The sequence below is a fragment of the Topomyia yanbarensis genome, chromosome 2 (assembly GCF_030247195.1).
Source record: "Topomyia yanbarensis strain Yona2022 chromosome 2, ASM3024719v1, whole genome shotgun sequence".
Lineage (NCBI taxonomy): Eukaryota > Metazoa > Arthropoda > Insecta > Diptera > Culicidae > Topomyia > Topomyia yanbarensis.
The window spans coordinates 4,214,603-4,434,157 of record NC_080671.1 but is presented as its reverse complement, the minus strand read 5'-3'; the positions used below and the strand labels follow the sequence as shown (position 1 = coordinate 4,434,157).

Sequence of the window (219,555 nt, the reverse complement as noted above, 5' to 3'; positions counted from 1 at the left end):
TCTTATTACAAATTCCCAATAGTTTCGTAGTCACTGCTATAGCCCCAATACCTATTACTGGGACGCACCGAGCGTCAATGTCTCGTCACCGCCCTATTTCTTCTATTAGTCATATCTTTCCAGTTATCTTTTTTATCTTACAGGAAAATACTTATAAAATTAACTTGTCCCACTAAAATTATTCGTTTTTTCACCTTGTTGTGCGTACCAAAAATAAACATAAGAGAGCCTTTGGATCTTGAACATAATCTTGCTAAAAAACGAAGATAAATGATGTTGCTTTAAGCATTAGAAACGATACACATATTCTCTCACTGAAGCGGATCATACTATATATTAGTATTGATTCTTAACATTTCGCTTCAGTAACATTGATAAAGAAAAAAATTAAAAAAAAATTAACATGTATGCTAAATCGAAGTAAAAATTAAGTTAAATCGAAGTACGTTAAATCGAGGGTATGTTAAATTGTGAGTATGTTAAATCGAGATATACCTGTACCTGGTACCGAGCAAAGTCTAATCCGATTAAAATAATAGCACATTTTGAAGCATGAAAACGCTCATTCATAGTGTTTTCTCGGCCATGGCGAATAATAGTAAAATTGTAGAAGAATGCCAAGTACCAAATAAGTACACGGAAAAAAATCCGTTCATAAATTCATGAACAAAAGGTCACGATTTCATGAACTGGACCATTTACGAAAACCGTGACAAAGTTCCTGAAATTATAAATAATAAACCTCGTATTCATGAAACTATTTGTGTTTTCTAAAAACCAGTTCGCCCCGAATATATACATGGCAAAGAATGTTTGGTTGGGTTACTGTTGTTGTTTAGTTTTTGTTGTGATTCTTGTTCATGATTTGGGAATACACAGTCGACAGTCAAACGTTGTTCATTGTTGTTGTGAATTCTCATGACGTTAGCGGGATTAAAGTTCATGATTTCAAGATCTTAGTCGCGATGTTCGTAATTTTCATTCACGTTATCGTGATATTTTAGTCATAAGTAGAGTGATTCATGTTCATGAGTTCATGATCTTTGTTACGATTATGAATATTTTTGTCACGAGTTGTGTAATTTGTGCTCACGATTTCAGGATCTTACTCGCGATTTTTGTTACTTCTGTTCATGTTATCGTGATATTTTAGTCATGAATAGAGCAATTCGTGTTCTTGATTTCAGGATCTTGGTCACGATTTTAGATATTTTTGTCACTAGTTGTGTGATTTGTGTTCATGATTTCAGGATCTTAGTCACGATTTTCGTAATTTCTGTTCATGTTATCATGATATTTTATTTTAGAGCTTACTTTCAAAGAGTAATGTAACTAATGTTCATGATATCAGCAGTTTTATCATGGTATTCGTCAATTCTCATCGCCTTATCGTGATCTATTATTTTTTGGTTAGTAATGGTTTTTTACTCGGAATAACGTGACAATATGAACTGGATCATTAAAATAAGACTCATTCACGATATTTGGTTTTGTGAACTATATCACGCACACTATTTGAGGTTCTCAGTGCAGTTGTCATTTTCTGTCCGGACATCGCGATGAACCTTATCAAATGAATAACGATAGTTCGAGGTTCTAATATTTTTTTATATCTACTGCTCCTACCTATTACTGGTCGCTAGCAACTGGGTATTTCATTGAAAAGTGTGTGAAACAAAAATGATTGTACGAATAATACTCCAACTTTTGTGATAGGTCTCACGTAAAAATTTCATTACTATGTTGCATGAAATTGTAAATAATTAGAGATATCTTCTAAATATCGCAAGCACACAAATAGATACTAGATAGTTCGTAAAGCATTTACTAGGAATCATGAACCAGTTCACGAATACATGAACAATATTTCATGATTTCATGAACTATTTCACGAGCACGGATATTGGATCGTAACTAACATATTAGAAATCATGAACCAGTTCACGAATACATGAATAATATTTCATGATTTTGTGAACTACTTCACGAGTACGGATATTGTATCGTGACTAGTATGTTAGGAATCATGAACCAGTTCACGAATACACGAATGATATTTTATGATTTCGTGAACTATTTCACGAAAACGAATGGTAAGTTGTGACTATTATACTAGGTATCATGAACCGGTTCACGAATACATGAATAATATTTCTTGATGTGAAATATTCTACGAGCACGTATATTGAATCGTAACATATATATTAGGAATCATGAACCAGTTCACGAATGCATGAATAATATTTGATGATTTTGTGAACCATTTCACGAGCACGGATATTGTATTGGGACTAATATATTAGGGATCATGAATTAGTTCACGAGAATTGAATGGGTTCACGAATAAAATTCCGAATTTCGAGAAAAAGTTCACGAAAATTTACCCTGAATATTTCGATGTTGTGAACTATTGTTCCTATAACTATGAAAAAAATCATGAGTCAACCTTTGGTTTTATGAATAATGTTCATAAAGTTGTGAACTAATTCTTGGCGGAAACTGTGACTGAAGTTCACAAAATAAAATCAAATATTTCCACAAATTAAAGCGTTATGCGGGCGATACTGAAGGGAAATTGAACATAATTATAAAAGCCATGATTTTTGGTCATTGTCCTGTTTTCGTAACGTAAAAACGTGATTGTTCCAGAATTCATGGCACTTTATTCATGATTTTGGGAACAATTTTTTTTTCCGTGTAGACAAATATTTGTTGTTAATAAAGATAGGACCAAACCCGTGGATGTTTGCTGGTAGCCTTTTAATTAATTAATAATAGTTTAGACACACCGTGGCACAGTGGATCCACTCCATACAAACCTATTTTAATCCACCTAGCGGTGCAATTGTGCCTTTCTCAATCATGAATCACGAGAATGTGTGCGTTGTTTATATTCATTAAAAGCTTTTAAATGCATATATTACATTTTATTATTATACATCACATGACAACTATATACAGGAAAATAAATCATTATTCGGATTCTAAAATTTTGAAAAAGAAAAAACAGCCACGGTAATATTGAACTGAAAAAAGGTGCGAAATCGGCAAAGTCCCAAAAAGTCGATTTTCATAAAAAAAAATTTCGAGATAACATAAAATCTCGACGTTTCATGCATTTTAAAGATGTTTGACATCAAAAATACGAATTCGATTTCTGAAATTTCATGGGGTCCCCCTTTGAAAAAAATTTGAGTTCCGGCTTATATGGGAATTTCATATGTGACCGGACGATTTAGTCTATATTTCCGGACCCATATAAGCGATCCATACGAAATTTTATAGACATCTGTGGGGATATTATAGCTATCATTTGGGACTAAGTTTGTGAAAATCGGCCCAACCATTTCCGAGAAACTGATGTGAGGTCGTAAATTTTGAAAGATGGCCGCTTTTCCCGGGCACTTCCGGAACCGTCTATGGTGGTCAATGTAGTCAACGAAAGTTTGGTTGGCCGTCGGTGACCTAAAATAGCAAATTAAAGTTGTTTAAGAGACATTTTAGCGAAATTTTTACCTTTTTTGCTTTCATCGGAGTATCGGTTTGAATCGCAATTTGCTATGTGATCGCACGCCACAGCCTGTAACTCCGGAACCGGAAATCGGATCGGGATGAAATTAAATAGCCATTTACGGGGACGCAATACCTTTCATTTGAGACCATGTTTAGTCGAATCGGTCTAGCCATCTCCGAGAAACCGATATGACTGTTATTCTGAATTTAGATACTTCCGCCGTGGCTTCCGGAACCGATGATGGTGGCCAATGTGGCCAAATAGACTTTGAATGGATGTTAGTGACCTAATACTACGAATCGAAGCAGTTGTGGTCACATTTTGGAAAAATTTTCACCATTGTACATTCATTGCAGAATTTATTAAAATCGACATTTTCTACGTGATCGTACTCATCAACCTGTAATTCCGGAACCGGAAGTCCATTTGAAATTCAATAGCAGGCAACGTTGCACCTTTCATTTGGGACTAGGTTTGTGAAAATCGGTTCAGCCATCTCTGAGAAAAGTGAGTGAGATTGTGTTCGCATACACACACAGACGCACATACACACACATATACAGACATTTGCCGAACTCGACGAGCTGAATCGAATGGTATATGTCATTCGGCCCTTCGGGCCTCCGTTAAAGAGTCGTCCTCTCCCTGTATTTCCCTTACTCATTTCATAGAACGAGTAGACCGATCGATCCATTTTTATCACTGTATTTATTTTATTTATTTTATTTATTTTATTTATTTTATTTATTTTATTTATTTTATTTATTTTATTTATTTTATTTATTTTATTTATTTTATTTATTTTATTTATTTTATTTATTTTATTTATTTTATTTATTTTATTTATTTAATGTTATATATTTTGTTTATTTTATTAATTCATTTAATTCAATCCATTAATTTTAATAAGATAAATTTATTATTTTTATTATTTCTTTCAGTTCATACACTTTATTCGGTTTTATTGATTCTGTTCAGTTATTGCTTTTATTCATTTCATACAATTTGTTAGTTTAAATAAATTCAATTTATTCTATTAATTTATAACTTATTTATTATTATTTTTATTGATAATTCTACTCTTTTTAATAAATTGATAACCTTTTATCATTTTTTCCTTTAGTTATCTTTAAATTTTATTTATTTGTTTTATTTATTTTCTATGGTTAATTCAGTTTATTCGAGATATTATTCATGCTGGACTCGAAGCTGTGTTCATCCTAGCTTAGGTTGGGTGCCTACCTACTTCGCATGAGTTCTGCAAACTAATGAATGATGCAACAGCAATGCCATAGCCAAGAGGAGGATTTGGGGGTTAAAACCCCCTCCAAACAAAAATAAATTGAATTTAAGGTAAAAACCTGTTTGAATCCACCTAGTGATGCAATTGTGCTTTCTCATTTATTAAAGCTATGATTTAAAAGCTGGTTACGTTCAGTATAACATTGTGGAAATATCTATTACACTCTTATTACACTTGGTAAGTATATATGAGTGCACGATTGCCACGAACCTGATGAGCAACATGTCGACGCTGACACATTTGAAACACACAAAAATATAACATTCAATTAACATAACTACAGTTCGGGTTGAACACTGGTGGTGAACGGGTCGCTCTCATCACGGGTATTAACAATTCCGCGTTCACGAGTGATTTTTCTCTTTAATTAAGTGGATTGTATTTTTCTCGAGTTAAATTAACCGCAAACTGATTGTACGAAACAAAAGCGCTCATCGAAAACAGTGGTTAACAATAGGCAAAAACGTGGGAGAACGAACAAGTAGCCATCTTAGTCAAAAGCAACGTGGTCTACAAACAAAGGCAGCCAAAGCTGGGACTGCGCCACCCGAACGATAATCGGAGGCAGAAAGAGGAACGGAGATACAAAAGGGCAACGCACTAATCATGCAACCGGAACCTTTTCCCCATGACTGGGGCGGAGGACCATCACTTAGTCACACTTTACCGCAGTATTTAAATTCCGGGGATGTCATTGATCGACAAACTCTGCTCATGCGTGCTGTTAGCGGGACGAACGGGGTTGAACAGAGACTACCGTCGAACCCCTTTGTGATATTTAAATCGGTACAAGCGGTCCTACAATCTGATCCAAATAAGGTACTAACGGCAGTAAAAGAAGCTCGAGGAACAAGGTATGTGCTACGCACAACATCTAGAAAAGCATATCAAGCGTTGATTGGCATGAAAGCTTTAGCCAATGGACAACCCATCGAAGTCATTCCACACCCTACACTTAACCTAGTTCAGGGGGTGGTATACGATCCTGACACGGTGAATATGAATACTGACGAACTACTCGAAGAACTGAAGGGGCAGAACGTAACAGCGATCAGACGTATTACGAAACTATTGGACGGAAAGGTAACGAATACTCCACTTTCAGTATTGTCGTTTGCGGGTTCTTTTCTCCCCGAATTTATTTACATGGGCCTAGTTCGGACTAAGATCCGCCCGTACTACCCTGCGCCCATGTTGTGCTATAACTGTGGCAGATTTGGTCATGGTAGCCGCTCGTGTCCCAATCAACAAGTCTGCCTCAACTGTGGAGATGAACATCAGACGAGTAAAGAGCAACCATGCAAAAATGTGAGCAAATGCATTAACTGCGAGGGAGAGCATTCCACGCGAGATCGTAAATGCCCATCCTACCTTGAAGAAGAAAGTGTGATAAAAATTAAAGTATCGAATAATATCTCATTTCCCGAAGCAAGAGCGCTGATATCTAAAAAACCACAAACCGTTAGCTATGCCGAAACAGTGAGAGATCGGCTAAATCCGAACACTGATGACAAAGACAGAACAATAAAAATACTTCGTGAAGAGCTCGCAAGAGCTAAGCAGGCCAGCAAAAAGCAATCAAATGACCATAGCAAAGACACTGAAATTCGCTTGTTAAAAGCGCAATACGAAGACACAAAACAACAACTCGCTGAAGCCCTGGGGGAAATAGCGGCCCTCAGAGGAGCTTTTAGAGAAATGAGCAAAAGAGCAAACCTCGAAACACAAACTCAACTAAGCAACAGCTCACAATCAGCCCCACCCAAGAAGAAAACTGGTACCGGAGAAATCCAGTCCCCAACAAACCAGATGGACATGTCAGAAGAGAATCCCGCCAAAATGAACCACGAGAACACGAAGCAAACTAGGAAAAGAATAAAGAATCGAAACAAAAATAGAGAAGATAAATCTAGAAGCCCCCCGAAGAAAGATGTGACGAATGAAAATCTACCCGTACCCGGTAGCCCACTTCAAGACATGTTCGATCTCAGATCTAGTTCCTCCGAATCATATGGCATTTCCAGCAAGGAAGCAGGGGCAATCGTGAATCACCAATCGAGTTCTCAGATTAAACAAACCAAGAAATAACCCAAACACCAAGAAGCAGAACAACTTAAAATACAGCATGAATAATAGTAGCAGAATCACCACGATACAACAGAATATCTTACCAATTTACCAACTACAACCAATTGACAACACCACAACACGCCCACCCGCGCTGACCCCGACCGGAGAAGTTCCGGGCCCCCTCGATGAGCCTCCGGCGGCTGTTGGCCCGGGACCATCGCTTAATGTCCAGGCAAGTACTTACAACAATACAACGACCAGCAACAGTACTGTCCTCCCATGTTACTCCACAGAAATACAACTTACCAACAAAATGTATACGGTGCATCTTTCGGCGGACCACTTGAACACCTCAGTTGCCCCGCTGGTAGCCGGGGCTTCGTGTAGGCGGCCGGTCTGCTCGAGAACCCACTCACAAACACCACCTGATGCTTTGGCGAGAGTCCTACTGGGTCTCCCTGAAACTGCTATAGCAGAGACCAATCACCACCCCGCTTGTCTCACTGGCGAACCAGAGCCTCCCCGCAGCCCTCTTGTTCGAGGACGCGAAGGACGAACGTCTGGACGCACCGCATACTGTACACAACAAAATTTCGACCGGAGCTTCAGCCCTGTAGCCGGATGCTCATGGCACCCGAGCAAAATTAGAAAGAAAGGCGTCATACAAATGAAAGATGAAATGATAACCAGAAGCGGTACCACAGGGAAGACTACTTGCACTTCTACATACAATAAAGAGTACAACAATGATTTAGAGGGAAGTCTACAGAGAGAAACAAGCCTTTCCCCCGTACCAGCCCCGACCAGGGAAGTGCCGGTATATGCCGATGAGCCCCCGGCGGTTGCAGGTGCGGGGGGCCCGGCTACCTCCCCGGTAAGTTCGTCTAATGAAATCTCTCACTCTGAACACAGTCCTGCCCTAGTACCTTCCACAGCCCAACACACCGAGACTGACCGCTTGACCACAGAAATTGTTAGCAGAATGGAAAACACCAGCCCCACGCCATACACGTGGGTGGACAAATGTGATCATACAGAAATCCAACATCACAAAACTGTTGCTGCATCAGTCATGAGTGTCATAACCCCGTCATACAATGCCGAGCCCTCGATGCCCAGTGCGACGACAAACTCGGATCTTTCCCGGGTAAGTCAATTTTACCCCACAACCTCTCGTCATCAACAAACTGGCGCAGTGTCTCCTTTAGTACAATTTACCAATGCATACATGAGCGATCCCTCGCCTGCCTCCTCGCCAGTTTCAGTAGGGACAGAGGTCCATGGAGAAAAGATCCTAAATCGAGGAACGCACAGCCCTAACCACGCACGGGTGGAACACCCGGAAGAAGAGTCCCCCAGTGTTAGAGAGCAAGGATACAGCCACAGCCCAGTTCAAATTAGAATCAGAAGTACAACAGAACCACCAACGACAAGCAGGGGAAACTGCACACTAATGATTCAGTGGAACATCAATGGTCTCAGAATTAATTATGGTGATCTACAACTCATCAGTGCCCAAGAGAAACCAATATGTCTGGCAATACAAGAGTCTCACATCAGGGATGGTACAGTCCTGAATTCCTGGTTCGGTCACCAATACATTTGGGAATCACGTAGAGGCAGCAACACCTATCAGACAATTGACCTAGGCACGAGAGCCGATCTACCATCGGAACCAGTAAACCTGACAACGGATCTGCTCGCAGTGGCACGACGAATAGGCTTCCCTGTGGAATGTACGGTAGTCTCGATATATTTACCGCAGGATATCCGAGATGAGAAAAATAAACTGCGATCGCTCATAAAACAACTACCTCCCCCCTTTATAATAACGGGGGATTTCAACGCTCATCACACGGCATGGGGCTCAAAGAGATGCTGCAGACGAGGTAACGCAATAATGGAGGTAGTTGAAGACTTTGGGGCAATCATACTAAACGATGGAAGCTCCACTTTCTTTAGAGGCAAAGCCGCCTCCGCACTGGACCTTACAATAGTATCAGCCTCGATAGTGGGAGCATGTGGGTGGACGATATCCACGGACAAAGGAAGTAGTGACCACTTCCCAACGATAATTACCTACGATAGCACGCCACCGACCACTCGTCGAAGAAAGCGCTGGATATACGAACGGGCTGATTGGACAGCATATGAACAAAACATGTCGACCGGTCTAAACCGTCATCGCGACTATTCACCGGAAGCGATAGCAGAATTAATCGTCCAAGCCGCGAGAAACAGCATACCACAGACCAGCGGAACACCACCACGACGAGCGGTACACTGGTGGAACCCAGAAGTTGCTTTGATACTGAAGAAAAGAAGAAAGGCACTCCGTCTACTAAAAAAAACTCCTGTAGATCACATACTGTGGGAAGAACGGTCACAACAATATAGAAAATTCAGGAATGAGGGAAGAAAAGCGGTCGAAGAAGCGAAGGCTGCAAGCTGGGCCAAGTTCCTTGATGGCATCAGCCCAGACTCCTCCACTCAGGAGTTATGGAGACGGGTAAATGCCCTAAGTGGCAAGCGACGGCAAACTGGATTTTCTTTCAATATTGATGGTACAACAATAACGGATCCCACTGCAATTGCGAATGAAATTGGCAAATACTTCCAGAGTTTATCTTCGGATGAACTCCAACCTGCGTCTTTTGTGAGACGGAAAGAAAAAATGAATACCAAAATATTCTTCACCACAGATGCTAGCGAGGATTATAACCGCCCTCTCTCCGGAATGGAAATGGCGGTGGCTTTAAACAATTCACGAGGAAAATCGGCCGGACATGACGATGTCGGGTACCCGATGCTTCGCCATCTCCCGGGAAGTGGTAAAGCAAAGCTTTTGGACAGTTTTAACAGAATCTGGGAAGGCGGCTCCTTCCCAGATAGCTGGCGACGAGCGTTGGTTGTCCCCATTCCCAAAAAAAATGGCCAATCGAGAGAACCAAGTGACTTCAGACCAATAAATCTTTTGTCTTGTGTTGCAAAAACAATGGAAAGGATGGTTAATAGGCGACTAGCCACCTTACTCGAGGAGAGGAATCTTTTAGACCGCAGACAGTTCGCGTTTAGAAAAGGACTTGGAACGGGGATTCATTTGGGGTCCTTGGGTGAGACTCTTAACCAAGCACTCGATGATGATCTCCATGCGGATATAGCCATACTAGATATCTCGAAAGCCTATAATAGCGTCTGGCGAACAGGAGTACTGCAACAACTACACCAATGGGGAATTAAGGGAAATCTTTGTCACTTCATCCAGGAATTTTTGAAGGAGCGCAGCTTTCAGGTCTGTATCGGAGGCAAGCAGTCGGCCATATTTCGGGAAGAGAATGGAATTCCCCAGGGGTCGGTGCTAGCTGTAACGCTATTTTTGATAAGCATGAATTCACTCTTCTCGGCACTGCCTGGAGGAGTGTATATTTTTGTATACGCAGACGATATCATCATAGTGGTAATAGGACAAACTATAGCAAGAACCAGAATAAAACTTCAAGCTGCTGTCAACGCCACCAATAAATGGGCGGAATCGGTAGGATTTAAGATTTCAGCCACCAAATGTAGCATAACACATTGTTGCAACACCACGCACAACGCGCAGACTCGTCCGGTGAAAATGTCCGGTATCACCATCCCCTACAGAAAGGAACCTAGAATACTCGGAATCGTAATGGACAGAAAGATGTCCTTTTTGCCCCACTTCCAACATATTAAAAATGAATGCAAAAGTCGAAAACGGTTGGTGAGGGTAATCAGTAGCAGACACCCAAAGACTAACAGAAGAACGGTACTAAACGTTAGTAATGCTCTAATCAATAGCAAAATTTTTTATGGACTGGAACTTACATGTAGAAGGTGGGAGAACTTAGTGAGCATTCTGGCACCCCTTTACCACGGAACGGTTAGGATTGCGGGCAATCTCCTACCAAGCACACCAGCACAGGCGGCCTGCATCGAGGCCGGGATCTTGCCATGTAAATGGGCGGTGGCGATAGCCATTATGAAAAGAGCACTTAGTTTCTTAGAAAAGACCATCGGAGGAGATTGTTTACTATTGCAGACAGCTAGAAACGTCCACAACATGTTTACTGGAATAGCTCTGCCAGAAATTGCAGTTCTACCTCGAGTACAGCATCGTGCCTGGTACAGGCATGGGCCTAACTTGGATACATCTCTGGCACGTATCGTAAGAGCAGGATCATCCCCCCTCGTAGCACAGGTAGAATTTAACAAACTAATGAGCCAAAAATATACTAATCACCGCAAAATCTTCACGGACGGTTCTAAACTGGACAATAGAGTGGGTATTGGAGTGAGTGGGATTGGAGCTGGAATTTCCCTCCGCCTCCCTTCCACGTGCTCAGTTTTTTCAGCGGAAGCGGCCGCAATTATCGTCGCAATTAATAAAAAAGCTTGATGATATCCCTACAGTAATTCTGACTGATTCACTTTCCGTTATCACGGCTTTAGAATCCGAGGAAACACATCACCCTTTCGTACAGAAAATCGAAGAAATCTGTGACCCCCTAATAACGATATGTTGGGTACCGGGCCATTGTGGGATCCGTGGAAATCATCAGGCGGATTACCTTGCATTGTGCGGACGGAGATCAAGGAAAATGGCTACTAAAACAGTGCCAACGGCGGACATCAATCAGGCATTCAGAAAAAAATAGAGGATCACTTCGTGCTGCACTGGAGAGGGACGAGAGGGCATACACAAAAGATAAAAGGAGACATAGATAAATGGAAAGATAGGGAAAAGAAAATTGAACAAAAAGTACTGTCCAGACTTCGCGTAGGACATACCCGTGTAACACATGCCCACACAATCTCTCGGGTGGATCCTCCAAAGTGCTTAACCTGCAATACGAGAATGACGGTTGAGATTATACTGATTAACTGTAGGGAATTAGATGAATTAAGAAGGAAATATGACAAATATGTAAACAATAGAAAACAAGCCACCAGAGTTAAAAATAACCGAAGCTCTGTTTTGACGGCTGAAAATGAACCTGACGCGACTCGAGGTGAATAGAAAAAAGATTCATTCAAATGTTCCTTCTTATTCATTCAGTTGAATATCGTACAATATATTCATTTCACTAATTATCTAGGAAAATGTTTTCAAATGCCGGAAAAGCATATACAACAACAATCATCATCGCTTAGATTGTGCCAGGGCCTACTTTGATGCGTTTGATTCGTTGCTGCACGGTCGCTTCGTGTAATAATCGGAGACGAATGAAAATCTGCATAGATGAATGGGCGGTTTGTTCGTTTGACGTTTTCAGCTGCGTCACTGAATATTGAAAACGAATGCGGCTGAATATGATCAATTTTCATTCAATGAATTTGAATATTTTTAACTCTGCAAGCCACACTTTCTCTAATTTGATGCAAATTAAAGTGCTCCTCGTTTGTATTTAGACAAATTTCGTTAATTTTGTTACAAACAAAGTTTTTTATGTTGACTAAGCCAATATGACGTCATGTCATCCTCTTGGTTTTGAATGATTGCTACTAGTTGATAATAGGGTCGTCTACCCGTCTTTTGGAGGCTAACTTTTGATAAGCCTGTCTGGTTCGATCCTGAATAATTTCTTTAGGTGAATTTTCTTCAGAGACTCGGCCTAAGAAGAGTCGCATCCGGGCAAACAAATCTTGTAGCGTGCTATAAAAACTTCAATTGTCACTTGGGAGTTGACCACCAGGATCCGGAATTGAATCCGGAAGATGGACGTCGGTGCCGTCCAGCGCTCTTGTGATAGCTTCGCGACTAAGTTGCGTCTTACGGCTGACCAGGGCCCTACTTCAATATTCATTGACATTTTCTTAAAGAAAGACATTATGTTTCAAATAAAAAATACTGAATTCGTTGATTTTTTTTGTTTTTTAAATACATTACTGAAAAACTCTCATTTTTTGTTGAACACCCGTTATACCTTCCATTTGAGCTACCGAAAGTAAAAATCGCAAGGACAGAACATGCTTCGTAAAACCCGCATCAAAAACATTAGAATATAAAAACTGGATATAAACTTCAAGTATAAAAATCAGACTGGGGATTTCCTTTGTAAGAGTCGGATAAAAAACCTTATAAAAAGCGGAAAAAATATATCCGATTTTTCCAAAGTAGTTTTTTAGCCGACTTTTAATGCCCTTGAAAACCAATCCTTGACGAGTTTCACGAGTGAACATTTTTTAAGCGATTCTTATGCTGCTGGATCTCTGTCCGATTTTTACGCTTGAAGTGTATTTCGATTTTTATATTCTAATATATTCTTCGTTATACGAAGCATATTCCATCTTTGCAACATTTATTTTCGATCGATCATTTGAAACTAGGTTACTGAAAATTGATTCAGTCATTGCCGAAGTGACTTTAGTTCTGGAATATATCCGGTACCCGGGTCTTCTGGAATTAGCATAAGCATAAGCATAAGAGATCGCCCGTAGTTGCTACTCCGTTATTGACCAGAACCAAATTAGGTTGCAAAATGTTTATTGGAACAACATGCTTGGGAATAACATGATGAGCCACATTGTACAATCTATTCTGATCCCTGCATGCTGATCAATACGGACGCCGGCCACGTCCGAATGCAGATCTTCTGGGAAAGGAAGGAATGTTAGTCCGATACATGTTGCTACTAGAGACCGAGGAATCCTCTGCATCTCCACATGTATCACGGGAAGGGGAGAGTTGTTAGTAAGTGTGCCAATAGCATTATCATGTAATAATTGCTCTGGGCAGCCGGCTGCCGAGAATTCGGGAAATTTATCATTTGTTGTATTAATACGATTAGCAAAATAAGCAACTTGAACTCCGGATAGCGGCTATAAGGAGCACTGCTTTTATTTTTTAATAATATTCAATCACGCGACAAATTTTTCGTGGTTTCTATCGTGTCAGTGCTGATTTTACCCGGCGATCGCTTGAATAAAATGAGGAATCTTATACAGAATGTTCATCAGACTCTTCCATAGGTATCGCGGAGTTGGTGGTTTGGAAGGGAATAGGGTCTAGGATTCGCTCCAAGCAAGCGATGCGACCTGTAAAGCATAGTTTATTAGGTAGTAGTTCAGTTGGTTTTAAAGAAGTTCGCTCGAAAAACAAGATCTTGTTTAGTTTTTGGTTCTTTTAAAATCGGGGTAGCCGGCTACCGAGAGTATCCTATGTTTTCTAAACAAAAGCAATTTCACATCCACACAGCCGATCGTGGGAATATTGCCTAGAAAAGCCAATCTTATCTGCATAATGGGCCGGATCACTATTTATTGCGACAGTATTCTGACAAATTTCACTATTCCTTCTCGACGATATATTTATTGGGTTGAACACTACCGAGTGATAACACGTTATACAAAGAGTTATGATAGCTCTAGATGTTATAAATCAACGAAAGTATTTCCTATTTCTAATATCGGATTGTTTGTGAAATACACGTATACGTACGATTATATCGAACATTGATGAAAAATACAGAGGATCGTTAACCTGATGCACGGGCTTGTTACCAATAACCGAACATGAAATTAGATTCATTAAAACAGACGCGGCGAATTTTCAGTACGTATTGACCCGCGATCATCGATACTAGTCAAATTAAAGTCTTATTGGAGCTGCTTTCCGAACAACTTTTACGGTATCTTTTTCTCGGCTAGATCTGTTCGCACACTCTCATTCGGCTACTATCGGTAGAAGGCTGATAGCTCCCAGTCGTCGCCGGTCTAAGGACCAAATGTCATCAATAGACAGACTCGCGTGGAGGCATGAGATAGAATTGAAAGCTAACCAACGAAAATGACAGCAAAACGCTTATTCTTCGTGCTGACATAACTGAAGGTAATTGCCAACCGGTCCCCGATCCCTCTCGCGAATTGTAAATTCTCAAACCTTATACATGATTGAAGTCATCATTCCACTCAAATAAGGCCATGTGTTTTCCCTAAGCACATTGAATGCTATGTGGATCAGTTCCCCCGTTGGTAAAGCAAAGCCTAAACAAACATAGAAATTAGTTTGCTCAGCCCAAAGAAAAGTTGGCCGACCGGCAGAGACGTGTTCCCTTACAGCGCGTGTTCCCCATCAACGAACACCCAAAATTTACATGCGACAAAATATCTGCAATCCTGAATATAAAAGAATCAAAACCTCTACTCATTTGCAATAAAATAAGAAAGTAAAAAAAACAGTTGAATATCCAAGACGGCTCATTTTCAAAGATAGCACCGCCGATGAAACACCCAATAAAAAAAAATAGGTGACAAGGGACGCGGACGAAATTAGCTGAGCACCGACCGGCTGGTTTGCCACCTATTGTTCCGACGAAGAATTTTGGGGCGACACCTGGTAGTCGCTAGTCGCTGGTGAAACGCCAATTGTTTGAATATGTCATTTCTTCTTATTGCCATATTTTTTCACTTTTCGGATCGAATTTTTTTCTCTGAAAAACCATTTTGCACTATTTTTACAATGTACACTGTGTTTCTAGATGTTTTCTGTGCACTTTTATTGTCCTTGCATCGGGAATCGACGGCCCGTAATGCGAGGAACAGATATTTTTTTCATTTGCCGGAATTCGATTTTCACAAACTGTCACCACTCGCGTCTGTCGAAAATATGCCGAAAATGCTTTTATAAGCCACTTCACTTTATATAATCATTGAATTGCACTGTTATTCACACTTTTGATAACCGGGAGGCAGTAAACTGTGCCGAAAAAGATAAAAATTAACCGACTCGAAGGGAGCTCGCGACGAAGATACACACTCGAATCCTCTAACAATTTTTCCCGGTACCCGGGTCTTCTAAAATTACCGATAATTTATTCCAATAATCTTTGATTTACCCTCAGTGATCTAGGCCAGCGAATCGAAGTTATTTGATGTTCTTTTTATAAATTTTTAACCTATGAGATATTACGATTGTACCGGTTTATATGAGAAATCCAATGTGATTGCGGTCACCAACCTGTAACTCCGGAACCAAAAGTCAAAACTGAATGAAATTCAATAGCAGTCAATGGAAGTATTATATCTTTCATTTCAAATCCACTTAAAAATCGGTTAAGAGTTCGCTGGAAAATAGGTGTGATATGAGCTTAGGAACTACCCGGGGGTATCAAGAACCGTCATAGATGGCCAACGTGGTCAAAGCTACTTTGATTGGTAATTGTTGATCCAGATCCGCAAATCCAAGTAATATTGAACCTATTTGAATATGTATTTACATCATTCGGGCGTCATGGTTTTACCAGTTTATAAAGGAATTTGCTGTGTGGCCGTACTCTTCAACCCGTAACTCCTGAACTGGAATGAATGAATGATTTTCTCCAGTCACTTGCAACCAGAGTTAAAAATATTCGAATTAATTGCATGAAAATTTATCATATTCAGCCGCATTCATTTTCAATATTCAGTGACGCAGCTGAAAACGTCAAACGAACAAACCGCTCATTCATCCATGCAGATTTTCATTATTACACGAAGCGGCCGTGCAGCAAAGAATCAAGCGCATCAAAGTAGGCCCTGGCACAATGTAAGCGATGATGATTGTTGTTTCATTTGCTTTACCGGCATTTGAAAACATTTTCCTATATGATTAGTGAAATGAATATATTGTACGATATTCAACTGAATGAATAACATGGATATTTGAACGAATATTTTTTCTATTCACCGCGAGTCGCATCAGGTTCATTTTCAGCTGTTAAAAAAGAGCTTCGATTATTTTTAACTCTGCTTCCAACACCGTCTATGATGGTCAACGTGGCCAACAAGATTTCGACGAGCCGTCAGTGATCTAGAACTGCAAATGCAAGATGTTTGGCTCTTATTTTAGCTAAAAAAATTTTTTTGCGGTGTTGGTTTGAATAAGAGTTTTCTCTGTTACCACATTCCACAACCCGTAACTCCGCAATCGGAAGTAGGATCGAAATAAAATTCAATAATTTTTTTTTAAGAACGCCGTTCATTTGAGACTAAGTTTGGTCAAATCGATCGAGTCATCACTGTAAAATAGATTTTACTATTATTCTGAATATTTATTATTCTGACAGGGCTTCCGGAACCATCGGTGATGGCCAATGTGGCAACTGTTAGTGACCTAGAACTACAAATCCAAGTTGTTGTCACATTTTGGAATAAAAAACACAGTCGCTTGTTCAAGATGTAATGAAATTTTTGAGACTTCTTCCGTCTGCTTATTACGCCCAATGCACAAATTTGAATGTTTAAATACCCATAGGAAACTACGACAAATTTGCTTGGTCGATAAAGAATTCCAAAATTTGAAAACGTTGTTGTTGCATAACAAAATTGCAATAAAAACTCAAACAATCCGATCAAATGTCAACTCAGTTGTCAAATATATCCAAAAACACTCTTTATTAGAGTATGTTCCATGAAACGCACGAATTTGAATTTTGTGTGTAATATTTTTGTTTTTTTTAGGGGGAAATTGTTTGGAAAATATCTTGTTTCTGAATAAAACTACGGGCCAAGCGAGTGTGTTCTGTGTGTGTTTTATGCCAAAATTGGACAACGTTATAATCAATCAATTTACTTTTTGGCAATATTTCGCTTGTATTTTTTCTCCTAAGAGTATAGAATTTATCTACCTGTACCTACGCTGCAAGGTTTATTGCGAAAAACAACTCCAACACCAAATCTCAACCCGCTTAGGTATTGTGATCACCACAAGATCTCAAAAAACGCGTTCAAACACGTATGCTAACAAGCAACGGTAAAAATATCATACGCGTGCAGTTTTTCTTTTCATAAGTTTCGCTTGCTTACAAATTCCGCAACTCATGATCTATTCAAAATTGGCAGCTTATGGTGCAAATCGAAATTGAATCGGAGAGGTAGAGCATAAGACAACAGGAAGAAATCTATTAGACTCTAAATTCTTTTGTTTTGTAGCATCCATCAATGCCAGTCAGTATACGATCAGGTTTGACGTCACATGTGCTGTGCTCCCCTAAAAGTACAGGTTTATTAAATAACATCTTCCGTTCTTCACTCGGTAGATGATACTGATCATAAAAGGATACATAGCAGGTAGACCATATCTTGTCCAAAAATCATTCAAGATGTACAGTGTACAAGAAAAAGTACTGCAATCAAATGTTATTATTAGTCGGGAAAAACCTATCCAACTGTGAACTTATCAGTAGTCCAATGATTCTACGTGATTTCCCATTCAAACAGGTGATTGGTATTGATAAACTACATTTGACAACTTTTTTTTCGTTCACATACAATCAAAAGTCAAATTGATTCGGAACAGCCGGTCGGTTTTCCCAACCGCACAGCTTCAACGTTTACCTCGAGTAAGCGGAGGTGCTGAGAGGAGCGCCAATTCGCAATATCCACACATTGCTAGTCTCTCAGCGCCACCACCCGGTCAGTGGGCTGTACACATCAACGGACGATCGCAGCAGTTCGTTCTACCCGGTCAGTATACAACACCTAGGCAACTCTGAATGATGACGCGTTTTTGCGCTCCCCGCTCGGTCTAGCCCACCAGGAAAGCAGGCAAAACAGCCGCGCGAACAACAATATGGCAACTTGTCAGTGCGCGTCATACTCTTCTTCTAACCATCGATCGAAGCAAGCGTGGAAGCGAAACACCGAAACCGATTACCAACACGTGCTACTCAAGAGCATACAAGTGAACAACGCAGCAGCGAGCAGACTAGAGCTAGAGGGTATGGAAGTGGGAATTGGTACCGCGGTATCCGCGACGCCCGCAAGTGGCTTAGTGTTTGTAGCATAAACAATCACTTGTGTACACTTGTGCAGTGCTACGCAGATGTCTAGATTCGATTGCAAATACATATGGCCTGCTTTGCACGATAGGAAAATTGCTGATTTGTAGCAGTTGCCTGCACAGTGTGTCTATGAATAACATTGATGGTCAAAATGTGGTCCACTCCGCCTGCTACTTGATTCGATCGTAATGTGAAGCTGCCAATTCAATCAGTCTAAATATACATATTTGCATTACATAAAGACAAAAAAGTTTAAATTAAGATTATGTTGAGGTTTTTTGAATCATGCTTGCACTCTGTGAAATGTTTTGGTTCCACGGTTATTGACAGACTTTCGAAAAATTGTCACCTTCGCAGTGATTGCAGTTAGTCATGTAGTACTATACCCGACGCTCAAAATGAACGACCACATTATGGCAGGCTGCCGCGTACTAGCCAATGCAACCTTCACACAGCGTCACAACGGCGTTGCTACGAATTTACACCAGAAATTGGTGCTGCAACAGGGACTTTTGGTCGAGATTGTGTCTGACTACCGTTACCCACCTGTGCCTGTGTCGTTCCGAGGCAGCTGCTGGATGCATCGAAAGAGCTGCCGTGTACGCAGCTCCTCTGGGATCGATTCCCAACTCCGCATATAGAGTTAAAGATTTTTCAAAGAGAAATTTTTGTAAAAAAAAGAGAAAGGCCCTAAAGTTAAAACCTCTATAATCGAAATAAAAAAATTGTTATAATTTGTTTCCAGCAAGTAAGAACTCTTTTTGCTTTTATGGTTCCTTGATGAAACCTGCGCTGATGAAACGGAGCTACGTTTCATGGTCCACGCAGAGCCTCCGCTACTCCCGTTCGGCTGACCCGGAGGGTTCACTTTATACGGCTTAAATTCAGGATTTAATTGAAAGTGTAGCGAAAATCCAATAAACTCTCCTCCCGTGCTGGATCGTTGGAGAGCATGTCTTGGATGTAAAGTGGCAGTTGGCACATGGTCCACGGACAACCATGTTTTGCAATGCGGGGAATCGGTACGAGTTATAGCGTAGACATGGGTAAATCTTATTTGGCTCGGATACGGATACGCGAAAGAATCTTTTGTTCGAGTCGACTGTCCCGGTCGGTTGATGTCTAGAATGTATGAAAATAACAAAGGCATACCCCCTTGGGATTTTCTCGTCAAGCTAGGGCAAAAGCTTCGACGGAGAAGACGAGGCCCTGGGGCGTAAGCGAAAGGCGAGACTTGCTTCGATACCGCTCACTTCCACCCCAACTCCTTGATCCGATTTGGATTCGTCGGTGAACAACTTCTCGTGGTTGTAAAACTTCTGATGATAGCTGGCGATAGCGAAATGACGTTTTGCCCCCTTCTCCAACTGATTGTACTAGCCTTGTGTCGACATTTGATGCTCTGGTATTTTCTCTCTACAGACAGGCCAACCGTGGTAGGAATGATTGAGAGTATTCTTCGTGGATTTTGTAAGCTATGTCAAGAATCGTGCAGTCATCGCCGGTCTTAACAGTAGGTAGCCAACACTGTTGATACCATTCGCTGATAGGGACTCGAAATGGCGTTCCAGCTTATTAGCGATTTCGACTGGATTGATGGTTGTAGTATCGTGAATTTCCAAGGAGAAGCCACTTTATCTTCTGGACTGTCAATACAACTCACCGCTAGAGTTTACTCGTCGACGAATTCAGCCCAATTGACTTCCTTGATTTATTTTCGAGTTAGATTCCTAAACAGGCAGTACTCGCACATTTCCCAGACCATAGAATGTGATTGTTGACTGTGCTACGAAGTGCACAACGGAAAACTTGCTGATCACCTCCAAAATTTGCCGATCACCTCCACGACTGGCGAGTTCCACCAGTGGATCGCCTTTTTGGGGGAAGCGTCTCTGGTTCGTGGAATACTCAACTCTGCTGTCTGTAAGATAAGGTAGGTAAATTCATCCGGGTCATATGCCCATTCTCATTCAAATCTGCTAACAAAGTTTTCTTCGAAATCGTTCCAATTGGTATTGTCGTAGAGCCAGCGACTATGTCTCTAGGTTGATCGTGGGGCATGTTTGAAAAGTATCTCAATCGGGTTGTAATCGCTGTAAAACATGTCGCTGCAGGTGGACCAGAGGCGAAAGCAGCAGAACAGGTCAGTTTGATTGACGATGTAGTTTGTATTGTTGCTCTCCATGACCTCAAGAATACTAGTTCCACGTCGACTGCACTGGGGTGGTAGTGTTCGGTGGTCGGAGGAACCAGACAGCCTCTGGAGTTTCCATTGAGATGCCGGTTGGTCGGTAGGCGTGTTGGTGAGTCTTTCGAAGGACTGGTGTAAGGTTTGAGGTATAGGTGGAAGATAGTCCGGCTTGTGTGATCTGGTGTAATCGTAGCGGCCGGTCTACCGGGGTATCCGAAGCAGCCGATTTCTCCGCGTGTGATGTCAATAGACGCTGTGTACGGTGGGATGGGGGGGGGGGGGGGGGTTGGCTGATAGGGTGCGGTTCGTGGAGTGCTTCAGGCTTTCCGCTTTGCCGGGTTCATCTTATGGGAAGTTAGCTTGGCTTCTTGATTTATCCTGGTCTGGATATTCTCGAAGCTTTTGGGAACGAATACGACTCTGTCTATCTAGATCCGGCTCTGTTGTTGTTGGAGCGACAAGGTTCACTTTGTCGTCTCCGTTGTCAGTGGCCCGTGGTAAGATGTGGTCATTTTTTCGACCGTCGCTGAAGTGGGCTTGGGAGCCGGTTAAGGGAGACCTTGAGATGTATCGTCGTCTGAATTCAACGAAGGCTTACCATAGAGCAGCCATCTCGTTCAGTTAGTCTTTGTTGAGGATCTTCTTTTCAAGAATCTGCTCATTCAGCTCTGCGAGAATACGATCTTTACTATGTATAGCAAGTGGTTGGTTGGCGATTTTGTCACGTAGCAAATGGATGGACCGGTCTGTTTTATCGGCACCGAGAGGTAATCTTGAACCTTGATTTTATTGCGGAGGCATACGTTGTGCTTCCTGCCATTGATTGACCAGGGTACTGGCCTCAGGGAAGGTGAGTTTGTTATCGGTCTCGATCTACCGAACTTGCTTTCCTTTTAGGAATGTAGGACAGTTTTTGTCTCTAGGTGAATGGGTTCCGTGGTGGTTGATGCATTTGCTGATCTCTGAGCTTGGATGGTCTCTGCTTGTCTCGTATTCGTTGCTGCAATTGAGACAAATTTATTTTAGGACACTAGCTTTGCTTCCATGCCCGAATTAGCAGCAGTGGAAACACTGCATCGGTGAAGAGTAATATTTTCGTCCATTTACCCGGACTAGACCCAAGAAGATGTACCCTGAGAACTTGAGGACGAGTAAAAGGTTGTGTTGGTTGACGTACCGTTGATGATCTTCGTTATTATTCGAACTTTTATTATATTACTTGTAGAGCTTACAAGATCTTCGCAATGGCTAGTTTTTGAGAAACCGGTATAACATTAATTGAGAAACTTGTGCAGTTACTATGGGTTTCCAAAACCGTCGGATCTAGCCAATGCGGTTAAATAGAATTTGATATAAGTAATCTAGACCTGCAAATCTAAGCAATTTCATACACATTTCAGGGCGCAGATGGCGTGGATTTCGCGGATTTGCCGCGTTTTTTGTTTTCATCACGCATCACGCGGATTCGGACCGAATTCAATTTTCGATTGTGTTTTATTTGATCAGAATCTCTGTTAACATATTAATTCATCATTTTGTTCAAGATATATACTATTAACTTTCACTTCAATCGCTAGGAAAACTAATCACTCAAAGAAACGATTTATGGTTATGAAAATTAATCTGAGACTTCATTATGCGGTAATTACGAACTATATAAATAAGGTTCCAGTTATGATTTTAGGAATTAAACTTCATTTAAAAATGTAGAAACATTTTAAGGGCAATAGATTGGAGCATCCAATGTTCTACGCTTTCTTTTCATTTGAACTCAACTATAAAGCTCTGCGTACTTAGAATCGTTTCGCTATTTTTTGACCGGTGAAGTGATCCTAGTGGTCGGTTATAGACAGTTATTTTCTTAACCTTTCATTCAATAGAATAATTTTCTAAGGATGCAACAAAGGCATTTAAATTGTATTTTGCGAAAACCAGTGAAACAAAACATTCGTCGTTATTTCGAAGAAATAGGGGAACATGGGGAGACTTGGTCAGGTTTTCAGTTAAACCTATGTAAAACTCTAAAAAAGTTTCCAATCCTTCAAAATTCGTTGAAATGTAATGTGCAAAGGTATTGTACGTGTTCATGATTTTTTGCAGAATTTTTAATTAAATTATTCAATAGTTATGAAAGTTTTTTGTGATCGTTTTTTTCTGGTTATGTCTCCCCACCGCGCACAGTGGTCGGAAACGCCAATTTTTGTATGGAAAAAGTAAAAAAAAACATGATAAAGTAAACTTACCCTATTCATAGGGTTCTATAGTGCCACGCACCAAACCTTCTTAACTTTATTTTGCATAGTTCAGACAGTTAAAAAAGTACCTGTTCGTGCATTTTGGTTTGCACCTTTCTTTCTTATACTTAGTTGAAGTTGGTTAAAAAAAATATAAAAATCCTCAATAACTTTGAAACTAATGAGCATTTTTACATACAGTCTTAGACAAAATTATGTAGCTTTGAAATTTACATATTTGTCTTGAACATAGTTTGCACGAAAAGTCACAATGAAAAAAGTTATATTAAAACAACTAGATTTAAGGGGGTTGCCATAGAAAACGCCTTATAAATCGATAACCTTGCATCCTACAAGCTCAAGTTCTTCAACAAAATTTTTCACTATACGTATTTCTAAAACTTTGTCGAAGACAACAACTTTCTACCTCGTCAGTATAAAAAGTTAATTTTTTAAGTTTGATCATAGTAAGCCATGCCTAATTTCAATTGTTATTAGATTGTGGGGAACATTCACACGAACAATTCCTCTAAAGACACCCTGTGAATACATTCGATGGTTTGGCCTCTAGTGAATTAAGTTCACGTTTTTGGCGTTTCTGACCACTGTGCCGCGGGGAGACTTGACCAAGGCGTGGGGGCACTTGACCAAGATAATTTTGAAGTAGCAGAACAAAAAATAAAGGCATAAAACATGCTGTAATTATTTTTTTCCATATTATCGAGGTCCTTAGTACCAGGAAAAATTTAAAAGAATAGTATTTCATGAATTTTGATTTTCAAAAATGCATTTTTTTGGGATTAACTGTACTGATTACATTGCATGTTCACACGTCAGGAAATCAGCCATACAACTGTTCACTTTGTTGACTAGTACTATACAGATATAGACTGGTGTTTATTGTAGTAGTTTGTGACGTGTTTGATGTTCACAGTACTAGAGTACTAGAGAGTAAAAAATATCAGAAATTTTATATCTTTCTTCAGCTTATTGCCACAAGTCTCTCCATAAAATCTTGGTCAAGTCTCCCTAATATTAGTTCTTACGCTCAATGTTGTGCTACTTCATGATTATTCCAATATTTCGATTAATCTAGAATCATTCTACTACTTCATAAGGATTAACATGATATATGAGTTCAATAATAAAAATAATTACTCTAGTAGATATGTCCATACAAAGTTTGATTAAAAATTACATTATTTAACGCAAATTTATGAATTACGGAATATTTTCTATCAGGAAAGGATTTTTCACTCTAAACTTTTAAAATTACCTGAAGAGATCGAAACAAGTATAAAAATATTTTAAAAATAATTTTAAGAGCCAAATAGAACATTTTATTGGCAATTGTTAAATCTCGCGCTTGGTTAAGTCTCCCCATGTCGCTCTTCATTCGACGCACGTACCTTCTGCAGTCGCAGTTTTGGTCTGCTGATTCCACCAAAGTTCACAAGAACCATGCTTTTATTAAAAATGTATTTATTTAATCATTATTAGTATCTTTTGGGGTATGTGATCCAAGTTTTTCATATCATTTTATCGTGACAACAACATGCCTTTCAATATAGAGGCCCTTTTAAAAATAAAGGAAAAATCAGGAGGGAAAATTTTTGAACGTTAGTAACTTCCATTGTACTAAACGGAATATTTTATATGTGCATTAATCAGCTGGAAAAACAGTCACCAATTTTGCATTAAATTTCGAAGAATTATGACTTCTATGAATATGCAAAAACTTTCGAAAGTCGCACGGAAAACCCGAAATAGTCTATTTAAGGCAGAGTCGGCGATATAGTGCACCTAAGTGACTTCATCGAATGTTGGGAAGTTACATATGTCCCGCATGCATTTTTGTGCTAAGTGCTTCATCGTTCGCTAGTCGAATGAGGAGCATGTAGATGTACTGTCTGATGGTGTGGTCAGAAGAATGCAACTTTAATTTTTGTAACCCCTATGTTGTTGTGTATATTATTATTTGTTAATCAGCCGTATTCTTCATTATGATGGATCGTTTTTTAAAACGAGTGTGATTTGCATTCTCAATAACGACAAATCAAAATCAAACGAGTGTCAGATTCGATCCAAATTACATTCGTGAATACAACCATAATTTTGCCAAAAATATTTTGGGTTATACTATTTTAAAATAACTCTGAAAGCTAGGAATATTTACAAGTAAAAAGATTCATTTTGTTTAGCCAGTTAATAACAGATTCAGGTGGTCAATACATGAGAAGTTTTCTAGAATTTGCAAATCAAACCAATAACAACCAGATGTTCGGTTCCGACAGCATGAAGTAACAAGTTACTTTACGCTCGTCCGGACATGCCGTAGACTCAGGTGATTCGCATTTCTAATACCAAAAGATCTTGACTCCTACGGTAGCAGACAAAAAGTGGAGTCGCCGGTGAGCTCTAAGCTTGCATATATGATCCTTCCACGCTTATCTAAACTTTCTCCCTTCAACTCCTTGCTCTCCCTTGAGTACTATGGCTCTTAATATTGAAAATATACTTCACCTTCCAGTCCCTTGCTAATTAATTGCCGAAACAACTGTTGACAAATTGACTCAATAGATCGTTAACAAAAATGGTTTACAAAAAGTGGTAAAAACAGATGTTCAGCTCGAACCAAAAAAAAGCTAGCAAATTATTTAAGCAGCGAATCAGATGACTCTGATTAATTATTTTGCTACTTTATTTGGATTCCATTATCTTTTAGTACCATTCAATAGAAATATATTGATTATGTTTATCATTGAAAAACGCGTTTAATCCACCTAACAGTGTGATGAGACATTTCTTATAACTCTTTCCACTCTCTTCGGGCATTATATCGATCAAATTGTCCCACACAAATCAAAAGTAAGCCGCAAAATTAACATAGGCGGACAATCGACTTATTACTAATACTTTGTGAGTAAAATATTTAATTTCTTCATTGAATGCATTATTAATGGAATATATTTTATATTGTGCAAGCCCAAAAAAAAAAAAATAAAAATGTTGTGTATATTTGAAGTATATATCCCTAATAGCGCCTATTAAAATTTTCATGGCGATCTGAGAACTAGAATGGAAATTGAAACCCTTGATAACACGCTACCTCAATGCGATTATTTCGATTCCGACTTTTTCCAAAAGTGACCTCGCAGTGACCGACATATTTCGGATACCGTTGGACTCACAATAGCTAGTCATTGAAGAAAGGATTTTGATTTGCATCATTACTGCTAATCCCAATTCCAAAAAACCAACCTGCAGCTCTCAATAGATGCTTTTTTAGGGAAAATCGTTACCATTACTGAGTGTACTGAAAACTTTAACAGCTTTTTTCTCGAAACCACATTTTTTGCGGTAGCCGGTAATATAACTCGAGCAAACGATTTTCTATCGTTCTGAAATTTTCACAGTATATTCAAAATTGCTTTCTCTCGTTTTTATAGTCACTACGTCCAGCAAAATATCTTGGTTTTATCTGTGCCTTATTATAATAACGTAAATTCGTTTGGATTTTCACCGCATAGGTGGCACTGCAATGTTAACTTTTTCATTTCGCATCCTAGAGGTTTGGCGTCTTCGGCAAAGTTTTAAAACGTTCAAAACTACGACAAGTTGTCGAAGATAGTTAAGCTCTATGTCTTCAAGTAACAAAGTTATGGTGGTAATTATAAAATCACAAAATCTCTAGGATGTGAAATAAAAAGTTAACATTGCAGCACCACCTAAGCGGTAAAAATCCAAACTAATTTACATTATCATAATAAAGCGTAGATAAAACCAAGATTCTTTGCTTAGCTACTAAAAAAATCCACTCATACATCGCTAGAGGATTTGTTTTGCTAATTTTCGTTCCTGCCTCACTGTGCAGTGACGTGCGCAGGATTTTTGATGTCGATTTATATGCCATTTTCAGCGTTTTTCTATTAAAATGTGCCATTTCGTGGAAAATCTAAATATCTTAAAAAGCCTACGCACGTCGCTTTCTATCGTTCTCATCGAAAAAACTTTTGTTTTTGGCTCTAGGCGAAATATTACGGGCGATGGATTTCCAGCCATGGACCCTTTCCAAAAGAACTCGCCTTCGGGAAAATACTGTCCAAGCGCCATCTTGTGTTGAAATACTTGTTCACCAGAACTTGTAATACGAATCCCACTTCACGGGATCTCGATTAATTTTAACATGGTGTCAAGTAAAATTTCTAAAACTTTCCTATTTTTTCGTGCTCTACAGTGGCATAGCTCCTTAATAAAATTTTGCAATTTTGGTTAGAGAAAGTGACGTAATTTCTAATCTTTGTTGATCCATATACAAACACTGAAGATGGTGGCCTTCAAGCAATGGCGAATCCAGGAGGAGGGTCCTGGGGGCCGAACTTTTCCCGAAAATTTTCAATTTAATGAGAATTTAGTTTGAATTTAATAGTTTCAAACTAAAAATCTTGTTAAATCAAGTTTGACACCAATGCTGATTTTCATTAAATGAGGTTTTTACTGATTACGTATTGTACAATGTTCATTTTAACACCGAAATTTCGAAACCCTTCCGTTTTTTTTTCTTGGCTCACCCCGCTCAAAGTCGAAAAAATCGTGTTTTTTTGCGTATATCACAATAGTTAAATTGAAGAATATATCACAACAGTCTTTCAAATAGCCTTTTCAAGATTCTAACAAACAATATTACCAGAAAACTTTTTTTTTATTTTATTAACACATTACACCGGCGAGTGCATTCGTGTCGAACCAGAAAACTGGTTTTAAGCATTATACGTGCCCTAGAACGTAAAAATCAAAAACTCATACCAAAAGTACATATTTTTTTAGAAAACTAGGGAAAAAAATCAAATTTTTGTTGTTTCAATCATTTCAAGCAGAATTACAAACTGCATTCTTTCCACCAATTCGGTATACAGTATTGAAATAGTCCTTAACTCCGCCATTTTATGAAGTTTTTCAAGCATTTTTTCTTTTAGCTTTTCAAATGTGTTTACAAATATGCATACATTTTCAAATAGCTAAAACTTTTTCTTCCCTTTCCAAAAATCACGAAAGAAAGTTTTGTTGTCACCTAAAGCACCCCCTTATTATACCTATTAATTTAGGACACTTTTTTCACGTAAACTACCCAAACCAATGAGAGAAGGTTCTCCATATTTTCGAAGAAATCGTTCAATTATTCTTTCAACAAACTACTAAAAATTTAGTGTAGTTCGATGCAATAGAAAAAAATATATCCTCAAAAGAATCCTCAAGTGGAGCGTGTTTGAAGAAGTTTCTTGTGAACGAGTTTATAATGACTGTTTCCAGTTACTTGGAGTAATTTATTTAGCTTCTCGTTTTTCGAGATATGATCCAGATCGATCTGAAGTTAGAAGTTATAAAATTAGCTGTCGGAAGGTTCTGGCCAGTGAAAGTTTGCACACTGATAAGCGATCAACGTACATACAGACTACTTGAAATTGTTCGGAGCTTATTTCTAGCGGTGGTAGGTGGAAAAATGAAATGCAAAATATGTCCTGATATCATTCTTTTCCGTTTTATTGAAATAAAATTTGGTTGGTATATTAAAACGGATCATTACTAATATTAAACAATAAATAATATATAACTTTAAAAGTATACAAGATAGACATTTTTTTTTTTTTTTTATTCATTTCGTTTATTTGATAGGCACAAATGCGTTAGCTTGGCGGTGCCAAATGCTTTTGTTTTTACATTTGGATATCTTAAAACTAGGAGGTTACAATGTTGAAATATTTTTTTTTTACAAAGGAAAAGAAAGTTTACAGCTATCTTAAGACTAGAAATAAGATTCAATATACAAAAGAGGGCCAAAAGATTTTTTTATGAAAAAATTTAAAACAAGGGATTCACTTTGATATACAAGAGGGGGAGTAATAGTATTTTACGAAATATTTTACGGTTATCTTAAAGCTAACAATATAGTTTAGTACACAAAAGGGGGGAACAAATATTTATGAGAAATTTCACAGAAATCTTAAAACTAGGGATTCAATTCTATTTACAAGATGGAGGACAAGAGTTTCAATAAAGAGTAAAAATTATAGCTATCTTAAAACTAGGAATACAGAATACTAATTTGAATTTTTTAACTAAAACTTATGCTTGGTCAAGATATTCAAAGGGTGGCTTATTTCCGCATCAGTGTAGCAGCAGTTGTATCAAGGACAGGGGAGAGACAGGGAAAGAAGAGCAAAACTTGCAACTTTCGCTCGAACGGCGGGGGGGGGGGGAGGGGGATCAGCGAATCAAATTTGCGCCTCAGTATAGTAAGTCGTCGAGTACCGGATTGGCGGATGGTATTCTTCGGACCCGCGGGGAATCCTTCAAAAGTCATCGGACCTCGAGTCGCTCTCGCTTCAGTTTCCTTCTATGCAGGCGTAGTGGTAAGGGCGATGGCGGTTACATAGTGGCACTCTGGAGCTGATCGGTTCCACAAGGCAGGAGGAAACTCTAAAAACGAGAAATAAAAGAGAGGGGCTAAATTGGGATATTTATCGTTTTTATGAAGGTATAAATAAGGGACATATAGGGGAAATCACGAGTTGCCAGCATATCTCGGACTGGTACATTGGGTGGTCTACCTCGGGCCCGAAGGGATTCCTTTAACTGAGACCTGGCGTCACAATACCCGGCGCACACCCAGACAACGTGTTCGATGTCGTGATAGCCCTCGTCACAAGCGCACAGACTACTCTCCGCAAGCCCAATACGCCGCAAATGCGCATCCATGGTGTAGTGATTGGACATAAGTCGGGACATTACACGAATAAAATCCCGACCCACATCCATCCCCCCGAACCAAGGCTTCGTTGATACCTTTGGGATAATCGAATGTAGCCATCGTCCAAGTTCCCCATTGCTCCACGAGGTTTGCCAACTGTTGAGCGTCCTCTGACGACAAATACTAAAAAATTCGTTGAAGCAGACTGGTCTTTCGTATATGTCACCATTTAATGCGCCCGCCTTTGCTAATGAGTCGGCCTTTTCATTGCCCGGGATAGAACAATGAGAGGGGACCCAAACAAAGGTAATCTGATAAGATTTTTCAGATAACGTACACAAGGACTCCTGTATCTTCCCCAGAAAATACGGTAATTGCTTTTTAGGCTTCACCGCACGAAGAGCCTCGATAGAGCTGAGGCTGTCCGAAACGATGAAGTAGTGATCTGTGGGCAGAGTGTCGATGATCCCAAGGGTGTACTGAATTGCAGCTAACTCTGCGACGTAAACTGAAGCGGGATCATTGAGCTTGAATGAAGCGGTGATAGTATTGTTGAAGATACCGAAGCCAGTGGACCCATCGAGATTTGATCCGTCAGTGTAAAACATTTTGTCGCAGTCGACTTCTCGGAATTTATTATAAAATATATTGGGGATCACCTGCGGGCGTATATGGTCCGGAATTCCACGAATCTCTTCCTTCATGGATGTGTCGAAGAATACAGTAGAATCAGAAGTATCTAGGAAACGGACACGGTTGGGATTGTACGAAGAAGGATTGATGCTCTGTGCCATGTAGTCGAAGTACAAGGACATAAAACGGGTTTGAGAATTAAGCTCGACGAGTCTCTCGAAGTTTTCAATTACCAACGGGTTCAGAATGTCACATCGGATGAGCAATCGATATGAGAGTTCCCAAAATCGATTTTTTAGCGGAAGAACGCCCGCCAGCACTTCGAGACTCATCGTATGGGTCGAGTGCATGCAACCCAAGGCAATGCGCAAGCAACGATACTGGATTCTCTCCAGTTTGATGAAGTGTATGTTCGCAGCGGAGCGGAAACAGAAACACCCGTACTCCATCACCGACAATATCGTTGTTTGGTACAACCTGATCAGGTCTCCTGGGTGAGCACCCCACCATGTTCCAGTTATTGTTCGGAGAAAATTGATCCTTTGTTGGCATTTCTGTTTCAGATACCTAATGTGACATCCCCAGGTACCTTTAGAGTCGAACCAGACCCCGAGATATTTAAATGTGAAAACCTGGTTGATCGTTGCACCCATTAATAGGAGCTGGAGTTGCGCCGGCTCACGCTTCCTAGAAAAAACAACCAACTCAGTTTTCTCCGTGGAGAACTCAATACCCAGCTGAAGAGCCCAAGCAGACAAATTGTCCAAGGTATATTGTAATGGTCCTTGCAAGTCGGCAGCTTTGGGCCCTGTAACAGAGACCACCCCGTCGTCTGCAAGTTGCCTTAGGGTGCATGAATTGGCAAGACAATCGTCAATGTCATTCACGTAAAAATTGTAGAGCAGGGGACTTAGACATGAGCCCTGGGGAAGACCCATGTAGCTAAATCGCGATGTTGTTAAATCGCCATGCGAAAAGTGCATGTGCTTTTCAGACAACAGGTTTAGCAAAAAGTTATTAAAAATTGGTGAAAGACCATGCTGGTGCAGCTTCTCTGACAGAATGTTGATAGAAACTGAGTCAAAAGCCCCCTTAATATCCAAGAAGACTGATGCCATCTGCTCTCTGTTAGCATATGCCATTTGGATTTCTGTAGAAAGCAACGCAAGGCAATCGTTCGTCCCTTTGCCTTTGCGGAAGCCAAATTGTGTATCTGACAGTAAGCCATTTGCTTCAACCCAATTGTCGAGGCGAAACATGATCATTTTCTCGAACAACTTCCGAATACAGGACAGCATTGCAATCGGCCGATACGAGTTGTGGTCGGAGGCTGGTTTTCCTGGTTTTTGGATGGCGATGACCTTCACTTGCCTCCATTCATAAGGGACAATGTTACCCTCAAGAAACTTGTTAAATAAATTCAACAGGCGCCTTTTTGCAGTGTCAGGCAGATTCTTCAGCAAGTTGAATTTGATTCTGTCTAACCCTGGGGCGTTATTGTTGCACGATAAGAGAGCAAGTGAGAACTCCACCATCGAAAACGGTGTTTCGTTCGCGGTATCGTGAGAAGACGCGGCGCGGTACGTTTTCTGTACCGGGACAGAGTCCGGACAGATCTTCTTGGCGAAAGCGAATATCCAACGGTTTGAATATTCCACGTTCTCGTTGGTACTATTACGGTTACGCATACGTCGAGCCGTACCCCAAAGAGTGCTCATCGCTGTTTCTCTCGTTAACCCGTCGACGAACCGGCGCCAATAACTGCGTTTTTTGGCTTTCATTAGACTCTTCATTCGCCTTTCTAACGACGCGTACTGTTGATAGCTAGCGAGTAACCCGTCTTCCCGGAAGGCCTTATATGCAGTGGACTTTTCCGCGTACAGCTCTGAGCACTCTTTATCCCACCACAGGGTGAGAGACCGTCCATGGGTATTCGCGCTGGGTACTGGTTTAGTCTGAGCTTGATTCGCACTGTCGAGAATCAAGCCAGCCAAAAACCTGTACTCTTCCTCCGGAGGAAGTTCTTGAGTGGATTCGATTTTAACGGATATCGCGGTCGCGTAACTCTTCCAATCAATGTTCCGTGTGAGGTCATACGAGACATTGATTGTTTTCGATGGTCTTGAACCGTTAGCAATTGAAATCACGATAGGCAAATGATCGCTACCGTGGGGATCAGGGATCACCTTCCACATGCAATCTAACTGTAGCGATGTCGAGCAAAGCGATAAATCCAACGCGCTTGCGCGTGCTGGTGGTGTAGGAATCCGCGTCATTTCTCCCGTGTTTAAGATGGTCATGTTGAAATTATCGCAAAGATCTTGGATTAATGTTGATCTATTATCATCATGAAGACAGCCCCATACCGTACCGTGCGAGTTAAAGTCTCCCAGAACTAGCCGCGGTGCCGGTAAGGATTCCGTGATATTACAAAGCGTTCGGTGCCCTACCGAGGCTCTAGGAGGAATGTAGATGGAAGCAATGCAAAGGTCTTTACCTTTGATTAAAACTTGACAAGCGACAATTTCAATGCCTGGTGTCGAAGGGAGGTTAATTCGGTTGAAAGAATAGCACTTTTTGATCCCCAAAAGTACTCCTCCATAGGGGTTTTCTCGATCCAGACGAATTATATTAAAGTCGTGGAAGTTGAGATTTATATCGGAAGTTAACCAAGTTTCACATAATGCGAAAGCATCACATTTTAAACTATTTAGTAAAAATTTAAAGGAATCGATTTTCGGGAGGATACTTCTGCTGTTCCACTGTAGAACAGTGATCGAATCGGTGACCTCGTTCGATGACTTAGCCATCGAAGGATACGATCGCTGCAAGGAGGGGCCATTTAGTAGTCAATTGCTTCAAAAATGTTTGCACTATAGGGAGAAAACGTATCAGAAGGCTTTTAAGAGGATCAGTAACATTGAAAGCTGTGAAAATTAAGTCCACTATGTCAGAAAATTTCATTAGTCCGCTACTGGACTGAGTATCTGTTTGAAAAAAGGGGACACTTGGGGTTTTTGGTGTCCCTGGAAGTGGTGGGTACTCCTTGTTAGAATTAATATTTCCAAGTCCTGGAGCAAATTGCTTCGGCTTTTGTGCATCACTTCCGTTGGATTTATTGGTTGTAGATGGCGCACTCTGAGTGGACGACACCTTGGCACCCTTACGGGGCAATGTAGGGGAGGCTGGATTTCTCCTCTTCCTGGATTCCTCTGGGTTAACCAAAGATGTTCCCTCTCGTGGGTCGTCAGATTCTTGCTCAACGCCAGCCAAAAGAGCAAAGGAATTTTCGGAAGGGACAGATGGCGAAGCATTCTTTAGCATTTCTGCATAAGAACGCCTTGAGCGTTCCTTAAGGGAGCGCTTAATTTTATCCCCGCGCTGCTTGTACGCAGGGCATGATTTAAGAGCATGTGAAGGGCCCCCGCAGCAAATACACTTTTCAGTTTCTTTGTCGCAAGAGTCATCCTCATGCTCTCCTTCGCATTTGCCGCATCGTTTCTTATTTCCACAATATGTGGCTGTGTGGCCCAACTGCTTGCAATTGCTGCAGCTTATGACCCGCGGTACAAACAGGCGAATTGGTAGGCGAACCCTGTCAAGGAGGATGTAGTTGGGAAGAGAGGACCCGGCGAATGTCACCCGAAGCGAGCCTGATAGAGAGTAGGTAGTCTTACCTCCCTCGGTGTTTGCGGTATACAATTGTTTGCATTCTAAGATCTTAATCTGTTCAAGAGAGGGGTCCTTAAAGCAGCCAACCCCGTGCTCCAACAGTTCTTCGCATTTCAGGCCCGGTTCGGACACTACCCCATCGATTTCACAGGCCACACAAGGCACGTACGCTTTAAATTCCCGTGTAAAGCGCTCACAGCAAGCAATCGCGTTTGCCTGGCCGAGATCATTCACTAGAACACGTATCTTGTTTGCCCGAACACGTGTTATCTGAGCTACTGCCGGGTAATTAGCAGTCAGATCTCGAGAAAGTTTTAATATATTAACCGGTTTCTCTCCGGTCCGAAAATATACCACCCATGGCCCAGAGGAACCTTCTGGGTACTGCTTTATACGGGGAGCAATGCGAGTATTAGGGGGATCAGGGACTTCCATGATTACATCAGATGGTATTTCGCCCTCGGCCATTTAAGCACGAGGGCAGAGCGTTATATAAACGGGAATGTGTCTTATTATTTGATTACAAGGTAGAGTAAAAGTAGGGAAAAGGAAAGAAAGCAAACGAGGGAAAAAAATAAAGCAAAACTTATCTGCAAACAACGTCGATTGTTCCGCACCAGCGAAAACAATGTGCTGGATTTACTTTCGGCACCAGCAGAACGACAGCTAACGAACGAACAAAGGATGACCTTGACTCACTAAAATTTACACACCGAACACCACTGTGAAATATAACGATCCGTTCCGTTCAAAGGTTGGGAGACGTATGAAGATAGACATTTGATATCTTCAGCAAAATTATTCGCAAAAAACAGCTAAAAATTTTCCGAAGACGTCATCTCAAAACAATCATTTTTAAGAAAATGAATAAAAATATCTCACTTATAGGGGGATTAATTTGTGAAAACACAATATCAAAAGAAAGAGCATATTATATCCAATAATTTCTCTGAAGGTGTTAGTGACAAAAACTTATTAGTTGATTGCTTGTTTTCGGTTTTATTTCTGGATACTGAGAAACGGTAATAATGCGTCATACATATTTAATGATAAATATCTCTTTTGATAATAGTCCAATTTCAACAAGCTATACCTTGTTCGAAAGGTATTCGTGTAATCTATCTAAAGATATTAAAAATGTTTGTCCATGTTTTCAATTTCGGCAGTAATTTCAAAAAAACTGCAAAAGGTGCCATTTTTAGACATTCAAACATCCATATCCTGGAAACTAAACATCAGAATCAAAAACAAATTAATAGCGTTCTTTCTGGCTATGAGACCTTTTATTTGCAATTGGTTTGGATAAGATCGGTTCAGCCATTGCTGAGAAACACGAATGAGATTTTGTACGTTACAAACACACACACACAGACACGCACACACAGACATTGTCCCAAATCGTCGAGCTGAGTCGATTGGTATATAAGAATCGGCCCTCCAGGCCTCGAAAAAACGCTTGAAAGTTTGAGCGAATTCTATACATTTCTTTTATAAGAAATGTAAAACCATTAAATTTAGATGATATCTGTACTAAATCAACCAAAAACAAACATTTTTCAAAATAGCAAAAATTAACTTTTCCGTAAAACGATTGTGTCTCAAAATTTTCCAAGGTATGAATAAAGTGCTATGCATAAATAGTTGTGCAGAAACCTAAACTTTGAGCATTTTACAGCCAAAACCATTTACTAGGTCAGATTTGCGCCGCCTTACCCTACTATAAATTAAATTACAAAAACCATATATGTATTATAAGTTTGTTGATCACAGAATATGCAGTTCCATTATATTGAACCAAATCGACATCCGACTTAACTCGATTAATTCTATATCACCAAATTTTTCCCACACGGATAACTCCCCGAATTTGATCCAACTGTGCCATACTGGACTGCTGTGTACTGGCAGAACAGAAAACCAACGGCGAGAACGTAGCGGCGGGCGCACAGCAGCAGGCACAACACCATGCGTTCGAATGTATTGTCCGTTCGTTCTCATTGATAAACACCCAAACCAGCAAACACACCGTCAGTCGATTCGCGCCGCAATCGAAAAAGATGTGTCATGCCTTCGCCTGCTTGGATCGAACCCTGTCGGACTGTCGGACCAGCGCGCAGTCAGTATTAGTAAGCCAGCTTAGCTAAACGTACGCGGGTACGCGGGGTTCAACATTCATCCCAGTGTGGTGCGATACGGAACTGTTTGCATTTGCAATTTCTTTGAGTTTTCCTTTCGATTTTCCTGCCTCACCACCACCACCCATCGCCGTTCTATTCGTTTGTGTTTGTTTGTTCAACGTGTGACGGGAAGCAGTGTGCGAGTTTTCCTCGAGGAGCTTTTCCAGTCGATGCTTTCCCGGTCGGAAAATTGTCGCTCGCCGGTCAGACGCTTTTCGGTACTTGAAGTGAATGCACCTGTTCCGGAAATAAGTTTTTTTTTTTAGATAAGCACGGCGATAGTATTAAGCAACTTTCATCGGTGAATTTAGCTTTGTTATATAATTGATACAACAAGTTCCTAGAAAACTGAGTGAATAAAACATCAACGCCAATTGGTAATCAACGTTCTCACTATTTGTATTGTATAGTAAATAAACCCAATGATGTGAGCATGTCAAGAAACAATGGTCAGCAGGCACTAGTGTCAAGGGTTTTTCTTAGGTGATCAGAAACAATCCATCAGATTAGGATTTTCATCCTTAAACTTCTCACGTTTTTAGACCCAAACTAACCTTATTTGCTCAACATTCAGTACAACTCATCGCGTGGGAACCTGGAATTTCCACAATCACACATCCACGCTTTTCGAACCAGACAGTTTTCAAGTGCAGTTCCATAACGTTCCAACAGGTGATAACAGGTGTTTTTTTTCACTCCTGCTGAAAGTAAATATCGACTGTATGTACATGATTGATATTTATCAGTTTGATCGGTTTTTGCTATCTCTAACGCTATCACAGCTCGTTCGGTTGTAGTAGGCCTTGCCTTGCCTGCAATAACACACATAAAGACGAAACCGGTATCGGTGATTTGATAGAAGTTACAAAATTGTGATTATTACCTACAAAGTGTTTCAAGTCTGTTTTGATTCTTGTTCCCTTATGTGGCTTACCCAGGAAGGTTGACGTCAGCTCATCAACCAGTTCCAAAGAAGTAAACCAGTTGTCGGGCTCGTGGATTGTGCGGTAAGTGACTTACACTGTTGTACATTTTCCTAACGTTTGTTTTTGTTTGACATTCTTGGTTAAGCCAACGGCGTGACCGTCGTCACTTCACTTTATGCATGCGACAAGTGTCACTCGGTGCATGTTGATTTGATTGATTCATAACCACTTGCTAGTTGCCATTTTTACGCTGCAATCACAAACACAACAACTAGTACTTTGTATCGATCAATAGTCCTATAACTAGTTTGCATATTAATCTTAGCAAAAACATCAATCATTTTGTCATCATAGTAGACGCAGGCACCACACGCATGGTATGAATCATCAAAAGCATGAATCCAAATTAGAAGCAGCGGGGCGCCTACTGCGCCTGTTCCCATCTTTGGCTCCACTGACACTATTGAAACCATCAGCAGCAGCAGCAGCAGGTCGGTGAATCGGGTGGAACACAACTGTGCGCGTATCTGGTTCGATGGCCTGTTGATTTGCAATAGTTTTTTTTCTTTATTTTGACGGTTTCATTTGACATTGAATAATCCGATCTGGTTGCTGAATTGGGGTTAGGGTTCGTCGCGGTTGCGGTAATTACCGCAACCGCGCGGTGTTTACCGCACCCGCACCGCAAAAACTGCGGTGCGGTGGGACACTTTTTCCCGCGGATGCGGTGCGGGAAAGAGCTTTTACCGCGCGGTATTACCGCAACCGCACTTCAAAAAATAATTGATAAAGTCTGCAGTCTGCATTAAAAAGTGAATTAAAACTATGACTTTTACCATTTGAGAAGGACGCAACTAGGTTTATTTTCCGAACGAATGCTTAGCAATGTCATTATTAGGAACATCTCTCTGTCAGAACGTTTGAGTTTTATTTATTGCCCTACAATAGCGAAACATGATAAACATTTAATTGCTCTAATTTCCATAGATGATTTGAAAAGAAATCCGAATATAATCTGTATTCGACCTATCGCTACTTGATTTTTTACATTTTGGTCATTCAAATATGATAAAACATACTGTAACTAAGAAATAAAATCTATAAGCTGTGTCCAATATAATTTGGCACCATTATTTTTACGATATATTTTGAAAACTATTTATTTTATACTTCAAAGAAAAAATTTACAAACGAACTTTTTCAAATACAGAAAAAGGCAAAATCCAATCACTGAAAAAAAATTTAATTTTACTGTCAAATACAACTACAAAATGCATCATTTCTCCTGATTCCTCTTAGCAATCATGGAATTATGAATCGCTTTCGATGACATTTTCTCAACTGTGAATTTTGATTAATTTGGAGAACTTAGAGATGAACTAATGATACTACGACTTAAACACAATCCAAAGAATGTAATTATCATCATCAAACCAAACGAAGTTGGAGAATTTTTTTTGGCATGCCTCCATTGTTCGTCCAACTGGGAATATTTTCTACCAAATTAACAAGTAATATTTTTCAGTTAGGAGTATTTTGTAACTTTTTAAAAGTAAAGCTTTCGAAGTTAGTGCAGAGCATTGCGATTTTTTTTGTGTTTCTCAATGTCTCCCTCAAGGTCTTCCTTCATATTGTGACAAGTGTCAAAGTTAGCCCAGATTCCAAATTTTGCATAGTTTGGACAGTTTTTGCCTTACTTGAATATTTAGTTTTTGAATGGCAGGTAACACCGCAAATCATGTTTTTCCAGAGACGTTTTACAAAAAGTTTCGTCACCAAGTCGTTTGTCGATATTTTTGCATGGAAAAATTACAGCATGTTACTGAAATGATACACTGTAATGTACAAAAGTTTTGATCAGTTCGCTTCACGCAAAGTTTAAAAAAAATCGAGAAAAAGTGTTTTTTTTTTCACGCCAAAACCCTTACCCTTCTTAATAAAACTTGCAAAGTTGAATATTTTCATAAATGTTACATTCTGAGGAGTCCGTCAAAGATAATTTTCGTATAAATAAGAATAACATTTTACTATAAATGGCTATACAAAATAAATGAATAATTTTTCAGCACCATTTTTAAAATACATGATTTTTACCGCATTTACCGCATTACCGCGCGGTGCGGTGCGGTAAATGCAATACGGTTGCGGGAAGCGGTGCGGTTTTATTATTTTTTTGCGGTTGCGGTGCGGACTATCCATTTACCGCCCACATCCGCACCGCGACGAACCCTAATTGGGGTTCATCAACTTGGATGAACGGGGTATGTTTAGGAAGCTCAACTAATGAAGAGTCTAGAGAAGGCTATATAATAATAAAGAGTCGAACATTCGAGTCAATATATATCGATCTATTTATACCATTGGGAAATGCTAGTCGTCAGATGATCGATTTTTAAAATGTTTAGAATTTAGATGCAACAAATATCGAGTTTTATTTCTGTCCTACGTGGTTTATATAATGATATAAAAGGTTCGATTTCTCGATTATATTCTATGGAGTTTAGAATTTGTATTTAGATTTGATAATCAGAATAATAAACTGTTCGAAACAGAATATATATTCTCTTTACCTTATTTTCGATTTCAATATTTGTGTTGAATCAACGAATGAAAGTATGTTTTGCTTTTGTGAAAAAATAACGCGAAATTTGAATTATAAAGGAAAATTTCATTCTAATTTTGGCGTAACGTATCCCCCGATGATGGCACTGAAATGATTGTTCAAAAACAGTTTTTTACGGTCAAGATCACATAATTTCGAAACCGTATACTTTAGTGGTTTAGTATCTTCTAAGAAATTTTATAACACAATACGACGCATCTTTTAAAAAATAATGTTGGTGATTAATCCCCCTCGAAAAGATAATGGAAAATCAACTTTTCATAAAACAGTATTTGGAGACTATGTGTTTTTTCCCTCCTTTTAACGATATTCAATAATTAACTGGAGATTGCGAAGTTGTGCGAATTTTAGAGCCATAAGCAGGGATACCAAGTATATTTTTCAAATGTCTTCACATTTCATAAAAAAATGTCTTCATTTGACTTCAACGGCCAGGATTCTGAATCGGTTATTGGTTTTGAGCCAGAATTCTTCCAAAAATCAGTTAGACATCCGAAAAAAATATCTTCAAAATAAAAAACTCATCTTCACAACATTTTAAATGTCTTCCAAATGAAGACAAATCTTCAAATCAGACATCTCTGGCCATAAGTGAGAGCAGTGATTTGAAATATACAGATCAGAAAACTAGAAGTGGCAGGGTCATTTGGAACAAGCGTAAAACCTTGTGGACCAATCTTTTATCTTCTGCTGGTAGGAATCGAGCTTAGGCACCGTTACTACGAATCGCTTGGGTCTACCAACATATCTCACGGAAAAGGGAGGCTACCTTCTGTTTAGACAGACTTCGCAGCTGACTCTTAGTGTACAATACAAGCGTATTTTCCGCGCAATATTGCAACTATACTATACTTCGTCAAAACTCCAACTACACAATGCACAAGATAGACTAGATTCCATTAAATTCCTTAGATGGTTTCCAAGTTAGAATAACTTTATTTAATTATATTTCCTTTGTGAGCATTACAATTATTGTAGAAACGAAGAGGCCACTGAATACCAGTGCAGACTCGAGGACAAAAATTCGATGGTTAAAATTGTTGAAAGTGATAAAATTGGCCGATAGTAACCGTTAAAAGCAACAGCCGTCCTAGAATTACGTGATCTCGCAACATGCCCAGCAGCAACCACAGCTTTTAAATATGATGTCCATACCGGATGATGTCACTCCGTTGTCGGACCTGGATCCATCCCCGACGACTTTGCCTGTGCTCATAGGCAGCTGACATAGTGGGGGCACGCCTTTCTGGCAAAATATTTCTTATGTATGATTTAGAAAATAAGTAAACTAAAAAGCGTCGAATTTTGGAAATTAATTCTCAACACGGTTGATATATAAGACGTGGTGAATTGTGAAGTTAATTACACCGTTCTTGTATCAAGCCGCTATTTTTTACTCGGCACGGCTTATTGCGATGATTTAGTGGAGCCGTGGGTCTTTTATATATTTACAACATGTAACGAGAAATAAAGCCAAATCTTCTTGAGTGTTCGTCGGATTTCGTACACGCAATTTTCTTGAGCGCTTCTTTCGCGGCGGGAAAACACTTTTTTGGTCGCCTACTGCATCTTGGGGAACATTCACTTTTATATATTTGTCTTATCATTCACATAAATTTCATCATCGTTCATAGAGATGAGCAATGGGTTCGCAAACGGTTCAGGAGAACTAGTTCTTCAAAGAGAATGAATGAAAGGGAGTTCCTTTTCAAAGTAATTCTCAATTCTTTTGGAAAGGAATGAACTGAACATCATCTTAAGCTGGTCGCCAAATTGAAGGGACCAATTTTTAGGCAAAAGACTGATAATGAACAAACCCACCGTCCCACAAACCGTAGCAATATTCCTCTTACTCTCTATTTCTGTCATTAAATCATAAACAACTGGCCACCCTTTGTTTTTTGAAACTCAACGAGAATTTTCGTTTCAAAATTAGACTGCGTCTTCCGGCTTTTCCAGATCAGACTGAACGGAAGATTGGTTCATGGCGACACGTTTTTTTACAGAACTATTCTGCCTATAGACAATTTGTGACCAAATGCTACGAGGGGAGGGAGGGGTCAAATATCGCCGAAAAAAGCTACGTCATTTGTGTTAGAATTTTGCAACCCGGGGACAACTTGACAGCTCCCATATATTGAACTCATAAGAAAATTTTGTGGTGATTTGGTGATGTCATGGCGGCTCGAATAAAGCAAAATTTGAAAAAGGCGCATCCCATTTACTATTTTCCATATGTGTAAAAATATTTATTCCACCATGCCTAAACAGAAACATAGATTCCGTTTTGAATTTAAAAATCCAAAATAAAATGAATCAATTTTTGGAAATACAAGAAGATGGAATTGGAATTTCCGAAAATCTTCCGGATCGAATCAACATCTCTCCAGATATGAAATCCTCCGGTAGATGCCGTTCCGTTAGGTTTCTATCAGACAGGAGCCGAGTAAAATGCCAGAATAATTCTGAAGAGATCCGTACCAAAACCATCGCAATTTCTTCTGGACAGAATTATTGCAAAAGTCGAACAAAACTCTGGCAGGAGTCGAACAAAATTGTACATTCCTGGCAGCATTCTTGCTGAACCTGAGCACTACTGATTTGCTGCCAGAATTCTAATAAAAGCACACAAATTCTATTCAAAAGCAATTGTGCAAAATGTGTAGAAAATCGTACATATATTGTTTATTTTCCGATCATAATACTAGAATTCTTGACATTTTTAATGAACTTGAAACAAGATGATGTTCACGAATTGTTAAGCTTGGTGATTTACTTTCATTGGCCAAAATGTTTCATTTATATTTCTCGAGGAAAAAGGACCAATGACTTACCGATTACAAACTTTACACAACAAGAAAAACAAACCATTTTTAGGAAGGAAAAGAGCCGGTTGCTAAATACAGCAACTTCCAGCTAAATTTATAATAAGATTTATGTAAAACTTTGCTGACGGTTTCCAGTTAGTAATAAATTTATTCTCTATTAATAGTTTTCTTTATCCACATTTTGGACTACGCTTTTTCTAAATGTCGTTCTAGCCACATTGACGGCGTTCATAACACACGTAACGAAAGACGCTTTTCTCTTGAAACTTTTTCTTTTTGTTGTTCGTGGTACTCGTACAGACAAGGCATACTAGCGCCACAATCAAATCGGTGGTACATATATGAAACACTATCTGTCAAGTTGTCACTGGGTTGGAATTTTGTGACTCACAAAATTCTAACCTCCCCCTCGTAAATAACGTAGTATTTACCTAACCGCTCCCCCTAGTCCCATGCAAAGCGGCCAGGGATGAAAATAAGTTACATGTGTTTTTCAATTATTTTAAATACATGTCCTTTCAAAATGTTTGACGATTTTTATCAACATTTTCATTATAAGAGCAAATCGCGGGCAAAATAAGCCCATTTCATGACAAATATAGTGTTGATAGTTTTGTTTTGAATTTTATATGTCAAGGGGAGCATGAAGTTCTCTCAGTTCACAATCCTGCAGCTGCCAATGATTCTAAGTAGCATACGTTCATCTAAATTACTAAATTTTGTTTGGTCGAATCCGAAGTGAAAATTTAATTCAGCTTCCAAACTAAGTCTACTAGTTAGTAACATTAACTAACTAATGTAGCAAGTTAAATCCGCATACAAAATCTTTTCGTATTTTTGCGAACTTGTAATTCCGCGAATCGTAATATACCTCATGAAAAACCGCATCAAAAGTAACTTGTTTGAATTTAAATTCATTTCTCTTGGGAATGGAGTATCTTTAAATTGTTGTCTGTAAACAATGGGTTTTAAACTTAATGCTAGGTCGCACAACTTTTGACCCTACCCTCCCCCTCGTCACAATTCGTCACAAATTTAGTATACCCTCCCTACCCCCCCCAAAATGCTACGTCATTTATGAATGGCCCCTAATCGGTAATGCTGTGCTCACGATTAGATGTTCTTCCTTGCAGTTTGCACTTACGATACATTCTGCTTATTATCATCCATACAAGGTTGCTCATGGTGTACCATCTGATTACAGTACTTGCACGTAGGACTCTACCAATCATGGAACATAGTATTGCTTGCAGTTGATTCATGGGGGTATACGTTGATAGCTTATGTGTCCTTGCCTCTATATTTTCATTTTCCATATACACGGGAATCTTAATTCCAACGCTGTCACTTCCAACCTTGTTTGTTCTACAAAAAAATGTTTCTGCTGATATGTGCTGCTACTAAAGAGGTGACTTCCGTAATCCTAAGCTCCATTTTCACCTCTATAAAATATTCTACCTCATGATGGAATAGAAATACCTACTTTCTTCGATATGTGCTGGCAGTGGTGGGTAGTGGAAACAGCATATTATGGATGGCTGCGTGCTATGTGGGTGTTGGGCTATTTACCGTCAGATCTTACATTTATTTTCTTAACGCTCACTATACATATATCAAATCGCGAAACTCTAGAAATTCGACAGTCTTTGACAAAACTAAACCACCTGTTAGAGTTATTTGCGAGTTTGTTAAACGTTTTCCTAATTTTACTTAATTTTTATAAAGAAGCATTAGCATTTGGTCAATATTTTGGGCGAGATAAAGCAATCCTTAAAATTGTATTTTTGGGAAAATTTAAGAGGAGATTGGAGCAGATTGATACACGGAGTATGTTAATACAGTCAACATATCTTTTATTGAAAATCTGGGGAGGGGGCGGGGGGGTCGATTCCGATCCAGGTGTATCAGAACATCCTAATGGCGTAGGGTGTATGCAACGGAGCCCTCTCGAAAATGCTCCATATGTCCCTTTAGGCGGACCCTTATCGCAAACATGTATAGGCCTGGGGCAAATTAGTACACTCAAGTTTGGGGCAAGTTGATATGGTGTATCACATGATTCCTATGTTGTTTATTGCTAAAATCCTCTTTTGTGTCAAAGGAGTCGAAGAAATTTTCCTTGATTTTAATGCTGTTGACAGGTATTCGATTGAACGGCAACTAAATTTATTACAGTTTTTGTGAAAAGTGATTAGCTATCCATCTATTATATGGTTGCCATTTTTTGTCCCTTGTCAATAGAAAACCATCATCGCATCAATATCGCATTATTTTTCAGGGCACACAAACATTACGTTGTTACTTTTAATGACATTGTTTACTGGTAAAGATACAGAATTGATTATTAACAAGCACATATTTAAGACAAGCTAATAAAAGGGATTTTTGCATCATGTGTGAATATTTGTTTATATTATGATTCACTGTAAAAGGTACAGAATTAACAACTACATACAAATTAATAAAAGGAATTTTCTAATTGATTTTTTTTCCATTATGTATTCGTCCTTATAAGAACGGCTTGCTGATAATTATGTTTCGTCATATTGAGCGCGAATCCTTTGATACGATTCGAAGCTTGCCGACGATTCGCTTCTGTTGCATACACACACACGAATATTCCTTTTTCGCCGCTCATGTCAAATGAGCACTTTGTGAAACAAGGTGATCTCTTTTAAGAACTTTTTGGTGTAGATCGAAGACCATCCTTTTGTACGACAAATAAAAATATATTCATCATTCTTTTTGGTGTGGCTTTCGCTTAGTGTGTAACATGCGATTAGCTCAATCGGGTTTTATTTCACCCAGGGTCGGCTTTCACACTGCTCAAGGGAAGACTCACAACCTTGACTTACCTGATAGCACTTCTGACGAAAGAAACAGATCGACATTTAAGACAGATATAAGGCTCAGTGAAAAAGTTATACAAAACAAGAGAAATACATTTTAACCTATATATTTAATAGTCTTACATGACGAACACCGGTGCTGATTAACGGTTGCTCTATCCACGGTGCTCGCAGACGCCGGGGGAACTCATTGGTATCGGTGCTGGACCCGAACCTCATAAACGTCCGTTCCCGCACTCAGCAAAAGCGTGTGGCACGGCGATATCGTATGTCTTACCGGCCACCAGCACCGCCTTTGACGACTAGGTGTTCTCTTCGTTGCTGACACGGACCGGCCAGATAAACTTCGGTTGTCAGCAGAAGTATTAATCGTTGGATCCTTATCAGCGATCGGAGGTGCAGATGTGACGTAACACACGTGGTGGTGCAGGGTAACCTCCTTCGAACCCCGCTGTCTACTAAGTTGGCTCTGGCTTCGAAGGAACGGAGACTTACTTCCGAGACACAATAAATTTTCACCACAGTCGTTATGGTCCTCTTGTCGAAATTTTCCACCGGTATCTCACGATTTTCGGGGTTAACTTCTTTTACTCGCGATACCGACTGTCTACGTCCATCTCTTTACGCAGGCTTCCAACGACTCCCAGTTTTAATCACCTTTCCTCTCCTTCCCTCTCTCTCTCTCTCTCTCTCTCTCTCTCTCTCTCTCTCTCTCTCTCTCTCTCTCTCTCTCTCTCTCTCTCTTTTCGTCCTTTGCCAAATTCGGAAACAGCGGTTCTGCGGTGCGAATAATTTTGCCCGTTCATCTAGGTTTACACAATCATTGTCGGTGGGATGATAGTAGAATTGATTGTTATCAGGGGTGGACAACTTTAGAAAAAAATCTTAAATTCTATATTTTTAATTAATAGTTTTTTTTTGTTAGAAAGATAACAAAATTATAAATTTATTAATTATACTATCAAAAATATGAATGCTATCAATGTGGATCTGAGACATTGTTCAGGTGTCAACGGTAACAAGTGGCAGGGTTGCCACATTCACTGATTTCCTTGAAGATTTTGTTTGTATTATGATTCATTGACAATGCTACAGAATTAACAAGCGCAAACTTAATACAAGTTGATAAAAGGAATTTTCTAATTGAATTCTTTTTCCATTATGTATTCGTCCTAATAAGGACGGTTTGTTGATAACAATGTTTTGTGATACGGGACGAGAATCATTTGAAGCGATTGGAACCTTGCCGGCGATTCACTTCTGCTACACACACGTACACACTTTCGTGGCTCGTATCAAATGAATGATATAACAGATATCCTACCACCAGCAGTAGCGATAACCTACCTCGTTCTATTAGCAACATTCCTTTTATATCAAGCGATGAAATGTGAAAGACGTTTATGAGTGTCGAGATGAGGTCTGGGTTAGGGAAAGTGTTGCGCAAATTTGTGAAAATTGAATATGTTTTCCCTATTTTTTGCAGATTTGAGGATTTTTTAATAGTGTGCTAATAAAATGCACAGTTAAATTTGATAACATTTTTTTACTGGCAATTCTGAATCGATTGTTATTCGAATCACGAAAATTCATCAACAATAATCAAAACGTAAGTGAAAACTTTGTCTGTTTTCTTACATTTTCTCAATGGATTTACAATAATAAGGATTTTTCAATAGTGTACAGTTGAATTACCAATTTAAAGTTGCAATCCTTTTTAAGTTGGACTTCTCTGAATCGATTGGTATATAAATGACGCAAATCTATCAACAATTAACAGCGCTAAAATCGTTAAAAATTATGCCACATTTTCGTGACGCGGAACGGATTTTAAATTTTAGTTTTACACCTAGTGCCTGCCCCATATAGTGAAGTAAAGCATTTTCAATACTAAAAACCCGTTCATAAATTCATAACAAAATCACGGTTTCGTGAACTGATCATTTACGATAATCCTGACAAAGTTCCTGAAAGTATGAATAATAAACCTCGTATTCATGAAGCTATTAGTGATTTCGAAAAACTAGTTCGCGCCAAAAATATACATGGTGTTACATTCGTATGTTTGGTTGGGTTACTCTGGTTGTTCCCTGGTCATATTTCGTTTTTGTTTTGATTCTTTTCATAAGTTGGTGATACATTGGTTAGGTCCGGGCGAAAGGGGGGAGGGTTAAAGGGTTCAACCCCCCCCCCCCCCCCGGGAGTGTTTTGAATTACTTTTGAAAATTTATCAACTTCCTGTTCAGGAAACAAATATACTGCAAACCATTTTGACACATAAAATGTCATTTGAGTTCGGTCACTCTAGAGACAAGTCAATGAAGAAACCAAGGACGCAACTTTGCGAAGGTGGCTGAAAAGGGATGTATGTCAAGTTGGACGACTTCTCTGAAGGATCGGTTCACGTTTCGACAAGCTTCGATATTAGCAACAGTAGTGAGCAGACAGCAGATGTCGATCAGCGGGCTAGCAACGGCAGCTAAGGAAAAACACGAAGTTGGAGAAAATCGGGATATCGTTGTCTAGAGAAATTTTACCGCCGATGATTATTCCGTTGGAGTGACAGCGAAATGGATCGCGAAAATGGGCATCGGTATATTGTGAAATACCGCCGCCGAGAAGTTCTGAACAACAGCTAGCAGATAAATAGGAACGGCTATCATCAAGAAGAATAAGAAGCCCGGCGAAGGTAGTTGTAAACAGATGTAAATCCTTATGGTCGACACCTCCGGATCGGTTCATGTCTCAACAGGTGACGATATTTGCAGCAGACCTGAGCAGGTCAGATATATCGCGAAGGTTAAACAGCAAATAAGGAAAAGTAGTCATGGATATAAATATGACGATTAACACAAAACAAAATAAGCAAGAACACAATCCCTACTAAAGCAGTACTTAACGGTTGCCCCGGATGGATGAGGATTGCGAAATAGAAGAGGTTTAGTCGGTTGGCTTAACAACTACTACAAACCAATCCGAATCCACCACGAACCAGGCTGCGCACAGTGGTCGGAAGTGTCAAAAACCTGTTTTAATCCACCTAGAGGTGCAATTGTGCCTTTCTCATTTCTCCAAACTATGATTTAATAGCTGGTTCGTACAATATAACATTATGGAAATGTCTTTCATTCTTATTACACTTGGTAAGTATATATAAGAGAACGTTTTTGCATTCATCGCGGTATCGGTTTTAATCGGAGTTTTCTATGTGATCGCACTCCACAACCCGTAACTCCGGAGCCGGAAGTCGGATGGAGATGGAATTTAATATCAGTTTCCGGGGACGCAACACCTTTCATTTGAGACTAAGTTGATCAAATCGGTCTAGCCATTTTCGAGAAACCAATATAACCGTTATTCTGAATTTGAATGCTTCCGGATCCGTCGATGGTGGCCAGTGTGGCCAAAGAGACTTTGAATGACTGTTGGGGACCTAGATTTACAAATTCAACAGTTGTGTTTACATTTTGGAAAAAATTCAGCTTTTCACATTCATCGCAGAATTCGTTAGAATCGGGATTTGCTGCGTGATCGTACGTATCAACCTGTAATTCAGGAACCAGAACTCGGATCCACACAAAATTCAACAGCAGCTGATGGACCTTTCATTTAAAATTAAGTTTGTCAAAATCGGTTCAGAAAATTCCGAGAAACCGATGTGGACAAATCAACAAATTTTGTTTTGTAACCATACTCTTCAACTCGTAATCCGGAACAAGATGTCGGTTGAAAATGAAATTCAATAGCAACCTATGGGAATATGATAACTTTCATTTGAATCTTAGTTTGTAAAATCGGTTCAGCCATCTCCGAGAAACTGATGTGTACATTTTGTTAACAAATCCGCACATACACACACATACATACATACATACATACATACATACATACATACATACATACATACATACACACATACATACTTACATACACACATACATTCACACCGATATTTTGCGATCTCGGCGAACTGAGTCGAATGTTATATGAGACACGGCCCTCCGGGCCTCGGTTAGAAAGTCGGTTTTTGGAGCATTTGCATAACCTTTCTATATAAGAAAGGCAAAAGAATAATATTTAATTAGCTTAATAAGCATGAGTTCAATGTTATCTTCATGTGATTATAATTTGGAAAGGTTGGTGGAATGGGTTTGAAGAAAGTGGAGGGAATGGGGGTTTAGTAGAGTGGGAGTGGAGGATGCGTTAGAAATCCTTCATCTTATTTCGGTATACGGGGTGGATGAAGGAAATGCGGGCGTGAGGGTGGTCCAAGAGGAGGGGAGTGATGAAGGAGGAAGGTGTAAGGGCAAGGCGGGGGGGAGGGGCGGCGACGCGATACTCAACTGCATATTTTGCATTCCATTTGAGACTTGGTTTGAGAAAATCGGTTCAGTCATCACCGAATTGTGGAATATGCCCAGAATTCCGGACTTCCGGAATCGTCTATAGTAGACAATATATTCAAAGAATGTTTGATTGGCAATCAGTGATCTAGATCTGCGATTAGAAGTAATTTGGTGACCATTTTAGCCTCTGAGGTATTACGATTGTACCGATTTATATGGGAAATTCCAGTGTATCCTTACTAACACCACTGTAACTCCGGAAGCAAGAGTCAGAACCGAATGAAATTCAGCAGCAGTCAATGGTATTACTGTATCTTTTATTTGAAATCAAGCTTGTAAAAATCGGTAGAGAATTCGTTGGGGAATGGGTGTGATATTAGATTAGGAACTTGGCGGGTTCCCTGGGGGCGTCATGAACCGTCGTAGGTGGCCGATGTGGTCAAAGCTGCTTTGATTTATCATTAGTGATCCAGACACGCAAACTAGAGTAATGTTACATCAATTTTAATATGTTTTAATTCATTTGAACATCATGGTGGTACCAGTTTATATGGGAATTTGCTGTGTGACCGCACTCTTCAACCCGTAACTCCGGAACCGGTAGTCGGATCAACTAAAAATCAATAGCAGCGGGAGCGTTATACCTTTCAGATGAAACTAAGTTTGCGAAAATCGGTTCAGCCATCTCTGAGAAAATTGTGTGAGTTTAAATGACACACACATACACACACTTACACACACATACATACACACACAGACATTTGCCGATCTCGACAAACTGAATCGAATGGTGTATGACACTCGGCCCTCGGTTAAAAAGTCGATTTTTACAGTGATTGCATAGCCTTTCTTTAATATGGGAAAGGCAAAACGTGAACTTAATTCACTAGAGGCCAAACCATCGAATATATTCATAGGGTGTCTTTGGTGGAATTGTTCATATAAATATTCCCCATAATCTGATGAAAATTAAAATTAGGCATGGCTTACTACGATTGAACTAGAAAAATTAACTTTTTATACTGACAAGGTAGAAAGTTAGTGTCTTCGACAAAGTTTTAGAAATGCTTATAATGAAGAATTTTGTTGAATAACTTGAACTTGTAGAACTTAAGGTTATCGATTTATAAATCATTATCTAATGCAACCCCCTTAAATTTAGTTTTTTAATATAACTGTTTTCACTGTGACTTTTCGTGCAAACGATGTTCCAGGTAAATGTTGAGGAATTAAAACCACATAATATTGTTGAAGACTGCATGTAAAAATTAAATTATTATTGAAGATTGCATGTAAAAATTTTGTTGAAGACTGCATGTAATTTTTTTTTCCTAAAATCGACGGCGCGGAGCACACCTCTTGTAAAAATAATCATTCGTTTTACAGTTATTTTTTTACACCAACTTCAACTACGTATTTGAGAGAAAGGTGCTAACCAAAATGAACGAGCAGGCACTATTTTCAAAGTACAGACTACCCATAATAAAGGTAAGAAGGTTTGATGCTTGGCACTCTAGAGTCCTATGAATAGGATAAGCTCACTTTGTAATGTTTATTTACTTTTTCCATATAAAATGAACAAAAATTTTTTTTTCGGATTTTTTCGTTAAATTTTTCGAAATTAACGGTAAAAAGTGTTAAAATCTTCAATAACTTTGAAACGAATGAGTATTTTTACTTACAGTCTTCAACAATGTTTGGAACATGGTTTGCACGAAAAGTCACAGTGGAAAAAGTTGTATTAAAACATTAAATTTAAGGGTGCTGCCATAGAAAACGCTTTATAAATTGATAACCTTAAGTACTACAAGTTCAAGTAGTTCAAAAAAATTCTTCATTACGAGCATTTCAAAAACTTTGTCTAAGACACCAACTTTCTACCTCGTCAGTATAAAAAGTTTTTTTTAGTTTGATCGTAGTAATTCATGCCTAATTTTAATTTTTATCAGGTTGTGGGGAATATTTATGCGAACAATTCTTCCACAGGTACCCTGTGAATATATTCGATGGTTTGGCTTCTAGTGAATTAAGTTCACGTTTTTAGGGCTTCCAACCACTATGAAGCGGTGTCTTTTGATGACTCCTTCTCGATAACAAACATTTACCCAATGAGTCGTTTGGTTCACAAGGCTAGATTTAGGCCTCTGAAAAAGTCTTCAAAGTTTGAGGGTTTCTGTACGTTTCATTTAAAATAAACGTTGACAAATCAACCCCCCTCCCCTTGAGAATTTTCTGCGCTCGGGCTGGTTTATATAAACTTTATCAACTAAAAGAACCGGCAGTTCAACGATGTTCATGAATTCAGAAACTTTGCCACGATTTTCGTAATTTCTTACCATGCTACCGTATTCATGAGTTTGGCGTCGGATTTTTCTAGCAGAGTAGTGTGATTTATGTTCATGATTTCAGGATCTTAGTCGTAATTTTTGATATTTTAGTCATGTAATTTCTGTTCACGAACATGATTTGTGGTTCCATAATGAATTTAGTGCCTTGCGCAGTTTTTGTTTTTTGTTCGAACATCAAATTTAACCTTTTTCGAATGAATAACGATGTTCTAATAGTGCTACTCGCACTTATTACTAGTTGCAAGGAGCTATATGATATTTCATGAAAAAATCCAAATTTTGTGAAAATTTCAAGACAGAGTTGCATGAAATTGAAATTGATTAGGAATATCTTCTAAATATCACAAGCACTCAAGATAGATCGTAAATCATGTACTAGTAATCATGAACTAGTTCGTGAATACATGAACAATATTATATGATTTTGTGAACTATTTCAGGCTCACGCATGGTTAGTCGCGAATATTATACTAGGAATCATGAATTAGTTGATGTTTTCACGAATAACATTCCATGATTTTGTGACCAATTTCATGAACACGAATAGTGAGATATAACTAATGTTCTAGGAAACACGATTATTGAAAGGATTCATGAATAATATTACGAGTTTCGTGAAATAGTTCACGGGAAAGTACGTTTTGAATTTGTGAACTAATTCATAACCACGAAAACTAAATCATGTTCAAGATGTAAATCATGAATTAGTTCACGTCGTGTGGAAAGATTCCTAAATCTATGAAAAAAATCACCAGTCAACGTTTAGCTTTTCGAATATTGTTCATAAAGTTGCAAACTACACACCAAAAAATCTGAATTTTATCGTTGACGTAATTGCAAACATGACACAATTCAACAAACCGTAATTTACGATATGACAGAACATTACCGTGTTCCGTTTAATTTTACATGAAACGTATACTTTACATGCGCAATGACATAAAATTACACTTCCTACCATTCAGAACAAACGCTGTATGTGGAGTAAAATTACATGATTTACGAAATTAAACGTCATGTAAAATTAAAATCAAACGTAAAACTAAGTCATTTTTGATGCTCGTATATGTCAGGGTCAGGAGACGTAAATTTACACTATTTTTTCTAGGTGTGTAGTTCACGTACCGAAAATCTATTTAGCACTGACATAGTGCAAACGACGATAGAAATTTACGAAATGATAAGAAATATCTCCACTAATTGAAGCGTTATGCAGGCGTTACTGAAGCGAAATTAAACATAATTACAAAACACATAATTTTTGTTCATGGTCCTGTTTTCGTAACGTAAAAATGTGACTGTTCCAGAATTCATCCCGATCTTGGGAACAATATTTTTCCGTATACAAAGTTACAATGTATATCTTTTTAGAAATATCTAAGAGTTCCTAACAAGGAGCGGTCATGGAATTAACCACGGACGATGTTCGAGTGAATTTGTTGTACACCAATACATTTTTCCGTTTTGTGAGTTGATCTTTGGCATTTTTAATTGTGTAATTAATTACATTTTTATCTTTCTCAATCCGCGTTCTTCTTTTATTCTTCTGTTTCTTCTCTCTTGTGTTCGCGTGCCTTTTTCATAATCACGCTGCATTTTTAAATTTCGCCGTTGAGCGGCTTGCATATTTTTTTAAATTTTTTCGGTCCGTGGAGATGAGAATGCCGTATTTCTTGTATGCTGCATACCTTGTTATTCCGTTGTGTATCCGATTTATACTCATTTGTAATGGATCTCTCGAATGCCGCGCAATTTTTATCTTGGTGCACTTTCCCATTTTGATGTAAAAGTAAAATATAGATCCATCCGCGGAATGATGCAAAGTGGTTTACTTACCTCGACGATTTACAGAAAAGTTCATTCAAAACTATTTCGACTGACTGAATGTAGTCATATTTTCGTTTTTACTTTTTAACGACATTCAATTAGATAGAGATTACTGGATGGGGAAAGTTATAAAAATTTAGAGCCATAGTACTCAAGTGAGAGCAAGGATGTGAAATATACAGATCGAAAAACTAGAGGTCATTAGATACAAGTATAAAACTATACGGGCTAAACTTTTGTCTTCTGTTGGCAGGAGTCCAGCTTAGGTCTGTTCCCACGGTAAAGAGGTACAAATCTGTCTATCAGGAGACATGTTGGTAGACTTGCGTGATTCGTAGTTATGCTGCCTAAGCTCGACTCCTGCCAACAGAAGACAAAAGGTTAGCCCGTATGGTTTTATACTTGTATCTAATGACTTCTAGTTTTCCGATCTGTATATTTCAGAGCCTTGCTCTCACTTGAGTACTCTAGCTCCAAGTTTTCATAATTTTCCCTACTTAGTAATCTCTAACTGATTGAATGTTGATACAAAGTAAAAAAGTTGATTCAAAACATTTTTCGAAACAAAAAAATGGGTAAACAGAACTTGGCAAATGGGATACGCTGTCATCTGCTCTGTAGAGGCCAGTTTAGGTTAAATGTTGACATGTTTTATGTAGAGTAGAGAGATATTCACAGGGTCAATGACATTCAAAAGGAATGGAAAATTATTGAGCAGTGCGGCTGTTTGAATAAATAATGCAACGAATAACTGTGAATTGAACATAGTAGGGCATGAATTGAGATTTGTTCCTTCTTCAAGTTCAAACAAACGTATTGAAATTGAGCAGCTCTGATATCAATACGAGCAAGTTAAGGCCAAATGAAGTACATACTAATTTGGCGCAGCAGTTCTTCACCTTACCAAAAACTAAATCAAAGTGCACGGAAAATGCAAAAAAATTATGATGCTATCTAAGCAGTATTCATCTTATCTATGTGCTTAATAAATAGAAATTTTACACAATTAAATGATCAATTATATTAATCTTTTCGTTAAAACAATTAGTTTTAAGCGCTTTGCTTTGAATTATCGAAAAATAAATTAAGTTAATAAATAAATGAACAATTCCTTCTTGATTTGCATGGTTCAAAGAGATGCGAATCACCAAGATAACAAAGCTAGCTTAAATGCCCAGTTTATCTTTTGGAGTCTCCACCCATAAATTATAACTGGTTTTTACTAAATACGAGATAACGCACGAAACGTCAAATGAAATCTTTGATATAATTATTTTCATCCGCACCTGCCCACTGGAAACACCTTAATCCACAATCATCGCCCACCATTCATTGGTTCATCCCAAGTTTCCCATGTTCCCTGATAAACCGAAAACGTGGGTCATCCGACGGCGTGCCGGTACGCGACCATATACATACCTGTCTCATTAATGACTTGCAAAAACACCTGTCTGCATTCTCCGAATGACGCAACTATCCCCCCATTATCGCACTTTCCCACTTTTTATCAGACTCAATTGCTGCGCCTGATCTGTCTACTCAAACGGTTCTAAAATTATAATCAAAACAAATCCTGGAACCTGTTTCGGGTCAAACCACCTGCGCTGGAAAACCCCAAGCGCCTTAACCATAACTGACACTCACACACATGGTTCCACACCCAAACAAGCCCCCATCGAGTCTGATCACCACCCCAGCAGCATGCGGCGGCGACCTAAGATAATCAATATTAGTCGCTCTCACTCTTCCCGATTAAGACAGGACAGTTACACTTGCTCTACTATGGTCGCATCCAGTTCGAGAGCGAAACCGGGAAAGCTGTTGGGCAAAACCCAAAGCGTAGGGATTTCCCCATTCACGAAAATCGTGAGCGTCACTGTGCACTCCCTGTAGCCTGCCGTCCGTTCGTTCACTAACGTCACCGCTTCGATTGCACACCCACACACCCAACCGATCATAGTAACCGGTGTCCGAGTAGCGCGCATGAGCACTACACCCACCAGAACACACATCGCATTCAACAAACACGGAAAGTTTCTCGCTCGGCACTTTCGATGTTTTAACTGGATGGTAACTACAGTTTTAGTTGTTTCGCGTTTGTTTGTATGTTGAAAAATCAAATCATCGCTTCGCGACTTGTTGACGCTTTTCACACAACTACATTGCATGAAATTGTATGTAGTACCCGCGTATGTTACGTGACTGCATAGTGATCACCCGCCTTCCCATTCCCTGTCACCCACAATGTGGTAGAGCCGCACACATACCTACCATCATCGGCGTCGTGCGAATCAAGTCTCTCACAGACAATCAGCGCCGTACAAACAGACGGACGGACATGGCGATTTGTTGTTATGTGTTGATTTACCTTCGCGCGCGCGTTTTCGCTACTACTTTATTCGTTTACATACATACTTTCGTAATCCGGACCTGCCTGGCTGTGCTTGCTTGCTGGCTTGCTCCCTACGACCAACCGCAAGTTAGTATCGCCCGGAGTGTCGTTTTAAAGTGTCGTGAATTTAGCACACGGGATTATAATCTTCGAGGCTAGGAAAGGCAATACAAAATCTTGTGACCGTGGATCGCACGATTCAGTCAGTGTTTTTGATTTGTCCCAAACGCCGGGTTCAGAAGCGAGACTTATTCAAGCAAAACAAATTGTGGTGCCAAGTATTCTCGAGAATCGGTTCAATCCAGTGCAAGATTGGATCAATATTAAGGTGCAGAATTAGTGTTAATTTGTTGCGGAGTTTCGTATTGGTTTGCTGTTAGGAAGCTGAAGTAGTAGCAAGGCTAAGCAGTTGTTTTTTTTCGGCGTTTCGCTTTTATTTTGTTTTCAAAATCACTCGCGCAAAACGTGAACGATCAATTCCACGTAATGCTGGATCGAACGATCGTGTGGGGCAGTTTGCAATTAAACTATGTGTGTATAAATATAAAACAGACAACTCGTTTCGACCGACTACCGTATCAAAACTGGGTTGCCAAACTGGATGCGCCACTCTTTTTTTATAACCTGCATACGTAGATTCATTATACTATTGTTGCAACGATTCAGTTGGTAAAATCTTGTTTTACTTTCATTCAGTACACGCTTGAGAATCATTGCCACGCTGCTGATAAATTTGCCTTCATTTGTATGCTCACGTCTTATCATCAGTTTGTTTACATCGTTCGCTCTTTTCTAATCTCTTTTTGCAAAATTATTCTCAGAATTCCTTTTATAGAATACTTGAGGTTTGGCGAAATCTAATATTATATCCAAGTATACATTTAAGGTGTATGTAATATCCGTTTTCATTGTAAATTTCTACTAATTTAACTAAATTTAAGGATTTAACTTCTCAGAAGTAACGCTATGTGATTTTTAATTTTATGCTAAATATCGCCGTTTCAATTTTTCGGTAGTAAATTTAAACGTCGTCAAGATTTCGTTCATGCTTCCAGGTCAATAGTGAGCTGTAAAGCTTCCGATCAATGCAATCACACCGGCATTCGATGAAGTTTTACAATTGACTGTCATTTCCTTCAATGCATTCATCACCTATCAGTGCGGCTAATCTACCTCTTTTGACCCCAGAAACGTACGACGTCACGTATTCCCAGCAAACTGGAATACACGCAGCGTAAAAGCTTGTTTTGATATTACCCCGTCCCTGTCCCTTTCCCACCCCGCTAACACGAGACTGGAGATGTCAAGGTTTTTTTTTCTCACTTTGCTTTTGTTGTTATGTTCATCTCGTATTGGTTTTTAGCTTTCAATTCCGCTAGAAAATCTCGTTCGTTCGTTCGCCGGTCTGTTGTTCGTGTATCGGTCACATCTCGCGACTCGCACAACTACCGAGCAAGCGATATTATTAATATCATTCATGCATGTAAAACCAGTTTGGTAACTATGGGAACAACAGAAATCAAGTCACATCTAGCCCCTGCAAGATGAGAATCTCAAGTTTTATTCCATTGCTACACCGCCCAGTTCAGTTGTAGTAGGCTTTGCTTCGGCTTCTTTTCAGTTCCGCGCAACTTTGCTTACCGTTTTCGATTAGAATATGCAATAATTAGTGGAATAATCGTATCCATACTCGAATAATAATTGTTGCCCGTGCATCATTTCTTGCAGAATCTTCGCAAAGACTGCTGAAAGCAGTATAAAAATGAAGAGCAACCATTTGGTGGTCGTTAACAGCAATTATTCAAACAGGCAAACAAATGATTAGCCAAAAACAGCAGTGTTGGAAGGCTTTAATGCAAATTGTTAGTGAAGCTAATTGAAGCACCCGCGAAAGAGAGGAAAAACCAGAGCAATTACTCGACTCATTTTATACCAAGCGATCGTTTTGGTGGTACGTTTAAGTGTTTTTTTTTGTTTTTTGGGTGTTGATTGTTCAGAAGTAACAGTATAGAAGAGAAACTACGGCGACTAAGCCTAAGAAGCAAGGTGAAACACGATCAATCGATCTACCTACGTCAAAGAACCAGAGTAGCAGGAAAAGCAGCTGGCGCAGCGCAGTGAGTGCAGCACCATGGGACCTACCAGCAACGCCGTGGAAGGTATGTGAGAGCTTGAGCGTTGCTCTATACAGCTATGCACCAAACAAATGCAGTGCCAAGCAGGCCGATTTTGATTTTGCACCAGGCACGCTTTGACAGACCTACCCTATTCGCTAGTATATGTCAGTCAGTTATCAGTTTACCGCACGAGAAGTTCTCGCCATTTGCAGCTAGCTACAATATAAACTTAACATGTTCCAGTATTTACGAGGGAACTACTTCTGGCAACGTGTTGGTTCATCCTAGGTGGCTATGATTTGTGGTGGTTGAACTTCGTAAACAAACGGCTGACCTTGATCTGTTCATCGGTTTTTGCTTTGCTTTAAAGTTCGTTGTTGTTTTTTGGGAGTTTTATGGATCTGTTTGCAAACAACTATAATCCGAATTGTTCCGTTTTTGTTAAATTCTGGCGCCTGAGAGTTTATGTAATCAAACAGCTTGATCGATGCAATACAACCAATTCTGAACTTTTTTCACCGCACTTGAAAATGAAGGGAATAAGTTCGTAAATCCGTTCGAAAAAGATTGAAAAAGAATAATTTAAGGTTGTCTCAAATTTATTATAATAATCAGCAATGTTGACGAGTTTGTTTTAGCACCATCGCACAAACCCTTGGTTTGGTCGACTACTGTTGTAAATTGCTGGAATTAACCGTGTTTGTATACATATTGTAATAATTATATTTGGGACTAGTACTTGCGAGGTGAGCTCTAATAAATGGAAGATCATCCGTAGAACGAAAGATATTACAATAAGTGCGATTGTATTCCTATGGAGCAGTGCTGCCAGTGACAGTTTAAGTTAAAGGTAAAAAATGAATTATTGAAAACTGATACATCCTATCAATTTCGACTGTTTTCGACTATATTTTCCAAGCAATTGGACTATTGTAAAAATTCTAAGAGTAAAAGTTAAGCAGCTTCTAGCACTTCAAGGAAAGCACATACCTTGATAAAAAAATATTTCCTCTTTCTTGACCCCAACAGTTCAATGCGCTAGAAAAATGTTGGGCATAAAAGGGTTAATTCACTTCTCGATAGGTCCAGAGTATAGTACAAAAATAATATTATTGGTTCACTACCAGTCGAGTACGAACCGGACACAGTGTAAGCGGCCGTACCCGTCCAAAACAGTAACAGCTGTCGTGATTCCCGAAGAAGTGCCACAGTCGATCCTTATAGATTTGTCCGTTGACGGTCCCAGATATGATGAATAGCTGAATCATCTTGCATTATCCGCGGATCGCTAGCCAAACAACATTTTTTTGTCGTCAGTTTCTTCTTCCACGCCTGTATAGCTTCTTTGTGTGAATTTTGCCAAAGTGTTGGGGGTGTTTGCTATGGTTAGGCGTCATAAGAACTTTGTGTAGATCAAAACGTTTTATTGTTTTTCCTCCAAATAAATTGAAGCTTTAGTCGAAATGTTGAACACCATCCTGGTCTTGCAGTTCCGTATTTCCTGCAACTACCATTACTTCGCTTGGATGTATGAGGTTTTTGATTGCAAGGAACACGATTCAATGTGTGATTCCGAGATGCTACTAATCATTTTTTATCCACGTGGTAAATATTTACAAATAATTCAATACGTCAAATTTATTCTTCGCACACAGTATGGCCAGGACTGAATTGAAACAATTCAATTGTCGATCTAACATTTCGATTCAAGTTTCAATATTTTGAGCAAAAATATTGATACGTTTTGAATTATACGGGTTTGAAATTCGAAAAGGACCGAGCCGTTACGACCAACAAATCATTGTCTGGCAAGCGTTTTGCGGGTATGACTAAATGGTTCAACTCTTCAGCACTTTAGGGACCATCAACAGACAAATTTCTAAAACAACCTCCACCAAATTCTGCTTTCCGAGGTTTCACGATCAGGCCTGTCACTGTTATGGCCGAATTTAACATCTTCCACTATGCCTTTGGGGCGACAAACCAAAGGCATAGTGGAAACCAATAATATTGTAAAATCCCAAAAGTCTTCGTAAACCAATTTAAGCTGCTTAATTTTTTCCTTCCAATGTTTACTACAATTCTCCTAGAATATTTACAACAGTGTACCATGATCATGGGCAGGCATGGGAAAAATCATTTCACGAAACGATCAATTTGAAATCATTCACCAACGTGCTCTTACTGTGAAACCCGATCTCGGCAACCCTTCTTGTGCAGAGTTACGCGTTCATACGAAAGCGAGAAGCAAAATACAAAACTGAAAAAAAGTGACAGCGCCCGGCTATGATTCATTCTCCACCGCATACGTAGTGTTTTGAATGAAAGCAGAAAGGATCGCAAATGAATGCAATCTTTCATTCGCAAAGATTCATTTCAAAACATTCAGAGGATCGTTCTAATAAAAAAACTTGTCGTTCTTGTTTATAGACCTATGAAATTTTCACTTGGTGATCTCTTATTGTTGAGTAAGTAGTTTGCAATGTGCTGGAAAAAAAAATAACTTCTTAAAACGATTCCGTGCATATCACAATATCAATTTCAAGTGGATTGTAGTGCAATCTACTTCTCAACATTGATTATAGTGTACATTTGCACTATAAAGTTGACCTAACCCAACCAGAGAATACAATGTCACATTCATTTGTGAACTAAAAGTTGATTCACTTGTGAATGTTTACAGTACAATCTTCCGATTCAATCCGCGAATGAAGAACACGATCTTCTTCATTCAACATAGTACGTATCATTCTTTTACCTGGCTCACATCTTCGGAAGTTCATCTCTACCTACGTTCAGTTGTGTTCTTTTGAAGAGTTTTAGTCGGATTGTGAATGAACGACTGGCTGCTGTTAAAGCAATGAACGGATTCGCCAAGAATCATGCGAATGAATGATAATTCCCATCCCTGATCATGGGGGCATTATGAACTTTTGGTTTGCTCGAGAAGACTGACCTGACAACACTGCTCCAGCGAAATGAATGAAAGGGAATATACGCATTTACTAATATTATTTATTTTTGTGATCAAATCTTGCCTAACACAAACGTTTTACCTGTTTAAAAAAATTGTTGTTTATAAACAAAATGGGTATGAAGGGATTAATATCACGTGAATAGGTTGGAATAACTTAAAAATGTAGCGAAAAGGCCTGATATCATTTTTATTTCTCAAGGCGGATTGACAAAACTCGTTTTGTCGGTGGCGTATTTATATTTTAGCTTCCTCAAGATATACTACATCAGATAAATGTTCGAAAAAAATTTCAGCGTTCAAGATCACCTAATTTAATAATACTTGTCTTTGAAGGTTTGACAACTTCTAGAAGTTTTCCAATATAAAACAGCGCATACTCTGATATAATAATTTTAGTGATTAATTCTCATAAAGGTAATTATGGAAAATTAACTCTTCAAAAATTGTAAGAGGCTTGGTGCCTTCAGTTGTTGATAATGACATTTTAATCAATTTTGTTCAAAATATGAAGGCCTAATTAATACGGAATATCGAGATACAAATAATGATGCTATATTTCTCCTTAGTGGCGAAAAATTTAGGTAAAAACTATTTTTCTGTACTACGGAGAAAATTGTTTAAAACAATTATTGCCAGTTGAGAACAAAAAACCTATGACTAAATTAGTTATGGAATTTGCGTTTCGACTTCATCTCATCAGAATCTGACACTAACTTAGTGACAGGACTAAGCTAGCGCCGAATTGATGCTAGCTCCAAAAAACGGAAACACTCTTTGTGTGTCTGGGCAAACCCCATGTCCGTTTAATATTTGGGAATGTTTTTAAAGCTAGTATTTTTAAATATATCCTTTTGTAAGCTTCGGAGACTCGGAGACCTTGAAGGCAATGTGAATTTATTGTTTATTAACCGCAGAAGAGATTTATCAAATACAGTAATATTAGAATAACTTGCTGTAAAGGTTTTCCACTACTATATTTCGATACTCTGAATAGTCGGCAAAGCGGTTTGAAATAGCATTTTCGAAAACTTTGCTGGAGACAATTAGTCTCGACCCAAATTTGCTTGAAGAGTAAATTCTCTATAATTACTTCTAACTGCCAAAATTATTTTATGAGAAGATGAACAGTTTTACGTTTTGAAATTCTCAATGTTACTTAACATCAAAATTTGGCAGTTTCGAATGAATGTGATCGTGACCGTTAAAAATTTATCGAGCAACGATTTTACTTATCTTTTTTATTCAAGCTCACAACTTGACAACGATTCCTAGTACCTAGTACACGAAATTTTAGTACGCCATTCAACTCAGAACTCAAATATACACCGTTAATAGCCACTAACTTGACATATATTGAAATATTTATTAATTCCAATCCTGCTTAGAGGCTATTCATATAGTTTATAATACATAAAAAATCAAATGCTCATAAAAACCGATGCTGACCTGCTAGAGACAAACTGTAGACGTCATTTATCATCAACTTCCAAATAGTTTCCGAAATGTTATTTTTGTTAATTATGTTGAATTTTTGTATAAACTCTACGCAATCTAAAAAAATACATTTTCAGTAAATGTTGAAATGTATGTAAATTTTCGGTGAGTAAGTTTTTTTTAGACAATCAACCTATTCAAACTTAGTTTCCCATTCGAAAAATTGTCTCTAATCCATATTTTGGACCATCTTTCCAAAAATGAGCACATAATAATTCAGACAGTTATTTCATTTTAAAATGAAGTAATTTGACAACTATGGGATTTCGGCTTAGAGATAAGTTACAAGATCCCCTTCCCACAATTTTCCAAAAGTCCTCATGACGCTTTAAACACGGTTCTCAATGTAGTGATAGGAGAATATTTTTCCAAAAATATTTTGTGGAATATTTAATTAAATTCGTCAGTATCAATTAATGTTTTTAATCCAATTATTATTGGTTTGTTAATCCCTTTAGTACGTGTCTTAGGACGAAATTGTTCGATGAGGGTCTTCTTCAACAAAATCTATACCCATTTCAGTTAGCCGTATGAGAGTTAATTTAGCGTAGTGCACCAACGCTAAATTCGGTCAAAACAATGAAGGGGTAGTATGCTTTTCATATAAAGGCAGCAACCTCTTCTGCAGACAGTTAGATCGATAAATTTCCGCATTTATAGTACCGTTAGTGCAACAATGAATATCTTCAAACTGCAAGAATACATTGCTTGCCATACCAATACTTTTCATCAAAAATAAGTATAACATTGCGGACTGGAAGAGTTTTTGACTGCATTCATCCAGTCGATCAAAATTATGTGAGTACTATTTCCTGGCCCTTTCTGCAACACTTTGCAGTTGTTCTGCACTTTGTTTGGTGGTTTTCTACTTTTTTGTAGGTCTTCATGTTGTTCATTTTCTTGATACGTCGGATTATTGTGACACTCGTTTCCTTAATTAGACATACAACTTTCTGGTCCAGTTTCCGGTTAGAAGATCCTCGTTTTCTGTCACTGGCAACTAAAAAATAAGGTTCCACAAACTTATTTCCGATGGGTGTAACATTCGCGGTATAAATTTAAAAAGCACTTCGCCATTTTTGCGCACTTCATTTTTAATGTGCGACATGTTGAGCAACAACAAAAAGCTCTACTCTAGTCTCTACTCTTAGATAAAAAAAAAACAAGCAATCCGTTCAGTTCCATTCGGCTTCTCATCTGACATGGTTGCTTTAATTGATTTTGAAGTGCTTTATCGCTTCTTAGTATTAGCTTCAACTCAAATCAGCCAGCTATGCCAAGATTTTAAAACTTGATTCTTTCAGTTTTTTAAACAATCCTGTCAACCAGACATAAATCTTCCAGCTTTATAAACTCTTGCCCAAATTAATCTGGCTTTTACGCCAAAAATGTTCTTTTATTTGCCTTTCTATAGTGACAATAGTGACAACTAGCCTAGTAGCTGCGCAGCAGAAGTTTGCACCTCCGACACTTTTATCCAAGGATTCGATTACCCGGGGTTTCCGAAAAAAATCTATTATCTTTCTAGTATATTGAGAATTTGATCATTGATATTAATTCCAGGATGCAAGTATTTTTCCCATTTAAATTTTTGGCTCTATATCATTGGTTCTGTGCCAGTCTAGGACGATCCGGACACAGTGTTAGAGGCAAAATACGTCCAAAACAGTGTCGGGCTGTCGTGATGCCTGACGAAGTGCCGAAGTGAATTGTGGAGGCATTCATCCTTATAGATTTGTCCGTTGATGGTCCCAGATAGCATGAATAGCTGAATCATCTTGCATTATTCACGAATCGCTAGCCAAACAAGAATTTTTGTCGACAGTTTCTACTTCCACTCCTACATAACTTCTTTATATAAATTTTGCCAAGTTTTGTGGTTTTTGCTTTGGTTCGGAGTCCTTAAAAATATGTATAGCTCGAAACGTTTTATTGTTTTTCCTTGAAATAAGTTGATATATTTAAATCAAAATGTTTGATTAACTCTTGAGTTCGATCAACCGAATTTCTTGCAACTTCCATCACTTTGCTTGGTTATATGATGTTCTTTGTTCAATGTGCGATTCCGAGTTGCTACCCATTTCTACCCACACGGTAAATAGTTACAAACAATTTAGTGTGTCTAATTTATTATTCGCGCACAGCATGGCCAGGACTGAATTGAGCCAACCAATCTAACATTTCGATTTAAGTTGTAATTCATTTTGAGCAAAAAATGATAAGTGTCAAACTAGACGCATTCAAAGTACGGAAAGGACCGAACCGCAACGACCAACAAATCTTTGTCTGGCAAGCGTTTTGCGGATATGGCAAAATGATTCAGCAATCTTCGTCACATTTGGGACCGTCAACAGACAAGATCAGACCTGCCACTGTTATGCCAGATTAGGCATTTTCCACTATGCCTTTGGTACGGAACCAATAATGTTGTAAAATCCCAAAAGTCTTTGTAAACCTACTCGAATACCCTGATACTGCAAAAATTTGTATGAGTATTCTTTAATTATGGAGAATTATTGTGATCCTCAAAAAAGTTTAGAATGTAGTTTATATGTGTTAAATTCAAAGCCTCTCTTGACCGATAGTGAACGCAAAGCTAAACTGCCTTACTAAAGATGGCTTGAATTTTTCACCTTAGAAAATCCCAATAACCTCGACTGGAATTAAACACAAACCTACTATTATGAATAGTAGTCAGGCTTGTTAGTTCACAACCGGTGTAGTCTATAAACTGTGGTTAGGGTAATTGTTAATATTTTTTTAAATGTACTATTAGCAACACTGTTTTGACGGTCGGTGGAGGCTGTGTTAGCTACTAGGCTACCTGCCACGATGTAGTCGATGGTGCGGCGAATAACACATCCGGCTTATATCCTCCACTTCTTTGTTTCGAATATACCTTCTACAATACTTCGTCTACATAATCCTGCTCTAGATGGCTATCATATCTGATTACTCTGACCTTATTCCCCACAGCATTCACCCGATACCAGAACTAATCTCGGAGCTCAAGCTTGATTTCGGTGTTGTGAATACCGGTGAGCAGTCAGAATCAGAGATACCTGTTCAACTGGCCACGCCAACCTCGAGTGTCGACTAATCGTCGTTATAGCTGGTGAAGATCATTTCCCTAGACCAAAATTAACTCTAATGTCATCACCGTTCCCACATACCTCATCTAATTGCCATACCCGTTTCAATAGGGTTTTCTACTGAAGGGGTTTCATCCAAAGCGGGTTTGCAATATCCAGATCTTTGATTTTCCCGGATCTGCACAAATTCCAGGTATATTGGCTGACATTGCCGTTCATGACCTGATGTGTCTAAATCAACGTGTATGATGGGGATTTTCATTTCCCTTATTCTTTGGAACCCCCGTCTTTTTCAACCTTCACCCTTCTACTCCCCACGTAGGTTCAACCTCTTTCATCGACCCTTGACTTCACCACTGTTAGTTCCGGCCATTCGTTCCTGAGATGAAGCGCTTGGGGGCCGCTCATATACCACGTGGACAAAAAGCCATCGTTTTTTACCTTCTCCTACTCTCCGTGGATAAGCGTGGACAACGTATACACCCCTATCCTTTTAGGATGTCCACGTAGACTTTCCAATTCCAGAAGTTCGCCCAATTCCCTTGTATTTTGCGAGATTTCTCTATTGTTCACATTTCTTACTAATGGTTCGGACATGGTCCCGGAAGTTCCTTGAAATTGGCAGATCTTCACTAGTGTGCTCTCATAACCTTAATCCCAATAACTGAAAGTTTTTTAAAAGGCTAGTTGTAGATTTCAACAAAAATATGGCTTATCCACTTACAACAAAATAAAAAAAAGTTTGACATGCGTCTTGGTTTCAGTAGTAGAAACTACCAATACTAGGGTCCACAAAAGATCCATTAGACATTCTAAGCAAATCTGGGATATACAAAATATCATGTTCTTACTACGATCAAATTTATATTAGACAAACCAAAAAACATTAAAAATTCGGCTTAAGGAGCTCATCGCAGAAATGACCACTTCTAGGAAATCTGATAAAGATCTACCATTTCACTTCAATTCTAAGGTAGCGGAACGCGCCTTTTGCAAAAAAAAACGCGACCCAACTACTGCAGATATAAAAATTCAACGACAAATTATTAATCCCTGGAATTGAATGCAGGTGGGAGCTTGGATATTTTCAAACAATCCCCTTCGTCTTTGCTCAATCGAGATCAAGGTACCGGATATTCATGACTTTGCAAAACATGGCCCGCACACCAAAAACGACCAGCTTCACGCATCTAGGTAACTACCGATCCCCTACTATCTGTTTTCTGTATAAAAAGTTATAGCTATAGGAATTTTTTTTATACTGATATGAACACTGAAGAAGACTATACGTCGTAGTCGAAATACTGGTATCTGGTGTTCGATGGTGAAAACCAGCTGTTTTTCGTCATTATTATAGTGGATATAAACGGAATACATCTGTCTTAAGAGGATTAATTGTGACATTTCACTAAATCACTCAAAAGGTTATGTAGATCAACGACTGGTTGTTATGTTGGAGATTTTAAAGTCGGCTGTCTCAGTCTTTTGAAAAATCAAAACAAGGGTTTCTTATTACCCGACGTTTCGGCCTTTTGGCGTTTTTGTTTTTGCACTCAGCACAGATTTATGCATCCAGAAACATACATCAGGCACCGGACGGTCGGACAGCGACTTTTTGACGAAAAACAATAACTTTATTTCCCTTGAGAAGGGCCATCACCAAAAGGTCGAAACGTCGGGTAATAAGAAACCCTTGTTTTGATTTTTCAAAAGACTGAGACAGCCGACTTCAAAATCTCACTCAAAAGGTTTTGATTTAAAAAAAATGTACTTTAGAGCAAAAACGATGAACGGAATCGCGGTCGACTTTGATAACTATTGATACATAACGGTCTTTATTACAGCCAATAAGGTACCCTGTGTTCTATTTAACAAATGGCGTTGGCAATTACTAAAGCGTACATCGAGAAGGATGTCAGACGATGGACCAGACCTTTTGAAAAATTTAGGAATACGACATCCTTGCCTGTCATCTGTTTTTTTGGAATTAAGAGTAGCGTACGATTCAGTGAAAGTTGCAGATGATGTTGTAACATGATTTTCTACCGAAGTTGTACAATGCTGGATGAGTCAAAATCAAGTGTCAGTAGAGTGCATTGTTGCATTTGGCATTTTTGCATTTTGAAAGGAAGCTACGAGAATATCAAGGCTAATTACATGGTTCCGATTGCGGAAATTGATGCGGTGCTAGTCTATTATTTGGTGAATATATATTGGAATCTTTTGACGAGTGATAATGATGCAAGTCGGACAGTAAAAAGGCGTGCTGTGGATACGACATAAAACATTCTGTGGTTTTCGCAATTTGTTAACGTCTTCAGTTGCAAATAATACTTTCTCAGTCTTTGTATGCTTCCCATGCTACAGTCTTATATCTGCCAGTAAAAAAAGCAAACAATTGTTCCTACCGCTTTGTTGCTTATTCACTGTACAGACAGTGTAGTATCGTAGCTCCGGGCTAGATGTGAAAATAAGCGAAAATCAGAAGAAGAAATTCACCTTGCGGGAGAATTCAATTGTGATTGGTTTTATACAATCTGACGTTAGACCTGCGATCCGCGAAGTGGAATAATTATTACAAGTGAACATGGCATTTAAACTTACGAAGTCTTACATTTAGTTACATTCAACTTCACCACGGCCACAGTGCAGATCTGATAACGTTCAATGAGTTAGCTGAGATGAGAATCTTTAGTTACAATCTACATGTCGCGAAAAGGAGAGGTGATATCCGTTATAAATGGTGCTTTGGAGAAACGTCTTCACTGATATTTCCTACAGAGTTCTTATGATGAGAATGCGACTGGAAGAGATTATTCCTTCCTACCTGAAGCTACCTTTTACCCCGAAGCTAGAAATTAAAACTGGTAGCGTATTGATTTGGAAGGATGATTCACTCGATAATGAAAAATTAATCATTTCATAAGCACATACCGATTGACACAGACATCACAATTTTCATATGCTCAGTGTAGACCAGGGCCCAAAATTCTTACCCAATGAATGAAATTATTTAATTTCACTGTCTCCTTCGCCACTAAAAGCATGCAAAACAGACCAATAAAATAAACCCCTTTCTTGCTATGATTCTACAGAAACGAGTAGTCGAATCGGCGTCGTATGCCTGCCCGATTCTTTAAACTCGTTCTCATCGGCACTCAATCATTTTCGTTTTTTATTTGAAAATGAAACTAAAGTATGTTAACCCCTTCATGCCCATGTTGTTTATAAACAACAACGTTTGTGAACAGCTATAACCTCTGATTTAGGCAAGAATTGCTCACACAATGTAAGTTAGGATTGCAACCTTTCATATGAGTATTAACAGTTATAGGTATTAGCCGAAGAATTGAAATTATTGTCATTAGTCTGATTGGATTCTAGTAGAGAAGTGCTGCCACGAATAGATTTATTCAAATGGGCTAAAGTGCTAAATGCAATCAATTTGGACTGTCTTTGACTACATTTTTCACGCAATTGGAATATTGTAAATATTCGAAATGTGTGCCTCAAAATAAAAGGAAATTTTCATAATACTTCAAATTTATGCCTAATACACAGCGATTTTTATAGGTCCAGGGGTATGCGTTTTAACTTCACCTCGAATGATTTATGAACCCTGGTTTATATAGTAATTTATACGTGGTTTCGCCCAATAAAATATATCTCTGAAACCAGAACCGATCCGAATAAAATACAATAGCAGCCATGACTTTCATTTGTGGCCAAATTTGAGATAATCGATTCAGTCATCTCCGAGGAACTCATATTAACTTTTTGCAGGGTTTTCCTTGCCAAGTCCTATGGATTTTCCGAGAATTATACTAACGACTGACAGGCCAAATATACTGCTTTCAGTGGTTGTGGGAAGCACCCAGAAGTGTTGTTTTTTTTTATTTCCACACAAGTTTATAAAAATTAATTCAACTATCTCTGAGAAAACGATAGGATATTTATTCATACCTCTTCCGGTGTGATTTTTGGCACTATAGGAACTGGCCAACGTTTTAAAAAAACTATGACCTAGTTATGTACATCCGCGCTTTTTGAATCCATTATATCATTTTTAATATTTTTGCTTTATTATAACGTTCATCTATATCATTGTACCGGTTTATATGGGAAAATCATATGCGCATGCACTCTGTTATCTATTACTCCGGAACCAAAAATCCGATTCAAATGAAATTCATAAGTTTTATATGAGAATAATGCGCATAAACCTGTACAAGAGCAGGTAGAGTCGTCTATGAGAGACAGTTGTATCATTAATCTCAACAAAACTTTTTGGTTGATCATATATATATATATATATATATATATATATATATATATATATATATATATATATATATATATATATATATATATATATATATATATATATATATATATATATATATATATATATATATATATATATATATATATATATATATATATATATATATATATATATATATATATATATATATATATATATATATATATATATATAAGTTGGACCATGTGTTCGACAACAATCAATTCACGGAATTTAATGCGAATACTCAGAATTTTACCAACCCAAACTATATAACGTCAAATTTGTAAAGGTTAAGAGTCTTTCTGAGCGTTCCATTGGTGATGTCGAAGTAGCTCGACCGGCCATTTGAAGCGAAAAAGAAATTGTATACATACGTATACATTCAATTCTAATAATCAATCTAGGATGTCGTACCCGAAACGCTAATAATGCGACTATCAAGAGCACGCCAAACAATCTTAATTGACATCCTTCGACTCCAAGTTGGTCGTACCATGTCTCACCGCGGATGGCGTCGTGAAAACCTTGGAATAGGAGTTGACAACAGCTCATAGCTAAAAATGTGTCTGTTATTTGTTTGATGTGAACATACCTTCAAAAGTTTGAATGGATTCTCGATATTTTAAATTTTCGGGTTGGGGTTTTCCAACTTCAAAGTGCTCGAGTTCTGGTATTCTAAATTTTATGTTTTCGAGTTCGAGACGCATCCGGGTTTTTCAGTTTTAAAATTCTCGAGTTGGATTCGGGTTCAGGTTTGAAAAAAAAAATGAAACCCATCCCAAAGCCCGTAAACGTCTCTTCTCTTAGCTAAAATATTAAAAACAAAACAGCAAACCCCCTTCTTCTTTTAACTCCACAAAACGAGTAGCAGAGGTAGCGTCTTGCGTTTTCCTATGCCAATTCGAATCTTTAGTCTCGTTCTTATTGGCACTCGGTCACTTTCGATTCTTATTTTTGAATCAATGGAGTTTCCGGACCCATCAGAAGATATACTATACCTGAAATGCATAAAGCATAAACATTTCACTAGATTATGATGATGGATACATGCCGAAATTGAAACTGATTTTAAATCTTTTCTGGACTGTAACTACCTTTCCTTGACTGCAAAAATCTTGGAAATTTACCGACATTTTTTATTATGTATCAATATCCTGGATTTGCAAATTCAAGCAATTTGATATGAATTTTAATAGGGTTTGTATAATCTTGAAACCTAAGATAATCTGACTTATATAGTTGAACGAAGAATCAGAGCCAAATAAAATATATTAGCAGCATTTGCAGATATTTTTCATTTGAGACTAATCCAAGTCACATCGGAGAAACTCATACTATTAGCTAGATTTTTCCACTTCCTCCTTAATTTCCGGAACTGACATTCAAGATCAATGGACCAATATTGTTTTGCTATGAGTGATTCAGGTAAGCACCCAGAGGTATTGTTCTCTTAAACTACCTCCGAGAAAACGTGTTGATATTTATTTATTGCTCTCCCGGTGAGATTTCTGCGAGCATTTTGAATCCAATTTTGTTCTACTTCATTATTCTTCTCTTGCATTATTATTAGGGGCCCATTTAAGTTGTACATCATGCTATATGATTGTACTGATTTATATAGGAAATTATATATTAATGCACTCTGCAATCTATTACTCCGGAACCAAAAATCCGATTCCGGAACAAAAAATCCGATTCAAATGAAATTGATAGCGGTCTTATTGGAATAACGCGTATAAATCCGTACAAATAGGTACAGTAGTGTCAGTTAGCTCTCAGCAGTTGCAGAGAGAAGTCGCAAATCAAATTTCTCCTACGATTGTATCGAAGCTGTGATTATAATAGCAAAAGCAGTTGCTCCGGTCTAACCGGTTTCGCGTCCGACGTGTACTCGTCTCGTCGATATTATCCGAGATGAATCCACCAAAATGCCGCGAAAACACTTTCCGCATCGAGTATGCTGGCATGCCTCGTAGACAGAATCTCGAAGAAGTACACCAATTCGTTGGCCAAAAATTAGGTCTCACTCATGAACAGCTAGTGCGTATTCATGTCAATCATACTCAAAACTGTGCCTTTGTTCAATGTAGTGATCTTGCCACCGCAAAAGACGTGGTAGAGCAACACGATAATAAGCATGAAATAGTACACGACAAAAACAAAGCCAAACTTCGCCTGCGGCTGGAAGATGGCAGTGTGGAAGTTAAACTTCATGACCTGACACAGGAGGTAACAGATGAACAAATTAAACGTTACCTATCTCAATGCGGGAAAGTTCTTGCAATAAGGGAGTTGCTCTGGGACGACAAATTCCTATTTGCAGGTCTTCCAACGGGATCGACAGATAATTCCTACGCTGCGGCTGTTAAAGGCTTTTCGCAGCAACCGTTCCCTGTTTCACCCCGCGACGAAGGAATGGTTGTACTCAACAAGGTAAACGAACAAGCACGCTCTGACCGTCGTCAAATATCGAAGCCTGTTTCGAATACATCTTTAGACTCTCAAAAGATCGAATCACACTCTACAACCGACCTCACGGTTGAAACTCCAGTGTCGGAGTTCAAACAACCAACGACAATTCTCCCTGAGCGCGCGATCATCTACAGTAAACGCTCCAAAGATGACGAATATGGCAGTGATGCATCCAATGCTTCATCAATCAACTCAGAGCGTAGGATTCGAACTCGCTCAAATCGATCATACTAGAAGAAGGACTGCGATCGCGCTGAAACTTCATATGCGATTCTCTCAAATCGAAAAAAGTATCGACTCACGCCTTATTGCTCTTCGAATAAATGAGTGTATCACCCTATGCAATGTATATGCCCCTTCTGGCAATCAGATGCGTTTACAAGGTGAACGCTTCTTCAACGAGACCATCGCACACTACCTCCGACAAACAAACACACATACGATACTAGCGGGGGACTTCAACGCGGTTATCCATCCCCGAGATTCATCTGGAGAGAGCAAATACAGCAACGCTCTAAAAAACACGGTCCAACAATTACAGCTGCACGACGTATGGGAGAAGACGAACGGCACCAGACCTGAACACACCTATGTAACTCATAACTCGATCTCCAGAATCGATCGATTATATGTGAGCTCCAACCTCAATACTCAACTAAGAGCGGCAAATACACATGTGTGCTCCTTCACAAACCATAAAGCACTGACGGTCCGTATGTGTTTACCAACACTGGGAAGGGAATACGTCAGAGGCTTTTGGTCGTTGCGTCCACACATTCTCATCCAAGAGAATATGGAAGAGTTCCAAACCAAATGGAACTATTGGACTCGTCAAAGAAGAAACTACCCATCATGGATTCTCTGGTGGGTGGATTTCGCTAAACCAAAAATTAAGTCCTTCTTTCGTTGGAACACTAGAGAAGCATATGATGAATTTCGCAGAGAACACCAGGAACTGTACACTCAGCTCCAAACTGCCTATGATACCTATTTCCAGGACCAGTCTGTGCTAACCACAATAAATAAAATAAAAGCGAAAATGCTTCTGCTGCAGAGAAAGCAAACTGATATGTTTATGCGAATCAATGAAACCCGAGTAGAAGGAGAGCCATTGTCAACATTTCAGAGCGGAGAGAGAAGGAGATGGAAAACGTTCATCGAGAAATTGGAGCGGGAATCGAATACCGCAATTGAAGAGCACAACGAAATTATAGAACACGTGACAAACTACTACAGGAACCTTTAAACTGAAGGAGAGACACGAGAAATCCCCGCATTTGTATGTGAGGGAGTGGTACCGCAGGACTCTGAGATCAACAACCGTATAATGGATCAAATTACCACCGATGAAATCTACAAATCAATACAGATGAGCGCTTCGAAAAAATCACCTGGTCCGGATGGAATACCAAAAGAATTCTACGTATCTGCTTTCGACATCATCCACAGGGAACTGAATCTTTTCCTCAACGAAGTTCTTTCGGGTGACTTTCCAAGTGCATTTGCCGATGGTGTAATTGTTCTTATCAAGAAGAAAAATGCTGCCAACACCATCAAAGGATACCGTCCTATATCGTTACTCAACTACGATTACAAATTGTTCTCACGGCTACTCACCAGAAGACTCGATCGTGTACTTCATGAACACCAAGTGCTCACGACATCGCAAAAATGCTCAAATGGAGAAAGGAACATATTTCAGGCCACTCTAGCCATGAAAAGTAAGATAGCAGAACTACAAACACGGAAACGAAAAGGAAACATGGTCAGCTTCGACCTTGACCATGCTTTCGATCGTGTAGATAGACGATTCCTCTATAAAACGATGAGAGCTGTGGGCCTAAACGAGAGTTTTATTCAGCTGCTCTCTCAGATTGGTACTCGATCTGCATCCCGAGTACTAATAAACGGTCATTTCTCTCCTCCCTTCCCAATTCAAAGGTCTGTTAGACAAGGAGATCCTATGACAATGTGTCTATTTGTGATATACATGCTTCCTCTTCTAATACAACTCGAACGTGTGTGTGGACCCGAAGATCTTTTGGTGGCATACGCAGATGATATAACACTAATCTTAACAAGTATTGAAAGTATTCAAAGAGCGCGAAAGATATTTTTGCAGTTCCAACTGGCAGCAGGAGCGATACTGAACATGCAGAAAACAATGTCGATCGATATTGGATTAATCAGTGGAAGTAATCGGCTAACTGTTCCGTGGTTACAAACTGGCGATAAAATTAAAGTTCTCGGAGTAATATTCGCCAACTCAGTACGATTCATGACTAAATTAAACTGGGATAACTTAGTGTCCAAATTTGCACAGCTATTATGGCTCCACAGAATGCGAACATTGACCCTGCATCAAAAAATAACACTTTTGAATGTTTTCATCGCATCGCGCATATGGTACGTATCATCTGTGCTATGTCCGTTCAAAGTTCACGTAGCAAAATTGACATCGTTAATGGGCTCGTTCATTTGGACAAATCATTCTTTTCGCATCCTGATCCATCAATTGACACTTCCGATTGCAAAAGGTGGGCTCAATCTACAGCTTCCTGCCTTCAAATGTAACGCGCTCTTAATCAACAGACATATTCGAGAACTCGAATCGATTCCATTCTACCGTGCATACATTTTAAACCAATCGTCAAGACCACCGACAAACTGCCCCTGTTTGAAAACAGTCTGCCAAATATATCACACGCTACCTACACCAATCCAAGCTAATCCCACAAAAGGGACGATTCATAGGCACTTAATGAATGCGATTGAATCTGTAAAAGTTAAGCAAGATAACCCGGAGATTGAATGGAAACGCGTGTGGAGGAATATTTCAAAGGAAAAAACTGAACTTTTTGGAACGACACTGGTACTAGCTTCTAACCAACAAAAAATACTGCACCAAAATCTCCTGTTCAGGACAAATCGAGCTAATATACCGACATGTACGCATTGTGGATTCGCCAATGAAGATTTGTCACATAAATACTCATCCTGCTCCCGAGTCATTGACGCCTGGAGATCTCTGCGGCAACGGATAACAGTGATCGTCTCAAATATAGATTTTACCCTTAAAAGAAATCGAGTTAAAATCATGAAGATGTTTATACATTATGTAATTTTTATGAACAATGCTGAAAATGCAATAGATATAAATAGTCTAAACTTTGAACCAGATATCTTACAATAATTATCAAAATGTATTTTAAGAAATTCGCTGACCAATAACACATATAAAAAACCGATTTAATCCACCTATCAGTGAGATGAGACATTTCTTACACATATCACTGTTGTATTATTCATTAGCTTGCCGATCACACGCTAAATTTACAAGCAACTAGATGTGAGATGTGCACGAATAACGCTTCGAATAAACTGAATAAATTAAAGAAAAATAATAAAACAAAACAAAATTTAAAATAAAAAAGTTCTTCATGAAATGGATAGAATGATTAACATTAATAAAATAAATAAATCAAATTAGCTCAAATTAAAATTAGACGATATTAAAACGTAATGAAATTAAGAGAGCAAATTAAATTGTTTCAGGATAACAAGCTATCATAAAATAACATAAAGGACTGGCTAAACCGAATTGATAAAATTAAGAAACTGAATAAAATATGTGAACTGGGAAAAACCATTTAATAAAATGATTGAAATAAATAATATGAATAAAACCATAAAAAATTGGAAAAATAAAATAAATAGGGTAAGGTGGGGCAAATCCGACCTAGTAAATGGTTTTGGCTGTAAAATGCTCATTTTACATCTGATCAAGTCGTTTTATATACCAAATTACAGGTTAGACTTCTGGACAACTTTCAATGTATAGTATTTTATTCCTATCTTGGGAAAACTTTGAGATGCCAGTTTTTTACGGAAACGTTCATTTTTGCTGTTTTCAAAAATGGTGGGGTAAACCCGACCGCCTATGTTTTTGTTTGATTTAGTTTAGATACTACCCAAATTATATGGATTTATCATTGAAAATAAATCAATGAATGTTATGTTATTGAATTGTAGCATGAAGAAAATGGAATTCAATATCAATCTTGGAATGTCCAAATCACGAGCAGTAGTACGTAAAGTTATTCCCATTTTTCTCGAAGCAATTACTAGACGAATACTATATTCATCACGTTTTTGTATCTTTCGTTTGTAATTATGAACCATTGTGAAAAAATAATAAAAAATAACAATAAAAATATATTCCAAATTTATAAATAATCATTTTCTTAGCAAAAAACGGGTCGGATTTACCCTACTATTTAGAGATCGGATTTGCCCCACCGCGTCATTTTTCATTACGATGCAATTAAAAAAATGATGAAAAAGTTGGACTAAATTCATCTATGCACTTTGTAGCCCTTTAATCAAAGAATTTAAATCCACTTACACTTTTTATGCTTTCACTTTAACAATAAGAAATATCATGTAGTCAATGATACACAAAAATCAAATCAAAGGTTGTAAAAACAACAATAAGGTTTGAGCATCTCAATGTAGACTAGTAAAATGCTGTCATACCAACATTATAAGTATTTTCGATGCTCTACACGACAACATTGATATTAGTTCGCTTAGTGCTTCCGATTTTCGATAACAGAGTGGGTCGGGTTTACCCAACGGTCGGATTTGCCCCACCTTACCCTAATATGAATAATATGGATTAAATTAACTCTTTCATACCTAATTATTTTGTCGCATATATAGGGTTCCAAAGCCGTTTTTCTTAAAAGTGTTAGAGTAAAGAAACACGAAAAACCTGTTTTGATCAAGATAGATGCTTCTCTAGCAGTGTTAGAAGCTGCTGAATTTTTACATACTAATCCTTAATTCACATCTCCTGCAAAGTTTTGAATAGTTTGGGCAGAAAAGGTAGCCGAAAGCATTTCAAATTAATAAGATTTATCAGTTTTCAAAAATATTTGAAGAAAACGAAGATATATCAAAATGTAATTTTTCACCGATAACTGAAAATGTCTCTGGCAGCACTGCTCTAGTGAAATCCAGTCAAAACAATTGCAATAACTTGAATTCTACGGATCTTTCTTGCAACTATTAGCGCTCAAATAAACGGTTATTGTCACAATTATTAGTTTTACTTTTTTGTGAAGAAACCTTGTCCAAGCTCAAAGTTATACTGCTCATGAACGCATATTTGTCCCGTTTTCTATCTTTATGGGACTGATTTGCGAGCATGGGCAGTAAAGCTATTTGAAAATGTTGTTCATAAATAACAAGATAAACAGAGAGTTAATAAAATCAATAAAATGAATGGAAGGAATAATATAAACAAAATAAAGAATTTTTATCACAATAAAATGTTTTCTGTATTGTTATCATTTTTTCATTTTGTTTGTTTTTAATCAGTTAAATTATTAAAATGAAAAAATCAGCGATATTATAAAGTAATAGAATTAATAGAAGAAATTATATTGTATCTAATTAATGTTCTAGATGAAATGAATAAAGTGAATGACTGAACAAAGTTAGTCAAATTATTAAAATGAATAAAAGTGTGAACCGGAAAAATATCAGAAAAAAATATTAGAAAAAAGTGAATAAAATAAATTAAATGAATAATTCGAATAAGATACATAAGATAATAAACTGATCGGAATGCATACAAAGAATTAAATGAATACAATAAATAAAATTAGGTCACATAAACAAAATAAATAAAAACAATGCTAAGTGAAAAAAATCTTTAAAATGAAAGGATCATAAATTTATTATTAGTCAAATATTTAAAATGCAAAAAATAAACCAATCGAATATAATACATTAAAGGAATGAGCTGGAAAAAAATGAGAATATATAATAATATTTTAAGAAAGTTGTTGAATAAAACGAATTTCACGAATTCCAAAACCATTGTTTCAGAATATTCTGAAATGTTTGTGAAAATCCCATTGCAAAGAGCACGTTTCCGTTCTTCTTTTCCTGACGGAATTTTTAGGATTATCTGGTGTTTCTACTTTATTGATGGTCCTTAATTAGTCATCAGAAAATCTAGAAATCAGGAATTTGTTTTTGAATTAAAAGATATCTTTTTGGTTACAAACATCTGAAAAATGATTTTGCATAGAATGGAATTTTCAGGTCCAGTTTTTTAACGCGTAATTAGAAATAGTAAACTGAGAAAAGGCCACCTGTAAATAGTATTCATTCGCATTGAAATATCTAGAAAAGAGTGTCAAGTGTCCAGGCTATATTGGCAATTATATTATTGTCGATGGCATAAAACTCATACATGCAGTCGATTACAATGCAGTCTTTTTCCACCCATCCTTATTACTTGCGAATTGTTTCGTTTGGAACTCTCGTTCTGGAGATATGGGTTAATGAGTCCTATACAAAGCAATACCATTGCAAAGAAATGGTTCAAACTGCCAGAATAAGTACTTAAATTCATCGAAAAGCCAGTTAGTATTGAAAGTGTCCCTGGACTGCTTTGAGACACGAACATTCTTGAAATTACATGTCGTATTTTTTCGCAAATAAATATGCTTTTAGTCACATTGATCATGAAAAATGTATATTGGGGTTTTCAGTACAACTCAGTGTCAGTTGTGAGGAATGGTAAATGATGGTTAGAGCTGTGACATTATTTTTGTTTATAGTGCGAAATTTTGATTCCTTAAATCTTTATTTTCAATAATGCAACTGATAAATTTTCACTACAATTTTGTTATTCAAAAATACAGTTGCTCTTGGTGTTGCTACGAGTATAATATGAATATGAATTATATTAGAAATCTATTTTCACACTACTAGGAGGATTAATTGATGTATTCATATACCATCCAACGTTTATCTCACGAGTGAACGCATTGCTCAATCCAACGAATAAATTCATCAACTCTGGACAATGAGGGTGGATGTAGCGTAGTTGGTAAATCGATTGCCTTGTACGCAGCGCACCTGGGTTCGAGTCCCGACCCCGCACATAGGGTTAGAATTTTTTCATAAGAGATTTTTCTAACCCGAAGAGACGAATGACCTTAAGGTTAAAACCTCTGTAATCGAAATAAAAAAACTCTGGACAAATTTGCAAATTGAAGTGAATTTACACATTATTTTGTCTTTGAAATGGACTTGCTTATTAATTTTCTAGAAATAGGTAATTGATTATTAAGTAAATTCACAAAATGTTTTCGGAATCAAAATCCTTGATCCATGCAGATGTGTTTGCATACCCGGATATTCAAAATCGGTTTAGTTTTGACCCTAAAAAACCAGCAAAGCAATACTCTGTATGGAACGGTCTCGTTTTTAGTTAGTGGTAATTGGTAAGCGAAGAATGAAAATACAAAATGTTTAATATCTCCGCTGCTCGTGAACGGATTTTGACAATCTATAGCTTGTTAGAAAGGTATTTTCATAAGCTTTCTGTTCATTTCACGCGAAATAGTTGCATTGTTCGAACGTTATTTGCTTCAAACCAGCCCTGTTTTGACAAAATTGCCCATATCTCAGAAAGTAAACAACCTATCGAAAAACAAAAATAATAGTGTCAAATGGGAGCGTTAGGCCTTTCATTTGAAACTAGTTTCATCAAGATCGGTTCAGCCATTGTTGAGATAATTACATGACATTTTGTACATACATACACACACACACACATACAGACATTGTCTCAATTTGTCGATCTGAGTCGATTGGTATATGAAACTCGGCCCTCCGGGCCTCGGAAAAAGTTTTCAAAGTTTGAGCGAATCCTATACATTTCTTTTGTAAGAAATGTAAAAAGAAACTGATGTAACATTAATTCAGGCGGAATACCCGAAATAGTGATGGTAGCTCATCACAAAACTTTTTGGTTGATTAGAATCACCCACATTGATCTCAAAAAAATATCTGCTCACTTGTTTAAAAATAGAATAATTTCAAATAACAGCACAAAAAAATCGCTGAGCAACGAAAATCAGCGTAAACAAATCTTCCAAAATACTTATAAAAAGAAAGTTTAGTGAACTTCTAGAGACAAAAATTCTACGCCAAGTCAGATTGATTCACAGGTAATTTAAAATCACTATACCTGCTAACTCGATCGGCCTTGGTGCCGACTAATCATATATTATAAATCAAATGCCTCACATATTGCCGCCTCCCAACCACAAATGTAGGAACCCCCCGATTTCAGCTTAAGTCATGCAATGATATGAATATTAATATAGAGTAATCGCACCAGTTATGAATGTTGCGATATTCCGTCGCCGGTGATTTTATACTTGATTATCTGGCATTATAAAGCTTTCCCGCGGGGAAATTATTTCGTTTGTTGAAATTAATATATTAGCTCACATATAAAAATTTTAGTTATGGAAAACCGTTAAAATTTTAGTTGCGTGAAATTTGCTTCAATTTTTGAACCGCCCATTTTTCACGTTTCTCAGTGATGACATATACATTGGTTATTTAGCACCAAACCAACTAAAAAGTATTTTAATTGATGGCGCCTCTTTAGCAGTGAATCGTACATGGACGGAGCTTACACCACCGAATAGTTCTGTCGATTAGCTGTAAGTTACACTAAGTCGTTCATTTTGTTAGTCAATACCACCTATTCATTGGCAGAAACAACAAATTGCGGTCGTTTGATCGGATCATAAACCAGCTCACTTACCCTATCTACGAGAACACATTGTAAGCCGGTAATCGATTGCAGTCAGCATGTCAAATGTACTGCGCAGCGTGAATGTCAATCATCTACTACCTACCTCGTTCGATTGGGAAGAATAAAGGTGAATTCCCGCAAAACAAAATCGGTTCATGAATTAAATCTGGTCCTGGGATTTACCCAGATTTAGCGGGAATTTTCTTCATCTTTTTCGGAGTGCATTTTGGGATTTCTTTTACCTTATGCTTTTATATTCTTCTGCAATATCGATTCAAATGGTAATTTTTCGTGACAAGTGAACCTCGACTGGCTTCAACTCGAAACTATATATCGATTCGAATGCTTCACAAATTAGATTCAATAAAAACCCGCGTTTAGGTTACCACTCCTCAAAAACACACCACCCTTGGTATTCTAAATCCGACCGACTAATGGCAGCCACGAGTGACCTTGAGACAAAAATACAACACGCTATCAATGCATAATGTGCATCGCCTACGTAGGAATGCCCATCCCTACCCACAACACTGACCACCCCCCCCCCCCGCCTTCCAGGCGGATGTGAAAGACACTACACACTATGCCAGTTGTTCATGCAGTGTACATATAGTAACTCCGGCCATTGTTTTCTCCGGCTCGCGGCCAGTCCGACCGGTGAGCACGCGATTAATTTCTAGCTGATTGCAGCTCGGTGGCAGGGCACTCGCGCGATCAGGCACCCACCCGGTTGATGGATAGTGATCAGCATTTCCCGACTACGAAAATCGGTCGAGGGTGGTTTATATTAAAATAGGAAAATGCATGGATTTCGGGAAAAAATCGACTCGTTTTTTGATCACAGTTTGCCATGATTTAAAAAAACGGTCTACTTCGATCGACAAAAAACAGAAAAAACTCCTCGGATATCCACCCTAGCGCATGTCGAATCACATCTATATCTGCTACTGTTTTTCGTAGTGTGTTCCACAAATTATACCTATGATACTGAATATTCGAACACAAGCACGGTGGTGCATTCGGTGGTGCGGGTGAGGGGGAGGTAAACTGGAAGCATCAATTCCGAGTGTTGATGCAGTGATTAGCGAATTTTCCGCAACGAGCAGTGCACCTCCCCAGAATATCTACGAGGTAATAATTTTTCTACAATAACCGGGCGTCGTCGGTCGGTCAATCAGCCAGTCGGTAGGGCTTCCAGTATCGCTTCCAGTCAGTACTGGATTAGAATCTATCGCGAGAACATCGAATCGGTTCAGTTGCTCGGTCGGAAATGAGAACTCTGTCGGTAGTTCCAGTGTTGGTTGTACTAGTAGTTGCTATAATTTTCGGCAAGGTCAATGCGGATAATGTACTGGCTGATGATGAGGAGATCGTTAACGCGACGCGCACGATAATCGACAGTATTTCTACCGCGAACGTTGCCATGGAGCCGCTGAAAAATGAGCCACCTTCGACGGATTACATGAAGCTCGGAACGCAAGGATTGCTAGAGTACGTATCGAATTTAACTGCCAAATTTACACCGGTTTTCAAAGACTTTGAGCAGAATGACCTTGAGGTGGTCCAGCAGAGTCTAATCGAAGCTATTCGCTATCTAAACGGATACGATGTTGTGAATAGTATTTCTCTGCTGCAGAATGTGGATTACAATCTGTTCAATCACAACCAGTTCCGGTCGATCAACAATGATCTGAGAATAGCTTCGATAGCCCTATCCGAGGCACTTTTCAATCAACGTGACACGATTCCTTCCCTCGATGATCTACTGGCAACTACCGATAAGTTAGTGGAAAATGTTGTCCGGCTTTCCGACACCATCCAGAAAGGTGAAGCATGGACGTTGGAAACAACATCTCGGGCAATGGCCGCCCAGCGTGGCTTCAACGAATCAATCGATAACTATCTCAACGCATCGGCAACCCGAATTGAGGACACAACCGAAGCCCTATCTAATCTACGAACTTACGAAGAGGAACTCTACCAGAAAATGAAAGACAAGATCCCACTGTTCCCGAAATCAACCGTCAACTACTTCATCGCACTGAAAAAATCCCTGGAAAATTTAATCCAGAAAGTGCTAATTAATTTTGAAAACATGCGTCTGTACAAGCACCGCGACATCGAACAGTGGAAGATCCGTTCGTCCATTTCCGCTCCGATCGCCTACATGACACAGATAGCGGTGCAAGTCTCGGCCGATCCGATGCTCGCCAACGACTGCACTGAAGCGTACATCGAGAAACTCCTGGCCTTTCCCAACTTTACGATGACTCACGTGAACGGTTGTCTGCGGGAACAGATGAGCAACGAGGAGAACACATTCGATACCATCTCGAACGTCATCGACAATTACGTGGTGAGTGCGATCAATGCGTCGTACACGGCGTTCGACATCTGCTTCCAGTATGCGCCGAAGAAGCTCAGCTACTGTTTGGATTTGGTAGGTATTTTTGATGAACGTTGAAGTAAAATCGATAACCGTTTGGAACTTACAGAACGGGTACGAAAATACGTGGGCCAACGCTAGAATACTGACGGCTTCACGACAAATCGAATCGTTCATCGACAGCGAAATTCAGAACAACTTTAACACGTGCATCGCCCAAATCGGATATTTCCTAAACTATCATAACCTGCAGGAGATGTGCTTCTATAACAAGAAACGGAATCGGCCACGTGGACGTTGGTGATTGTTGACTCATTTTATTTATTTGTTATTTCGTTCAATAAAATGTTAAACAATTTTAAGCTAGTTTTCACAAAAAAAGGTTTTCCGTTGATTCTTCCCCGATAAACATCAACATAAAATTTCCAGGTTACTTTGATGGGTAGAATTTTTGTTTTCTTCACTCAGTTTGTTGATATCACGGACAATTGGCTCGCAATCCGGAATTGCGAATGTAGCTCACCAGTCTCGAGTTGCAGTTGGTCAGCTCGGACTGCACCTGCTCAAACAGGTAGAAGGTGACCGTATCCAGCAGGAAAAACTTTCCACTAAAATCGATGGTATCCACGAACTGAAACAAATAGATTTAAAATTGACATCTAATTTATCATTCAAAACAGTACAACTTACATCATCCAAACACTCGGTCATTTTGTCGAACGGATGATTGAGACAAATGTTCGCATTGGAGTACACAGCCGTCACGTAGGTCCGCAGGAAATTGTTTGCAATCGACAGCACCTGATTCGCTCCCTGCCGTTCCAGGTTAAGCTGACTGGTTAGGCATTGGCTCAGCAGCGTTTGAACCGAGGTGGGTAAATTGAAAAATTGATTTCGAAAATTCGAAGCACACCCATTCGGATTGACGGCATTCGCCAGGATGCGCGTCAACAGTTCCGCTTCATTCTCCAGATAACCTAACGGTTCGTTTGAATCCCGGAAAACAGCTGCCGCGAAGGAGTAGTGTGCCTCCACGACAACCCGCCGAAAGTGTAGATTACCGATAAGATTTTCAATTGAACTATTCAACTGATCGAGCTTCATTGCGACGCGATCACTCAGCAGCAATGGCCAACGGAAGACGAACGAATCGTTCAACGTTTTCAGATGATTGAAGAGACTATCGGTTGACAGCAGAATCGAATTGAAGGAACTGTTCGAACTGGAAATGTAACTATTCACGGCCGCGTTGAGGGAATTACGACTTGTCAAAAGCCGGGAATTCGCGGTTAATCGAACACTGTTGGCATTGTTGATGGCTGCGACGAAGCGAGTGATTAAAGTCATGAACTCGTTAGAAGCAATTGCCGCTCCCTGTGCAGCATCCACCAGGCTCTGTAGCAATCCGTCAACTGAAAGAGCTGCAATGAATTGCTGCGTGTTCAACGGTTGACCGGCAACTGAATCAATCACCCGAGAAACATTCTGCAATATCTGATCCAGTTTTTCGATATTAACTTTCATCTGTTGATTCCGATCAGCAAAATAACTCGAAGTGCTGTTGTCCCCTTCGTAATCAAAGTAGGCTGCCAGTGAGTCAACGTACGCGGATGAATTCTGCAGCAAAGGTTTCAGTGCATTCAGTTGCGTGTTGATCTTCGAAAACACTACAGCCGGAGCCGTACTACGATCGGTGGCTGCTCTCGACAACTCGGAGTAAACGTTACCGACCAGCTGAGTGACGTTTCCAACGTATTCCGCAAGCACGCGTGCACCACGGTTCAAACTCACACTAGCCGTCGGTGGGTTCCTTACGTATGGGGACACTGCATTCCGGGCAGCGTTCAGATTCGTTACGACGGCGTTTGCCGATCGTGACAATTCCGAACTCTGCGGTAGAACGTAATTGTTGCCGAAAAATGGATCACTGCGGACGTTACACAGCAACGGAACTAGCACTAGCAAAACTTTGGAGTCGAACATTGTGGCGTGACAGTGACACTGCACTTGGCGAGACTGATTGGAATTGGATGCTGGGAGCCGTCGGTGAAGGTTTTTATTCGATCCTTATCGAGTATGCAGAAAGTGCGGTCTTATCTTTACGATATAGTTGATAGCTGGAAAACAACTGGGACGTAGTACTGAGAAAGGCTTACATTTGTTTGTACGTTAAATAAAGTTAAATCAGAATGGGGAAGTACCGACGTAGCGTGTAGTCGGAATAGGAGTCTGCCTCAATTTCACCGGAAAACTTGGATTAAAGTAAATCTGAACAAACTGGAGAACAGTTTGTTAGCAACAAGTTTGTTTACTGAACCATTAAATCTACAGCCACAAGTCACACTTGCATTTAAATTAAAATTTACATGGGCCATTTTCACTTTACAGCTATATGGTTATTGCATGAGCCACTTAAACGAAAGCCGGAATGGATTTTTTTTTCGAAGCAATGTGAAATTATTTGAATGCCAGGCTCGGTTAAAAATTCCAGTGTAAAACTCCAACAGTCTAACAAGTATTTAAGTAGAAAAGGACCAGCTGAATGACGTATCCAGCGTACTGACGTTTACTGAGAAATTGTCAGTCCATTTTAATCGCGGAATGCAATTTCATACGAATTCGTCTTTAGTCTGCTTTACAAGAATAATTTGCTTTTATTCCAAAGAATTATATTGCAGATTTTCATGGCCACATATTGAGTTTTACGACAGAATTGATGGACACCAGTATAGCACGATGACCATTTTTGGGTCCGAGTCGTTCCAGGGGTGCTTTATGTCTCAATTTTGGCTTTCTTAGTATGGTGAATCTATTTCAAATGAATTGGTTTCTAAATATCTGACGCTTCGACCGTTTTTGGATGCCTTCCTCAACAACATCTACCTTGAGAAAGGTATCCTAAAACTGCCGAAACGTCGGATATTTTAAAACCAATTCGCTTGAAAAATATTAACCAAACTGAGAAATTCAAAATCGAGACGTTGAGGTCTATGTTACTGCAAACGATACTACTGAACATAGCAAGTATCTCACTTTTATGTTTATCAAGTTCAAAATCATCTTGTGTGAAAGATCCCTTGAAATCAGTTTTTTTTGTGATTTTTATGATGATTTTATGACATTTCTTTACGTTTGTTATGCCTTTAGCAGATTTTCTGCAGGGTCTTCTACGCTTGAAATAAAAGATATTTGCAAGATACCTATGGTATATTAGTAATGTAATTTGCGTTTCGACTTCGTCTCATTAGCAACCGACACTAACTTAATGATTTTCTCCTTAATGGAGAAAAAATAATTTTTACCAAAATTGTTCTCCACTATTGTGTTTTTTCCTGTATTTGTGTGAGCGAATGAAAAGATTTTTGAATTTAATTCTTGGTAGATGATTTAATAGCGCTGTTCAGAGCTAATCAGTTTTCAAAAAAAAATTCACCTGGTGAGAGATAATTGTTCCAATTGATCCCCAAGCCTAGTATGGAGCTGCACAAACTAATTAACAAAGTCAGTCCACGAAGCCGTCCAAATTCTAATAATCACCTTCTCTCGCGAAGTTAAAATGTAGTCTAGTACAAACCAACTAAAATCTCATTTTTTTCTGTTCAAGATTTGCGGCTCGGTGCATGCTATTAGCAGCAACCAATCACAAAAGAGTTTCGGTTGAGTGTTTTAAATTCCGTTTTTTGTTGTGTATGCTACTTTCCAACCATCGGAAATATAAATAATTAACTTTGCTAGTAGCACGTAACGACACAAACTGATTCATCCACTAGCCGTGTACAGCTCACAAATATATTTGTAAATTTTATGTGGTACTGTACAGCCCTTTAAGAAGATGATCCGTTCGCTTCATTACAGCTTAATACGAATGAGAAAAGAAACAAATCTGTAACGGAACCATATTTAATACTTTTCATCATTTAGTGTTCGTTTGATGCACCATATCGGCAACTCTGGCTGAGATGAGTTGAAAGTTTTCACCTATACCGAACTATTTTCGATTTTTTTTTATCAAAAAACATTGAATAGGGCGATAGCTACTCCCACACCCCCTTCATTGATTCTCTGTCAAGGGGTGAGTCGCTTAGCACAAATCGAATTGTGCTCACAAACAAACAGCGTGGTAGCTTGTGCGGCAATGTGCCACTGTGTGCCACGATGTGCCATGGTGTTCAGTAAAACAAAAGCAATGGTTGATATGATTATTCAACTACACTTTGTTGACAGTTTTTGAGTTTCCAAAAGTGTGCCTCATTGTGCCACACATTGTGGTAACGAATGAAATGATCGTGCATTACTGTGAATCGTAATCTTATATTGTGTTATCGTAGGTGATACAGTGTGTATGGCACATTGTTCTAAGCGACTCACCCCTTGTTCTCTGTGTAATTTCGCTGGATCTGGTCAATTATGGGGTGGTAATTACGAAATTGCGCGTTTCGAGAGTTCTATGCTTTGAAATGTCAATAACGGCGCCGTCTACGCTTTTACTTTATACCTCTGTATCTCCACGTTTACCACAGGAAGAAGTTTTGGTTACTAGGATGGAGTGGTATGATCTATGCAAGTTCCAGAAGTGTTATCTGTTAATTACTCTGGGTAGCCAGCTGCTGAGAATTTATGATAGATTTTCGTTTGTTGAATTAATTTGGGAAATCTCGGCTTGCAAAAATAAACAACTTGCGTCGACAGTCGGGAGTGTTACTCATGTAAAATTGATTCAAACGGCATGTGAACAATTTTATTATTTCTTGTTTCTTTATTCCAGTGAAACACGACATTACAAGAACAATATAATGCAATGCAAAGCGATTACCTTTATTGTCACAAGATGCTAATGGGAATAGATATGCTAATATTTATGTAATTGAAGATTTCATAATACAAATGTTATTTATCGCGTACAACTTTTTGTATTATTATGAGAAATGAAAGGAAAATTATGTATTGGTTTTTTCTACGCGATTGGTATGAAATAAGCACTACCAAAATACGTGCAACGTCTTTCTTTGTATGTTGAATATGTAACCGACGACATGCGCGCGAACTTTTTATGCTAATTATAGAGGAAGGTGGAAAACAATAAGTATGAAATGAAACTAATTTAATTTAAAATAACAATATGCCCAGAATATGCGCCAAATGTAAGACACAAAGAAAGGATTTCTGGTTTAGTTCACTTTACGTCAATAATGAAGCTGCCATATTATTATACTCACGAAAAAACATGGTTAACATGCCAATAAATAATAAAGTAGGAAAGGAAGCCATTTCTTAGGAAACTACCTAAGAAATGGCTCTTCGTTGACACCAAAGCCTTATTACACGAATGGACAAAGACCCGTTCTTAGCGGAGACACTCCAATAGATGATTTCCGACTACGTTGCGAAAGGGTATGCAAGGAAACTTAGCGACGACGAACTCAGAAAAACGTTTCTGCTCGTCTGGTATCTTCCTGTGTTCCCGGTAACAAACCCGAATAAGCCCGGAAAAGTGCGATTGGTTTGGGACGCAGCGGCCAAAAGTTTCAGGATCTCATTGAACTCCGCTCTGCTAAAAGGACCAGATTACCTTTGCTCGTTATTTGCTATTCTGCTTCAATTTCGAGAAGGGCGAATAGGCCTAGCTGGGGACGTACGCGAGATGTTCCACCAGATACGTATCCGTGACGAAGACCAACAGTGTCAACGCTTTTTCTGGACCGACAAGGACGGCAATTTGGCGACCTACGTCATGAGCGTGATGACGTTCGGTGCCTGCTGTTCGCCTAGCAGCGCGCAGTATGCGATGACTTTAAACGCTGAACGATTTTCTCACGAGTTTCCTACAGCGGCGAAGGTTATAATAAAGCGACACTACGTTGATGACATGCTGGTTAGCACTAATTCGGAACAAGATGCCATTCGCATTGCAGAGGACGTGCACTATGTACACTCGACTGCCCAGAAAAATAATGAATTTTTGAAAACATAATCGGCCCACCCCTGATTTGATTCCTAGTCTCACCAGGAGTTCTTGCACCAAATTTGAAGCAAATCGGACAAGTCAATTTACATGGAGAAACCCCACTAACTCGCATTTTTGCCGCTAGGTGGAACTCCATGCATCGTATTATCACTTTAAGTAAAAATAAGAAAGATAATTTAATTGTCTACAACTCTGTCGAAGACTGCTAGTCAATCCGGCTTTGGTAAAAGAAGTTATTCAAATTTTAACGAAGTGATGTCGGAGTCAGTTTTCCATGGGGCCTAGCAGTGCATGGTTGTGTATCAGTACTCGATTTCCAGGAACTATACATTTTTGTGAAATAATCGTTAGGTTTGTCTCAATGGTATGTTCAGAAGAGCTATACCACATAATACGAGTTATGTTTTGGTTGGAAAATTTTAGTTCCAAATGTGACCGCATAGAGGGCGCCAACACTAACTTTTCATAGAAGAGAGATAGAATATTGGAATGTTCGGGAGAATTATTGCAAAATTCCTGTTCTACAACTTTGTGGAAGACACCTAATTTCTATCTCTCTCCGTTGAAAAGTTAGTGTTGGCGCCCTCTACGCGGTACAATGTGGAACTAAAATTTTCTAACCACAACATGACTCCTATTATTTATTACAATTCTTCTGAACATACTATTGAGCTAAATCTAACGGTTATTTCACAAAAATGTGTAGTTCGTGGGAATCGAGTACTGATACACAACCATGCACTGCTAGGCCCCATGAAAAACTGACTCAGACATCAATTCGCTAAAAGTTTAATAACTTCTTTTAACAAAGCTGGATTCACTAGCAGTCTTCGACAAAGTTGTAGACAATTAAATTATCTTTCTTATTTTCACTTACAGTGATAATACGATGCGAACAGTGCCACCTAGCAGCGAACATGTGAGCAAGTGACTTTTCTCCATGTAAATTGTCGAAAAATCTCATACAAACTTCAGGCATGTTGGTCCGGTAGCTAGACTTGTCCGATTTGCCTCAAATTTGGAGCAAATACTCCTGGTAGGACTAGAAATTGACTAAGGGGTGGGCCAATAGGGGTCATTTTTTTCCTGTCACTCTATTGTACACTCTCGAGGTGGTTTTGAAATCCGCAACTGGATCAGTAATTCCAAACGGGTCTTGGGGTGTTTAAAACAAGATAAGACCGACGAGAAAAATCTGGATCTCTCGCCCGAATTGTCCACCGAGAAAGTGCTTGGGATGTGGTGGTGTACGGAAAAGAATGTTTTCACTTACTAGGTTGGATGGAACCGTTATGACAGCGCCTTATTGTCAGGTCAACGATGCCCCACGAAACGTGAGGTTCTCCGTGTACTTATGACGATCTTCGATCCCCTTGGTTTGATCGCTCACTACCTTATGTATCTTAAAGTTCTGCTGCAGGATATCTGGCGTCCCGGTACCCAATGGGACGAAGAAATCAATGACGATTTGTACAACAAATGGAAAATTTGCTTAGCAGTTCTTCCGCAAGTCGAGCACGTTCAGGTTTCACGTTGCTATCAACTGCGTACACCTCCAGTTGATAGCGTGGAGTCTTCATGTTTCAGAATTGATCACTCAACTTTAAGCTGTGCCAACCAACCTCGGAACATCAATCCATCAATCCAAAACGACAATGGACAAACACGGTCTTCGTAGGATGCCGTCGAAGTACAGCTGCTTACTTTCGTAGATGCTAGTGAGAATGGGATGGCGGCCGCAGTGTACCTCCGTTTCATGCATGCTGGAGAAGTTGAATGCCGCCTCGGAGCAGCCAAAACCAAAGTCGCACCATTGAAGTACCACTCTATCCGTAGGCTGGAGCTTCAGGCGGCTGTAATTGGTGCTAGGCTTGCTCAAGCAATCGAAGAGACACTTTCTATACCAATCAACAGGCGTATTTACTGGTCAGACTCCAGAGATGTGCTGTGCTGGATACGCTCAGATCATCGCAGATACTCGCAATTCGTCGCCTGCCGTGTAATTGAGATTCTTGCCGAGGAGTATATCCTGCGTCTTACTCAGCGTGAAGCGTTTCCCGTAGAAGTGAATTTACTTACTGAGTACCCTCAAAAAGCACTTCCCAAAGTGAGCCAGCTGTACCGACTGACGCCATGGTTGGATGACCGCGGCATAATGCGGATGCGAAGTAGGATTGCTGCTTGCGATTTCGCTACGGAGGATGCTAAAAGTCCAATACTTCTTTCTCGTAATCACCACATAACCACTCTTATTTTGCAACACTATCACAACAAATACCACCACCAAAATCATGAAACCGTGATCAACGCGATACGGCAAAAATTCTACATTTCCCGAATCCGTGTCTGCTATCGAACAATACGCAGTAACTGTCAACGCTGTAAGAACGAAGCCTCATTGCCACGGAACCCGATCATGGCAGATCTTCCTGCGGCCAGACTAGCTGCATTTTCCCGACCCTTCACACACGTGGGCATAGATTATTTTGGCCCAGTAGAAGTCGCCCTTGGAAGACAGTTCGCGCAATCCACCTCGAAGTAGTCCACTCACTTACCACTGATTCGTGCATCATTGCCCTTCGAAATTGCTTTGCGCGGAGTGGTTGTCCCAGGAAAATTTATAGTGATCGGGGTACAAACTTTGTTGGAGCCAGTAAGGAGCTAAAAAAGCTAGTTGAGGAGATAGATCAGGAAATGATCACAAAGGAGTTTATAAGCCCAGATACTGAGTGGGTATTTAATCCGCCGTTGGCGCCACATATGGGCGGAAGCTGGGAGCGTCTCATACGCTCTGTAAAAAACAATTTACTGGTCATATGTCCATCACGAAAGCCGACTGATGAAGTGCTCCGGAACTTGCTTACAGAAATCGAAAACACTGTAAACTCGCGTCCTTTGACACATGTTCCGATTGATGATGATTCCGCACCCGCTCTTACCCCGAATCACTTCCTGCTGGAAACCTCGAACGGTATGAAGCCACTTTGTCTGTTGGACGATAGTGGTGCTGCGCTCCGACAAAATTGGCGTACATCTCAGATTCTCGCGAACCGATTTTGGAAGAGGTCCCGAGCAAAGCCCAACATCAAAATAACAGCAAATCGATTTCAAATTTTGTTGTCAGCATCAAATTGAAATCTTATTTTGATTTCTGTGTATGATTGTCAAAATATGATATCAAATTTTGTTATTCTTTTGCGGTAGGTTTCTTAGAGGATTTTATTTTAACAAAAATAGTTTATTGCATAAAAACTGAAAAAAAAGTTATTAGTTTGTTTATTCACATGGTATATATGATTATTATTAGTTTTACATTTTTAATCTACTTGGCTGTTAAATTTACATATCGAAATAAAATTCATTACGTTTCCATTAGTTTTTATGGACACGTTAACACACTGTCGAAAACTAGCATTAGTTCTTTTAAGCACCAAAATATCGCTTACTACATATGAAAACATGTTTTTGAATAGTTTTGTTGTGTTGAGTTTTGTTGCAACAATAAACGATGCGTTGCTTTTAGAAATTAGAATCTGTTCAATACGGAAGAATTTATCGTTTATATAAACAAACGAGTCGTCATAGCCAAGATCTTTACAAGATTGGTATGTGCGAAACTGAGTATTCCCAATAAATATTCGGTCATGGTAACTGAATTCCTTCTCATGTACATCAGCGTCGATACAAGTATATTCTGGTACACTATAAACTAGCCGCTGATCGTACTGTAAGTCGGTATTTTTGGTCGTGCTCCATATTTTAGAATGCCATAACTTGATTTCAGAATTTGATGATAATTTGTATTGACATATTCTATTTAAAAAATATTTCGAGCTAATTTGAATGACAGGGTGATTATTACCAGTTCTGTACTGTAAAATTACTCCGTTCGCATTTTCGTATGGGAATAAGGATGAATTCCACAACGCGCCAAAGTTTCTAGCACTCTCCGATAAATGTGTCAACAAATGTATATTAAATACCATATTTTCTTCTCCATAAAGTTTGCAGAATTTTTTGGCAAAACAATTGAGAGATACTTCACAAGCAGTGATTTGCTTTGGAGTGAGATGCACATCTAGAAGTTCAAAAATAGATGAGGAAAGTAGCATGAAATGATCAAGAAACGGTTTTGGGAGAATTCCACTAAAACAAGGATAAAAATAGTGAAAAAGAACATTCTCCCAGTCAGCGGCTTTGTTCTTTTTCATGTCTTCCAATTTTCCAGGATACCGTGAGAATGCACTTGGTGGACGAATACTGAGCATTCGTTGCTCGACTTCTTCTAGTTGTAATCCTATATAGAACGGCTTGTGGTGATTGGATGTCGCGGTAAATAACTCCCACATCAGTTTAACTACTCCTAAGAGGACGTTGTGCATGTAATCGGGGGGGAAACCTGTAATAATATTCCAAATAACTTTGCAATAAATGAATACACAAAAAATACCGAATACTATGTCGAAATCAGGTACTGCTAGGAATACTGACAATTTCCTAATTCCAAACTTGGGAATTTTGGTTTCGTGAACCTCCAGCATTATGCATCGAGTTGTATTATGCTCTCTTTGTTCTACTCGTCGTACAGGATAGCGAATCTGATTTCCATTCACTACCTTTCCGCTGTGAAGGCATACAGAACATCCGTATTTTCCGTTAAACTGTGTAGTTCCTTGCACTTTGCATCTGGCCACTGTATCTAAACAGCTTTGTAGGACAACTACATTGTATTTTTCCTCGCCTATTTCTAGTCCATTTCTAAGATTTTTCATTTCTAAGCAGAAGTATTTGAAGAACATGCACATATTCGGATCTCCTTTGCTTAACCAAATGGCACCGAGAATTATATTATGTTTGCTAAAGCGTAAACGAGGTGGTAGGTTGTTCACCACAATAAAAATAGGATAACAAGGTTTATTTAACGTCCAACGATATGCTGCTGCTCCATCTGTGTTCACGGATAAAGTAATATATTTTCCGCCGCGATTTTCTTTAATTTTGGTGAACATTTTACCCCGATTGATATCGGAAATATTGTCTGCTTCGATTAATTGTTCATATTCATGTATTTCGGTTCTGTATTTTAGAACAGTTTCCTTCAACTGCTTCTCGATGGGGAGTACCATGAAAAAATCGAACTTGGTTGATTTACAACCTGGAACTGGACAAACAGCTTGCTTGTTTGGAGTATTAGAGCCATATTCGCACTGGCATTCAACACAAAAGTACACACGATGTGAATCATGTGAGCTGGGAAATGCAGCAGCAAACGCCTCAAAACTTTCAGGACAGTTCTTTACGCCGGTAATCAGATTGATTATTCTTAGCAACTGTACAACAGCCTCCTGAGTCAACTTAAATTTTACATAAAAGTTAAGTATCATGTACAAAACATCGTAAATTTGAATTGAAGCATTGAATTCAAATGGTTTATCGAACGGTCCAAATGAATCCTGAAATATAAAGAATGGTTAAAAAAAATTGAGAAGCTTTTTCAACTAGAATGCATTACACGCGTATTTGAATATTACGGCAATTTGAAATTAATATCAATGTAGTTTTCGATTGAGAACCTAGAAACCAACCCAGACTAGTTGCTTCAAACAAACGTTTTTAATGCAACTGAGTAGGGTTCTCGAAAAACAGCGGTGGTGTGAGCGAACCCGAAATATATTTCAGGTTAAAACCCAACCCGTTTTTCGGTTCAGTGGCGCATAATCTAGGTTCGAAACTGGCTTAAAACAAACGGTTTAACAGCAGTTAGATCCGGTTATTTTCTACCTTAAGCGAAAACGACATAAGAAATTGTTGATATTTTGTATCAGTTGACAATACTGTGTAGCAAAGTTAAGATCCAATATAGGAAGATAGAATATGTACAATTATTTTGAAAACCTACCTCACGAACATTGTATTCTGAAGAACCAAATTCTTCGTTTGAGGAACAATCACTATTGTCCACTAATGAATTTTCACTCAAAATGCCAGATGAATTCACTTGTGATGATTGATCCACGAGATCCACCGCTCAAGTAATTGGAATTGTGCAGTTTTGGCTCTCATCAGAATGGGATTGGTTTATAAAAATCAGTTTGTCGTCATGATTTACATCTATGTCGTCAAATCCATCATAGTCCGATTCACTGGATGAATTGACTGTCTTCTTCAAAACTGCATCAATACGAACATCTGTGCTTGAAGTATGTCCACAAAATTGAGCACAGTTACGTCCTTGAGTGGCAGACTAAAAGAAAAATCATGTGTACTGCATAGTTGAAAGGTAACTGATCTCACATACCTTGCGCACATATTTCCGCCCGTAATTTTCATTCATCATATAATGATGCCGCTTATTTCGACGATTCATTATGGTATATGGTCAATCTTGTTCAAACTAGATAAAAGACCTAGGGAACGGGCACATAACAATACACTCGCGCCGTGTAGTGTCGTATTAGGCAAAAACTAAAACAGTCTTAAGTTGCCTTAGTTTTTTATATAATCTTCGTTTTTACTAATATCCTGATGCTAGGTGCAAATCGACAGAATATAGTATACGATTAAATATTTTGTTTTGAATTATGGAAAGGGACGACAGGTGATCAATGCTATGTAGACTGTATTACCAAACAGTAACTCCCTTGTAATTGGATGTAAACAAATTCGGAATCCAACGTACGCACGTGAGCCATTAATTTTGGAAAACATGATTTTCGGAAAATGGGCTTTAAGGTTTGTAGATGCAAAAAATCAACTCAAAGGAAACTTACAAGCACGAGTTGTTACTCAGTTATATTCTCAAACTTTTCAAGAATATTCTGATAATAATTCTAACGATTGAAGAAAAAAAATCGATATGTAGAAGCTGATTGATGAGGTGATCTCTTTAAGCGGACATTTGAAAACCAATTCGGGTCATCCCACGCGAAGTGATCAAGGCACGTGTAATCGACCTTCATGGATTTGAACCAAATTTGGAGGAGCTGTTCATCTAGGGCCAGTATAAAAAAACCCAATTTTTTGTGTCAATTGAATCACCTCTCGGGCCATGGGAGCCATCTTATGCCATTGCGTTTTTCAGACATTTTTACATAAAAATACATTTACATAACCTCAATATAATTTCAGCCTATACTCTGTTTTGAAGCAAAAAAATCACAATATAAAACGCAACGCACAACAATAAAAAAAACCAACTTGAGTATTCTGAGTTCACCCAATTTATCGTGAAGTAGACGATAAATGATGAATAACTACGTTTTTGGTTTGCTTCTAGCAGATCAGGGTCGATTTTAATGACCGTTTGAAGATTTTCTCAATTTTTGAAAACAGTTTATGTAAGGATGCGCTCAAAATATATTGAAAACACAATGGCATTAGAATTTTCAAAATTAACATATATGCATTGAGAGAAAAATCAACTTTTAATATTTACCTGAAAACATCATATAGTTGGCAGCACTGCCGCTAAAAATTTATATTTTTTCTAGACTCCTTGAACAATTTGCTTCAAAAGCCATCTTACGGTTTAATTCTAGAGTAAATAGAACCTGAAAAGTGATCAAATGAAAATCTAGGGTTCTGGCAATTTGTTAAAACAGGGGGTGCTCCCATGGTCCGAGGGGTGGTTCAATTGACGCAAAAATTTGGGTTTTTATATATTAGCCGTAGATGAAAAATTTCTCCAAATTTAGTTCAAATCCGTGAAGGTCGATTTCAAGTTTGCTTCTTTTTTGATCACTTCGCGCGGAATAACCGATTCTTTAACTTGAATAAATTTCAAATGCAGTTACGAAAAAAATATTGAACTTTCATTTTGTATGGCTGGTGGATGCAAAGTTTGAGCAATATAAACTTATCGACTAGTTTTCTCCTAATATCGTGACATTCATTCATACTTCATAATTTATAAATATTGATTTTGAATGACACCAGCAAAGTAGCCAACTGCAAAGTTCATTTTGTAGTGTCAAACTGGTGACCAGGTGGAGAAATTAGATTTTTCATCAACCGGCATAACCCCACAAAATGAACCGGATGAACTTCGTTTAACAATTCTCGGTGGTTTGTTTACATGGAAATTACATGAGTTCGAATGTAACAGATGAGCATCCGTTGCACTCGCACTCACGTAACTGACAAAGTAAACAAACCACCGAGAATTGTCAAATATGCACATCATTCATTATGAGTTCATTCGTGTCGTCATCTTGTAGAACTCAGAGAGTTCAACGGGGTGCAGTAGCGTTGCCAGAAAAGTTTTATTTCCCAGATTAAATTTTAGAAAGCTCGGTAACCGCCCGATACCATTCAGGAACCTCTGTTTAAGGAGTACCAGTATGATGCGGCTTAACCGATGAGGTGTAGCCACATTTGGTGGTGGAATCAAAATAAAATTGGCAACGCTAGCAAAATAGAAACACAAATGAACACTCCGAATGAACCTATTTTCAATTGACATTTTGACGAGTTCTGATTCGAGCCAATAATAAGGGCTCTTTGAAATGCCACTGTCAAATTCAGTTCTACAAGATGACGGATGTTCATTTGTTGTATTAAAACTCACATACCGTAAAACGGGGGAACATTGATCAATTTTTAAAACAAGTGCATACTGGTACCAATAGATGGAAAACGTCCAAATTGTTTGGTAATTTATTTCGTTTTACTATAAAAATAAAATAAATTTGTTATAAATTTTCATTCGTTGTTTTCGGGGTAACTTTGATCAGCAAAATATGTCTATCGAAATAAGAAATAACGCTCCAAATGTTGTGTAAATTCCATATCTGCATGGCCCGAAATTGGGTCGTCTCGTAAGAAAACAGAATTCCCTGGAAGGATACGACCGACTTTTATCGAACTTTTTCGGAAAAATAGTCCAGCAAGAAAAATCTTGGATATTTTTAATAAATTATTGGACAAAAATATTTTCGGTTTCTAAAAAAGTGATCAGTTCAGTTAAAGTTGTTTGATTTCATTAATATACAAGGAAATGTACAGATTGGAACGATGCATGAAAGTTGCATTTTCAATTTGAATTTGTTTTCATAAAAAGTACATTAAATGACAAAATAATCGTTGCCGGTAGATGCTGAGCATGTTTAGAATATGGTTTGTATTTTGTTGCGATGATTTTGTTAGAGGGAATCATCTTATCGTACATTACTGGAAAAAGTCTCATTTGATCAAACTTAACCCGGTGGTCAAAGATACCCCGTTTTACGGTAACTCACATGTAAACAAGCCATTGAGATTTGTTATAAGATGTTCATCCGGTTCATTTTGTTTATGTTTGTTGGTGTAAAGTCTATTAACTTGCACCACTTGTTGTCACTCTTCTTACATAAACTCTAATAAATATGTTTATTTTGAAGGGGAAACGAAAGTAGAATGATTCGTTTCACAAATAATGCAAAAGCGCATGCTGGATATAGTTTTTTTTAACATTTAGTTAAAATTTTACAGTTTAAAAGTTATTTTTTCCTCGAATGGTTATATTCAACCGAGAGAATTAAATATTAAATATCATTTGGATAGAGATTAAGAATTGACTGCAGCGGAACCCATGAATTTGTAGAGGTGTGATCATTTGTCGATATTTTAATATTTTTTTGTTTGTTACATCAAGTATGACAGTTGTAGTCTCGAAACGTCATGAAATAACCTAAACTAAGCTTGACACAACTTTTTTCATTTTTTCTCCAAAAGATTAACTAACGAGCTGTCAAAGTTAACTTTCGCGCTGTCAAATTTAACCATTCTCCAGAGTAGGGTTATTTAACAAATAACTTTTAAAGCGCCAGATTTAAAACCAAAAGTTAAAAATGGTTCACAGCCTAAATATATTAGCTCGGAATCAAAACGTCCTTATTGGTAGGGATTTACTGTAATGAAAATTTTAGACGACCTCCATTCATACAAACAACTATGGACATTTCTCATATCAATGAACGTTGCCAGATATACCCATTTATCGGAATTGATACCGGTTTTCGTGCTAAATACTGATATACCAATGAAGCTTATAAATATACCGATTGTTTGTTTTTTATGCCGATAAATACCAATTTTTATATAATTGTACTTCCTTTAATTGAAAATAGATAATTATTATCACTTAAACATGCATCTGTTTGAAAAGTGTCCTCATCTTTCTCAATTAAATCATCCGAAAATTGATTCAGGAAACTGTCGGATTTCTATAGGACTTCCGACTCAAGAACAGCAATCGTTTCCGAAATCGCTTAAGTTCGGCGAATTTCTATTTCATACCGATGATAACCGATTTTTTATTTATATTAATACTTTCCCATATTATATAAAACCTTCTGACAACACTGGAACATTTCAATCGTCATTGTCTCGCGTGTAGCTCGTGAATGAGAAATTTTTTTTGCAGTGCGTTAAAATGGTCCGCAAACGCGTTAATGCATCAAAAAAACGCGTGCTTCAAGTATCCAACGAGAGGAACTCGGAGTTTATACTGAATGATCTATCAGAATTACAGGTGAGTCAATACAAGAATCAATCTGATTTCTCAAAATCATAACCTCTCCCTATATCTTTTTCCTTAGAAATCGACTAGATCCGGCGAGTTGAGTTGCGAGCCTGACACCAAAAAACTGGCACTTGTGGAAATAATCGATAACAATGCTCAGTCCGAGAGTGCAACTTCCGAAAATCATGGATTTACAAAACCGAGGTCCATTCGTAAATTGGCACCGATTGTTAAAGTTCCACAGCAACCAATAACAGGAAAAATTGAGCCGGAAGAGGCACCACAAGCTGGGCCAAGCCGATCTCGAGATTCAAAGGTCGGACGCGTTATTGCTGACGATTTTGAAGATAATTCTGGCGATTCAGATATCGAAAACGATCTGTATGGTTTTGATGATGACGAGTTGGAGGCAACTGAGTTCGGTTTGACTTCTTGCCAGGAAAAGATCGTTGATTCAGGTAAATAGTTTATCAAGATTACACCACTAATGAGAAACATTATTATGTATAGCTTGAAAATTCAAACAAGCAAAGTTTCACTAGGGTTTTAATTGCGAAATGCTTCATTGGAAAAATAATACTTATCTCTTTCATGCTATTATTCAGAATGCTTGGCGGAGGAAATGGCAAAATTAAAGGCTGAAAATGCTGAATTACGAAAGCATAACATGTTTTTGAAAAAACGAAAGAGCAATCTCGAACGGTCCCACGCCGCAATGCAGCAGGCCTTGCTGTCGAAACTTTTGCCTGTAACTCATAAACCTTTTGAAAATGTAGAAGTATTCCCAGGTTGTCCAAGCGCCGACAAAATATCGAAGATGTCTGTAGTTGCAAAGGACAGTGACTATATCTTTGTCAAGCTTCTCACGTATGCAATCTGGCCTGAGGGATTCGCAGGGAGATCAGTGACAGGACGCACATCGAACAATCCAAAAGGACGTCATAAAAAAAACCTTCAATCTATTGCTGATGGCCAATCGAAGGCTGAAAACAGCACAATCCCTGTGCGTACAGCACTGGAAAAAAACAAAGTAAAATTTGTCAATGGTAATGTATTAATATATACATATTTCAAAACTCTACAACTTTAATTGTTTATTTTTAGATTGTTTAATTGAAAGACGTCTCTTGTTGCATGACAATGTATTGAAGGCACGTGAAGTAGCTTCAAAATGCAATCGATTAATGCAGACTGTCATCAGTAACTTCAACCGATATAACTCGTCGTAGATTAATTTGGACTATCGAGATAGTTGATCCATTGCTGTATTTGAATTTGAATTTAACGTTGGATTTTCTGATTTCCTTATAAAACTTAATGTATACGTATGTATTAACAGTCTAGCTTTTCTTACTTATTCGAAAGCCAATTACAACATAACGCCCAGCCAAGCCATCTGTAATTCCGAACGAAATTCGGATGGTTTGTCAGAGCATTATGGGAATGAATATATACTGATGAAATTTTGTTTTCAATATATCAATCTGAAAGCAAATCTACATCAGAATATGCTAGTGAAATTTTGTTTTCACAGGTGTATTTTAAAGCAAATCAATAACTGATTATGTTGTTGCAGTTTTGTTTTCATTACGTTGGCAAAACATCAAATTGAATACTTGGCCTGTTATCAACATATAAAATTCTACATCAAATTAAGTTTTCTATTAGCTCTCACTGATAGCAGAAATAGTTTTCTGTTTGATGTCAAAGGACATTTTTTCTGCTCTCGATTTTGATCTTTTAACCGTTAAAACGACCAAAACGATAGCAACCTGAGTAAGCATTATCTGCAAACATCACAACATCAAGTTTAGTTTTCAATTTGATATCAGACTTTGCTCGGGGTGGTTATCCGACTACCTGCCAGAAATTACGAGGAGGACAAAATGGTTCGTCCATACGGAACCGTTTGCTGTTGGTGACGTTGTGGTTCTCGCTGACAATAAGCTACCCCGGAATTGCTGGCCCATGGGAAATATTTCCCAGACCCATGCTGACAAGGACGGCCAGATACGATCGGCTACAGTGCGGACAGCTGTAGGCGTGTACGAGCGACCCACTTCGAAGTTGGCAGTATTGGACGTTCGGCGCGAGAAGTAGTTAGCCAACCTGGAGGCTGGCGTACCCGGGGGGAGTGTTACCCGACTCTACTCGGCTAGTGCGCACCTTGCTATTCCAACACATTGGCCCTCGCACACTAAGTCAGTCAACGACGGAGCACACCTGGAGGTGACAGGTAACACCTTGGGACGAGTGTCAAACTGTCATCGCATTGAGTAAGAAAAAAATATTCCCTTGATCCCAGTGTTTGAAGCTAATTTCTATAAAATAATTATAATTAGATAATTGAATTTAAAAGTAACCTAAGCTAGTGTTTAAAAGTACCTAAATATCTACCTTATTTCTACACACAAAATCGGTTAACATTAATAGCCAGCTCATTAGCAGAATTATCCATTCGCTCGTTGCTACGATTCGCTTATCGACCAAAAACCCGTCAGAATTCCCTGATCGCATACGTATAGACGAAAGGCAGACGAGGACTAAACGAAAATTATAATTTGTTGACTTTGGTCAACCGTTTGACAGAAGGTAGTCTCCCGTTACAAAACCCGAGCGTTTTATTGGGGATTACGATTCCGGAAACTACCTTCTATGTATGTACAATACAATGAAAACAAATATCATAATTGATCGATGATGTACTGGATCAAAGGTAAACCAATGAATATGACAATAAAACATTTGCTCTTCGAGCTGATATGACGATCGCAACCTCTCAATCTTCATACATGCAACACAAACAAGATCATGCGTATTCCCCACGCACATTGAATACCCAGTGGATTGGTTCCCCGTTTGTTCAAATAAACACTAAACAAACAAAGAAATTAGTTTGCTCAGTCCAGTCTTGTGCTGACCACCCGTTCTACAATGACAATCATTATTGATGAATGTTTTCACTGTTTTGTGCTAACCGGAAACTATCATCTTGGTTTTCAAAATGGCGTCAATCAACACTTTCCGTCTTCTGCTGACCATCTCCTTTCAAATGATACCCATATTGATGATAGTTGTTGCAGTTTTGTGGTAACCGGAAGCCGCCATCTTGGTTTTCAAAATGACGTCAATAAACGATTTCCGTATTCTATTAACCACCCTCATTACAATGACATCATTATTAATGATGGTTTTCACTTTTCCCCGGAAATTGTTATCTTGGGTTTCAAAATAGCGTCATTAACCAATTTCTGTCTTCTACTGACCACCCCATTTCAAATGACACTGACACCGTCCGTCCGAGCCATGGCAACAAACCGAAGCAACAAATCCGTCCTTCTCAAGACGAACAAATATATGAAAAAGAATTGAATTCGAAAAATTCATCTAATTACTTAATTTACCTGACGATCATTGTCCGCATAGTTGTGAAATTATTTTTCTCAGTTTGTTTAATTTTTCAGCCAATCTTTTCGTATTCAAGTCGATGATCTTGGTCAAAGATTCTCCCATCAATGATAGTAAAAATAAACAATAATTTGAGCGAATATCTAGAACAATCTGAAATATTTCGAAGTAGAATACCTACTACTAACGTTTCAACATAGTGACCCGTTTCAAAATTTATAGCTGGAATTTCACCAGCTTTCTTAACGTTCCGTTGTATTTATGAAAAAATAGATTTTGGCGCTATCTGTTTGGAAGACAATGTTGTTAAACTAATTCTATAGAATTTACAGTAACTGACAATAACGGAAATAATGGATTTTGTTAAAGCAGTTATTATCTGCACCATGATCGCTTCGTACAATTCATTCGAAGCTACTTTTACGAAGAAAGCAAACTATTTTCTTTCGATGGTCGATACATTTTGCGTTGAACGTAAGCTGAGTCGAGCATAAAACACACTGTGGGTAAGTAGTAGTGCGCGAGGGATGCTAGGGTTTATTTTGGGTGGAAAGATGCATATATATGGAAAAGACAGATTTTTAAACACCCGACCGAAGCTCGTTCGTGATTGGTTCCCGCTAATTTCATGCACCGAGCCGCAAATCTTGAACAGAATGAATTGTGCTTCCAATCGGTTTCAGCAAATCTACCAATCTTGTCAGATGTCCGGAGTCTATACGTCAACACCGGGAGAAAAAAAACAAATGAAATTTAAAAAAAACCTGTTTTAATCCACCTAGCGGTGCAACTGTGCCATTCTCATTTCTCTAAACTATGGCACGGAGGCTTTTTATGTTCAACATAATTGTGGAAATGTCCATTACATTCTTAGTACACTTTGCACTTATACACAATGGCTTGCCAGCCACGAACTTGATGAGCTACGTGTCGACGGTGAAACACTTGAAACAAAAAAAATTATCGTACTTCATTAGCCTAATCAGCATTAGATCAATGTTATCTGCTTGCTAACTCATTTTGTCATGCGGGGGTGGGTATGTGAGGAGGGCGAAAGTCCCATGAACGAACGACTCCCCAGCTTAAATTGGTATGCTTTGTGATATAGTGGTGGTTTAAAGATGATGGGGTTGAAAGGGAGGGGTATAAGGGCTGGATGGCGTGGTGGTTTGAGGGGTGATTTAAGGAGATTTTTAAGGGAGGGGAGTGAACAGTAGAGGGGGGGGGGGTGTAACCCCTCTCCTTAAACCATCAACTACGACCCTGTTAAAATCCAGAAACCTTACGAGACAAAAAAAAATTGCCGGGATTAGGTTGACGTTTTTCAGAGTGATTGCATAACCTCTCTATATGAGAAAGGCAAAATTTTGCCAAAATCCAAAAAAGTGAATCGTCGTCAAATTTTTCATGAACCTTGAAGACATTTAACATCAAAAATAAAAATTCTATTTTTAATTTTTCCTATAGTTTATATGAGAAATTTCTGTGTGGCCGCACTCTTAAACCCGTAATTCCGGAACCAGAGTTCCGATAGATCCAAAATTCAATAGCAGCCGATGGGAAGGTTGCACCTTTCATTTGAGACTAAGTTTGGGCAAATCGGTCCAGCCGTCTCTGAGAAAAATGAGTTTAAATACACACACATACAGACTTTTTCCGATCTCGACGAACTGAGTCGAATGGGATTAGGTTGACGTTTTTCAGAGTGATTGCATAACCTTTCTATATGAGAAAGGCAATAATCAAGCAACAAAATTTAAAAAGATGAAAAATTTATAAAGTAAGTAGAACGATCAATTAAAATCAAATTAATAAAATAAATTAATTAAATTAATTCAGCCCTTAAATGAAAAAAATAGAAAAATAAAAAAATTGAAAAATTAGTAAAACAGTATGAATTGAGTTAAATTAACAAACTGGATTAAAATAATAACAGAAATGACTGCACATAATTAAGAATATTAATAAAATTGAAAAACAATTTAAAATGTATGAACTGAGATAAATAATAAAATGAGTGAAATTACTAAAATGAATAAAGCGAATAAATTAATAAAATGAATACAATGAGTAAAATAAAATGAATAAAATAAACAAAATGAAAATACTGCATTAAATAAATTATGTAAATTAAATGACTAAATTAATTAAACAAATTTAATAAGTTAAATGAGTCAAATTAACTAATTGAATTAATGAATTATGCGCACTAAGTTGAGTATTAGTTAATTAATTAATTATGTGCATTAAATTAATAAAATGAATTTAATCAATCGAATTCATTAAAATAATTATATGAATGAAATTAATACAAATAATAATATTAATGTAATGAATAAATTTAATGAAAGAAATAATATTTATGAAATTTTTATTAATAAAATTAAAAAAATGAGTAATATGAATGAATTGAATAAAAGTAATAAAATGAATAATGATAATAAAATTAATTAAATTAAGGGGATGTAAGGGTTTCAGCGTGAAAAAAAAAACTTTATTTGCGATTTTTTTTTTAAACTTTACGTGAAGCAAATTGATCAAAACTCTTGTACATTATAGTGTGTCATGTGAAAAACTTGCTGTAAATTTTCTATGCAAAAATATCGAAAAACGACTCAGTGTCGAAGCTGTTTGTAGAACGTCTCTGGAGAAAAAAAATGATTTGCGGTATTACCTGCCATTCAAAAAATACTTAATCCTCCGGAAGTCTCGCAAATGCACAGTGGCACGACTTAGAACAAAAGGTGGACTAAAGTCCAAACTTTGCCGTATCGGTTCAAATAGGACGATTTTATGTAATTTTGGTACGCTGAATTCGTTTTTGATATTAAAACATTTCAAAAATAAGCGTTTACTAATCATTAGGGTGTCTCAAAAAAAAATTTCGAAGTCGTTCTTAAAATTTGTGTATATTAATTTTCGTGTTCTAAATCATTTTTGATATTAACACATGCAAAAAAAATTCATTATACGTTAAGGTGGCTCAAAAAATTATTTTGCTGTGAATGTTCAAAAGTTTGTTTAAAGAAGTTTTTGTGCGCTGAATTTCTATTCCAAATATAGAAATAGAAATTAGCTTCACTACTTATTAGAGTGGCTCAAAAGTAAATATTTTGTCTTTTATAATGATTTTTTTCAATAGTTATTTTGGAATTTATTTTCCATATTGAAACGAATTAATGGACATCTCATTATGGGGCTTCAGAAATGACTATTTTGTTTTCACGGATCAAATAAGATGTGTTCGACTAATTTTGGAACATTTAATTCATTAAAGGGTTACTTGATATGAAAGCTACATTTTCTATCATTTTCAAAACAAACATTTTGAGCGTCTTAGTGAAATGTTTTATTGCATTCACTAATCAACAAGATGGTCAACGATTTTTTTTTCGTAGGTGTGTTTTAAGTTACTTAGATTGCTTAGATTGCTACTTATAAGCTATATCAGTGCTATACAAATTCGAATCAAAATACACTCACCAAACGACTAGAGCTCAACTGTATTCACTCTATTTGACAGTTATTGCGCAAGTCAGTAAGAAATAGTTCCAGAAACATTTTATAACCTATTTCAGATGGTTGAAAATTTTTACTGCTTTTCAAACATTCTTAATGCCTCTACCATTTAAAAAACATACTTCCCACTCGGCTCCTTACTCTTGATCACTAGTAAAACCCTTGTTCAACATACTCTCAATACTATTTGACAGTTGTGCATGTATTCGCGTCATTATTCTAGCTATAAAGTGATTATTCAAATTCAATATCAGTAATAACCATGCGTCTCCATTCACAGTTTTTTAAAATTTTGACTGCTTATCGCAACTATTCGCAAAACTAGCATATACTCATTTTAAAGAGAAAATTAAAAGCTTTCGAATGAGTATAGTGTGATCGCGGGCATTCACGGGCGTTGTTGTTATCGCATTAGAAGTTCGAATTCAATAAAAATTTATGACAAACAGTTATCTAAACACTAACTAACCCAACTAGTGACTTATTTTTGGCGATTTTGTTATGTCGTTTTATCACACGGATAATTTTGGTGAAGTAATGCAATGCATAAAATCAACCATTTCTTTGAAAAATGAAAATAACCGGATGTAGTTCCTATGGTCAAATTATGCAAAAAACACCTGAAATATGCCCTTAAAAAGCTGCCAAAAATTCATTTTACGTTCAAATCACTTAAAATCTCGCAAAATTGTCTCCGATGGCTCTGCTGATAAGAGAAAAATACTAGCGAGAATATCGCATAACATTCATATATGGACTTAAGCCCGGGCTCGTCCCACTGTGAAATGGTCCACTGAACGAGCACTAGATTTTCGGAGCAGCGTGAACTCAGTGCATTAGCGCGACTTCCGGAAGGTTAACCGATTTCTACAGTTTTAGAGAATCGCGTTTGTGTGCTATGATAGATATGTAAGAGTTGAGTGGTATGATGTAGATAATTCACTTTGTTTACTTTTGTCGCCTACGACCTTTTGAAAACCCAACCGAGAATTCAATGAATAATTTTAAATAACGATTTGTTTTGAATCTTAAAGGAGGAAGAAAAGAGGACAACCGTACCGACCGTTTCTGTTTGAAGAAGGTATAATAATTCGTTGGGAACTTTGCTAAGAATGTTCATGTCAATCCTTTGGTCCTTTGAGATGGGAAAGAGGCAACGATTTTCCTTTCGGAGTTCCTATCTGTCGGCGGTAGATTATAACTTAACGTTTATTATGGTCGGTATGGTGGTCGCGAAGACGGAACAGTATTACTTGCAGGTAAAGGAGTTGTACCACTTTCGGGTGAGCTCCATTGAACAGTTATCCAGCATCGAAGGTGAGCCGGGATCTGTATTCTAGTGTTGCTGGAGCTAAGCGTTTGTTGGATAAACTGAAGGATTTCAAGCATGCGGCAAGTTACATAAAATCTCAACTCAAGCCAAACAACAGTTTCTTTTTGTAGAAAAATATCCGCAATATTTCCTGCTAGTTGTAATTCCACTTATCAAGGACAATTTTTTATTATTTAAAACAAAAATTTGTTTGTCTAGTCTAGTCTAGTCTACACATACACAGCCAATACATGTAGGGATCCTGGAAAACTGCAGACATTCGCCTACAATTTTTCTTGTCAATATTAATGTTTGTGGTTCATATACTATGTGACATAAACATTAAAGCGGCCAGGCCAACTGTGCAGCGTACAAAATGAAGATGATTAAAAAAAAATACGGCAATCAAATTATTCATTTAATGAAGAATTTGATCAACGAATCATTTTGAACCTCGAAAAAGGAAGAAACGTGGACAACCGTACCCAACCGTTTCAATTTGATAGGGGTTTGATAAATCGTTGGGAGTGACTTGGCTAAGAGGGTTAATGTCACTCCTTTGGTCCTAGGTTCCTGGGATGGAGCAGAGGTTATTAGACCTGCCCTGCTTATAGAGCCAAGGTTATAGCGCCTTTACTCGCTCTCTGGAATAATGATAAAGAAAATTGTCGAAATCGGTTGATTAGAAATATAAAAACGAAAGAGAAAAAAAACCTCAAGCAGCTCCAAGAAGGATTCTAACAGTTCGGGATGAGTAGATAACACTCTATACGGTTTCACTAATTTCAATGCTCATATAAAAAGTCTGGTGCGTATGGTAACTACGTTCCAAATCGTCTCCCAAACACTATTCTACTAAAAATAATACATTAATTACAAACTATAACCGATGCAAAACATTCATACGGCAATCATAATAACGAAAATGATTGGAATAATCTAATCAGATTATCAGTACAACAAGTAGAGCTTATAGCAATTACTTTAGGTAAAATTTGAAACGATCTCACCGATATCCAGTACGCAGAATACGTCTGTTTAACTGTTTTTGATATAACTTCCGGGGATGTCTGCTGCTGAATTTTCACGATTTCAGCCCGTTTGGAGGCAATACTTGCTATGTACTAGATGATTTCATGAAGGCTTGGCAAATTGTGCACTGCTTTTACCTTTCAATAATAATGCTCAGCCTCATATTTTAAGCCCTCTAAGGTGATCATGGTATGCGCACCCACGACAGGCTAGTTCTTTGTTGTGCCTCGATGCCTGGTAGATGTTCTCTGATTTTAGTTAATGAATTCCAGTTCCTTCTTGATATGATCCACGTTTTTCATCTTGAGGTACATTTTCACCAGGTATCTGCTACGCCGCCATGATTTCTATACCAACATCTAAAACGTCGCGTTAGGGTCGATGCACAATAAACAGAATCAATTTCATTCGACACAATCTTGTGATACTCGAGTTCGTTTTATTTGTTGGTGAATCATGGTGAAAAGTTTTTGTTATTCACCGACTTGTCCAAAATAACACTTTTCATCAATATGCAATATTTAAACTAACAAACATCTAAGGATTGAGGCATGCCGTGCAGTGTCTGAATAGTGAAGGTCGAGCTTCAAGCAAAACGAGCAGAACAATTTGAACTGTCAGTGGGGCCCATAACTTGTGTGCCCGCTGAGATGTTGACTTATGTCAGTTCAATACAAATGGGATAGGGGTGCCATATACGTGGTTTTCACTGCTTCCAACTTTTTGGCAAACGCAATCAGCCTCCTGGGTCTTAGTATGCTTGGTAATATGAGAATGTTGATATTGAGTCACTTGGAAACGGGGATTTTTCACCGACTTACGAGCCTTGTATGTTAATTTCACTGCTGGGTTCTTATAACGGTTTTTGAAGTACGAAATGGTAAAGGATCGATACGACAGTTTTCCTCAAACCGGGATTCGACGGCCCATTCGGCGGGGAGGGGCTTTTCAGTCAAACCCTTTTAATTTTTGTCGTTCCGGTTATGTTCTTTTCACTTTTAAGTTTTTCTTCACTGTTGAAACTAATACCAAGCTGAATTCACTTACACTGGAGAGGAACTGGATTTGACAAGTTTGGAGAATATTTTGAGATATTTTACACGGCTGGATTGGACATTTTTCGAAAATAAATGATTTTGACTTGCGCAGCAAAATCACCAGTCAACTGGTCGTCAAAAATGTTCGCGGCCTACCTTCATTTAAAACAAAAATTTGTTTGTTGATAGAGTAGGATTCCGTTTTTGGCAACAATTTTATTTTTTTCAGTTGCCAAAACCGGAACCGTGACAAAAATGGAACATTATTTTTATAGTTTGGATTTTCAATTTACGACTTCAAAAATGTTTCAAGGATAATCATACGTGAAATGAAATGAGATGAAAGAAAAAATAAGCAAATTCAATGATTTTATCAAATTCAGACTCGTACAGTGGGGCAAGCTTTCGACGCTCACAACCTCTACCGCCCTGGGTATATATCCTGGAGGATTAGTGTTTTTAGCAAAGTATCTTAGATGGAAATGATAATTATTTTGACAACTTTGGTTTTGATCTAGATAAATAGAAACTGATCTAGATCAGTTCTATCTTTTGATAGAGGTGTTCTATCAAAAAACTTTCTTCGGCAAAGTTGTTTGTTTTGATATTTCTGACACATGTACTGAAGACATTTATACTTTATAACCTATGTAGATAGGGCTACACGAGATTTAAAAAAATACTCGAGAAAATGAATTTTAACATTTGTTTATGAAAAATATATCTAGAAATAAATGTTTTATTCCTAAATCTTCGAAAATATACAATAATAAAAATGCTTTAAAGAGTGATAAATGTTATCATGACATTTTAAGGTTGTTGTCATCAAAAATATTAAAAAAAATATGTTCCACAAAATTTGTAATAATCCACGAAACGGCAGATAGCGGCAGCTGGAATTTCGCTTGTGACTAGTAAAGACCTTCAACCACAGATAACAGACGTTTAGGCTCGATTTCAATCGTGTGTAAATACCCGCTACTGAAATTCCGAATAAATCAGACGTCTGAAACACGTTTGGCAAACGTTTGTAGATGGCGCAGTGATCGATACAATGCAGTTCGAGTGCAGCTATCAAACACGTGTAGCAAACAGTTGCGCAGATGGCAATAGTGAAAGACGGATTTCCAACGTTTATCAATTTGAAAGTTTACACAGGTTTTTGAAGAAATTTTGTTCTAGCCTAAACGTCTGTTATCTGTGCTTTAACTTTATAACCACGAAGAGAAAAAAGGGGGGCAAAGTGGGCATTTTGCAGACAAATGAAATGAGGAAAAAATATAATTCAAGTTAAACAGTTCCTACTTCGCTAGAGAATTTTTGAGTAAACTAAAATATATGCAAATATTTCCTTGTTTCCGAACTCAAATATAGTATTTCGAACTGAGAATAAATTTATCAAGTAATTTATAAAGTATTCTTATTTAAATCACTGCTGTGTCTAGTCCTTTCTGCAGTTTTCCTAATTGTAGTTCAGTCATCAGGCTGTGCTTATTCTTTGCAAGAAACGTTTATCAGTCAGTTGTCAAAATAATACTCATTTTCATCCAAGATACTTTTCCGTAGACACAAATCCTTCAGGATACATACCCAGGGCGCTAGAGGATTTGAGCGCCGAAAGTGGCATTCTGTCCATTGTGCCGTCCCGTAGATTTCTCACAATCTTCGCGCACTTCACGAGTGCAATTCCCCTCATTACGAATATGTAAAATAGCATTTAATTCGAATAGCTTTTCTTCGGCCCACTGAACGTCAAAACTTGAACAATTCACTGAATGGTAGTGTTGATTTCGCTCCTGGGGCTGTTATGTCTTCTTTCTGAAAATTATTGAGCAATTTTGTTTAAAAAACACAGCTCTTTTAAAAAATAACAAATTTATCGCTTCTCCATAACTAACCCATCGTCGATCTTTCAAATGGAATTGATAGAAATGAAAATCGAACTGCAATGCTTGAAGATATTTAGGTTTGAAGAAACCCATTTTTGTTGTAAAAATCACTTGCAACTTGTCCATATTATAGGGGAAAGTCGTCGGTTGTCGGCACCCCTATGTAGCTTTTGACAGAAACCAGATATGGACATTCTGATAAATATTATTTGTGTTATATATTAGCGCGATCTTTTTGTGCCGATTGCTGAAGCAGACTCGAATGTTCTGTTCTACAACCAATATATTTTTTGAACAAGTGAAACTCTACTCAAAAGTTTTTTTTAATGATTTGCTTAGTGTTACAGAAAGAAGTAAATCGATCGAAAAAGTATGCGCATTGAATATTTACGATGTGAATTTATTCTATTTTGTGATTCAACGTTTAATGGCGCCGAAATGTTCGCCACAAATTTTCTTTTGATCTGTTTTTAAAAAGGTTACTAAAATCGGTTGTCGGCACCCAAACATGGTCGGTTGTCGGCACCCAATTTATTGTGGCAAATGCTCTCAATAACCTAATCAATATGGATATTTTGGAACGGGCTTTACGATTAGATACCAGAGATCGATCTTTGGCACCATTCTGAAAACCAGGGAGGCGACTTCCGGTTTAGTGTTTTCACCGCTAGGTAGCACCGTATATACCAGATTGTCACGACCAGATAATTTGGTGGGGGGGGGGGGCTCGGGGTTACCCTGTAGTCCCCCTTCCGTTTTAACTGACTTCTATCTGATCTGTCTGAAGCTTTGGTAAAAAACTGGAGTGCCTGCAACTAACTCAATGGCAGTGAATGCGATCCGTCAGTGCCTTAGCAGTGCGTAATATTCGCACTAGTTTTTCACATACACATATTGTGGTTCTGATGAAGAATGAAGTTCATAATGCATTTGATGGGTATTGAACTGAATAAATTTCCTTCTCCCTTTGAATCGTGATGATCATCATTCATATTTTTCCATTTTTAGTAAAAATTTTTAGGGTACCACATTTTTCAAAATGGTAAACAGTTATCATTTTACTAAATTATTAATAATTTTTTTTTTAAGTTGACAGATGAAATTAAATTCTTCGATAAGTTATTAGCTAAGGCCTCTAGCTTTCTATTGGTATGCTTATTTCCATATATTGTTAAAATGGAGTAATGTTGTGAGCCAAAAACAAAAGTGTGCCGACAACCGAACACATTCCCCTACATAAATAATTCATCTCTACACTTATTGTAATGATTAAATAAAACACGTATAGTGTAAAATATAGGTAACCCTCAAATACATAACACTGTTTTAAAACAACATTGCGAAAAACATCTCAAAATTATCACAATAATGTATTGAAGCTATGAGACAATTTTCACAAGATTAAAAAAAATTGATTTGCGCCTTTGAGGGTTAATATGACTCCCATGTTTGGAAATGAAGTCAAATGTGATATAAATTGATACAAAAATATATCTTTTGCACATTTCTAAAAGACTTGTTACGATCAACAAAAATGTTGCCAAAAACGGAACCCATTTGTTACCAAAATCGGAGTGTGCCAAAAAGGGAGCATGCCAAAAACGGAATCTTACTGTATTAACAAAAAAAGTTAAATTGATAATTTAAAGTGAATTTACGTAGTTTGAATCAACGCCACTATCTTCATGATTTCAACAATCCTTGTCACTAGTAGTAATGAACTATTAGTTTTATTTTAAAAAAAGTCCATTGGAAACAAAAATCTTGATTGGCTGTTTTAACGGTGAACTGTGTCCAGGCTAAATCTGACAACATCTTCTGTTTAGATCCAAAAATCAAAATGTCAACACATTTTTAAAAAACTAATTATGTACAACAAGAATGTTGCCTAAATCGGAGTGTGCCAAAAACGGAATCTTACTGTACTAGGATCCCAGTGCACCATGGAAATTACGTCAAGCGGCTCTGGTGAGAATAATATAATACAGCAATTCAATGAGTTAAAATAATATAATAAACACCCACAGTAATGCCGCGAGGTACACCTCATGATTAACAAGTGTTTTGACTTCTGCATACCAAACAAAATCTAACGGCATGCATAGTAATACAAAGAATGTCAACTTTTCAAGCAATTATCCCTACACCCGGCATCCACAGAGGGCACGTGTAAGTACAGAAGCGCATGCAACAGAATCAAACCGATAGATCAGCTGCGTTCGGCTTGCAGCGGCAACTATTTTAATTACCATCCAGGAATGTTCCGTGGAAGCTGCCGGCTTGTAATGCCTCTCAGGTTGTCACCGATGCAAGCTAGGTTTAGGCAAATATTTATCCAAATGCACTTCTTTCCAAGCTGTCCTCCAGGATTGACACTTTGCTGGTGGTGTGATTTGGTTGGAAATATACGTTCGGAACATTTTGTACCAATTAAGATCTAGTACATACAGAGCTCCAGTAAGTAGCAGCTATCAACGTGAGTGATTTATTACACTCGAAGCGAGGTGCTCCGTCCAGCATCATTTATTTAACCCTGTTTCCCTTGAAGATTCGTACGATCAAACGACAGTGAATCTCAAAGGGGAAATAAATTGGAATGGCTTTTAGGCGTGTGACACGTTCGTTGTATAAAAAAAACTCGAATAAACAAGCCTTTCTTTTCGAAATGAACTCACTGCGGTTACAACAACGACAGTTCAATGCTACACTGTTACGCAGGCAGTAGCGAATTGCCATTGCTCAGTCTTTGAGTGCATTCCACCCATCCAAGTAGTCGTCGGTTAATGGGTACAAAGAAGCAATCACTCAGTGCACGTCAGTGGTTGCTGTGACCACAAAGAAAGCTAGCTGAAGGTTGCAGCTTAGCGGGGGTTCTAAACGCAAAATTTAATTTCAGAATTGTTGTTTAAAATTTTATTATCTAAGAACACCCGACTTTTCAGCTGTGTGAGAAGTGAGCGTTGCGTTCAACCCTTCGAATTTATTATCGTATAGGAAAACAAAATACGCGTGGGAGCGAAGGATGATGTGACAGTCCCGTAATTCAGCGGTGGATGTACATTATTCAAATGTTAATGGATTGCGTATTTACTTCCTTACTGGTTAGCGACAAGTGACATGGTCGTTCAACTTGTGCAACACATGGACACAAATACGGGTCGTAAAACCTAAACTATTTTATTGCCTCATGTTCATGGTGGGATTCGTATGCCTTCTCGGTTACTAAAAACGATAGAAACCCCTTCAATTAGCGTAACCTTCGAATTTAGTTAATGCAAAAAACACTCCAAATTATCTAGGATCATATGACTCATCCCGTGAGTGTCATCAATTCGGCGCACACGTGTAATTCACGCTTCGTTGACATGCAGCAGGCGTTCCAGAACATTGACAGCAAAAACCACCAATCAAAGCAAGCTAAGACAAGCAAACACCGCTTGCTTGCTGCTACAAAAACGAGCAACGAAAAATTGAAGCAATATTTATGCGTCCATCTTTCAAGTCTACCTCTCCCCTATGGACCCAACTGAAACAGCGATAAAATATGACGTTGTTATTATTATTATTGCATTTTAATATCTACAAAAAACCTTTGTTTACTCACAACACGCTCCATCCCATCGACCAGTCCGATGCATATGCAGATGTTCTGCTGTAGCACGTTGCAGTAGAGCACCGTGCAAGCGGGATCATCACGCAGAATGCATCAACCACGCAGTGATGCAGGCAGTGACAAGAGTAGGGGTGTTGGCTGGCACCCAGCTGAGCCAGTCGCGGATGATGGAGGGGAAAAGTGTCAGTGTCAGATGCGAAAATTCGCTTTCGCGATCATGATCAAGTTCGCCGTGCCGCTCATCGCGCGTAGAACCACGCGTCAAGATCATCGTTGCATCGCGTAGCAGGCTGCGCTCTAGTCATTATACCGTATAGGGTCAACGTACCAACCAGTGGCCGGGTAGGTATCTGATTGCAGTTGACGGTTGCCGAAGCTGATCCGTTGGCCTCACTTCTCTTTTTAGCTAGAGTCAACTAGGCAGCCGGTTCTGACGGCCAATAAAAGAAAAGCGAGTTCGGCTTTCTTCCTTGTTTGTTGGAAAAAGTGCAACCGACTGTCAACAAGAGAAGATCGGTAGCTACGGTTTCGCACAGTGACAGTGATCGGTGTTTATTTTAGAAACTGGTGCTTCCCCGCTGGGGTACACTTTTTGTGTTTTCTGTTCCCTCCAAAGGCAATAATTAATGCAAGTACTTGTTCCTACTGCGGCTATTTGCCGCAGTTATTTTGAGGTATTTGCAATAAGAGCAATCATCGAAAGTTGCCTGTTCGAGGGAGGATGAAATAATACTAATCGGTTTTACGGTAAATCAACACAGTTGATCGTTTCCTAGTTTGTCGAGGTCAGCCAGCTGCTTGCCGCCAGCTAGAGAGATGATTTACTTTCATCAACGATGCGGGCCGAGCGGCTTCTACGTCTTTCTTTTTGATGCGACACATGCTAACTGGATTAGTTTTTGTAATCATGGTATGTATTTCTAGTGATTTTTGGGTCAAACGTAAAATTTCATTTCGGATCGATTTGTGACATCTTTGATTCTGTAAAAAAACATCTTAGTTTGCGTATTGTGCACGGAATTCGATTCGGAACGAACTATAGTATGACACAATTTTTTTTAAATATTTTGTCTGTTTCGACGTAGATAAAATGGAAAATTTGAACTTCACAGAGGACTCTCCACGATCATCCCTTAGAAACGGGCTTCTCCTAATATCAAACTTCGCGGAATAGCCTTTCACGTTCGCTGAAGACACTATGTCAATTAGATAATTTTGTCATAAATTAGGGTAACCGAAATTATTAATTTTTGGAAGGAGTCGGACAAAACGGGACACCAGCTTATACTGGAGTTTCCTGAACAACTTAGATTATCAATAGAAATAAATCTAAAACAAATTTTCAAATTTCTTGAATTGAACTACTTGTGGATTAGTTTGTGCAGATCAAAATTGCGAGAAAGACAGTTTTGAAAAACAAAATAGTGGCTACTTTCATTTGGCCGCCAGTCGCTCGACTTAGTTTGTTTCAAGAACAAAGGAATCGTTTCTCTAATTCTTGCAATCATGTATGAAGTTAGTGAAAAAGGGGTGCTCAGGCCTCGCTGCAGTTAAAATGGAGTTTAGATTTGCATAAGAACAAATTAAAACATATGGTTAAAAGATACAACATACCGAGGTGTCGTCGGATTATTTTCTCTATCAATTTTCAGTTGCAGAAAAGCATTGCAATCGGTCGATACGAATTGTGGTCGGAGGTTGATTTTTCCAGTTTATTGATAGGAATCACTCTCACTTGGCTCCAGTCATGTGAAACATCTGATACTCAAGTAACCTAGTGAACGAATTCAACCAACGTCTTCAACAAGTTCAATTGGTTATGGCTGGCAAGGAGCATTATTTTTATATTTACATGTGATTTCCCGGTAGGGGTGAGTGTAGCGTAGTTGGTAAATCCATTGCCTTGTACGCAGCGCACCTGAGTTCGAGTTCCGACCCGCACATAAGGTTAGAAATTTTTCAAAAGAGATTTTTTTAACCTTAAGAGGCGAATGACCTTTAGGTTAAAACCTCTATAATCGAAATAAAAAAAATAATGTCCCGGTACCATAATCTGTATAGGAACAGAGACCGAACCAGCATTCCTTGCAAAGTCACAAATCTTTCGCGTCGAATATTTCTCGCTCTCATTAGATACATTTCCAATGCGCAATTTTTTAGCAGTGTTCCATAGAGTGCTTATTAGACTCCCAATAAAACTCAATCGGCCCACTCCTGAGTAGATTTCTAGTCCCACCAGAATTCTTTGCTCCAAATTTGAATCAAATCGAACAAATCTGGCTACTGCACCAACGTGTTCAAATTTTGTATGGAAATTTTCGACGACTTACATGGAGAAACTTCACTAAGTTGAATTTTCACCGCTAGGTGGCAATGCATGCACCGGTGCAAGTAAAAATAATAAAGATAATTTTATCGCCTACAACTTTATCGAACACTGCAAATTAATCTAACTTCCTAAAGATAAGTTATAAAAGTTTAAATGAAGTGATGTCTGAGTCATTTTTGCATGTGGCCTAATAGCACATGGTGGTGAATCAGGAGTCGAATATCACGAACTTTATGTTTTTTTTGCGAAATAGTGTTTATCTTCCATATTTCACCACATAGAGGGCGACAACATTGAATGTTAAAGTAAGAGAGATAGAATATGAATATGTTTACAAGAACTACTGGAAAAGGCTTGTTCTACAGTTTTGTAGAAGGCACCATATTTCTCTTTCCATTGAAAAGTTAGGTTTCAAAAGGTCCTAGTTGGACTAGGAATCGACTCAGGAGTGGCCCAATTGCGTAATTTTTTTCTTATCCCTAGTGCCCCTCGATGTCTCTATCGACAAATCATTAACGAACCGGCGCCAGAAACTGCCTTTTTCCACGCGAAGCAAGATTTAAAACCTGCTCTTCAAAACTCTGTACTGTTCAAAAATTTTAGGTGTTTTGCCATCATGCTTCCGAAATTGTTTATATCAGTGTCAATTCCTAAAAAAAACTTAGATAATCAAGGAATTTCAAGAAATTTAAGTTGGCCCGGAAAACCTGGAGTTTTTAGCAAATTTGCGTTCTAATGAGGAAAAGTTATTAAACCAACATTCTAATCCCCCCTCCCTAAACCAAATTTTAATTTCTTGTTCATCCATGAGATAAATACTCCTTAGCGCATTATATTGCACACACGTAGAAATAGCTGCATTTGCAATGTCGCTGCGATCGTGTCCTGCACTTAATAGAAAAATTGGATTTAAATGTTTCGTGCTTCAGTCGTCAGTATCTGACTCCAACTTGCTGCCAGTTAGACAATATATTCAAACTAATACCAAATTGGCGCCAGTTAGACACTAACTTCAAACAGTTCATACTACATGTGTGAACGCCTAAAGCAACTAGCTGGTACTAAGTGATGTCTCGGTCAGCCAAGCACAGAAGCTCTGGATCGCTGATCAATATAGGGGAACAAACTGTATTTTGGCATGAGAGCCAAACGCCTGCGAGTATGCACCGAAAAATATTGTATTCTCAAGACATCACTCGGTACCAGCCAGTTCTGTATGTTGTATGAACTGTTTGGATTTAGTGTCTAACTGGCGCGAATTTGGTATTAGTTTGGATATATCCTCTAACCGACGCCGACGAGCAGACAGAAGTTATTATCAGTGCCCGAATAAAAGGAGCAGCGAATTTGCGCGCTGTGGAATAAATTCGATGGATGGTAGATTATGGAACCCAATGAAAAGTAGGCCGCGCTGATTAGAAGAAAAAGATAACAAAAAAAACTTCCACAGTTATAATATAATATGCTGTAACATTTCAGTTACTAAAGTATTCGGAACAATACAAAAGATGGTTCTTTTCCGAATCAGCCAAATATCCAAATGAATCTAATCTATATTCTTGGTAAGAGCTCGACTGATACGTAATATATTGTTATAGAGTTTATCGAGGCTCAGCAGGCATTTTCATACCATGTTTTAACTTATCCGACGTTTCGGCTCTTTTTGGTACCATCTTCAGGGAAGACTATGGGTAATAATGTAACATGCACAGCTTTTATTTTTGTTTGACAGAAACCTTTCAAACAAAAACTTTGCGATAGCTGCCACATACGTTACGTACAATATTTTTATAAAATGTGTTGCGCAACAGAGGAGGGAAATGGGTTAAACTTAAACATCGAACACAACAAGCTTGATATAATAATATAATTCATTTACAATTTTTGAACTTTTTTCAGAGAATAATTTTTCTTTCTAAAGCTACAGTACACTGTTTGTCATAACGTAAAATATTTGATGAAGCAAAATTTGATCAAATAAACGTGTTTGGCAAACAAATTTGACCAAGCCAGTACACGAGATCAACTGTTTAACAAACTTTTTTCATCAAATATTTGCATTGATGCGTTACCGGACGTTACGTCTAATATTGTTTGACAAACATAATAAAACAAGTTTGATGGATCAGTACACTGTTTGTCAAATGTAGTTAAACCGGCATGTACGTCAAACAAATCGCCATGCGAAAAAATATTTGTGCTGTTGAACTTCGTGAATTTTCAAGAGCACAAACACATGAAATATTTGTGTTAGCACAGGGATGCCAAATGATTTTTCAGAAAATTTGTTTTATTTTTATAAAAAAAACTGGAATTGTCAAAGCAACTATATCGCACTCCTTTGTTCGTGATTCTATGGTGATTCGTCTTTGGCAGTAGCTAGTTGAGAAGCGAGGTAAGCGTGCAACTGGCTGCGGGGGTGAAAAATGACAGCAAACAACTTTGTGTGCAAACTGAAATCCAAGCAATCATACATCGATACGAATGTTTCATCACTAGTAACTAGTAAACAATGTTGTTAGCTGTCGTTTTTAAAACTAGTATGGTTGATCGGTGTTTTAGATAATCGTATTACCTAAGATTAAAAGCTCCTTGATACAGAGTGTAATTTAACACCTCGGAAATCATTAACTTCATCATCGATTTCTTGTAGCGGATTTCAGTGACCAGCTGTCGGAGAATTCGGTTAGAGTCAATTTAGAAATCATGCAGGAAGATTTGATGTGACAGTGATCATGAAAATACGGAGCCGGCTTTCAGTTTTTCCCTACAGTTCATTGGTATTAAATGAAGAGTATATTAAGGAAGTAATAAAATCGGCAAATGGTGACTTGATAGAGCGCAAGCAAAAAACTTGTCGCCGGAGAAGTTCACACAATTGAAAAAAAAACGTTTTACAGTCGGGTCTCCTACAACGCGGATTTCTACCACGCGGTACCCGCGTAATATTAATCACAAAGCTTATGGGATTTTGACTAATTGGGGCTGTGGTTGAATATTTCGTCTGCGTTAACATTTAGCGCCATACATTCTTTGGCAAAGTTGTTGTGCTTATTTAGACCTATAATTTAGAGTGACTGGATATCCAATTAGTTGAGAACTGTGCCGCCAGGGGTACTTTAAAAGAGAGTAAATAAATCGAACCTCTCGTCGTGAATGTAACTAACGTTGAATAGGTTTAACATGGAATATTTCGAAACACTGATTATTTTTTTTTAATTTTTTTTATCTTAAATACGTTTATTTAGGCCCAAATGCTTTAGCTTAACGAGGCCGATAATTCATTTTTTTAATTACATGTCACATGTTAGTGGGGGAAAGGAAAGCCGTATTTAGGGGCGGCTTGCTCCCCTCTTATGTAAGTAAAGGAAAAAGGTAGGAAGTGGGATGCATATTGTGTAATTGACATAGTCGTTTGCTGATTGATCATTGTGGCGGATATGCACACTTTGTTGTAGTGTTGTAGTTTCCAGTCTGTAATCTCAGGGGCGAGGGGAGGGTCGATATTTCGGATAATTATAGGCACTCTGATGCTGTCATGATGTTCTCTATATCATCTGCATGTGAGGTATGTCATGATGTTCTGGGTAGACGGTTGACAAGAAGGGTATGCACCGAAGACTCGTGAAGCAATGCCATGTTGTAGATACAGGGATAGGTTGGTGATATTCTACTGTGAATGAGAGAGGGGAAAATGTATTAAACTTGGACATCAATAGTTTTCAAAAAGATATAGATAAGAAAAATATAGGGGTGGTCACGGCTTGCTAGGACGTCCCGGACTGGCACATAGGGTGATCTACCTCGGGCCCGAAGGGAATCTATTAGTTGGGACCTGGCAACACAGTACTCTGCGCACAGCCAAACAATGCTCGATGTCGTGATAGCCGTTCTCACAAACACAATGATTACTTTCAGCAAGCCCTATACGACGGAGATGCGCGTCAAACGAGTAATGGTTGGACATGATCCTTGACATCGTACGAATAAAGTCCCGGTTCACATCCAACCCCTTAAACCAAGCATTCGTTGATACCTTCGGGATAATGGAATGTAGCCACCGTCCCAGATGCCCATTGCTCCATGAGGTTTGCCAACTATCGAGCGTCTTCTGACGAGAGATACTGAAAAATTCATTAAAGCAAATTGGTCTTTCGTAAGTGTCGCCTTCTAATGCGCCCACCTTGGCTAAAGAGTCCGCCTTCTCATTGCCCGCAATAGAACAATGTGACGGGACCCAAACCAAGGTAATCTGGTAAGATTTTTCAGATAAAGCACTCAGATATTCCCGTATTTTCCCCAGGAAATACGGTGAGTGCTTTCCAGGCTTCGCCGCACGGATGGCCTCAATGGAGCTGAGACTATCCGAAACGATGAAGTAATGGTCTGAGGGCAGGGTGTCAATGATCCCGAGAGTATACTGAATGGCAGCTAATTCTGCGACGTAAATTGAAGCAGGATCATTGAGTTTGAATGAGGCAGCAAGATTTTCGTTGAAGATACCGAAGCCTGTGGACCCGTCGAGAATTGATCCGTCAGTGTAGAACATTTTAGCGCAGTCGACTTGATGGTATTTGTTATAGAAAATATTTGGGACCACTTGTGGGCGAATATGATCCGGAATTCCACAAATATCTTCCTTCATGGATATATCGAAAAATACAGTTGGATCAGAAGTATCTAAGAGATGAGCACGGTTGACGTTATACGTAGATGAATTGATGTTCTGTGCCATGTAATCGAAGTACAAGGACATGAATCGGGTCTGAGAATTAAGCTCGACAAGCCTTTCGCAATTTGCAATCACCAATGGGTTCAGAATATCGCATCGAATGAGCAATCGATATGAGAGGTCCCAGAATCGATTTTTCAGCGGAAGAACGCCCGCCAGCACTTCGAGACTCATCGTATGGGTCGAGTGCATGCAACCCAAGGCAATACGCAAGCAACGATACTGGATTCGCTCCAGTTTGATGAAGTGTATGTTCGCAGCGGAGCGAAAGCAGAAACATCCGTACTCCAACACTGATAATATCGTTGTTTGGTACAACCTGATTAGGTTTCCTGGATGGGCACCCCACCATGTTCCAGTTATTGTACGGAAAAAGTTGATCCTTTGTTGGCACTTCTGTTTCAGATACCTAATGTGACATCCCCAGGTACCTTTAGAGTCGAACCATACCCCGAGATATTTGAATGTTGAAGCCTGAGCAATAGTTTGATCCATTAATTGAAGCTGTAGTTGCGCTGGTTCACGCTTTCTAGAAAATACGACTAGCTCAGTTTTCTCCGTGGAGAACTCGATACCCAGTTGGAGAGCCCATGCAGACAAATTGTCCAAGGTATCTTGCAGTGGTCCTTGCAAGTCGACGGCTTTAGGACCTGTAATAGTGACCACACCGTCATCTGCAAGCTGCCTTAGCTTGCAGGAATTGACAAGACATTCGTCAATGTCATTCACGTAAAAATTGTAGAGGAGAGGGCTTAGACATGAGCCCTGGGGAAGGGCCATGTAGCTAAATCGTGATGTCGATAAATCGCCATGCGAGAAATGCATTTGTTTTTCAGACAACAGGTTTAGCAAAAAGTTATTTAAAATTGGCGAAAGACCATGCTGGTGCAACTTCTCATAAAGAATGTTGATCGAAACTGAATCGAAAGCCCCCTTAATATCCAAGAATACTGATGCCATCTGCTCTTTGTTAGCATATGCCATTTGAATTTCTGTTGAGAGCAACGCAAGGCAATCGTTCGTCCCTTTGCCTTTGCGGAAGCCAAATTGTGTATCTGACAGTAAGCCATTTGTTTCGACCCAATTATCGAGGCGAAACAAGATCATTTTTTCGAATAACTTCCGGATACAGGACAGCATTGCAATCGGACGATACGAATTGTGGTCGGAGGCTGATTTTCCTGGTTTTTGGATGGCGATGACCCTCACCTGTCTCCAGTCATGTGGGACAATGTTACCCTCAAGAAACCTATTAAATAAATTCAACAAGCGTCTTTTGGCAGAGTCTGGCAGATTCTTCAACAAGTTGAATTTGATTCTATCTGGCCCCGGGGCTTTATTGTTACATGATAAGAGAGCAAGTGAGAACTCTACCATCGTAAACGGTGTTTCGTTCGCGGTATTGTAAGGCGACGCGGCGCGGTAGATTTTCTGTGCCGGGGCGGAATCCGGACAAACCTTCTTGGCGAAATCGAATATCCAACGGTTTGAATATTCCACGCTCTCGTTAGTACTGTTTCGGTTTCGCATACGTCGGGCCGTGCCCCAAAGAGTGCTCATCGATGTTTCTCTTGTTAACCCGTCGACAAACCGGCGCCAGTAACTGCGTTTCTTAGCTTTCATTAAATTTTTCATTCGCTTTTCTAATATCGCGTATACTCGATAACTAGCAACTAACCCGTCGTTCCGGAAGGTTTTCTCCGCGTACACGTCTGAGCACTCTTTGTCCCACCACGGGTTGGGAGAACGTTTTTGGGTGTTCACGGGTGGGTACTCGTTTCGTCTGAGTTTGAATCGCGCTATCGAGAATCGAGTTGGACAAAAACTTATATTCTTCCTCCGGGGGAAGTACCTGTGTTGAATCGATAGTTTTGGATATCTCAGCAGCGTAGCTCTTCCAATCAATGTTTCGTGTGAGGTCATAGGGAACATTGATTGGTGTCGATGGTCTTGAACCAGTGGTGATTGCAATTACAATTGGTAAGTGGTCACTACCGTGGGGATCAGATATTACCTTCCACTTGCAATCTAACCGTAGTGATGTCGAGCATAAAGATATGTCCAGTGCACTTGCTTGCGCAGGTGGTCTAGGGATCCGTGTCATTTCCCCTGTGTTCAGAATTGTCATATTGAAGTTGTCACAAAGGTCTTGAATTGTCGAAGATCGATTATCGTCGTATAGACAGCCCCACCCCGTACCGTGAGAGTTAAAGTCTCCAAGAAGCAGGCGGGGCGAGGGAAGGTGTTCAATCACGTTGGAGAATCTTCGATATCCCATCATGGCCCTAGGAGGAATGTAAATAGAAGCAATGCAAAGATCTTTGCCTTTGATTGTTGTTTGACAAGCGACAACTTCAATGCCTGGCGTCGAAGGGAGGTTGATTCGATTGAAGGAGTAGCACTTTTTGATCCCTAAAAGTACCCCCCCCCATATGAGTCTTCTCGATCCAAGCGGATAATGTTAAAATCGTGGAAGTTGAGGTTTATATTAGAAGTTAGCCATGTTTCACATAGGGAAAATGCATCACAATGATTGTAATTTAGCAAGTGTTTTAATGAATCAATTTTGGGGATAATACTTCTGCAGTTCCACTGTAAAACAGTGATCAGATCCCTGATTCCGTCTAATAAGTTAGCCATCGAAGGATACGATCGCTGTAAGGAGGGGCCATTGTTCAGTCAACTGTTTTAAAAATGTTCTTACTGTTGGTAGAATAGCAACTAGCAAGCTTTTCATAGGATCGGTAATGTTGAAAGCTGTGAATATCCAGTCCACAATGTCAGAAAATTTAAGGAATCCCGTTTTAGGTTGAGTTTCTGACTGTAAAATTGGAGCACTTGGGATTTTTGGTGCCCCGGGGAGTGCTGGGAACTCCTGGTTGTATCTCAATTTCCCAAAACCAGGAGGTATTATCTTCGGATTTGTACCAGCACTTCCAGTTGATGAATTATTTTTATGTTGTACCCTTGTTTGGGATAACGTAGGACCCTTACGAGGAAGTTCAGGTGAGTTTTGATTAGGTCTTTTCCTAGAGTTTCCAAGCGGAGCCAAAGAATGCCCCTCGCAAGGGTCGTTAGAGGCGTTATCGTCAGTTGGCAAGAGAGCGAATGGGTTTTCGGAGATAAATGGAACAGATCTTTTAAGCATTTCTGCGTAAGAGCGTCTGGAACGATCTTTGGCGCCGGACATTGATATTTGCGACGAAACAATTGGTTAGCCCAAAAATACCAAAAAACAGGCATACATCCTAAAAACGAAAAGATAGCGAGTTGGTCTATTCCGCAAAAAGGCGTGTTTTGCAAGCATCTACAACTTTCTAGAAAATCGAAAAACTGTAAAAAATCAAATAAAAAAGTTACAATAAAAAAACACATTTTAAGGGGGTATTCCGACCTGTACTTAAATTTCACCCAATAACTTTTTTCGCTTAACAGATATCCATTTTGCTACTTCAACAAAGTTTCACAAAATCATTTCGTCTACAAACTTTCCATACATGACTATCAATTTTGGCAACAATTTGCAAAGTTTTTTTTTTTTCATCTGCGTATATACCCCCTTAGATCAAAATTTTCCAACATTATATTAAACTACTTAAAAAATAAAGAAACCTTTCCGAAGACATCAAAGTGCCATAGCCAATAGTTTCGTCGCGAATATCAATGTCCGGCTTTTTTTTATTCCGTCCCACTGTGCGCCGCCTAGTGACTGAATTCTGGAATTATCTATTCGCCTTCGGGCAACACTCGGCCCGCTGATGAATATTGCCGAAGACACCACACTTTTAAATTATCATGATCTCGAGATATAGAATTTGAAAAATAGTACATGCTCATTTTAATATGATTTGCCCATAATCGCGTAGCCCTTGACCTCCTCTAGAGCATTGCCGAAAACACCATCTTTCTAAGTTATTAGACTTTTGAGATGTATCATATTCTGTAATGTACTTTTAGGTGGTACGCTCATTAGAGCCTCATAGTGAGAGTATCCCAAACTAATCTATCACCATCTGGTAGTCTTTGATTTCTCGAGCAACTTCACTGAAGACGGTACCCCTCTAAGAGACCGTCCATAAATGACGTAGTATTTTTTGAGTGATTTTTAACACCCCCTCCCTCATCGTAGCATTTCGTAACAAACCTCTAAATACCACCCCTGGTAATTTCGGTAACCCTTCCCCCCTTGTTCTCGCAAAAAAATTAAAAAAAAACCTGTTTTAATCCACCTAGCGGTGCAATTGTGCCTTTCTCATTTCTCTAAACTATGGCACGGAGGCTTTTTATGTTCAACATACTTGTGGAAATGTCCATTACATTTTTACTACACTTTGCACTTATACACAATGGCATGCCAGCCACGAACTTGATGAGCTACGTGTCGACGGTGAAACACTTGAAACAAAAAAATATCATACTCCATTAGCCTAATCAGCATTAGATCAATGTTATCTGCTTGCTAACTCATTTTGTCATGCGGGGGTGGGTATGCGAGGACGACGAAAGTCCCATGAACGAACGACTCCCCAGCTTAAATTGGTATGCTTTGTGATATAGTGGTGGTTTAAAGATGATGGGGTTGAAAGGGAGGGGTATGAGGGCTGGATGGGGTGGTGGTCTGAGGGCTGATTTAAGGAGATTTTTAAAGGAGGGGAGTGAACAGTAACCTTATGCGAGTCGAAAAAAAAATTTGGCCGGGATTAGGTTGACGTTTTTCAGAGTGATTGCATAACCTTTCTATATGAGAAAGGCAAAAATGTGCCAAAATCCAAAAAAGTGAATCGTCGTCAAATTTTTTTTCGAGTTTGCATCAAATCTCGACGTTTCATGCACGTTGAACACATTTAGCATCAAAAATAAAAATTCTATTTTTAATTTTTCCTATAGTTTATATGAGAAATTTCTGTGTGGCCGCACTCTGAAACTCGTAATTCCGGAACCAGAATTCCGATCGATCCAAAATTCAATAGCAGCTGATGGGAAGGTTGCACCTTTCATTTGAGACTAAGTTTGGGCAAATCGGTCCAGCCATCTCTGAGAAAAATGAGTGACATTATTTGACACATACGCACATACATACATACATACATACATACATACATACATACATACATACATACATACATACATACATACATACATACATACATACATACATACATACATACATACACACATACATACACACAGATATTTTGCGATCTCGATCTCGATTCTGCGAACTGAGTCGAATGTTATATGAGACTCGGCCCTCCGGGCCTCGGTTAGAAAATCGGTTTTTGGAGCAATTGCGTAACCTTTCTATATGAGAAAGGCAAACGAATAGTATTTAATTAGCTTAATCAGCATGAGTTCAATGTTATCTTCATGTGATTATATTTTGAAATGTTGGTGGAATGGGTTTAAAAGTGGAGGGAATGGGGGGTTAGTAGAGTGGGAGTGGAGGATGCGTCAGAAATCCTTCATCTCATTTTGGTATACGGGGTGGATGAAGGAAATGCGGGCGTGAGGGTGGTCCAAGGGGACGGTAGTGATGAAGGAGGGAGATGTAAGGGAAAGGCGGGGGGGAGGGCGGAGGGGCTCTGATGCAATACTCAGCTGCATATTTTGCCTTCCATTTGAGACTTGGTTTGAGAAAATCGGTTCAGTCATCACCGAAGAACCGATGTGACTTTATTTGTGGAATATGCCCGGAATTCCGGAATCGTCGATAGTGGACAATATATTCAAAGAATGTTTGATTAGCAATCAGTGATCTAGATCTGCGATTAGAAGTAATTTGGTGACCATTTCAATAGTTTTTAGCCTCTGAGGTATTACGATTGTACCGATTTATATGGGAAATTCCAGTGTATCCTTACTAACACCCCTGTAACTCCGGAAGCAAGAGTCAGAACAGAATGAAATTCAGCAGCAATCAATGGTATTACTGTGTCTTTCATTTGAAATCAAGTTTGTAAAAATCGGTAGAGAATTCGTTGAGGAATGGGTGTGATATAAGCTTAGGAACTTGGCGGGTTCCCCGGGGGCGTCATGAACTGTCATAGGTGGCCAATGTAGTCAAAGCTGCTTTGATTGATCATTAGTGATCCAGACCCGCAAAATAGAGTAATGGCACATCAATTTTAATATGTTTTACATCATTTGAACATCATGGTGGTACCAGTTTATATGGGAATTTGCTGTGTGACCGAACTCTTCAACCCGTAACTCCGGAACCGGAAGTCGGATCAACTAAAAATTCAATAGCAGCTTATGGGAGCGTTATACCCTTCATATGAAACTAAGTTTGCGAAAATCGGTTCAGCCATCTCTGAGAAAATTGTGTGAGTTTAAATGACACACACACACATACATACACACACACACACATACATACACACACACACAGACATTTGCCGATCTCGACGAACTGAATCGAATGGTGTATGACACTCGGCCCTCCGGGCCTCCGTTAAAAAGTCGATTTTTACAGTGATTGCATAGCCTTTCTTTATATGAGAAAGGCAAAAATGTTATATGAAACGGGTAAGATTGTCGTGACATCAGGTCAACCCCAAAGGCCTTAGTACAAAGGTACGCAAAAAGTGTGCAGAGTTTGAAGCCAGAAAAAGTCTACCTATCGAGGAAAATTAGAATCCAGCTTTGCTGCACAGGTATCAGAGACGGATTCCAATTGTGCTCGATAGGTACTTTTTTGACGTCACTCTTTGCGCAACTGTTCTCTATCAACTGTGGTCAACCCCTACTCCCCTTTAAAAAAGCTACGTAGCATGACATGACCTCTTACCCCCCCCCCCCTGTCGTCATACATCATCACAAAATACAAAACTCCTCTATATAATGCTACGTCATTTATGAATGGTCCCTTAACACTATCGTTATTGAAGCACAATATGCAGATTGTAATTAAATCGTTTGTTCAATCAATATTCTCTGTTACACCAAGTTTACAGTTTAGTAAACGGGTCACGGGATTTCGTACGGAATTTGACCAAGAGAAAACCTAAAGCCACAGAGAACAGACATCCATGATCGAACAAAAATATTTAAAAAACGTGTGTAAACATTTGAATTAATATACGATAAACACTAGCGCCGCCACACCAACCTGTCCCAACTATCCGTCAAGTCCACTCGGGAACCGGTTCGAAATCCTGAATGGATACAGTATGAAATCTTACTCAAAGAAAACAACCGATTCCGACTCTATCGGTTGATGCATTCAAGCTGGAATTCATGCTGGAAGTCCGAACCGGTTCCGGACTACTTTGACTGGGTAGAAGAATAACCGCTGTCAATTCTGTCGAACTCAGCCACAAAAAAACATGACGACAGTAGCGCACCTGGGGTGGCATTGCGCATCTCGAACCGAAAAGTTTATTGTATGCAAGCTTGTATGAAAAAGTCGATTCGAAATGGTGCCATAATGTCGCCCCTGGTTTGGATATCCCAACTACCTTCGAAACCGTTAGAGATTTACACAAGTTGAATGCTGAAGATGGACGTCTGTTCTCTGTGCTAAAGCTCTGCCACTCTAAACAAATACCAACTATATCAAAATAGCGCCGAATTTTAAACCTTAACGTTTTTTTTTCGTTTTGACAACAAATTCTGAATCAGTTTCGCGTATTTTGCTATCCTGAATGAGCAAAGCGTGTTTGTCAAACTTCTCCATCAACGAATTTAACAAACTTCTCCATCAACAAGTTTGACAAACTGCAGCGTTACGTGGATTTATTATTAATCAAAGGCAAAAAAAAGGCAAAAATGTGCCAAAATCCAAAAAAGTGAATCGTCGTCAAATTTTTTTTCGAGTTTGCATCAAATCTCGACGTTTCATGCACGTTGAACACATTTAGCATCAAAAATAAAAATTCTATTTTTAATTTTTCCTATAGTTTATATGAGAAATTTCTGTGTGGCCGCACTCTGAAACTCGTAATTCCGGAACCAGAATTCCGATCGATCCAAAATTCAATAGCAGCTGATGGGAAGGTTGCACCTTTCATTTGAGACTAAGTTTGGGCAAATCGGTCCAGCCATCTCTGAGAAAAATGAGTGACATTATTTGACACATACGAATGAATCAGTTTCGCGTATTTTGCTATCCTGAATGAGCAAAGCGTGTTTGTCAAACTTCTCCATCAACGAATTTAACAAACTTCTCCATCAACAAGTTTGACAAACTGCAGCGTTACGTGGATTTATTATTAATCATAGCAACCCTGTTTGAATAAACATAACATTAGACTCAGCTCGTCGAGATCGGAAAATGTCTGTGTGAGTATGTATGTGTGTGTATGTGGAAAAAAATGCCACCTCTGTTTCTCAGAGATGGCTGGACCGATTTGCACTTAGTCTCAAATGTAAGGTACAACGTTCCCATCGGCTGCTATTGAATTTTTTATTGATTGGACTTCTGGTTCCGGAGTTACGGGTTGAAGAGTGCGGCCACACAGCTAATTCCTATATAAACTGAACTAAAAAATGCTCAAAAGGGGAGTAAAGGAAAATTTCCAAATCGAATTTCTAGTTTTGATTCCAAATGTCTTTAAAATGCATGAAACGTCGAGATTTGATGTAATCTCGAAAAAAAATTTTTTGGCGAAAATTGACTTTTTTGCACTTTGGCACCTTTTTGCCTTTTTCATATAGAAAGATTATGCAATCACTCTAAAAATCGTCAACCTAATCCAGGCGTTTTTTTTTTACTTTTTTAGGCGTAGGTGGGAGTATGCAATGAGGGGTTGCTACTTTAAAATTGAAAACTAATTTAAAATTTCTTAACAAGTTGAAAATTTTCGGCAGTGTCCGGACCCTCCGGATCCTCCGCTGGTTTCAAGCGATGTTTCAGTGTCGACACATAGCATCTCAAGATCGTGGCTGTCGATCCATTGTATGTATGTGAAAATCGTACTGAATATGTAATATTCATTTCCACTGTTGTATTGAACATAACCAGCCATGGAATCGTAGTTTGGACAAATGAGAAAGGCACAATTGCACCACTAGGTGGATAAAAAAAGGGTTTTTTTTAATAAGTAATGCGGTGAAATTGAATAAAAACTGGCTAAAAATTTTCCGGCAGATGTTCAATTTTCCATCGGATAGGATCTGCAAGGGGCGTCGCTCTCAGGGCAGTCGGACCCACCAAATTCACAAACGAGATTTGTATGTTGCTGAGCATGCTGAGAGTGCCAAAAACTGTTCCTTTCATATTGTGTGACTCGTCGGAAGGACAAAAGAAACTGTGTTGATCTGTCGAGATGAGTGAGTCGCAGAAGCAAGAAGTGGTGCTCAAGCCAAATACGAAGGCTATTGGTTTCCGGCCTTTTCGCATAAGACGCATAAGGTGATATGAAACATTTTCTGAAGGTGAAAATGGAGATTGTGCGCACGGAAGCCTTTATCGAGATATATCATGGCATTCAGTGCTGATACCGTTCAACAAATTAGCCCCTGTCTACGGGCCTGAAATGAACATGTGTAAACTATAGCAAGTATTACAGGAATTATAAGAAGGAGTGCACTTCGTTTATGGTTCCACATTATGGAGTATGTACGATAAAATTTCTGCTACACTGGACAACGTTTCAATAATGGGCTTCTTCTGGATGTTAGCTCTTAATTCCCAAACGGCATCTTCCAACTATGAAAGTCCGATAATCCATCATCTGGAAAAACTAGTGCGAAGTTGGTAAGTCCATTAGACTATACGCAGCTCGTCGTCTTTGTTCTTCATATATTTTAGCTCAAATTTAGAAAAGAGTCTCAGGGTGGCATGGAGTAGAAATGGTTCCGTGATACTGGGAAGCATTTTTGAGCCTGGCCATACTGGACAGCTGCTTATACCGGTTCAATTAAAGGGGCCCCACAGCTCAATAGTGCCCAGGGGCCCCGCGTAGTCTTAAGACGCCCCTGCCTTTTTGCAGCTCTGGTAAAGGTACAGAGTTGGTCATGACCAAGCGCAAAGATAAAACAAGTTAATAGAAGGAGTTTTATAATTCAATTCTTATTCCATTCTGCTTTTGTCCTAATAAGAACTTTTTGTTGGTAACTATGTCTTGTGATTCGGCTCGAGAATTCTATGAAACGGTTCGAGCCTTGCCGGATCTTCCATACGCACAGTATAAACAAGAAACTCGTCACCTCGCATCTATTGCGCCATCATCGCTTGGACTTACGGACAGCCCCCAATAATCTTCGAGGGTATGTTGTTAGATCCCGCTCTAAAACACATCATCACTTCCGATCAGCATGGTTTTGTAAGAACAGATCAAAACGGTCAATATCGTTTTCTTGACAGCTTTCGACCGTGGTAAGGCAGACTGGCTGACTAATTGGATCCAACGTACCTTGCGAACCGTAGGGCCTCTGTGCGACATGGAACTACACTCTCGGATTCTTTCCACATTACATCGGGTGTTCCTCAAGGGAGTCATCTCGAACCTCTTCTATTTGAGCTATTTGTGAACAACCTCGGCAGTGAATTGTTGTTCTCTGAAGTCATGTATGCAGACGATCAGAAAATTTACATGAATTGAAACTATGAGGGCTGTTTTCAGCCTCTGAATAATTCGACCAATTTGAAAATTGTAAATATATAACAAATATGAATTGCCAAAGCCGTATGCATCCTTTATGTGAAAGTAGAATACTAGAAGTGCTAGGATCCCTCTTTGAGCAGCAGAAGATCAAATAAAAAATTTTCGCCGAAATAAGATATGAATTACACTTATAGCGTTTTTGTTTTTTCTTGGTGCTACACCGGTGTAGTGCAAAAAAAGAGATAGACTGATTACATTATGTCATTAGATAAGCCAGGTTACATTCATATTTGACATTTCACTGCAATCGTCTTTTTGTCCGTTGTCACTCATACTAGATTCCACGAAATTTTCGATTCTCCAGTGTGGAAATATGCGAATTCCTTTAATTATTTTGAGGCAAAATCATATGGTTTTGTATTTGGTAACTTCAGAAATATTTTTGGAATCGTCAGTGCGGACATTCAAATGTAGACGGTTCCAAAATGAAATGTAATAGCATTCATAAAATACAACTTTTTACTGGAAGTAGACACACAGTTTGAGTCTTCAGTAAAGTTGTATAAAATATTGTTTATAGCAATTCAGATATCAAATCTTTAACTGCATCGGTTACTTTCTTATGAGTCGTATGTCTTTACGAAAATGTTCTCTCCAATGTTTTACATGTTATAAAAACCCATAACATTGTTGAACATTTTAAGAAACCACGATGTTTTTTTTGAAAATGTTGCGGCTGTTTCTTCGATTAAAAATATCATAGTTCCTGAACAAATGTCTCAACAAGTTGCAAAAATATGTAGATATGTATGCACTTTTAAAAAAACGCCTTAACAACTCCAACAACTTTTCTTAAGTCGCCGAATCACAAAACCTTACGGTTTAGTCGCAGATAATAAAAGACAAAAATTTATACATTCAAACCACGGTACGATGCCGTGAGCAGTGAACTTTTTTCAAAAGCCAGTATAAATATTAATATCACATGGCGACCGTGGCATGCTTTAAAACTGAAATTCTCCAGTACAAACAGACCGGTTTCTTTTATTAACCAATTATTTGATTGGTAAAAGTTGTTGTTAGGAAAACATTTTATTGAAAGCTTCTCCATGATCCAAATACACTGAAAAAGTTTCTTTTACGTCTTTAAAACGATAAACATTAGATATTTGACATTTTATAATTGGGTAACGCGAATAACTTTTAAAAAGGGTATAATCCCGCGACTTAACTGTTTTTGTTGGAACAAAATTCCAAATATCTCGAAAACTATCGCATTTTAGAAGATTTTTGATAAACACATTTTGATTTAAAATGAGAGTTAGAATTATATTCTGTAATAAAATTAAAGTTTTGTATGTCAATTAGCATGAAATTTGTAAACATGTATAAAGTAGGGTGTCCCAAAATGACATCATGTTGAAAAAGTCATCGGGCTCACTTCTTAAATGAAAGATTAGGGTATTGGGACCACTTTCTTCTTCGGAGTGAGTTTGCTAAAATGCTTCCTACTGGTGGCGACTTTTGATTTTTTGAAAAATGGGCCGATTTCGGATGAAATTTCAAATTTATGCCTGTTGAAGTGGTCCTGAACTGTATTAAATTTTTTTCATAATTTTTTATTTTTCTAGAGGTCCAAACGGAGAAGTTTGGTTAGTTATTTTGTACAAATTTTGAATTAAAAGAGCAGCAGAGCCATTAAAACTTAGTAAAAAATGAAATTTTTGGTGTTTTTCAGTATTTTTTCTTCAAAACTGGGTATCTACAAAATTTTAAAAGTACAGAGAATACTTTATATAGTTGAGCCAAATTCAGGGGCGTAATTTTGCTGAAGAAAGTGTATAGCTACGGCTAATGGGGTATGAGTTATTTAAATTTTTGTTAGATAACCTTTGACATTTTTAGCAATTTATCAAAAATAATGCTGTTCCAAAAAGTAAATTAGTTCAAATGTGCTTTGACCACACATTGTTTTTCGAAAAATAGAAGGAAAATTATGAAAAATGACGTTTTCTGTACGTCTTTAGTATGTCAGGACGAGGTTTAATAAGCATCTGATGATTTTTTTTGTAACTTAAATTATAAAAATAATAACTTTGCTAATGACGCCAAGTCTCTAATTATTTTTTGAAGAGTTAATTCTCCATAATTACTTCTAGGAGGCATCTTCAACAAAACGATTGTGTCAGAGGATGCGCTGTATTCTGTTGTAAAACTCCTTCGAGGATATTTGCCCCAAATTTGACTATTTCTGAATTATGTGATCTAAAGTTTTTCACCACTCACCTCACTCTTCTGCATTTTTCTTCACTTCAAAGTTCCTAACATGAAAATAAGACTTTATATACAAAATGTAAGTACGTTAATCAATTCAGCCTTCAAATATACGCCATAACTTGCCATTAACTCGACATATTTGTTTAATTTTAGTGATTTTCAAACCCGTTAGGGGGCTATTAGTATAGAATTAAAAGAATTTAAAAAAAAAAATGTCAAATGCTCATAAAAACCGATTCTGATGTACTAGAGACAAGCGAAAAACGCCATTTTTCATCATTTTCCTTCTATTTTCCGAAAAATAATATGCGGACTAAGCCCACTTAAGTAGTTTTATTTTGTAGAACAGTGTTATTTTTTATGAATATCATAAAATGTCAAAAGGTAATTTAACAAAAACTTTAATAACTTATACCCCATTGGCCGTAGCTATACACTTTCTTCAGCAAAATTACGCCCCTGAATTCGGCTCAACTATATAAAGTGTTTTCTTTACTTTTAAAATTTTGTGGATACCCAGTTTTGAAGAAAAACTACTGAAAAACAACAAAAATTTCACTTTTTACTAAGTTTTAATGGCGCAGCCGCTCTTATAATTCAAAATTTGTGCAAACTAACTAACCAAACTTCTCCATTAGGACATTCAGAAAATAAAAAAATGCTGAAAAAAATCTAAGGTCGTTCAGGAGCACTTCAAGAGGCACGCATTTGAAATTTTACCCAAAATCGGCCCATTTTTTCAAAAAATCAAAATTCGCCACCAGTAGGGAGCATTTTAGCAAATTTACTCCGAAGAAGAAAGTGCTCCTAATACCCTAACCTTTCATTTAAGAAGTGAGCCCGATGACTTTTTTAACATGATGTCATTTTGAGACACCCTAATGTAACATGTATTAACATAAATAAACTTAAACATCGAACACAAAGGGCTACTTACAATTAAATCGTTCGTTTACAATATTTAAACGTTTTTGACACTAGCTTGTTATAATAATTCGGCAAATAATGTTTCATCCTAAAATAGTTATAGTTGAGTAAGTATAATATTTTCGTATAAAAATCACAAGCTAGATTGTGCTGTTTGTCTCTTTTGTGCTATTTTCTTTGACTATCGTCTTTGGATAATAAATTTTGAAGAATGGCTGCATAAGCGGTATTGATTCCATTGAGATCTACTCTCCTATTTACGGTATTGGTTGTGCTTTCGTGAAAAATTAACTAAAGTATCAAAATATAGGCACCAGTACCAAAAAAACCCGACGACGGCGTAGGGTTCAAATCTGGGTAGAAATTGATTTTTTTCGCAATAAATTTAAAAATCAGGACTTGAAAATTACATCAACATGCAGATACACGACTGATAATCAATGTATGCTAAAATTGTTCAGCAGCTTTCAATGCCTACTAGATTTTTCATAGTTCATACTATGGGGGTCAATTTTGAGCAATTTTTGCGTTACGCTACTTCTGAATAATCCCTTGGGAAGTTTGGACAGAGGAACTGGGGGTTTGCGCTTTCGTAGTTTGGGAAAGTAATTTGAAAAGTAGATCCATCTCCATGACTGGTGATCGATTCCATTTTCACAACAGCAAAAGATAAACTTGCTGACAAAAACTAATTACTAAGAAAACATCTTCAAATATAAAGACTTCCAAACTGCTAACACCGGTAGAATGTGCCATCCGCACTTCAAGTTGTAAAAATCAATCGAAGTAACCCTGCTTTTCAATGCAACATTTCTTGCGTGCTGAGTTTTCTTTTGCTTTGAGCAGCGATAGAAATTATTATGGTAATTTCATAGAGTACACAAAATTGTCCGGGAACGCTAAGCCTAACGGTTTCCCTGACGATTAGTTGATAAAACAATGCATGTGAAAAGTGCAATTTTTGCATTACAACATGTGGAAGAAAACCGAGAGTGAAAAAAGCCAGGGTAAACAGGTCTAATACGCCCCCTTAAGCAAAAATAGCTATATTTCAACATTCGATACTATGATCTCCGCATCAACTGCTCTAATTTATTGTTACATTAGTTAGAAATTAGTACCCGTTTCATTTTTTCTTAAAATCATCCTGATACAAGTATTATTAAACATTTTTCAAAGATGCATAAATTCTAGTTTTTTTTTCTTTCACCAAGGACAAAATACCTCCGGTTGCAGTGTAATATGCCCCACAGCAATCGGTGAGTATGCATCACAACAATGTGTGGGGCGTTTTAGCCGGTCATGAGCTGTTGTGAATGCATACTACACGCACACATAGTTTTAAGCGAAGCTAAAAACTAAGATAGTAACTATAATATTCTAGCAAGCTACTCGAAATAGTTCTATCGAATCCGACTGTTTCTAATTGGTTGTAGTGCTATTGGAACTTACATCAAAATAGCTCTTTTGGAACTTTTGTGTGTATTGTTGTTTTGCAACATATTAAAAATACCAAACTAACTTAGTACGTTGAATTCATGAAACGATACTGTTATCAGTCATTTTTACTTTTTAGATAATTCAGGAATCCTGGGAATTGAAGAGGGGCATTTTGCCTCGGTGGGGCGTATTATACCCTACTATGATCTTATCCGTCGTCGATCATCCTTTTCGAAATCCCAAAAAAATACTGTTTACCATGCAATGTTTACTTTTTATTATCATTTTGTTTGGTGTTATAGATAAAAAAAACCGATTTAATCCACCTAGCAGTGAGATGAGACATTTCTTACACATTTCACTATTGGATTAGTTTGCAGAGCTCACGAGCAGTAGGCACCCAATTAGAGGTGGGATGAAAACAGTTTCTTGTCTTGCACAAATAAAATCTCGAATAAACTGAATAAATTATAGAAATCAACAAAACGTCCGAAATAAAAAAGTAAAGCAAAAAATGAAACAATAGGTTTTTAAATTCATAAAATGAGTAGAAAAATTAATGGAAATCATTATAATTTTGATCCAAATACACGAATCAAATTAGATTAGGTTATTACATAAAAATTAAGATTATATTTAAAAATAGTTATAAGATTAATAGAATAAATTGACTTATACTAACAAATTGAATGAAATAATGACTGAACATGAAATGCATAAAATTAAAGATATGAATAAAATGAATCAGATAAATCAAATGAGTCAATGATTCAAATGATTCAAATGATTCAAATGATTCAAATGAATCAAATGAATCAAATGAATCAAATGAATCAAATGAATCAAATGATACAAATGAATCAAATGAATCAAATGAATCAAATGAATCAAATGAATCAAATGAAAAAAATAAAGAAAAAATAAAAGGTTATAAATTAATATAAAGAAATAAATTGAATCAAATAAATTACTTGGATGAAATGATTAAAACTGAAAAAGTAGTCAGATTATTAAAATGAAGAAACTGAACAAAATGAATAAACTGTAAAAAATGAATAAAATCCATACAATGAAAACAATGAATGATATGAGTAAAATGCACAAAAAGAATAAACTGATCAGAGTGAATCCAAAGAATGAAACGAATAAAATAAGTAAAATGAACGCAGATGAACAAAACGAATAAAAAGATGCGGAATGAAATAATTAATTAAAATGAAATGGTCATATTTTTGAATAAAGAAAATTAATAAACCGGATTGTACGAATTTGAAAACCATTGCATCAGAAAGCTTTGAAATGTTTTTGAAAATCCCATCTTCTGAGAAAAGGCTAATAAATATGCAATGGACTTTCTGGGCTTCCATCTTTTTTTGGTTTTATTCTTTTTGTTTTCATGCTTCTTTACTTGACGAATTCAAAGTTTACTTTTTTGCCACATATTTCCGAAAAAAGATTTATGTGCAGAACAGAATTTACTGGTCCAGTATTTTAACGCGCAATTGAATATAGTAAAGTGAGACAAGGTCACATGTGCTTTCAAGCCCCTTGAACAGAGAACGACAGAGGGAGAAGGCGATTCGTGAATGAGACAGGTAGATATTTCAAAGTTTTTATTTGCATTGAAGTAAATAGTGTGAAATGTCTATGCTATGTCGATTGCATAAAAGCCGTGTTTGTATTGTTTCGTTCGGAATTCTCGTGCAGGAAATATGGATAAATAAGTCCTATACAGACCAATATTGTGAAAAAGAAATGGTTCAAACTACTCAGTATATCCAAATATGGACGACGATAAGTTAGAAGTTGCATCCCCCATCGAGAGTGGGTACTTTGGGGACTTCTTTTCCTGGATCTAATTTGTGGATATTTTTGGTTTTTGATCCGTTATTTTTCATGAAAGTTCGTACCAATACAACGAATGTGCAGCTGATACAACTCATGGTTCATTCGCCTGCGCAACGTTCCGTCTTCCATCTGCATGCCACCATAGATGGTACGCAACACTTTTCGTTCGAAAACTCCAAGGGCGTGTTGGTCCTCCACGAGCATAGTCCAGGTCTCGTGGCCGTAGAGGACCACCGATCTAATCAGCGTCTTGAAGATAATCAACTTCGTGCGGTGGCGAATTTTGTTCGACCGGAGTCCAAAGTAGGCACGATTTCCCGATATGATCCGTCTCTGAATTTCTCTGCTGTTATCATTATCGTCGGTTACCAGTGAGCCCAAATACATGAATTCGTCGACCATCTCGATTTCGTCACCGTCAATCCGAACTCGGGTGGGAGGTTCACATTGTCGTCTTTAGAACCTCTTCCTCTCATGTATTTTGTCTTCGAAATTCTGACTTCAGCTTTCAGTCTTTGAGCATATAGGGTAGACGAGCCCTTATTCATCTCATTACTCAGGTTGTCACACTATTTCGCTGATAACTCGGCTTACAGTGATTGGATTACGCTTATATATGTATTAACATCTTTGCTTTGTTCTTATGAAACAGTTCCATAAAAGATCTAGCTTGGAAAATGTAAAATATTCGCGTTTGAGCTAAGTGAAAAGTTGAGTACGACGCACCCTTATTCATCCTACCATATGAGCTAATGCGTTGAATAGAGATAGCTGACACTGCTCTAACTAATGTTTTCAAATGGGTGAGATGAATAGAGGTGCTAAGATGAATTAGGGCACAGTAACCCTATTTCATTCAAAATTCAATAGAGATACGAATAGTTTAAATATCGCAAGTGGAATGTCTCTTTTGAAAATTTCCATCGTCAAACTTTCATATTACCCAGTTAAGCCAAATATTTTTTTGATATAGCCATGAATTTCCTTAATTATAGTGTAGATACAGGCTTTGAATACAATTGAATTAAAGTTGAGTTGATGTAGCAGCAGACAAAAAATAGTTTTGTTTTCTCAAACCTTCGCAATTACAATTAATAAATATTTCAGATTGGCAGAAGATCTTATCACACAACTTAGAAATGCATACAGAAATAGCTAGATAGATGCGATAGAAGAGAGACAGAGAGAGAGAAAGAGAGAGAGACGGAGGGGGGGGGGGGGCGTGTGAGAAATGGCAAATGATGGTTAATGCAGTGACATTATTTTTATAGGTATATTATTATGATATGTTGATTCTTACACTCTTATCATGAATAATGTAAGTAGTAATTTTTGCGCCATAACCAGTATAACCTAAATCTTGCAAAAGAGCTAAATTTTCGCCAGATTTTTGGGCTTCAAACATACAGTTGCTTTCGGTGACGCCACAAGTATAATTATATTAGAAATCTTTTATCTCACTACTAGGTGAATTACTTTTTGATCTGTGTATTGATATACCATCCGACATTTACCTCATGATTAAACGCAATGCCTAATCCAAGGAATAAATACTAGAACTCACTGTTTCTTTATCAACACATTATTTTGTCTTTGAAGTGAACTTATATATTGATTTTTGAGAAATAGTTCATTTATTATAAAAGTAATTCACAAAATGTTCTCAACATCGAATTCCTTGAATCACGTAGATATATTTTCATACCCCGATATTCAAAATCGGTTTGGTTTTGCCCCTAAAACACCAGTAAAGCAATACTCTGTATGAAACAATCTCATTTTTAATTAGTGGAAATTGGTAAGCGAGGACTAAAATACAAAATGTCTGATATCTCCGCCGCTCGTGCTCGGATTTAGACAATCTATAGCTTGTTAGAAAGGTATTTTTACAAGCTTCCTATTTATGTTTGTTGGACAAAATTGTATTGTTCGAAAGTTATTTGCCAAAAACCTGCTGTATTTTGACAAAATCGCCCATATCTCAGAAAGTAAACAACATATCGAAAATCAAAAATAATAGTGTCAAATGGCAACGTTAGGCCTTTCATTTGAAACTAATTTCATTAAGATCGGTTCAGCCATTGCTGAGATAATTACATGACATTTTGTACATACATACATACACACATACACACACACACACACATACAGACATTGTCTCAATTTGTCGAGCTGAGTCGATTGGTATATGAGACTCGGCCCTCCGGGCCTCGGAAAAAGTTGTCAAAGTTTGAGCGAATCCTATACATTTCTTTTGTAAGAAATGTAAAAATGTATCAAATTCTAGAAGGAAGAAACGCGTAGCTCGGAAACGTAATGCGTTAGTGAGTGCGCTAAAGTGCGGCCAAGGTTTTGCGTGAAATTGTACCAGAAATTGTCCTTCCTTACGCAGTGCAACAAAAAGCTGGTACCTATTACACACCAAAAAAATAATGAAATTTAAACGACATGTAAATCAATACGAATGTAAACATACAACGATCGAATCCAAAATTTGATTGAAAATTACGTTAAAATCAATTGGAGCATACAACAATATTCGAGTAAAAATACATTGAAGTGCATTGGTTTTCCGTTTAAAGAAACTGTAATTTTCAATCCACGTGTAAAATTATAATAAAATTCGTTGAAGAAAGCACGACAAGTCGCGTGTATTTGTGGTGGAACTTAATTTTACATTTATATTCATGCTCCAAATATGTGCATGAAAATAAACTTAAAATTACAAAATATTTTTATCTGTGTAGTGGTCGTTGTTTTTGTTTTGTTTTGCCCAAGAGCCTTCGGTGTATGTAGAAGTGGTAAAAGGGTACCCGATTATTCATCGATTGGCCGGTCAATAGCAATATGTGGTAACAACATTGTGTTTGATATGGGATTTTCAATTGATGTGCAGCGGTGTAGTGGAGTACACTGGTTTTGCACTTTCTAGCAGAAGTGTCAATGGAACATACCCAGTTTTCAGCATTTCTGCTAGAAAGTACAAAAATGGTGCAGTTCCAGTGCACTCCACTACACCGGTGTCAATCAATCGAAAATCCCAATAGTGAACGACTTTCCTGCTTTGGCGAGTGTGAAGTGCTCGAATTTGAACACGGCTGGTGTTAGTGCGATAAAGGAAAATGTGTACCGTAAACCGGGGTGACATTGATCACTTTTCGAAGTAATCATTGCATATTTTTAGACGTAACACATTTTTTTCAAGTTTAATATTTTTAAACCATGTACTGATGTAAGGAGAACAAGATTGGATGGTTTTACCTAAAATTGTCCGTTTACAGCTATTTTTCCAAAAATGATTTCAAGTTGATGTCCGTTTTCGTATTCCGGGGTGACTTTGATAACCTGCATGTTCACCCACATTAAATTATTGATATCAATGTTTTTCATTCAAATGTTTGTTTTTTCTAATTCTGGAAAGATGCTCATTGTTAAATAGATGTTAATTGGTATTATACAAAGTATTCAATGTACTGTAAAATTCGAGTAACCAAAATTCGTATAATTTGTGTCCAACTAGAATAAAAGATTCTGAAAATCTTTAAAACTGCAAAAATTGTTTTATTTCAGTGCTTTATCAATGTACAAAATGTTTCATCCATTTTAACACGTTGGAATATTGAACAATAAAAAAAAGTTAAAATGATTGCCAACTAGTTTCACAAAAAAATTGTATTTAAAATAAATAAACTCTTAAAAGTAAGTTTGGTACATCCCACTCTAAAGGAAAATAAAATCTCGCTTGTAATTTATTACTCTTGCTCAAATCTGAGATTTATTTGTTTCATAAAAAATAGACACTTTATGAAGCTTCGTAAAAATAAGGTAAAATCAAATTTCGGTTTTTTGTAGTTTTTGTACCCAAAAAACGAACAAAATACTCAAAAAGTATAACAAACCAGTATTTCATAAGTTTAGAGTAAAAATCATTTCAAACTAAAATGATTCGGTAGACTATTCTGATTTAATAAGCGATCTACGAAAAAAGTTTCGAGTGATCAAAGTCACCCCGGTTTATGGTACCGATGTTATCAGCCCCCGATTCAGCTTTTTCACCACATTTTGTTAGCCTCATATGAATAATGATAGTTGGCAGTTTGATGGGCTCTTGCAGACGAAGCAAGTTGAATTGGAGTAAATCCTTTCTTGCATATATTTTTCTTATTGTAGAGATCCGAAATATGCAAAAATAAAAAAATCATTTTTTTCGAAATTTTGCACTGCCAGAGCCTCTTAAGGGAAATTGTAACTATATAATCAGAAAAGATTATGAAGCTTTATCTAGGGACTAAAGAAGAATATTTTAAGAGCTTCGGTTTATTAAAAAGAAAGGAAAATATATGTCCCTATGTTGTCACTGTTCCCGTTTTATCAACCTAAAATTCACCAAGGGGCTGATAAAAACATGTTTTCGCTGTATTTGTACTCTGCGTGCAGGCGTAAGCAGATTTGCCTTAACGATCTCAAAAAACCTGTTGCCAGTGGACAAATAAGCCTGCTTCGATTGGTAGGTACGGATCAACTCGAAAAGTGTCTAATATCGAGCACCTTCTAAACGATTTGTCCCAGTACTGTTGACAATAATGATATACCGGGCACTGCTACAGTCGCCAAATCTCACACAACAGTGCGCTTTAAACTTTCTAGCGTAATATTTTAAACGAAAGGTGACAGAAATTCTCACTCATGAACCATCAATCGGTTACGAAGCTGAAACAAACTGTTTTATTTAAACCAAAAAAGAATCAAACTTCTGACGTTATTATGTAGGAAATCCAAGATCAGTTGGATCCCATTAAGTTTGCTGTATGTACTTTGTATGGCTTTGTTCGCAAAAGGGAAACTAGCAGAATCACACGACATCGAAGTGCAAACTGCTCTGAGGTCGAAGATTTAAAGAATTGAGGAACTCGTAGACAAAAAACACAATAGTCTTCCTGTTTCTGCCAAAAAGGAAAACAACCCGATGACTGCAATTTTGGAAACTGATCCTAGCACATTCGAGACTTTACTTCAATTGCAGCGCATTAACGTTGGCTAGGAGACGTGCAGAGTAATCGATCTCTTACGCTGCTTCAACTGCTCCAAGTATGGCTATAGAGCCTTCTCGTGTAAGAAGCAGAAATGCTGCGCAAAATGCGCAGAAGAATATGAAATACAGGAATACCAATCAGATCAAGCAAAATGCGTGAACTGTAACAATGTGATTTTGCTACAAAAACTTAGCAACGATGAGCTATTGGAGATCAACCACCCATCTTGGGGTTCCTTCTATTCCAAAAGCGATTAAAAAGAGCCCGACTACGAATGGATTACTCCACAGAAAAATCAACATCAACCCATAACGCTACACGGTAACGAGGAATCGAAAGAAGAGCTGATGACAGCGACCTTTTTCAGCCAGATAAGGCCAAGGAGGGTATAATATGTCCTCCCGGGGCTATTCAAGATACTGAGCACCCTAAAAGAAATTTCACATGACAATTACCTTTTGGACACAACATACTTGATTTCATGAAACTCGTTTATATGCCAATACAGGCCAATTCGAAGAACATGGGGGTCCCGTTTATGTTCATCCAGGTAATTATGATGAGTTTTCCAAAGTCGGTCACACAGTTTCTGCCTCCGCTGAAATTCCCCCAATCATTTTTCTTCTGCCACGTTGCCAGGAGATTACCATCCAGGATAACTGTAAATTTGCCATCAGAGCGTGAGAGGAAACAAAAATTAACGACCTGTTCGTCGCTGCTGAAGATGGTACTATACAGAGCCGAAACGTCATATAAATAAAAATGTAGTTTGAAAATACAGAATGACTGCTAAGCCAAAATAAACCCAATAACGAAATTATCTATTGTTTCCCAACGTTTCTTTAAGTAGCATGTTTCGTACGATTCAATGTAGGCTTCACAGTGCAAGCATTACAGATAGAATATTTGAATTAACAGTCAGAAGTGTATTCTACATCATGCCGGTTGTATTCCTGATCCTATTTTTTATTTTATTTATGCGCTGTAAACTTGTAAAAACACACGGCGCTATCAAGCAAACGTATTCAGCGATGCCAAATAAATTAAATAACAGCTCGATTAGTGCACCACGCCAGACCGCTTATATGTCTACCTGCCATTCACATTGTTCGAATTGTATCTGTAGTTGTGAGAAATCGTAGATATAATGGAGATTAATTATATATATTCTTCACTGGCCTGAGATGAAGCTTATCCGATGTCCAACTTTTATTTTCGTGAAAATTTATAAAAGTGTTGAAATATACACTCCATTACGAAGAAAACCGACAATGCAGTAGGGTAGACTTGTTTTGTAATGTTTTTGATGAGAGACAGCGGCACAAAAGGAATACGGTGATACACCTGATAGCTCATTCTCCGGAGGATTTATTTATCCGGAGAAATAGTGCAGTGAGTTTTTATTGTCAACGTGGTTAATTCTCCGGACTCATTTACTTTTTTTTTGTAAAATATGTTTATTTGTCAAGATTATCACTTATAATTTTATTCTTATAATACTAGGTAGTGCTTCAGTGCATCTATACTTATTGCATTGTTATTTTCCAGAATAAAAGTAATATAATTAAACAATAAGTTCAAAACTCTATATTGCTGTCTCTACGTATGCTGGTTAGTGTTGGTCTCAGGAGGTCGTTGAAGGTGAATCTTCGCCAACCGCCTAATACAGATGATATTTTCTGCTGCAGCACAGCCCATGCTGTTTGGACTCTTGAGCACTCGCAGAACTTGTGTTGCATGGTCTCAACAGTTGCGTTACAATAAAGGCAGTTCTCGCCGTCTGATCGCCGGATGGTGAATAGAAGTTGTCTATGCTCCGTTTTTTCATTCACCCAGATATACAGCGTGCTTCGTTGCATTGATGTGAGATTCTTGTTCGCTATGTTTCTCCATATAGTTTTCCATTCTACCATTGGATTAATTCGCTCCACTCGGGGAATTCCAGTCTGCTTTACATAAAACTGATGAATTTCATTTGCAGTTGGGTTTTGTTGCATAGGTGCTGGGAGGCGAAAATTTTTTTGACAAATGCACTTGAGGCATTAAAGATCTGCTGGCGGATTTTGTCGAACATCTCCCTCTTGTAAGATGAACGAGCTGTAGTAGGGTGTCGAATTTATTTCCCTCATATGTCTCAATATCAAAAGTGCCTTGCTCTTAAACACTAGAAGCTGCAATCTCAGACCCCCATCTTCGCGTGTTCGGCATAGTTGCTGGATTGGTATTCTAGCAGAGTATCTATTCCAGAGAAAGTTTCCCATTGACGAGGTGATCTTTGCAATGTGAACACTGTATGGAAGAAGATTGGACGATAGATACCATATTTTCGAGGATACGAAAGTGTTCAGAAGAATTATTTTTTGTTGAAGGTTGAGCCATCTCATTGAGTGCATCCAAATATGCTGAACGAATTTGGTTACAGCAGTGTCCCAATTTAACTTGACCATTTGACGAATTGAGTTGGTAAAAACCACTCCAAGAATCTTCACTTTGTCCTCCGTTTGCAACCATGAAGCATTCAGAGGATTGCCATTTATGAAACCTACATCAATGGATGTAGTTTTCGAGAGATTAAGTTTAGCTCCAGAGACTTGTTGAAATCGAGCGAAAAGCTCTCTCGCCATCTCAATTTTTCGTTCTGATGTCACAATTATACTCACATCATCTGCGTATGCCACTACGAGATCGGATCCACATATTCGCTCGAGTCTGCTAATCATTGGTTGAAGAAAGATCACAAATAGCAACATTGAGAGAGGCTCCCCTTGCCTCACCCCTCTCCTTATTGGAAAGGCTGGTGATAGATGGCCGTTCACAATCAAGCGAGACGTGGACTGGTTAGCAAAGCGAGAGAGAAGATTCACGAGTTCAGTGTTTAGTCCAATCTCTCGCATCGTTTTGTAGAGAAATTCTCTATTTACTCGATCAAATGCGTGTTCCAGATCAAATGAGATCAGTTTTCCTCTCTGTTTGTGAGCAGTCAGTTGTGGAATGCGGTCCTTTATCGCCAGTGTTGCTTGGAAGATATTTCTCCCATGGTTCGAGCATTTTTGTGAGTTACTGAGAATTCTGTGCTCGCGTAGAATTGCTTCCAAACGAGCTTTTAGAATTCGAGAGATTAGTTTGTAGTCGAAGTTCAATAGAGATATTGGTCTATACGATCGTGCAGTATTGCATGTGCCCTTCTTCTTTACTAGCACAATCACGCCATCCATGAACTCATTTGGGAAGTTGCCTGCCGGTGCTTCGTTGAGTATCAAGTTAAGCTCACGGTGTATTGTGTTAAAAGTATAGAGATAAAGTTCTCTTGGAATACCATCAGCTCCCGGGGATTTCCTGGACGCGCTGGTCTTAATTGCCGTCCATATCTCGGACGTGGTTATATCGTTCATGCATGATTCATTTAGCACGTCATTTTCAGGAATTACCCTCTCACTGTCAAATCTGTCTTCTGCATTTTCATCAGCAGCCACACTTTCATACAGCGTTCGATAGTACGTAAACATATGTTCTTCGATGGCTTCGGCTTCAATAACACGATCATGCTCATCCTGTATATGTGTGATTGTTGTTTTTTTCCGCCGTCTCTCGCCGAGTTGAAACACAGATAGAGGCTCTCCTCAAACGTAGGTTTCATTGATTTGGATGAACATCTGAGAGAATTTCCTTTGTAGGGTCAACATCTGTCCCTTGATCAGATTTATTGTTGCCAGGATTTGGGGATTTTGAAAATACTCGTCATAAGCTACTCTCAATTGGGTATAAAGGCGTTGGTACTCGCGATGAAAGTCATCGAAAGCAGCCTTGGATTTCCATCGAAAAAAGGATTTGATTTTTGGTTTCGCAAAGTGTATCCACCAAAGTATCCATGAGGAAAAATTCCGACGTTGTCGGGTCCAGTGTTGCCATCTGAGCTGAAATTCTTCCAGGTTCTCTGTTGTGAGTAAATGGGGACGAAGTGACCAAAACCCACGACCGTGATCCCTTCCAAGGCGGGGAAGGCAGAGTCTTACGGTGAGTGCCTTATGGTTCGTAAATGAACAAACGTGTGTGTTGGTTTCGCGTAGCTGATTACTGAGGCCGCTGCTAGTATATACTCGATCCAGTCGTGAAGTCGAATTTTGTGTTATGTATGTGTGCCCGGGTTCCCTTGGGTGTAATTTCTGCCATACATCCTGAAGTTGCAGTTGTTGCACGGTAGTTCGCAAAGATGGGCTCTTGTTAGACCCTGTAGCATCACAGTCGCGTAGCACACGGTTAAAGTCCCCAGCTAAAATGATGTGTTCAGTCGGTAGTCGCAGATAGTACGCTAACGTAGTGTTGAAAAAACGTTCTCTTTCGGCTCTCAGTGCTGTTCCAGATGGTGCATAGATGTTACATAGTGTGGTGTTTTGTATTCGGAGAGCGATCAATCTACCATCTAGGCTTTTTTCAACATGTGAGTACCGTATATATTCTTTAAGCGCAATCGCCGTACCTCTTCGTGCAATGTCGATGTTAAAGATAATATTGAAACCAGGAAGAGATGTTCATTTTCCACTTCTTGGAGAAATACAATATCAAGATCAGCCATGCGTATGAAGGAACGAAGTGCGTTAATTTTTGTTGTGTTAGTAATATTGTTAATATTTATAGTTGCAAGGTTGTAGCTGTTATATTCCATCAAATATTTAGTTGCTCATTCTCCCTTCTTCGGTATCATGCCGTTGCTTTTTGTCCGGTGGTCGTTCGCGTAGTCGTTTTCTGATCGAGGACGTGGAAGATTCATCTGTCTCATTACCTTCTTTCCTCCCGCTTGCTGTAGATTTTCTAGTCCACTGTGCCTTCAGAACAGCTTGCTGTTGAAGTAGTATCAGATTATTTTCAACCAGTGGAAGAGTATTTTGTTCCATATTACGAGGAGCTGGTGGTGGTAACATTTTGGGAGTTTGTTGTTGTGTATTTCCTTTCGGTTTCAATATCGTGAAGTTTAAAGCTGGTTGTTTCTTCGACTGCTTAAGTTGAAACTTCGGCTTCGTGTTGGCTGGTTTCGGTCCCAGTTGCTTCGAGGTGATGGTGGATTGCTTTGCAACATTTGCATAGGTCTTCTGATTGGCGTCGAGCTTCTGAATCAAAAGATTTTTATTTTGTACACATGGAATACCTATGTGCACAAACTCTTCACAATGTCTGCATGTTTGACGTTGTCCATAATAGGACAGAGCCGTCGTTTCTCCGTCAACGGTGACGTAAGAGGGTATATTTTTCTTCACTACCATCTTTACGATCCGAACATCGTTGTCCCACATTTGTTCGTGGATTGAGTATACATCTCCGAAGTCACTCAGAAATTCAGCGATAGTTTCGTCTGCTATATCCTCAGATAGGTCAAATAGTTTTACTTCTACTGCGCCATCCTCCATTGTGATACGCAATGTGAAGACTTTACCATCGATTTCTACTTCGTGTTTTTTGTCATGTTCATCTACCACTCTCTGGGCAATATCATGCTCGGCGGTCTTTACGAACGCACAGCCAAGAAATCTACTGCATTGTATGCGTCTTACATCGTCTCGCTTGAGGTTCAGGGTAGTACTAACGAAGTGATGAATTTCTTCAAACGATGGTTTTTTTGGTACGTTTGCATAGTCAATGCGAAACGTATTTTCGCGGCGATTCATGTCGTAACCACGCTTTGGCCCGACGGTACTAATAAAAAACAGCTATTGACTGTGTAAAATAGTCTGTGAACTACTCCCGGAGCGTAAATAATTGAACTACTCAGCTCGGAAGTTGAGCGCTAACTGATTTACTCATATGAGTGATAAAAGCTAAATCTACTAAGCGTGTTTATTCATCAGAAATGTTTTATTGGAAAAAAATAATAGCGGTCGAATTTTTTCCCTGATTTGAATGAGAATTGTTGGTTTGTTTCTAAATTCCCCTTGTAAACAGTTTAGTTTCCCCCAAATTAAAGCATCAGACCGGATCAATACAAACGCAGCTCAAATAGCTTTCAATTTTTGCTGTCGAACCATTTTGTTTGTTTGAAACCAGTTTTGAACCAGAGTTCGGGTTGGATTCTAACTCAAAGGATATAACGGGTTCACTTACACAGCCGCATAAATCAAACACAATTCCACCAAAAAAGTTTGTTCGAACTTGCAGTCGTTTCAGATTTTGTGAGCAAAAATTCGATTGCAAAGTAAAATTTGGATGGAGCTGAAGTTGATCCATCTAATAGTACTTTCTTATTGCTTTATTTTTTATAATTACTGCTCAAAATTGGCTGTCTTCCTTAGGTACTTCACCAAATGGGAAGTTGAAAAATTATTCTCAAGATTATAAACTTACGCTACAATACATTTTCAAGAGAGTAGTTAATTTTTCGATGCAAATTTCCACAGCCAGCAAAACATATTAACAGCCTTCTTTTCCTACGGCAAACTTTCACCCGTCTGCCACGAAAGTAAGTTAATCACGCTAGAATCGGATATTACATCCTGTTCCGAACATTTCCACACCACAACCCTTCGTGGTTTTGGCCAGCCGGCGGCGGCAGCGGATGTAAAAAAAATATCGATTGCACAATCCCATTTAAATAACGCCGACTCACGGCATCGTTCTTTCGAAACGATTGGAGCAAACCACCGCCGTTTTCCACTCTAGCGAAAGAACAAGTTAGCTCAGGTGGAATTTCCCACCCACATTCCAAAGCGCACCATTCCAGTCGGGAAAAACTGCCACCCCACTGAACTATGCATACTCGATTAAGCGATGCCGAGGGCTGCTTAGGATCATTAGTGGCTGGTGGTCGTGACAGTGAAAAGCAGTACATGAATTGCCCCGCCTACTGATAATATCTTTTGAATATACACAAATGAAATGCCATTCACACAACCATAAAATATGCGCTAGAAAGAAAATAAGAAAACACTCGGAATTCTTGGAATTCCTAGCATTCACGAACGATGCGTGCGGTGATCTATATATTTAACCATCTTTTCGCTTGCCACTCAATTGCTAAACATTTTCCCACGCTAGCTCTTTCTGTGTGTTTTTCTGTTTTCTTCACAGCTGGCATTCCATAGAAAATAATTTCAAAAATGCAATTGTTCACTAAATTATTGCAACTCTCTCCATATTTCAGATGATACCAGTCTCCCGGACCTGCCGAAAGATATTCTAGAAGCGAATGACCTGTTGGACCTTATTAGTAAGTAGATAAATTTCGCCACCCTAATGACAAAAACAAAACAAACTGCAGGCACGTGAGAGAATTCCCCATTTTATAACCGCGCAATGTTCCGAACCGACAGGACAGGTTGACAAATGCATTTCGACCAGACCAGACGGTTCCTCGAACTAAAAACAGCTAAATAGCCGCATGCAAAGAAAGGCAAGCGGAATTTTCAAGTTCAAGTGCATGGCCAACTGGGAAATTCGGTCATCTGTCTGTACTTTTGAAAGGTTCGGCATCGACCCGTGCCTAAATTGTAAATTTCGGTAGGCCACTAGACCATCCATTTGTGACCGATCAGACGGCTAGACGTTACGGACCATTGAATTCGGCGCGGAATTCGAATCGGTAACAAAATTGTATGCTGCTTCGAAAATAACAAACTTAGGAGAAAGATTAGCGAATAAAGGCGTTCAAATGATTCATCGAAATGATACGATTGAAGAGATTAGCTACTTTGTGCATGTTGAATGCGAATATTTGGTTTTAGTTTTTTTGTGTTTACTAGATCTTTTTACTTTTTTATCAACTTAATTTAAATTCGTTAAACTGAGAGTATCAGACTCACACATCAGTTATACCAGCACCAATCAGTTTCTTCAGTGGCCTTTTCAGTGACAATAGAGTAACTATTTTTTGTCTTTCTTGACTATTGAATGTATACCATTCCAACATCATCGAATGTATGCAGCAGAAACTTATCCGCTTCACCGATCATAAAACTGAAACAATAGCACCGAGTCTGTTCAAGTAGGTTCGTATATAGTCAACAGGACTTCGAAAATATATTGCTTCCTGGGACGTCCTTCACCCTTGAGCAATGCGAGGTCGCGACGATACCAACTGACCTTGTGAGTGAAGAGTATGTATTTAATCACATTCCTTGGACAATTCCGTCGGTATTTCTTTCTTGCAACACGGATGTAACTTGCACATCTTCTAGGAATCAACGCTGATCAGCATGCCGTCGAAATAGTACGATTTCTTAATGGTTTCGGAGTAGGCCAGTTGGAAAGGCCAGTTGGTCTTCTTCGCACGAATCAGTACCTTTTGTAGACGTTTGTCTCCAGCTATTTCATTTGAATTTAGACAAAATCTTAGTAGAATGACCAGAAGGTATTGTAACTAATCCGGTCACTTCAATAATGCGCATGTACGAACGTGGAAAGTGCAATCGAGTATATTTGGCGTCTCCGGAACGTATTCCTCCACAAACAGCCCGCCAAGTCATCATCACAATCGATGACCTAGCTACAGTTGTGAAGTTGTCTTCCTTGTTGTTTGTTTCTGCATGGTACATGAAAATGGAGCTTAGGCTTACGGAAATATATCAGGAATTTTGTACTGGCATCATTCTAAAGTGAGACCGGTACAGGCAGTTTTAATTAGGGAAACAGGATATACTTCACGTACGGTAGGATCAGGATACCCGTGAGCGATAGCAGTAGCAATGACGACATGAACTTAAGCGACAGATCTAGTTACTTCTGTTCCACGACTCAATTAAACTGTTGTATAAAGACGGAAAATATGGTTGAGGACTGGCTGTATCCAACGAAATCGCAGGAGATACAAACTACCTTGCTAGAAAGTAAATGGTAGTTCATCTGCGAACGTTGCCAAGCTAACCGTCGGCAACTGTCTCAATTTCCCTGACAAGGGCAGTTCACAGTGAAAAATTGTATTGAAACCGCGACTTTACTACCTATTGAGTGAAGTCGCGTTTTTGCCTTTCTCATATATAAAAAGGTTGTGCAAGTGTCTTATGAAAATATTTTGAACATTTTATTCAAATGTATTTAGCAACCAAATAAGTAAAAGAAAATCAATATTGTTCTACACAGTATGATAGTATAATTCATGTCATTAGTAGCTATACGGTTCTCGAATCAAATCAGTACGTTGAACAAATTGAAGAACAACTGTGTTTGTTTAGCATTATTCTGTATTCAGGAAGATGGTGTCATTACTTCTGTGCGTGTTGTAAGGCTGCCTATTTTACCGAATACCATCGTAAGTGGTTGAATAGTGTTACACAAATGGTTCACAGGAGTTTTACAACTTCCAAATTTAAATTTCTTTGTGTGCATATTTCAAAATCATGAATAAATATAATTTCATGAACATTGCATCAGTCTTAAAAAATTAGTTTAGTGGAGTAAGAAGAACGTCATCTGACAATTAAGTGACCTTATTTTCGGAGTAACATCGATTTTTATTTTTATTTTATTTTATTTATCATCTGACCTGGTTGGTCATAATGAATGTGGGGATGGGGAAAAGCCAATTTGAGTGAAACATTAACTCTTCTCAAATTGGTATAAAAACCCCATATCTTTTCAATTGAATACACAATACAGAACTTAACAATAACAATAATAACTTAACAATAAAAATAAAAGAAAAAAATTAACAAGACAGGCTAATACAAAAAGTAAAGAAAAAGTAAAAAAAATAAAAGAAACGCAGCAAATAAAACTACAGATTAAAAAGTCGTCGGTAAATAACTGTCAAGTCAGAGACTCCTTAGCAGCCGGTTCTTGAAAGTGGTGGATGACACGTTGAAATCGAAATCCGCAAACACATCGTTGAATATGGCAGACATGAAACGAATCGGATCATGACCACCATATAGGGAGTTCCTATGTTCCAACAGCAAAAAGCTTCGTTGACGGAGCACACGTTCTGGTGCATAGATGTGGAGTTGACCTAATAATTCCGGCGTATCTAACTCACCTAGAAGAATCTTAGCGACGAAAACAGCTTGGGCTACTCTCCTTCTCGTTTCAAGCGTGTGTAGACCTAATAATCTACAGCAGTCTTCGTACGGCGGAAGATTATTAGGGTCCTGCCACGGAAGGCGTCTTAATGCATAACGAAGGAATTTTCTTTGAATGGCTTCAATTATTGCTATCCATGTTGCTTGATATGGACACCATATTATGGAGTTAGATTCCAATATCGACCGTACCAATGCGCAGTGCAGTGAGCGAAGACAAAGAGGGTCGTTAAATTCATTCGAAATTTTAAACATGAATCCCATCTGGCGGTTTGCCTTGTTAATGATATAGTCGAAGTGAGGTCGGAAAGTGAGTGCAGAATCCAAAGTGACTCCAAGGTCACACACTTGTCGTACACGCTCAAGATGTTAATCTCCAATACAGTAGTCGTACGAAATTGGCTCGTGCTTACGATGATACGATATTACACTGCACTTGTGAATACTAATTGTAAGCGAGTTTAAGGAGCACCAGTCATTGAAAGTGTCCAAGAGCTGCTGTAAAGCTAAGCAATCCCTGATGCACTTGACGATCTTGTATAATTTAACGTCATCAGCGTAGAATATACGACAACCCGGAGGTAATACCGTGGCTAGATCATTGATAAAGAGTGTGAATAAGAGGGGGCCAAGTTACTTCCTTGGGGAACACCCGAGGTGTTCGTAAAAGGGGCAGAGAACACACATCCAATTTTTACTATAAGTGTTCGATCTCTCAGATATGATTGGAGCTAACGGATCAGGACAAGAGACGCTCCTAATAACTTCAGCCGTTCCAAAAGTATTGCGTGATCAACTCTGTCAAATGCTGATTTCAAGTCGGTGTATACAGTGTCAACCTGAGCACCAGCGTCCATATTACGTAAGCAGAATGACACGAATTGAGCGAGATTCGTGGAAGTTGATCTTTTTGGGATGTATCCGTGTTGATCAGGGGAAATGTAACTTTGGCAGGATGCAGAGAGCACATCGTTCATTATGATCTCAAAAACTTTGGAGCAGGCACACAACGATGTAATTCCTCTGTAATTTTCAACATTTCGCCGATCTCTTTTTTTGAATACAGGAAACATAATTGATCTTTTCCAGCTGGAAGGATAACGACACTGCCTGAAGGAACTGTTGAATAGAGTTGTCAGCGGTAAAATTAGTACATTCGCGCATTTCTTGAGAACACATGAAGGTATGCCGTCAAGACCAGGAGTGAATGAATATTTTAGCTTGTTGATTGCTGCAATAACCTGCCGATCTGTAACAGTGAAACTTCTTAAAGGACAAATATTGAATGGAGTGTCTCTACAAGCGTGCGCAATTTGATCTGCAGATGAAATTGGTGCATTGAATGCGCTTTTACAGTGTGTAGCGAATAGGTCACACTTCTCCGAAGCCAGATTGACAGTCTGCTCCTTCAAAACATATCAGTAGGTAGACCGTTCTCCTTCCGCTTGGAGTTCACAAATTTCCAAAACTGTCGGGGATTACTGCGCAGGTTTGCTTGTGTTCGAATGGAGTAGCGTTTGTACAAGAGAAGGTTATAAGATCGATAATTATTACTCGCTTGCGCAAAATGATATTTGGCGAAACAACAGCGTGTACGGCAATACAATCGAAGTGCCTTAGATCTGAGCCGTTTAAGATATCGTAGATGTGCATTACCCCACGGTGGCTTACGAGCTGGCTTACGCAAAAGAACATAATCAGCCATGAGAGCATTAATCACGGCAGTGAAATATTCAACGGCGGAGTCAATATCTTCCATATCCTCAAGTGAATGCCAATCTGTATGAAGGAGTGCTGATGCAAGTCCCAAGAAATCAGCTCGGTGAAAGTCAAAACCAAGATCATTCGGGATATCCCCAAAAATAACAGGTTTCGGCAGACTGATAATAACTTCTACTGGTGGATGATTTGCATCAATCACAGAGATGGATTCGGCAGGTTCGCGGATCTGACAGTCGGCAAGTGCAGTCTCATTCAATAAGACAAAGTCCAGGATACGACCATAACGGTTTTCCACGCTATTAATTTGTGTGAGACAGTTGAAGCTGAATCCATGTAATAGCGCAGCGCAAGCGGTAGAAATGTACGTTGACTAGTGGTGCGACATTGTCATGTGTGTCCCAAATGAGGCCAGACTGATTGTAGTCTCCAAACAATAATGCGCAGTCATTACTTCCAAGGCAAGAAAAAACAGCCTCAATGGATCGCACATGGTTGTTTGCACTGACTACATCACTCTTACGATCTGGTGGTAAATAAATTACACCTAGTCTAACGAACAGCTGTTCAAGCGAAACATCAACAGGTGTTGGATCAACGAAACTATTCAATGCAGTAGATACGGCTATGAGTACGCCCCCTCCGCGTGATTTACGGCTGTTCACAAAACTGCGATCGTTTCTATAGACAGCATATGAATCACCAAAAATCTGACGAGAATGAATTTTATCATCAATCCAAGTCTCGGTGAGAACAATTACATCGTAATGGGAGGAAGAGATTGCTATGAAAACTTCGTCGCTTTTTGTGCGTAGACCTCGGACGTTCTGGTAATAAATCGTCAGTTTACCGTTCAAGTCTGCGTCGAGAGTCAATTCCTCAAATTCCCCCACATCACTCCAAAGATGATCACCTAACGGTGTAAGGCTGCAGGCTTGAAGACCAAGCAGATCTGATGAAGCGACAAAGCTTTGATGATCGGATGACGGCATTCTTACCCTTAGTGACATTCGCCATTTACGGTTTTAGTTCGAAGAAAAAAGCAAACGAAAACCTTTCAAAGAATCAGGAAATTGAGATACAGTGGGTCGATAAGTTACGTGTTCAAGTTCACCAGCGCCTCCAAGTGAAAGAATCCCATACTGAAAGCACTGACTCGCTAAAAAATCAGGAATTTGAGATACATTAGGTCCAACAACTGAGATGCTCACTAGCGCCGCCTAACGGTAGTTTTCTGAAGCAGCCGTTTTACCACCTCATAGGTTTTGATTTGGTTAGCACCTTCGTCGAAGATACTGATTTTCTAAAAAATATGAGCTGAAAAATAATGTACTAACTGGCGCCACCTAGCGGCAGAATTTTATTTCAAACTATTTTATCCTCCATAGTCTAACTTTTGATCTTCTGAACAAGTCTACCAAAAAAAGTAACCTTCTACATGATCTAGATCACGAGATATGTTGAACAGAATATTGTTTGGTCGAACTTCCCATATCGTGCGTTTCTTGTGGTCTGGTTTTAACAAGCAATTTCATATTGTATTGTTGTACTTGAGATATATCGGTGTAGAAAAATGATTGTATCTTGTCCAAAACATCTTATCTGAGGAATACATATAGGTTTGGTATTGATAAATGTCTTTACAACAAAATGATAACGAAAAAAGTGTTTTACAAAGTACAGCAGCGCGAGTGGTCGAGGGTTACAAAAGAGCGTAGTATGCAATAGGGTCCGAAGGGACCGCCCGCCACGAAAGTAAATTTAAAAAAAAATGGTTGAAGCCGAAAAAAAAGGAAACTAACCAAAGCTTGGAATCCCCTGTTTTTAAAGACTTTTATTTATTAATGATCGATAATTATCAATGGTATTAGGAAATATTTTTCAAAGCGTTTTGCTTTTATATCAGGCCTCGTCCTTGCATGCTTTCATTTGAAATCATTAGAAATTAAAATGAAGTTTTTCGGAAAAGTCCTTGGGACTACATCTTATTTTTAGTGGCCAAGTTGAACAGGACAGTATTATTGTTTTTCTTTCAAATAAACGAAAAAAATCCTTTTTTAGTAATTTTCCGTCGAAACAAAATTCTCGATTCTCAACGTATAGTATTTTGAATAAAATGGTTATAAAAGATAATATTCAAGAATAGTAGGTGTGTTGATAGGTATTATCAAAAATAATAAAATTTTGGTAGATGCTGATATGTAATATTGATGAAAAATAACTTTTATATGTGAGTTACTTTATATAATACAAGATTTACTTAGCTACTACACCTTTATTGGAAAACATTATAATCGGATAAATTCCATCTTGAATTGTACAAAGTAACACGACCCATATAAAAATGCTGTATAGTTGTTCACGAAATTGTAACAGTTTAGTTTGTAAAGTATATTTTAGTGAAACATACCTCGTTCATGTCTTTGAAAAAAAACGAGACAAAAAAAATGATATTTAGTTTTTTTTTTTTTCAAATTATCCTTTTTCTTCGTATTATTAAATTTTATTTATTTTATGTAACCTTTCAAATACGTATACCTTTTGTGCAATCTATTACCAAAATGTGAAATAACATATTTTTCATCAAAATGCAGAAACAAATCATATATCGCTATTTCAAAGAAATTCTCGCTCTTTTCCATTGATGCTGCTTATTACCTGGCGCACGCTCTCTTAAGTCACGGTCTTGGCTAGCTGATTACACACATTCTTGACCGACCAAAGCACAGTGTGTTAAAACGTCGTTTTCGTGCTCAAAACTAATAGCGTCTAAGCCGTTAACTTTAGAAGTATAGTTTGTTCGGAGAAGTTGTTGTTCTTATGATTTCGCATCCACAGGTGTATACCGTTCAGTAATTAATTCACCTATAAGTGATAAACGGAATTTATTTTCCGAACTAATTAAGATAGAGACTTTGTGTCTTCGGCAAAGTTATAGCAAATGTTACTGCAAAAGAATTTGCTGAAGACATATTGTATTAACAGTTTACAAGTTATGGAACATATATAAAAGACCCCTTAAAATTGGTTTTTTTCATGATAACTTTTTTAGAGATGCTATTAAAGCTAGATATATGATGTCATCAGCAATTTCTTTTGTAGTAACATTTGATACAACTTTGCCGAAGGCACAAAGTCTCTATCTCAATTAGTTCGGAAAATAAATTTCATATATCACTTAGAGATGAATTAATCACTGAACGGTATACTCCTGTGGATGCGCAATAATAAGAACAACAACTTTTCCGAACAAACTATACTTCGAAAGTTAACGGTTTGGACGCTATTAATCATAAGAACGAAAACGACGTTTTAAAACACTGTGCAATGTAACTGCGGCCTTAATCTCCACTGCCTTTGTCGCACGTCCTTGCTAGAATGGACACTGGCTAGATCTGGCCAAAACGTAACTAGCATGGGACTGGGTATTTGTGTCACCACATTTTTTTCCAAATTCATAGCCTTATCCGTCACGAAACGCTGGTTTTGTTGCCACAGAAACAGATCGCTTGCCAAAAACATAATTCATTTTCGTGAAAACAAATATACCGAGAAACTTGCCGCGAACAGGAGCTTTGTTGAATTTGAGCTGGTCGTACAGCATACGTGCTCGGATTATGACCGCTGTTTGTTTTTGAGGCTTCGGTTGGGTAGTTTATTTTCGGTATCATTTCTAGTATTTTAGGATAAAGATTCGAAAAAACCGCCGTACTGGTTGTGGTTAGCATTCAGCTTTTTGTAGTTGGAATGTTTTGCGTTTCGGAGTCTCCTCATCAGTAACTAGCACCAGACTTTGGGCTAGTTAGACAATAAATCTAAACTAGCAAAGCTGGCACTAGTTAGACGCTTAATCCAAAAATGACATCTAAACAACTGGCTGGTTCCGAGTTATGTCTCGGGTAGCACATAAGTTCTAGTTTGCATCAGCTTTTTTGCCATCAGAGATGTTGGGAATGGATCAGCCTTGATTTTTCGAATTACTCTTGGTTATGGATTATGGTTCCACTCCAACGCTTCAATAGAATACTCCAGATGTTTCCTCTCATACTGACTCGAGAAAGGATGGAACGATTTCGATGCTTGCAAGCATGCGAAAAATCGCATCTCGAACCGTTCTATCGCCGTTCACAACAAAGCTTTCTTCACTTATGAATAGAGCTTCCATCCCGGGAATCCCGAGATTTTTCGATTTCCCGGGATTCCCGATTCCCGGGAAATTGTGTTTTCTCATTCCCGAGATTCGGGAAACCCGGGAAAAAAGATCTTTAATTTATTCCAAACGGCTTAGGTTCTGCGAAATAAATTCTGTACACGCAAACGAAAAACTACCTAAAATTGAGTACTTTTGACTCAATCTCGGGGTATCGTGCAGGAAGGTAAAATTAGATAAACCGTGTTGAAGGTAGTTTCCGTTTAACTACGGCAAAATTCCCAACTCATTAATATGTTTTTATACTCAACCTTGAGTTCAATTTACTTAAATTTAAATTGAATTGACCTAATTTTGAGTATTCCTCAAACAACTCAAAAGTACCTTACTGCACCTAAGACATCGACTGAGTCGAATCTTGTTTGTATTTGACAACACTAATTAGTGCGAAAGCGACGCACAACTCAAAAGTAAGTTAAAACAACTTATTTGTTTTATTTTTGCGTGTAGGAAATATCTTTACCGGCAAACATTTTGGAGTGAGCAGTGGATGCAGATCCACTGCTAAAAATGTTGATATTTTCATGCAAAAATGGATTAATTTTCTGGCCGTTGTACCGAAGCATTTCCTTACAGTAGTATTAGTGATGCGCACGATATCTCTGCAACCGATGAGCCGACTGATGAGATTTTCTAACAGTACTTTCAATAGTTCATTATAATAGCCAAATCTTAAACGAAAGATCTTGAATGAATGCAATCAAATCAGTAATTGAAATGGCGGCAATTTCATAAAAAATCGATGAGTGTTTGTTTCAAAACTTGGGATGGTTTGTAGTGATAATGTAGTGATCATGCTTAACGCAAACGCTATTTACAATAAGGAATGTTTCTAGAATGACTGCAAAAATATTTGGTCGGTTCATCGAGTGCATGTTTCGTCTAATTGGTTATACCGTAACTGTAATATCTGTAAATTTTTGGATGTATCGAAAGAAATACATAACGCTGTAGCTATCGAATGTCATGCTCATCCAAACTCTTTGAATGTCGCTTTCAAGAATGCAGGCGGGATTTTTGAAGGGACAAGATCAGGCAATCCGGATACTCGCCCGTAACAAGAAATCTCGATGGTAGACTTCGTCCATTAGCTGCTTGATTTTGATTCAAACTTAATTCGGAATGATGCTGATCCTACTGCGACGGAAATAGATTCAATATATCATATTTTCTCATTTGATCGGAAATAACTGCACAATACCCTGAAGCAGCTCAATGTTTTCATTCAAGATTACCAGAGAAGGCGCTTACATTAAATTGATTACATTCCATCGTATCAGAACAACGAATTCCAATTTTGGACAGTAACTCCAGCAGCTGTGTTTAGTATATCGTCCCAATCGTAATCGTAATTACCAAAATTTAGGTTATACATATAGCCAAGAAAAATCATCAAAAGAAGCTGATGTTTCGTAAACTTATTAACGAGTTCTCAAACGATTGAATGATGTATAGGACACCAAATCGCCGCTTTCTGACAATTTTTTTTAATGCTATCAAACGGGTTTGAAAACTTTTCCATTTATTCTTTTTTTTTTAAGAAAATCATTCACCTTTTTATTTTCCTTTTGTATTCCCGGGATCTCGGAATTTCCCGGGAAATTTATTAATTATTTCCCGAATCCTGGGAAGCTGAAAACCGTCGGGAAATGAAAGCTCTACTTATGAACCATTCTTCTTGCACAGAAAATGAAGCAAATCAACCTGGCGCGGCGATTGCTTTTTGTTCCATCCCTTCCTGGCATGGATGGTTCTTCTTGAATGGCTCGTGGTTTGCATCACGTTTTCATCAATAAATTCTATTTTAATAGCATTTTTCCACAATGCAATAAATACTTGGATAATCATTTACCGTGTATTGAATATCGTATAATCATAGAGGGGGCTGATGTATACTAGGAGGTTGATATCACTAGTAGCTTAACACTTTACAAAGGTTTCCTACCACTATGTTTATTTTAGTGAAATGTACTTGCACTTCACTATTTAACAACAGATACCGTTATTTCGACTACTACTTGTAATCTTCTTCAGTGTTATTGTCAGTCTAAAAGAAATTATGGGATTGCCACAGTCTTTTTTAAAAAAACGGGTAGGCTGTGGTCACGCGATATGTTCATCAATATTTTTCTTTTGTTGACTTGTATGTCAGAGACAATTTCGTAAGATTTTAGGCAATTCGGATGAATAGTGAATTTTTCACAGCTTTAAGAAGGGAGTAACTCCAGTGTTTTTCGCATAATTTGCTCACAGCAACTTTATCTGATTATTTTAGTTTTTGAAGAAACAGTTGATTTTATGGCATAGGTTACTTCAGCAAAATTATTCGTTTGATTAAATTACATCGTAACATTACAACAATTTTGTTACTAGTTCGTTGATTCCTTGTTTAAATAACTGTTTGTCATGATAATTAAAAAATCACAAACTTCTAAAGCCATAACAACTACGACGCCCGCGAATGCCCGCTATCGAACTATACTCATTCGAAAGCTTTTAATTTTCTCTATCATATGAGCCCTTGACAAGTTTGCGAAAACTTGCGATAAGCAATCAAAATTTAAAAAAAAAACTGCAAATGGAGACGCGTGGTAGTTATTGATATAAAATTTCCATAATTATTTTATAGCTAGAATAATGGCATGAAAACATGCACAGCTTTCAAATAATATTGAGAGAATGATCCACGAAGTTTATACAAGTGAACAAATGAGGGGAGCCGAGTAGGAAGAGTAGTTGTTTAGGTGTTGATAGTATCCATCAGTTTGTTTAAAATTCAGTAAATGTTCCGACGCGTTGAAATATATCATTAAATGTTTCTGGAATTATTTCATGTTATCTTTCGCAGTAACTGTCAAATATAGTTAACAAAGCTGAGTCCACGCTTACTTCGTTATATTCATTTATGTGAATCGCTGTTTTGATCAGAATTTGTGATATTGTTTCGTCTTACGGGTAAACGAATGAAGCAATGCTTCTATTACATCGAAAATGCAAGGTAGCTGAATTTAGAAATCCTTTTTTTGTATATCTGCGTATCATACATATTTTCATATGCTGACCTACTTTAACAGAAATATGTCTAAAAAGAAACTCGATTTACGAAGTTATTCGAAACCTTCCTACCCTGCGTGAGCGCAAAAATTCTGCTCGTGATCTGTTTTTCGCTCATTGGAATCGCTCCCCTGAAGAAGGTGACCAGGAATTTGAGCTTTTCTGGAAATCTCTGCTCAGAAAATTTTGATCAGGCATCGAGGAAACCAAAATATTTCGAGGTAAGATTTAAAGACTGGCTAGAAGGCTACTTAATCGCTCCTGAATCGAAACAACCGTTGCAATTGGGCCGACCACAAAAGAATTTTTCCATGAATTGTGATCGGGTAAAGGAAATACCTCCAGAAAAGACGTTGGCTATAATTATGAGGGCTAATCTCACAAAAAACGTGTATAACATTGTTAGGGAGCCTGCCAAAGATCGATATCCTTCTTACTACAAAGTGGCCGAAGAAAAACAGAAATGTTATCCTGCTGGAAATTTTTTCGTCGTAACGGAAATGAGCATCAGGATAGATCCTCAAGCTATCTTGAACAAAACAACTGAGAGATTGCTTCTGTTTTTGGAGAAAGACAGTTGCGCCATTATTCCGGAAGCTTTAGTTCATACAATAAAATGGGGCTGCGATGGTGCGTCTGGGCTTCCAGAGTACAAACAAAAATTCAAAAATTTCGCTGACAAGGATTCACACATATTCTTTACATCCTTTGTCCCGCTTCGCTTGTCAAGCAATGGCAATGTAATATGGGATAATAATCGTCCTGGGTCGCCTTTCTGGTGTCGACTAGTGCATCTTCAGTTTTTACCGGAAACCGATGAACTTATTCTACAGAAATGTGAACGAATGAGTGACGAAATAGATCACTTGCAACCGTTCGAGACGATTTTCTATGGTAAAAAAGTAGTGGTCACTTATTCGATGTACCTCACAATGATCGATGGGAAAATTGTCAACGCACTAACAGGTACGAGCTCCGCTCAACGATGTTACGCCTGTAATTCAACAATCTCTCAGTTTAACGATTTAGAAAAAATGGAATATGTAATCCCCACACAAGATTTTCTAATGTTCGGAATTTCATCACTACACGCTTGGATTAGATGCTTCGAGTGTCTTATTTATATATCTTATCGTCTTGAATTCAAGTGCTGGAGAAAAACAGGATTTGAGGAATCTTTCAACGCAGCCAAGAAGGTTTCAGACAACGAATGGGTTTAATTATTGATAAACCGAAACAAGGGGGATCATGAAGCAGTAATGATGGCAACACTGCTCGCATTTTTTTGCAGATCCATTAACTAGTTCTGATATTACTGGGATAGATCGTGTTTTGATTGAAAGAACCAGAAACACTCTTATAGCTATAAACTGTGGCGAAGATATTGATCCAGACAAATTCAAAGTGTATTGCATGGAAACGGCTAAATTGTACGTCCATCTTTACCCATGGTACTATATGCCCACAGGCATGCTCCGAGTGTTAATTCATGGTCACGATATAATGCGGTGGTCAGTTTTACCTGTAGGCAGGATGTCAGAGGAAGCACAAGAGCGGAGTAACAAAAGCATCAAGAAATGTAGAGAATCATTCTCTAGAAAAATTTCAAGGGAAAGTGCAAATCGGGATATTTTCAACCTTATGCTCGTTTCTTACGACCCACTAGTGAACTCGCACTTGGATCCCCCGAAAAAACATGCCAAGAATCTACCTGAAGAGCTTAAGTTAATGCTGAAGCAGAAAATTTCTGACGAATCATCATCAGAATCGGACGAAGATTAAAATAAATTATGCTGCATTTTTTAAGAATAAAGATAAGATTTTTTTATCATCATGAAATCAAACTAAGAAATATCTTTTTAAATTATCGTTTGCTCAACTTTCTGTAGATAAATCGATTCAATATCCCAAAATAACCCAAGTAAAATATAATCTGTTTGATTAAATCACATGTGATGCGATGTGATATAAAGCCACAATCATTTCAAGACTTTTCCAATGGATACGGGTAGACTAACGGTAGCCCCGAAATACTTTATCATAAAACATTCACTTAATTCCTGTTACCAAAAAAAATCTGTTTGAAGCAGTCATTCTAATGAAATAGAAATTAACTTTTTTGTGGGTACAAAAATTAACAAAAAATCTTACGGACTTTAACGACAAAATAATTATCTTTGAGCCTTCCTAACAAATGGTTATTTTTTAATATTAATATAGAAAAAGAATGCAGTGCACAAACACCTACTACTAAAAATATTAAACGCTGCGACAAAATAATTATTTTTCAGCCACCCTAATGAGAGGGGATTTTGCTCTAATATGTTTTAATATTAAAAACAAATTCAACTCAAGAACACCACTATTAGACAATTTTATGAACAATGTCATCAAAATAATCATTTTTGAGTCACCCTAATGAGAGAAAAAAAAATCCGACATTTTTTAATATCAAAAACGAATCTAGTGCACAAAAGTTACTTTTAAAATATTTTATGAACCGCTTCAACATAAAAATAATTTTTATCCACCCTAATGAACCGTAAATGTTGATTTTTAGTATATTTCAACATCGAAAATGAATTAAGCGTATCAAAATTACATATAACCGTCTTATTTGAACTGATACGACAAAATTTTGACTTTAGTCCACCTTTTGCTCTAAGTCGAGCCACTGTGGGTTGGTAGGTACCTAGATGGGTGAAGCTGACCTACATGTAAGGAAGAGCCATGAATATCCGTTGCCTTGATCCCAAAGGAGAGGAATGTTTGAAAATTTTTAGGCTTTCAACTAAGTCCAATTTCCAAGGATTGGAAATTTGACATTGAAATTTAAAATCTTCTATAGTTAGGCTAAGTTCTTCTGAAAAAGCGTGTTCCGCAACCTTGGTTTTGAAGTTAAATGGTTATTCAGATTCCCTAGAACTATACTAATTCCGCTATGTGCTTCGTGAACTAAATTTCTAATGTTCTTTTGGTCTGCCCAATATAAACTTTATCGCAATGTGAACATTATATTTTGTACACCCCCTTGCTTCGGAGAAATTCAGCCTAGAGGCCATGTGGCAGAAGGCAATAATTGATCCCTTGAGTACCTACTGCCGTAACAAGCGACACAAACAAAACCTTCTTCTTCATTTCATGCATCTTTTAGATAAGTGTATCAAACAGTAAATTATTTCTACTCTAAGACCAATATTTGAATTAAGTATATTGTTAGATATTTTCTCACTATTCCATTATTATTGTTATCCACCTAATGAGTCTCCCGATGGCCGGACGCCCAGAAAATCTCCCACCTCTCGTGACACTTATGAGGTACAGTAGTATATACGGCCTCTAGTAGCAACGAGTGCACACTTAAAATCCATTATCTACCAGCAGGTAATTTTAATCTGCTGTTCTCATTTCGCTACCGGAAAACAAGGGACAAGGAATGATTTTTTACTCAAAATTAATGGGATGAAGTTTAGTCGGCTTTGGGGAATATTTCATCATTTTTTGGATAAAATCGGTTTCTCTCTCTTTCGTTTTTTGTTGGTTTGAGGAAGTATAATGCACAGATTTCAGATTACCTACTGCTAGGTAATGCAAGTTCTCTGTGTGTCGGACTAATATTCCTTCTCTTTCCTGCTGCAATCTATGTACGGGTCTGGCTGGCACCGATATTGATTAAAAATCAACTTTGGGTTACCAGGAGTTGTATATTGAATGATAATTTGTTACTTCGAGACATTGTCATCTTTTGATTCACTGTGCAATTTCACCTAGTCTCGATCAATAACGCAACACGAGGACGTCGCAGATGCTCAAGATGTTGGATATCCAATAATTGCTTATCAAGATATCAGACAATCCCTAAATGGACAATGAGGCCAAACTTTCTTTTTATAACCCATATAAATTTTAGTTAGCCGATAGTAAATTCATCCGCTTTTTATCTCACGGCTAACATCGTTTTCACATGTCACTAGATATATGATCTCGTCGATAACTTCGTGAAGTGCTACATACATTTCCTCTTCGAAACCAAAACCGTTCGGACACCCGTTTTTTCTTTTACTTATACTTGTTGGAATACATAGTTCACAGTCAGTCCAATTCTCGCATCCTGCTCTCACTTGCTTTGTGGCTTGCGAAGCCAAGAAGCCAAGATCTTGTGATGACAGTTTCGATCCCTTGTATAACAAAGCTTCGTATCGCACCATCAAGCGCAATATTGAATAACATACTAGAAAGTACTGTGCTTCAATCATTCTAACGTCACAAAAGATTCAGATACTTCTTTGGTTATTCTGAGGCATTTTTTAACCATGAACTGCTTCATGCGAATCAGCTCAATCAGTTTTGGCACGTTGAAGTATTATCTGCTACAGTTCGTTTCGTTTCACTGATTCGTACTCGTACCTTCAAATCCATAAAGAGATATGACATTGCAAGTCGTATTCCTAGATTTTTTCAGCTTTTTTTCGCAACGTGAACTTATCTGGCCAGATCGGGGAATTTAGTCACAGATTGAATTAAAGATTAATTACACTACCTTGATATTTTCTAGTTATATTGACCCAGGGAAAAGCAAACCGTGATATACGCAATTTGTCAATTTGTTCTCAGGTGGCAAGTGTTGCTTTCAAGCTTGATGCGTAAATATGATGTAAACAGTGACTGCCTGTTTTAGAGATTTATTTTACGATCACATACCGTGCGGAAACCAATTAGCATGGGGTGGCGATTGTAAATTCAAAACTGGATACAACGGCAAAAACTACCTCACCGTTAAAACCAAAATAAAAACACTGCCATAAAAGAACAATACAAAATTAGTAGTCATCTAATTTGACAGCTCCCAAACCACGATTGAAAAGATAATCCTACTACCAAGCCTAATTTGTCGTGAAATGCAATGGAAAACATAAAAAGGAAGACAAGAGTATATCTTCACATGGAAAGTCCTTTTAGTGTGGATTTTTCATTTTCACTTTCGAACCAAACCGAAGCGGAAACTTAATGACGCAATTGGCAAGGAAATGTTTATAAATAAAGTTGAACGCATTGCTAAATTGTCCAACAACCACGAAGAAGAAAAAAAAGCCGACAATGATCATGAAACGGCGACGTGCAAAATTTTGTGTATTAACGACGATTAAAACCCGCGCAGAATTGTCGTAGCAAGTTGGTTGCGGTTGAAAAACGAGACTTGGCTGGTAGTCGGCGAAAAAAACGTGATTCTCTTCCACCCAGCCGAACATGATGATCATGTGCAACGAAAATAAAACCGCGAGTCTAAATAGTAAGTGAGATGTTGATAGACTGGTGCTAGAAGCAATTTTCTCTGACGGCGCCTACTATGTTGCCACTTGGGATGACCCTAGTGAGGCGAGTGGGGAACTCGCACACTCTGATGCGGCAGTGTGCCCCAAAAAAACGACGATCATTGATTTCAGTTTCCGTTTTTTATGCCTTGACAGGTGGAGTCGATGTCGACAGTGTTATTCTTTTTTGAACTAAGTGACGTAATAGATTGCGGTGTGGATGAGACGGGTCTGAATGGCGGTGTGAACATCACCACTAAACTGTCGAGACGGTTGACTGTAGGTCATTTAGCGTTTTCCACGAATTTTGCGCAAAAAGGATACTTTCACACAGCACAGCATATGTTGAGTCACTCATTAATTACGGTGATGAACAGGCGGCGACGGGTGTCTGGTTCAGGGCGACAATTCTGTCGCTCGATTTAGAGCTTGCCACCGTTTATCGTGAACTGTTCCTCCATCCAACCGTGGTGAATGATTCACTGTGGCAAGTTCCAAAACAATTGGAAATGGGTGCTAGACTGACGAATCAATTGTGTCATCTGGCTATTATTAATGGGTTCCAATCAAAACAATCAACCACCTAGAGCAAAGCATGCGATATGACTAATGATCAAGAATCTCAGACTTTCGAAAAATTTAGAATCAAATCCAAAATATTTATTAATTGCCAGCAGTTGGAATGACCGAATGTATTCATTCGAAATTCGATGTCACCATCCATAAACAACAAAATAAAACCAGTGTATAAACTTGTCATTATCACTTCGTATGTCACACCCATGAGAATTGGAAATATTTTTGTGCTGCGTGCTTCTCAATTAAAGAATTAGCCCTTACCAGTTTGGAGTTGTTTTTTTTTCTCACGTGTGCGCATCATCTTATTCGCTGGTTTTGACCGACTCTTCGAAACAAACGGTAGATTGTTTCGTTTTGGATGTACTAGGTTGAGGTTTATGTTTGATTTGTTTCGCTTCTATGCATTCGGCATCATTCACAAGTCATCTAGTGACCTTTGAAAATTTATTAACCACGGCACGCGACTGTTGTTTCCTGATACATCAGCTCACAAAATTAGGAATAGTTTAATTCAAAACATCAAAATATTTCATCAAGTTGTTTGTAATAAGGTACTGGCGAGATGTGAGTTCGTGTGAATGCAAATTTAATTTGTCTCGTCGAACCGTCGCTATAATTGTTTTTGATTAGTTTTATTAGATTTGAACAACATCGTTGGAAATATTGTAGCGAGGTAGGATTTAATCTATTTGGATCGTTAAATGACGAATAAGATTCTTCTTTTATTATCTACACCTACAGGGCCGGCGGATCACCTTTTTCCTGAGTGGGTAGTAAGATTCGAATTGATTTCTCCTCGTACTGACGAAAGTTCAGATATGGCGTGTGTAATTGAAAATGAAAATTCCTTGATAATATCTGGTGGCTATTTGGAAACACTCTTTGTTAACAAGGCTGTTTGTCCGACGGCTCAGCGAAAATGTGTTTGTTGAATACTATACCAAAAATCCAACGGGCATGTTTCTATTACTTTTGGGTAAGATTCTATTGCCTTTTTGGTAACAGACCACGCAATTGCGCATTCCGGTATTAAACTCATATTACCGCTAAGGTAGTAAACGTTGGAATGATGATGTAGGATAATTCAGTCGATTTCTATAATAGTATTAGTATCGAGTCAAACCAGCCGGAGCTCTGGCGAATTTCTACCCAAATTCAGTCCAGAATCTGCACCACATTTGACAGAAATAGGCGGAATTACGGATTTTTATAGGGTAACCTGGATAGTGAAAGATAAATTTTGTGCAGTTGTCGGATCCGGCCTAGTTTCTGGATCCGACACAGCTCCCGATCTGGACCAGTTCCCAAAATTGGATCTCTTGGATTTGGATCAGTTTCCGGATCTGGACTAGTTCCCGAATCTGGACCAATACCCGGTAATGAACCAGTCCGTGGATCTAGCCCTCCCTTTTTCCCCTTACCAGGTCAGGACTTGAACCAGGCCCAGATTTGGTGCTTAGATCCAGACAAGAGTCTGGATCCGGACTCTCGGATCGAATACGTGGATCCAAACTATATGTCTTGCTTTCCGTACATGACGGGAAGGACTATTAATGTTTTGTGCAGTCGCTATTTGCTGTTGACGTTCGTGAGAGAAAAAAAAAATCAATTTTACTACGACCGAAATACCCCACCACTATTCCGAGGCGGCTTTTTTCTGACTGTGCTTTGAAGCTAGCTGAGTGTGAGCCGATGGGTATCTCCGGCGACCGACATCCTTTCAGGCTTAGTGGAGGTCGATTTGAATATTTCTCCGATGGCAAAAATAATACCAATAAATCTCATTTTCGATACAAATTATATCTAATACAACCGGCCCCCGGATGGTCTACTTCCGGACCAAAGACGTGTACGAAAAAGTATTTTATCTGCGTACCCGCCCGGGAAGTAGAGATTGATGTTGTAGTCTCCGAGAAGGGCCTTGATTGCGAAATAGGCGTGGCTTTTTCCAGATCCCTGTGCTTCAGTCAGTGTAAATTCTGGTATGCAAGCATTGTGTTCAGTAAAAATCGAGGAGTATTAGAAAACTTATTTTCCATCAGCCTCATTTCGAGCCTTTCGCCTTTGTTCTTCCAAAATATGTTCTTTTGAACGGGGCTCATCAACTTGTTCATCTTTTTGTAACCAGGGACATGAACTGAAGAACCCATTGTAGAAATAAGGCACGGTGCGAAAAATGCGGAGAGGATCAAGACATTGCCTCCTGGTCTCGGAAAGTCTATATGGGACATCCAAAACTTCAAGTGTCTCTATATTTCAGTCATATTATTTTTCTAGGCTTACTTCCGACGTAGATCTTCCTCAATTTCTGCATTATTCGCAATGGCCGAAAACAATATTGAGGAGCGTTTTGGGGATCAAAACGTGCTATTATTTCAATCGGATTAGTCTTTGCTCGGTACCAGGTATTGAAGTTGTCGCTTGTTAAATTCGAATCATAGGCAGAGATTTATTGATATTCTTTCCATATACATCGAACCTCAACTGGTTCAAGAAGATTTCAACTCCCACGGCATGTCATGAGGTTGTCTTCATGCTGATAACAGATCTATCTTACTACATGATATTCGCGACAATTTCAGTATGACGATCTTGAATACAGTGGAAATGACACGAATGCCTATCAGCGCGGCCAAGTGCGTTAGATTTATCGTTGTACTCTACCTTATTAGTGTGCCCATTGATTGAAAGAGCTACGCGCCCACTATATCCGAAACAATCGAATCAAAATGAGAAATTCCACCGGTGGCAGTGTGCAACGTTTTGACTGGCTTGATTTTCTACTTTGAAATTAAAGGTCAGACAAAACGAATACCTAGCGCGAACAATCGACGACGGTTTCCCACTCCGTTGTGGGCACAGAGTGCTCAGAATTGTATGCGAAAAGGTCCTATGAGGACTTTTTGAACGTCAGATCGCCCAATTTTTTCCAAATAAACGCGACGTTAGAAACGCAAACAAAAAACTTGATGCAAACTGAAAAACGCGGTTATTGGCACCGGTTCGTCAACGGATTAACGAGAGAAACAATATTTCGTATAGCAGCTGGGCCCTACATCGTATACTCGATTCGTCCTTTGATCGGAATACACGGAACTAAGAATTCTTTATCGGCGACAACAGCATTCTACGTAAATTCACATTCAAATGATAGACGTTTCGCGATGAAATTATAATAATGTATATAAACGTAATAATTGTTCTTCAAACACACAAATTTATCTGACAGAGAATATACTCGCGCAAAGCATTTTCCCCACAAAACTTATGGTTTTATATTTACCTACGACCATGTCTACATCGTTACAGTTCCAAGTAGGCGCTTCGATCGATGGAGCATGGAAAGCACGTCTAATTTTCCCGGAGAGAATATGGGCGATCTTAGATTCTTTATATTGAAATCGTTCCGGATTGCCTGATACAAATTTTAGTTTGAGTTCATTCGCATTAATCTATGCCGAGTAATAAGAAAAGTGACACTTAGATTAGAATGGTAATGAGAAGACACTTAGTAACATTGCGCAGCTTTAACGAATTTTTCAAGTAGATTTAGAGTTAGAGAACGCTCGAAAATTGGTAAATTTTGTGGGATCATGGAAGATTAGGAATCTCAAAGGCATCAGCCAACCTTGGTTAAAGAGGATGGACGAACGTCGTGGCTTCCTTCGGGTGGCATCTCGGATCATGTCCAATCATTATACGTTGAATGCACATCTCTAGCGTATTGGGGTCGTAAAGAGCGTTCTCTGCGGTTGCGGTGACGACTATCGCGACATTAAACATGTTGTCTGGTCGTGCTCCTAGTGTTCTATACACCAAAAAAAACTAAATTTAACCGTTGAGGTATTTCGAAACTTGCCACAATCTAACAAACCATAATTGACGAAATGACGAAATATAACCGTGTTCTGTTTAATTTTACATGGAAGATGTACTTTCCAAGCGCAGTGCCATAAAATTACACATTTTAAACAAACGCCATATGTGAAGTAAAATTACATGACTCGCAAAATTCAACGACATGTAAAATTAAAATATAATGTAAAACTATTTCATTTTAGATGCTCGTATAGTCATGGTCAAGAGACGTAAATTTACACGATTTTTTTCTAGTTGTGTAGTGCCAGATCTGCGTTGAACGAATCCCTTCAGCCTGGTTCTAGTCCGAGATATGCTGGCTATCCTCGAAATTTATTTATATCTACTCTTTCGGTTGACTTACTAACAGGTACCTGCAAATGTGATCCCAAGAGTTCCAAGCGGATCCAAGGAAGCCAGTTGGCGATCCGGTTCATGATGTCCTGATAGTGATCTTCCGTTTGCCAGAAAGCTACAAGTTAAATCTCTATTTTTCCTTGTCATTTTTCTCTGATTGTTCTCTGATACGGTCTCTGCTACTGTTGTTGGGATCAACAATCTTTTGCCTTCCTTATTCAAAGTCTACTGATTGTTTAGTGATTGTTTCTCCTTGCTTCAATTTTTCACCGATTGGGATGGAACTGGCTTTGAAAGATCTGGAATTTAGTCTAGTTTCTGTGTATCTAATAGAGATGAAGTCCGTAGACCGGTTCCGGATTTAATACGAATTCTCGTGTGGTATACCCGGCATCCCAGGGGCTGTCAGTAGACGACAGAAATTGATTTTTGACGCCATTTTGAAAACCAAGATGACGGTTTCCGGGTACTACAAAACAGTGAAAACTATCATCAATATGGGTATCATTTGAAAGGGGATGGTCAGTAGACGACAGAAATTGACGCCATTTGAAAACCCAAGATGGCGGCTATCGGTTCCAAAGGAACAGTGAAAATCAGAATCAACATGGGTACCATTTGAAAGGGGGTGTCAGCAGAAGACAGAAATTGATTTTTGACGCCATTTTTACCCATTGTCTACGAATAATAGCCTTGCCTAAACGATCATCACCGAAGATAAATTAGCCACATTAAGTTCAGTGCCTGCAGCGAATTAAACTGCCGGTGCCATAATCACTCACCACTACCTAGGTATACTGCTGAAACAAACGACCAGAATACTAGGTACCGATCACCCGGTTGCTGCTGTGTGTAGGGTCAAAAAGGAAAAATGATCTGCAACCAATGTTTCTTTCATATAGAACCGGACGAAAATTCTGTTACCTGTAAAGGCTTTTGCTCCGACGATTATCATGCTGAATGTGTTGCATTCACGATAGAAGAGGCACTTAGATGCACACAATAGCGGAACATCTTATAGATGTGTACGCCTTGCACCGAAATCATTATCGATGCTCGTCACTTTGAGGCATTTTCAAAGAAACGCAAGTTGCTATCGGAGTCTGCCGGGATTGTACCCGGCCGACCTGCTATTGCTGCTGTTCACACAGAATCACAAACCGAAAGCTGTGCATTAGATTTATTTCAAGAGGTGCGTCAATTGAAGCAACAGGTGGCGGCTATCAACGAAACGATTGCGTACGAAGTTACCCAATCGTTTACAGACTCAAGCTCTCCTTCATACCAATCTTCTCCGTTCTCATCAATTTAACTGCAACATGGCTCTAGAAACGTTTCTGGTCTTGGTAATTTGCCTAACTCGTTACCGAACTCCGCCGCAAACCTCTACTGGCTATTCTTCATGAGTGTAAAATTCAGTTACTGAAAGGAACATCGCGGATATGGTAACAAAATCACTCGGAAATAACTCTGCCATTGTGAAAAAAACTTGTGCTGGACCGGAAAGAAACTGCTTCGATGCCTTTCAATTCTTTCAAGTTTGGAGTAGAAACAACATAGAAATGCTGCATTGTCGTCGCCAACTTGGCCAAAAGGGACTTGCTTCCAAGGGACTTGCTTCTGTATGGCGCTTTGCGTCAAAGATGAAGATGAAGTTAAATAAATAAAGAGGGTGGTCAGTAGAAGACAGAAATTGATTTTTGACGCCATTTTAAAAATCAAGATGATGACTCCCGGTTACCACAACACAGTGGGAGCTTTCAGAAATATGGGTATCATTTGAAATGGAGTAATCAGTAAAAGGCAGGAACGTGCACGTGTATTGTAGGATTACTTCGCTTCGACGGAAAACATATAAGTTTGTATTCACACCGTATCACACCGTAAATGACACAAGGATTCTGCATGGTACTGAAAAAACAATTAATAGCATAAATTATACAAAAAAAAATGAAGTCGTGTAGTGTCTGGCGGGCTAAAAATTTTTTTTTGCGCTATTTCAGCCAAGAACCCCTGGGAACCTGATCCCATGTCTTAAGGGGCGACTAACAACATGCTAGGTGTTCCTAGGTCAAGGTATTGATCCGTACCGAAGACTTAACCTGGACGGACCTTAAGATTTTGCATCATAACCTTTATCCATTCTATATTGCGTGAATCACCGGCATATAGTCACCTTTTCTGATTCACTATTTCCGATGGTGTACCAACGTTTCAGGTTTCTTCTGGCGGTAGCCATAAAGGATGAAGTCTAATTCTACACTAATTAACAGCATATATTAATATACCGGCTCTGCCACTCCAAGGTATAACTTTCACAACTTTGGTTTAAAAACCGTATTTAAAAACAAACTTTCATGTAGGAAATTTATTGAAGATGAAGCTGTCGAATCGCACAAATTTTTTTTTTTTTTTTGTGTGGCCAGCAGCGAACTGTAGATGTGTCAAAATAAGCCAGTTTTTTATTAAATCTGGAACCGTCTACCGACAAATCTACATTGACAAATACCTCCAAAAGTGACTTCTTGAGCTCTCATGAAAGTCTGAACCTAGATTTGTGAACAGTGGTAAACATTTCAACACTCCAAAATTTCACTCAGTCAGAAAATGTAGGGCCATCAGAAGCTAAAACACCGTAAAATCGCACTCCTGGTACTTTCTTCAAAATTATCCTGTGCGGTACTCTGCGTCATTCTTTCGAGTTTGAACCGCTCATATGGTAATCGGTCTTTGCCTGTATTGCTCTTTTCCCATCCATTCTTCTTCTGAGCCGCCGAAGGATCAAAAGCCCTTGTCGTTGTGTTTATTATATTTATTACGCATAATAAACAAGTCGTTTGCAATTTGGCATTTAATCCAATTATGGAAACGTGCCTGATAGGGAGAGTGGAGATGCCAAATTGTCATTAACATGTCGCATTGAATTTCTTCACATTCATTTGCGATATATTTTATACTTTTTGTGCGCTTGCTTTGTACTGCAAACTTTGGAAGCTATACTCCTGATGGTCGGCTGTTCGGAGTTCAAATGACTCGTTTGGAATTCTCACAAATTGATTGCGAGCAACTTTCGTACATATTACTAAGATCATATTATCGATAGATGAATAGATACCTCTGTTATATTTGGCTTTGTCCTTTTATGTAACGTCTCACGGAAGAATAATTTATTAAAATGCCTATTCGAACGGCATTCATATTTCTACTGGATGTCGCACACCTGAAAACTTTGATCTAAAATGAAAAAAACATAGCGCGTGAGTACTTAGCAAAATCACAATATCTACCAAGATATATCCTGGTTTATTTCCCTACCTAATAACACTAATCTTATTCTGCGACACTTGTGGAACGCTAGCTTTATCTTGACACTAAGTTAGTGTCAGATTCTGATGACTGGACGTCGAAACGCAAATTCCATAACTAATTTAGTGTTAGGTTTTGTGCCTTTCACGCGCAAATGTGGTTTTAAACAATTTTCCCCTTAGTGGAGAAAAAGTAGTTTTTACCTAAATTTTTCTTTACAGAAGAGAAATATAGCATAGTCCTCTGAAGATGTTAGATTTGCCAATACTGAAGTATTCAAGAGTCTTTTTCTGCCAGTCTATCTTAATTCAATCACTAAACGCGAGCGAGTACCGAAGTTTTCAACTGACAGTGTACAAATCCCAGTCACCACCACCACCGATGACTGTTCTCGCGAGAACGACAACTTTTCACGCCGAAGAGAGATTTGCGATGCGAAAAACCGAGAGAGAGAGAGAGAGAGAGAGAGAGAGAGAGAGAATATTTTCCCACGAACCAAGCGGGCAATAATTTTCCATTTAGTTCAGGAATTCTAACCCGCACAATAAAGTCGCTTCCGCAGTACTTTCAACCGTCGCTTGCAGTTTCCATTCGAAAGTTGTAGTGAAAAAAACACCAAAAAGCTGAAAATCGTTAAACCACAACGTAATCCAACCGGAACCAAGGGATTTTTGGTGCAAACTGTAAGAATAATCGTCATAATCATGGCTTACTAGATATTTGTTCCATAACCTGCGTGAACGGAAAATTTCACTTCCGGCTGTCCAACTGACAAATCCTGTCACATTTGATCGCTCGCAGTGTTACGTGACAGTTTCCGAGAAATTGGACGTTTTTCACGAAAGTATCCCTCGAAAAATTGACAATATCCGTGCAAGTTTTGACCACTTGAAGTGAAAAATTTGCTTGCGAAAAGGAAAAAAAAGTGCACCTCGCTCACTCACTCACACTCGGGTGCGAAAGGAGAGTTTGAAAAATGTTCAAAAATAGATTTCTCCATCCTACTGCTGTTCGGCGGGAGCTGGCGAGGGCACTGATCACTAGACCTGTAACAGCAGCAACACACCAGCACAGTTTCCGATGGTCACTGAAAATTCTCATACTCACCGTGTGTCGAATTTTCTTCACCGTTAATCGTGGTTTGTGTTTACTCATAGCAGGCCAGTCGGAAAAACGCGTCCATTTTAGAGAGATCCGTCGGTTTCGAGGTTCGCGCAATCGGTTGATTGAGATTGATTTGTTGCGTGTTTCGGTGTCCCACAGCACCGATCCTCACCTTTTCTCGCGTTGATACAGTCCAACCTCCAATCCAACAATGCCGAACGGTTGTCAGACATTGAAACCTGACTGATGACAAGCGACCGAATGGTGTAGTGATCGTGGAAAATCAGACCAGTATCAGTGGCAGGAAGCAAGTGGAAAACAGATTATTTGCAGTACATACGATCGTTTGGTTTGGAATGAATGAGAGCTACTGATGGATCTATTTTTACTGATTGTAGAAAAATGCTTTCCACAGCTCGATTCACATTAAATATGAACCATTGAATGCTGATATACTGACATACGCCAGAGTCGTAGAACGAAGTTACGATTCTCGCACATTTCGGGTGACCTTAGAGTGACCTTAAGACGATACGATCAGATTGACCCAAATTGAGAAGATTGTAACAATTTTTAGCGGTCACAGTTTTTCTTTAAATTACAGAAATGTAATGGTGTGAGAGTCGATTGAAATCTATTGACACAAAAGGTGTAAGAAAATGAGTAGGCTATGAGATTCATACTCGTCGGTTCGAATGCCAGTTTGTCTGCAAATCGTTCCTTGTTTACACGTCGGTAGTGAATATTGTAACTGTACGTTATTCGGATTCGTTGAAAGCAGTTCCGCTCGATTAGAAAAAAAATAATAGTAGTACTAAGTACTCAGTTCGTATTATTTGAAATGGGCCTCCATTCGAGCGGCATTTCAGACATTTGAGTGTTTTTATTGTATCAAGATCATTTCGTTTCTGTGGTCAATATTATATGAAACGCAGTCTACTTTGATTGCAAAAATCATTCTTCGTGCACAGTGTTTTCTCATCGTGCCAAGCTAGTGTAGTGTATAATAATTGAATTCCTACACCCAACTTTGAATGAGTGCAATACCGATCTAGTACTATGATTGAAGTTGAATCACAGGGCGCAGTGAATTTTTATTGGATTTTTCCGGAAACTTTGAGAGCCATGATCCAGTATGATTAAATCATTCTAATATGGGTATCAAAATATCTAGAAAAGCATGCACAAATTGTTGGTTTGTATGGAAGCTGCCTATAAATCCAGTTTCTTTAAACGTTTCGTGAATACTGCATAGTTACAGACCATCCGATTTTACGCAATTTTCTAGGATCGAAGGATAAATAAGCGCTTATGTTGTTGCGGTTATTTATGAGTCTATATGTTTCTCAAAAACAAACAACTCTTTAATCACTTCGAATTTTTACGAACCTATGCGTATTACGTAAAACATCTTCATTGAAAAGTCGCTTCGATTTCCTAATGATTTCGTTGTACTCGGTCAAAGCCTGGTTTTGTGCTGGTATCTTACCATCCTTCGCGTTCTCTCAAGGCTCTTATACCACCATAAGATTTCTCTATTCATAGTCCGTTTGGTTGGTAAGCTGCTCTTTACATACGTTTGCTGTAATCATGCAGTCTCTAAGTTTCCTAGTAGCTTCGTCTGGATCTTTGGAGTCTTCGACATTGACCTGGAAACCTTTCAAAGGCGTTCTTAGAGACTGCATATTAATGGCCCAATCCCTACGTTTCAAACTCCTAATAGCTTCTTGAGATGCTCTTTCGGTCTGCCAGATCCAGTACTTCTTCACTGCGTTATCGCACGGAGCTAGTTTTAACTGGAAGTGGCGTCCACCGGGGACCGTGAACGCCATCATCGGGCGAGAGACTTTCGCGAACGGTGCTTGCCAAAAAGTGTCTTTCTGATCGACCAAAGAGACCGGAGCTCCCTTCGCGTGGCACATTCTGATCTTCCCAAAAATGTAGATCAGCTGGTTGTGCTGGGAGGTGATCAGTATCGTCTACCACCAAAATGATCCCTAAAATTTTGAGGACTGTGCTTCGTTTCATGTGGAAGTTCTTGTTATATACCAAACAAAGGATATTCTAATCTGACCGGTCGATGCTATCGGGAGAATATCTAATGTAATAGGTCTAATGTGGAATCTGAGTACCTGAGCAAGGTAGAACATCAAAATTACATACTTAGTTGCGTTTCGGCTTCGCCTCATCAGAAACCGATACTAACTTATTGTCGGGATAGATTAGCGCCGGATTGACGCAAATCCCTTAAAACTAAAACACACTTTGTGTTTCAATCGAACGACTGATCAAACGTGATGTCCCGTTCGAGCAGAAGTTCTGTTTATGCCGATGAGACACAGTGAAGCCGAAACTTGTCTTAGCTTAGCAGGCCTATGCGAAAGCACTATGCTATATTTCACCCTAAGGAGGAAAATTTGGTAAAAACCAAAATTTCTCACAAGGGTGAAAATTTGTTGGTAAAACCAGTCTTTGTACTTGAGGGCACAAATCCTTATTTCATACATAGTTGCGTTTCGGATTCGCCCCATCAGAAACCGACACTAACTTATTGTCGGGATAGATTGATGAGGCGAAGCCGAAACGCAACTAAGTATGAAATAAGGATTTGTGCCCTCCTGTACAAAGACTGGTTTTTACCAACAAATTTTCACCCTATTGAGAAATTTTGATTTTTACCAAATTTTCCTCCTTAGGGTGAAATATAGCATAGATCAAAATTACAACAAGAAGAATTCATATTTTTAAAATAGCAACAAATTGAAATCATATTGTGCTATCAATTTTAGATTTTTTAAATATAACATAAAATTTTGATCTCAATTTGCTATCCTTGTTTCTTAGAATTTTCTAGTTTATATCTCTTTGGTAAAACATCAAAGTGAATACATATTTTGTTATAAAAAAAAATGTCAACATCTCAATAAGCTTTCAGTTTACTCTCACTGATCAAGTTTAGTTTTCAATATGTTGTTAGACTCTGCTCGGGTAGCTTTAACAGCCTCCAGCGTAGCGCCTTCCCAGGGCTTGATCGCAGCTGTGGTATCCTGCAACCACTTAGCATGCGTTTTCAAGATACCCTTGTTTGACGGCGCACTTGCGTCACGTTTTGTTCAAGCTTAACTCCATGACACTATCGATTAGTGCAAATCGAGTGGCTTTCAGCTATTCGAGAATGAAAATATACGAAGGATATCCAACCGGAATGCTGGCTAACGAGCTCGATAGCCATTTCGTTGTAGGTTGGGGCGCTGTTAATCTTTTTGTGGCATTCCAGAATCATGCCTTTTGATTTGATCCGGTGACCGTTGTTGCTTGGCTGGTGCATTTCCTTTCGAGATATTGGCTTGCTCTAATACATTGGCTGATTTCGCAACAGTTTCTTCTCAGCTTAATTGATGAGTTCTGGTCCATCGGCTGCCTCATTACGCTGCTCTGTGTCCTCTTTGGGCACTGTCCGATTACTCTCCTCTTCCCTAGCAGAAGAATTGAGGATAGAAAAAGTGCATATCGTCCTCCGATAATCCACTGTGCAGCAACTCACTACGTTTGCTTTCCGCTTCTCTTCTTGTCAATCAATGCAATCACCTCATCTTCGCCGTTCGTTCCTCACATTTTGCTGCTATCTGAGCAAGGTTGATAGCACCTAGTCGACACCGACCTAAGTCCAAATGACCTAGGCTCAGAGTCAGGCGTGAAATAGGAGTGCGTGCATTTAGGATAAACATAACATTTTATCATGAAAAATATGAGTTAGTAATATCAGATACACAACTGGAGTGAAGTAGAATAATGCACTTTGGGCTGTTTATTCGAATGCATTTGTTATATATCATTCGGCAATATAAAATATTCAAAAGTATGTTTTAGATTCTCATTTAGGAGAACATGGGGAGACTTGACCAAGCGCAAAATTCTATTTTTGGCTATGGCGTCTTTATTCGATTCTTAAATCTTTTTCGAAAATATGTTTATACTTGTTTCGATCCCTTCAGGTAATTTTAAAAGTTTGGAAGGAAAAATCCGTTCCTAACGGAAAATATTACGTGATTACTAAATTTGTATTAAATGATGTAAATTTTTATAAAACTTTGTATGAACATATCTACTCGACTACTAACTACTATTAATATACTAATATACCATCTTAATCCTTGTGAAGCAGTGAAATGATTTTACATAAATTGGAACTTTGGAATAGCTATTACTAGAATTTGCATGACATTGAACGCAATAACTAATGTTGGGGAGACTTTACCAAGTGGCAATTAGTTGAAGTACGATACAAAATTCCTGATATTTATTATGCTTTGGTATCTACTGTTAATGTTAATCACGCCATAAAAAAATTCCACCTCAAACATAAGTCTTTATATTTTAGTATTAGTAAACAAAGTTAGCAATAGTAGGACAGATTTCGTGACGTGGGAACATGCAATGCAAGCAGCACAGTTAATCCTTAAAAGTAAATGCACTAAAAATCGAAATTTATCAAATGCAACCCTTTTATATTTTTACTGCTACCTAAGGATCTCAACAATATGGAAAAAAATAATTACAGTATGTTTTATGACATTCTTTTTTTGCTATGATTTTTCAAAATTATCTTGGTTAAGTCAAACGATCGTAGAAAAACTTTTGTAACATTTCAAAAATTAAATTAAAAATTCTGCAAAAAATCATGAAGACGCACAATAACTTTGCCCATTATATCTCAATGACTTTTGAGTGATTGAAGGCTTTTTTAGAGATTTATGCAGTTTTAGCTGAAAAGCTGGTCAAGTCCCCCATGTTCCCCTACTAGTCATAACAAAAGAGTTTGTGGACAGCGAAGAAATGGATCGCGCGACAGAATTAAGCGCTCCAAATACCGTCTGCCATTGGTACGGACGTAATAACAATCCGTTACAATGAACCAACCAGCTTCGTGAGAGCTCTAACCGTAGTAATGTAAAGACCTGATCCGTCGCGTTGTTAACAGTATGATGATACAGACAAATAATATCTTGGTCCAAAGCCTGCCTCGGATCACGAGGGGTCTTAAGATGGCCTTACATCTAGCATCTTACGGCTAAACTATGAAACGTAATCAGTTCAAAATTACGTTTATGATAAAATTTGAGACAGTTTTGCATGAGATAAGTTCCATCTACATTTCCGATAGTAGAGGCACTCATTCCAACTTCACAATAAGGAAGCAACGGGTCTTTTTTGTTTTTACGACGTTTAGTAACAAAGTCGATTTGTTATACTCTTTGCAGCCAGTAAGCAAAACGATTTTTAGCGATTTAGTCATCAATACCCAGCCGCATATTACACTTTCCATTTGAGACTTGGTTTGTGGAAATCGGTTTAGTCATCACCGATGAACCGGTGGAAATTTAATTTTGGAATATGACCGAAACATGGAACTTCCGGAACTAACGACAATGAACAATACATTCAAAAAATCTTTGATTGGCCATCAGTGATATAGACCTGGAAATCGAAATAATTTAATGTCCATTTGAAAAGATTTTCCACCTCTGAAGTTTTATGATTGTACCGATGTATATTGACCGTAAAACTAAGATTCTGGTTCGCCGGCTGCAGCGCAAGGTAATTTATCCTCTTTGACCACTTTCCGATTACTCTCCTCGAGGCATAGTGACTCGTCTTTGAACGAGCCACTATGCCGCAACTCATCATGTTTGCTCTCCTCGCAATCCTTTTGTTCCTGTATCTTCATCGTTGTAATCTCCTTCGAACTCATGTTCACAGCTCTTGTTTTGTGTTCGTTTTGTTTCCACGAATAGCAAGGGAAAGAAAGTCAACCAAGTCGGAATACAGCTCGAAAAATTAAGAGCAACAATTCTGTGCTGAGTATTTAACATCACTTCGAATCTCAGTCCATCTTTTTTGTGTCAAGAAGTGTTGAAACCTCTGCCACTCATTTCTTGACGTGGGTCGCCACATTTCGGATTCGAATAAAGACAGAGATTTTACGGTATTGGTTGTTCTTGTTCGTTGGTACCTTCTCATTCAGCTACGGCCGCAGAAGGCTGATAGCATCCAATCGAAGCCAGTCTAAGGACCAAATGACTTACGCTTACGTGGATGCATGAAATGCGTAACCTGTTCGTAACCAAAATCAATCTCAACGTTCTGTCTCACTAGATGATCCCTGAGATAGTATCCATCTCCACGATGAGGATGGCTAAAGTTCCGGTATTCTTATGATAGAGTTTCTTTCATCCAGAATGAAATCATTTACATCTTCAGCACCAAGTCGGAAATATCCCACAGCCGTGAGCCCCGTCGGAATTTTAGGTTCCCTCGCGGTCGTACAGTCAAGAGTACTCCAGTAGGCTTGCTCTTCAAACCAATTGGCAGTTTCTTTATCTGAGCTCTGAAAGACCATACAACTCGCCCTAAATCTGGCTGGCCTCTTCTGTATTCTGATGTGTATTGGATTGGGATAGTTCTTGGTTATAATCCTTGTTCTGATTGCCTCAGCGATCGCACTGTAGCAAGGGATTGAGTCCTTTGCACAGATTTCAAACCTTTCTTTTTGTTTCTTCTACGCCATCGAATTCTTGCTGTTGTTGGTGTTTTTGTTTTATTGTTCTTGTTGTTATTGCTGTTGTTGTTATTGTTTTTTACATTTCTTATAAAAGAAATGTATAGAATTCGCTCAAACTTTCAAGAATTTTTCCGAGGCCCGGAGGGCCGAGTCTTATATACCAATCGACTCAGCTCGACGATTTGGGACAATGTCTCTGTGTGTGTGTGTGTGTGTGTGTGTGTGTGTGTGTGTGTGTGTGTGTGTGTGTGTGTCTGTGTGTGTGTATGTAACGGACAAATTCTCATTCGTGTTTCTCAGCAATGGCTGAACCGATCTTATCCAAACCAATTTTAAATGAAAGAACTAAAAAACAGTATGAACGCTATTAATTTGTTTTTGATTCTGATGTTTAGTTTCCAAGATATGAATGTTTGAATGCGTAAAAATGGCGTTTTTTGCAGTTTTTTTGAATTATCTGCCGAAATTGGCAACATAGATTAACAATTTATATATTTTTAGACAGCTTTAACGAATACCTTTCGAACAAGCTATAGATTGTTGAAATCGGACTATTATCAAAAAAGATATTTAACATTAAATGCGGACGAAAGATTTTTATCATTTCCCATTGCCAGAAATATGACCAAAAACATGTAATCTATTATTAACGCCAAAGCGGCTTATTTTAGGTCAATAGTATCTTCGGAGAATTTAATGGAGGTAATATGCCCTTTCTTTTGGTATTGTGCTTTTGCTGATTAATCCCCCTATGAGTGAGATATTTTCACAAATTTTCTTGAAAGTGATTATATCGAAAAGATGTCTTCAGCAAATTTGTAGCTCTTACTTTTGCGAATAACTTTACTAAAGACTTTAAATATCTATTTTGAATACTTTAAAAGTTTGTTGATTACTCTTTTTCGCCTATTTATTGTTCAATATAGTAATAATCCACTGAAATAAGCTAAACATTATTTCGATAAAACGAATTTTGTATTTCATTTTTCTATCTACAACCGCTAGAAATCACCGAACACTTCCAAGTTGTCTGGAAGGAACTTGATAACTTATCAGTGCAAAAATGTTCATTTGTGCGAACCTTCTGACTGCAATTTTTCTAACTTATAACCATCGGTTCGATCTGAAACCTTTCGGAAAATGAAAAGCGAAATAAATAACTCCAAGCAACGGCCTAGCCAAGAGAAGGTTTTAACACCATATAGCCCCCCACCACACAAAAAAAATATTGGATTGGAGTTGAAAATTTATTGATGCAAACTGATTTAATTCAATATTACAATAACATTATCTGATCCGTAGATTGATAACCTGTTGTTGTAAACATCATGAGGAATTTTGATAAATTGTCGGAAAGGGGTCCTGATATGTAACTGATCTATTGGTCTTGATTTCACAGTTGTCTAATTGCATCAATATCAAATTTCTGCCTGAAAACATTCCAATAGAAAATTCCAGAGTTCTGTAATCAATCATAATCCTCAGATTTATTTTCAAATTGAGCTCGCTTTTGTAGAGATGTACTGTTATAAGGGTCTTTATTTAATAGAAAGCGAAGTTAAAATTTATTTAATGTCTATGAAACATAGAACAGCTCACCAAGAAAAATGCATAACTTTCAACATTTGCTAAAAATGTTTTTGCCTTTCTCATTCAATCTAAAATTCGTCAATCTAATCCCGACCCGGAGGGCCGAGTGTCATATGCCAATCGACTGAGTTCGTCGAGATCGAAAAATGTCTGTGTGTATGTATGTGTGTGTATGTGTGTATGTAGAAAAAAATGTGACCTCTGTTTTTCAGAGATGGCTGGACCGATTTGCACAAAGTTAGTCTCAAATGAAAGGTACAACCTTCCCATCGGCTGCTATTGAATTTTTTATTGATTGGACTTCCGTTTCCGGAGTTACGAGTTGAAGAGTGCAATCACACAGCAAATTCCCATATAAACTGAAATGAAAAATTTTCAAAATCAGATTTGTATTTATGATGCCAAATGACTTTAAAATGCATGAAACATTGAGATGTTTGACAAAAATTGACTTCTTTGGACTTTGGTACATTTTTGCCTTTCTCATATAGAAAGGTTATGCAATCACTCCAAAAATCGTCAATCATACCGGCCCGGAGGGAGTATGCAGTGAGGGGTAGCTACTTTAAAATTAAAAATAGTTTAAAATTCCTTAACAAGTTTAAAATTTTCGGCAGGATCTGGAGCTCCCGGACCTTTCTCCATGATCCGCCCCTGGTTTCAAGCGACGTTTCAGTATCACATAGTAACTCAAGATCGTGGCTGTCGATCCATTGTATGTATGTGCAAATCGTACTGAACATGTAATATTCATTTCCACCATTGTATTGAACATAACCAGGAATCGTAGTCTGGACAAATGAGACAAACACAATTGCACCACTAGGTGGATTAAGACAGGTTTTTTTTGGGAATGCGTCGAGTTGAGACGAAAACGTAATATGATTAATAACGAGGATAACACTTTCCGAATGTAGAGAGAAATTTATGAAAAATGACGATTTCTATTCGACTCTAGCAGATTCTGATCGATTTTGATGAGCTTTTGATTTTTGTTTTATGACCAATTATATGTATAGGTCAAATGTTTAACAACAGTAATTTAAGGTCAAGATAGCATCATTTTGAAACCGCCAATTTCGGAGGTTTAGTATCTTCGATGAGTTTTACAAACGTTAATCAGCGCATCATTTGATAAAATAATTTTGACGGTATATCGTCCAAGAAGTATTTATGGTGAATTTTCTCAGGTTAATATTCATGACTACAATAAAGTCTCAACAAATTCGCTAAAGACAGGAACTCTGTTACTATTTTCTGAAAAATTAATTCTGCATAATTTTAAAACTTCGCCAAACCCCCACCAAACCGAATTTCTGGCTACGCCGCTGATTTCAAGTAAGTAGAAACAAAGTCGTTCTACACTCGTTCAAAAGAAACTTCTTCGAATGCTGAATATCTAATATAACACATTGAAACCCCGATGTTATCAGCCAAATATGAACATATGTTTGATGGGCTTTAGCAGATGAACAGGACTGAATTCGAGCAAATCCTTTCTTGAGCATGTTTTCCTTATCATGAAGATATGCGAAATATGCGAAAAGAAAAAGTTCATCATTATCAGAAATAGTTATCAGACTACATCAAGGGACGAGAAGAATATTTTAACAGCTTCAGTTTATTATAAAGGAAAAAAATTGCCCGATTTAGTCAATGTCCCTATTTTGTCAGCCTAAAATACACCATGAGACTGATAAAAATGGATCTTTATTGTATGTATTATTCGCTGTGTTTCACATTAATAGGTACATTTCTTTTTTGGAGATTTTTTTGTTGCATCGAACTACAACAATTTTTAGGTAGTTTTCAAGGGGTTATTTTATAGACTTCTTCCAAAATTTGGCGAACCTATTCCAATTCGTATACCAATTAATTGGGTCATTAAATGAGAAAAAAACTCTTTTTTATTACATACATCGATAAAGCTGATTTTCGTGATTGCAACAATGTATTTTTCCAACTCAGGAAACGTGAAAATAAAATTTAAATTTAAAATAAAGAAATATGTTGACAGTCTGGATTTGACACTATCAGAAGGATTTGACATTTCGAATTTCACGACAAATGATGCCCTGTCAGAAAAAATGAACACATGTTTTCCCGGTTTTCCCGCAGGGTTATTTTTATTTGACATAAACACCATACAATGAATATAGTTTTTTTCATTTTGGGTGTTGTCTTGATGGGCCAGATGTAAACAACCGCAGTTTTCCTATGTATGGTTGCCTAGTTTATATAAGATTTATTTTAAAAAACAAAAAATTCGTTTTTACGTATTATAACGAATTTGTTTTTGAAATGATGTTGTATTATGTATATTGGACCTAAAATTTAACGGATGGAATGGAAAACTGTATATAGCTTAATGACCCAATTGGTATACCAACACGTACATTTATATGTCTTCAGTTCAAATATATCAGTAAATTGTATCTCCAACAATGTTACCCCGTATCAACTGTTTTATAATGCTGCTGAAAACAAATATTCATCATTTTTAAAGAAAACAAAACAGTTTTCTAAAATTGGGAGAAGAGTGAAGATGCTAGCGACATTAGAGGCACTTTGCTGAAGACACCTAAGCACGAAAACGTCACTGAAGCTCAGCAAATACTTTTTACCGTCTTTAAGGGGTTTTGAACGACAATGGGGCACCGTCTGTTATTATTACCATCTGTTACCAGGAGGAACACATGGAACTCGTTGTCTTTATTTTAACTGTTTCCGTCTATGTTCACACGAGTAATGAGTTTTGTGTAATACGTGGCCGTCTTTCCTTGACCGAATAGGATTAGACTCGGACCGAAGCGCTAAATGGATGGGGGCGCCAGGCCCGCTAGATAGTTCGTGAATAATATACCATGAATCAAGGATCAGTTCACGAACCAAACATGGATCGATGGTTAATTATCTGAGTTTTGTGAAATTATTCACTGAAAAATATAAAGTATATGCGCAAAATATTACATATTTGATTCACTATATCGCTATATCAAGTGGAAACGTATTTTATGGTTTTGTGAACTGTTTCACAAGTATACTAGAAATCATGAAGCATAGTTCGCATACTATTATAAGGAGCATGCCTAAAATGCATGATGTATAAACTGGTTTACGAAAGTGGAATCAATCGGTGGTATCATAGTTTTATGAACTATTCCACCAGAAGGAATGCGATCAATATTCTATAAATCAGTTCACGGAGCAAAATTTAATTGATAAATAATTTTATTGACAAATGGTCGGTGTTAAGTTAGACCGGACTAGGAGATATTGTATTGATTTCGAGAAAAACGAGTTAAACATTTTAATCGCAGCATTCTATACGTTGTAATTCGAAACAAGATTTTGCCATAATTTTTGCTTAATGTGACATATTCCAAATCTGGCAAAAGTCGAATGTAGTTGAAGAAGTTCCTTATCCAGTAGTATCATTATTTCACCTTTTGGGAATTGGCCACTTAGTCCGGTCTGACTTAACACCATCCAAATAATACTCCGAATTTGGTGCAGTAGTTTATGTGAAATTATCAACAACTGATTTGCTTGGACTATGAACTGCCGTGATATGCATAACAGTCCCACCTGTATAGTAAACCCATAGCAAATGGGACTGTTATGCGGATCACGGCAGTGAACAATGTCATGAAAGTTAAAATTTTTAGGGATATCTTCTAATAATTGGTATACTATAAATCAACTGTCAGTTCAAAAAGCAAACATGAATTCATTAATGGGGAGATGCTTAGGATGACATCGAGCTCCCCGTAAATTTATGGAGATTTGCGGAAAACATGGCTGCACTTATACACACCATCAAGTACTACCCAATGGTTCACCGAAGTCTACGAATATTGTGAGCAATATTAGAACTGTGTCATCATCTTCCAAAACTTCCTCGTCGTTTCTAACAACAGCCATTAATCAGTACTGTTCCGTTATGCACCAGTCATCCTACATGGTCTTGAAGCTAAGATCTACAGTTCAACGTCAAGGACGATCCATCATCTAGCAATGCGTGAGTGTAGATTCTTGGATTGACTACTTGACGTTACTTTGAGATTGAGCTCATGCTTGAAGGAACTTCGCATCCGCTTTGCCTACGCTGGACTGCAGACACTTGTAACGAAAGTGTCAAGTGAGGACTCATCGGCCATGGTTTCCCTGAAGATATCTGTAGCTCGTAATGCGCAATCCAAGTATCGATTGACCGATGTCCATACAGTATGAGAACTCAAGCTTTCTCCACAATCTTTATCGTTTGACAAACTAGTTAAAAGGCTACTTGATAGGGCTCCCTATAGATTCATACACCGACGTGTGACCGAGGTTCTTAATAAGAATCAGAAATTGGCGAGTGGGACACATATTAGGTAGCCGAGAAGGTGGAGAGACGAACCGTATCGCTGAAAAACTCGACTATGTTGGATAGTACATCGGTCACTTATCGGTAGAAGCAGCCCAAATCGTTATGTGAGGCATCACGTTAGGGGATGTAGTCATTATAATCGATCCGAGATTTCCGAGGAACTGCTGACCCAAACAACGAGTAATTGGGACTAAAACTGGAATCTACGTAAGACCAGCAATCAATTTGTCGGTGTCAACGAAAGTGATATGGAATTGTAGCCATCCACTCGAGGGAATGTTCCGCAAACCCCACGACTGTGGACACACCTACTTTTCTCGAGCAATCTTCAGCCAATGATAATAGCGGGTATGATCCAGAGCTTCTGGTTTAGGATCGGAAATGATTAGAGCGAAGAAGTTTCGGTTGATCGACCACGTTAGCTGAGTGTTATTTCCAATTTCAATGATTGTACACTCGATTAGTTGTAACGCTTTAGTGCATTGCTAAAAATGGCAGAAATTTGAATTGAACGTCGCTTATTTTGGCATTGTATCAACAATATCACAATTCCTCTCATCGCCGAATTGATAGCAGAGCAGTTCGGAATCGCACAAAGCTTCGTATCCTACGTGATCAAAACGTTCCGACAACCCAGCAGAATGATACTATCGGCAGAAACCGCAGCACAGTAAGGCCAAAATGGCACACAAAAATTCCCGTTCAAGTTTCAATTCATTTTAATCAAAAACAATGAACCATTTTCAGAAAGTCTCAGAATTCTATCCTCAAGAATTTACCATTCCCCAGAAAGACTTATTCCCCAGAAAAGTGTTTTTATTCATTTTCTGTGGTGATGCCATAGGTTTGCGTACTACCTAATTCAAGGAACTGATGCGGTGTAAAGCTGCTGAGGATGTGCCGTCAAAAGCGGCGGTCCCTCGAAAACAAATCCGTTATCCACTCGTATAACCGTTTTACTCGAACATAGGGTTTAATACCTTCTTTCAAACATGAGCAGTTCTTAGAATTTGTATGCCAAATAACTGTTGCACGCAAACTTGTGATCTTTTCGTCAGCCCGGTTTGCTATAGGAATTGATTGCTTCTTCCGAAGTTTCCTTGAATCTGTAATAAAATCGAAATGAATGCATACTTTGACAAATGGTTTGATGGATTTTTAGAGCAATAACCCTTCTTTTGCATTGGAAATGTTCCGTACGTAAACGTAAGATCCACCTGATTGTTCGATTCACTCAAACATGTTGCACTAAATACATTCGAAAGTATTTCCATACCTTATGTCAAATGGTACTTACACAAATCTAACAAACATTGGTACCGTGATCGCATGTGTAATTATGGCGCCACTGACATATGCGAGTATACACAATATGTCTCATTTTAATAATCGTAGATTGAAACGCAAAGCTTAATTGTAATTTGATGCTTTATCTTTTAAATCGCTCTACTTCAGAGTGCTCGTTATTTTGAATCTTTTCTGGGAATCCTGCGCATGACAGTCACAATAAACTTTTGGATCAACTCAGGTCATCTTGCGCGTTTAATACAATACGGTGGAGGAATCTGCAACTGTGTTTTTCTTCATATATTTTGATGATTATTCTCATTCAAACTTAACAAAAGGCCTACTTGGCTTTAATTTGAAAAAGTCTTATAGTGGCATGGAGAAACATCCCTTAATTCAATAGTGCCCAGGGCCCCGAGTGGTCGCACGGCCTCTAAACGGTTTTCTCAGCCTTTTGCTACTGCTGGGATCGAGAACTACTACATCAACAGTTTTATCCGAGTAGCTTTTAAGGACATTATACAAGCGAGCCACAACACAGCTCCTACGCCACACACACTCCTCTACCCTGCCTAACCATGTATCTGACATGAGCAGGCCCGATGAGAGGGGGGGGGGGGGTCAGCCAGGGCAACTGCCCTGGGGCCCGGGTCGTATTTGGGGGCCCGCGTTTTAACCCGAAAGATGGGCGAACACGTCCGGTATTCATAGAAGAGCAATAAAAAATAGCAATAGTAAATTCTTTGTAATCGTTCGCCTTATTTAATTGTTATATGATGAAAGCGCAAAAAAAATGAAAATTTTATTTGATAGTTGACATTTTTAAAACAAACGTTCTTAAGGGAGTTGTCTACTTCGTGTACAAATTTAAAAAACGAGTTTTTTTGCTTGAATCGACGGAATACACTACAAAATATTGAGAAGCCAATTCAAAGTATTTTCGAAGAAAAAAATAGAGCGTCAAACAGGCATGCGAGTGCACGGACAAACGCATTCGTCCTCTTCTACGTTCGCTTCTTTGCTGTTGGTGCCGGTTTTTGGCTTGGAGATCCTGGGCGTGATTGTTGTTGAGTGATTATTGGTTCCTGTCAGATCCGTAGATATTGGTTTTGTAGCCGTTTGTGGTTTGGCATAAGACAACGGTGTGCTATTTACGGTTATAGTAAGTGGGCTTTTCTTAGCTGCTTTTGCACAAAGTTTTTCGTGGTGCAGTGTCTTTTTTCAGAATTCACGCATAGGAATCTAACAGTGTTGTCTGGTAGATTCCTATCGTCGCATTATCGGTTGATCCGCATAAAACAACCACCTACGTATAAGGGAGTTGGTTTCTACGAAAGCAGTTTCACCACAAGAACAACATTAGGGACACCCGGGAAATTCGAAGTTATAGCTGTTATGGAAGCCACTTCTCCGATTCTTGACATAAATTTGTTAATCACGATGTCAGGGGTGTGTGGATATAATTCATGTTAGCGCATCTCTTTAGAGTCCTTGCCTATATATACGAGGATGATGTTGTTAACGTTACAGCTTTTGTTGGTGTGCTGCACGTTGATCTGCGAAATAAACGACTGTGCTTCTTAATGTTTGATATGGTGTATTTGCAGGGCGTTAACTTCTCCCGGATTGAGCACAATCTCGTTTAGTAGCTGGTCTTACAGGACATTTCAAAAGCAAATGGCAACATAATTCGTCTGCAGTCGTTTTTGTCGATTTTTAGTTTCTACTCTGGGCCAGATGAGAAGCTAGACTGACCTTAGTTAACCGGTGAATAAAACTAAACTGAATTTTTGTGTTTTTATACTACATTCAAGGAATATTTCCCCTAATAATGCATTGTGTTGAGATAGAACGGTGATTTTGGGCCTCGCCAAAGATGAGTGTGATGTCTAATTATAATGTGCGAAATAATGAAATCAAATCAGTTCAGTTCATCCAACACCAGCAGTACTATATATTCTAACAGCATATCAAAACCGGCTCCTACGTTATGTATATCACATTGTTTATTAATAAAACCTGCGATTTGGATCGGTTTTCTAGGATTCAATATGAGATAAACTTATGTAAATTGAAAATCTTTTTGATTTAATAATTTTAAACATGAATTTCGAGCTGCATCTGCTACCTTCTCATTTTGCTTATAAAGCTAAAGAGCTAAAGAGCTAAAAACTGCTCCACCGCTACCAGCACATACATTAATCCGTGTGTCGCTTTGCACAGTAAAAGCAAAATATCATGTTCCAACCCACTATGTCGAAAAAATGAGTGACGATTACAAACATAAAGTGGCCTATTATGGTCAAACTGTATTCCTGTTTACTTCTTGAGACGTTCCTTAAGATCTATTTACACCCTACAATTTCACCAAGTTAGACATAGCGTGCTGATTATATTCCAGACTATCATCAAGCGTTTGTTTCACGAAACGAAATATATCTGCTCACTGTTAAATAAAAATTCTAAATCCCTCCGGAGGTTGGAAGTATTATTCCTGCTATTGTAGCACCTGCAGATCGTTCAGTATGCTTCCGGAAGTGCAGAATGCTCTGTTTTAATTGTTCTATGTCGTTATTTTCATTACCACTAACCTTACCTCTTACCCAATCCTACATCAGGGAAGTGATGAAAAAACGATTCATGACAAGGCAGAAATGTCCGATCAACATGGAAAACGTGTCATTTAAGCCAGGCGCTATTGATTCCTGATTCCTGAGTACCCGCAAATTGAAAAACTCGTAACTATGGAAATTTTACACGATTTGGATACCACGGAATAAGCTGTCGAAATTCACCTGCCTGGCACGCTACCTGTGCATGTGTCAATGTGTGTCACCCGGAAAACTATAGAAACCACGGACTCACGAGTTTCCAATAACTGAAGAGGCACTAACTCATGCTGAACTAGAGGGCTTAGGTTTAAAAGGGCCCGGCAGTAATACAAGCCTTGGGGTCCGACGCGGCTCTCGACGGCCCTGGACATGAGCAAATATAAAAATGCGTTTTTCAACACACTAACCTTGCCGGTGTGCAACGAAACTGCTACTTGAGGAAGCTAGACAATTTTCCTATGCAATCAACTCGAGTTTTTGACGGAATGCCATCTGTAGTTCTTATTTTGTGCGAAAACATCACCCCTCTTCACTTTGGGTTTCTTTTCGAAATACACTTATTTTTCTTCTTCCTATTTTTATTGCACTTTTTCAAATGCACTTTTATCACACACCACTGCAAAAAACACCCACGAAACTTCAATCGTTTACTAACAAAACATCAAATTTTCTGCCACTGTGTAGATAACCGAAGGAAAATGTCCGAAAACTCTCATTTGTGCGTTTGAATTTTCACTTCAAATTACAATTTTTCTCAATGTAAACAAGCGCGTCGGTGCCTAGCAACAAGCGGGCGTTCCTGGCTTCCACATATCTTCACCTTAATCTATTAACCGAGATTTTCTTGCACATATAGAACCGTTTAGTATTCTACGCTTAACGAACAAGTCCTCCAAATTCTCACTTACGTCAGCATACTCCTTTTAGTGATTATCAATTCTTCACGATATCTCCTGCATATTCCATTACAATGGTAATTCAGTTTTAACATCAAGAAAAAACGACATGATATATAAATGTGCAAAATTAAAATAAAAAGCTTTTGCTGAAACCAGAGCAACACAGCTAAATCATGTTGCTTTGATTGACATGATATAAACACAAACCACTTACGCCTCCATCGAATGCATCTGGCATGGAGACGCGTGCGGTTGGTACATATTTGTTTATCGCTAACTGCTTGCGGTTGGCGGAGATTGAATATAGAATCACGATTCAGCTAGGTTTAATATTTTTGTGATAATTTGCAATGGTAAAAAATGAACGTTTCGAAACACATGTAAAAGTCCAATAAAATCGATTAAATTTTTAAAATCTCAACATACTCCAAGTTGAAGCTTATCTTGAGTTATTCCCCTTATATCGTTAATTTGTGCGTTAGCATTAAGGATCGGCCTTGTATCCCTAATCAATCATGGCTTGCAATTATGAGCACTACCCTTTCGAACTGAAGTGCAACAACGATACAGGACAATCATAAAATTGACATTGACCAGTTAGACCACCTACACATTCATGATATTCTATAGAATTTTAGCATTTTTCATATCTTCTACCGAGATCTTTACAGTCGAGTCTGATTGGCCAACAAATCTTTTACCGATCTCTCAGTACAAGTGACGTTTATATGCTGAGACTCGAGAGATATATCACTGGAAGTCAGTAAATATATGTAGCTTAGTTTTAAAATTGATTGACTTTTCATCAGTGCCTAAATTACCGAACTGAATTGAGTGCGTAGTACGAGCAAAAAAGTGTAAAACCATGTCCTTCCCGACGCGATCCACCGCAACGTTCTCACGCAGTGTCATCCGGCGTCGCGTTAGACACAACTCATCGGCATCCTCCTCATCGTCTACATCTTCATCCGACTATGAACATTTGAATCTGTTCCACAAACTCGATCGCTTGAAGCAGTCACCCCTAGCCGGAATGTACAACACGGTTGTTCACAGTGAAACCACTATCTGCAATAAGCCCACCTATCCCATTGTTTCACCCACCACAAAACTCATACCAAGAGGAAAAGGTAAAATTAGGGTTCAGGTCACCATAATAAAAACAGGAATTCTTTCGCAAGCCTACTATTTTGCACTCTAGCCAAACAGGCCTACTTTGATGAATCGAAAACTAACAATCTCCATTGCTTTCAGCTGATATAATCGTCGAAGAAATGCCCCCTTCAGCACCCGAGAAGCCATTCGTCGTCATCACCGAACAGCCGCAGTCCAAGGCACTCCGCTTTCGGTATGAATGTGAAGGACGTTCGGCCGGTTCGATACCGGGTGTGCACAGTACACCGGAGCAGAAAACCTTCCCCAGCATCGAGGTACGCGGTTACAAGGGCCGAGCCGTGGTGGTAGTTTCCTGCGTTACCAAGGATCCACCGTATCGGCCCCATCCGCACAATCTAGTCGGTAAGGAGGGCTGCAAGAAGGGTGTCTGCACGGTGGAGATCAACAGTAGTAGTATGACCTATACCTTCAGCAATCTCGGTATTCAGTGCGTCAAGAAGAAGGACATCGAGGATGCGCTGCGATTACGAGAGGAGATACGGGTGGATCCGTTCAAAAGTAAGGATCGATTTAATGTTATGTTAAATTAAGGAGCTAATTTATATTTTTTTCAGCTGGATACAGTCACGCTAAGCAACCCGCCACCATCGATCTGAACGCCGTCCGACTTTGCTTCCAAGTGTTTCTGGAGGGTCAACAGCGGGGACGCTTTACGGAACCGCTGCAGCCGGTGGTGTCCGATATTATCTACGACAAGAAGGCCATGTCGGATCTGGTGATTTGTAAGCTTAGTGACATTACGGCTACGGTGGCCGGTGGCAAAGAGATTATTCTGTTGTGCGAAAAGGTCGCCAAGGAGGACATTTCGGTGAGATTTTACGAGGAACAGCACGGCAAGATCGTGTGGGAGGATATTGGCGAGTTTCAGCATACCAACGTGCACAAACAGGTGGCTATCTGCTTCAGAACGCCACGCTATCGAACGCTGGAGGTGGAGCATTCAGTTATGGTGAGGCGTTGTCCGACTTGAATCAGATTAGGGAACTTATTTTCGGTTTTTTTTCGTTTTCAGGTGAATATTCAACTGAGAAGGCCTTCGGACGGTGCTACCAGTGAACCGCTGCCATTCGAACTCGTCCCGCTAGACTCAGGTAGGCGTAGATTCTGGTCGCTTCAGCATGACATACTGAAGAACGATTCTCCGGAGAATGAGGTGTTCAAAAAAATTCTTCTAGAGGGTACAGTAGCTCCGGCAGAGTTGAAACCTACTCCGCCCGTTAGTCCAAGTCAATCGGATGAGGTCATAGTGTTAGACACTCCGATAGCGGAGAACAAACCAATCGTAACGGAGCAGATTCCTAGTGAACAGAAAACGACCGAGTGGATCGAGCGAAACGAATTCAACGATGCTAACAATAATAGCGTTGACAATCAGATGATGGAGGAAAGTGTGTCCGTCGAGCAGCAAGTTCCGAAAGAGGATGAAGATAAAACTCTGAATGAGCTGTTGGAACAGGTTGCCGAGCTGGATGAGATCTATACGGATCACCAGCTCCGGCGGGAAAATATGATCATTGAGAATGAACTGAAAAATCTAGAGAAAACTGTTCCGATTGGTCTGGTAGAGAACGGTGAAAAGATGGATATTGACGATGTTTTTGATGACGCAGCTACCTATACTAGTTTGCAACGTGCCTTTAAAAATCCGGTTCCGCTAGCGTTAGGCCCTCCGGTTCCACCGCGTCCTTTCTTTCAATTTGAAGTAGAACCAGGGGATTACGATGCCGTGGAACCTGCTGTTGTTTGTCCTCCTACCATTGAGATTACTTCGTTGAAACGGGATAGCAGAGATGAGGAAAAACTTCCCCCACTTCCTCCGAAACGTGCTAAACCAAATAGTCAGAATAAGGAAAATTTCGATGGCGATGAAGTCATCCTGCATAGTATCATTCGTAAAGGTTCCATGCGTAGCTTAACCCCACGTCCCCAGTCTGATCAGATCATCATCATGAAGTCTCCGGACAGCCCACCGAATAAAAAACTTCCTCCTACACCGCCGGCGTCCCCTGTTAAGAGTGACTACGGTACATTGCCTAAGAGTAAGAAGCCAGGTTTTTTCTCTAAGCTGTTCTCTCGTAAGAAAAGCAAATCTGATCTTTCCGGTAGTACCAGCACTCTGAACAATAAGGGAACTCCTGGAGCATCCAAAGAACCAAGTGTCGTAAATTTCGAATCGGGTGATTCTGTTCGGGCTTCTATTCGTAGCAAAACTGAGAAGGGGGAGAAGCGTAAGGCTGGTAAACCGGTTGCTCGAAGTGCCAGCAGTGTTTCCTACAAGCAGCGACCGACTACCGAGTCGAATCCCGATGTAATCTACATCCCGCTCAAAGGTGATGGTCCTTCGACAAACCTTTCGTTCCGAACCGGAAACGGGGGCAGTGGCACGCATCTTTCTCTTCCGGGGAACGAAAATTATGAGCGAGCAAGCACAGCTTCGCTGCCACCACTGGATCGGAAAGCGGTCAGTGCTTTACAGCTGGACGTTCCGATTCAGGACGGTAATCTCGAACTGGTTGCTATTGCCGATGCAAGAAGTATAAAGAATCTGGTCGAGGGGGATTTCGGGATCAAGCTCGACCCGAGTGTAGATCTTACCGAAGCCGAACACTTTGCCTTGTACACCTCAATTGCCCCGAATGCGGCCCTCAGCGAGTTCGATGATACTTCCTGCTATTACTCCCTGGTCGAACCTGGTCCGTTCATATTCCAGCAGCAGCCGCATATCCGTCCCAATAGTACCGCTTACAGTGCCGATGTCTAGAAGCATTCAATCGTTTTAGTCTCAGTTTTTGAACTAGTTCATATCATTATCTGCACAACAGCAAACATTTTACTGACAACATGTACCTATCTCTGTCTGTGTTTGTAGCCAATCTGAGTCAAAAGCGCAAACGGCGCAACTGGGAGGTCCCAGAACACACACCGGAAGTAGCTCGTAAGTGTCTCCCGGTCTATTTACTCCTCCATCTGCTCTCTCTCTCTCACTGTGTCTCTTTGTCGCTCGAATACTACGCATTTATACATACCTGCATCATTGTTCATTATTCTCATCAATTTCCATTAACTGTCCGTATATTCACGAGCACATACATACCACACATCACATCCACTTGACACTCACAATTCCGGGTGGTTGGTCGGTTGTCTTTTCCGCATTGGAAATCAGCGCCTACTTTGCCAATCAAGCACACATTTTTTCGATCGCGGCGTAGTTCTACTAAAAAGCCGCCGCGGGACCATGCATCATTTGAAATTTGAAACAATTTTTTCTTTGGGAAAACAAAACAAAACTAACATTGTAACCAGGAACATGTACAGCATCATTGGATATCGGAGACTAACCCGTTCTGTAGGTGATGGTGGTTGGTGGTTTAGTTATACGGGAAAAAAGATGGATTTTGTGGTTCTGGTGAAAAAAAAACATTCACATTTGCCAATAAAAACACTAGTCGTTTTTGCAGCCTACTTGAATCGATCAAATTGTCGATCATAACATTTTTTGTGACAAGATACGTTTTGTCTGCGACAAAGCAGTTGGATTGGGGAATCGCCTCGTCCGATATCTTTCTTGTCTTTGGGATCATATATTGAAGATCAGAAAATTTGTACGTATTTGTGTTAGTTGGACAAACCGAACTAGTCAGTGGTGAAACCAAACAAGCTAGTCAGATTTATTATACAGTAAATAGTTATTTGAAGAAAAAAAAAACAACTTTTGAAGCTACTATATAGAACATCTCAACAGCAATCTGGCATTGTTTGTACAAGAGATTAGGGGAAAACATCGAAAGCCAAGCAATTACCCAGGTTTACCGATAAAATAGAAATAATAACAATTTGTGCAGCATAAACGCTACTTAATCGGAGAGTTGTTTTAGGCGTAAACTCGTTTTTTAAAACTGACGAATCTCTTGATATAAGATACCTTCTAATATACAACATTGTACGTTAATCATAGAAACAATTGAAAGTTGTAGCTCAACTGAGACTAAACCAAATGTTTTTTTTTTTAAATCAGGTTATATTTCAGAAAGAGAAATTTTATAAATACAACTATTTTACAAGCTAAAAGCAAATAACTATTGGTGCAATTATTATAGAATAAAATAAAACTAAAGTTCAATTGAGATCGCTGAGTTTCACTCTGTTAAACTTCAAATAGGTTATCAGTTTCAAGCAACTCATAATATTGTAAATGTAAGTCCAAATTAATTTTAGTTTTCTATGGAGTTTGCCTTCTGTTGATTTTTAAGCATGGTCTGTTTTAGAATATGTCCAATTTTCCAGTGTGTTCATTTGATTGCACAAAATCACCCAATCATTGTTATTGTAACATACCATTTCATCATACTTGCATGTCAGTTTACCTAACAGCTTTTTCGATCGTAGCAACTGCTGAAAATTACATTTCTGTTCAATAATAAAAACAAACAAAATTTCAGGCAACGCCTACTACGGACACATGCTTAACGTGCCAGGAGAAGCTATCAAAACGGAACCAAGAGGTATGCTAGGTTATTTTGCTGTCCCCCTTCAAGTAGAACCCTATCTGAAACTGAAATCATTCCAGATTCGCCTACACACCAATTTCTTGGCTTCCAGGGCACCTACCGCAATCCAAACGAGACCCCGTCACCGGTGGAACGATCGCCTATCGCGCACCATGGTAACACAACGCCCGTCGGACCGACCTCCCCCTTCACCGGTGCTGCCAGTAGCTTAACACCAACCCCCGGCGCATACCAAGCTAGCCCGGGCAACGATTTTTTCCTTGGCACCCAGCAGCAGTTCCAGAATCAGTACAACTTTGTCGCAACCTCCCCTACCAACGGTTTAACGATGTATCAACAGCAACAGCAGCAGCAGCAGCAGCAACAACAACAGCCGCAGAATCATCAGTTCCAGATTCCCGCCAACATCAGCAACGTCGTCCAGCAGTTCAATATAGGAAATCTCGTGAATGGTGGCCTACCGGTTACCCTTACTCAAGCCGGTCCTAGTGGAATCGGAACCGGAGCGGCTGGATCCTGTCAGCAGACCACGACTGGCAATACGACCGAGTACAATCTCAGCAGTTTGCTCGATATGGATCTCGGTAAGGAGTTCACCATGAACTCATCCGAGATCAAATCGATTATGGGGCATTTCTCCAACTCTGACATCAAGCAGGAATTGCAGAACAATAATAACACTAACACTAACAACAACAACAACCAGCATCACCCGCATCGAATGCAGCAGGAAGAAGAAAACCTTTCGAACAGTTTTACAAGACTGACGACCAGTACGTTGAACAATTTGGATAAGTAGGCCGCGGCCGAAGTGCAGTGAAATTTTGAGTGTACGAACAACAACTTGTAAATGCTAATAAGAAAGTAAACGTTGTTTTTTTACTACTGGGTACTTTAGTTAACATAGAGAAAGGAACAAAAGGTCGATGAATGTTGTAGAATCAGGAATCACAACGCTGATCCGAAATACGTATTCATCTGTGACACTAGATAGTAAGCAAGTAAGTCGTTCTCGAATTTTTTAAATCGTAACACTTGATGCCGACATGATCCGTTGTTTAAAACGTGTCCAACTTTTACTTTGCATGTAAATATCATTTTTCATTTGTTCATCAAATTTTCATCCTTTACAGTAATAATCATGAATAAGTTACCATTTATTTTTTGCACTATTGTGGGGCTTTGTTTTGTGCTGGAAAACTGTTTGAAAATAGCATGATAATGGACTATTTTACCTGTCTATTAATTGCGGAGGAAAGAGAAGAAATGTTAGCCTGACACTTTATACTAGATGCCGTGTAAACTATTGAACACCCCACTAGTATCAAATCATCTCTAAAGTACGCTTTTGACAACACTGGATTAGCTAAGGCAAATATCGGCATTTTTGCAGAATAATTTATTTTACAACTGTAGTTTCAGAAAAACATGTTTAAGTTCTTACACAGTTGCGTTTCGGCTTCGCCTCATCACAAACCGACACTAACTTTTTGTCGGAATGGATTAGCGCCGGCCTGACGCAAATCCCTTAAAACTAAAACACACTTTGTGTTTCAATCGAGGCGAAGCCGAAACGCAACTGTGTAAGAAATAAGGATTTGTGCCCTCAAGTGCAAAGACTGGTTTTACCAACAAATTTTCACCCTAGTGAGAGATTTTGGTGTTTACCAAATTTTCCTCCTTAGGGTGAAATACAGCATAATGTTTAAGTTGTTGTAGGGGCATCTTAAAATTTACCATTCGATGGCCAGGTTGCCTTTATTTATCGTTCAGAAATCATTCAGTTTAATTCATGTGGAATGGTACCTGCTTTTACTATCTTTTACTAGGTACTAGCACTGTGACTCCCGGATAGTTTTAAAAGAGGTGATCAAAAAGGTGTAAAATGTATTTGTAGCATTGCTAAAACTTTCATAAAACTAAGCAAGTGAAATTGTCCAGGATTAAATCATATTAGAATACATCACTCGTAGCCAGGTGTTTGAACGAATAAGACGCATTTTTCATCCGCTGTATTTATCGGATTCGAAGCTGTTTTGCCTAGATAAGTCTAGCGCGATAATGGTGCATTGTTACTAATACAATAGCGCGTGTGTGATCGATCAGCGACAGCAGTGTACTAGTAGAAGTTCTGTAGCGCTACACACGCAGAAAAAAGATTTGTAGATTCAATAAAATTATGCATTAAATTCAATAAATTAAATTATTGGTCGGGAGACAATAAAATTATTTATTGAATTCAATAAAATTTATTTATTGTTTCAATAAAACAAAATTATCGTTCCGTTTTTCAATAATTATTTTATTGAAATTAAAAGAAAATTATTGATACTAAAAATGTATTTATTGAAAGCAAAAATTTGTTGTTGTTCTAATAAAAAAATATTTTCAAACCAATAAGTTTGTTTGTTAAAGTGATAAACAATAAATGATTGGATTCAATAACACATATTTTTGGTTTAAATATGCTAATTTTTTCTGCGTGCAGTTCTTCTATTTGCAACCGGATCGGTCATCGCCAGCACTACAGATAAGCACTCATGTGGTCCATTGCTTAAGTTTCCTCTATTACACTTTCTCTGCTATTTTCGCACAAATAATTGTTTTCACGCGGTATGCCTTAGAAACGAATAGTAAAGCCTGTCCTGTCCTGATAACTCAACTGGACCGTGGACGGCCAAAATAGCAAATAAAAATGGACATTTCAAGCATCTTTCGGTACCTGACGGCATACTATTCGGCCAATCTAACCGCTGGTGCATTGTGGTTGGAAACCTGAGGCAAACGAACGTGATTAATTGCAACAGTTGACTTACAAGAAAGTTCCATGTTTATGTCCCTGCCCGTAGTGTGCAGATAGATGGTGCATTTGCAAAAACGGGTCTCACTTGTAATGATTTTATGAAGAGTAAGATTGGCCGATTTAAAAATCCATTGCTTCATTCGAAGGCTACTACTTAGTAGCATTAAGCCGTAAAAAGCACGGCAAAAATCAGACTATTTTCACGTAACCTTCGCTGGGTCAGCCGTATCTAGCCACGTCACGATGGAAAGGCTTCGTCTACCCGTTCGCTTGTTTGTACCGCGTGTCATGGACAGCCACAACTGCAAACACGACCAGTAACTTTAGCAACAAACCACAGTTTGACAAATGTGGAGAAGAACATGTAGATGCTGCTTGCAGAAAAAAATACTGAATAGTGTATTTACTGTGGGGATAGTTATCATGAAATAAAGTCATGTTTGCGTACAAACTACGCGGCAGAAAGTCAAGTGCTCCGTTAAGGAACACTCAAAGCGCTCGTTTTCAAAATTATTGAAGAATGCTTCTCCAGTTGTTCCTTTGGAAAATTCTGCCTTCCAAACTAAGAGCCTGATTCTGGTGAACCATGAGACGAAACATCATTTGTCACAACGTGGGGTTTTCTCTGGAGTGCCTTGTAAGAACTCTATAATATCTTCCCCTGCGAGTCCGACAACGACATCAAACGGCAATATTCGAAGTCCTGCATTAAAGCCGAAACATACCATACCACAACAGATCTATATACTGGTCACAGTGGTTCGTCTCCGACTTCTAGGACCATCAAAAACCTCGAGTGTCTCAGCACAATGCTGGACTGATGAAATTCTCCAACATCGTGGACTTGATTCTCACAACAACGATAATTTTTCTACCTATAGGGAGAACAATAGGAGAAGAAATTTTGCTGCAATCGTTTCATGCGATAGGAATTCATTGAACGTGGTCTCGAATCTGATCACTTTTCTGTAGTAATGTCACAGTTAAGTACACCGGGCGGGAAACCCGATCACGTCGTTCTTTCATAGAACCAATGTGAATGCCCTATGTGCACATTAGAAAATGCTTAATCATTAGTCAGGAATCGGAATATATTGGCTCGATTGGCATGTTCCCCAAATTATGCGGAAATTTGATTTGGAAAAATTTATCGGAGGTGAAAGAAAAAGGTAAGGAAATGGAAAATGACGACACAATACAATCACAACACAAAACAATGAACAGCTGTCCTCTTTACTCCTGAGGGAATAATGAACCCTACTGATAAAGCCTATAACTCTTTACCATCCTCAAATTTCAGCTCAGGAAGGTCAACGGGTGCAAGTATATGCTCATCCCAAGTAACCATTTGAGGCCACAGTCTTGTGTAGCTAGTTGTACGATATATTGGGTTACTGTTCTAGAGCCCAATAACCTTAAGATGGTATGCACAAGAAAGTGCTTCTTGTTTCAGAAAAACATATGGTGGTTTTATGTTCAAGAGTGCCCCTAGGTGTTGTAGTGAGCGCACCAATCATCGTCATCAAGACCATCCTCTGAAGATGGTTTAACTTTGATTGGATTGTCGTGACATCTTCCTTCTGCCACCACACAAGACATTCGTATGCCAGTATTGGCCGATTAATTATTGTATAGATCCACTGAATGTACTTGGATTTAAGTCCCCAAGAGTTGCCGAAAGCTTCTTTATATTGACCGAAGGCCATGCAAAGTAACTTATGTATTCTATTGGTCTTGTTGAGATTTAAGACATTTATGCAGAGGCTCTCCCAACCACTTTGATTGATTGATTGAACAGCATTTCTGTATGCTTTGCGAGCAAACTTAAATGTCTCCGACCCGTCCCTGCGTCTGCGATTCCTAGCTCTTCTACATAACTTTTTGAGTCTAACAAGTTCGGAATTCCACCAAAGGATTCCTGTAAAGCACGCATCATCGCTTCTTGGTATGCTGCTACTATAAGTGCGTTTGTTTAACCCACGACCTCATCCAAGTCACTTGGAGATTCAATCGTTGAAAATACCCATGAAATTTAGTCGCCAAGCCATTTTTATTGAGGTGCCGGTTTATAGATTTGCGATTACGATATGTGACGATATCTAGCGAGACGTTTAAATGAAAAAAGACGATGTACCTATGATCAGATAACGACGGTTTGAGCTCGTTGGGTACGAGCCACTTCGCCAACTCATGCATGATACTGTAATAGCAGAGAGTTACATCTAACACCTCTTCCCTGCCAGATCGGGCAAACATTGGGCGATTTCATTAAGTACACTCAGGTTTTTTTACGCGGGGGATACAGGCCGCGTAAATGAAAACCGCGTAAATTTCAAAATCCGCGTAAATGACCGTGTAAATTTAAGAATCCGCGTTAATGGGAACCTCGTTAATGGATACCGCGTAAATTAAAAAATCCGCGTAAATTTCAAAATCTGCGTAAAAAAAGGCGTAAAAAATACCGCGCAAAAACGCGTAAAAAAACCTGAGTATATATACAAATTAGTACTACTTAAGTATTCCATTAATTCGGTGCCTCTCGAATTGATACCTGAGCTGCCCCAAATTATGTGGTGGGCTTTTGCATCACTGCCGATTATGAGTGGAAAACCTTTTCTGTTACTGTCCTTTTGAAATCATCACAAAGTGACGGTCCATAATTCGGCCAATATGCCGAACGATAAACGTATTTCCAGTTTATATTATCAACAGTCATATTGACCGTGACTGCACAAATATCACGAGTTGTGAGGTCCGATATAAGTCAATAGTACTATTCGCAAGTATACGTGCACGACGCATTTCACATGGATTTGTGATGCCATTTTTGTTGAAAGCTACAAAGACGGGGTTAAGTAGCTTTCCGACATAGAAGTTTGCTTTATGGAAAGACGGTTCTTGAGCCAAGGCTATAGAAGCTTTTCCTTCCTGCCAAGACGAGATAGATTCATAGTTGATGTACGTTTATGCTGAAGATTAATTCGTGCTACTTTAACCATACTCGATCACAGCACTACACATTTCATCATCAGCACCTCTTGTACAGCAGCTAGAAGATATCAAACACATTGGCTTAAAATGACATGAACACCATTTGAATCCCACGAATTGCGAAGAAACAAAACGTCCACTGTGTCAGAAATTCGCTTAACATAGTGAGGGACCATTCATAAATAACGTAACGCAAAAAATAACCGAAATTGACTCCCCCTTTCTCCATGTAACAAATTCTCACAAATTTATCTGTCCCTCCCTCCCCTATTACGTAACAAATTCTAGTCTAGTCTAGTCTAGTCTAGTCTACACATACACAGCCAATACATGTAGGGATCCTGGAAAATTGCAGACGTTCGTCCATAATTTTTCTTGTCATTATTAATGATTGTGGCACATATTGAATATGACACAAGCATTAAAGCGGCCAGGCCAACTGTGCAGCGTACAAAATAAAGATGACTCGGCAATCAAATTATTCATTCAATGAATAATTTAATCAACGGATCATTTTGAACCTTGAATAAGGAAGAAACGAGGACAACAGCACACAACCGTTTCAATTTGATGGGGGTTTGATAAATCGTTAGGAGTGACTTTGCTAAGAGGGTTAATATCTCCTTTGGTCCTATGTTCCTGGGATGGGACAGAAGTATTTAGCCCTGCCCTGGCTAATGAGCCAGGGTTATAGCGAGTAAGGACTCGCTCTCTGAAACAATAGAGAAAATTGACGAAATCGGTTAATTAGTAGTAATATAAACAAAAACGCATATAAAATACAAACCAACTCACCTTCGACAAAAATCCATACAGGACTTCTATGTGCTAGTAGGCAGTACAGGATCATGAAAACAGAAACCTTCCGCGTTCGTTGGCAATTGACGGAAAACACAAATAACTGTACCGTATATTTCACAATAGGCCAAACCGATACTAAAAATTGACTGAGAAGTCATTGCTATTTCCACCGGACTCAAAACAACAAAAACACTCGCAATCAGCTAACTATAGCAATAAACTACGATTGTCAAGTTCAATTAATCGGGGCACACCGCAAAGCTAGGGTACTCGAAACTACGAAACGGATCTGTTAGCTATGAACAAATAATTAACTGAGCTGAAAACTAAGTAAAAATTAATTCGAACGATGCGGAGTCCAGTTGAGACACGAAACATATACCTACTGTATCGATTCCGCTGGCTACCCTCGGCAAACCGGAGACCAAGAGAAACGAAAGCAATGAAACTGAAAGACGGACAGGCATTCCAGAGCGAATCAGCCATAAATCTAGAACGGAAAACCAGGACTAGGCAGACTCATATAGATACGATCGAAGGGAAATGCGAAGAACCCCCTGCCCTCCGCTAAGCAGGAGTTGGACGCTGCACAGGGGAGTATTTGGGGTCGAATCCTGGCCAAAATTATTTGCTGCTGCAATTGTTGTTATTATGCCTCAATATGAACTAAAAATAGACAATTACTAGTTTTTGGGACAATTTGGCATCTACCTACCTACCAGTGCAGAGGCCAATTTTCTATATCCTTTCGAATACTAGTAATTTCTAGGTGATCTTTGTAAATACATTTGTTTTTCCAGTTGTATAAACATTTGATTAGTGGGAAAGGAAGAAGAAAAGGGACACCTGTGCATATTTTCATAGAGATACATTTTGGCAAACATAATATTTGGCCCTACAGCATTTCGGTGTATCTCAAACTAGTAAAAATTTCAATATTTTCAAATCGCTTGGGATTGGTGGATCGAACAAGATCGGAAGAGTTCGAATATTTTTTGTATAGCTGAAATCTTGTTTTGTAATACTGCTTCAGCAACTTTGCCGGATCTAGCCGTATAATGTAACTTTTTTTATCATTCAAATTTGGAATAAAATGTTTAAAGAAGGTATTTTTCAAAGTTGGTGCAATACACAGCAAGTCTACTTTTTTTAGTTAGTTTTAAGCTGAAGTTAAACAAACGGTTGTATTGAACTACGTTTGTAATAATATTGTCTTATTTAATACAATCATCATTACTAGAAAGCGATATTGCTGAATATATAACGAAAACGATTAAAATATCTCTTAAAATATCACCATTGGGCACACATGCAAAAGTTCTTTAACAATTTTTGATATACTCCAAATTTTGCCACGTTATACAATAGGTTCTTAGGTATGTAAAAAATATAACGAAACAAAAAAATCGAAAAAAAATATTTTGGTTTTTGGCCAAGAATTTGTTCTAGTTACTCCTCTCTGCGTTGCACCCAAGTCCACCGCACGGTCCATGGCAGAACACAACTCATCACTATGTCTCACCGCCGATGCCGGCATCGGCGGTAAAACACGATGATGAGCCAAACTCCACCATAGACCACGCGGTAGACCCGGGTGCAACGCCCAACTCCTACTCAGCAGAAGGCAAAGAACTCTTCACACCTCCCCCGACCATGTCCATACGAGTCCGCCCAGTTCCAGCTCTCCGATCCAAGCCCACAACCGACTTGCTCCAGAACACCTATCCGTCCCTCAATCTCACCGCCCCCGCATCTCCCAGTCTCCAATCCGCCGAAAATAGCCAACAAAATCGATACAGTAGAACCTTGCGGCAATTAAAACATAGTAGCCTAGTAAAGTAAACCTAGATAGCAAGGATTCTTAATTCTAGAAAATATGAAACGTTCTCACCGATAACCGGAACGCCAAACCTGCCCAACATCCTGCGCTCCAAAAATACTTTCGATGTCACTTTTGGGGTATAGATTGAAGTTCTGTGACTTGAGTGTTGTTTCAAGGACAACCAAGTGGATTTCCTTCCTCGCTGTACAGCCGATCCGAACGCGCACTGTTAGGTAACGTTCTAGCTTACTCCCCCTTCCCCATATGTAACAACATGTCACAATTTATCGGACCTCCTCCCCCCTAAAAGCGTTACGCCGGGCCTCTGAGACCCTTTGCCTTTTTGTGGGTTAAAGAGGAATATTGCGGCTCACCCTCAAACTCCATATTCGAAATACACATATAAAAACCTATTTTAATCCACCTAGCGGTGCAATTGTGCCTTTCTCAATCATGAATCACGAGAATGTGTGCGTTGTTTATATTCATTAAAAGCTTTTAAATGCATATATTACATTTTATTATTATACATCACATGACAACTATATACAGGAAAATAAATCATTATTCGAGTTCTAAAATTTTGAAAAAGAAAAAGCAGCCACGGCAATATTGAACTGAAAAACCTGTTTTAATCCACCTATAGGTGCAATTGTGCCTTTCTCATTTCGCCAAACTATGATTTAATAACTGGTTCGTACAATATAACATTATGGAAATGTCTTTCATTCTTATTACACTTTGTAAGTATATATAAGAGCACCTTTTTGCATTCATCAAGGTATCGGTTTGAATCGGAGTTTTCTATGTGATCGCACTCCACAACCCGTAACTCCGGAGCCGGAAGTCGGATGGAGATGGAATTTAATATCAGTTTCCGGGGACGCAACAACTTTCATTTGAGACTAAGTTGATCAAATCGGTCTAGCCATTTTCGAGAAACTAATATAACTGTTATTCTGAATTTGGATGCTTCTGGATCCGTCGATGGTGGCCAGTGTGGCCAAAGAGACTTTGAATGACTGTTGGTGACCTAGATCTACAAATTCAACAGTTGTGTTTATATTTTGGAAAAAAATCACCTCACCAATTCATCGCAGAATTCGTTAGAATCGGGATTTGCTGCGTGATCGTACGTATCACCCTGTAATTCAGGAACCAGAACTCGGATCCACACAAAATTCAACAGCAGCTGATGGACCTTTCTTTTAAAATCAAGTCAAAATCGGTTCAGAACATTCCGAGAAACCGATGTGGACAAATTTTGTTTTGTAACCATACTCTTCAACTCGTAATCCGGAACAAGATGTCGGTTGAAAATGAAATTCAATAGCAAACTATGGGAATATTATACCTTTCATTTGAATCTTAGTTTGTAAAAATCGGTTCCGCCATCTCCGAGTAACCGATGTGGACATTTTGTTAACAAATCCGCACATACACACACATACATACATACATACACACATACATACACACAGATATTTTGCGATCTCGGCAAACTGAGTCAAATGTTATATGAGACTCGGCCCTCCGGGCCTCGGTTAGAAAGTAGGTTTTTGGAGCAATTGCATAACCTTTCTATATGAGAAAGGCAAAAGAATAATATTTAATTAGCTTAATCAGCATGAGTTCAATGTTATCTTCATGTGATTATATTTTGAAATGTTGGTGGAATTGGTTTGAAAGTAGAGGGAATGGGGGTTAATAGAGTGGGAGTGGAGGATGCGTCAGAAATCCTTCATCTTATTTCGGTATACGGGGTGGATGAAGGAAATGCGGGCGTGAGGGTGGTCCAAGGGGAGGGGAGTGATGAAGGAAGGAGGTGTAAGGACAAGGCGGTGGGGGGGGGGCGGCGACGGAATACTCAACCGTATATTTTGCCTTCCATTTGAGACTTGGTTTGAGATAATCGGTTCAGTCATCACCGATGAACCGATGTGACTTTAATTGTGGAATATGCCCGGAATTCCGGACTACCGGAATCGTCGATAGTGGACAATATATTCAAAGAATGTTTGATTGGCAATCAGTGATCTAGATCTGCGATTAGAAGTAATTTGGTGACTATTTCAATAGTTTTTAGCCTCTGAGGTATTACGATTGTACCAATTTTATGGGAAATTTCAGTATATCCTTACTAACACCCCTGTAACTCCGGAAGCAAGAGTCAGAACCGAATGAAATTCAGAAGCAGTCAATGGTATTACTGTATCTTTCATTTGAAATCAAGTTTGTAAAAATCGGTAGAGAATTCGCTGGGGAATGGGTGTGATATTAGCTTAGGAACTTGGCGGGTTCCCCGGGGGCGTCATGAACCGTCATAGGTGGCCAATGTGGTCAAAGCTGCTTTGATTGATCATTAGTGATCTAGACCCGCAAACTAGAGTAATGTTACATCAATTTAATATGTTTTACATCATTTGAACATCATGGTGGTACCAGTTTATATGGGAATTTGCTGTGTGACCGCACTCTTCAACCCGTAACTCCGGAACCGGTAGTCGGATCAACTAAAAATTCAATAGCAGCTTATGGGAGCGTTACACCTTTGAGATGAAACTAAGTTTGCGAAAATCGGTTCAGCCATCTCTGAGAAAATTGTGTGAGTTTAAATGACACATACACACACATACATACACACACAGACATTTGCCGATCTCGACGAACTGAATCGAATGGTGTATGACACTCGGCCCTCCGGGCCTCGGTTAAGAAGTCGATTTTTACAGTGATTGCATAGCCTTTCTTTATATGAGAAAGGCAAAAAGCATGATGACAAAATCAAGATATCGTTATTATTATTTATTGCCAATGATCTCTCCATCGGAGTGACTGACAGCTAAATAGCCCGCGAAAATGGTCATCGGTATCGGGAGGAATACCGGCGCCGAAAAGTTCTCAGCAGCAGCTAGCAAATAAATAGGAACGACTAACGCCAAGTAGGGTAAGAAACCCTGCGAAGGTGGTTGTCAAGAGATGTAAATCATTATGGTCGAAATCTCTGGATCGGCTCACGTCTCAACAGATGACGACATTTGCAGAAGATCTGAGCAGGTCAGATATACCGAGAAAGTTGGACAGCAAACAAGAAAAAGCATCAATGGAAAAAAACATGAACGATTAACACAAAATAAAAAAGAGCATGAGTACAATCCCCACTGAAGTATTCCCTTCACGGAAAAAATCCGATCATAAATCCATGACAAAATGAACGCTATTTCGTGAACTGAACGATTTACGAAAACCGTGACCATATTCCTGAAATTACCTCGTATCCATGAAACAATTTGTGTTTCCACAAAACTAGATCGTCCCGACTATATACATGACGTTATATTCAAATGTTTGGTTGGGTTACTGTTGTTCGCTGGACATTTTCAGATTTTGTTATGACTCTTGTTCATAATTTGGGAATACACATCCGACAGTCAAGCGATTTTGATGATTTCCGGAGCTAATTCCCGAGTTTTGTGATTTCATATGACGTTACCGTGCTATTTTATTCATGAGTTTACTATCCGATTTTTACGCCATGGTAGCGGGATCTATGCTCCTGATTTCATGATCTTTGTGGCGATTTTCGTAATTTCTATTCACGTTATCGTGAGATTTCAGTCAAGAGTAAAGCGATTCATGCTCATAATTTCAGGATCCTAGTCACGATTTTGAATATTTCATTAACGAGTAATGTGATTTATGTCCATGACTGCAGGAACTTTGTCATGGTTTTCATAATTTCTGTTCATGTTGTCGTAATATTTTAGTCACGAGTAGGGATTCATTTTTATTTATGTTCATGATTTTAGGATCTTAGTGACAATTTTTGCTATTTTTGTCACGAGTTGTGTGATTTATGATTATAATTTCAGGACCTTAGTCACGACTTTTGTAATTTCTGTTTATCTTATCGTGATATTTTATACTAGAGCTTACTTTCAAATTTGACACGTGTAGTAATGTGACATGATATCAGCAGTTTCATCGTGGTATTCGTAATTTCTTTTCGCCTTGTCGCGATCTGTTATTTTTTGGTTACCATCGGTTTTTTACTCGTTGTAACGTGATAAGGTCAACTGGATCATAAAAGTGTGACTGGTTCGCGGTATCTTGTTCTGTAAACTATGTCACGAACACAATTTGTGGCACTCAGCGCAGTTTTCGTTTTCTATCCAGACATCACGTATTAAATGAATAACGATGTTCGAGGAACTAATATTTTTTTGTATCTACAGCTTGTATCTATTCTTGGTCGCTAGCAGCTGGATATTTCATGAAAAGTGCACGGAACAAGAATGATTCCACGACTAATACTCCAAATTTTGTAAAATTAGTTCACGTAAAAATTTCATTATACTAGAAATCATGAACCAGTTCATTAATACATGAGTAATATGTAATGAACTTGGGAACCATTTCACGAGCACGGATATTGGATTGTGAGCAATATACTAGGTTTTACACCAATCGACATAACCCCACAAAATAAACCGGATGAACTTCGTTTGACAATTCTCGGTGTTTTGTTTACATGGAAGTTACGTGAGTTCGAATGTGACAGATGAGCACCCGTTGCACTCGCACTCACGCAACTGACAAAGTGAACAAACCACCGAGAATTGTCAAACATAAAATTCATTCATCATGAGTTCATTCGTGTCGTCATCTTGTAGAACTCAATTAGGAATCATGAACCTGTTTACGATTACATGAATAATATTTGATGGATTTGTGAACTATTTCACAAGCACGAATGGTAACTTGTGACTATTATACTAGATAATATCAACTAGTTCACAACATGAAAAACATTTTATAATTTTGTGATTTATTTCACGGGTACGCATGGTCAATCGTGACTATTATACCAGGAATCATGAACGAGTTCTCGAATACATGAATAATATTTCATGATATTGTGAACTGTTTCAGGAGCACGAATGGCAAGTCTTGACTAATATATTAGGCATCACGAATTAGTTCACGAGGATTGAATGGATTCATGAATAAAATTCCGAGTTTCGTGAAATAGATCACGAGAAAATATTCACAATGTTTTGATTTTGCGAACTAATGTGCGTAAATCTATGAATAACATCATGAGTCAACTGAGTTTAATGATCATAAAGTTGTGAACTAGTTCACGTACAGAAAATCGATTTGGTAATGACAAGGAAACCGTGACTGAATTTCACAAAACAAAAACAAATATTTGCACTCTTTCCGCGTTATGAGGGCGTCACTAAAGCGAAATTGAACGTAATTATAAAATACATCATTTTTGTTCATAGTCCTGTTTTCGTAGCGTAAAAACGTGAATATTACAGAATTCATGGTACTTTATTCACGATTTTAGGAACAATGTTTATACGGTTTAACGGTGGCGCCGGATGGATGAGGATGGCAAGATACAGAAGGTTGTTTAGTCGATAGGATTAACTACTTCAAACCAATCAGACACTATCGCTAACCAATTTCATTCCTTCTCGATAATAGACATTTACCCAATTTGTTGAGCTGAGTCGATTGGTACACACTACTCGGCCTTCCAGGTCTCATAAAAAGTCGTCAAAGTTTACCCTTTCTTTTATAAGAAACGTAGAAAAATCAAAACCCATGAGCATTTTCTGCGCACGGGCCTGATTCAAATATTACCAAAAGTGAGAATCTGATGGACAATTTCATTGTGTATAACTTTGTAGAAAACTACATCGCGATCTAGAGAAAGCTATTAAATTTTTATCAAAGTTTCTAGATTCACACGGGGCCTATTGGTTAAGAAGCTTTATTCCAAAAACATTTCTATTTGTAAAAAAATAGATTGCCTTATTTTAACAGTGTTCTCAGAAGAACCTGAATGCTAGCAAAGTCCCACCTTTAAGCGTAAAAAGCAAAATTCCAGATTCCATCGTTTTATGCGCACCAATGATATTTTAGGAGCATGGAGATAAAGAGAAGAGGAGATAAAATTTGAACGAAATTAAGACTCTTTTGAAAGATGCTGGGTAAATCAGCAGAATGAAATAGTTTTTTTCTGTCACAGATATATTTGTTTCTTCTTTTTTTTTTCTTCACTCATTCTAGAGTATGCTTGATGTAATCTTGAATCAACCTTTTTGCTCGTTACCATCTTGTGGGATATATTTGGCCTAAATTTTAACTTTATATTTGATCAAACTCGATTAGATATTCAATCATTTGATTTGATTTCGATTGAAAATCCTGATTGACAGTTTCATGAAGGATAGAAAAATAATTCGATGAGATTTATGTTCAAGTTTGTTAACTTTTGGGAATGGCTGTACATTGAACAGAAATCGCAATAGTAAATGAGAAATAAAGGTTTTGTCTATTGTACGAAGACAGCGATCTCAGTATAAAAGTAGATATAGAAAGTAATACCTTTACCCGAAAGACGTGTTGCTGTTAATGTCTTCAGATTCTGAACTGAACTGGCAACTCTGTTTTCTTGATATGTTGTCTTTGCTCTTATCCCATATTATGAGGGAAATCTTCAATAAATAGACTTGTATTACTTTGAGAATATACTGTATGTTTGGTCCAGCCTGATATTTTCTTGTTCGTTTTCCGTTGTGATCCGTGTTCAACGAGTAACGACTCCGGAATTTCTTCTTTAAGGAAATTTCGAAAGTTGGTTTTGTTCTTTTTTCTAAGATTATGTGAAGTGTGTTCGATTTGGTAATAAAATTTGAGGACAAGCAAAAATCTGCATCTATAAATTCTGATGAAATGAATTTACCCCTAAAGATAACAAACATGGATTCAAAACTCGAAGAGCTTTTTTTCTTTTTCAATCATCTTTCTTTTAGTGTTGATAAAGACAAACAGGATTCTCAACCCAAAATTGCAATAAAATCTGTCGTTTATTACAATGACTCGAACTGTCTACTTTAGTTCATTCAAAAATATAGCTTTGAATTTAAGCCAATTGTATTTTACCAGGCAGGATAGGATCAGGAAGAAGGGTCATTTTAGTTTACATAAGCTATCTTCTAGAGCGAGAAAAGAAATGAAAAAGGCATGATAAAATTCGTTACTACATTAATCAACAAGATGTAAGACGATTATCGAATAAATTTGGTCAACACCTTTCTACACCTTCTTGTTCATAAAGTGTCATTTTCGCCCAAGACCCGGAGAAATCTGAAAATATATTTTTTCTGCTGAATATGGGACTTTGCATACATTGAAATTTATCTGAATTTACTGTTCATTTAAACCCAACATTTTTTTGTAAGTCCTTGTTAATCGACTTCTTAATCCGTGGGCGCGGGCACACCTAAAAACTGATAAAATTTTAATAACTTTCTCGGGTGATTTTATATCATAGCATTCTACGAAGTTGTAGACAATGGGATTGTTCATCAGATTCTCACTTTTAGTATTTTTTGAATGTCTATAGTACCAATTAGTAGCAAAAATGCGATTTAATTTCAATAAAAAACTTAAGTTTTCAATCAAAAAAACATTAAAATTAAAAGTTGTTCTAGATCCCCCGACAAAATATTTTCATTTTACTTTCAAATGAAAGGGAAAACTTCATTCGTTCATATCCCGAAGTTTTACAGAGGCCGAATTTTTTTGAATAAAGTTGTTCGACAAAGACACCGTGCTGAAGCAAACGAACGTGATTAATTGCAACAGTTTCCTTACAACAAAGTTCCGTGTCTGTGTCCCAACCCGTAGCGTGAAGATGGATGGTGCAATTGCCAAAACGGTTGCGATGATCTGCTGAAGGACAAGATTGGCCATTCCAAAAATCCATTGCTTAAGCCAGTATAAATATTCTAAGGCAAGCAGTAGGATTAAGCGTTGGAAAAGGACGGCAAAAAAGACTATGCTAAGTCAGACTTCGCGTAACCTTCGCTAGGTCAGCCGTATCTAGCTACGTCACGATTCATTTTCAACCATCAAAAACGAGCTTCGATTATCTGTAACTCTGGTATATACTCGTCCCAAGTAACCATTTGAGGCCACAGTCTTGTGTAGCTAGTTGCATGATCTATTGGGTTACAGTTCCAGATCTCAGTAACCTTAAAACGGTATGCAAAGGGTTTCTTATTTCAGAAACACATATAGCGGTTTTATGTTCAAGAATGCCTCTAGGTGTTGTAATGAGAGCACCAGTCATCGTTATCAAGAGCATCCTCTAAAGGTGGTTTAATTTTGATTGCATTGTTGTGACATCTTCCTTCTGCCACCACACAAGGCATTCGTATGCCAGTATAGTCCTAACAGTTGAAGTGCACTCGGATTAAAGTCCCTAATATTTGCCGAAAGCTTGTCTACATTGGCCGAAGGTCATGCATACTTTTTAGATTCTGAATTCGATGTGAGCTCCCCAATTACGTACTCAACTTGATCAGCGACAATAATTTCAGAGTCAAAGAACTGCAACAGATGAGCTCCGGTTGTAATCCTTTCTTGTGTTTCAAACACCATTTATGTTTTATTTGAATTAACTGATAGTCCAATATAAAGACACCATTGCTCAACAGCACATAAGGCTTGCTACATCAAATTAAAAAAATGTGTTGATGCAAATTCCGTTGATCAAATGACGGATACTAAAACTCATTCAGTTTTCTCATATGACATCGGCGACAAGGTTCCATGGAAGTGGTGACAGAACACCACCTTGAGGACATCCGTAGACACTCAGTTTTCTTAGATCAAGAGGCCTGTAGTTTACTTAGCTCGATTGTAGGCCTGACTGGTGTGAACATCGTTTAGACAGGTAAAGGTCTAAACGATGTGTACACCAGTCAGGCCTACAATCGAGCTAAGTAAACGACAGGCCATTCGATCTAGTATGCATTGTCTGGAGAACAAAAGAAACATCGGAAGACTCTTGTCATCATGAGTGGAGTTGACGAAAGAGCTCTACTTCGCGCCAATGCTGCAGTCGTTGACTTTAAGTTTTTTCAATACGTTGGAATTAAGATTCCCGTATATATTGAAAATGATTATGTACATGAAAAGCTGAATGACCTATCACCTCGTACCCCTCCTGAGCCAATTGAAAAATGCATGTCGTAATATGGAGAAGTAGAATCCGTTACAATTGATACTTGGAGAAACTTCTTCCCGGGTACTCCTAACGGCGTACTTGTAGTGAGGATGCGGGTCGAAAGGCCAGTTGTGCTGTCAAATGGTGAGATAACATCGCACTCATGCCTTCACGTGAGTCTATCGATGACATTTCGTTAGACCGGCGTCGGCTGGGTGCTAAGAGCCTTCTGCTGTAGCATCGGAATGA

General features: G+C 38.5%; 4 protein-coding genes across 10 annotated transcripts; all 4 read left to right on the top strand.

Annotated features, from left to right (window-relative positions):
- Nucleotides 1-36,278: 36,278 nt before the first annotated feature.
- Nucleotides 36,279-200,108, top strand: LOC131678279 (embryonic polarity protein dorsal). 7 transcript variants are annotated; one of them, XM_058958312.1, is made up of 7 exons: nt 36,279-36,702; nt 37,264-37,332; nt 58,193-58,623; nt 152,482-152,547; nt 197,426-197,845; nt 197,902-198,296; nt 198,360-200,108. In XM_058958312.1, the coding sequence occupies exons 3-7, from the start codon at nt 58,596-58,598 to the stop codon at nt 200,106-200,108; spliced, it is 2,658 nt and encodes an 885-aa protein (XP_058814295.1). In that variant the 5' UTR covers nt 36,279-36,702; nt 37,264-37,332; nt 58,193-58,595. The 7 variants fall into 7 exon arrangements, with proteins under 7 accessions (XP_058814295.1, XP_058814297.1, XP_058814296.1 ...); XM_058958314.1 differs by lacking the exon at nt 58,193-58,623; XM_058958311.1 differs by lacking the exons at nt 36,279-36,702; nt 37,264-37,332 and adding an exon at nt 56,551-56,792.
- Nucleotides 82,703-84,302, top strand: LOC131678282 (uncharacterized). The gene is made up of 2 exons (XM_058958319.1): nt 82,703-83,994; nt 84,050-84,302. Exons 1-2 carry the CDS (start codon nt 82,825-82,827, stop codon nt 84,242-84,244), a joined length of 1,365 nt encoding a protein of 454 aa, XP_058814302.1. The 5' UTR covers nt 82,703-82,824; the 3' UTR covers nt 84,245-84,302.
- Nucleotides 100,138-101,537, top strand: LOC131678285 (uncharacterized). The gene is made up of 3 exons (XM_058958323.1): nt 100,138-100,415; nt 100,483-100,864; nt 101,012-101,537. The coding sequence occupies exons 1-3, from the start codon at nt 100,317-100,319 to the stop codon at nt 101,494-101,496; spliced, it is 966 nt and encodes a 321-aa protein (XP_058814306.1). The 5' UTR covers nt 100,138-100,316; the 3' UTR covers nt 101,497-101,537.
- Nucleotides 200,109-200,156: 48 nt separating the features above from the next.
- On the top strand, nt 200,157-202,740 carry LOC131678286 (uncharacterized protein DDB_G0283357-like). The gene is made up of 3 exons (XM_058958324.1): nt 200,157-200,282; nt 201,790-201,852; nt 201,918-202,740. Exons 1-3 carry the CDS (start codon nt 200,189-200,191, stop codon nt 202,655-202,657), a joined length of 897 nt encoding a protein of 298 aa, XP_058814307.1. The 5' UTR covers nt 200,157-200,188; the 3' UTR covers nt 202,658-202,740.
- The last annotated feature ends 16,815 nt before the right edge of the window (nt 202,741-219,555 follow it).

Bases quoted from the DNA above. Each gene is read 5' to 3' on its own strand.
- LOC131678282 (XM_058958319.1), top strand. From the start codon at position 82,825: ATGAGAACTCTGTCGGTAGTTCCAGTGTTGGTTGTACTAGTAGTTGCT. The intron at 83,995-84,049 runs GTAGGTATTTTT...TGGAACTTACAG, and splicing joins TCAGCTACTGTTTGGATTTG to AACGGGTACGAAAATACGTG.
- LOC131678286 (XM_058958324.1), top strand. From the start codon at position 200,189: ATGTACCTATCTCTGTCTGTGTTTGTAGCCAATCTGAGTCAAAAGCGC. The intron at 200,283-201,789 runs GTAAGTGTCTCC...ACAAAATTTCAG, and splicing joins ACACACACCGGAAGTAGCTC to GCAACGCCTACTACGGACAC. The intron at 201,853-201,917 runs GTATGCTAGGTT...AAATCATTCCAG, and splicing joins TATCAAAACGGAACCAAGAG to ATTCGCCTACACACCAATTT.
- LOC131678285 (XM_058958323.1), top strand. From the start codon at position 100,317: ATGGTCCGCAAACGCGTTAATGCATCAAAAAAACGCGTGCTTCAAGTA. The intron at 100,416-100,482 runs GTGAGTCAATAC...CTTTTTCCTTAG, and splicing joins ATGATCTATCAGAATTACAG to AAATCGACTAGATCCGGCGA. The intron at 100,865-101,011 runs GTAAATAGTTTA...GCTATTATTCAG, and splicing joins GGAAAAGATCGTTGATTCAG to AATGCTTGGCGGAGGAAATG.
- LOC131678279 (XM_058958309.1), top strand. From the start codon at position 197,037: ATGTCCTTCCCGACGCGATCCACCGCAACGTTCTCACGCAGTGTCATC. The intron at 197,302-197,425 runs GTAAAATTAGGG...CATTGCTTTCAG, and splicing joins ACTCATACCAAGAGGAAAAG to CTGATATAATCGTCGAAGAA. The intron at 198,297-198,359 runs GTGAGGCGTTGT...TTTCGTTTTCAG, and splicing joins AGGTGGAGCATTCAGTTATG to GTGAATATTCAACTGAGAAG.